Below are 288,358 nucleotides of genomic sequence, written 5' to 3' on the forward strand. Positions count from 1 at the left end.
GAAGACATCATGAGCAGCAGCACCGATGATGAAGATGAGGACATCATTAGCGTCCCTTTTAAGGTTTGAACTGTTTGATTTATTAAACTGCTATTATTGTGTGTGTGTTTGTTTTTGTGCCAGATATTAATAATGGCAACAACAGTGCTCTGCTAATATTTATTTTTTTTCCAGGATGAGGAGAAAGTGGACGGCGACATGTTTGAGATTTATTAGGTTCTGGATTCTGGATGCTCCAGCGGCTCACTTTAATGAAGGTTACCATCATTTATATATGAACACAGACCCTCAGGTCCCCTGCTACTACAACTACTACCACCAATACTCTGCTGGTTCTACTATTATTTGGGAACATGCACCGTATGAACTGATGTGAGGACAAACCTTCAACGGCGCCTGACAACCTGCTGATATCTGATACCTCTGACTAGATGAACACCACGACTGTTTGTTATTATAAAAGTTGAACGGTCAAAACTTCTAATTAACTGAAAAAAAATGTAATAATAGACAAAGTGTGGCACTGAGAGCGATTCATTTTTGTGTTTCTGACCTTGACCAGATGATTTTACTGTCGCTGAATTTGTGTTGTAGTTAAAAAAGACAAACTTTGATGTGCCTTTTGGGATCGTTAACTGTTTTAATTTATCAAGAACTTTGGTTTTTGTATTTTACTTTTAAAGCCAGAAATGAAATGAATGGAAAAACAACTGGTGTTAGATTTTTATTTTTTTAAATCTTAAAACAAAATGAAAAAAAAAAACTTTCTTTTATTCTGTAGTGTGAAACCAAAAAGGACAAAGTTGGTTTTTGAATTAATGTCCTTTCTAGAAATGTGATTTAAAAATAAAAGTGCAACAAGTCAAAAACAAAGAGAAACAGGAAGTAGCCTACATCTGGAATATGTCCAGCGCTCTCACTTCTCTAAACTCACAGGACAAACGATCAGTGACCGCTGAATCAAATAACGTCTGTCTTCTATTTTTTTTACATTCTATTAAAAGACGAAAGGTACATTTTCTTGTCTTGTTTCTTTTGTTGCTGCATTTTTTTATATTGAAAATCAAATAAACTTATTAGTTTTTTATTATTTTAGAGTCTAAAACCGTCTTGAAATATCAAAACATACATGGAACATAATAGCAGAGAATAAATACAGAGTCTGTGTTCTGTGGTTGGTACTAGGTGGTAGGTTATGTACAGTTGCTTTTTAAATTGAAAATCAAATGAACTCTTATTTAAAAAAAACAAACTTGAAACACCATAAATGCTCAAAAGATAAATTCAGATGACAAACCTCGTGTAAATCATCGACTCCTGTGAACAACGTCTTCATGTGAACCCATTAACGGCTGTTTTCTCGTTCAGTTCTTTTCTTTTACATTAAAGGATAAACTATATATATACTTGACTATCGTTTCTTTTGTTGTTGCTTTTAAAACTGAAAATTAGAGACACTCTTATTTATTTATCTTTTATTTTAGAGTCTAAAACCAAACTTGAAAAACCACGAGAGATGAATTCAGATGACAAACCTTCATAGAGTCTAAAATTACATCTGAATATTGACCCAATGTCATTTCTGAGGTCAGTTTAGAGAATAAAATCACTGACTGCTGTAAATAACTACTACTACTACTTCATGTGACTCACTCAAGTTCTTTTTTCTGTTTTCCTTTTTTCGTGCATTAAAGGATGAACAAATCTAGCATTATTTTGTTGTTGTTGTTGCTTTTAAAACTGTGTCGAAGGAGGAATATTTCCCTCTCCTTCAGCCCAGGTTCTTTCTACCTATTGGAAAGGTTAGTCCAACTATGAATAGATCACCCGACAACTTCTCTCCAACCAACAATTTATTTGACATGCAGAGAATAGGTCCAGAGTCAGTACTGAGACTTCAACTTAACCACCTTAAGGATGTGAGAAGAGAAGCCCCTAACTAAGTGTACACACAGGTTTTATTCTATCTGGGCTCCACCCGAGGACAATAGGAGGAGCGCAGCCTTTCGTGTATCAGTGGTCTTCTATGTGTGGCCGAGGCCGGCTCTAACTGGTATCTTCAAGGTGAAATATGAGTGTGGTGCATCTTATCTAGTGAGCAAAGCTGAAGCAAAGCGGTAAATAACCCCGTATCTGGTAAGACAGAAAGAAGAAGAACACTTCTTTCTGTTCTGTTCCCTCCCATAACTCTTTTATATCTAACAACTGAAAATCAGATTATGTATTTATCTTTTATTTTAGAGTCTAAAAAACCAAACTTGAAATACCATAAACGCTCAAGAGATGAATTGAGTTGACAAACCTTGTGTCATAGAGTCATAGAATCTAAAATTACATCTGAATACTGATCCAGGGTCACGTCTGAGGTCAGTTTAGAGAATAAAGTCACTGACTGCTGTAAATAAACTACTACTTCTTCTTCTTCTTCTTCTTCGTGTGACTCAAATTACGTGTGTTTTCTCGTTCAGTTCTTTTTATCTCTCTGTTTTTTCATATATTAAATTACAAAAGGTAAATTTATTTTGTGCACATTTTTGGATTGTTGCTTTTGAACTGTAAAACCAAATAAATAAATAAATGAATAAAATCACTGACTGCTGACCTTCTTCTTCTTCTTCTTCTTCATATGACTCAACTTTCTTCGTTTACTTCTTTTTTTCTTGTTTTCTTGTTTTCATATATAATAGATAAAGTCTAGCATGTTTCTGTTGCTTCTTTTAAAACTGAAAATCAAATAAACTCTTATTTATTTGTATATTTTAGGCTCTAAACCCAATTTGAGATACGAAATAAAATATATGGGGAAAATAAAATGTAATATATAAATATATTTAAATAAATAAATGACTAAAGTGTAGCTGCATGGTGTGTTGTGTTGTGTAGGGGAGGAGGAGGAGGAGGAGGAGGAGGAGGAGGAGGCGCTGCTCGGAGGAGAAGCCTCTGTGCAGCGATCGATTGCTTCTGTCTGGTCTGTGATGTAAAGATGGATGCCTGCCGAAACAGGTAAATAAACACAATTAGGGCTCCGCTCCGGCTCCGGCTCCAGGGGGGCCGTTCAGCCGGGGCTGCTTTTATTCCTCCTCCTCAGCCTGGTGACGGGACAGGGGCGTCGTTTTCACCCCTCTCCGAGTCTCCGTCTCTCGGGGGGTTTGAGAGGCGGACAGCCGCAGTGCAGCAGGAGGAGGAGAGGAGGAGGAGGAGAGGGGGAGATAGGGAGGAAGAGAGGGGGGACGGAGAAGCCTCGTTGTAGTCAGATCAGATCAGTTTGTAATCACAGCCTGAGACATTTAACGCGGTTAGCTCGTGTCTGTGTGCGTGTTTCCGTTTGTGGAGGAGGAGGGGGGGTCTGTGTGCAGGATAGCGCCTGTTACCCCAGCCTGTTACCCCAGCCTGTTACCCCCTCCTGCAGCAGCAGCAGCCACCACGCTCTTTGTTTTCCTCCGCAGGGTCCGTGCTAAGCTACCGTCCTCACATGGAGCTCTGTGTCATGTGTGTCTTTGTCTCGGTTTGAGCTGCGGCTCACTCTGCTTTGTGTCGTTCACAGGTTCTAAACGTGAGGAGCGGCGGCGTTCAAGTCCATGCGTCTGAACCACGGGCTCATTCACATCCATTGTCCTGCTCCTGCTCCTCCTGCTCCTCCTCCTGCTCCTCCTGCTCCCCCTGCTGCTCCTGCTAACTGTACGTCTCCCCCTGTCCTGCTGCAGCCCTGTTCCGGCCCATGCCTGCTGCTCTACAGCATGACCACAGCAGCGTCCGCTCATCTGGTAGTTCTGGCAAATGAAAATGGAGGAGGTGTCAATGTCCAGCCTGGACAACAGCAAGCTGGAGGTACAGGAGGACACATCTGCAGATCACACACTGGTAGAGACCCCTGCTTTGACTCCCCCCCTTCTCTCTTTGTGTCTCCCCCCCTGCCAGGCCCTGGCTCAGGACATCCTGTCTGACCTGGTGGAGGATGCATGCCTGGGTCTCTGCTTCGAGGTCCACCGGGCCGTTAAGCAGGGCTACTTCTTCCTGGATGACACGGACCAAGAGAGCATGAGGGACTTTGGTGAGGAGATGCACAGTTCTGGACAAAATGTTTTAATGTGTGCACCGATCAGGCGTAACATTATGACCACCTGGCTAATATTGTACAGGTCTCCAAAACAGTTGGGACTCATCAGAGAATGGACACAGGCCTTCTGAGGGTGTCCTGTTGTTAGTGGGGGGGGTGTCTTTGAGGGGAGGAGCTTCTGTGGATCATCCCACAGATACTTGATCAGTTTGGGTTCTAGTGAATTTGGAGGCCAGGTCAACACCTTGTGCTGTTCTTCATGTTTTTCTGAGTTGATCCCAAAGTATCAAGCTGCTGCCATCAAGGAGTGTCATTGCTATGGGGTGGGGGGGCCTGGTCTGGTCTAGGTGGGTGCTACATGTCTAAGTAACATCCACACCAATGAATGCCAGGTCCAGAAGTTTCCCAGCAGAACACTGAACTGTCACAAGATGGTCGATGTTATCTGCAGCAAAGTTTGTGGGCGAGGATGTGATGAGTCCTTCTGTATATTTTGTGCGTTCCTGAGGCGAGGTGAGCTGTGCAGTTGTCCCAGAGAGAGGGACTGGGACTCTCTGGGTGGCCTTTATGACCCCCTGTAGAACCACACACACAACCAACGTGCACCAGAGAGGAGCAAATTGTTTCACTGTTCACTGAATGACATCTTGATTTTTCTTTTTTTGTTTTCCAGAAATTGTGGACCAGCCGGGCTTGGACGTGTTCGGCCAGGTGTACAACCAGTGGAAGAACAAAGAGTGCGTGTGTCCCAACTGCAGCCGGAGCATCGCCGCCTCTCGCTTCGCCCCGCACCTGGAGAAATGTCTGGGGATGGGACGCAACAGCAGCCGCATAGCAAACCGCAGGTATGTCGGTTTAAATGCCAGGAGACAGCCTCAGAGATGACTGGTGCTGCTGGTGTTTAACTTTAGACCAGTTTAATTAAAGCTATCAGAAGTATAAATCCAGATAACAGGCTGGATCGACACTGATCTCTACATCGTACAGATCTCTTCCCAGAGTTGGGCGTCAACCTGCTGTGATGTCCTTGATCATTTATAAGGTTGATAAATGAGGTAGCATAGCTTCAAGTGAAAATACAAAACCTTTCTCTTTGGCTGTGGTGGAAAAAAAACAGAATTTCTTTTCTGAAACTTTCACATTAAAGTTCAATAAACACAGATGTTCAGAAGCAGGACGATGGTTGAACACATATTCCTCATAACTATTGTTGTGGTAGTTCAAACACAAACATGATGAGGTTAAACCAAACTAACATTTTAAAGTCTTAAGCAATAAATTGTAGGCTTGCAGCTTGAATGGTTTACTGTATTACTTTGTGTTTGGACTTAAACACAAGAAGGATTCATTCCAGGAACTACATTTATGGACAGTTGTAGCTAAATGCTAAATGCTAATCCATTACCCACTCTACTGTCCACTGTTTAAATATGTGTCAGTGAAAAGTCAGAAGGCAATAACTTCATGTGGAGCAATACAGCAACGTTTAAAGTACTTAGATGAGACTAATTTAACTTCATAGTTAGCTTACTGACCGTGATGAAGGCTGCAGAAATATCAGAGTGATGATTCTTCCATGTCATTTGTAGCCACAGGGCTTGTAACAGATTGATAGTTTTAGTAGCTAACGCTAACTGAGATCAGATAGGCTAACGGCCCTCATCCAATCAGAGGACAGGGACATTTTGAGCTAAGAGATCATGTATTTTGATTGTCCGATATTTAAAACACATCTTATCACATCAAGTAACACTCTAGTCTCGTCTCATTAACATTTCCTCATAGTTTTTATTATCGGATGTTAGTTTTAGCTCAACAACGTCTCGTCTTAGTCACAGAAAAAAATGGTCTAATATAGTTTTGTCATCACTGATGATGAAATTAATGATTTAGAATTAAAATGTAGTTTTAGTCCAGGATGGATGGATGGATAGATGAACAGATCTCAGGGACTCCAGCTCTGTCCCTACCACAGAGTCCTCCCCAGAGACACCACAGTGTAGAAGAGGACACTGGCAACAATAGTCTGGTAGAACATGTCCAGCAGCTTCCTGCAGATATTAAACCACCTTAGCCTCCTGAGGAAATAGAGACGGCTCTGACCTTTGTTGTAGACTGAGTCTATGTTAGACCACCAGTCCAGTTTGTGATCCAGATGTAGACCCAGGTACTTCTAGGTCTGAACCACCTCTACACACTCCCTGTTGATGGTTACAGGCTGCAGGTGAGGCCTGGACCTCCAGAAATCCACTACCATCTCCTTGGTTTTAGCCGGATTGTTTAGAACGTGGTTCTCTGAGCACCATGACATGATATTTCTTTTGAATGTTTCTGACTCACAGTGTGTACGTGGGTGTCATCTTTCTTACAGAATAGTCACCGGCAACAACACCAACAACAAGTCGGAGAGCGACCAAGAAGACAACGACGACGTCAACGACAACGACTGGTCGTATGGAGCTGAGAAGAAAGGTGAAGTTCTGACGCTGCTGCTTCACGTTTCATCTACATGAAGTCACTGCAATGTTTAACCTCACTGTCTGTCTGTCTGTCTGTCTGTCTGTCTGTTACAGCCAAGAAAAGGAAATCTGATAAGGTACTACTATTATCTAATCTTATTGTGTCTACTGGTTTATAATACCATACTTTATTTATTTTATTAACAGGAAATTCATTGAGTTTAGTCCTGATTCGTTAAACAGTATATCTTCTCTTCTTCCTCCTCAGAATCCAAACTCACCAAGAAGATCCAAATCATTCAAGCATAAGAGCAGTAAGTGGAGACCAAGCTTTACACTTTCTAGTTTTCAGCCGCTTTGTGTCGAATTCAAATGGTCAGAAATCATGAAACATCTGATAAACGTTGTATTGCTGCTAAAGTTAGTCCAAAAAAAAAAAAATGTCAAGACAAAGATGGGCTCAGACTACAGGAGTCTAAGGCTGCTTGATAAATCTGGTCCCTGGATATCTAAATATATATATATCTAAAAAACCACCAGTACTTTCACAGCAGCCGATGAAAGAAACAAGAAACTGCAAGAAAGGAGACAGAGCAGCTGAAAGGGTTGCTAGGCAACTGTAAACAGTCTAGCCCTTAAAGCTAATGGAGGCTAAAGAAGAACAATCTTTTTCAAATCTTGTAAGCGTGAGGAAGTTTGAGATTAGACTGAAAACCTGTAAAGCAGTGTAGAGTTCATTAACAAAGACGATGACCAAAAAAATACAACCATGTTTTCGATGACTAAAGGCAGCTGGACGATGTTCCTGACCTGCAGTGTCCAGATATTGGACACATAATGTTGCTGAACCTAGACCTGAGCAACTGCAGCAACCCCAGATCATAGCACTGCCCCCACAGGCTTGTACAGTAGACACTAGGCATGATGGGTGCATCACTTCATCTGCCTCTCTTCTTACCCTGATGGTTCTCCACCATCCTTCCAGTTTTTAATAATGCCTTGGACAGTTCTTAACCCAGTTTTAGTAGTTTCTACAATCTCCTTAGATGTCTCTCTGCTTGATGCATGCCAATGATTTGACCCTTCTCAAACAGACTAACATCTTTTCCACGACCACAGGATGTGTCTTTAGACATGGTTGTTGAAGAAATGAGAAGCTACTCATTGCATCAGTTGGGCTTAGATAACTTTTTGTCAGCTGAAAGATAATCACCCATGCAGTAATTATCCAATAGGAGGCTCCTATATATTTGATCAGTTAAATCCTGATTATTTTTGCTTTATTTTGTTCATATTTCCAGAAATATTGAAGTGGGACGTCAGGGTGAAAGAAGAAATGTTTGCTGCTGATGATGATGATGGTTCTTTCTTCCCTGTAGGTATGATGGGTCCTAGACGTCGTTTGGAGAACCAGGAGAGCCCGCGCATGCTGATGAAAGACGAGGCGTTCTCCCAATAACACATACCCTCACCGCCGCCGCTGCTGCTGCGTGGACGCACCACGTGAAGGCGCACATGCGGGACGACCAATAACACTTCACCTTTGGTTCTTTGTGTCGTGAAAGTCGATGGACGTTGGTGTTGCAGGTGAAACTCGTGGTTGTTTTTGCTGCTCTGCAGAAATCCCACCGTATACTTGACAGATTGTTTTTTATTTTGTAATTTACAAAATCATTGTACCAACACTCATTTTTTATTATTATTATTTTTTGTTTGTTTAGTTGATTTTCAGTTTAAAATAATGAACATTTGATTTCCTCCGGCGGCGGAGCAGAGGCAGCCGGTGTGAACAGTGACCGTGCACATACAGGAATGATTAGGCATTAGGTGTACTTCTGTTTCCTCACATTTTAAAACCTTTTGAGAAAAAGAAAAAGAAATAATAATGTCAAAGACAATCATCGCTAATGGTTCGTCTTTTATTTTTCACTTTCACCGTCAGGCTCATAGTTGTTTCGGCTGAATCACAACAACACGAATAGCAGCTCTGTTCGTCGTTCACCTGTGGAAACGTCTTTTTTTTTTAAAAATGTTCGGTCGGTCGTGCGAGCAGGGATTTGCGTCAGAAAGCAGGTTTCTTTTCGTTTCTTGTTTATTATTTTTTGTTTGTTTTTGATCGATCGGCTTGTTTTCTAGCATTCAAACATGTCTTTGGTATCATGTGTTTACATTGTAAAGGGTTACACACAGTATGTCCTTGGTGTGATGTGATAGTGTAAATATTCTAATAGTTGAATTGCTGCTATCATGGCTCAGTTTGTATCATCTGTTTAGCATAATAAATAATTTGTTACCTGTCGTATGGGTTTGTGTTCGACTCCTGAAGAACTCCAGTAGCTCCATCATCAGTGACCACAGTCCAGGCGTTGTAGAGTCTTATGTCCTGAGGGACAAACGACCTCCTCAGCCGGAGCAGCACAGAGACAGCAGCCCGTCACTGAACCAGCTTCTCTGTCTGACTATGGTGTCCTGTAGAGGGTGGTGGACATTGTTCATGATGGACCAGAGTTTCTTCAAGGTCCTTCCATCTACCACTGATGTCAGGGACTCCAGCTCTGTCCCTACCACAGAGTCCTCCCCAGAGACACCACAGCGTAGAAGAGGTCACTGGCAACAATAGTCTGGTAGAACATGTCCAGCAGCTTCCTGCAGATATTAAACCACCTTAGCCTCCTGAGGAAATAGAGACGGCTCTGACCTTTGTTGTAGACTGAGTCTATGTTAGCCCACCAGTCCAGTTTGTGATCCAGATGTAGACCCAGGAACTTATAGATCTGAGCCACCTCTACACACTCCCTGTTGATGGTTACAGGCTGCAGGTGAGGCCTGGACCTCCAGAAATCCACTACCATCTCCTTGGTTTTAGCCGGATTGATCAGAAGGTGGTTCTCTGAGCACCATGAGATGAAGTTGTTCACCAGATTCTTGTCCTCCTGCTCCCCCTGTCCATCCCTGATACACCCACGGCCCAGGGTCCAAAATCAGTCCGTCAGACGGTTTAATCTGGCCTGAACTAAAATGAGTTTCACAACCCCCTGATTTACAACCAAAGCACCAACAGGGGATGCTGTTGATCAGATGATCCAGAAAGCTGGTTCTGTTTTTATCATTTTGATGCTGAACTGTTGGATGAGACTCTAAATGATTCCTCCCTCATGTAGATCTCATTCTTAGAAAGCAAACTTCACACAGCTGAAGCTTTTTATGCACAGTTGAGCCAGTTATGTTGCCTTCGTGGACCCGTCCTGAAACTGCGACATTTGAGCTCTGGACACAGTTATGGGTCACGTGGCCGAGAGAAATGACTTCTCAAGACAAGAATTTATTTCACAGCTGTCATCATTTCAGATTCAGGACCACTTTCAGATGTCTGAGTTGTGAGTAGTCGGTTTTAGGCCCAAACAGGTTGAATTCACACTTAAAATATTCACTCACACCTACGGCCAATTTAGAATCACCAATGAACCTAACCAGCATGTCTTTGGACGGTGGGAGGAAGCTGGAGAACCTGGAGAGAACCCACGCAGACACAGGGAGAACATGCAAACTCCACACAGAGAGGAACCAGTCGGCCCATGGATTAGAACCCAGTAAACATTTTCATAATATACTTCTTTGCTCTTTTACATGAGCACCTACAACTGATTTAAACTCACAGACTGCACAGAAGGGCCTGTGCTAAGCGCTGCACCACCTCTACAACCTCTCACATGAATAATAATTTGTATTTCTGGAATATTTAACTCTTAAAACCCTGTTTAATATTGGAGAATTTGACCTATTTGGGCTTTTAGTGGAACTTATAACCAATGAGACAACAAAACTTTGGCGTTGTCATTGTTTACAGGTTATTATGCTATTATAAATTACTGATCCGGCTGGATGGAGATTAAATTGGGCTGTATGTGGACCCCTGAACTAAAATCAAATATGGACTAGAAGGCAAATTGAAAATAAAATGAATGATTTAATCAAATACACACAAAATAAGACTTTATTTACTTTATTATTTTGATGTGTCCTTGCCAAGAGGGTAACAGTGCCCATAGATGTCAAATCTTAAAAGCTTGCTATAAAAAAAATAAACAATTCAATTAAATATACACACAAAAAGACTAATTATCATTTTTTAATGTGTTTATTAAACAGTTAGAAGTGGCGGGTAAACGTTAATGTGCGCTGCGACGCGGAACACTGTAATTTCCGACACCAGTGAAGGCAGCATCTCGTATGGGCAGTTATAAGTAGTTGGGTTTTAGCTTTACACTCAGTTTGTCGTAAAGTCGGGCTTTTATCGAGTCAGTTATTGGCCTCGCAGGGAAATTAGCGTTAGTTGGAGATGTTTAACGGTGAAAAACGTTGGTAGCGGACGACAAAACCGCCGCTCGGTGTCCGGAAAACTAGCAGTTACCAGGTAGAGCCAAACCCCGGAACTTGAGTCGGATCGGAAGCTAACGTTAAGCTAGCTTTTTGTTGACAGTGTCTCTGGCTGTCAAACCCAAGTAACTGTCGGTTAGCTCGCGAGCTAGCTAGCTAGCTGCTACCAGTTGCGCTCATTTAACGACCTGTCAAGACTTTTTTTTTTTTAATTATATTATCATTATTTCTACATAAATCTATTATTCGCTTGTAGTTTCCGTCACTTGCAACCACTTGTGGATCTAGAAGATGGCATCGAGAGGAGGAGGCTTCACGGGTCCGCCGATGAATCCGAACATGAGCCCCATGAACGTTGGACTCGGCGCGGGCATGAGGATGCCAGGAATGCCGCAGCCTCCGGCGGGATACCCCCGCAGCATGAACAGCGTCCCCCAGTACCCGCAGGTTGGCTTCATGCCTCATTTATTCATTTATTATCCATTAATATACAGGAACTCTGCTCTGGACGAAACCTACCGTGTCTGTAAATTGTCTTTTTTATTTTTTTTTAGATAGTTTTAAGTGTAAATTAAACCTTAAACTGAGCTTTACTCAAAAAAAAACAAGTTTAAATGAAAGATATTAAAGTAAAACCTTTATGCTCATTATTTAAAAATCACGCGGACTCTACTTCCGCGTTTCAAAATGTTATATTTATAAGTATTTACTCGCATTAATTAATTAAGTGTCACCTTTATAACATTACGTTAATACTGATTTAACATTTGTTAAAACATTTGATTTAAATGAGTGTGATTAGTGTGGCAGAGCATTTTTTATTTATTTTTTTATATATATATATAAAAGGTGTGAAGGAGAATAATCACGTGGTGGCCCCTATAGTCTCCTGTCAGTTGGCGTGAAAACAAAAGTTTATCATCTCCACCATCTGCCCAGAGGTGGTGAGCCCGCATACTGATCCCCTTTCTGCAACCATCTGCAGCTTCATGCAGGGTTTTTATTCTTTTACCTCCTCTCTGTCAGTTAGAGCCATGTTTGTTAAACCCACATGCTCTGTTGACGGATCATTTAAATAGTGAAAGCCAGCGTGAAGGTTGGAACACTGGGGACACACGTCATCATAATCACCATAAGTTGTGTCATCTTTCATTTTTGCCCAACCGCCTTTTTTACACGACGTCCGGGGCCTGCTGCCCGAGAAGCGCCATCATGCTGCCACCTCCGTGCTTCACCATGCAGATGGTGTGTTTGTGGTGACGAGGAGGGGGGGGGGGGGGGGGGGTGCACTTAGGAAACTCAGCTTAAAAAAAAACAAGAAAAAACTATGAAAATGAGAGATATATGACTTAAAAGCAGCTAAATTATCTGTTAACAGAATAAGAAAAGTGAACTTTATTAAAAAGTTTTCTTAAATCAAGTCATTCATTAGATGTTACAGTCCCTTGTGCCAGAATCCCAGGCAGAACACATTTAGAGGCCCTGTCCAGCTGAGAAACCCTAACAAACCTACAGTCATATGATATGATGATTAACCTACAATCTAAATAAACTAAGTAAATGCTGCTGGCTTGTACGGCCCGCTCAGCAGCAGACGCTAACTCAAACCTTGTGAAATATAAGCTAACCAAATGCTGCTGGCTAGCTTAGCCTACAATCTAAATAAACTAACCTAACGCTGCTGGCTAGCTTAGCCTACAATCTAAATAAATAAACTAACCAAATGCTGCTGGCTAGCTTAGCCTACAATCTAAATAAACTAACCTAACGCTGCTGGCTTGTACGGTCCGCTCAGCAGCTAACCATAGCTACCCAAGCTAGGGCTTTGACTTTTGCCCAAAAATCATATTCGAAGTTCGTTTGTTTATTAATATTAAAATTCGAATATATTCGAATATTTATTAATTATATTTTGACCATTAAATGTCTTCAGTAAGACTGATATTGGTATCAAACTTAAGTGCTACATGTTCTGTCCACCAGAGGGCAGTGTATCAGTCAATGTTAATAGACTACGTGCGTGTTAACATTTTTATTATTAAGCAAACAAGATATGCAGCGTCGGAATGAAGATGTAACGAGCAGAATATAACAGAAGATGCTGTTACGACACAGTTAACGCTCCGTCGGAAATACACAAGCTAACAGGAAGCTAGCATGCTAACGTTACCTACAGGAGCCCGGATGACCAACACTAGCCTTGCTAATGAGCTCGCGATTTTACTTCACCAGGCGTGAAAAAAAAAAACTCGGAATCTGAATTGAAAACAACGTTTACAAGCAAACACATTTACACAAAATAATTCCCATACAGGTTCGAATATTAAGAGATCCCTAAAATTCGTTCAATTTTTAAAATAATCGGATTATATTCGAATAACGAAGTTCGGAGTCAAAGCCCTAACCCAAGCAACATGAAGACATCAGGATCCTGGTCTAAACAACAGCAGTATGCAGCAGGTCACTGGGGTGAATATATCCAGCCGTAAAGAATCCATGGACTTCTCTAAACTAGTGACTAAAAGACTAAAAACTTAAAACCAGCTCAGCTATACTTAACTCAAGTTCATTTGTCAAACATAATTCATTCATTAATTTTCTGTAACCGCGTGTCTCCTCTGGAGGGTCAGGGGTAGGGGGGGCTGGAGTCTATCCCAGCTGGCATTGGTCTAGAGGGGGGGTCCACCCTGGACAGGTCTCCAGTCTATCCCAGATGTCATTGGTCTAGAGGGGGGGTCCACCCTGGACAGGTCTCCAGTCTATCCCAGCTGTCATTGGTCTAGAGGGGGGGTCCACCCTGGACAGGTCTCCAGTCTATCCCAGATGTCATTGGTCTAGAGGGGGGGTCCACCCTGGACAGGTCTCCAGTCTATCCCAGATGTCATTGGTCTAGAGGGGGGGTCCACCCTGGACAGGTCTCCAGTCTATCCCAGGACTAACACAGAGAGACACTCACACCTACGGCCAGTTTAATATAATCTATCTATCTATCTATCTAATCTCTAAATAGATGGATAGACACATTAAATCTGACAATGCACTCATTTGCCGTTACATTAGTTACACTAGTGAAAACGAATGCATCCTCATCTAACAGTCCTGCATTGAATCCTCCTTCTGTTATAATGTTTAGTTTATGCTGAAACTGTGTAGGGATGTTTGTGGTTTGTGGTGTTTCTGTTGTTTAGCCGAGCACACCGACCGAGATGTCAAAATAATAGCAAGTGTCGTTACAATAATTCCTTTCAATAGTACTACAAACCACGGCCTCCAGAATAAAAACACCGTTGAATCAACACATTCAGTAGTGTACCTAATGAACCGGCGGGCGTAGACTCATCCTGTTGTAAACTGTGTGTCTACAGCGCCCAGGGATGCCGCCCAGCAGAGTGGGGGGCCCCATGGGGTCGATGGTGGGTCAGATGGCGGGCCCCTCTTACGGGGGTGGTGGTAACATTCCCATGCGGCCAGGGATGGGTCCCCCGGGCATGGACGCGTCAAGGAAGCGGTTCCTTCACCAGCAGCAGCAGCATCATCATCATCATCAGCAGCAGCAGCAGCAGCAGCAAGAGGCGCTGGGAGGCCTCAGACGAGGGTAAGGCCACGAGAAGAGGGACGGAACAAAGATCTGTATGTTCTGTTCTCTATTATCTATTAAAGGAACAGTATGTAGGATTGTGGCCAAAACTGGTACTGCAATCACTTTCTAAATACTGTAGAACGGTGCATCCCCTCCAACCTCCCCCCTGACTCCAGGTTGCCAGGTTGCCAGGTTACCGAGGTAACGTTAGGCTACTCAATACGTCTCAATTACGTTTCACATTGCCATAATCGACGTGCTAATGTTGTTTTCCTCTGCGTTTCAGCATAATGACAGAGAAACGGGCTCATAATGCTAATGCTAATGTTAGCAATGACGACTCGCCGTTTTTATTTCCCAAACAATTCCTCACCTTTTCAATCCGATGACCCACCTCCTCTGTATGCGCTAACGTAACGTTACTTTGCACAAACATGCATAACTTTGTTCGACTGTCGTGAATATTTTAAATGTCCATTTACATTATGTACAAGTAAGTTAGCCAGGGGAAAATTAGCAATGTTGGCGTCTGTCTTCAAATTCTTCTCCGTTTTCAGCCGTCTCCATCTTCCAAAGGCATCTCCTACAAATCCTTGTTTTATTTCGGACTTTGTCACGACGTAGTTCGGATTCATAACGAGGTCTTTTAGGTTTAGTAACGTTATACATGTTGGTAACTAGCTGGTAACTAGAGCAGAGCTGGCAACCCGGAAGACGAAACTCTACTGACTTGGTGATTGGTCGATAGGTGGAGGGTGGAGCCTCAGACCAAAACACAACATGACAACAATAACATCAGTTGAGGGCTGCAACTCTCACTTTTAAATGACAACATCCTGGCCGGACCACTGTTGTCAGTGATATAAGGATTTGAAATGAACATGATTTCTTCATGTCTAGTGACATATCAGGGCCATTTTATGATTAATTGAAATACATTTCTTACATACTGTTCCTTTAATATGTCCCATAGCTCAAGATGACATCATTATATATATATATATGTATTTTGTGAATCGTTACCAGTCATTAAACTATTGGTTACTTGGTGCAAAATCATCTTTCACAGAAGCAAAGTTAAACAAAATGGAAGAAATAACAGAATAAAAGTCTATACTATAATAAAATAAGATAAAATACATAGAATACCTGCTCTATAGTTAGTAGTAGTTTGTGCCAAACACCTTCACTAGCGGTTAATAAAGGATCATTTTACTCTCAACACTTCACCTTTCCTGAAAAATGTGACGTCATAACTAAAACAAACTAGATGTATAGAGATAAAACCAGTTTAAAGAGTTAGATTTATTTATAGCATTGCCATTTATTTGCTTTTTATGATGTAATTATCCCCAAAAAGTGCTAATTTGACCCATATTTATTCATTTAGTTTTAAATAGACTAGTTTTCCTCCATCCTGACACGATGCTGCCTCTAACGACCCTACCGATGATGAGGACCAGTAGTCGTCTGAGCTGTGAGGATGCAGCCCAGATCACCCAGTACGATAACAGCATCTCATGACCGGCCTTTTGCTTTGAAAGCAGAAGAAGCAGAAGAAGACACGAGTCGATATTTTTGACTTCAAACTGAAGCCCCGGCGGCGCCGCGCTCATAAATCTGAAGCGGCGCGTACAGTTCCCTCCACAATGAATCGCTGTGTTCTAATCTCACAACACGGTTCTCGCTACAGGACGGATCAGAGAGACGTGACTCAAAGTGCTTGTAAATTAATGTGGTCATAAAGAGACGGGGACACGGTGTAATTTAATCAAAGAGACACGGCCGCTCTGTGAAGAGGGCGTCAGTGATAAGTGGGGACCTGAGGCCGTCTACCAGGGGCCGTAATAAAGAGATAACGCTGGCTGTGATTTTGTTGTCACACTGTGAAGTTCTCCACAAATAACTGATGATGAAATGAAGTGAATGAGGTCTTTCTTGTGTCATGCGTCAGCGTGCGGCCAACTTGTTCTTAAAAGGGTCAAATGTTAAATGAAGAGACGGAACAAAGCGTCGCTGTGTAGGAGTTATTTTTATCTGAGGCCGTCTTTCTGATCTGAGCGTTTCTCTTCTGTGATTTAGAGCAAAGAGACGCAAGATGGCTGACAAAGTTCTGCCTCAGAGGGTAAGAAGACCTCGACTCCCCCCTCCACCCCTGAATCATTAATAAATGTGTCACAGTCGGCTTTGTTCCCTGAATGCTCACACATCCTGCTGCTCCTCAGATCCGGGACCTGGTCCCAGAGTCCCAGGCCTACATGGACCTCCTGGCCTTCGAGAGGAAGCTGGATCAGACCATCGCCCGGAAGCGCATGGAGATTCAGGAGGCCATCAAGAAGCCCATCATGGTACCTCTTCTTCATGTTATGTTATGAAAATAATATGAACACCTGGACCCTGTAATTATGCTCCAGAGCTGTCAGGTTGCTCAGAGCTGTCTGGTTGCTCAGAGCTGTCAGGTTGCTCAGAGCTGTCTGGTTGCTCAGGTTGCTCAGAGCTGTCAGGTTGCTCAGAGCTGTCAGGTTGCTCAGGTTGCTCAGAGCTGTCAGGTTGCTCAGGGCTGTCAGGTTGCTCAGAGCTGTCAGGTTGCTCAGAGCTGTCTGGTTGCTCAGGTTGCTCAGAGCTGTCTGGTTGCTCAGGTTGCTCAGGGCTGTCAGGTTGCTCAGAGCTGTCAGGTTGCTCAGAGCTGTCAGGTTGCTCAGGTTGCTCAGAGCTGTCTGGTTGCTCAGGTTGCTCAGAGCTGTCAGGTTGCTCAGGTTGCTCAGGGACTGGGTGTGAACAGCACAAATAAAATAAAACCCTCTCCTGGATTTAGTTCTGGGCCTAGACTCGTGTCTCTCTGTGCTTCTGCTCTTTGTCTCCGTGGACAGACTGAACATCAGACTCTCCTCCAGGTTTTCGTTTTATTTTGCTGCAGTCGTTTTGTCCCTCTACCGTTTCCATGGCGCCCAGACATCCTGCTACCACCATGCTTCACGACGGAGATGGTGTGTTTGTGTTGATGTGCAGACTCTGGTGTACACACAACACAGCATCTAGTCTGATGACACAAAAACACCCATTAGACTCATCTGGTCTCTGGAGACAAGAGGACAAGAGGACCATTTAACTTGGAAACCTCCTGGGGGGACGGGGGACGGGGGGGGGGGACTGCAAACACTCAGCTTAAAACACTCTGACTGTAACCAAACAAACGTCCTACGCACTGAGAGAAACTTTGTCTTGTCTTGTCTTTATCTTGTCTTGTCTTTATCTTGTCCTTGTCTTTATCTTGTCCTTGTCTTATCTCTATCTTGTCTTATTTTGTCCTTACTCTGTTCTTGTCTTCTCCTTGTCTTCTCTTTGTCTTGTCTTTATCTTGTCCCTATCTTATCTTTGTCTTGTCTTGTCTTCATATTTGTCTTGTCTTGTCCTATCTTTGTCTTGTCCTTATCTTATCCTTATCTTATCTTTGTCTTGTCTTGTCTTGTCCTTATCTTTGTCTTGTCTTGTCATGTCTTGACTTGTCTTGTCTTGTCTTGTCCTATCTTAGTCTTGTCTTATCTGTGTCTTATCTTGTCTTGTCTTTGTCTTATCTGTGTCTTGACTTATCTGTGTCTTATCTTTATCTTGTCCTATCTTTGTCTTGTCCTTATCTTTGTCTTATCTGTGTCTTGTCTTGTCTTATCTTTGTCTTGTCCTTATCTTGTCTTATCTTGTCTTGTCTTATCTGTGTCTTGTCTTGTCCTATCTTTGTCTTGTCCTTATCTTGTCTTATCTTGTCTTGTCTTATCTTTGTCTTATCTTGTCTTGTCTTTGTCTTGTCTTCTCAAAAACAAAAGCTGATCACGACGTCTTTCTTTCTATGTTGACGTGTCTTTAAGGCTGTTGTCTCCTGTTGTCTCTAAGTCACAGTGTGTTGTCTAGTTTAAAGCAGCTACTTGTCTTGGTCAGTTCTAGTCTCTACATCATGTCCTGTTCATCTCTGACTACGTATGAATGACATCTGTCTACAGAACTGGACTATGCTGTTAATAAAGTAAACTAATACATATACATATATATATATATATATGTATATGTATATATGTATATGTATATATGTATATGTATATGTATATATGTATATGTATATATGGAGGACACAGTTGTTTTGTTTTTCCCTGGTTCACTCATTATCCTCTTGTTTCTCTCTGTGACGCAGCAAAAGCGAAAGCTCCGGATCTACATCTCCAACACTTACACCCCCAGCAAGCCTGAGGGTGAGGAGGCAGAGAAGGTGTCCTCCTGGGAGCTGAGAGTGGAAGGCAAACTTCTGGAGGAGGTGAGGGACTCATCGTCCTCCCCCACGCTCCGCTTCGTCCATTGTCTCTCGGCGTGGTCTGATGTAGAGTCGCTCGCTCTCTGCTCTTGTGTTTCTGAAAGCTTGACTTGGCCCGTGTCCTTGGCTCAGACCACGCAGCCAGATGTGTGTTTACAGCTCTCCTCCTTCCACCCCGCAACTGCTAACATACCCACGCACACAATCTCATGTTCTCTTTTGAAATACGGAATTGAAACCACTGGCCGTTGCATACCATGAGCCAACATGGCTCCCCTCCTCCCTCCCCTCCTCCCTCCCTCCATCCATCACTTCCAGCTCGACTCATTGTGTCATCTGGGGCCACATGAAGGAGGCTCTTTTTATTTTTTCCTCCCGATCATTTTTCTGCTCTGGTTCATTGCTTTAGGCATGTGTGGGAGTGTGGCATGGAGTAAGAGAAAAAAGAAAAGGGGACGTAAGGGAAGGAGTGAAAGGGGTCGTGTTGAGAAAACAGACTTTGACGGGGCAGGGGGGGGGGGGGTGCAACAGCTTTTTCTAGTCTGCAGTTTTGTGTTTCACCACCACCCTCCCAATGTGGTCAGAGCTGAACAATGCAGCTGCACACTGACACAGCACAATAGGAAACCTAGATAGCTATCTGGTTGCTCTGTTAGCTTCACACTTCTTCTGTGTTTGCTGCGTTTCCAGGCTGGCAAGCAGAAGAGGAAGTTCTCATCTTTCTTCAAAAGTCTGGTGATTGAGCTGGACAAGGAGCTGTATGGACCTGACAACCACCTAGTAGAGGTATGACATGAGGACATGGACAGCGGTCCTTCAACCCCACTGGTAATTCCATAGACTGTAGGAAAAAATGGACGACGTGTCTCCACTTCCTCCCATTGGTCAAACCAACGCTGGTATCCGGGGATGTGGGCGGCGCCATCTTGTGAGTTTTGGAGCCACGTTATCCCGTGACCCGCCCACACTTCCTCTAGTCTCACTGGTGATTGGTTAACGCTCTGCTCTACCTCCACCAGTTACAAAGTTAGATGATACACTGCACCTTTTTAGTCAATCACCATGATGTCACATCCTGTTTTTGTAGCGTCAGATAACTGACACTTGAACATAACATTACATGAACTACCTAAAATGACAGAAACCATCCTTGAATATTTATTTGACTAGTGTTTTAGTTTCCCCCATCCACTAACATGGAGGGGGCGGGGCTTATGTGACCTGTACTGCAGCCAGCCACCAGGGGGAGCTGCTTCAGCTTCATGGCGTCCATCTTTTTTTACAGTCTATGGATAATTCCAGTTTATCAGTTTACATCAGAATCAGACTCATGTGGCATCGACAGAGTGGTTCTGTCCTCTATGGAGCAACATCTCTGTATTCATTCAACTGAAAGAGATGTCTGAGCTGCAGCCATGTTTTCAGTAAGTCATCTGGTATTGTGATTATTAGTAGAGTCCTAGTGTCTGTGTAAACGTAGCCTCTGATATCAAAGTCCGTCGTTGACTGATTTACAAGCTCTGATCAGGTTTTACAGCTGAGTTCAGCTTTGTTTTATTACTTTTATTATTTTTAATTAACGATAAAGGAAAAACCGTGTGTCCATCTAGCGTCACAGTGGAGTAACAAATATTTACAGTAATAAGAACCTGTTGATTGATCATTTACTTTATCCAGGATTAATTAAATCTATTCTAATCTACAAGCTGCACACTGGTGGGAATAAAGGAGGAGTAAGTAGAGGGCTGTGGGCTGTGGGCTTTCATCAACGTTTAATTATATGAACCTGTGTCTGTGTAGTTGTAGCTTCCAACTCAAATTAACAATCAGTTCTTTTCACTCGTGTTCTCCTTTCAGTGGCACAGGATGCCGACCACTCAGGAGACGGACGGTTTCCAGGTCAAAAGACCCGGGGACGTGAACGTTAAATGCACCCTTCTGCTCATGCTCGACCACCAGGTAAGAATACCTCCTGGGCGTTACGACTGCGGCGCGTCTCTTTCAGCCGGCACTCACCTCGTGTTCTTGCTTCGCTTCCAGCCCCCCCAGTACAAACTGGACCCTCGTCTGGCCCGCCTCCTCGGCGTGCACACGCAGACACGGGCCAGCATCATGCAAGCTCTGTGGCTGTACATCAAGAACAACAAGCTGCAGGACAGTCACGAGAAGGAGTTCATCAACTGTAACCGTTATTTCAGACAGGTAAGGGTTCAGCTTTCAGGTCATAGTTTGTAACGTCACATCAGTCACTTGTAGACACACATTTGTTGTTTGGGTCGCTGCATTTTACTTTTAGGGCGTCTAACTTGATCTGTTCTTTAACTGAATCCTCTTCAGATCTTTGGTTGTCCACGCATGAGGTTCTCTGACATCCCCATGAAACTTGCTGGTCTGCTGCAGCACCCTGACCCCATCATCATCAATCACATGATTAGGTGAGAACCTGTGCCTCTTTCTGTGTTTGTGCCTGTGTAGGTGTAAACAGCTGCCTTTTCTACGGCTACTATTACTTTTTATGACTTGATCTTTTCCTTCTTGCTCCTTGTTTGCTCCTTCCTTACTGTCCATACTGAGTTCTGTTTTGCGTGTCTCCCTGAGCAGCGTGGACCCCACGGATCAGAAGAAGACGGCGTGCTACGACATCGATGTGGAGGTGGACGACCCGCTGAAGGGCCAGATGAACAGCTTCCTGTCCTCCACCACCAACCAACAGGAGATCGCTGCACTAGAGATGAAGGTCAGAGCTTGGTCCTGCACATCACAGGGATTATTTGGGGGAAAAACAAAAAACTAAATTATTATTTTTTACTGTTTTCATTCACTGCAGATTCATGAAACAATTGAGTACATTAACCAGCTGAAGACTGAGAGAGACTTCATGCTGAGCTTCAGCAATAACCCCCAGGACTTCATCCAGGACTGGCTCAAGTCTCAGTGCAGAGATCTGAAGGTAAATATCTGCTCCTGTATCAGCTTGTCTGCAGGAGTCTTTAAAGGATTACATACAGGAACTGCATGTTGCTCAGTCACGTTAAGGTTTAAATGTGTATCATATTTTGCACAGGAACATTTTGGAGGCGGAAAATAATAATAATCCACGACTAAAGCCCTATTCACACGGGACTAGTTTAACTTGAGGGCTTCTAGTAATCTGTAATAATGGTGGACGTCATCATTTATCTTAATCCCGTGTAAATCGTCCGTGTCCGTAACTTGTTTTTTCGTCTGGGAATGAAACCCTCGTCTGTCTTCAGGACCTTGTGGTTTCTACAGTTCACTGACACGTTTCTGTTTTACCAGCTGATGACAGATGTGACGGGAAATCCCGAGGAGGAGAGGAGGACCGAGTTCTACCAGGAGCCCTGGGTCCCCGAGGCCGTGGGACGGTACATTTACTCAAAGGTGAGTAAACGCAGACGAACATTTAATTCGCTCGCTGATCCTCGTTCTTCACGCGGACTCGTGTCTCTTGTGTTTCAGGTGCAGCAGAGGCGACAGGAGCTGGAGCAGGTGCTGGGTATCCGCCTCACCTGAAGACGCGTTCGTCGGTTTACAAACACGAAACTGGAAAGAATCGAGCTCAAATGTTCACAAAGCCATTCTCACTGAGCTCGTGGGACCAAAGTCATGATTCATGTGTCGTTGAGAAGACGTTTGCCTCGTCTGTCGTTTTGAGCCTGTTCATATATAATCTTTGCCTTTTTGTTTTTTTTGCAATACATTTTTCTAAATGGTACAAAATGCTTTAAAAAAGTACTGGTGCTGTTTTGTATTTTATTGTTTTTTTTGCTTTACCTTCATTTTAAAGCCATAACCTTCAGATGGGAACAGTGCCTGATGTCTGGTGTCCAGGATCTGTATATAGATATTCATAATTAATAACTTTATACCAGAATATTTGAAATATAGTCTTTAAAAAAGACACAGGAAGAAGTGTAGATGATCTGATAATTGGATGGAGTATTATACGAAGCATTTGTTTTTAACGTCAGCCATAACTTTACGTGTTCAGGTGCCTTTTATAATGGTGGGGATATAAGTTTGAGAAGAGAGCAGGATATCTGAGAAAGCTCTACTCTGGGAAATGATTGATTCTTTTTTATTATTATTGTTTTTTGTACAGGGATGAATCCACTCTGTTTTTATTTTTTACTTTTATGAATGTTTACATGTTGTTTTCATCTGTTTTAATGTCATGATGAGGAACGGAGGATGGCCGGCCAAGAAGATTAACTGCTATTAATAAAAACAAAAATAGGAATTCATCTGTAACGTGTCGATTAAACAACATGTTGAGTGAAGTTTCTGGTTTCATGAGTTAAACAGGAGTACTGCTTTGTAAAGATTTTGTATGAGTCTCTTTTGAAACATTCCACAGATATCATTGTGCCAAATTGTGTTCGCTGGTGATGAATCAGTCGTGAACTTTTGCATTTTTTCATTCTTGTTTTTGTATTTCTTCTTTGTAAAATGTTTGCATGTTCTGTATCAATCAAAGGCCTTTATCTTTTATACATTTGAGGTATTTTTTACAATAAATCTACTTACAAATGTTTGTTTTTGTTATTTTTCCATTTACTTTTTAACGGCGTAATGCTCGTGTTAACGTCTCCTGCCGTGTCAGCAGAGAGCCGGAGTCGTGCCGGTAGCCTGCGTGTCCGGACACAGCTCAGGTGCTTCAACAGGTAGATCCGGTCTGATCCCAAACAGTTCAGGCGAGTTCACCGCTCCTCAAATAACGGCCGAGCCAAATCCATCACGCTCGCTCCCTGCAGAGCCGTGTCTCGGCTTGTGAGTAGACGCTGGTTAAAAGACAAAGACGTAAGCCGAAGAATAACACCTGAATCAAATATTTATTTTATGAATAACACTTATGGTTTGTGTTTGTTTGACTACAATAAAACTCAATTAGGTTAAGTTTAGTTTGTAAAGTTTTTCCAATGCGCTCACAAACTGTTGAAACCCATAAAAATAACGTGTACTTGTTTAAACTGGACACTAAGCGGCGCTGTGAGTATTTTCTTATACGCTTTAAAAACACCCGAAGAAGAAATCCGCCGGAAATACGTCCGGTCTCGAGCGGAAGCAGAAATTCCAAGATGGAGGTGGACGGGATCGATCATGTAGGTGTATTTTTCTGCCGTTTTGGGGATTTCATTGACATATTATCAAGCAAATGTTAAGTTTATGCTTCGAGTCGAGCGGTTTCTTTTAACCGGTCACTAGACGGAAGACGCTGCGCGGCTGTGGCGTGAAAAATCTGAAATTTCACTTCATTCAAAACAATGAATGTGCTTGTACGCTGCCGGTTTGCTGTCTCATTGTAGCTAGCCTAGCTAAGGAGCCCGCTAGCTAAACGAGCCTGTCAACCGGAGCTAGCCCGAGCTAGCTGCACCGAATGACTTGCAAAAGTTTTATCTGTTCTGACGTTAATAATACTCAACTGTTGCTAATTATTCTCAGTAATTAAACGGATAAACGCCTGTAAACCACCCAGCTTTACTTCTGTAGTGTCTGTGTGTTAGCTAGCGTTAGCTAACATCAACTAATGTTAGTTTCCGAATAAACTATGTATTTTTCTTTTTTAGTGAAGTAACGTTACGGTTTTTGTCAATTTAAAACTTATTTCTGCAGAATTATAATATTCTAGTATATTGTATATTTTTGTATATTGTATATATACTTCAGTATATGTACAATATACCTTTATACCTCACTGTACTTTTATTTTTACCCGTTTTGCTGACTGTAATCCCTCTAGCTTCTATCTCTGTCTAGTTGGTTATCACTGTTGGTTATGTAGCCTACATTTACACTAGTAAAAACAAAATTAATTCAAATATAACAGTCCTGAACTAAATCCTGTCCAGCTGGTGTTTAAACAGTGTCAGGAAGGTGGTGATTCATCTGTGTAATCATCCTGGAGGATGTAGTTTGCAGTGTTGTTGATCTCTACTGATCACAGAGGTGTTTCTGTTATTTAACCTAACCTCCTGATTAAAATAGGGTTACTAAATATAATGTCGGTACGAACTATCGGCTCTAAAATGAAAACACAGAAGAAGAACAGCTCTCTGTTCTTAATCAAGTGTTAAATACCTCCATGAAGCTGTGATCTAGCTCATTTAATGCACATGTGAGTGTTGAAGATACCAGTCGTTCCTAATGGTGGACACTCTCTTGGGTCTAAGTGTCACTAAATTGCGTGGTTTTATATTTTTCTGAAACAGATGGAGATGGGGGAAAGTAAGGGAGGAACCGGCCTGCGGCAGTACTACTTGTCTAAGATAGAAGAGTTGCAGGTGAGTTGGGAATGTATTTACTCGTTCTTCAGCTTCTCCTGCTTGCCTTGTTCCTGATTTACCGTTCTCTCAACAGCTGACAGTGAATGAAAAGAGCCAGAATCTCAGACGTCTGCAGGCACAGAGGAATGAGCTCAATGCCAAAGGTATAGTGTTTGATATAGATTTATGATCATGTTGTTTTCTGTTATATATTTTAAAAAAAATGTAGTTGTGTCATATAAACTCATACAGAAACCTTCCCCACTGATAAAAAGCTTTAATTCCCTTTTGCCCCTCAGTGCGTCTCCTTCGTGAGGAGCTGCAGCTACTACAGGAACAGGGATCCTACGTAGGAGAAGTGGTCAGAGTTATGGACAAAAAGAAAGTTCTGGTCAAGGTATGACGTGTACATGCACCGTGCAGAACGAAACATGTTGATCACAGGCTGGAGTCTTGACGTGTCTGCTCTTTGTTTTCAGGTTCATCCAGAAGGAAAGTTTGTTGTGGATGTGGACAAGAACATTGACATCAACGATGTAAGAAGTTATCTTAATAACAGGTTCAGATCATTTAAGTAGCTGCTTGCCACCGTGAGCATAAGGAAACGCGACACCTAAACCTTTCTGTCCCCAGGTGACCCCAAACTGCCGCGTGGCTCTGCGCAATGACAGCTACACCCTGCACAAGATCCTGCCCAACAAGGTGGATCCTCTGGTGTCTCTCATGATGGTGGAGAAGGTGCCGGACTCCACCTACGAAATGATCGGCGGCCTCGATAAGCAGATCAAGGAGATCAAAGAAGTTATTGAGTTGCCTGTTAAGCATCCAGAGCTGTTCGAGGCTCTAGGCATCGCACAACCCAAGGTGGGTGGACGCAGGATGCTCTCAGCGCTGGGAATATATATTCAACCTGCTTTACACTTATAAAACTCTTCAACTGTTAAATATGTGCATGAAAAAATGGCATTTAGTCCATCTGACATGATAAAAAGACACTGTTCAATCCATTTGTCGTTGTATAAATTTTTATTTGCTGTGTGCTTCTTGCAGGGTGTGTTGCTGTACGGGCCCCCGGGTACAGGGAAGACCCTGCTTGCCAGAGCCGTGGCCCACCACACTGACTGCACCTTCATCAGGGTGTCTGGCTCCGAGCTGGTCCAGAAGTTCATCGGAGAGGGTGAGCTCCTCTTTCTCTTCTAAACACTCTGTCACGAACAAGACCACACCTCAGCATGTACAGAGAAGTTTATTTTGACGGGAGGGAAAGGAAGGGGATGGGATGGAATGATGGGGTAAGGGTTGAGGGGAAGGGATGGGATGAGAATAGTTCCGGTTCCTGTAATGAGATTGTAAAGGAGCAGAAAGAACAGAGAGGGTTGGGGGTTGGGGGTTGGGGGGCTAACTTCACCAGTCAGACGTACGCACACACGTGTAGTCAGATTTTTGCAGAGCCGCGCTTGTGTAACCTCGGTCCGTCCCCCCCCTTGTTCATCCCCAGGCGCTCGTATGGTGCGTGAGCTGTTCGTCATGGCGAGAGAGCACGCTCCCTCCATCATCTTCATGGACGAGATCGACTCCATCGGCTCGTCCCGTCTGGAGGGGGGCTCGGGTGGAGACAGCGAGGTGCAGAGGACGATGTTGGAGCTGCTCAACCAGCTGGACGGCTTCGAGGCGACCAAGAACATCAAGGTACCCCGGACCCCCGACATCAATCACGATGAATATGTAGCGTTTAATTCATAATGTAGATGACCTTGCAGTCTGGATAAGCACTTTAAACTTCTTTACTTCTCCTCTTACTGGTCATAATGTTGTGACTGATCGGTGTTAGTGGCAATAAAGACCGTTCTGATTCTAAAGCCAACATCCTTATTGTGCTCTAAACATTTACTTTGCTCATAAAAGCCAAATAAAAGCTGTTAACTCTGTGTCTGCAGGTCATCATGGCCACCAACCGTATCGACATCTTGGACTCTGCTCTGCTCAGGCCAGGCAGAATCGACAGGAAGATCGAGTTCCCCCCTCCCAATGAAGAGGTGCGTGATCCCACTTCTTTTGTCTCAACACGTGCTGTGTGTGTGTGTGTGTGTGTGTGTGTGTGTGTGTGTGTGTATTTATGTGTTTGAACTCATCTTGGTTCTGCTCCAACAGGCTCGCCTCGACATCCTGAAGATCCACTCCAGGAAGATGAACCTGACGCGCGGCATTAACCTGAGGAAAATCGCAGAACTGATGCCCGGAGCTTCTGGTGCTGAGGTTAAGGTGAGGATCACTACATTATGAAAGTTATATAAAGTAGTGCATGATCTAAAAATGACTCTTGTGTGCGTTTCTAGGGAGTCTGCACAGAGGCAGGGATGTATGCTCTGAGAGAAAGGAGAGTCCACGTCACTCAGGAGGACTTTGAGATGGCTGTGGCAAAGGTGAGTACGACAACTGATCATCTCAACGACAGAGCTGATCACAGAGCTTCCACCGATTTAAACCGTTTCTCTTTCCCGTCACCAGGTGATGCAGAAAGACAGCGAGAAGAACATGTCCATCAAGAAGCTGTGGAAGTAAAAGGCCTCGGGTTTTCTTGCAGCCACATATGTATATTTTCCTTCTTTTGTTTATGGTTTGTAATTGTTACACGAGTCACGGTCCACTAGTAAATGGTTTCCTCCATAAATGCTCTGTGGCTTTTATTTCTCAGCGGACGAATGAATTCAGCCCAGTCCAGCAATCATACAGTCTCCAGCATGAGCAGATTTTATTATTATTATTTTTGCTTCACAATGATCTAAACTCAACACATTCGATATGGCACTTCACATTATAGCTGCTGTTACAAGTAGGCGTCTTAACACGGGCGGTCATCACGATCTACGACTTGGTCCTGGACGCCTGTCTGAGACGTGATACCGGATGTAGTAGGGATGTCCTGATCTGTACCGACCTTTAAATGACCATTTTTTACAACCTTGACCTTATTTCTGGCATAAAATACGATCGTTTACTCACCCATATAACTTTGGTGTCATTTGGACGCGTATATCCATATAGTGGGAGTGAATGGGGCACCGAAACGCAGCCTCTAAACAACGCATTATCTGCCGCGAAACTCGTTCATTTTCCCAATATTTTGTTATGATACGCTAGTGCTATTCCCTGTACAGAATCGGAAAAATATTCAGCCATGTTGCAAAAAACTAGCAGTGGCTAATTACAGGTAAACAAGCTGCGCGGCGCTCAGAGATGACATCATCCAGGTCAGAGGATAGAAGGTCAATTTACAGACCCTGGATGATGATAACAGGTAACTCTGGACTCAACACTAGCGTATCATAACAAAATATTGGTGAAATGAACAGATAATGTGTTATTTAGAAGCTGTGTTTCGGTGCCCCATTCACTTCCACTATATGGATATACGCGGCACTCCACTGGCTCTAAATATCTTCCGAAGGACTAAAAATGACACCAAAGTTATATGGGTGAGTAAAGGATCGTATTTTATGCCAGAAATAAGTTCAAGGTTGTAAAAAATGGTACGTACCCTTTAAATAACGAGTCCCGATCTGATCTGGTCTTCTAGAGTCGTTTCTGTCTGTGTTAATGTAGTGTGGAGAGGGTAGCTGGTACCTTGTGTTCTCTACTCCACAAATGTTCTGGTCATCCAACGCTGCCATAAACTCTCTAACCCTCTCTGGAAGATTTCTTCTTCTTCTCCTGGTTTCTCAACGCTAGCCAACCGCCACTGAAACAGTAGAAGAAGAAGATGTTTTGACGCCGCTACGGGGACGTGGTTTTGGTTTAAAATAAATAAACAAACAGATCAGGACATCCCTACACAGTATGTACACCAGCAGTGTATCTTGAGGACTACAGTGGTCATTTTTAATGTCGACCAATCTACGACGACCTTGTTGGATGTTCAGACTGATGAGGAAGCTTTCAGTCAGTGCAGATGTTCTCGGAGGACGGTGACTGACGCCTTCCACTCGGTCCTTGCGGGTTATATGGCAGTAAACGCTCGGATCCGTCCGGAGGCTCCGTTAACGCCTCACCCAGCACACAGGCACCCACTGAGCCTCCATCTGGACCCTCTCCAGCACGGCCTGGAGCTCTGCTAAGGCACTGACCGGGTCCTCCTTCACCAAGACGTAGTCCACCCAGTGGCCGTAGCACTCGTCCATCCGCTCGGCTGACTGCTTCATCTCCTGCAGGTCTTCCTCCTGAGGAGAGACAAGAGCACTGAAACTGAACCGAGGCATTTCTGTCTGGATACGTGTCACCAAGCTGAACGATAGATGGTGGATAGAGTTTATAATATTTATTGCAGACAACAACCATACTACTGTAGCTTGCAGAATGGTTTAGTGGATTATAAATTATAGAAATAGAAGATCCTCAATTATCAAAGTGTGCAGGTTACATGGACTCAAACAACCCCATTCACAGACGGAGTAAGACCTTAATAAATATTAAATATGTTGCACAAGAGTCTAAAATATTCAGGTGGGTTTTTATTGGCATGAAAAGAGTTATGCACCGATCAGCCACAACATTATGACCACTGACAGGAGAAGCGACAGTTGTGACAGTTCAATGCTCTGCTGGGAAACGTCTGGACCTGGCATTCATTGGTGTGGATGTTACTTAGACATGTAGCACCCACCTAGACCAGACCAGACACCCCCACCCCATAGCAATGACACTCCTTGATGGCAGCAGCCATCCCCAGCAGGATGCAGCCTGACACAGACACACACACAAAAACACTTTAGGAACAACAAAAAAAAAAACATGAAGAACAGCACAAGGTGTTGACCTGGCCTCCAAATTCACTAGATCCCAAACTGATCAAGTATCTGTGGGATCATCCACAGAGGCCCCTCCCCTCAAAGGCCCCCCCACTAACAACAGGACACCCTCAGAAGGCCCATGTCCATTCTCTGATGAGTCACCACAAGGGAGACCTGCACAATATTCGGTCATAATGTTATGGCTGATCGGTGTATTTTTCATTAGTCTGGTTGTGTAACTCACTGTGATCCCCACGCTGAGTGAGGAAGTGGATCCAAACTGTTTTCTTTGACCGTTGTAGATGCGAGGCCTGACAAAGACGACGTACGGTTTGAACTCGGCGCTCCGTAAAGTCTTCAGAGCCTGGACCAAGTAAAAGAAATAATCATACACTTTAAAGGCCCACGGAGATGTAGTGTGGCGTACGATCTCCTGATCTGACAGCATGTGAGGTCTGAGTCTTTGCCAAGAACCTTAAATGCCAAAAATGAAATTAAAGCTCAGTCATGCTTTAAATGTGACAAGTAAACTCTTAATTTAACCGTCAGATTAGTGATGCTAGAACTATCAAGCTTCTGTTCTGCTCTAATTAAAATCCTCTCTGATACGGGACTGAAATGAATAAAATGAGCAGAAATCATCTTAATGAGACAAAATCATTTGTAGGCAGGTAGATTTAGATTAATCTTCTCTTTGTCTACTTTCAGGACTTAACGTGAAAACCGTGCTGATGATCTGAGTCATTTTTATGCAGGAATGTAGAAGATACTTTGCAGGTAATGCATTTGAAAACGACGGCTGGTGACTTTTTCCACTAACCTCTGGTTGCACATCCACCAGACAGACCTTGTTCTGTTCCAGGGTTCTGTGAATGGACTCCAAACTGGTGCCGTACAGATTCTCCTTATACTCCCCGTATTCAATAAACCTGTAGAACCACAGCTCCAGCATTAATTACACAGAAAGAATAAATTACTTTGCTTTTTTTTTTTTTTTCTGAAGTCAGTCAGGAAGATGTCGTATCTAATACTCACTTCCCGTTCTGGATTTCAGCCTCAAACGTTGCTTTACTGATGAAGTGGTACTCCACTCCTTCTCTCTCGTGACACTTCCTGGCTCGAGTGGTGTCTTGAGGCCACAGGGAGAAAATGTAGAGTGAAAATATAGTAGTTACAGAATGTAACCCTACTTCTATGAGTACACACTCATAACTGTTTTTGAACAGTTATGACATTAAATATCCAAAAGCGCTAAAGAAAGGCAACTGGACTTCTGGAGATTCTTGAAGACGTTTCATACAAGTCGTCAGTTTTAAAGGACTGGTGGAGGAGTTGGGGTTTAAATAAGAACATCTGAGGGCGTTACCCATAGACTGTATATAAATATGGACAACACGTCTCCACTTCCTTGCATCGGCCAAACTCACGTTATTTTCCCGGGGTTACATTTGGTGCCATCTTGTATTTTCGGAGCCAGAGTCTGATCAGTACAGTCCGAGGTTGGAGCCACGATATCGATGCCCCGCTATGGAGCAGTTGGCATGGTCACCATTATGTCACATCCTGTTTCTATAGCGTCAAATAACTAAAATGAAACTTATCCAAAAGATTGACACTTGAACATTCATCAACATTATATTAACTACCTAAAATGACAGAAACCATCCCCGAAATTTTTTTATTTGAGATGTATTTTAGTGTTTTAGTTTGGTCCAAGTCCTGCCCACTAACATGGAGAGGGTGGAGCTTATGACCTATACTGCAGCCAGCCACCAGGGGGAGCTCTACTTGCCTTGGCTTCACTTTAGAGGAGCAGTTAGAACCTCCATGAGTCCAGTTGCCTTTCTTTAGCGTTTTTGGATAAACCATGACCTGGATGACTGAGAACCTTCACAGACTTACAAGATCAAACGCAAATAAAAGCCAAAAAGACTCACGAGGCACAGCCAAACCGTACTGTCGAGGATTCTCCGCGATCACCTTCTGTTTGAGCTCAGTGATGCGAGCTCCCAGTGAACCTGTGATCGTACGAAAACACAACAGACAGTTACACGATGTGAGCACAGGCCCTGGCAAACATCTGAATTTACTGTTTTTCATAAACCAACCTATCAGCACTATAAGGCGGGGCCTGTCACCAGGGCGGGGCAGATATTGCGTGACTTCCTCATAAATCAGGAACTCTGTGTGATTGGCATCTGGAGTTTGCGGCTCTCCCGGCGTACCCTGGCGATCTTTCTTGTGGCGGAAACTCCGGCGCAGGCTAGCTGTGGTGGAAGACACAAGGGCAGGGATGGGTATTCAAGCCATCTTATAAATAAAACGTACAAAATTCTATGCTTTTAATGTTACAGATTAAAAATTAGACAAATGATTAGACAAACGCCCTGATAGTCTTTAAGTTAAACTTGTTTCTTAAGGTTTCAGAGCGTCTAATCCTGTGTCAAACATTACACAAGACAAAAAAAAAAAATAATAATTAAACACTGCACAACACCGTTAGAAATCAGTAAGAGTACCTGAGTAAAAATCCCATGAGAAAGCATGGCCACAGAAGGCAGGGGCTGCCTTACTCTTGGGAGAAACTACAGCTCATATTAGACCATTTATTCAACCGGCTTCAAATCTTTTAACAGAACACAAGCTGGGAAGCCATGCATGCTGCCGTGGGCCGAACCTCTCAAGTCAAACACACGACGTCGCCGCCGCGTGGAGTTGAGGAGAGGCCGTTTGTGAAGCAACGATGAGGCGCCACAAAGACACTGAGAAGCTCGGCGGCTGTAGCACACGGGACGGAATCAGCCTGCCGGTCCAGACATATTCTACGTCACAGAATATGTTGGATCAACCGGCGACTGTTCATTGAACTAATCAGGTGTGACATGTTGGGAAAGCTACGGGATTAATTCATCCTTACGGAAACAAAAGAGTGTGTTGAGAAGGTTTCAGGAATCATCCAAGTGGCTTCTTTAGTTTTAACTGTTTAGGTTTTTGTTTCGCAACAACATCTGAACAGAAGAAGCCATTTTCTTTAGATAAACCAACACCTGGACGACTCAGAAACTTCTCAGTCAAATTCAGAAGTTATCTATCCAATAGTTGGTCCAAAGTTAAATATTTCAGTCTTGCTCGGATGCTGCTACTACCATCCCTAGGGACACGCTAAACTAGAATCACCACCTCACGCTTGTAACCGTCAACCAGCTTGCAGTTTACATCTAGTATATCTGACCAGACTCATACGTAGACGTGGAAGGATTTCATCACTCTGTCATTTTATCCAACCAGATATTTATGTGACATTTCGATATCGTTATCATGTGACAGTGGTTCCCAAATAAGGGGGGGGGCATGGAGGAGGCAGTTGAATGAGGCTCGCCTGATCACTGCTAGCATAGCATGGAGAGAGGGTGGTGAGAGGGTTCCCAGCTAAACGTACAACAGAGGACGAGTCTTTATCAAGTCAGAATTCCAAAGAAGAGAAAATATGACGAAGCATATATATATCGTTTATAGGGGGGCACAGTGGTGTGGTGGTTAGCACTGATGCCTCACAGCCAGAAGGTTCTGGGTTCTAGTCCATCAGCTGTGTCTGCGTGGGTTCTCTCCAGGTTCTCCAGCTTCCTCCCACCGTCCAAAGACATGCTGGTTAGGTTCATTGGTGATTCTAAACGGTTGTCTGTCTCTCTGTGTTAGCCCTGTGATAGACTGGAGACCTGTCCAGGGTGGACCCCGCCTCTCGCCCCAATGACAGCCAGGACAGGCTCCCCACGACCCTCCAGAGGACATTGGTTACAGATGAATGAATGAATGAATACATCGTTTATAAAGTTGCCTGTAGAGACGCCACTTTGCTCTGCATTTGGACGAAGCAACTGACGGCAACAAAACTTTGTGAACCACTGTCATATGAACTTAAAACAGGTATATGGCCAAACAACAAGCCTTGAGGACATTTGAGCTAAATGTGAAGACATTTCATGAAGTCATTCCTCAGATCAGATCACAGTCAAGGGTTCAACCTTGAGTCCAAAGTTCTATCGAGTACCAACCCATTCAAAATAATATGACGGACGAATGACCAGAGCTGTCTTCTACCTCTCAGTTTTAAGAAACCTTATGATTAAAAGAAAATACCGTGGTGTAAATGTGCTCTAACTGGTCAAATCTAAAAACCAAAACCGACAAAGCGGTCCGCCACAATGCTAGTCTGCCGTCTCTAAAAAGAAAAGGATGGATCAGCACACAGACCGAGCAAAGATGTGATGTTGCGGTGATGGGTATAAACTCACTGATTGGGTTTCCTCACCTATGTCCTTTCCGTTCAGAGTACCCTTACTGTCACAGTCTTCTGCAGGATGATAAGCAGGAAGAGAAAACAGGGTAAGAGGAGGGAGGGCAGGATGGCGGTGAGGCGTTCTCAAAGGAGAGAACGGGACAGTCAAACATTAGGAAAGGATTTGTGGCTACAAAGGCAAAATGAATAAATAAAATGTTTTTTTTGTGACTTGCAGGTGGGACGATGGTGGGGATTTCAAACAGAAGTTCAGGCAAAAAAAACAAAGCTCATGGTCCAGAGATGAGAGATGTTTGCGGCCATGACGGTGGTTCGTCTACGTACCTTTGTCAGTCCGATCATCTGCAGTTAGCAATGCAAGGAATAACATAGAGTATCACTTCTCTAATTCACATTATCCTCCACAAATCTAGATTGAATCGATTCTTAAAAATCACGGTCAGTAAGATAACTATGAAGTTAAATTAGTCTCATCTAAGTACATTAAAAGTTGCTGTATTGCTCTACATGAAGTCATTGCCTTCTGACTTTTCACTGACACATATTTAAACAGTTTAAATTGAGCTAAAACTGTCCATAAATATAGCTCCTGGAATGAATCCTTCTGGTGTACAAGTCCAAAAAGTACAAAGAAATCCTGTTTTGTCCAAAGACGACGTATGAAATGAATGTTGTTAGTGTCAGTTTGACTAAATGCAATGATTACAAGATGACAATGACTTTTCGTCAAAGACTTTTCATCTCATTCCATCTCATTAACACTGGTAGAAACGAGAAAAGACTTTGTTCCCTTTGGCTTTCAAATTGTATTAGGACATGAGATGATGGATTGTTTTTGAAGATTAACCTCAGATTACCTCTTGTCGTTTGATAATCTCTCTCACTGTCTCCTTGGGTGAATTAGATTTCAACCACAACACAAGCAGATCTAAGCTTCTGGTACATTTGTGCTTTGCAGAGGTAAAGGAGGCTTACACGGAGGAGCTTTTGGCGACGTAGGAGTCGGGAAGGAACCCATTTTCATCCTGTATCTCAGGCGCCTGAGAAGAAATAAACAAAAAGAATGTGTTGATGGATTGAACAGCAGCCTAGTCAGACATTATCAAACACAACACGCAGGTGGTTCAGACTAGTTTACCTCTCCTGAAACTGTGTGGAGGGGATGAGGGCTGCTCGGAGGTTAGGGTCGCCCACCTTCTTGGCCTGCCACCAGGTGGCATCCTCCTGGCTCACAACCTGAAGGATGTCCCCTCTCTTAAAAGGAAGTCCTGCCTCTTGACACGGCGTAGCCTTGTCCTCAAAAGGTGTGTAGTCAAACAAAGCCCGGAGGTAGACCTTAAGACAGGAGGAGGTTTATGCTGGTATCATTTGATATTTGATGTATGGATGGGGGTGCCTCAGGGTTCGGTTCTAGGACCAGTTTTAGTTTCTTTGTACATGCTTCCTCTTGGCTATGTAATCATCTAGGAATCCATCTAGGAATGGGAACCCTGAGTACAACCGTCTACACGATATTAAAAAACGTGGATGAGCAACAACTTCCTGCTACTGAACTTGACACAAAACGGAAATCGCTGTTATTGGATCTCAACAGCAGCCAAAGCAAGCTTTTCCTTTTTCCTGTTACAGAAGATTAAAATCTGTCTCCGTTAATGTGTTGACTTCATGCAGCAGAGGAATAGTTTGATAAATTTGGTGGAGCACGTACGATTTCTTGTTTTATTTTTCAGAGTTTGAGGAAAAGACCCGATACCATTTTCACCACCGCTGAGGTAAATATAAAACTAGCAACCAGCCAGTCGGTAAAAAAGACTGGAAAATACGTTTTCATTTTAACTCCTACTAAACGGACAACTTTCTTGTATTGATGGGAGAGTCTGACCACTGCACAAAGCCTTCTCCAGCACATCCCAAAGATTCTCAATGGGGTTAAGGTCTGGACTCTGTGGTGGCCAATCCATGTGTGAAAATGATGTCTCATGCTCCCTGAACCACTCTTTCACAATCTGAGCCCCATGAATCCTGGCATTGTCATCTTGGAATATGATCCATTGATGGAATAACCTGGTCATTCAGTATATTCAGGTAGTCAGCTGACCTCATTCTTTGGACACATAATGTTGCTGAACCTAGACCTGAGCAACTGCAGCAACCCCAGGTCATAGCACTGCCCCCACAGGCTTGTACAGTAGACACTAGGCATGATGGGTGCATCACTTCATCTGCCTCTCTTCTTACCCTGATGCCCCCATCACTCTGGAACAGGGTAAATCTGGACTCATCAGACCACATGACCTCCTTCCATTGCTCCAGAGTCCAATCTTTATGCTCCCTAGCTAATTGAAGCCTTTATTTCCAGTTAGCCTCACTGATTAGTGGTTTTCTTAAGGCTACACAGCTGTTCAGTCCCAATCCCTTGAGTTCCCTTCACATTGTACGTGTGGAAATGTTCTTACTTTCACTATTAAACATAGCCCTGAGTTCTGCTGTTGGTTTTCTTTGATTTGATTTCACCAAACGTTTAAGTGATCACAGATCACCATCAATCAGGATCTTTTTCTGACCACATTTCTCCCTTAAAGACGATGGTTCTCCACTATCCTTCCAGTTTTTAATAATGCGTTGGACAGTTCTTAACCCAGTTTTAGTAGTTTAAACCATTGTGGAAGCAGAGTGAGGAACAAATACACATCATCTAAGGAATTGTAGAGACGTCCTTTTAAGTCGGTATTTAAACAGAAACACGTGTAGTTGTAGCACAGCTTATCAGGGTGAAGTGGCGCCCCCATGTGGACAAAGGTACAACACCCTTGTGTTTTGATGCAAACAGTTTTACACCTTTAAATTATAGCGGTGCATTCAGGTGCAGCTCTCAGCGTCAGTTAAACAGAAACCTTTTCCAGGTTTCTAGTGTTTCAGTAACAGGTTGTTAGTCCTCACCCTGCTCTCCTTCAGTTTGTCTTCTTCTGCAACAGCTGGGATGATTTTCAGTGTGATGGAGCCTTGTGACTGGGACTGATAAAAAAAACAACAGCAACAACAGAGCAGAACAGCAGCAACATCATCCACTGCCAGCAACAGAAATCAGTGAAATAAATAGAAGTTTTTACCCATGTGTTTTTTTTTCTTTACCAGAATCTGACTAATTTCATCCGGCCTTTTGTGCGTGATCAGGTTTCCATTGACCTCCCGCAGCTCATCCCCTACATGCACCAGACCTGGAACACAAGCCCCACAAAAAAGGGGTAAAGCAATAGAAATTCCCAGCGTGTGTGCAGCAGCATTAAGAGTATTTTGAGAGTACCGCATAAAAAAAAAAAAAAAAAGACAATTTTCCTCTAGTATAAAGTCCATAACATCTCCATGGAAACAACAAGGAGCAACCCTTGTTTGTAATCTGGAAATATGCAATCTCGTGGCACTAATCTGAAGGATTTGATCTCTGTTGACAGTTCAAGGGGTTACGCAGCGTAATCTCCTCACTCCTCTGTCAGCGTATCAGCGGTGGTGGTGGTGGTGTGAGTCCTGGGCGGCAGGAAGTTAAACATCCAGCACATTATTCTTGTTTGGCCTTTATATATTGATTTACTGACATTTAAACTGTGATATATGTGTTAGGTGAACACTGCACTGGGAAAACTGAAAACTAAATAAGATTAAATATTGTGTTTTTAGTCTAAAAACACAAGTTCTGACATATCTGTGGATCCTTTGAGGCTAATGTTCATGTTCTATTGGCATATCCCTTTTTGCAGTGTGTGCTCTCACCGCTCCGGTCGGCCGCCCCTCCCCTCATGATTCTGGCCACAATTACAGCTCCTGTTGCCTCGTCTCTCCGGATAGTGGCTCCCTGTTGGGGGGGGAAACTTTAAACTCATAGATAGATAGAATACAATAGGATCAGGCATAACATTATGACCACCTTCCTAATATTGTGCAGGTCTCCCTTGTGGCGACTCATCAGAGAATGGACATGGGCCTTCTGAGGGTGTCCTGTGGTGTCTGATCAACACAGTGTTGTTAGTGGGGGGGGGGGGGGGGGGGGGGGGGGCTTTGAGGGGAGGGGCCTCTGTGGATCATCCCACAGATACTTGATCAGTTTGGGCTCTAGTGAATTTGGAGGCCAGGTCAACACCTTGTGCTGTTCTTCATGTTTTTTTTAGTTGTTCCTAAAGCGTTTTTGCCACCTAGACTCCTGGATGGCTGCTGCCGTCAAGGAGTGTCATTGCTATGGGGTGGGGGTGCCTGGTCTGGTCTAGGTGGGTGCTACATGTCTAAGTAACATCCACACCAATGAATGCCAGGTCCAGAAGTTTCCCAGCAGAACACTGAACTGTCAGTGGTCATAATGTTGTGGCTGATATATCTTAATTATGCTGGTACAGTCGCCCTCATAACCCTGCATGTTGAGTCACTACAATACATTACGTGGCCAGTACTTTATCTCCATGTGATACAGAATATCATGCGTCAGATACGGAACTAAATATTACGTGTGAGAGGAAACACTGACTTCAACCTTTAAAGCTTCTATTTTGTGTCACATTTAGATCAGACTGGGCTTTAGTTTAAATCTGCTCATAATCAACTGCTTCCTGCTGTGAAGCTGGCGCCACTTCAGCAGATGTTTCTAACACCACATCTATTTTTTGTCCTTCTCTTCACTGGGAGGATATTCACATTCACACCTCGGAGCGCTCTAAAAGCCCCAAAGCTGCGCCATTAAAGTAAATGGACTTTAAAAGCTTTGCTCTGGCTCCTATTCTCCTGTATCCTCAGATGTTTCGGGGGGGGGGGGGGGTTGACTCTCACCAGCGGCTCTTTGTTCTTCACCAGACGGACGATCTTCACCGACTCTTCTTCCAGATCGTCGTCCAGATCGTCCGGCAGCGGCGGCAGCACCGGGTCAAATTTCTTCTGTGCAACTGTGTCGTGAGCCGACAGCACCGCCTGAGACAGGTAGACAGGTAAAGAAGAGGCTGTGAAATAAGTAGAAAACATTAAAACAATAGAAACAAAGATAAAAGCAGGAATAAAATCATTCACAGCCACCGCCTCTTCGCCGAAATCTGCCCAGAAGATCAAAAACCTGAACATAATGACTTGATCAGAGTAATTAAGGCGCCTTGTCTGTGTTTCATGTAACAGATGATCAACTCGAGCTGCTGGAAGGGAGGAAGGAAGCCCTGAGAGGCAACGTCACCAAAGAGATTCAGAAGGAATGAGAGGATGTCAAATAGGAAACAGACTCTGTCCACCATTTATCATGATGAAAGACACCAAATGTGTGAACCAGAGACTGTATAAAAAAATGGACGCCATGACAAAGCATGCAGAGCTCCCCCTGGTGGGTGGCTGCAGTATAGGTCAAATAAGCCCCGCCTCCTCTGTGTTAGTGGATGGGATTTGAGCCAAACTAAGAACACTAAAGTGTATTTATGTCCATTTTTTCAGAGAAGTTTCGTTTTAGTAATTTGACGTTACAGAAACAGGATGTGACATCATGATGATTGACAGTTGCCACTGACAACCGCTCCGTGAAGGTCCCATAGGAACGTGAGAGTGGGTAATAAATGAAAAGTACAGTGTATAATCCAACATTTTTTGTAATTTAATTTATTTATTTACTTTTTTTTTTGTACAGTCTATGGCGTGTACCTTAAGGTGAGGAGTGCTCAGCAGGAGGAGCAGTTCTCTCTCGTCGTCCTCCAGAGGTCCACTCTGAAGCTCCTCTGCCAACTGGAGATTTAAATCAGAGACATTCTTACAGTAAACCTCCTCAGAAAACACATCAGAAGACGTCAGGTTACAGTTTAAAGTTTCATTATATTTGGAACAGAAACAGGATTGCACCTACGTCCTCTGCCAGACAGGAGGCGCTGTGCAGGACTGGCGTCGGGCTCTGCTTCTCGTACTGCTTCAGCTTCTCATGGATCTGGGATGTAAAGCGAATTAGGAGCAACCCAGACAGACGTCGACTTTTATAAGAAATATTTATGAGGAATCAGGTTCATTTCACTTTTTTTTTTTTTTCATTATTTTTTTTTTGATTGAAATAAACCCTTTAGACCAACTGCAGACAGAACAAACTCTTGACTGAGAAGAAAAGATAAATAAATAAAAATAAAGAAAGAACTTCTGATTAAATTCTTAATCACATTTTGTAGGTTGTTTGGTGTTGGTGGATTTTTTTTAACTAGTGTATCTCTGCTAAAAAAAAAAAAAAAAAAAAATGAACAGATAGACAAAAATAAAAAAAAAATCAGAAAAATAAAAAAAATAAATATAAGTAAAATAAATGAATTAAATAAATGAAAAATAAAATATAAATAAAAAATTAAAATAGAAATAATAAAAAAATAAGGAAAATAAATAACACACCAATATATATATATATATATATATAAGTAATAAAAAAGAAAATAATAAAAGAATATATATAATAAAAGGGAAAAGATAAATCAATAAAAAATAAATAAAAAACAACACATCAGTGTGTGTGGCTTAGGTGCTAAAGTGGGCCGTCTATTGATCACAGGATTGGCAGTTCAATCTCAGTCCAACCCACGTGTCGGCAAAACACTTGATTGAACTGCACTGTACACAGCTATGGTAGAAAAGAGCTATGTACGTCCAGACCATTTACAATCAAGAGAAGCAGCCGTTTCTAATTAGGTGTTCAGTATTTAACACGGGCTTGATAAGAATTGGATTCTGAACTTATAAAAGGATTCTTTACACTGTGGAGTACTATTAAATGCTACTGATGGTGCTGAGGTGCTGCCTGTTTTTTATACAGGCTATACATATCTGCAGCTCACAGTATGTAGCACATGAGCTGTCTGTTCTCAGCAGATGGATTCAAGTCAGTGATATAGATTTCATTGCTTTCTGCTGTTCTTTACTAGTGACGTCATTAGAGACGAAGGAGTGCAACCCCCTACGCTGCCTGTGCTGTACCTTCATGAGGTAACCGATGCTCTTCTCGCTGAAGACATCCTTGAGGAAGACCAGGTCCTCTTTGTGGTTGGCGTCAGGGTGGAGCTGAGAGGTGAGCAGGGCCAGGGTCTCATGCAGCCCTGTGAATTATAAAAATAATCATTTTACTCCATGGATTAGCAGACTGGCATCCACACTGAGCTACCAAGAGACGACTGGAAACGAAAATTAAGATTGTGAAAAGTTCTTTTAGCTGCTTTATTTCTTAATAATGCAGTATGATAGCACATGAATTGTGCATAAGCTCATCTAAGAGAATGAACAAGGAGCTTGAGCATATGTTGGGCTGTACCCGTGTTTGCAGACGCGATGGGCATGGCTTCAATCATTCAGGGCAGAGGCAGGAGGCCGGAGGATGGAGGACGGAGGACGGAGGACGGAGGACAGGGGGTGGGGGGGAGAAGAAACGAGTTCCTCTTTTCTTCTGCTGCTCTTCCCGTCGTGGCCAAAACCAGACACATGCCTAGGAAGGAAAGCAAATAACACGACGACGTATTAGAGAAGAGACACGTGAGGTTTGATGGATGTGAACACACAAAAAAGTCTTAGAAAAACAGACTCACGAACCCGAGCACAGTGAGCTCGCTTAGTGAAGCACATCATCGCTCATTTAGAAAAGCACAGCGGCCAAAATGACATGAATACTTTTAGAAAGGGTTGGTGATGAGCCACGCTCTGACAGTGATGAATCGACCCATTAGAAGTTTCACTGGAACTAATAGTTGCTCTCATGAAGCAAAACTGAAGCAAGGTCACTTCTGCCCAATAGGACGGGTTACCCTGTCACCATGGCAACACTATAGCTGGGATGCTGCGTCACGTTGTTCTTTTCAGCAGGCGTAACATTACGACCACCCTCCTAGTTGTGACTCATCAGAGAATGGACATGGGCCTTCTGAGGGTGTCCGAATGTCGTTAGTGGGGGGTGGAGCCTTTGAGGGGAGGGGCCTCTGTGGATCATCCCACAGATACTTGATCAGTTTGGGATCCAGTGAATTTGGAGGCCAGGTCAACACCTTGTGCTGTTCTTCATGTTTTTTTTTTTTTAGTTGTTCCTAAAGTGTTTTTGTGTTTGTGTCTGTGTCAGGCTGCATCCTGCTGGGGATGGCTGCTGCCATCAAGGAGTGTTATTGCTATGGGGTGGGGGTGCCTGGTCTGGTCTAGGTCTAGGTCTTAGGTCCAAAAGTTTCCCAGCAGAAGGTTGAACTGTCACAAGATGGTCAATGTTATTCACTTCTCCTGTCAGTGGTCATAATGTTGTGGCTGCAGCGATGAGAGGCCATGAAGCTGGCAGCGGTGTGGCACTATATCCACATATACCTGAGACACAGCAGCTCCATAAAGATGAGAAACCTGAACACTAGTAAAACTGCAGCAACTACAAACTGTTTTACTGCCGGGTAGTAATCTGAATAACCGGGCTTCATCTCTCTTCATCCCTTTTTCAGCTCATGCAGTCACTGATTAAAAAAAGGCAAACATGAAGAAGATGGAGACCCAAATTAATTATAGCAACAATCTATAGGGAGCATTTTTCATTTGGAATAAATCATTTCCTCTGTGCTGGAAATTACAAAACCACCCTGCAGAGTTTTCTTTTTTTTTTTCCTGGCAATTTCCCAAAGCTTCCAAATCAACCTGACTCACTGTGGGACATCCACAAACGCTCACCGTAAACAAAACTCAGCAGCAGAAACCCGATCAGCATGTCGGCGCCGTGGCAAGCTGTCAAGTCAGATCTGATTAGAGCCGAGAAAGATGAATGAAGATCCATCTCCGTCGTAAACTTGCCTCCGTATCGCTGATTATATTTACAGATATGAAAAAAGGGGGCGCAGGAGAATTTCTACTTCTTTGTCGCCACGTGTTGTGGTTTTTCCGTCATCTTATGTCGTTAATTCTGACAAATTTACAATAATCTTAATTATAATACGTTGATTGAAGACAGGATGGCGCTGAGCCAAGGCGGCAATTACAGTAAACAGCCACGGAGCAAACAAACCTCCATTTAGCTGCTGACAGGTTTCATGAGGTTCAGGGTTTAGGCCACAACATTTTTAAGATTTAATGCATTTTATTTAGCATTAAACTCCTGAATAGCTTCTCTTTAAGCCACTGTAAATAGAGCTAATACACATTATATCTGACTGTGGTGTTATTTAGCCGTCGTTCATCACAGAGATATGAGTTATGGCGGCAACGTTGCTGAGATATGAGAATCAATACTGCAGGATCATCTGTCACTTAGACAGAATAATATTGTGAAACAGGCTGGCTGGATATCTTGCGAATACATGCAACACTGTGGTTCTTAAACAGAAGGCTAGGGGCAGCTGCTAGTTAGCTTAGCTTACCATCATTAAAAACAAACCTGTACCTTCGAAGCTCACCAGAATGTCCTGGTTCTAGTTTAACAGTTGACGTATGCACAATAGTTTTCAGATCACCATTTACAAGGTTTCAAACCAATACACCAGAAGAACAACATGTTTTTAGCCTTCATGCTAAGCTAAGCTAACCCTGCCCTCGCTGTAGCTTCATATTCTACATGTGCACAATAGTTTTCAGATGACCGCATACAAGGTTTCAATCCCATAAACCGGGAACACAATCACAGCCCCTTGTTTTTAGCTTTTGTGCTATGCTAAGCTAATCTAAGCTAGCTATGTCCTGATTCTAGCTTCATATTTTACATATACACAATAGTTTTCAGATCATCATTTACGAGGTTTCAAACCAATACACCGGATGAACAACTGCTCCCCATTGTTTTAGGCCTTTATGCTAAGCTAAGCTAACCATGGCCTGGTTCTAGCTTCATATTTTACACATGCACAGTAGCTTTCAGATCACCATTAACAGGGTTTCAGACAGACCAGATATTTTTACTGTGCAGAGTGGTGATTGATATCGATCTTCTCATCTTAACTCTCACCTCATAAAACCCACAACCTACTCCCTGAATGCACATTTCTACGTTTTACTCGCACCGAACGCCGTCATGTGGAATCTCCGCTCAACCGTGACGCGACCCTTGCCCTCTACCCGTGAAGGACCCTCAATCAGGCATCGATAATAATCCTCCTACACTGATTCGGCCTAATGCTGAGCCAGCATCAGCATATCTGTCTATTAATTCATTCAATCACTCAGCGGAGCTTTGACAAAGCCACAAAAATCCATTGGGCACATTATCAGGAGAGATATGCTCACATATTCTGACATCCTCGATGAGTTATACAGCTTCGACTAAATAAATGAAGCACAGTTTTATTTATTATATATAATTAGGTTCTGATTAGACTGTTGGCTAGCAACCATTAGATCAAATTCATTCAACTTCACACAATAAATTACTTTCAAAGTCTATTATTTGTTTATTTTATTGTAAGAAGATTTAAAAGATTTTACAATTATCTGCTACACAGAATCAGTCAGCTAGCCAGCTAGAGGAAGCAGGAAACAGCTAGTCGTATGGTTAGCCTTAGCTAAAGCTAAACAGATTTTTTTTCTTCATATTTTAAATAAATCTCAAATTTTATTTATCAAAATGGTGATAGTTATTTCAATGAATGAGGCTTTTTTAAAAAATGTTATTTTATTTGATAAACTCCCACTAAAGCTAATTAGCTTAGCAGAGACATTTTCAGAGAGAAATGCTTTTAACAGTCATTTCCTGCATCTGTGTGACCTGGGTCAGCTGACATTTACAAACACCCTTGCTAACTTAACTTTAATAATACGAATCAAGTCGTTTCTTTGTGCAAATATCTAATGTTGGCAAAAATTCCGACACTTCTGACGTTAGCTGTTCAAGAAACAGGAAGTGTCTAATATTCTATACCATTAGTGAAGCTGTGTGTAGTCATTGTTGTAACATCACTGCCTTTAAATGGGAACACGTTTATCATGTCCACACTAAATTGAAGAGTAAGTGGTACTCAGAAAATCCAAAGAATTCATGAGATCTCCTGCAGATGTCTGACAAATCAGTAGATTGTGATTTAGTCATATAGTGTTTTGTAATAAAAGGTAATACATTTAAGATAATATATTTTCTCTAATAATGCATCTGTCCAGGATACCCTGCCTCTCGCCCAATGACATCTGGGATTGAATAATGACTGCATGAATGAAGAATAAGGTAATTTTATTCTCAAACAACGGTTGAAACCTGTAGACATTTGTTAAGAAACATAATTAGCTTAAAAACTCAAATTATTATCTGTTAGATTGACAAAACGACTTTTATAGAGTCAAAGTGTCCTCTATTTTTTATTTTATTTCCAAATTCAGAGTTAAATTATGATTAAATGTTTGATTAAAACCCTAAAAAGCAGCATTTACTTGTCTTCGCCTGGGCTCCGCCGAGAAAACCTGCTTCAAGCAACAAACAGGTCAACATTTCTGGGCTAAAACACCGTCTCTCGCTTCCATTCATCCCTTCATCCTCCCTGCACACTTGCCCCATGTTCCCGACCTTCTTTCTCTCCGTCATCTTTTCTTCTTCCCTCCATCTAATTCCCTCTCTAATTACAAGAGGCCGACAAGAGCTTAAAGCTGACATCTTCCCTGTTTTTTCCCCTTTCTCTCTCTCTCTCTCTCTCTCTCTCTCTCTCTCTCTCTGAGTCCACACTAAATGCTTAAGGTCCTCGCCGGCCATATGGTGGTATTATCGAGGCTCTTTCATTTAAGATGGAAGGGCTCGCGGCGGCCGTGTGCATCACTGAGGATTTCAACGAATACAATAAAACAGATTAGAAACAACTGGTAGATTAGAAGAAGAGACGCAGCATGAGCAAGCCTGGAAAACACAAAGTTAGTTTCAGCTTCTGGTCAACAAGTCAGCTTTGATCCAGTTTATATAATTTAAACATGATGCTTGAGAGGCTTTTTTCAATTGTGTGGACAAAATAGTGGAATGGAAGACGTGTCCTTGGTTTATAGAAACGTCCGATGGGCTTTTGTTGTCAGTCTTGTTTCCTTTTACAAATAGAAATCTTAAATTTCCTTCTTCAGAAAAAGCTAACAGCCATCGTGAGTACAGGACAAGCCTTTTGATCAAATCAGACTGTTATGAAGAAACAGTTTGTTTCTTGAGAATTTCTCTTCAGAAACAGACCTGCGATAGCCCACATTATCAGAGTGTACATCTCCGTACATTAGGTATACAGTAGGTTAGTTTGGTTAAGCACAAGTACTAGAAATAGGGTCCGGCAGCCTACATCTACTTAAAAAGGTAAAAACCAACCCCCCCCCCAATGTCATTTATGTCTTAGTTAGTCCGATCTGTGCCGCTAAAGAATGGACAACAGGTTGTTTTCATAACATTATGTGGCGGCATATTTCCTGACCGTGGACTGTTGCCAGGCAACCATCATAGACTTGAAGCCATTTGTGAGAACTTTTTAAAAACCTATTTCTTCTTTTGAAAGTGTTATATTCTGTATGTCCTGGAAACACAGAGAACTGACAATAAAAATCTTTTAATCTTTGAATCTGTTTCATGAAACACCTCCAGATCATTTGTGGAGTACCTCATGGTTCTGTTTCGGGGTCTTTTTCCATTTGATCAGTATTTGCTACCTTCATTAAAATTGTCTATTGTCCACAAACACATTTCTTCACAAAGCCTTGCCTTCATTGGTTCCTGGCTTAATTTCTCTACGTTGACCTTCAGGCCTCTTAGATCCTCAGAACAACTGATCCTTTCTACCTGATCCTCAACAGAGGCTTGTAAGTAAGGAAGAAAACCAAAGACTGTAGATAAAAAGGACGACGCGTCTCCATTTCCTACTGTTGATCAAACTAGCTCACCGTATCCTGGGGATACGGGCAGCACCATCTTTCGAGTTTGCAGGCGTTGTCATGGCATCTGTTAATCATCATGATGTCACATCCTGTTTCTATAGCGTCAAATAACTAAGACAAAAAAGAAAGACTTCAGCATTATATTAACACCCTGAAATGACAGAAACATCCTTGATAAAAAAAATAAATAAATAAATGATTTGACGTGTACTTTACTGTTTTAGTTTGGCTTTTTCTCCACTCTCATGTTCCTATGGGACCTTCACGGAGCAGTTGTCACTGGCAACTGTCAATCATCATGATCCTGTTTCTGAAACGTCAAATAACTAAAACGAAACTTCTCAGAAAAATGGACATACATACCTGAAACAAATTTATTTGACATGTACTTCAGTGTTTTTAGTTTGGCTCATGTCACATCTACTAACACGGAGGGGGTGGAGCTTATGACCTATACTGCAGCCAGCCACCAGGGGGAGCGATACATGGTTTGGCTTCACTTTAGAGGAGCTGTCATGCCGTCCACTTTTTATACAGTCTATGGGGAAAAACAAACGTCTAAATCTTTGCAACAATTCATAACGCCATATGTGTTCATAAGTATAAAATAATAAAAATAAAGAAAAGCCATTGACAGTGTGTCCAGATCTTTGACTGTGACTTGATTTGCTACTCCCAGGATAAAGTCCATAGACATAACATTGGCAGCTTTTGTACAGGTTAAACAAACCACATGAGCCGAGCCAGGTTAGCCGTTTTTAGCCCTTTTTCCAGTCTTTATGCTAAGCTAACTGTACTCTCCCTGAACCCAAATGAGTGTTTCCCATAATGTCAAAGCACACTATTAAGTTTTGTTCTGCAAGATGAGTGTGCTCGGTGAATGAATTTCTTTAACCGCGACCATTCACGCCGCCACTAAACAATCTGCAGTCAAAGCAGAGAAGTACTTATTACACTGGGCTGCAAGAGCTTAACCTTATTTCTCTGTCCTCTCTGCTCCAACACACACAAACATGTGTGCATGCCACCTGCTTTGACAGACTCTTTAGCTGTTGGACGGGTCTCCAGAGGGAGACATAGAGGGGCGAGGCCGCCGGGGCACTGCCGACGCCATCTGCCACGTTACTCTGTGTTTGAGCTTGTGCACGATTCATCAGCGCTGCTCTGACATATGGACTGGACAGATTTCATTCTAGTGTCCGTTTGGATAAACAAGTTTATGCTGCTGCACATTTTTGCAAACGAAGACATCTAAAAGGGTTGATAGTGTGTTTGTTATATGAAAAATGAAAGGGTTTGTGTTGTACAGAAGTCTGCCTGTGCATCCATCACTCTTTCACAGAGCCTGCTACTCTTGCTGGTATGAAAATAAATTAATAAATGCATCCACAAAAGTTCAAAACCGTTCTAATCCCTGAACCACTGCAGCAGTCTATATGTTTTTATGTGGAATCTGTGGCTTTAAAATAATTCTTAGTGATTCCGTTGACCATTCAAAGTTCAGCCTCAGAGCTGCATGGCTATCTTGATTAGATTCAGATTAGATTTTGGACCGCGCTTGGATGAAAACTGCTGGACATCAAACAAAATGAAGCGCAGGTCAGGAGCCAGAGAGCTCTTAAGAGGCTTAGAAGAAGAAGATCGCTTCAAAAAACACCTTCAACACGCCCACTCTGGGACCCAGCAGGAGGAAGGATCAGACCCGTCCTGCACCGCCAGCGTTGTCTGAAAACTGACATTTGTGTTTTGTGTCTTTTTTTAAAAAATGTTCTCACTTCAACAGCCAGAAAAGGCTTTAGAGGCAGAGGAGGACGGTGACGTGATGGCGGCCGAGGAGCCAAACGCTCTCTGGTGCGACGCCAAACTTGAGAGGTTTTTGACCGGTGGCTGATGTTAAACTCCCGCTAAGCTCATAATGATGTGTGTAAATGCACGGAAAGGCTGAGAAGGCTGGGTGTGAAAGGGGACATGCATGGGTGGACTATGAGACAATAGGCCTCAGGGCACAGACATGTAAAAGGAGCCCCCCCCCCCCCCCCCGGACATCTTCTCTCGTAATGAGACTGACTTGCAAACCTTTTTGTAGTTTTGTGCATCTTGCTGGTCGTTTTGCGTCCTTTTGCGTATCTTTGTGGGCACTGAAATGATTTTGTTTGCATTTATTGGACATTTTGTGACGTTTTATGTCTTAATTAGACATTTTTGCATGTACATCTTTGTAGTTGTTTTGCCTCTTTTTAAGGTATATTTTCCTTTCTTGACTTTTTGCATGTGAATTTGGTTATATTTCATATCTTTGCGTCTCTTGGTGGTTGTCTGTAATTTTTTTGTGGGCATTAAAATTCGTTTGTGTGCATTTCTTGGGCATTTTGTGTCGTTTTCTGTCTTAACGAGGCAGCTCTGCCTTTACCTTTTCACACTTTTGCATGTCCTTTGCACATCTTTGTGGTTGCTTTGCCTCTTTTTGTGGTAATTTTTGCATCTTTTTTTGTCGCCGTTTTGTGACTTGTTGCATCTCATTGTGGTTATTTTCCATCTCTTTGTGTCTCTTGGTGTTTCTTGCATCTCTTTTGTTCACACTTATTGGTCATTTTGTGTCTCCTTGGTCGTTTTCCATCTTATTCTCTGTATATTTTTATTTTATGTATCTTTGTGGTTGTTTTGTATACACATTTGTCACCACTTTCTGTTTCTTTGTGACCATATTGCTTCTCTTGATTTGTGGCTGTTTTGTGTATCATTGTAGTATTTGTGCATCTGTTAGTGGTTGTTTTTGCATCTGTTTGCCTCCCATTGTAGTCTCTTTGTGTCTCGTGCCGGTTGTCTTGTGCCTTATTGCATCTCATTACGGTTATTTTTCATATCTTTGTGGCCATTTTGCGTCTGTTAGCGGTTGTTTTGTGTGTTTTTACATCTCTTTGAGTTTACTCCATGGTAACTTTGTGTGTCTTGGTGGTTGTTGTTGTCTTTTTGTCACCGTTTTGCATCTGTGGTTGTTTTGCGTTGTAACTTTTTTTCATATTTTGCCTCTCTGTGGTTGTTTCTGTGTCTCTGTGGTTGTTTCTGTGTCTCTGTGGTTGTTTCTGTGTCTCTGTGGTCCTTTTGTGAGTCTTTGTGGCTGTTTTGCAACTCTTTTTGTGTGTTTTTTTCAATTCAGAATTTCTTCCTTCCTCTGGGAAACCACTTGAGAATGTGTTCTTATCTTTGAATTATAATTATTAAATTAAAAACATTTCATCTTCACCTAATCATCTTAGAAACGATCCAAGCTTCATGTGTTATTTTTTTTTGTCTCCTGGTCACATTTAAATACACAGGTGCATATTCTCAAGTCATCAGCCTTTTACTTGTTCATTAAAACCACTGACCCCGACCTTCACTGACCCTCCTCTGCCTCTCCTCCTCCTCCTCCTCCTCCTCCTCCTCCTCCTCCTGAAAGCCAATGAAGCCATAAAAGCCCGTCCTGCCCTGCAGCAAAGCCGAAGCGTGACCGAGCCATGTCATGTCAGCAACCCCTCACGGAGGTCACCGTCCTCTTCTCTTCACGCTTTTCATTTATTCCTCATTTAATGAGCTTGTGTGGTCTGAGATGGTGCAGCACCACACCACACCACACCACACCACACCTCACTGCTCCACCCCACAATAAGCTAATCTCAGAGCTGGCAATCACACACAGGTGATGGGCGCCCCTCATTAATATGCATGCACATGTTTAGTCCAGACATGTGTTTGCAAAAATCTCAAATTCACAGAAAAGAATCTAATAAATGTGACTTTCATATTTTTGAGCTTGTGCACATTATATCTATCTGTTAATGAAATGATTCCTGCAGCTACAGATTCTCTGTCTCTGTCTCAGACAACCAGGCTGCACACAGAGGTAAGTCCATGCATTCTTACCTTGTTGAGGCTCCTCTCTGCCTCCCTTCTCTCTCTCTCTCTTGTCTGTCTTCCTCTCGACTCGTCACAGCCTGAGCTGTAGCACCAGTCTGACCCCCTTTGTGTCTTCTTTCTTTCTTTCTTTCTCTCTCTCTTCCCTCTCTCTCTCCGTTCACTCTGTCTCCAGCTGAGAGCCGCACATTAGGTTTTATTTCTCGGCTCCATCCAATCTGACGCTCACTGAGCCTCCCCTTCCCCCTCTGTCACTCCCTCTCTCTTTCTCTCTTTCTCTCCCTCCCTGCTGCCTTCAGGTGCTGCTCGTAAACTCCACTTTCATGAATGCATGCCTCAGAAGCATTATTTGGCAGGAAGAGGAGCACATACTGGATATATCTGATTAAACAAAGGGATGTCCACTCAGGTTATTTTACTGGTTTGTCTTTGTGGTTGTTTTGCATCTTTGCAGAAATTCTCAACACTTTGTGGTTATTTTGTTTCTGTCATGGTGACTTTGTATCTTGTTTTTATGCATTTTATGTCGTGTTGCTCATTTTGCATCTTCCTGTGTGGAGTTTGCATGTTCTCCCTGTGTCTGCGTGGGTTCTCTCCAGGTTCTCCAGCTTCCTCCCACCGTCCAAAGACATGCTGGTTAGGTTCATTGGTGATTCTAAATTGGCCGTAGGTGTGAGTGTCTCTCTGTGTTAGCCCTGTGATAGACTGGAGACCTGTGCAGGGTGGACCCCACCTCTAGACCAATGACAGCTGGGATAGGGTCCAGCCCCTCCAACCTGACCCTCCAGAGGACAGAAGATTTATTTACACTTCTCTTCTTGGTGTATCCTTTGTAACAAACCCACCTCTGTTCATGGATACGATCTTGCAGAATGGCCTGTTGCCATGACCTCATTTCATAAGGGAAATGAAGAGACACGCTGTAATGGAAACCAAAAACCCTTTATAATACCAGATAAGTCCAACAACACGTTTGTGATAGTTTTGCATCTATCTGGGACGACTTTACACGTCTTTATGTTGTTTTTATGTCTGTTTGTTTTACTTTTCTGCATCTTTTCTGTCGTTTGATATTTCATATTTCATTTTTGTTGCATGTTTCTGGTCATTTATGTATTTTTATGGTATTATAGTGTCTTCTTGGTGTATCTTTCATAACGAAACCACCTCTATTCATGGATATTATTTGTTGTAGTCTCACAGTCTTGCAGAATCTCATCTCATGAAGCTCAGAAAGGGCTGCAGTGATGCTGTAAACCCCTCGAAAGAATAAACCTGGATCATTTATTTAAATATTCATTTTAAGCTGTGTAAATAATTTATGTGAGGTGAGGATGCATTCAGTTTTAATAATGGAGGGTTGTATAATTTCATTTAGTGCAAAATAATTATTTCTGCCAGGAAAAAGAAAATAATGACACATAGCCTAATAGTAAGTGACTATTTCAAGATATTAAAGCAAGACTCAAAACGTTGACTTATTTCATTATTATGAGTCTATTATTGTAAAATATTTAGTCATAGCTTGTTCTCTATTATTGTGATAACTTTGCACTTTTTAAAAAAAATTTTATTAGCTATTTGCACTTCTGGTTAGATGCCAAATTGCATTTAGTTGTGTACGTACTGTACCTGTACTATATGCAATGACAATAAAGTTGAACCTAATCTAATGATGCCAAAATTAAATAAACAGACGAGTCATGAAAAAATTTCCCGGCTAGATGTTTCCCTGAGAACTGAGCGCACCATTTACGACAGCCCCTTAATGCAACACTGTGTGCACACATGCTGCAGGCTGCATGCCTCTCTGCTGTGCCCCTCTCACATCCATCCATTCCCCCTCCCGCTGAGCAGTACAGTACACACTTCACTCACTGATGCCTTTTGGAGGAACAAGTGAATCATCCTGAAACACAACACAGTCCCAGCTCCATTTACATCCATCCATTAATCCCTCCTTTTCTTTCGTTCTTTCTTTCTGTTGTGTTTCCTCTGTCCTTCAGCCTTTTGTTCTTCTCTCCTGTTTGTCTTTTTGCGGCCGGCCCCGGTTCTTACGAGCGTGTAGAGACCTTGATGTGTTCAGACGGAGCAGAATCATCGCTGTGATCACTCTCAAGTTTAAAATGAATGACGGCAAAGCACCGGCTCTCAGTTTAGTGGGTCAGAGTTGAGCCTATCTGAGTCCGAGTTATATGAGTGGATGTCAAAGAGAAAAATCAGGAATAAAGGAGAATAAAGGAGGCACGATGAGACACGCTGTAAATGAAACCACAAACCTTTTATAACAGATTTTTTTTTACTTTAAAACGCTCTTACAATCATAATTTACAATTTTTTGTCATCATAGATGCATAAGTTAACAAGTCATGATTTGCTTCATTCAGTTTTTGAACATTAATTATATTAAATCACAGTTTCTTTTAACAAAGACAGAAAGACTGACCAAATACTTCCTTCTTTTCCAAATTGTCTCGGTTGATTTGTTCCAGTGCTTTAAATATTTGTTGAACTGTGCATGTATTTCTTATTTAATAAACAAGATACGAATGAGGTCTCAGTTCTGAAACGTGCTCCAGTCTAATCGAGATCGGAATCGGACTCATGTTCCTGTTCCTGAAAGAAGAAATTAATAAAAAAATGCAATTAATGAAAAATGCAAGCTGTGGTTAATTTAACAAATCTAAATAAACATATACAATATTTAAATAATAATGAAACATAAAGCTGCTCTCCTGTCACTCAACCTGCAGAAACATACACTGATGTTAGTGTGTGTGTGTGTGTGGGGGGGATCTAGTGAATTTGGAATTTTACGCTCAAACTAATAATTTACACATTTACAACCAATCAAATCAACAGATCAGCCCATGATAATGATGTAACGTTCACAGCGTCTGTACCTGTGCGCTGGCAGCAGCTGCTTGTTCTGTGGCCGAGCCGTACGCCGGGTTCTCGAAGGCCCCCTGAAAAAAGAAACCACAGCTACTTTTAGAGAATATTAACTATAACCGAGAGGACGAGACTTTGACTTGAACGCGTGACATCAACCTTTTTACTGATGGCAGGTTCGGGTGAAGTCTTTGTGGGTTCATTCCCGACTGGAATGTCTTTCAAATACAAGGGATTAGTGACGTTCTCCTGAGGAAGAGGGAGAGTGATCATGAGACATAGAAAACACCTGACTGTGGTAATAATCAAAGGGTTTTTACTTTTTTTTCTCTCATAAAATCATGAAAAAGTAAAAATAAGAAATGCAGCCACACACTGCAAAAACTCTTAAATAAACTCTTAAAATGAGGGGTATATTACTTAAAATAAGCAAAACTATTTCTTAAAAAACAAGTAAATATATATCTATAAGAAAAATTTTTCCTCCTCATCTAGCCATCATTTTGGTGGTGTTAGTGCATGTGGCACATTTTTTTTTTCTCTACACAAAGTTTGAAATTCAAAAAAAAAAAAATTAATTCTTGTGTCATTAAAAACAAAAATGTCCACTTTCAAAAAACTGCTATAAAACCTTAACTGATTAACATTTTTTCTGCATAAATCTTTTAAACCACTTCAGCACTTAACAAAACTACCAAAAATTAAGTCATTTTGAGGATTTTAACCCTTTAAATGCCAATTTGATTACTTAAAGTCACTGTTGTTTTTACGAAAAAAATAAAAAATAAAATTAGTTATTTTCCATGAAACTAATGTTGGGGAGCTGGGGCATTTTTTTTTTTTTTTTTTTTTTTTTAAATCAGTCTTGGATATGACCAAGATTATCTAAAATACTGACTTAAATACTTTATTAGTTTGTATGCTGGATCAGCTTTAAAATTGACTACACTCTTGACTCATTACTGGACACAAATGCCCCATTGACTCCCATTATAACCACATTTATTGATCTCACAGCCATGACACAATATAATCATTCATTCTGTAATATTAGGGTTTAATGTTTGACAAAAATACTTAAATTTGTCGTTTTTAGTGTCCAACACTAAAATCAGCCATTACCCATTATAGGGCTTATACATAAAATGTTTGTTATTTCATTAATTTTTGTGCCTGTGTTATTGAGCCGTGTGTGTGTTTTTGGGTGGTTTTGTAAATTTATGCAAAAAAAGCAGAAAAAATATTAATCAGCATTTTTTTGTAAGTGGACATTATCCTAAACTCAAGCACATTTTGTCCAGATACAAAGGAAAGATTCAAGATTTATTTTCTCAATATGTGAGGGATGTGAGCCTGTGACCCTCTGACCCATAAATAAACTGGAACTCATTGAGAAAAACATCTTTAACAATCTGTGATATTCTGATGTAAACCCAAATAAATTAACATTACTCAAAATGAATTTTGCCAAATGACTGAATACATGTTTTTTTAAATTGTTTTTTATATAATTTTTGAATTTGAATTATGTTCAAACTGTAGAATTTGAGGTATCCATGAAGTAATTATTTGAAGCTGTACTTACTTAATAAATGAAAAGTTTACATTACTCAACTATTAGTACAGTCACAGTTAGAGTCTGAGATAAAACATCCAACAATACTCAATATATTTAAGCTACAAGGACTTCTAAATAAAGTTTGACTTTAACTACTCATTATAATTAATTAATTTGAGCATTTTGGCTTTTTCACAATCTTTAAGCATTAACTTAACTGAGAAACACTAAGAAAAGCTTCTTAAGATCATTTAGGAACAAAACACTTAAAGAGAATCAAATGCTCAAAAACACAACAACTGTCTGGTGAGAAGAATGATCTTGGTAAATAATAAAAGAAGGTTTTTGCAGAATGAATGGATGCAGTCAACAAGTGAGGGCTGACTGTTGTTTACTGACCTTCTTTGCTCCAGGGGGGGTGACGATGGTCGTGGGGGTGGCTGTCACCATCCTGTCAGAGCCCAGCTGTTCTTCAGAGTCGTAGGACGGGTTCTCAAAGCTCTTCCCCTGAGGGTCCACAATGGACACCGACGTACAGGGAACCTGACATGAGGACGGTTATTTATTTAAACAGAGACACAGGCAGACTAGAAAAGACAAACATACGCCTAAAGGCCACTTCATTAGGTACACTAGTGAAAACTAATGCATGCACTAAGTCTTAGCTTCATGACTGTTTTAATGATCAGTTTATATGGAGTCAGAAAGGTGGTGATGGTTTTGGAGGATGTTTGTAGTGCTGTTAAAGTGGATTGAACTAAATATTAAAATGTTTCTGTCTCCAAAAACATTAAAGAAAGTCAACTGGACTTGAAGAGATTCTCGAAGATGCTGAGGTTTGAATAGGAACGTCTGTGGGTTTTGAACCATGGGAACAAATAAAGTGATTTGAATTGAATCTGTATATAATAACTGAACATATCCACTTAATTTATATATATTCCCACACACACACACGCAGGTATTTTTATGTGTACACTTATGTTTACATGTATGTATGAATGTATTTATCTATATATTAGTGTATATATATATATATATATATATATATATATCGACAAATTTAAGTGTTTTTCTCAAACATTAAACCCTAATATTACAGAATGAATGATTATATTGTGTCGGCTGTGAGATCAATAAATGTGGTTATAATGGGAGTCAATGGGACATTTGTGTCCAGTAATGAGTCAAGAGTGTAGTCAATTTTAAAGCTGAGCCTACATTAAAAACTAATAATGTATTCAAGTCAATATTTTAGATAATCTTGGTCATATCCAAGACTGATTTAAAAAAAAAAAATTAAACATTAAAAAAATGCCCCAGCTTTTTTTTCCCATAATTAAACTAGCATTTAAAGGGTTAAAATCCTCAAAATCATTTAATTTTTGGTAGTTTTGTAAAGTGCTGAAGTGGTTTAAAAGATTTATGCAGAAAAAAACTGAAAAAAAAAAGTTAATCGGTTACGTTTTTATAGCGGTTTTTTGAAAGTGGACATTTTTGTTTTTAATGAGTCAGTCCTTTAAAACTGAAGACTTGGATGAAACGTCTCCAAGAAACTCTACAAGTCCAGTTTCCTTTCTTTAGCGTTTTTGTATAAACCATGACCTGGATGACTGAGAACCTTCACAGATAGAAACTGGGATTGTCAAAATAAAAGAAACAGCAGCTCTGTCAGTTGTTTGAAACAAAGGCCGAATACTTCAACCTTCACGAAGCTGAGATTTTGTGCAGGACTGTTGCATAAGGACGTATTCATTTTCACTAGAGTACCTAATAAAGCGGCCAGTGGGTGTTCAATATGTATAAATCCAAGGTAGTTAAAGCTCTTTTTATAAATTACTGACCGCTTCTGAAAACTGCCTCTCTTCACCAACTTCTGTGCTCAATCCATTTTGGGTCGGAGCATTCCTGGAAAAAAAATAAGACCAACAGTGTGTTATCCTGCTCCCAATAAGACTGATATCCACACATATATACCTATATAAATAATAATATAAAGCACTTTTATTTTTATCCCAAACACTGGACACGTCATTTAGGAATGAACTCAGATACTGGACGTGTGCTGGCGATAACCTCGTCTCTTTTCCCTGACTCCAGCTCACCTGAAGCTCGGCATGCTGGGCAGGTTGCTACGCAGCGTCTCCAGCACGTTAGACTTTTTCCTGACACAAAAGACCAGAGCGACCAGCAGGATGATGATCGCTATCGTCACCCCGACGGCTATCCCAACTGCCACGAAGGAACAAAGGAACAGGAACAGGAGGAGGCTCATTAATAATTAGAAGTATGAAGTTTAAATTAGTTTATTCTGGAAAATAAGAGCAAACGTACCTGAGGATGCGACCACGTTGGACACGCTGGTCTGGCAGGTCTCTCCCGTCCAGTCTGGAGGACACCTGGGAATTAAAGAACTCATCAACAGGATTTCTTAAACAAGACTAAAATCATTTTAATTAGAGATCCCAGCTCAACTGTTTAAATGAGACTCGACATAAAATCGGATATCCCCCAAAGCCCCATGGGTTTTTAGGACATGCACAAAGTGTCAAATCAGCAGAATAACACTGAATTTGTTCAGTAGAGTAAACCTCTGTTCACACCTGAGGACGTCATGTGATTTAGATGTTACCTGTTTCATGTGGTGCATTCAGGACAGGATAATTAAACTGTGTTTTAATCTAATTTAATTTTAATTTCTCTATTAGTTATGGCTTCACTCCACTAAATGTCAAAGGTATATTTTATATATTTTATACTTCGACACTTTTTAAAAGCTTCAGTTATTTTGCAAAGTCTGATTAATAATAAAAAATATAGATTTTTAAAAATAAAAAATAAAACACGATGTGATGTGACATGACTATAATTTACAAACTACCTGTCATTAGTATTTAAATCAGCTCCACCTTTTGCTGATGCCATGAAGCACATTAATGCATCAGTAAATAAAACCCAACACATCTGCATCTGCCGCTACACATCTCATTTTGTAAATGGGTCAGAAACATCTGGACTTTGCACTCTAACATCTGTCCAGACTTTGATTTATATAAAACAGCCTTCATGATTATTAAGTGACAAGAGGTTCGGTTTTACCGCAGGACCTCTGTGTTAGGAGAAATATTGAAGGTAATTTGTGATGTAGTTTTTTTACTTTACAAAACACAGACATGACCGGTTTGCACAGGATTAAGATCACAGATGACCTCTGACCTCTCTAGTAATCATAAATTACTAGAGGTCACCTGGTAAAACTAGTCCCGTGTGAACAGGGCAGAAGACAAAAGATGCACCCACGTTTTCCTACGTTGCTGCCCACGCTGAGTCCATATTTGTTCATCTTTTCAAACATTTATTTTTGGGCTAACACCACATCTCTGTCTCTACAAGGTGAAGAAAAAAACTAAGGATTTATGTCACCAAGAGAACTGATCTGATCAAACGTTTGCGTGTGCACACTGCTCTCCATCCAGGTGAAGGTACATCAATGCCACTGTTTATTTAAAAAACCACAGCCGGGTTAAAGGATTGAGAGCAAACTCTTACTTGCACAGAGCCTGGTTGTCATCGAAGTAGCAGGTGCCTCCGTTTTGACACAGGCATGGTGGCGGCATGGTTGGCGGTGGATCAAATCCTGGTTGATCATAAGATTAAAAGTCATTAAAATCATCAGCTCTATCGACTGAGGCATGGATATACAGTTGTGTTTTGTGCCTAGACTTTTCAAGAAGGCAGCACTGATGTTCTCGTCACACATTCTCTCACCTGCATCACATTCAGTGGTGCTGCCCGGGACGAAGCTGGTGCCCTCGGGGCAGGCGCAGGAGTATCCTCCCGGCCGGAGCAAACACAGGTGGCTGCAGGTTCCCTTGCAAGGATTGGTAACTGCGCAAACAAAGACAAACAGTATTTTGCATTCAATGAGTTAAAGGAGATGATTTATTAAAGTTAGCTTTGTGAGATTGACATCACCGCTGTAGCCGGGACTTTTACAGCAAATCTAATGATGCTCACGCCAGAAACTGAATTATTTCCTAAATAATTCCAGGTTTATTTATTTATGTTTATTACCAGAGATTATGGTGCGTATAGAAAGGGTTGGAGTTATAATCTGAGTTTTATGCAGGTCTATCTAACGTCAGGGTGGAGATCTATAAATAATAACGTGTCAAAGTCATGATGCATACATATAAACCAGCTTTGTTCTTGGTTCTGAAACAGCAGCAGAGATCCATTAGAGATCTACTGCGCCCCAGATGATGTCAGTGTTTATTTGCATACAGAGAAACTGAGATCAGATCTGGAGACATCCCTGGTGTGAACTCTCGTACCTAACGCTGGTCACTTAGCATAGTACTTACTAGCTACGGAGTTGTATCTCTGCTGCTGGTACACGGAGACCTGGGTGAGCCAGGGCCCGGCGGTCAGCAGCTTGATCTTGTCTCCGCGTCCGAACTTGTCCTGTCGAAACACCTCGCCCTTCTCCTGAGTGCTCCAGTAGACGTGGTCCTCGAACACGCTCACGCTGAAGGGGTTTCTCACGTCTACACGACGTGAAACAAACATGCAAACAATTTAACTGAGAATAGTAAGAGAATAGAAATCTCCGGCCTCTTGGTTCGCTGTCTCCTCTAGCCCTCACCTATATAGACCGCTGTTCTACGCTGCTCTCCGGAAGGAAGGATAGCCTCTATGTGGCTTTCCTTGGAGTCCGACCAGTAGATCCTGTCTCCGTTGGCGAAGTCGATTGACAGGCCGGTGGGCCAACCCAGGCCGTCGGCCACGAGAACTTTCCTGTTCTGACCGTCCAGCCAGGAACACTCGATCTTGGCTACGTCCCCGCGGTCAGCCCAATACAGCATCCTGCAGAAACACAGCAGATACTAACAGCACTGGTCCCTGTGGTGGTGGTGGTGGGGGGGTAACGAGTCTTTTACCTGAGGCTCTCAATACATCAGCATATCGGACGGATGCTACAGCAAGAGCTTTCCATATATTACCAAGTTAAAATCTCATTTTGAAAATGTTGTGAATAAACTCCCTACAGTTTCTCAGACTCAGTTTAAGTCTCTCTGTCTTACCCTAGTCGTGGGTTGACGGCCACAGCGGACGGGTGACCCAGCTCTGTCTTGACCAGATGCTTCCTGTAGCGTCCATCCAACATGGCCACCTCTAACCTCTTCAGGCCGGAGTCCGCCCAGTAAAGGTTTCTAAAATGGAAAGAAATGCATGACTGTTCACAAAACCACTGTGTCAGTTCTTTGATACCACGGTGGGGAAATACACCAGAGGTGCCTGGTCTGGTCTAGGTGGGTGCTACATGTCTAAATAACATCCACACCAATGAATGCCAGGTCCAGAAGTTTAACAGTAGAACACTGAACTGTCACAAGATGGTTTAATTGTTATTCACTTCTCCTGTCAGTGGTCATAATGTTGTGGCTGACTGGTGTATGTTCTCAGGCAGCAGATTCAAACCAGGTATCTTATGGTCCCAACTCTATTTAAAATAATATGATTACCCTCAAAGAAATGGTTTAAAGCACAGACTCACCTGCCCACCCAGTCCACAGCGATACCGTCTGGACTGGTGATGTACTTGATGCCGAGGTCGACGGCAGCACCGATGTTATTACTGCCGTCATCCACTGAAGGTATGAACGCTCTCTTAATGGCCCCGTGTTCAGAGTCTTTCCCAGCAACAGTGTAGTACACCATGCCTGACAATCGTGATCAAACTCCACGTTAAACATCTTTTATTGTTGCATTCTACATAGACTCAGCTGTCTTCTGTCTTTCTTGCAGCATGTGGCCTCAATCCGAGCGTCTCTTACTGTAGCCGGTGTTGTTGTGGTCCCAGTCGTAGTCCAGAGCCATGATGTGCTCCTCTTCTTGGAGGAAGTCGTGGTAGGTCTCTGTCTGCAGGTTGAACTTCCTGATGCGAATGTTCTCTGGTAGAAGTAGCATTGGAGTTGGTCCTGTGGGACAAAAAGATATTTAGGCAGGATAACGATGATAACTTTCTGTCCAAAAACGCTAAAGAGTCTTCAGGACTGGTGAGCAGTTGGGGTTTAAATATGAACATCTGTGGGTGTTACCTATCAGGGATTCGCATGAAACAACCAGATTCTTATTTATAGCTGGAGGAGACTGTTTGGGCCCATTCAGACTTCACATTAAGACCAGATCTGAGCAATCCAATGGCAAGTGACCAGCTTTAGGTACGTGTGTTCACACCTGGCATTCACATGCGACTCCAGATCCTATCTCAGTTTCTCTGTATGCAGATAAACATCATTTGTGGCACAGCAGAATATTTTAACACCGCATGTCTCTAATGGATCTCTGCTGCTGTTTCAGAACCAAGAACAAAGCTGTTTTACGAGTTTGCTCTGATTGGATCTGAGTCAAATTGTCACGCGCTGCCGTTTCCTAAAAGATTGTGCTTACCCTCGGCCTCGCACATGGTCCCGTCGCCCACCTTCCTGTAGCCGGGGGCGCACTCACAGTCGTAGCTGCCTTTGGTGTTCTTACAGATCTGAGGACAGGTACCATACTCCTCGCACTCGTCGATGTCTAGAAGAGGGAGGAGAAATGAGACGGACGTAGATCTCATGGGCGTGGTTCTCCCACCAGATAATCAACTACACTATTTAACAAATGTGTTTGTGTCTCTACCGAGGCAGGTGTAGGTGCTGTCTGGGTCCACTTTGTATCCGGGCCTGCAGGAGCAGATGAAGCCGGTACCGTTCAGGTTGGTGCACTCGTGCTGGCACAGCTTCTCCTCACAGTTGCGATCGATGCCAAAATCTGAAACCAAACAACACCGAGGTTACCTCTGGTTCTTTGACGTTTTTAAAACTACTTTTGTCTTGGGGCAAATATCACTGTTGCTGTTCTAATTGTTTACATGTACAGATTCATTTACACGTTGACCATAATCTAGTTATGTGGTTATGAGTCACTACTTCAGTCTGTAAGTGAATCCAGTGTTTCGTGGTAGTACTCACTGCAGCCCAATTCATCGGTGCGGTCTCCACAGTTGTCATTGTGGTCACATACGTAAGGCAGAGCCACACAGTGTCCGTTGATGCATTTAAACTCTTCCAGGGTGCAGGGAGGCAGGGTGGGCTCACGGCCTGCAGAGGACACGGGCAGAATGAATTGTTTTATAAGACACTGAGTTTATATATCACCTGTATATGGAGACGTCACTGCCACTGGTCTGGGAGTGAGTTTAGAGACTGTCCAAAAAAAATAAATAAAATAAAATAAAATAAAAAATTGAACAGAAAGTCAAAGAAAAAGAAATTAAAAGCAATAAGGAATATAAATAAAAAAAATACAAGGTAGAAAGTGAGAAAAGAAAAGAAAAAAAAGGAAAAAACAAAAAATGTTTAATAAAAAATATATAATATATATATATATATATATATATATATATATATATATATATATGTTTCTAAATACTTTAGAAAAAGAAAAGTAGAAAACAGAAAAACAGAAAAAGGAGAAAAGGCAGAAAAAGTGAGAGAGAAAAAAATAGAAGGAAGAAAGAGAAAAGTAAAAAAAGATTTATAAAAAGAATAGTATATTTTAGAAAGTTAAAAAATAGAAAAATAGAATTATTAAGAGAAAAAGAAAATAGAAGGTAGAAAAAAAGAAAATGAGCTAAAACAAATAACAGAGAAAGAGGAAAAAGGAGAAGAATAAGGAAAAAGAAAAAAGATTTTAAAAATATTTTAGAAAGTATAAATAGAAAAAGAAATAGAGAGTAAGAAAGAACACATTAAACCCCATCAGCGTAAATATGGATGCTCACATTAATGTTAACATATACTCACAGACATATACTTATATATTATAACGATAGAGCGGTGTCTGTCTTTACTCTCTGCCTGAGCACGAGTGGATTTAGATGAGCTAGTCAATGCCCACCTCCGCTCTGAACTATTTAATCCCCTCTCAAAATAATTTGCTCTGATTGAAGTTTAAGCCGATTGTGTAATGATTCCATAGAACACACTATTTTCTTGTCCCTTGTACGTTTCAGGCTTTGCACAGACATCAGTGTCATTTTGGGATTTTCGCGTTTCACTGGCCTGAGAGTGGGGGGAGTGGGGGGGGGGGGTTAAAGAGCATTAGTGTTGTTTGGGACTAATGCTCACCAGTTCCCGGAAACTGATGATAAGTGGTGCGTTCGCTGAATCCAAACTTATTACAAATCTGGTTACGCTTAAAAAAGAAAACAATGGGAAAACTAATGTATTGCACGGTTTACTTAACCTAATTACTTAATCTAGAAACACAGCGCATCTGTGTACAGTATCTATGTGTTCATCTGTTGTGTTTTATTGTGGTTTCTGGGTCCAGACTGTGTCGTGCATGTGTTGGAGTCCTACACAGATCTTCCGCCTCATCGCTGCCATCTCCACAGTCATCCTTCTTATTGCACAGCAGGCCGGAGTAGACGCAGTAGCCGTTGGCACAGCGGAACCTGGACGGCATCTCACAGGTGATGTTTACTGGTCAAACACAAGCAAATGTTCATTTAGACTAATGTCAAGAAATGTAAATTCTACATTTACCCGTCTACTAATTCTAAGTCTTTCATTTAAGTTTACAGTACAGTACGAGGTTAAAAGGGTTAAAGACTACTCTGATTACAGCACACACAACCTGTGGAACCAGCTCCCAGTTTGGGTTCTGGAGGCAGACACGCTCTCTACTTTCAAGGTCAGGCTTAAGACTTTCCTTTTTGATCAAGCTGAACCATCCTTTAGTTATGCTGCTATAGGCCTAGGCTGCTGGGGGACGATGCACTGAGCACATGTCCTCTACTCTCTTCTCTCTGGCATCCAGCTCCTGTCCTCTACTTTCTTTGCTCTGGCACCGAGCTCTTATCCTCTAATTTCTTTTCTCTGGCACCGAGCTCCTGTCCTATAATTTCTTTTCTCTGACACCCAGCTCCTGTCCTCTACTTTCTTTGCTCTGGCACCGAGCTCCTGTCCTCTAATTTCTTCTCTATTACTACTCATGCAATTCTGTGCTACTACTGTATAGCATGTTAACTGCTGTGTGGGGGTTTCAGGCCAGGTTTAAGACTGGATTTTGTAAAGCGTCTTGAGACAATTTGTATTGTTATTGATGCGATATAAATAAAATTGAATTGAACTGAACAACTAACAGGACATGCTCATGTAGTGTAATAAAACTGCATGGTTCTCACGGCATAGGCTGAGCTGTTCGTCGGAGCGATCCCCGCAGTCGTCGGTGCCGTCGCACACCCAACCCTGGTTCACGCAGAGAGTGTTTGCACACTGGAACTGGTCCGGAGGACACCAACGGCCTCCTGGGTAACGAGTGGCTGGAAAGGGACGGGAGAATGAACACATTATTACGCCAGGTAAATCTGCAAAAGCCCAAATTATTATCATATATTCTACGTGTTCCCAGATATCAATTTACTTATTTTTTTGCCAGCTTTATTGAAACACTGAATTGGTGCAAATCTGTTCAGTAAAAGTTGACCAAGACAGAACCACTTTTTTTCTGCTTCGTTCATCTTTACGTGTCCCTCCCTGGACTCGTCAAGTTACCTGATGTTGACACCCCGAGAGAAACGACTGGACCGAGGCACTAATATTTTCTCCTTAACAGATTATCAAGTCCTCACAAACAGTCCGAATACCTGACCTAAAAATGTACAGGTTCTGAAAGTCCACATTCGTCTCAGTTCCTTTGTTTCATCATAACCGGTAGTAAATAAATGACAGGAAAGAAAAAAAGAGTAATGAGTCGTAACAACAACCAATCGACCACCGACCGTGTACAGTTCCAAAGTTTAATCCCACCTTATCTTGACCACATGTCTAAACCCTCCAGATAAATAAAGCCTATCCCAGCTGTCATTGGTCTAGAGGTGGGGTCTACTTATTTATCTTACAACCATTTTCATGGATATTTTCGAATAATTTACCTGACACACTTACTCTCAAACAAAACTCAAGCGCGCGGAATGACTGCCGAGGCCAGGCAGCGTGCAATTAGATCTCATCTGGTTTACTTACGACAGCTGGTCTCATCCGACAGGTCCTGACAGTCGGGATGGCCGTCACACTCCAGGATGGCGGGGACACAGTGACCCGAGTTGCACTGGAAGTTACCCGGGTGACACGTCTGCAGCTCTGGAAGACGGCCGAGATGTCAACACGTGTGCAAAAAACAACATTCAGAGGGAAGGGGGTAGAGTTTAGTGCTCACCGCAGTCGCGCTCGTCCGAGTTGTCCCCGCAGTCGTTGTCGTGGTCACACACCCACCTCCCAGGGATGCACTGAGCGTTGTCACATCGAAACTCGCTTTCAGAGCAAGGCCTTGGCTCTGGAGAACACAGGGATACGCTTACGTTCAGTGTGAGGTCAGGAAGAGACATAAAATAAACTAGGTGTCATTTCAGCGCTAGCCGTTTTGATAACGAGTACAAAGCTTACGGCAGTTCCTCTCGTCCGAGCCGTCGCCACAGTCGTTGGAGCCATCACACTGCCAGCGGATGGGAATGCAGCGGTGGTTGTCACAGCGAAAATCTCCCAGAGGGTCGCAGGTCACGTCCTCTGTTTCAAGGATAAAGTCCAGGAAGGTGTCAGGGTTATGGTGCAAATATTCATTTTTCAAGAAACTAAAGATTTTTAAAGACACGGTGCACGGTTTATTTTTCATTTCCTATCATGGCACTGAAGCAGGAAAATAAAAGACACGAGCACTGACCACAGCCTTGCTCGTCGCTGTTGTCGAGGCAGTCGTTGGTGCCGTCGCAGCGGGCCCACTGAGGGATACAGCGGTAGTTTGTCTTGCAGGAGAACTCGGTGTCCTCGTCGCACTTGTACTCTGGGCCCACTGGAAAGAGAGAGAGATGAGAGATGAGAAAGAAAGTAAAGAAAATAATGAGTACGGATATGGAAGCTCTAAGATCCGATCTGGACGGTCGGATCGCAAGCGGGCCAGAGTAAAAAGATGTTCAGTGAATCTGTTCAGTAATGAGAGCCTTTTATAAATATTTTGTCCTTGTAGCTGTTAACTAACTAAATAATAAATAAATCAAGAATTAACAAATGAAAGTATTTAATATGAGAACAAGAGTGATTTTGTCATTAAATAACGTAACGTCTGGATGAGGTTAATTATTGATGCATTAGGAGCCGTGTGTGGTTAATTAATAATAGATAAAGTCCTAGGTTTCCTTGTGTGTTGCTGCTAAAGTTTATTTCATTGATTTTTACTGGACAATGACAATAAATACTCCTTAACTTGTTCTTATCTTATTTCCTCAATAATCACACGCGCCTTTATTTATCTTGGGTTGGAGTTATAAACTGAGCTTTGTGCAGGTCTGACTAACGACAGGGTGTAGATCATTTATCTTCTGTAACTGCTTATCCTGTGAAGGGTCACGGGGGGGGGGGGGGGGGGGGGCTGTAGCCTATCCCAGATGACACACCCTAGACATGTTTCCGGTCTATCACAGGGCTAACACAATTTAGAATCACCAATGAACCTAACCAGCATGTCTTTGGACGGTGGGAGGAAGCTGGAGAACCTGGAGAGAACCCACGCAGACACAGGGAGAACATGCAGACTACACACAGAAAGGAACCAGTCGGCTCATGATGGATTAGAACCCAGAACCTTCTGGCTGTGAGGCATCAGTGCCAACCATCATGCCACTGTCAAAGTCATGACGCTCACACTGAAAACAGCGATGTTCTTGGTTCTGAAACAGCGGTTGAGATCCATTAGAGACGGCGGCTGTTAAAATGTTCTGCTGGCCCCCAGATGATGCATAAAGGGCAGAGGTGTATAGTAACGAAGTAGATGTACTTCGTTACACTACTTAAGTAGTTTTTTTGAGGATCTGTACTTTACTTGAGTTTTTTTTTTAATCAGGACTTTTACTTTTACTCTACTACATTTAAAAGTTAAAAAATATACTTTTACTCTGTTACTGGGACGTTTGCCACCTCGTTACTCATTACAAATTAAAATAGAAATATAATTTATCATTGAAGGATTATCTGGAATGGGTGTGTCCGAGAGGATGAGAGGAACAACGTACGGTACTCTCACAAGGTTTAGAGGTAAGGGTGGGATGCGCGGGGCGGCGGACATCAACATGGCTACGCAGTTAACGCTGATGAGGAAGACGCGGAAGATGTTACCACACTGACAGCATCTCCTTCAGTAGAAGACGACAGTCACCCGTGACGAGGAGATAGGAGGCACTTTTTTTGTGTTCTTAGGCAGACGGACGCTTATTTAGTTCTCAGGCAGACACTTGATTCACTCTACAGGTGTTTTCTTGTTTTTATTTTATCATACCACATCTATTTCATTCACCTGAAAGTGAAATAAAGAGAACAAGGGGAGAACCATTTTTGGTTGTTTTGCTTCTTTTTTCATGCGTACTATAAAAATACTTTGTACTTGTACTTATGTAAAGCAAGTACTTTATACACCTCTGATACAAGGAAACTGAGATCGGATCTGGACACGGATGTTAATGCTGGGTGTGAACACACGCACCTAAAGCTGGTCACTTGTGATCGGATCTTAATGCGAGGTGTGAACAGTGAGTGAAAGAGCAGAGAGAAGACCAAATAGTGGAAATCTATAGTGAAATTAATTTATCACTGTTGGGACGTGGATGAGTCCACACTGGGAACACATCACTGAAAACCAGATAGACTTGTCCTTGATCAAACTCCCTCAGAGCACAGCCGTCATCAATAACAGCAGCGTCCTTCCATCGTCACCCCAGACACATGCAGGATCACCAACACTAAACCTCCACTGGCTCAGCGGAGTGGACAAGATCACCGGTTAGAGACGTCCCCAGCTATCCCACTTACTGCAGGTTTCATACGGCTCGTCGGATCCATCTCCACAGTCGTCCTGGGCGTCACACACGTAGCTCGACGGCACGCAGAGGCCGTTGGCGCACTCGAACTGCCCCGGTCGGCAGGTCTTCTGGGAACAGGTCTCCGCATCCTCATCGCTGCCGTCCGAGCAGTCGCTGACTCCGTCGCAGTGCCAGGACACGGGGATGCACCTCTTGTTTTTGCACTGGAACTGGTTTTCCTCGCATCGGTGATCGCCTACAGGGAAAAGATAAAAAAAAACGGAGAAGTGAAGTGAACCATCTACCTGAAAGCAGGCCCAGATTATTCATGAGAGGAAAAAGCAAAATAAGAGTAGAACAACTTATTTTGCGGTCCACTGAGTTCTGCTCACTTCTTTTCCTCACAGAATAATGATTATAGTAATTGCTTTGAATACTGATGATGCACAGTGCATGAAGTTCTAATAAAAGTCAGTGCATCCGTGCATCCTCACTGACGTCCCACGGTAACTACACTAATAAACTCAGTGTTAATCGAGTGTCTGTTAGCCTATCTGACGTTTACAGTCGTTATGTTTAAATGTTAATGGTGTCATACTGCAGAGGGCAGCATCTTCGTCCGAGCCGTCGGGGCAGTCTGAGTGGCCGTCGCAGATGAAGCCAGGGTAGGTGCAGTTGTTGTCCTGACACTGGAACTGGCCGACGGCGCAAACGCGAGGGGGGCAGGTCTGAGGTTCATCTGAGCCGTCGCTGCAGTCCGACTGGCCGTCACACTTCCACCAAATAGGAACACACCTGGAAAGGAAAAAAAATGAAGCTTACATTCTGCTTCTTTTACCTGTGAATCTTAAATTTGTTTCCGTTACAATTACTGCTCATGTCGTTATTTATTGTTTTTTTAATTGCCTTTCATACTTTTTACTTGTCTGCTTGAATCAGCTAATTACTATGATTCAGTTTTCTAGTTATTATACACGATCAGCCATAACATTATGACCACATTCCTAATATTGTGCAGGTCTCCCTTGTGGTGACTCATCAGAGAATGGACATGGGCCTTCTGAGGGTGTCCTGTTGTTAGTTGAGGGGGTCTTTGAGGGGAGGGGCCTCTGTGGATCATCCCACAGATACTTGATCAGTTTGGGATCTAGTGAATCTGGAGGCCAGGTAAACACCTTGTGCTGTTCTTCATGTTTTTTTTTTAAGTTGTTCCTAAAGTGTTTTTGTGTGTGTGTCTGTGTCAGGCTGCATCCTGCTGGGGATGGCTGCTGCCATCAAGGAGTGTCATTGCTATGGGGTGGGGGTGCCTGGTCTGGTCTAGGTGGGTGCTACATGTCTAAGTAACATCCACACCAATGAATGCCAGGTCCAGAAGTTTCCCAGCAGAACATTGAACTGTCACAAGATGGTTTAAACGTTATTTACCTCTCCTGTCAGTGGTCATAATGTTGTGGCTGATTGGTGTACATTACATCCTAGGGACAAACACTGAATATCTTTCTTTTGTCTTGGTAAACATTGGTGAAATTATTAAGAGTAAAACCAATAAATAAATCTAATAGTCCAGGGCTTTGTTTCTATCCCTGATGCTGCTGTGTCAATTTTTCAATAAGCCAACAACCAGGTAACATTACTGGGTGATGGGATTTGTGAAGACTGAAATGGACGCTAATTATATTTTATCCCACTAACTTCTCGTTGTCCCCGCAGCGGAACTGCGTGCTGGAGCAGTCGGCGACACACTGGATCTTGAAGCCGACGGCCAGGCCAATGAAATGATCCGGACACTCGCAGGTGGCTTGCATCCCGCCCGGCGCAATCAGACACAAATGACTGCAGGTCAGGGTGTGGGAGGAGCAAGGGTTCTCGCCTGGGAAATAAGAAGAAATAACGTATTTGCAGATTGCGAACCACAGTCGTTCAGGATATAAACGTGCACGGGGTCATTGGCGTACTTCGAGGCTGCCTGTAGGGGTGATAGACGTGGATGTCGTAGGGTCGATGCGTGTTGTTGCCCATGACTGTGCGCTGCTCGCCAGTGTACTTGTGAGCTTTCTCCACGGTGTGCGTGTTCCAGTCCGTCCAGTAGACCCAGTCCTCGAACAAGGACACAGCGAACACATGGGGAAGTGTACCGGCGATGGCGCGGTGCCGGTTCTGACCGTCCATGTCTGCAAAGCTGCAACAATATTCAGGACGATTAATGCACGTCGTAGGTATTTTACTCAAAGCGACGCTGACTTGTGTCTCCAAACTCACTCCAAGAAGTTAAGATGGGCATCGGCGAAGAAGATCTTATTGGTGGTGTAGTCTACGGTAAGAGCGTTGGGCCACTCCAGCTTGGTTGTGATAATGGCACTGACGTTTGTTCCATCCATGCCAGCTCGGCCAATATATGCGTCGTCACCCCAGTCGGTCCAGTACAGCCATCTGGGGAAAAGAAAAGAAAAGATCAGGAGTAAGCTAACAGCTAGCAACATCTGTCTGTAATGTTATATTTCAGGTTATTAAGTTTCTTGTTCATGGGTCTAGAACTAGAACGACTGGTGTCAGTCATAGATCGAAGGTGTTTGTTTGTGTTTGAATACCCATATTTAGGGTTGACAGCCACAGCACGAGGTCGGGTGATTGCATAAGTGTCGTTTCCATCTGTGAACCCCCCTGACAGCAGCGTCTTCTGGTAGCGCCCGTCCAGCTCCATCACATGCACTGAGCCGTAATAACTATCCACCCAGTACAACTTCCTGCAGGAGACACACAAAAACTCTAACTGACATTTGTGCAGCCATGACTTTTTTTTTTTTTTTTTTTGCCTTTTTTAGATTTGCTTAATTACATATTCCAGTAAATTTAAAATTGTTTTGCACACAAATGTATACAGTGTCGCTTAAAAGTATGTTCAGAATCTTTTGCATTTTTGCTTAAAAATGACTCTGAACTTCAGGAGATGTTCACACAAGTCCTGAAAGTTGACAAAGAGAACCCAGTCAACGCATGAAACGGAAATATTATACTTTGGTAAATGTTAATTCAGGAAAATGAGCCACAATTACATGTCTAGAAAAAACATAAAGCACACATCTAGGATTCTAAGAGGATTCGAAGGCCAAATTACAGTCCATCTGTTCAGAAGTCTTTCCAATCAATATGGTGAGAGTAAGGTGTTCAGTTCCTCGTTTAGTTTTTAAAAAAAAAACAGTCTGATCTTCACAACACATGTTTGTGGAAGTGTATGATGGCCATGGACAAAGAAGCTTTCTCAGGAGCTCAGAAAAAGGCGGCTTAAACCACCTCTAGAGAGTTTCAAATTCACAGACGAATGTGAAGAGAAACTGGGTCATGCAGCAAGACAACGAGAACAAAGAACACAAGTGGTTCTACAGAAGAACGGTTAAAGAAGAACAAGATGAATGTTTAGGAACGGCCAAGTCAAAGTCCTGACCTTAATCCAATAGAAATGTTGTGGAAGGACCTGAAGCAAGCAGTTGATGTGAGGAAACCCACCAACATCTCAGAACTGAAGTGGTTCTGTTCTGAGGAATGGGCTAAAATTCCTCCAAGCTGCTGTAGACCACTGATCAGCAGTTACCAGAAACATCTAGTTACAAGGAGGTCACAGCTGATACTGGAAACAAGGAGGCACTGACGGTTTCACCTCACAGATATGAACAAATTATTAATTTTCTTGAACAAGCGAACACAAAAGCATAATATTTCAGTTTCATTTGTTTGATTGGGTTCTATCTTTGCCTACTTTCAGGACTTGTGTGAAAATCCACTGATGTTTTGAGTCATTTTTATGCAGAACTGTATGACTGCAATGACTGAGGACTGCAAATACTGTCAAGTGGAACTGTAGATGTGTTTGGCTGCTTATTGTTAAACTAAATAATAATAGTTACAGAGTTTGTTCCATTTTACACACCTGCCCACCCAGTCCACCGCCAGCCCTTCACCTCCTACTATGTTGTTGTCCACCAGCGTCTCTTTCCCGGTCCCATCCAAGCCCATCCTCTCTATCTTTCCCACCCCTTCATCCAGCCAGTACAGCTTCTTCTCAGAGTCATCGAAATCCAGTGCCACCACGTTGAACAGCCCCTGCAGCACTACGCTCAACTGCGACCCATCAGTGGTTAATTTCCGGATGTAGTAGCGATTGCTGTACAACAGGTAGGGGGCGATGCCGCTGTTCTGACGACAGGTGCGCCCGTCCGGTTCGCGGATGTACCCCTGGGCGCACTTGCAGTGGTACGAGCCAGCGCTGTTCTCGCAGATCTGGCTGCAGACGGCGGGCGTGCTGAGACACTCGTTGACGTCCGCGCAGGCTTTGCCATCTGGCATGAGCTGGTAGCCTGGGTTGCAGGAGCAGTAATAACTGGTGAGGGTGTCGGTGCAGATTTGGGCACACTGGTGGACTGACGGGTTGAGACACTCGTTGATCCCTAAACAGAACAAGGAAAAAGGAGTTTTCACACGACACCAGTTGCAGAAAATTGAGGGTAACACATTATTTCTGAACACTCGCATCTCACCGCAGCCTTTTTCATCGCTGTTGTCCTGGCAGTCCTTCTGTCCGTTGCACACTTTTCCCGCATCGATGCAATCCCCTGACTTGCACATGAACTGCTGAGGGGAACACGTGGGCTGGGGCGTACTGCACAAGCTGTCGGCCTCATCTGAGCCGTCCATGCAGTCGTTCTCCCCGTCGCAGGTGAAGGAGCCGGCGATGCAGGCCCCGTTGGCGCAAGTGAACTGATCGCTTTTGCACGTGTCGTAGGTGCAGCCCAGCTCGTCACTGCCGTCGCCGCAGTCGTTCACGCGGTCACAGCTGGGGAGGAAGGAGTGATTCATTACTCACTGGTGAAACTGGTGAAAGGACCTCTACTGTTTTTTTAGAGGTGTATTTCATGCGTACTGGAAGGGGATGAAGATGCAGAGGCCATTGGAACAGGCAAACTCGTTCATGTGACACGTCCGGTTGGGACAGTTGTGGAGCTCGTCGGCCGCATTGGCGCAGTCTTTCTCGCCGTCGCAAACTAAGTTCATGGACAAACAGCGTGGGTGACCGGGATACCAGGTTGGACAGGTGAACTGATCTGGACTGCAGGTACGCTGGCCTGCAGGGGACAGAGACAGGGCGATAAGAGGCAGCATGGTCGCATGAGATAAAGACAGAGCACATGTGATGAAAGTGTATGAGGATGCAAAGGTGAGATATTTAATCAAGCATTAATGTGTTTCACATCAGTAAAGGTGGAGCTGATTTAAACACATTAATGCTAGATTAAATATCACATCTCAAACGCTAAACATCTCAGCATCCTCCGCGATTTAGTTCCTCCGATGGTTTTGAACTTTTCTCTTTGAATGGTTCAGCAACATCTGGACTTTGCACCCTTACCATCTGTACAAACTTAGTTTGCATGGACGACCTCAGACATTATTTCAAATTACTAGAGGTCCTCGGGTAAAACTAGTCCCGTGCGAACAGGGCTTCAGTTGATTCAGTCTGAAAGTGCAGGGCTACTTGTGGTTCCTAGAATTTCAAAAAGTAGAATGGGAGGTAGAGCTTTCAGCTATCAGGCTTCTCTCCTGTGGAACTAGCTCCCAGTTTGGGTTCAGGAGGCAGACACCCTCTCTACTTTTAAGATCAGGCTTAAGACTTTCCTTTTTGATCAGGCTTATAGTTAGGGCTGGACTAAACCATCCCTTAGTTATGCTGCTATAGGCCTAGGCTGCTGGGGGACGATGCACCAAACACATGTCCTCCTTCTTTCTTCTCTCTCCTCTCTCGCATCCTCCACTTTCTTTTCTCTGGCACAGAGCTCTTGCCCTCTAATTTCCTATCTACTACTAGTCATACAATTCTGTGCTATTACTGTATAGAATGTTTACTGCTGTGTGTCCCCTTGTATTGTTATTGACACTATGTAAATAAATAAAATTGAATTGGATTGAATGTGTGCCATGAGGTCTGTTTACACCTCCAGATACTTCCTCCTACCCTGGGTGCCTAGGAAAGCATTGTCCCTAAGTTGTATTAGTGTGTTTTAAGAAACATAACAGCACACTACAAAGCAGATGTAAAAAAGAAAAAGAAAAAGAATCTGTCTATATGTGTTGAGGTACGCACACTGAGCAGAGAACAGGAACAGAGCGGAGAAAAATGAAAGCATTCGCTCACACGTGGTTGCGTCTTTTTAGACAGTTTTCATCAGTGTAACGATTAAACGTCTCACCGCACTGCAGCTCTGGAGCTTCATCGCTGTTGTCCCAGCAGTCATTGTTGCCGTCACAGACCATTGACTGGGGGATGCAGTTGCCGTTGGTGCAGGTGAACTGGCTTGGGCTGCATGTTCGGATTTGATCTTCTGCACAGGGTCAATTAAAATAAATAAATAAATAAATCAAATTCTGAACGGTTGACGTACAGTATATAAATGTATCTCCCCAATACAGCAGCTTGAATTACTGAACAATTCAAAAATTATATATTAAAAAAAAAACAAGTATAAAAAAAAAAAACAAGTAAGGGCAACAATCATTAAAAACTTCTGCTGTGTAAATGCAGAAAGAACTCACCACAAGACGGAGGCTCATCCGTCCCATCATTGCAGTCCTTGAAGTTGTCACATACCCAGTTCTGAGGGATACACCTCCCTTCATCACAACGGAACAGATTCGGAGAGCATGTGCGCCCAGCTGCAGTACAGAAACACACAAAGACAGTTCCACTGATGTAAACCTACTGTACGCGCAGGCAAACAATTCATTTCTGGGTGACAATGTTTCTGCAGAGAACACATTCTCTCACTCACCTCTGACCCTATTCCCCACTCTGCTCCCCCTCCAGGAACTGATCAGACCCATGCACACACATATACACACCAAACTCAAGGGTTGTACCAGCCACTTTATGCAACACTGGACTCCTCTCTGTGCACTACATGTCATTTTATATGCCTTAGTTTTTTGTTTTTATATTTGTATTTATTGACTTACCGTAACACAATTTCAATCCTCTGTATGTGCTGCACATATCTCAGAATTGACAATAAAGTTGTCTTTGACTTACCGCAGAAGAGAGGATTTTCATCGCTGTTGTCTCCACAGTTGTTGAAGCTGTCACATAGATTTTCAGGGTAGATACAGATATTGGTGTTGTCACACTTGATCTGGCCGGCAGGACATGTGCGGTCAGCTGGAGGAAGGAAAGGACGACACAAGATCAGATTCAGACCAGATTGTACGTGAAGATTTGTAGGCATGACAATCAATCAAACATTTTATCATTATCACTCACGGCAGTTGATTTCATCAGACGTAGCGTTGTCTCGGCAGTCATTGCGACCGTCGCACACAAAGTTTGCATTGATGCAGCGGCCGTTGGTGCAGGTGAACTCGGTGGCCGGGTTACATGTGGGGAAGGGGCAGCCCCGCTCGTCACTGTTGTCCCCACAGTCGTCCATGTAGTCGCAGGTGTAGCTCAGTGGGACGCAGCGCCCGTTGTCACAGGTGAAGTCCGTGGGTAGGCAGGTGTGGAAGGCTGGGTATGGTAAGAGGAAGCAAAATGATAATAATAACACTGAATAACACATTTTATTTGTGGGCACCTTTCAAAGCACTGACAAAAAACAGCAATGCACAAAACAATGGAGTAAAAATAATCTAGTATTTACGGAAAATAGGGTTGAGAGGGTGAAGGTAAACGATGAAAAGTAGGGGACCCAGAACGGAGCCCTGTGGGACTCCTCTGGTAATGAGTGAAGGGTTAGATTGGAAGTGTTTAAGCTAACCAAACTCTTTACAGTGGAAAAGATATGATGTAAACCAGTCATGACAGGTGCCTGTGATACCAACGGAGGCGAGCCGTTCGAGGAGGACGTTATGGTGGATTTTATCAAAGGCTGCATTAGTGATTTTTACAAGAGTTGTTTCTGTGCTGAATGGGCGAAAACTGGACGGATAAGACAAGTTTGAAATGGGTTGAAAGTTTTGCACCATTTCTTTTTTTTATTTGATTGCAGAAGTTTTGGAACATGGCCAGACATCAATTACTGGCTGTAATCCAACAGTTGAATAAGCTTGGACTCATATTAGGTGACTGTGTTGGCTGGGTCTGTCTATGTAATGATAAAAATAAGTAAAATTCTGATTGCTCACCACACACTCTCTCGAGCTCATCTGACCAATCCTGACAGTCATTGCGACCGTCACACTTCCAGCGAACTGCGATGCAGCCACCATTGAGACAAGTGAACTGGTCTGGCTGACAACGTTCCCCCGTGTCTTTGATGCAGTCTTTCCCGTTGTTGGCCAGGTACCACGACCCCTCGTGAGGACACTGGCACTCTGGACCCGCTGGACCTGCAGGGGAGATTATGAGAGGGAGGGAGTTTAAGAAGAAGTACAATAAAATATTTATAATCCTAATTCAAGCTGCAACAGAAACGAACAACGCCTAATATGCACAACTTCAGGTCTATGTCTTATTTACGATGCTGCGTAACAGCACTGGGGGGAGTTAGTGCTTATTCCAGTGATAACACAAGTAAGAGTTTACTTTTACCTGAAACACAGATATGACTGCAGCCTCCGTTGAACTGCTGACAAAAGCTGACGCAACTCTCCTGCTTTGATGCAGCATAAATGTGGATGTCATTTGGTCGGTACTGCAGGTCTTGGACAAGCGCTGTAACGCCAGAACCATCTTCTTTCCCAGCCCTAAAGACGGCTTTATCAGTCCAGTCGGTCCAGAAGATGTCCTGCTGGAAGACGGTCATGGCAAACGGGTACCGCACCCCCTGCACAATCACCTGTCGGTTCTCGCCGGTCAGAGTGGCGCGTTCAATCTTGTCCCTGCAGAAAGCAACGGGAAAAAAAATAAATAAATTAAGGCATAAATTGTCCCTCTCTAGTTTTTTTTTTTTAATATGAAACATAGGAAAGCTGGACATACAGGGTGGAGTCAGCCCAGTAGAGCATCCTCTCCTCGTAGTCCAGAGACAGGCCGTTGGGCGTCGTCAGGCTGCTGTTGATGATGGCTGTCCGGAAGTTTCCACCCAGTGTGGCCCTCTCAATCTTAGCTGGGGCGCCCCAATCAGTCCAGTATAGGTAACTGAAGAGAGAACCATGAAGAAAAAAGGAAGTTTATTGCTTATTGCTTATGTTTGCTTATGTCTCAAATCTATGGTACATTTGCTTATGAGAAATGCTTTGCTGCTTTACCCATAGCATGGGTCAACAATGATGCCTCTGGGGCGGTTTGCATGTGCGACGATCGAGCGGTTCAATCCTTCCATCCCGATTGACTGCACATTACGCTTGTAGTAGTCAGTGAAGTAGAGACGCTTGTTGACCCAATCATACGCCACTCCCTCCGGATCATCCAAATCTGAGCAGTATGCAGAGAGGACGAAGTTAAAGAAAACAACAAGAACAATGATCAGATCATGAAGGAAATCAATGAATGCTAAACTCACCTGAGGCAATAATGACAGGAGGGCTGGTGATGGATGTGGTGGATACATAGCCAATCGTGCTCCGACCTATCCCCTTATACTGGGTGAAGAATATTCTCTTCTGCCCGAAGTCATAATCCAGCGCCATTAAATTGTAGCCCAGGTTTACTGTTGGATAGGGAGTGCTGTGATCCGTGGGGTCTAACCTCAGGCTGTTCAGTGTGTAGTCCGTGGTGAAAATCAGAAACTCATCCAGTCCGTAACCACATGATACTCCATTACTAAGGAGCGTCCCATGCGCGCAACCACATTTAGGTTCCTGCTGGTCTGGGATGGCAAAGCAGAGCTGCTGGCAGCGGCCATTGTCTTCATGGCAGGGGTTAAAGCCTACCAGGTTGGCGGATGTAGGCTGGACATGAGCATCAAAGATGGAGACATCCTTCAACCCATCAAGACTGTCTCGGATCACCTGGCATTATAATGAATAAAAAGGTTTGTTGTGTTAGTGTCATGGCCATAGTACATTCAATCTCAATAGAAATCTGTTGCTTGTAGTTTGGTAACCTTGCATCTTTCAAGCGGACACAACTGTTATGATCATATCAAAACATTACAGTTGCTATTTACCACCTTGCATTAATCCATGTTATTCCTTCTTATGGCATTGACTGTGATAGCTATGTATGTAATAATGTGCGCTGCATTGTCCCTGACAAATAAACTAATAATAATAATAATTATGCAAAATCTGATATTTCCCACTTTTGCCTGCACGACTCTGTTTACTCTATGTTTACTCTATTCCCAAAGTGACATTCATTAATACACAGGATTAGATGTTACAATCCCTTGTGCCAAAATCCCAGGCAAAACACATGTAGAGGCCCTGTCCAACTGAGAAACCCTAACAAACCTACAGTCATGTGATATGAAGCTTAACCTACAATCTAAACGAACTAAGTAAATGCTGCTGGCTTGTATGGCTCGCTCAGCAGCAGAGGCTAACTTAAACCTTGTGAAATATAAGCTAACCAAGTACTGCTGGCTACCTTAGCCTACAATCTAAATAAACTAAGTAAATGCTGCCGGCTTGTAGGCCCACAGAGCAGCAGAGGATAATTCGAACCTTGTGAAATACACTATATTACCAAAAGTATTCGCTCACCCATTCAAATGATCAGAATCAGGTGTTCTAATCACTTGGCCTGGCCCCAGGTGTATAAATTCAAGCACTCAGGCATGCAGACTGTGAAACAAGACATTTGTGAAAGAATGGGCCGCTCTCAGGAGCTCAGTGAATTCCAGCGTGGAACTGTCATAGGATGCCACTTGTGCAACAAATCCAGTCGTGAAATTTCCTCGCTCCTAAATATTCCACAGTCAACTGTCAGCTCTATTATAACAAAATGGAAGCGTTTGGGAAAAACAGCAACTCAGCCACGAAGTGGTAGGCCACGTAAAGTGACGGAGAGGGGTCAGCGGATGCTGAAGCGCATAGTGCAAAGAGGTCGCCGACTTTCTGCACAGTCAATTGCTACAGAGCTACAAACTTCATGTGACCTTCAGATTAGCCCAAGTACAGTACGCAGAGAGCTTCATGGAATGGGTTTCCATGGCCGAGCAGCTGCAGCCAAGCCACACATCACCAAGTGCAATGCAAGGCGTCGGATGCAATGGTGTAAAGCACGCCGCCACTGGCCTCTAGAGCAGTGGAGACGCGTTCTCTGGAGTGATGAATCACGCTTTACCATCTGGCAATCTGATGGACGAGTCTGGGTTTGGAGGTTGCCAGGAGAACGGTACATTTCAGATTGCATTGTGCCAACTGTGAAATTTGGTGGAGGAGGAATTATGGTATGGGGTTGTTTTTCAGGAGCTGGGCTTGGCCCCTTAGTTCCAGTGAAAGGAACATTGAATGCTTCAGGATACCAAAACATTTTGGACAATTCCATGCTCCCAACCTTGTGGGAACAGTTTGGAGCGGGCCCCTTCCTCTTCCAACATGACTGTGCACCAGTGCACAAAGCAAGGTCCATAAAGACGTGGATGACAGAGTCTGGTGTGGATGAACTTGACTGGCCTGCACAGAGTCCTGACCTGAACCCGATAGAACACCTTTGGGATGAATTAGAGCGGAGACTGAGAGCCAGGCCTTCTCGACCAACATCAGTGTGTGACCTCACCAATGCGCTTTTGGAAGAATGGTCAAAAATTCCTATAAACACTCTCCTCAACCTTGTGGACAGTCTTCCCAGAAGAGTTGAAGCTGTAATAGCTGCAAAAGGTGGACCGACATCATATTGAATTCTATGAGTTGTGAATGGGATGGCACTTCAGTTCATAGAATGAGTAAAGGCAGGTGAGCGAATACTTTTGGTAATATAGTGTATAAGCTAACCTAACGGTGCTGGCTTGTATGGCCCGCTCAGCAGCTAAGCATACTACCAAGCAACATGAAGACATCAGGAACCTGGCCTAAACAACAGCAGTATGCAGCATGTCTTCGGGGTTCTCAAGTGGGCACCTCCCTTATTATGTCTTAAATTTTATGTCTTGCTTCTATGGCAAAATCTGATTAGTTTAAAGATGGAACATAATCACTCAACAAAAATAGCCATACTGCATAGTTCCACAGGTTTTCTTACATTTTACAGACTAAGTAACTCACCTCTGGCTGGTCTGTATTTGTTGGATTCTTATTGGCCTGGAAGAGCTTTCCAAGTTTTTGATCCACCCACAGCATGTAGTTTCCAAATATGGCCATTCCCATTGGAGACGGATACCGACTCCCATAACGGATAATCTCCCTCTGCGTGCCATCCGTGGCCATGCGTGAGATCATATCTAGAACATCGTCTGTCCAGTACAGGAAGTTAGCAGTGTAGTCGACTGTTAGGCCACGAGGTGACGCCAGGCTCTCCGATGCCAATACTGTGCGGTTTGTGCCATCCAGCAGGGCTCGCTCAATCTTGGGTGTCTGGCCGCCATCAGTCCAGAAGAGGTAGCGAAGCTTGGGGCTGACAGCCAGGTCCCGGGGCTGGTCCTCAGACGTCTTCAAGAGAACCATTCTGTATGTGGTGTTGATGGCCAGAACCTCCAGGAAGGTCTCGCTTTCGAAGGCGTTGGAGAAGTACAAGTTACCTGAGAAAGTCATTTTTGTTATTTTCATGGGACCCTCTTGGAAAAATAATGGATAGTTGTGTAGGCGGTTATCTTCAAACCTGCAATCCAGTCTACAGCCAGGCCTTGGATGCCTCTCTTTCCAACGCCGGAAGAGATGACACGGCTGTAACCCGCTCCATCTGTTTTTTCCCTGTAGATGCCCCGGTATGAGCTGAAGGTGCTATTGTCAGTCCAGTATACAAAGCCAGAGCCAATGTGAAGGTCCAACTTGTTTTTAACGTAGTAGGATGCTAAAAAAACAAACAAAACAAAACAAAAAAGTGGAAAGCTCATATTTATAGTTAACCAAACAGCTATATGATATAAAAAAACAGGCTTGAACACAATGCAAACCAATATAAAGCCAACATACATCCAGCAACAGGCACCATAGCTTCAGAGTGGTCAGAGCTGTTGATGTGGAAGCCACGGATGTACTTGGCGGTAGAGACGATGGCGAAAGATTCATACTGTTCACAGCGGGAGCCATCATGAGAGAGGTAAAATCCTGTGGTGCAGGCACAAGTCTTCTGATTGTCTGGTTTAGGAAGACACAATTGTGGACATCCCCCGTTGTTGGAGCTGCAAGCGTTGGTGGTCCCTGCTGAGTCTGAAGATAGAACAGAAAATAATTATTCGCCTCATGGGGAAACTTTGTCTCTGCATTTAACCCATCCATTCACTCGGAGCTGCCATTTGGGTAGAGTCTTGCTTGCTCAAGGCACCTCAGACAAGGACACCAACGACTGTGATATAATGCTGCCAAAACCTGGGGCCTTCACACCTTCAGTCTAACACTGTCCCAACTGACCTTTTTCAATTTTTTGGGGATAGAATGAGTGGTGGATCATTTAAGTCCATATTACTGTAATGCAATGTGCTCAAAACTGAACAACATCCAAACAAGGGAAAGAAGAAATGTTTCACAACTTCCAACCTTGGTGGAAGGACTCTTTGGTTTATATAACAGGAAGAATTCTGAAGCTAAATCAGTTGTTTTCCAGAGGCAACTCCAGTTTGTAAGCAGTATACTTGTGATACTAAATAAACTCTACTTTTCACGTATGAGTCTGACTGTTCCAGTGTCATTTATACAAAAGAAACTTCAGAGAAACTGTTTCCAGAAGAATTGTTCACTCAACAATACACGTACTGTCTCTGGCGTGGACTTTGAGAGCACGCAGGCCGGACATGCCACTCCTCATCACCACCATATTGGCCCCAGTGTCCTTGTCCACCCTCTCAATGACCTCATAGTCCAGGTCGGTGTAGTAGAGGTGGTTCTGGTGGATCGTCAGCCCCCATGGATGGGACAGGCCACTGACCACCGTCACACGGCTAACTCCGTCCATGGTGCCACACTCGATCTGGGTAAACAGAGGAGATACAGGAGAGTGGTACCGAAAAAACATTTTAAAAAGGGCCACGAAGACTGAGTAAAGATAAAACCAAAACAGCACCAGGTGGCGACAACAGACCACGAAGAAAAACGTCTGTTTGGAACAGTTTAGATTACTGGGGTTGATGCTACTTACTGAAAGTGTGACAGTTGGTACAAAAATTATTATTAAAAAAAGAAGAATCCCATTTTGCAACATTTAGTTGAATATGAATGAGATGAAACCCTTTATGATAAACAAAAGATCAAATGGGGGGGGGGGGGGGGGGGGGGGGTTAATATCCTTAAAGTAGCTACATTTGTGGTGACAGTCTTTGTGATGGGCAGGTGTTCTGTACATACCACCCCTGAACCGGCCACACCCCAGTACAGTTTCCTGGCCAAGATGTCAGCGGCGATAAACCCGATGTTAGCCATGCTGCCTGTGTAGAGGTTTACGAGGTTGCTTCCATCCATGTTAGCGCTGCCGACCTTTGGAGGAACTCCACTGTCCGACCCTTTGTCTGTCCAAAATAATTTCCTGTGGGGAGTTGTATAAAACGTGAGAGGATTCAAATATGGCATTTTCACCATGTGGAAAAACTGCTTAGACGCACAAAGAAATCATGACGCCATTTAGTGGTGTTTGACCGTGTTAACCATTATCGTTTAGGTTGTTTATGAGGGGTGTAACGATATTCAACTGAACCAAAAACAACAATAACCAGCCCTCGGTATGTACTGTGATACTCTCAGGGCATACTGAGATTTATTTATTTGCATTACTCTGATTGAAGGTATTTCTTGACTTTAGAGACTAGTATTTGGATGGATCTCTTTGGATTAGGGAGGCCTTGCCATGATCCCCACCCCCACAGGGTGCCGAAACAAAACTGAGGTGGATATGTTGCAGAAATAAGTCCTCTTAATTGCCAGTTGCATGATTAAAAAGTATTGTTCCAGATATTTTTTATCCATTTGGCTGACTTGAAATCAGGATCCAAATGACGAAAGCTTTTTGTTTTATTATTGTTCTAGTGTAGAATGAACTGATGCTTTACCCTCTGGCTGGATCCAGGACAATTCCAGTGGGTTCTCCTGGTCCCTCTGGTTTGCCAGTTGAGGTAATAAGAGTCTTCCTATATTTCTCAGCACCGTCTACACGGATGACCTAAGTGAAATGACAAAGTTTATTTACTTGGACATTGACAAAGTCTTAGGTCAGCATTAAATAAACAAAAATAATTAAACCAAATAAATCTTGTTATGACCATTAGGTTGTTTTAATTGTTCTGAGTGTCTTGGACAGGCTGCAGTTGATATTCTCTGGATTTAAATGCTTCTGTCTCTTTGTGTAATCCCATCTCACTGCATGATGCATGAAGTTTTTAACAGCAATATATGTCGGAGGATAACTGTCAAGCTGCAGAATGAATTTAGGACAAACCTGATGCTTCCTTGGTGATGTGGCCTGATACGAATCTAAAAATCTAAAGAGCTAAATGTTTGCACAGTACTGTGTAAAATGCACATAACTGCAATAAATGTAATATTTGATCAAACCAAGGCATCTACAATCAATATAGTTAAGAATGAATGTGCTACAGCTATTTTTTCAGAAGTAGTTAACAGTATCACCTCTAATTATTATTATTATTTTCTGTGTAAGATGTCATTTGACTTTTACAAGATTAATGTAACTATGTTGTCCCCCTTTGTACCCTGGGACTAATTTAGACACTGTGTACTTTGCCTCAGCAGGTTCTTACTTCGATGGATTTAGCGGTGGGATTGGTGTAATACATTATTCGACTCATCCAGTCGAAAGCCAGGCCAGAGGGTGAGCCCATGAAAGCAGCCGGAGCAAATTCAGATCTGTTGGTCCCGGTGGTTTTCACTCGCCAAATTGAGCCCTGACGTAACAAAAACAAAGAGTTTTAGAAGTGGCGATGACATAAATAATGCAGAAGAAATAAACGACAGTGAAAGGAGATATGAAAGTGGTCATCGGCAGTTAATATTATCATAAACTGGAGCCAGAAGTCCTGCAAAGCCAAACATTTTTCTTCTCTTCTACGTGGATTGTATGTCCATTTCTTCAGTTTAATATATTCACTTACAATACTCTGCACCCAATAGACAAACTGCTCCTGGTCATCAAAGTCAATGTCCCGCCCCAGGCTGATGCCAGACACCGGAATCATTGCATTGTTGGTAGTGTCAGTGGGGTCCAGGGGAATGCCAAAAATCACAGAATCCCTTACCACCATCAAGAAGGGGTTCTCATCTAGGGTATAACAGAATACACATGATGAGAAGAACACAATGCTAAACAAAACTCACCTCTAGATAACTAAGGCTCATTCACGTTGATGTATATGACATTTCTATATGATTAAATAGAAGAGAGATCAAAAACAGAAAATGTACCTTTGATGCAAGTGCGCTGGTCAGTGTCCAGTTTCCAACCAGACTGGCAGTGGCAGGAGTAATACCTGGGTCTCATGGCTGACAGCAGGCACAGCTGAGAGCACAGATGCTCACTGCACGGGTTCATGGCTAAAAACAAAACCACAATGTCACCTTCACACTTAAATCTACATACTGTTAAATGCACCACACAAAAAGACTTGGAGAGCCCACTGGTGTTAACTGTTCACATGCTAATTTGTGGAGCATGTGTTTGTGTTTTATTTAAGAAACATATACACCAATTAGGCATAACATTATGACCACCTTCCTAATATTGTGTAGGTCTCTCTTGTGCCTCCAAAAGAGTTGTGACTCATCAGAGAATGGACATGGGCCTTCTGAGGGTGTCCTGTGGTGTCTGGCAACAGAATGTTGTTAGTGGGGGGGTCTTTGAGGGGAGGGGCCTCTGTGGATCATCCCACAGATACTTCATCAGTTTGGGATCTAGTGAATTTGGAGGCCAGGTCAACACCTTGTGCTGTTCTTCATGTTTTGTTTTTTTTTAGTTGTTCCTAAAGTGTTTTTGTGTGTGTGTCTGTGTCAGGCTGCATCCTGCTGGGGATGGCTGCTGCCATCAAGGAGTGTCATTGCTATGGGGTGGGGGTGCCTGGTCTGGTCTAGGTGGGTGCTACATGTCTAAGTAACATCCACACCAATGAATGCCAGGTCCAGAAGTTTCCCAGCAGAACACTGAACTGTCACAAGATGGTCAATGTTATTCACTTCTGCTGTCAGTGGTCATAATGTTGTGGTAATGTGTTGTTGTGTGCTGCTAACAATATATACTGGTGTTTTCTCTGCTAAAGTAAAATTTCTTTCGTCTGCACTAAGGATATCTGTGAAAACTTATGTTCAGTAAAACTTCAAGATCATACTTTCAAGAAGATATACAGTTGACAGCCCAGGTGGCTGAATTTATTCCAACATGTTAAAGATAAGATATTTTTTAACACTTTTATATGCTTCAGAAAACTACAAGAATGGAGGTAAAGATTGAAGCTAACCTGAGGGTTGTTTGATGGGATGGTCCATAACCATGCCCATGGGCTGGTAGACATTGTTCATCAGAATGGTGATGTTACCACCGTGGAACTTGTTTGTCCTCATCACCTTGCTTGTATAGCGCTCCGACCAGTAGATGTTGTCCTCGAAGATGGTCATACCGTGTGGGTGCTGGAGAACCTGGTGTGACCCGGGGGATACATGGTTTTCAAACTTGATCTAAATGAAGGTTTTATTTAAATGCTCCTTTTCTGCAATGGCCTGATGTTAATACATCTATGAATCTCCAGGCTTCAAGTTATTATATTATGAAGCATAAAATTTAATTTAACATTGATCCTATCTTGTTTTATGTTTCATTAAATGTCAAGAAATAAACCCACCAAGTCACTTGCCATGACCTGATAGCGGTTGCTGCCATCATAGTCACAGTAGTCAATATATTTGAGGTAGGCGTCGGCAAAGTAGACCCTGCGTGTTGTATAGTCCAGCGCCAGGCCATTGGGCCAGAACAGCTTAGTGCTGACAATCACTCGTCTTCCGCCTCCATCCATGCCTGCTCGCTCGATCCTGGGGTTCTGACCCCAGTCTGACCAGAACATCAGGTTGGTACTGGAAGGAATGACATTGCACTTCAAAATAACCAGAGCTTTGTACGACAAAGTATTTAAAGAGGCTGTGTAATCAAGAATTGCTGGAGCTGACCATAAATATAAAATAACAACATCTTAGTCTGAGTCTGAGTCTCTACTCACTGGTTACGGGGGTCTAAAACCAGTCCACGAGGGCTGGTAACATTTTTGGTCAACAGGACTTTCCGAAAGCGACCGTCCAGGGTGGACACCTCGATGTTCTCCATGACAGAATCGGTCCAGTAAAGGTTGCGACCCACCCAGTCCACAGCAATACTCTCTGGTACCATTAGTCCAGTGGAGAACACCTAGAACAGCAGGATGAATTTGCAAAGAAAGAGGAGAAGAAGAAAGAAGGAGGAAGTAACAAACGAGGAGGAGAGGGTGGAAGAAGGAGGAAGAGAAGAAGAAGGAGAAGGAGAAGAAGATGGGGAAGGAAGAGGAGAAATAACACAAACCTGAGAACCCAGAACTAAACAGCAGATAGTAGCAATGAGCTAAAAACACAATTTTTTATTTAAATTTTCAGGTTGTTCATAAAATGTTTTCTAAAAGGATTTACAGTTATTCTGCCATCATATTACTGGTCCGCCCCCCTTGAGATCAAACTGGGTTGTATGTGACCCCCGAACTAAAATGAGTTTAAATTCTACCTAGGAAATACTTCAACCACTCCACTTACTTCCCGTTTGTCGGTGCCGTTCTGGTAGGCACTCCATATCTTCTTCTGGGAGGCGTCAGCCCAGTAGATTCTGGACGTCACACGGTCAAAGTCGACAGTCACAATGGCTGAACCGCTGATCACTGGACGCAACTGTGGTGGTTTCATGTTGATTTGGTTGGCGATGATTTGGCTACGCTTGGCAACCAAAAGTACGGCTGCTAGTGGGTCTAAGGTTGGAAAAATATTGTGTTTGTCTTTGACTTTCACATATAACTAATACACACAAACTGCAGATAACATTCTGTTTGCTTGCAAAAGCAGTTTACCTGGTATTGCACTGATTTAGCATCATATACTTGCAGCTTGAGTTTGCATCGGTGCTCACCTTCAGCTTTGCAGGTGCGTCCATCAGGCTCCAGGAGGTAACCGTCTGAGCAGTAGCATCTGAAGCTCCCTCTCTCGTTATAGCACTCTTGGCTGCAGAAACCAGGGATCAGACACTCGTCGATGTCATCGCAGGTCTTGGAGTCATTGAGGAGCTGAAATCCCGGTGGACAAGTGCACTGAGCTCCAAACGGACCTTGCACACAATCATCACTGCAGCCTCCATTGTTCAGTGCACAGTCATCTTGGTCTTCAGGAAAGTACATGAGAGCGAGTTAGTATTGTGCTTCTATTGGCAACTGGCTGTATTTTGGCTGTAATATACTGTAACTAATTTTGACCTAACTGATATATTGTCTTTCTCATATTTTTATTATTCATATTGTACTACACACCACTCAGGCATAACATTATGACCACCTTCCTAATACTGTGTAGGTCTCCCTTGTGGTGACTCATCAGAGAATGGACATGGGCCTTCTAAGGGTGTCCTGTGGTGTCTGGCAGCAGAATGTTGGGGGCCTATGGGTCCCATGGTTTGAGGGAAAGGGCCCCTGATATCCCACAGATATTTGATCAGTTTGGGATCTAGTGAATTTGAGAATTTTTAGTTGTTCCTAAAGTGTTTTTGTGTGTGTGTCTGTGTCAGGCTGCATCCTGCTGGGGATGGCTGCAGCCATCAAGGAGTGTCATTGCTATGGGGTGGGGGTGCCTGGTCTGGTCTGGTCTAGGTGGGTGCTACATGTCTAAGTAACATCCACACCAATGAATGCCAGGTCCAAATGTTTCCCAGCAGAACATTGTATTGTCACAAGATGGCCAATGTTATTTACTTCTCCTGTCAGTGGTCATAATGTTGTGGCTAATTGGTGTATATACAGTATTTATTTTTTAATATACACAAAGAATAAATCTCACTGCAGATAGGTGACTCATCTGCTCCGTTTGGACAGTCCCTCTGACCATTGCACACCTTGTCCAGGTCAATGCACACCTGGTCAGAGGGACACAGCCACTGTCCGGAGGGACAAGTAAATGGCGGGGTGGGACAATTCTGTTCGTCGCTCATGTCACGACAGTCGTTTTCGCCGTCACACAGCCAGCTCATCGGGATGCACATCTTGTTGGAACACTGGAAAAAGTTGGAACTGCAGGTGACGGGCGCGCAGGAATTGTGCTCGTCCGATCCGTCCTCACAGTCTGGATGTCCGTCGCACTCCCAGTCGTCCGGAATACAGAAACCATCACCTTGGCACTGGAACTCGTCATCGTGGCAGAGGCCTGGACCTCGAGTGGCTGGAGGTGCCAGAGAAAACGGAAACAATGTGACTGCAGTGGCTTTTTTTCTGAGAGCAACTCACCAGCAGAGGGCGGCACACTTAACAGGACACTTAACAGACATAGTGGGTGTGATTCATTTGTCATGTATAGGGTCAGTCTATGTGGTCAACATACGACAGTTTCGTTCATCAGAATGGTCTCTGCAATCAAACACTCCATCGCAGCGATAACTGGAACTGACACACTGGTCCCCACTGGCACAGGCAAACTGATAGGAGGCACAGGAAAACTCTACCAAGGGAAGGAGGGCAAAACAGTTTAAGATAAGTACACAAATAAATAAAGCTTTTTCTTCTGTGCTATGCTAAATGTTAGAGATTCCTACCGCAATTTTTCTCATCAGAGCCATCCAAGCAGTCCTGGTCTCCATCGCACACGTAAGAGGTGGAAATACAGCGGTGGTCAGGACACAAAAAGTAGGAGGGAGGGCACGTTGTGATGGTTGAATCTGACAATCATAGACACAGTTCCTTCACTAATTATTTTTCTGTGCATTTATGACATAATATTTGCACATGCAGCATTACATTGATAACACAGAGGGGGTAAATCCATGCTTACTGCAGTTACGTTCATCAGAGCCATCCCCGCAGTCATTGTCACCATCACACAGCCATGCTGTAGAGATGCACCTGCTGTTCTCGCACGTAAAGTCGTCTGCTGCACAGGTGGTAGGGAGTTGAGTGGGACAGTTCACTTCATCCGAACCGTCTCCACAGTCATCCATGCCGTCACAGCGCCAGCTGGAAAGGATGCAGTGCCTGTTGTCGCAGGTAAAGGCTCGCGGCGAGCAGGTCACTCCTAGCAAAAGATGAATTCTGCTGTCAGCGGGATTATCAAAATAGTTTGCTCTACAATTTCCTATCACTATTTTTCTATACTTTCACCTATATCTGTGCAGTTGGCCTCGTCGGTCTTGTCTACGCAATCAGCTATACCATCGCATTTGTAGGAGTTGGGCCTGCAACGTCCCTCGTCACACTCAAAGGCATAGTCGCCACAGTTGCTGTCTGGCGGGGGAACAGAATCGTCCTTGATGCAATCCCTCTGATTGGCTTGAAGTTTCATCCCATACGGACAGCCACACACTCGACTGAAGGACGGAGTCGGGAAACAGAAGTGGCTGCAGTGCCCATTGAGCACCATACTACAACGGCTGCTCACCACTGACAGAACAAAGACAAGGAATCAGTCAGTAGGTTTCTGGTAACAACTCTCAACTGAACTCAATTTTACTTATATTCTGTCAATAACAACTCAAATTGGCTAAAGATGCCTAAAGATGCCTGAAAGCCCCAAAGCATGCACAAAGATGATGTGGCAAGAAAAAACTGTCTTTCAACAGGAAGAAACCTTGAGCAAGTTCATATGGAGGGACCCATCTGCTTGAGCTTTTCTGGGTAGAGCTTTCATAAAGCTTATAGTTAGTGCTGGCTCCCTTAGTTATGCTCTTGCAATGAGCACCTGCTTTCTTCTCTCTTGCACCAAGCCACTGTCCTCTACTTTCTTCTCCCTTGCACAGTGCACCCGTCCTCTTCCTTCTTCTCCCTTGCACTTAGCACCTGTCCTCTACTTTCTTGTCCCTTGCACAGTGCACCTGTCCTTTACTTTCTTCTCCCTTGCACTTAGCACCTGTCCTCTACTTTCTTGTCCCTTGCACAGTGCACCTGTCCTCTACTTTCTTCTCTCTTGCACTTAGCACCTGTCCTCTACTTTCTTGTCCCTTGCACAGGGCGCCTGTCCTCTACTTCTAGGGGTCAAATCCCCCTGTTCATACACACAGTTAGTTAATAAACAGGACCTTTAAATTATTTGCCAACTCAGTGTGAACTTACAGGTGTGGAGATCAGCTGTGTAGGCCTTGACATTCATAATGCCAGTGACTCCTTGTCTGATCATACTGTTTCCACCGCCATCCCTCTTCCTCATCTCGTATATCCCTCTTGTCCTTGTATCAGACACGTACAGGTAGTCTACAAGACAGAAAAAGACTAGTTTTGGTACGAAAACAAATTAACATTAGAAAAATAAACAGATGAGTGACAAGCAGATTTATCAGTAATTTTAGTTTTTTATGGTGTGTGTGAAAATGTACAGTAATGTAAAACAATATGCTCGTTGAAAGAGGGAAAAATAGTTTGAGACCATCAATGCACCTGAAAAAACAGTCAAAGAGAAGGGCTGAGTGATTTGGCCGATGTTGGTGAACGTCTGCCTGTCAGTTCCTTCAGTGCCAATGTGACCAATCTGATCCAGCAAGGAGTCAACCCAGTAGATCCTGTCATTTCTGTCAAAGAGCAATCATGAGTAATCAGGTCTCAGTACATATGGCATTCTACTATTTCTTAAAAAAAAAAAAAAAAAAAAAAAGAAGCTAGCTATTGTTCATGTAAACCACATCACTACACTTACAAGTAGTCAACAGCAAGTCCAAACGGCCATCCCAGTGTTGTGTTGACCAGAGGAACAGCATTGCTGCCATCAGTAAAGCTTCTCATTATAACTGCCGGACGATACCAGTCAGACCAGAACAAGTAGCTGTGGACATTTGATTGGACGTACAACCAGACAGATTGTTTAGTGTCATTCACAAATTAAAAATAAATAAATAAAAAATCGTGTTATAATTTTATGTTACACCGTGACTGCAAATGATATCAATTGGAGGATATTTCTTCTTTCAGCATTATTCAAAGACACCAAGTTGAAGAAATGCATTAGATGTGCATGAAAAGCACTAGTAATACTGTGTATGCAGCGTGTGGTGGGTACTCTGCTTATTTTCCACATTGTCTCAGAACTGAATTCTGCTCAGAAAAAAAAAAGAAGAAAGAAATCTGAGAAATCGAGAGCACTCACCCAGCCCCGGGATGCACTGCAATCCCCTTTGGGTACCTCAGTCCAATGACAATGTCTCGTCTGGACTTGTCTGTGACTTTGAAGGCCACTACTGCCCTGTAGCTGCTTGTGGTCCAAAACAAAACGTTAGAGGTCCAGTCATAAGCCATGGCATCGACTGTTCCCACTCTGTAGCCTGTCAAAATCTGTTGAACTGGGAGTGAATACAGACAATTCAGGGAGGTGTGACACACAGGATTAAGCATATACTTTTTTCAAACACAGAACTAACTTGTAAATTACCCAGTTTCCTCTTGATGGTCCTTTGATGCATAAACGTAATAAATACTTACCGGTGCCATTGAGGTTTGACTTATAGATCAGGCCTCTTGATCTGTCATTGTAGAAAACGGCCCCCTCCTTGCCGTCATACTCCACTGCAGAGCCAGAAAAGGATGGTCCAAGTCCAGTGAGGGGCAGGGTGATGTCCTCCTGGAGGGAAAAGTTCAGCGGGATTCCCCGGATGGCCAGAGAGCTGGCCACCAGCAAGAAGTCCTTCAACTCTGTTCGCAGAGTGAGTGCCGGTTTCGTTAGTTACTCATGAGCAATTGTGCTGTCAAGATAACTTATGGCTTGCCATAATAAGCTTTATCATAATGTGGTACATTTAATAATATGCATTCTTTTTTGTTATATAAGCAAAATAGACAATATTGTAAACTGAGCAACAGAAACATTGTGCCATTTTATCTTAATCGAGGTGAACTTACTAAAACAAGTCCTCTGGTCAGACTGCAGGTCGTAACCGTGGCGACATTTGCAGCGGAAGCCCAGGCCGTCGTTGTCGGAGCGGTGACTCAACAAACAAATGTGCTGACAGCCACCGTTGTGCCTGCCACAAGGGTTCATCACTGCAGAGCAAGATAGAAGCATCAGTTTATTAGCTTGTAGTTTGGCTTGTGTAACATTCTTTGTTAAAATTATATTTTAACTGATTTATAAATGGAGCTATATAAGACAAGATGGTTTGCCTGTAATGTGGGTTTTAGTTGGTTTGGCGGAAGGGTGCAAATGAGATGCATCACCTGAGTAAGGATAGGCAGTTGTCCTGCTGTAGGAGTAAGTGGGTTTCAAGCTTTTAGCTTGACCACAGAAGCTCTCCCCATGCTTTTCACCATAACCCATGACCCAATGGTGCTTTTAGTCAGTAAACAATAATATAGTTAAAGTAGGAGACTGTCTTAACCTTACGCCAGTGTTTAACTTTTTTCGTTTTGCCAATGATTTAAAGGTGCAAAATACTTGTGAGACAATGCACTTACAGAAAAAGACACTACACAACAACAGAGAGAAGCATTGACTAATAAGCAGACTAACAGAGTATGAGTTGGGGTAGTTGTAAACTGATTAGCAGCGTAATGTGTGCAAAGGATGCAAAGCTGTGTGCAAAGGATGAGTATAGGTTATGATGTGATTATGGTTGAGGGTGAAGAGTGTGTGAGGGTCGTCTGGGGTCATCCACGATGCTGTTGGCATTGTGTCAAGAGTTGGTTTGGTAGAAGTGAAAAGTTGAAAAGTGTGCATCCCTACCAAAAGGTTGCAGGACAGAGTGAGAGACAACAACATGTCCTGGTCGCCCCGTGGTGCGATAGAGGAGTACTGGGTTGCTGCCGTTGAACCGATTGGTCCTGATCACACCCATCTTAGCCCAGTCAGTGAAGAACACGTGGTTTTCAAACACTGCAAGTCCAAAAGGATGCGGAGACTGGGTTGCTCCATTGAGGACTATTTTCCTGAGAAAACATGACAGCATTTTATTTCCTGGTTTTAAAGTTACAAAAATACTGACCGATGGCCTTTTCAGTGCAACCCATACCTGTCTAAACCGGTGTATGTGACAGTCTCCACGGTGTCAAAGTGGCTGTCAGACCAGTACACCCTCTGGGTGATGATATCGAGGGTAATTCCCGTCGGCGTGCCGAGCCTGTTTCTTACCAGCTCTACACGATTACTCCCGTCCATGAAGGCGCGTTCAAGCTTTGACTGCTTATTGGAAATGCCCATGTCTGTGAAGAACATGTAGCTGCAAACAAACAAAAAGTAAAAATGCTACATGAGCTACATGAGCACTTTAACAGAGATAATTTGTTTTAAACTAATACAAAATGTTGTTCATCAGCTCCTAGCTCATATAAATACTAGTACACTGGTCAAAACAATTAAAAGAACACTTTGAAAACACATTAGATCTAAATGGAATAAGAAACCCTCCTGGATATCTGTACTGGTATGAACTGGGTAATGTTTTAAGAATGAAAATGATCAACCTACAGAGGTCCATTTTGCAGAAATTTCATTGCAGCAATTCAAAATGTTTCTCAGTAGTTTGTATGGCCCCCACGTGCTTGTATGCATGCCTGATAATGTCAGATGGTGTCCCGGGGTATCTCCTCCCAGATCTGGACCAGGGCATCACTGAGCTCCTGGACAGTCTGAGGTGCAACCTGGTGACGTCAGATGGACGGGAATGTCCCAGAGGTGTTCTGTTAGATCTAGGTCAGGGGAGCGTGGGGGCCAGTCAGTGGTATCAATTCCTTGAACCGCCTGCATGCTCTCACCACATGAGGCCCGGGCATTGTCGTGCACCAGGAGGAACCCAGGACCCACTGCACCACCATAGTGTCTCACAATGGGTCCAAGGATTTCATCCCGATACCTGTGATACCACCACAGTGGCCTGCTGGAGGTCATGTTATAGGCCTCTGGCAGGGCTTATTCTGCTCCTCCTTGGAAAAACTGATGGGTTAAGGACCTTCTATGACCCTGCCCAGCTCTCCTAGAGTAACTACCCGTCTCTTGGAATCTCCTCCATGCTCTTGAGGCTGTGCCGGGAGACAGAGCAAACCTTCTGGCCATGGCACGTATTGATGTGCCATCCTGGATGAGTTGGACTGCCTGTGCAGCCTCTGTAGGGTCCAGGTATTGCTTCGTGCTACCAGTAGTGATACTAACCCAAGCCAAATGCAAAACTAGTGAAAAACAGAAGACGACAAGGCTAAAAATGTCAATGGTCCTCCACCTGTAAAACGTTCCTGTTTTGGGGTCGTCTCATTGTTGTAGCTCTTGTGCACCTCTTGGTAATGTCATTAAAACCAGAACAGCTGAAAGTGATTAATAACCCCCTCTGCTATTGAACGGACGAGATCAGTGTCCTAGATGTTGAATTTACTTGATACTATACTCTGATTGGTAAATGGCCTTGCTTTTATATAGCGCTTTTCTACCTATTGGTACTCAAAGCGCTTTAGAGTCATAGACACATCAACCCATTCGCTCACACAAGCACACACACATTCACACACCAGTGCCACGCACTGGGAGCAACTGGGGGTTCAGTGTCTTGCTCAAGGACACTTCGGCATGTGGCACATTCCGGGGATCGAACCGCTAACCCTCTGGTTCGTGGACAACCCGCTCTACCTACTGAGCCACAGCCGCATAGTTCCTTTCATTTTTTCAGCAGTGTATTATTTTAATACAAACAAAAAGCAGATGTTCTACAGGCATCCTGCACATACAGTAAGGCAGCATCTGCAGCTTTGATAAAGTAAAGCATTTAAACCCACCCGAGTGTAGGGTCCAGGGCGAGTCCATGAGGACTCTTCAGGTTTTCAGCTACCAGTGTCACACGATTCCCTCCGTCAAAGTCGCACGCGTCGATGCGTTCCACCCTGGCCTCGAGCACATACAGCTTGAAGTTGATCCAGTCCACTGCGAGGTTCTGAACATTCTGGACTGCAGTAGTCAGAACCTCCTTCAGGTCACTCCCGTCATAGTTGGCAGAATAAACCTGGCAAAAAAAAAAGAAGTGAGATGGAATGAACTCCAGTTAAATTAGCGTCGATAACAATTCACATTTACGCCGATCAGGCATAACATTATGACCTAATATGTCCTAATATTGTGTAGGTCTCCCTCGTGGTGACTCATCAGAGAATGGACATGGTCCTTCTGAGGGTGTCCTGTGGTGTCTGCCTTCCCCTCTGCCTTTGAGGGGAGGGGCCTACTCTGTGGATCATCCCACAGATACTTGATCAGTTTGGGATCTAGTGAATTTGGAGGCCAGGTCAACACCTTGTTCTGTTCTTCATGTTTTTTGAGTTGTTCTTAAACTGTTGCTGCCATCAAGGAGTGTCATTGCTATGGGGTGGGGGTGCCTGGTCTGGTCTAGGTGGGTGCTACATGTGTAAGTAACATCCACACCAATGAATGCCAGGTCCAGAAGTTTCCCAGCAGAACATGAATCGTCACAAGATCTCCTGTCAGTGGTTTTAATGTTGTGGCTGAACGGTGTATTTGCAGAATCCAAAACTTGAAAGCCACAACTACATGAAACTACACCAGAATTACCAGTCACCCCCAAACAATAAATTATAAACAATTGTAGAGATACAGATCAGATGCACACATACTTTTTGCCAGACTGACCTTTTTGGTATACGTATCACTCCAGAAGACCATGTTGCTGCGAGAGTGGTAGGCCACTCCTACAGCGTCCCCTTTGCCCTGCGACGGCACCAGAGTCCTGACAAAGCGACCGTGTATATCTGCCATCATCACTTCACCTCCATTGGTGAAAATGAGCTGTGGTAGTCCACCTGAGAAACACAAAACCAGACTTTTTTAACTGAATGCATCCAAAAAAAAACGAGTAGATAATGAATAGGGCCAAGTGGAAAAAAATATTTCTTTTGGTATTATATAAAGTTATTAGGCGATGTGCTACCTGACACATTAGCTTTGCAGACATGACCCTGCTCCAAGAAGTATCCGTTAGCACAGCTACAGTGGTGCGTCCCGGGACGATCCTCACACAGCTGGTCACAGATCCCCCAGATCTGACAGTCGTCATAGTCTGGGTAACGGAACAAACAGCTGTGTTTTTATGTTACAGGCATTGAGGTGAAGATCAGTACAAGTAATTTGCAACCAGACTTAGCCGTGTGATTTTAGATTTCAATACTGACTCATGTTGGGAGGCTTAAACTAAAAGACTGAATGCAGGACAGGAACGTTTCCCCAAAACTGTGCATGCCCCCAGAACCTCAAAACACACTTCTATACAGGCTTCGTCTGTATTCGTCTGAGAACTCACCCACGCAGGAGCGGCTGTCATTGGCCACAATAAAGCCGTCAGGGCAGTAGCATGTGCCACCCTGGGGAGACGGGTGGCACAGGAACTCACAGCTCAAGGTGGAGCACCGCTCAAGGCCTGTGGGTAAAAATTATGGAAAAACAAAAAACATGTAGTTGACAGTTTCAAAGTCGTTATCATTTCTGGTAGCGAGCATGCCGGATTATTTCCTGGACGGCTTAACCGCCATCATCAGCTGAAATTTATCTTTAAAATGTGTTAAACTTAAACCAGGTGTCTATGAAGGAAGCAATAAGGAAGACAAGAGTTATGATTACGTGTCAGCAACTGACTCCTGAGAGAGGTTTATGAGTGTGTTCCACTATGTTTAAAACTCCTGCACTTAACTTTACAGCCTCGTGAAGGCGAGGCATTTCATGTTTGACCACTTGATTTGACCATCTGATTTGAATTAGACTGCCTTTTACTGTTCTCCTCAATAAAAACTGCACTACGGGTATAAAAGCAGGCATGAGTAGGCAGAAATAATTTGTTGTGATCTTTGTGAATCATGTGAGAGAAATAAAAATAAAAAAACAACACAAAACGAGGCTTACTGCAGGTTTCCTGTGCTGTGGAGTTGGTCTCATCTGTCCCTCCAGGACAATCAGATTTGCCATCGCACACTTTGCCCACTGGTATACATATCGAGGAGCCCGGGCATCCCCACTCGCCGGGGTAACAGTCTCGCGAGTTGCTATCTGAAAACCAGAAATACTTCCATGTACTACTTTCTAATCAGTTTTCTATGTTATTGATGTTGTGCCAGAATTTAGACTTGAAGAGTGTTTTCCAAAACGCTTTCAAATCACATTAAATTATATTCACTGATCAATCATAACATTGTGACCACCTTCCTAATATTGTTTATGTCTCCCTTGTGGTGACTCATCAGAGAATGGACATGGGCCTTCTGAGGGTGTCCTGTGGTGTCTGGAGACAGGATGTTGTTAGTTGTCAGTGTGGGATCTAGTGAATTTGGAGGCCAGGTCAACACCTTGTGCTGTTCTTCATGTTTTTTTTAGTTGTTCCTAAAGTGTCTGTGTCAGGCTGTCTGGCTGCTGCTATCAAGGAGTGTCATTGCTATGGGGTGGGGGTGCCTGGTCTGGTCTAGGTGGGTGCTACATGTCTAAGTAACATCCACACCAATGAATGCCAGGTCCAGAAGTTTCCCAGCAGAACACTGAACTTGCCCAAGATAGTCGATGTTATTTACTTCACCTGTCAGTGGTCATGATGTTGTGGCTGATCGGTGCTCTTTTATAATTTCTTTTGTGCAATATTTTTAAATATCTCTTAATGTCTCTTCTGGATGAATTTTTCCTTTTAGTCCACCTCTAAGGAGAAACTATCTCACCACATCCCCTCTCGTCACTGTAGTCTCCACAGTCGTTGAAGTTGTCACACACCCAATTCTGAGGAATGCAGCGGCCACTGGTGCATGTGAACTCACTGCCACTGCAGCTCTGATACACTAAAAAAAGGTAGGGTTAAATATCAGTGTGTATACTAATAAAATGAAAACAGTGCGTGCAAGAGTCTGATTCATCCTTACCACAGCCTTCCTCATCGCTATAATCCCCACAGTCATCCCAATGGTCGCACACCAAGGAATTAGAAATACAGTAGCCATTCGTGCACTCGTACTGGTGCATTGCACAGTGCTGAGTTGCTGAAAGTATAAACACAGTGACTGGTTTTAGAGCTTTTCTGTTAATTATTGAAAAAGACTTATAAAATATAAGTGGCAGATTAATAGGTTTCAATTCCTCGTTAACAGAAATCACGAGGGGTAAGAAACATATAAAGATGCAAAGGAGGTGCAAAGGTCGAGGGTGTAGTGGTGGTGCCCAGATTAAAATATGGCAAATCACATGCAACTGCAATCACACTGATGCTGTGTCTGCAACATTTTGGTTTTCAACAAGTCGGACTTGCTACCATGCAACAACAACAGCTAGCTCACATGCTAATAGCCTATCAACTCTGAGTACATCAGCAGTACATAATAGTATGCCCAGGCACATCACCACTACTTCTCTGCACACGACGCATATTCAGACTGTGAATTCACAAACAACACACATAGATTTATAGCATCAGTGTGACCCAGCATACAATTTGGCACTTTTTGACCTTGGCGTCTGTTGCTGGTTTTTCATTGATAAGGCTAGCTCGGCTAATTTTAACACCAAACTGATTAAATAAAACAAATGCATTAGTTATAAATACAACGACTAGCTAACATGCGTGACAAAGCCACCTAGCTAGCTATGCATCTCTTTTTAACAACAGTAATATCAAGAACTATTTTTTATTTTTTAATTGACACAGATTGTTTGACAGCAAATTACTTTGAATTATTTACAAACGTTTTCCGCTTGCCACAAAAATAGCTAAATTGCAGTGCCCCTTCTTCATCCTAGGGGGCGACGGTTAGCGAAAGCCAAACAAAAATGGTGGCCGGAAGTGACTTTCTCTATGAGTGACGACTACTTCACTTATCATAATGAGAGAACCAGAAAACAAAAATAACAACGGTATAAAATATACATTAAATGCAAAGTATATTTAAATACATGAATTAACCTAATAGTAAAGCATAAGCATTTTTTGTTTTGCAGGATGCAGGAGTTTGAAGATTCTAGAGATGCTTTCATCAGGTTTTACATTCGTGTGCAGATATTTAGACATGAAGTGGCTCCCATATTAATTTCTCCGGTGCATTAACTGCCACCAGATACTCTACCCTTTCTACTCACTGCAGTTGAATTCATCAGAACCGTCTCTGCAGTCTTGCAGCCCATTGCAGTGCTGGGAATTGTTGTAACAGGCCCCGTTAGCGCACGTCTTCTGGGTGCATTGTGGATAGTCTGCAAACACAAACTTAACTTAACACAAACACAAAAACTGCCTTGTAAAAAGAATGAAAAAAAAGAAAAGAAAAAGAAAAGAAAAATACACATTTCTTCTTGGTTAGATCTCAGTTCACTGTTATGGGAGAATATCTGACAAAGTGCTGAGTGTGAGGATTGTGGGCTGCAGAGTACCACCATGCTCTGGATGTAAAAGCCTTACTGCAGTTGTTCTCGTCTGAGTTATCAACGCAGTCCTTCACATGGTCACATCTGTATTTGCCGGGGATACACTGGCCCTCCTGGCAGGTGAACTGGTCGGGGCTGCAGGTCCGTCCGTCTGAATGAAAACACAATGTTAAATCCACCAAAACACTGTATCGCATCATCATTATTTCTACTACAGAAGACTCAGAAAACCAACTTATCACCTCTGAGTATGTGAAACTGTGTCCTTGTAGCAAAAAAAAAAAAAGAATGGTCAAGTACACCACTTGGCCTTTCCTTTTTTCTTGCATTCGTATCTTTTATTTAGTCATTTAGTAAAAAAATTACAAATCACAGAAACATAAACAACAAAATGAATCAGTTTAGAGAATGCAACTACACACATGCAATGAAGCTATGAATTCTGGATTTCCTTAAGCATCCTGTTACCTTTGATTATTTTAAATGTCAACACAGTCAAAAGAGCTAAATTTGTCAATAATCATTTTATTCATTTTATTTATCGTTCAAAGTGTCAAACCATTTCTATAAGATCTGAGCTGCAATAATGAAAATCTGAAATTAAATAAAACTCATGTTACACTTATTATACTAAAACGTGATGAAAACCATGTGTTCCAGTTGGTAATTAATTGAGGAAGCAGTGCAATGCTCAGAACGTGCTAATCTGGATGAAACCATACGATTTCCACCACACAGTCGCTACAGCTGATCATTACCTAGAGCTTTAATTCACATTATTTCATCCTTATTTGCTTTGGTTACAAGATCATGGAATGGGAAGTCATGAAAATAAAGCAGTAAACTGAAAAGAAACCTTGATCTGGAGATCTTTAAGTTCCTGACAGTTCTCATCTTAAGCATGTTGTTGTTAATATATAAGAAATTGATGCATTAAGTTGATTTTTGCATAACTCTATTTGAACTTTAAAACTGAAGTGCCTAAGCTGAATACTGACAGGATGTGGCCATCTAGTGGTTCAGCAAATCCCTACTGAACATGAGCAGGCATCTGTTTTATTCTCTCTGATGTTCTTAATGTCATGGGTCTGTGTTTTGATTCCCTGTGTTCATGTTTTTGAGTTTCCTGTTTTATTTTTTTTTAAGGTTTTCCTTGTTTCCTGTCTTGTCTTCTTCCTGTCCTGTGATTTCTCACCTGTGTAACTGTCTGCCCTGCCCTGTCCTGATTATTTTCACCTGTCCCTTTGTCCTCTGTCTCTTTATACTGTTTCTTTCCATGTCTTGTCTTGTCAGGTTTTAGTATTGAGTTACTGTTTCCATGCCAAGTTATGTTAAGTTTTGGTCTTGTCATGTTCAGGTGTTCTTGTTTTGACTTATTTTTTTATTTTTTTTGATTGACCTGCCGTTTAGCAGCACTTTGCGTTTCTTTTTGTTTGATTAAATTCATATTTACCAACTCCTGCCTCACCTCCTGGTGTCCTGCATTTGGGTCCTACCTCACCCTGAAAACCTTGACACTTAAAGCTTCTGACTGATGTAATAACTGTTTACATGGTGTCATTTAAAGGGGTTTTCAGCACATACATACATCTTTCAAAAGAAAAGTTCTTATTTATAACCTTTCCATCTTTGAGCTCATAAACCTTCACTCTGCGTACCACAGGTTCTTTGTTCATCAGAGCCATCGATGCAGTCTTCCTCCCCGTCGCAGACAAACCCCAGTGAGATGCATTCACCGCTCGTCACACATTTAAACTCCTGCGAGGAGCACGATGGAGGCGCTGACACAAGAGAACGAGGAAACAGGTAAATAGGTAAAAACAACAACAACAACATGCCTGGCCTTGATTCTCTACTTATACTTCACTACTCTTTGTCTTTGTTGGGTTTTTCTTTCAGAATTTAATTTTCGCACTTCCAAGAAGCTGTTATACAGCTCATATGTCTGTGTGGTGAATTTGTAAAAAAATCAGTGATCGGTTGAAAAGCTTACGACAGTTCAGCTCATCAGAGTCATCTGTGCAGTCTTTCGTTCCATCACACCTCCAGTCTTTGTCAATGCATTGTCCATTGGTGCACTGGAATTCATCGCTGTCACAATTTCCTGCAGAAAACACAGATTAGTTTAAATATCATGGATCTGTTATGGTCATAGTGATAATTTGTATTATTTACATTGTTTGGTATAATGATATGAGTTACATTTAAATGTGTGATGTCCAAATTGCTTAAACGAGTTAAAAAAGTGCATTTTACAATTTCCTTGACAAATGAGTTACCATGTTTATGAGTGTTATAGTTATTCATTCTTTCCTCTGTGCATCTGAACCTCAGAGCATGTGATTTGGCCTTTAAACAGCAGTTAATTCTTCACAGCAAAAACTGACCTTTGAGTATATGTGAAACTGTCATTTAAAAGCGATTACTGATGTCAGAGTGATAGCTACTGGTTTATGTACTTGGCCTTTATGTGTTTTTTTTTGCATTGATCATTTTTACTAAGTTATTTAGAAAGAAATGTACAAATCAGAAATATAAACAACAAATCACACAGTCTAGAGAATGTAACTACATAAAAGCACTCAACTCAGTGGAAACAGCTAAATTTGTCAATAATCATTTTGTTCATTCAAATGTCGTTCAAAATAAATTGTAATTCCTTTAAAATTTTACATTTTGGAGAACGCAGCTTTGCAATGATGGGACCCATGTGATTACACATAAATCCCCAAACACTGATCATTACTTAGTGCTTTGATTGCTGTTATTTCATCCCTATTAGTTTTAGGTACAAGAACATTGTGAAAATTGTGAAATTAAGAGTTTGCACCTACCTTGACCAAGCTGAATCCCTTGGCACAGCAGCAGTACAAGAGATAGAAGGTGAAGACCTTCACTACCCATAATTTAATGCTCACTTTTAACCCCCTACTCCTCTTGTCTTTCTCAGCTCAGGTGTTAGTTTGACAAACTGCGTACGCTCATGCTAAAATCTGTGTCCTGGCTCTCTCAACCCAAACGAAGACTGATGAAGACAGCGCCTTTGGGATTGGGAGGCAGTTCAGTAATGTGACATGGAGTAGTAATACAGCTTTTTATGGCTTGCTCCTTTACTCCTTTACATAAACTTCATCTAAGATTAACTTTTACGTCTTGGTATGTTGTCTGCATCAGCAAGAAAAAGTAACTACTCATATTTGTGTAACAGTTTGACAGGAAGTCAGTGCTGCTCATAGCTGAAGACAGACTGAATATAGACTTTGAGGTATTTTAAATATCAGCCTCCACATACAACATATCAGTTTAGCATCAAGTCAGTTAAACATCTAGGATACTGATCTGGTACGTTCAGTAGCAGAGGGGGTTGTTAATCAATTTCAGCTGCTTTGGTTTTAATAACATTAACAACAGGTGCACTAGAGCTGCAACAATGAGACGACCCCCAAAATAGGAACGTTTTACAGGTGGAGGACCACTGATATTTTTTCCCATCTCATCTTTTCTGACAGTCCTTCACTAGTTTTGGATTTGGTTAGGGTCTGTGTCACTACTGGTAGCATGAGGCAATACCTGGACTCTACAGAGGCTGCAGAGGCAGTCCAACTCCTGAAGGTTTGCTACCCCCAGGACAGCCTCAACAGCATGGAGGAGAATCCAGGAGGAGTATCTGCCTGTCAGTTACTCTCGGAGAGCTGGACAGGGCAGTAGAAGGTTGTCCAAGGAGGAACAGGATGGACCCTGCCAGAGCCCATAAAAAAATGGTGTCAATGTAGCTGACCAAACAATCAGAAGACTTCATGAGGGTGGCCTGGGGACCTGACACCCTCTAGTGGGAACTGTGCTCCATTGCCATGCATATTGGAGCTTGATGGCCATTGCCATAGAACAGCAGAATGAGTGACCACTGACGTACTGTCCTCTTCACAGATGAGAGCAGGCTGGCTCCTTGACTGCCATTAGGTATCAGGGTGAAATCCTTGGACCCATTGTCAGCTGATGTAGTGGGTTCTGGTTCCTGGTGCACAACAATGTCCAGGCCTCATGTGGCAACAGTGTGCAGGCAGTTCCTGGAGAGGCTGCACAGGCAGTCCAACTCATCCAGGATGGCACATCAATACGTGCCATGGCCAGAAGGTTTGCTGTGTCTCCCAGCACAGCCTCAAGAGCATGGAGGAGATTCCAAGAGACGGGTAGTTACTCTCTGAGAGCTGGACAGGGCCGCAGAAGGTCTTTAACCCATCAGCTGCTGAACCAAGGAGGAACAGGATGAGCCCTGCCAGAGCCCTACAACTCAACCTCCTGCAGGGCACTCGTGTGAATGCCTCTGACCAAACGATCAGAAACAGACTTCATGAGGGAGGCCTGGGGCCTGACGCCCTCTAGTGGCAACTGTGCTCCATTGCTTTTCACAGCTTATAGCCGTTTCACCCTGGACACGTGACAGATGTGAAAGGGTGTAGAGAAGTCATGGAGAACGTTACACTGCCTGTAACATTGATTAGCAAGACCAGTTTGGTGGTAGGTGGTATTTGGTGGGGAGGCGTATCCATGGAGGGACGCACAGACCTCTATAGGCTGGACAATGCCCCCCAGACTACCATTAGGTATTGGGGTGAAATCCCTGGATGCATTGTCAGACCCTACGCTGGTGTAGTGAATGAAGGAACTGATACTGCTAACTGTCCCCCCACACTCATCTGATTTGAATTTAATTAGTAAACCTCTAATTAAATCTCAGTGATGCCCTGGTCCAAATCTGTTAGGAGACACCCCAGGGCACCACCCAACATTGTCAGGCATGCATACAAGCACGTTGGGGCCATACAAAGTACTGAGGAACACTTTGAGTTGATGCAATCTAATTCCAGTAAAATGTAGTAGTGGGTGGCACAGGGGTGGTTAGCAAGGTTATAACAGTTTTGGATTTTTCATTTTAGTTTAATTTCGTTTTTACCTTTTTCCCTCCAGTTCAGTTTATAAGTTTTTAATGTGGGTTTGCTAGTTTTTATATTTCAAAAAATACTTAGTTTTAGTTTAGTTTTTATTAGTTTTAGTTTTTCCATACTTTGGGTTATTTGTCAGGTGTGGGATTCAAAAAGGTCAGGGTGAGTATTGTATAATAAAATTCAACAAAAGATACATTTTAAAAATGAGGGTGAGTTAATAATGACTGACTTTTTATTTTTGGGTGATATTCCTTTAATCCAGGGGTGCCCACACTTTTTTGGGCTTGCAAGCTACTTTTACAGTGACCAAGTCAAAATGATCTACCTATATATATATCCTAAGTCATATTAATTGTTGATACAGTGTTAAAAGCTCTATCCATCTGTTTTTATTTTTATCAAGAAAAATTGGTGCAGTGCACCTTTAGAAAAGTAGCGCTGTCTCTTTAAGAAAGACGGTAGTGTTGAGTTGTTGAAGTTGTGCGTGGCCGTGGATGTGTGCCGCTGAACTGAGGGCATGTTGCAAATATAAAGTAAAAATAAATAAAGATGAACGTTTGTCTTGTTGTTTGTTTTGGAGGTGCGACAGATAAATGTTTTAGACTAACATCTAAAACGTTTTTTTCATACACGATCTACCCGCACTACCTTCGCGATCTACCGGTGGATCGCGATCGCCATAATGGGCACCCCGGCTTTAATCCTTCTCTTTCGGGGGGCGGAGGCGGCGGCGGACTGACATTAGCCGCCTTGTGCGAGCTTCTTAAACGGACTTTGAGATTCGTGGAGTTTCTCCCCTTGAGAAGCAAGCCACATATTTTGTCACAGTCTGTTTCCACTACAAGTCAGCCTACTTTTAAAGCCCCTGGCTGCGTCTAGGTCTCGACGTCGTTTTAACGTTTGTTCAACGTCGAAATGTTATCTGTTCAAATTGACTGATTAACTGTAAAAACAATTACAGTGTTTACATATCGATAAAACATACATTTAATGAATAATAAATGATATTAAAAATATTTGTTGCTATAAATTAACACATTTATAAATACAATGTATTAAAAGAACCTATAGCTTTGGGGGGGAAATTATAAGTTTCACAACACAAAAGTGCAATTTCTTTAAAGTTTTATTACACAAACAATCAGAACACTTTTGAAAAACTAAAAACTAATGAGACCAACATGATTCTTACACATACAGCTCTGGAAAAAGTTAAGAGACCACTTCAAAATGATCAGTTCCTCTGGTTTTACTATTCATAGCTGTGTTTGAGTAAAATGAACACTTTTGTTTCATTCTATAACCTACTGACAAAATGTCTCCCAAATTGGAAATAAAAATATTGTCATTTAGAACATTTATTTGCAGAAAATGGCAACAGGTCAAAATGACAAAACAATTCTGGTGTTTTCAGACGTTGTATAATGCAAAGAAAACAGGTCCATATTCATTTTAGAACACAACACTACTTTTCAAACTTAGGACTTAGTTTAAAAATCAACATTGGTGGAATAATCCCAATTTTTAATAGCAGCAGTGGTCTCTTTATTTGTAGCTGTATGTGCAATAAACATATAAAAAAAATGAGACCAAAACTGTTAACACCTTGTAAACACCAACACAGTTGAAAAACACTTTGTAGGCGATCACGATCTCCTCTGGCCCCCTCTCCCTCCTATCAATGGCTCCTTCACCTGGAGTGGAGATCCTCACTCTGTCATGTGAAGCTGGAAAAACATTTGAAGTATATTACTTAACAATTCTTAAACACATCTTGGGAAATTGTACACTGTTTTACCATCTAATTCACCTACGTACATCACATGAATGTTAAGTCATGAAACAGACATAAATTGCTTTTTGGTTATATTTACATAGGTCAAAAAGTCCCAGATACTGATAAAATAAAAACATTACATGATTTTAAGGGCCCGTCCACACGGAAACGCAAAAACGCCGAAACGCAAAAGTTTTTCATCGTTTTGGCCTTTCGTCCACACGTATCCTGTAAACGCATTGCCCTAAAACGCACTTTTCTGAAAACGGGTCCCAGGGTGGAGAAATTCGAAAACGCAGCTCTTGCGTTTTCATGTGGACGGCGAATACGGGGAAAACGATGACGTCATCGCCACACTCCCGAGCAGCCTTCCACATCCCGCGAGACGTCTCGTAACAACATCAACAACAATGGCGGACTACATGCTAGTTTTCATGCTGGAGACGATGTTGAGCCTATTAGGGTTACTAGGGCAAAATATCATGCTCCTGTGCCACCACGCTGAGCAAAAAAGGCGATTTGTAAACAGCGCTCAAGCTTTATGCGCATGCTCCGCATCTTCATCTCCCTTTTTGGTGAATTTCTGAAACCGAAACAGCGCCACTTATAGGCCTGGAATAGGAAGTAGCGTTTTCGGTCGTGCTGAAACGGATCCTTGTGGACGCGGATATTTCTTGAAACGATGATCGAAAACGGAGAGGGAAAAGATCGTTTTCGTACGTGTGGACGGGCCCTAAATAGAAAAAGCATTGTTGATTAACAAAGCAGACAATTAGGCATTGCATTGGGAGTCAAATTTTTATATTCACAATCCACTGAATGTTAACATTTTAACAGCTAATCAATAGATTAGGGTACCATTGTTTTTTTTATGAAGATAAATTAACATTTTCAAATTATCTTGGGGAAAAATGCATTTTCTGGACACCTCCATGTCAGCTGGTCTGTATAAGTGCTTCACTGATTTATGTCTGGACTTCTAAACTCCAATAGTCCAAAAATATCAGAATATTAGACAGAAAGCACACTGAAGAGCCCTGTTTATGTTAGCAGAGTGAGCAGCTAGCTTGAAATCCACTCGACAGTTAAACACATAACGCACGGTCGGTCAATGCCACTTTTTAAAACACAGAAAGTTGCATATGAACCTACAGTCTATGATATGAACACATATAAACCGTCTCTAATGATTTATGTAGAGATGTTATGCTCGAAGCAGATGCTCGAGACAGTAGGCGCGTTCGACTTGATGCAGATCTGTCTGAGTCTGACTTGACGTGATGCATGCTGGGATGAACGCAATGCATGCTGGGATGAACGCAATGCATGCTGGTTAGAAATCCTGTCCGACTTGAGTCAGCCGGGGAGGGACTTACCACCACGTCACCATGTCACATGACCTTAAAATATCGCGGGAGTCTTCGCCTGCAGACAGATCTTGCAGTTGCTCCAGAGAACGTCTAATAGGAAGAGAAGTGGCACTCTCTGGTTACTTCCGGTTTCTGGACTGGCTGCAGTAACACGTCTCTGTCCATGCGGGGGCGCTCGCAGGCGAGTGCAGAATGAATTGGAGCCGATGGGGTTTCACCCCCAGAATCCACTTTTCTCAGGATATAATTTTTTATCAAGTAATTTGAAGGTTGCATTCAAAAGGGGGGACTAAGATAATACACTCAGCTGAAAATTGCATTTTTAAGTTCATTTATCTGTTCTAAAAATCCGTTCAAAAAATGTGATGACGTCACATATTTTCATACTGCCAGAGGTGCTGCTTTACGGCAATTTCACCCGTGTACTTTTTACAACACATATATAACGATATGAAACTAAAACTGACCGCAGGAAAACATAAATACAGCACACAAAAGTTAACTTCGACAGAAAGTCCTCCTTAAGAAAATGTTTCTGATTCTGCTTTAGCTTCAGGTGCCATCAAACGAGGTCTCTGGTCGTAATCAGTCGCAAGTCCGTCACTAACCAATCAGCATTCATTAGCAGAATGCTAGCGTGTTCCGGCCAACAACGGCCCAACGTGTATGAAATTGAAAAGACATAAGTGCTTATTCATTCAACTTTTGGACTATAATCTATATTGAACTTGCGGAATCAACAATAAAATCTACGTTGATTCAACGACAAGCAGGAGAAAGAGATACATTTAGCTGTCTAGCTCCATAGACTGCCATTCAGTCTGCACTCGCCCGCGAGCGCCTCCAGTGGAATTCTAGTGGAACTGCAATCAAGATCGATACAATGGGGCTAATGGGAGTGCCACGGCTCTCCGTAGACGGGCTCTGGTTGCTCTCCACGATCTGCACGACCGGAAACCCGCCCTCATGACGTCAGGTAAAAGACGTGATTGGGCAGTTTGGGAGGAATCTCCTCATGACGATTTTGACGTTTCTCACTTCGTTATGTTGGAATATGCGAAAATGAACAGAAATCGAAGGGACACCTTCTTATATGTGATTTCTGCAACAATGGTAGGCTGGCCTACTGAAAACGTACATCTGACTGCAGTTCAATGCAGAGTTCATTTCTTCGATTAAACAGTAAAAAGGCATTTTTAACATGTTGGTAACAGTACAATAAGCGGGATAATGGACTTCACTCCATTAGACTATAAAATAAAAAATAAAAATAGCTTGGACTATTAGCTCAACTGTCAGCACGCTCGCCTCCCGATCCGAGGTGCTGGTTCGAGTCCAGGCGTGTGCAGAGCTCAACACAACGCAGGTTACATTCTAAGGCTTCGCGTTGGGCCGTTTTACCATCTAGAACGCGTGAATTCAATTTGTAGAAGTGTCGTCCATTATCCTTTACTTATATCGTAGTACTGCTTCTTCAGTATCATCCTAAATTGGTTTAGTGGGTAACACGTCAGTCTGGCGATCGGCCGTCCGTAGTTAAAATCTTGTTAACGGTTAGTAGGTTTTTGGGGTTCTTCTTCACACCCGTCTGTCCAAAAATGAAAACAAATGGCATTTAATCTCTATCTCAATATCTTTCTGTGAATTCGTTTCATGGTTGAGTTACAGGTGCTAAACGACTTTGGGTGTAAAAGTAAATATTCAAATAAGTAGCCTAATCAGCAGTTCATTTTCGCCAAGATTGGAGACCAAAGCACTATGCTACTTAATCCTTATTCAGTAGATTTGCTGCTATTCACAATCCTTTGCATACAGCATGCTTGTTGTAACACGGGTATAAATTCCGGTAACTCCAAAGGTTCTATTTCATCGGCAACAACGAATGCAAACACCGCGAGATCCGCCATTGTTTACACGAAGTTGACCGTGTCCGACTTGTCTGCAGCCGTTTTATGCTCCACCCCTACAGTCGGCGTAAGATCACGTTGACGTAAGCAAGTCAGACTCAGACAGGCGCAGACAAGTCGAACGCGCCTAGTGTCGAGCTTTCAAACCAGAAGTATCGCGGCAAGATGTTTCGAAGCCTCGCTTCATCGGTTGAAAAATCACGTGACTCCCCAAATGAAGCTTCATTACGTCACACGCGTATCGGCCGTCATCGGCGACGTGTCACGGGATTGTCAAACTCACAATGTTTATAAATGGACACAGTCCCTCAGATGGTTGTGGGTTTTTGAGAGGAGGAGAGTTTTGCATATGTTACGTAGTTTCATTGATTTAGAACGAGATTAACTTGGCATATAGGCATTCACACACTACATTGATTTACATACCTGTATACATACATAGAAGAGGAACATACTAAAGCCTAACTCAGCTGAAATTATCTTGTTTTTAAATAAAAATCTCTGAACCACCCAAATCCCCTTCCCAGTTCCACAAGTATTTTGTACAACTGCTGTCATCACCATCCCTAGATGTACAAGCATTTCACTTATTTTGTAAATATATTTTTGTATTTCTATCAATCTTATAAAAGCATATATTTAAACCATACAGTATTTGATGGCAAACTCATGCAAGTATATTATTTTCTATAAAAGAAAAAAACATCAAGCATTTCAAGATGCATATGTAGATCCTTTATTGTTAAACAAACACAACTTTCTGTTTCACGACCTTGTTTCATGTGAATGCTATACATAATATTATCCAGCAGATGTCGCCACATTTAATAGTATCAAATGTTTCGAAACACCTGAACTATTTCAGCACAACTGCTTCAGACTGATTCAGTGGTTCAGAAAGCTTCGGTTTCTCCATCTCTAGTTTTATGTCAATGAACTTACCGAAAAAAACTGTTGCTCTGCTCGTGCTGTGCTTGCTTCTCTGCAGTCGTGTTCCGCTGCCAGGATGGTAGTAGAAGGTCCCGCCCTTTTCGCCTCTGAGTCTTCTTCTTCTTCTTCTATAATGTTTATTGGCAGTTTGCATGCTTAGTGTACTACCGCCATCTTCCGGGCTGAGGTGTGATCCAATGGGATGCTATTTTATACCCAGTTTTAACAAATAAAAGAAATAAACAAGGAAAAAAATAAATTAAATTCTACTTGCCAGTTGGGTTTCTTTAAGGAAAGCTATAACAGCCCTAACTGTGGACTGTGTGCAGGCTGTACTCAATAAGTTTCCCATTGTTAGGTCTTTCTTTACCACTCTCTTCATCTTTTCCCTCTCTCTGGAATATTGTGTGCAGTCTAGAAGTATGTGTTTTACGTTTTCTATTGCTCCACAGTGTGTGCATACTCCAGTCTGGTGTTTCCCTATAATATGTAATCCACTGTTTAAACTTGTGTGTCCCATCCTCAATCTGGTTAACCATGTTTCCTCCTGCCTTTCCAATCCACTGATTTTACTTTGTGTCTGCCTTTTCCCTCCTTATCCCATCTCTCTTGCCACACTCTGTTGATTTTATCCTTAATAATACTTTTCATTTCTGACCTGCTTAATGCAATATCCAGCTCAACCAATTCTGAAGTTTCGCCTCTGATTGGCTAGAAGGGCTCTCACCCGATTGGTTGTATACATTTAATTTTTTCATCTAGTTGGTTTGTGGTCGAGGTGCAACCTCGACCTATTTTAAACTCGTTTCACGCTAGAGGTCGCCCCTTAGACCTACTGTCAACCTCCAGGTTGATGAAATGTTTGCAGGGCAGTTTAGAGAATGCAACTACATCAAGTTTAAATAAAGACACATGCAATGAAGCTATGAACTCTGGATGTCCTTAGGAATCCTGTTACCTTTGATTATTTTAAATGTCAACACAGTCGTCATCGTCTTCTCCAGCTTATCCGGGTCTGGGTCGTGGGGGCAGCAGCTTCAGCAGGGAAGCCCAGACAGCCATCTCCCCAGCCACTTCAGCCAGCTCCTCCGGAGGAACCCTCAGGCGTTCCCAGGCCAGACGAGAGATATAATCCCTCCATCGTGTCCTGGGTCAGCCCCGATGTCTCCTTTCGGTGGTACATGCCCAAAACACCTCTCCCGGGAGGAGTACGGGAGGCATCATGCCCTATCCACCTCAGCTGACTCCTCTTGACGTGGAGGAGCAGCGGCTCTACTCTGAGCTCCTCCCGTATGTCCGAGCTCCTTACCCTATCTCTAAGGCTGAGCCCGGCCACCCTGAGAAGGAAATAAGATCCTCCGATCACTGAACCCGACACCCTCCCCCACCCAGCTGCGCCTAGAAATTCTGTCCATAAAGATTATGAACAGAACTGGTGACAAAGGGCAGCCCTGGCGGAGTCCAACCCTCACTGGGAACAGGTCCGACTTACTGCCGGCTACACGGACCGAACTCGCACTCCTTTGGTACAGGGACTGAATTGCCCTTAGTAAGAGGCCATCCACCCCATACTCCCAGAGCACCCCCCACCAGATGCCTCCGGGGACACGGTCAAGTTATGTCTTGTCATGTTCAGGTGTTCTTCTTGTTTTAGCTTTTGGATTATCCTGCCGTTTAGCAGCGCTTTCTGTTTCCTTTTGTTTGATTAAATTCCTACTCCTGCCTCACCTCCTGGTGTCCTGCATTTGGGTCCTACCTCACCCTGAAAACCTTGACACTTAAAGCTTCTGACTGATGTAATAACTGTTTACATGGTGTCATTTAAAGGGGTTTTCATCACATACATACATCTTTCAAAAGAAAAGTTCTTATTTATAACCTTTCCATCTTTGAGCTCATAAACCTTCACTCTGCGTACCACAGGTTCTTTGTTCATCAGAGCCATCGATGCAGTCTTCCTCCCTGTCGCAGACAGATCCCAGTGAGATGCATTTGCCGCTCGTCACACATTTAAATTCCTGTGAGGAGCGCGATGGAGGCGCTGACACAAGAGAACGAGGAAACAGGTAAATAGGTAAAAACAACAACGTATACTTCACTACTCTTTGTCTTTGTTGGGTTTTTCTTGCAGAATTTAATCTTCCCACTATTATACAGCTCATACAGTATGTCTGTGTGGTGAATTTGTAAAAATAAAACAATCTGAAGCAATGTAAACCCTGGGTTTTTTGTGATTGTTTTCCTCTGTACTTTCCGTTCTTCCAGTGATCAGTTGAAACACGACAGTTCAGCTCATCAGAGTCATCTGTGCAGTCTTTAGTTCCTTCACTCTCCAGTCTTTGTCAATGCATTATTCATTGGTGCACTGGAGTTCATTGCTGTCATTGTCCTGCAGAAAACACAGATTAGTTTAAATATTATGGATCTGTTATGGTCAGAGTGATAATTTAAATTATTTACATTGTTTGGTATAATTCAGTGAGTTACATTTAAATGTGTGATGTCCAAATTGCTTAAACAGGACAAAAAAAGTGCATTTTACAATTTCCTTGACAAATGAATTACCATGTTTATGAGTGTTATAGTTATTCATTCTTTCCTCTGTGCATCTGAACCTCAGAGCATGTGATTTGGCCTTTAAACAGTAGTTAATTCTTCACAGTAAAAACTGACCTTTGAGTATATGTGAAACTGTCATTTAAAAGCGATTACTGATGTCAGAGTGATAGCTACTGGTTTATGTACTTGGCCTTTATGTGTTTTTTTTTTTTTTTTGCATTGATATTTTTTACTTAGTTATTTAGAAAGAAATGTACAAATCAGAAATATAAACAACAAAATGACACAGTCTGGAGAATGTTACTACATAAAAGCACTCAACTCAGTGGAAACAGCTAAATTTGTCAATAATCATTTTATTCATTCAAATGTCGTTCAAACTAAATTGTAAATCTTTAAAATTCTCAGCTCAGGTGTTGGTTTGACAAACCGCGTACGCTCATGCTAAAATCTGTGTCCTGGCTCTCTCAACCCAAACGAAGACTGATGAAGACAGCGCCTTTGGGATTGGGAGGCAGTTCAGTAATGTGACATGGAGTAGTAATACAGCTTTTTATGGCTTGCTCCTTTACTCCTTTACATAAACTTCATCTAAGATTAACTTTTACGTCTTGGTATGTTGTCTGCATCAGCAAGAAAAAATAACTACTCATAACAGTTTGACAGGAAGTCAGAGCTGCTCATAGCTGAAGACAGACTGAATATAGACTTTGAGGTATTTTAAAAATCAGCCTCCACATACAAAATATCAGTTTAGCATCAAGTCAGTTAAACATCTAGGATACTAATCAGGGGCCTCATGTACAATACAGACGGGTTCATCACAAGTAGGAGCAGATTCTTTATACAGATGAAACAAAGAAAACAAACTGTGAGAGGAGTTTTTAAATATTCTGAGCCCAGTTGAGCATGCATTTCACTTTCTGAAGACAACACTAAAAGCCCAAAAAGATCCACAAACATACAGCTGAAGACAGTTGTAGTAAAGGCCTGCAACAGTTCACAACCAATCTACAGCATGTGCATTATAACTGTAACGTCAGCATGCTTTGGTGACAGCTTGTGCCAGTATTCAAAAACACTTGGAGCAAACTGCTCAAATGAAATTTGGTTTTTTTAGACAGAGAATCTGTTGAACTATGAATAAAGGGAGAAAACAATAACCCAATATTAGACAAATAGAGATAAAGACAAAATTAGGGCAGCACAGTGGCATGGTGGTTAGCACTGATGCCTCACAGCAAGAAGGTTCTGGGTTCCAACCCGTGGGCTGACTGGTTCCTTTCTGTGTGGAGTTTGCATGTTCTCCCTGTGTCTGCGTGGGTTCTCTCCAGGTTCTCCAGCTTCCTCCCACCATCCAAAGACATGCTGGTTAGGTTCACTGGTGATTCTAAATTGGCCGTAGGTGTGAGTGTGAATGGTTGTCTGTCTCTCTGTGTTAGCCCTGTGATAGACTGGAGACCTGTCCAGGGTGGACCCCACCTCTCACCCAATGACAGCTGGGATAGGCTCCAGCAGACCCCGCAACCCTTAACAGGAATAACCGGTTACAGAAGATGAATGAATGAATGAATGAAAGAGAAATTTACACTCTGGGGACTCTTTGTTAAAGGATCACACCGATCTGTGTCATGACTTGGCTCATAAACCATGACACAAAATGGAGAGACACGGGCAAAATGTAAAAGTTAAAAAAATGTATTTAAATAATAAAGCCAGCAGCCAACCCATAAGAGCGAAATGAGGTTTGAGTAGGAGTATCAGTACGTCTGTCGATGGGTGCATCATTGTGTGTGTGTGTTGTTGGAAGCAGCGAAAATAAAGTAACTAGGCCGAAGCCAACAGAGGAAAAATGTGACGCCGGAGGGATCAAGGTTGAGATTCGAGAGAGTGTGAGGGCTGCGACGGCCAGGGGCTCCAGGGTACCAGGGTACCCAACAGACAAGCACCAAAACAAGGGGGGGCAAACACAGAACAGGCCGTCACATCTGTTTCTAACTCACCAGCTGTAGCACCTAAATCTGCATTGACTGCAGTTTAACACAGAAGTGGTTCTTAACAACAATAGAAATGGATACGGATATGTTTTTTTATTAATAAAGATGGATAAATATTCATATTTATAAAAACAAAAATCAATTTTCTTACAACTATTCCCCCTGAGGAAGTAAAATATATTTAAAACACAAAAACTACCAACATGCGTTCTCTGTGAAAGAAAATCTTTTAATGTACGCATATGAATGTTTTTATGAATTAAATACTATGATGTGGAAAAATGAAATCTGTTTCATTCATTGATTTAATTAGTCATTGAACATAAACAACATATACTCTTAGTTATACAATACCATATCAATGTAGTAAATATTTTTAAATGAAACATGTGAATGCACCTGACAAGCCTCATTCTGCAGATTAAGACATTGTTCATTTTATCTGAAGAACCTCGTCTCATTCTGAACCAACACCAACCTGGAATAATTTTTATAGAAAAAAAATTTACTTGCAAATTAACAGATAAAAGTTTATAGTGCAAATAGAAAACTCTTGACTTTAAAACGGCACCAAGATGGGGTGAGATGGAAATCATATCCCAAACTTCATTGAAGGTGGTCGACAAAAGATCGTAATGGGGTCATGATAGTGTTTGTGGTTAATTTCCATTGTCTTGCATGTAGTAAGGGTTGTCGAAGCCCTGCCTCTGACCATAGGGGTTGTTGTTCATCCACTGCAGCAGAAAACAAAAGATTCTCCGTCAGAGACATTTGAGCAAATGGGCCAAGGAAGCACAGAGCTAGATGACAACACAGCTGACTGTAAGATTGAGCTTCCTAATATGTTATTTTCTTCACATTTATTTAAAACACTAAAGAAAGGCAACTGGACTGTCCTCTGTCCTTCAGGTGTAGGTGGATTCAGCTAAATAATTTCCTGATGAGCTGGCAGACACTAGTCATGTGAGTTTCTGATGGGTAACACCCACACATGTTCCTATTTAAACCCCAACTCCCCACCAGTCCTTTAAAACTGAAGGTTACGACGAAACATCTTCAAGAAACTCAACAAGTCCAGCGGCCTTTCCTTAGTGTGTTTTGAATATAACATGACCTGGATAACTAAGAACCTTCACAGACACATGTTCTTTGATCACAGACAGAGGGAATACCCACCTGGTTGTTTCTGCCAGTCATCTCCAGGCTGGTGCTGCTGGTCCTGCTGTTCCAGCTGTCATTGGCCGTTGCCCGTGGGAGTCTAAGAACCCCAGTCTTGGTAAAAGCTGCCAAGCCATTGGCCGACCCATTACCTGAGTCTGAAGCCTTGTTGTTGACTGAGTTGCCATTGATCAGTGGTGCCTTGGGAGCAGACTGGTCGATGTAGGGATTTCCGACAAAAGCAGTATTGTTTGTCTTCAACTTTTTCTTTGACAACCTAACAACATTAAAGGAAAATATATATTACAGTCAACTGTCACTGACTGTATTAGTGTGATTCATTTTGTTGGATTCCAATGTAATTGTTCCCATTAATTGCAATTATAAAGGTACACACAGTAGTTACCATGCCTTGCTAGGTAAAGGTGTGTATTAGTGTCACGTGAGGGAAAGAGAAACGTGGCAAAGGCATGACAGAGGCAGTGGTGAATGTGTGAATGTGGGCGTATAGGTGAAAAACTCACTTGCGAATGACTAACGGCAGAACAATGAGGGCTATGAGCAGCAGTCCACCGAGCACGGAGCCGACGATCACCAGGGTGCGCTGCCATGCTAATAAACAACAACGTAGAGGACGTCAGTATCAGAGTATCGGAGCACACAGTAACACAGCCTAACACGGGGATATATTATTGTTTCATTCATTGTTAATCATGTGCTGTATACTCACTTTCATTGCAGTTCACACCAGAATAACCAAATGGACAACTGAAAGACAAAGAAAATGACTTTATCATTCAGATAGATAGATAGAGAGATAGATAGACAGATAGACACTTAGCACTTACACACACTTAGAATCCTTTATTGTTGCTACACTGGGACAAGCTGCAAAAATATAAAACATTTAAAAGTCATTGTTTGGGCAAAGAAACATTAACACACTCATCAGACATTTAAAAATCTAAAACTAAATCCTCTCACCAAGACAGAATTTGCCATTTAAGTCAGTCGGAACGTAGTGGTCCAGACAGATGCAGCTGAGGGTTCCTTCTAGTGAAGAGCAGTTTGTGGTGGCTACATTACATGGGTTCTTCTGACACAGGTCTTCCTCTTTAATTCAAGGGAGGGAAAGGAAGATCATTTCAGTGAAACTCACTCAAACATCTAGAACAAAATATGCACAAAACGTTCCAAACAACTAATCAAGACAAATGACAGATCAAATTGGGCTTAAAGACCACATGCTTAGAGATAATCTACACCTTACTGCAATACACTACACTCACAGTGCATCTCTGAAACGTTGCTTTGTTAATTCATTTCTGTGTGATATAATAAAATCACAATCTATTCTAATCTAAAGATGAGTGGATAAATTAATGTCAGACAGAGTTGTAGATTAAAGAACATCTCTGCCTGAGAACAAATCAGTCTTGAGTATTTGAGTTTTATTCTGATACTTTTTTACCACTGAAGTACTTAATGATTGGACTAGATCCAGGTAATTAACTCACCAGTAAAAGTTGCCCCTTTCAGTGAACAGCTGGTGCATCCTGTGGCATTCTTCACCATCTGTTGAACGTCTGATGTTGTGACTGTGGAGTTTGCTGAGTAGATGAGCTCTACAGATGCAGCAACCCCGATCGTAGACCTTAATCTAATGTTGCTGGCTAGCCTATAGGGACAGAAATCACTCTTAATGATGGTAATTATTAAGTGCAGTAGGATCTGAGTGAACTGGTTCAAGATAGATGGATGGTTAATTCTATACTCAAAACTTACCTGAGTTCCAGCACTATACATCTACGGTAAGTAGGATCAGATCCCAAACTCTTGAACAGCTGTGTTTTGGAAGAAAGAAAATGTCATTTTGTTTAGGTCATCATCTGACAACACAGGTATATGGTTTGATACCTAAGTGTTGTACATTTATAAGAATGAATCAAGATGTCAGTATAACTGAAAGATAGAGAGAGAAAATGTATTTTTCACCTCTTCTGTAATAATGTCTGCAGCCCTTTTGAACGCTGGTGATGTCTTGATTGACATACTGTTCTCATAAACTATCTGAGGCAGTTGTAGTTGTCCAGGGAAAACTTTGGCTAAAACAAGAAAACACCACAGTAAGACAGATGTACACTTAAGACTTTTTTAAGAAGAGAATTGTTTCATGTCTAGTGTTTAATTCTGTGACTCCACCGTGTACCTTTACATACATTTACTAAAGTATTTGAAACTGACATTATTTACATGACATCAGTTCAAAAAAAAATTAGCTTAGCATTTAGACTGGAAACAGGAAAATGTGTATCTAGCATCAAACCTGCCATTAAGAGCTTCAGTCAGCAAAGAAGAGTTTCTTTTCAAAAAGCTGACTAGACTTCAATGAAACTGAGGTAATTAAAACTAACTGCCTTTATCAACACCAAGTAATACTAATAATCTTCCTACATCCCAAAGACACATTACTGCCCTACACGGTGGTATTACATTGTATTAGTTATGTCATTTCCTCATGCAGCACTGACCTCATAGTGGTAGTACCAAACAAATACTTACCGCTCTCACAACGATTAGTAACGTTGTTGTAGGTATCACCAGACGGACACAAGCATATAAAGGTCTGATCAGCACGAGCCTCACACGTGCTTCCTCTGCCACAAGGGTTTTTATTACAGGGATCTTGAAATGAAAAGAAGCATCATGTGAGTACTGGTATTGTTGTTGAAGAAGCTGTGACCTGTGGCTGATGTTGTTGGGGTAGTACCTGGAGCTGGTGTTGGAGCCGTTGTAGTACCAGGAGCTGCTGTAGTAACTGGTGCCGCTGTACTACCAGGAGCAGCTGTAGTACCTGGTGCCGCTGTAGTACCTGGAGCTGCAGTAGTACCAGGAGCTGCTGTAGTGCCTGGAGGCGATGTAGTACCTGGTGCCACTGTAGTACCAGGAGCTGCAGTAGTACCAGGAGCTGCTGTAGTGCCTGGAGGCGATGTAGTACCTGGTGCCACTGTAGTACCTGGAGCTGCTGTAGTACCAGGAGCTGCTGTACTACCAGGAGCAGCTGTAGTACCTGGTGCCGCTGTAGTACCTGGAGCTGCAGTAGTACCAGGAGCCGCTGTAGTGGCTGGAGCCACTGTAGTACCTGGATCCGCTGTAGTACCAGGAGCTGCTGTAGTGCCTGGAGGCGATGTAGTACCTGGTGCCACTGTAGTACCTGGAACCGCTGTAGTACCTGGAGCTGCTGTAGTACCAGGAGCTGCTGTACTACCAGGAGCAGCTGTAGTACCTGGTGCCGCTGTAGTACCTGGAGCTGCAGTAGTACCTGGAGCTGCAGTAGTACCAGGAACTGCTGTAGTGCCAGGAGCCACTGTAGTACCTGGAGCTGCAGTAGTGCCAGGAGCTGCTGTAGTGCCTGGAGGCGCTGTAGTACCTGGTGCCACTGTAGTACCTGGAACCGCTGTAGTGGCTGGAGCTGCTGTAGTACCTGGAGCTGCCGTAGTTGGAGCCGCTGTAGTTGGAGCCGCTGTTTCAGGTGCTGTTGTTGGAGGCGCTGTAGTACCAGGTGCTGTTGTTGGAGCTGCTGTAGTTCCTGGAGCTGTTGTTGGAGCCACTGTAGTACCTGGAGCTGTTGTTGGAGCCACTGTAGTACCAGGTGCTGTTGTTGGAGCCGCTGTAGTACCTGGAGCTGTTGTTGGAGCCGCTGTAGTATCCGCAGCTGTTGTTGGAGCCGCTGTAGTACCTGGTGCTGTTGTTGGAGCCGCTGTAGTATCTGCACCTGTTGTTGGAGCCGCTGTAGTAGCAGGTGCTGTTGTTGGAGCCACTGTAGTATCTGGAGCGGTTGTTGGAGCCACTGTTGTTGTCATGCCTTGTGCCACAGCTGTATGTTCAGCTAAGAGAACATAAAACTTCATTAATCCTTAAGGAAATGCATGTGCTAGAAACACAAAATTGTAATACGTGTTTATAAATAGAAAGGAACATTAGAACAATATATATTAATAAGGTCTTAAAGATGTAAAATGCCAGAACCAGTGCTAGAGTTCAGTTGTTTTCATTGTTGTAGCTAAAGGGGCTGAGGGTGCGTGGTTAAAGCAGCACAATATACTGTAGTAATAAGTGATATCATTGACAGTGATGTCATTTCCTCATGCAGCACTGACCTCATAGTGGTAGTACCAAACAAATACTTACCGCTCTCACAACGATTAGTAACGTTGTTGTAGGTATCACCAGACGGACACAAGCATATAAAGGTCTGATCAGCACGAGCCTCACACGTGCTTCCTCTGCCACAAGGGTTTTTATTACAGGGATCTTGAAATGAAAAGAAGCATCATGTGAGTACTGGTATTGTTGTTGAAGAAGCTGTGACCTGTGGCTGATGTTGTTGGGGTAGTACCTGGAGCTGGTGTTGGAGCCGTTGTAGTACCAGGAGCTGCTGTAGTAACTGGTGCCGCTGTACTACCAGGAGCAGCTGTAGTACCTGGTGCCGCTGTAGTACCTGGAGCTGCAGTAGTACCAGGAGCTGCTGTAGTGCCTGGAGGCGATGTAGTACCTGGTGCCACTGTAGTACCAGGAGCTGCAGTAGTACCAGGAGCTGCTGTAGTGCCTGGAGGCGATGTAGTACCTGGTGCCACTGTAGTACCTGGAGCTGCTGTAGTACCAGGAGCTGCTGTACTACCAGGAGCAGCTGTAGTACCTGGTGCCGCTGTAGTACCTGGAGCTGCAGTAGTACCAGGAGCCGCTGTAGTGGCTGGAGCCACTGTAGTACCTGGATCCGCTGTAGTACCAGGAGCTGCTGTAGTGCCTGGAGGCGATGTAGTGCCTGGTGCCACTGTAGTACCTGGAACCGCTGTAGTACCTGGAGCTGCTGTAGTACCAGGAGCTGCTGTACTACCAGGAGCAGCTGTAGTACCTGGTGCCGCTGTAGTACCTGGAGCTGCAGTAGTACCTGGAGCTGCAGTAGTACCTGGAGCTGCAGTAGTACCAGGAACTGCTGTAGTGCCAGGAGCCACTGTAGTACCTGGAGCTGCAGTAGTGCCAGGAGCTGCTGTAGTGCCTGGAGGCGCTGTAGTACCTGGTGCCACTGTAGTACCTGGAACCGCTGTAGTGGCTGGAGCTGCTGTAGTACCTGGAGCTGCCGTAGTTGGAGCCGCTGTAGTTGGAGCCGCTGTTTCAGGTGCTGTTGTTGGAGGCGCTGTAGTACCAGGTGCTGTTGTTGGAGCTGCTGTAGTTCCTGGAGCTGTTGTTGGAGCCACTGTAGTACCTGGAGCTGTTGTTGGAGCCACTGTAGTACCAGGTGCTGTTGTTGGAGCCGCTGTAGTACCTGGAGCTGTTGTTGGAGCCGCTGTAGTATCCGCAGCTGTTGTTGGAGCCGCTGTAGTACCTGGTGCTGTTGTTGGAGCCGCTGTAGTATCTGCACCTGTTGTTGGAGCCGCTGTAGTAGCAGGTGCTGTTGTTGGAGCCACTGTAGTATCTGGAGCGGTTGTTGGAGCCACTGTTGTTGTCATGCCTTGTGCCACAGCTGTATGTTCAGCTAAGAGAACATAAAACTTCATTAATCCTTAAGGAAATGCATGTGCTAGAAACACAAAATTGTAATACGTGTTTATAAATAGAAAGGAACATTAGAACAATATATATTAATAAGGTCTTAAAGATGTAAAATGCCAGAACCAGTGCTAGAGTTCAGTTGTTTTCATTGTTGTAGCTAAAGGGGCTGAGGGTGCGTGGTTAAAGCAGCACAATATACTGTAGTAATAAGTGATAATCTGTAGTGAAAGAGTTAAACCTCAGATGACTTTACAACGCCAACAACTTCAACTATGTTGAAAAACAACTGTGTCTATGAACATAAATTACTTAAACATTTCTGAGGATTTACCAGATGATCCAGTAAAGAGAAACAGATCCAAATTAGCTTAATTTCTATCAAAATTGTTAAAAGAATGACGCTGATTTACGCTCAGTTTTATGATAAAGCAGAATGATTCTAAATGTTCATAGGCTGTGCCCAGCCCTTACCTAAAGATAAAAAAGGAAGTAAGAAAGCAAGTCCATCTGTTGAGGATGGTTTTCATACGTTCATTATTGTAGCAGCTTGAAATTTAAAGATTGACCAATGATTCTTTTATGTTTTTATTTTTTTAATCATGATACTTAGCTATGAGGCAGCGTATGAACTTATCTATGTCGCCCACACTGAGGTTGAGACAGTGAATTCTTAGACCTGACACATATTGAGTGTGGTACGATCAGGGAAGTAGAAGAAACTGGAACTTTTTGAGGAAAATACTTTAAACAGATCTAAAATATCTAAATGAAGAAAAGGTGAAGGTAATTAAGTGTAGTTTCATGTTGCTTTCCTTTTTATATGAAGAAATAAGATGAAGAAACAAAGTGAGGTCTTCCACATCAACAAGTCCCACTAATGAACTCCCAGAACTAAAACCAGTTCCTGCATCTGTCTAATAAAGGTCTTATCAATCTCATGCTGGGTTTTTAAGCATGTAAAGCATTAACCAGACCAGAGACCAAACCTTCCTTGAGTGGAATGTGACTTTTAGGGGTGTGCATCTCTCCAATATAAGACGATTCGATACGTATCTAGATACATGGGGTACGAAACGATTCAGGAAGGATACATTTTAAAAACAACCGATTCGATTCGATTCGGTAGGATTTGATCCGATCCGATCCGATCCGATTCGGTACGATTCGGTATGATTCAGTGCAATATGATGTAATCCGATGAGTCTGTGCAAATTCTCATTTTTCCAGGTCAAAGGCATCTCTAGGCAATTGAATCAGGTCAACTGGACTTGGTTTTTGTCTGTGAAGACGTTTCGCTCCTTATCCAAGTGGCTTCATCAGTTCGAGAGACTAGCAGGCAAGTCTGACTAGCCCGCAGACACAGACAAAAACCAAGTCCAGTTGACCTGATTCAATTGCCTAGAGAGTAATCCGATATAGTTCCTTGTTTAAAGTAGACATTTTATATTATGAATGTTCCTAAATCAATCCTAAAAATGTGATATTGTTTACCTTCATAGTGATAAGTTTAATAGAGTCTCGCGAGATTTTTGCGGGAAAGAGAGAGAGAAAGAGAATAAGCAAGCGGGGCTTCCAGCTGTATTGCTGATATACCTGAAATTCCGGACTATAAGCCGCTACTTATCACTTGCTTTGGACCCTGCGGCTTATACAACGAATTATGGATTTTTACAGCTAACGGTCACCAGGGGCACACTATCATGGAAGCGCAGGAGCGAGACAGACAGTTTGCGCCAGGTAACGAGAGAGCAAAACAAACCAAGTGAGTCCAAATGCAGTACGAGAGCTGCTTTTAAGTTAAAGGCGATCGATCTGGCTGACTTTTCTGGTATAGTAGGCTGGTTGTTTTGATACAGTAAACGGCCGTGTTACTGCATCTTTACTGCTGTGTTGGCTGTTTTCGAAAAAGATGCTGGTTACTTAGTTGCAGTCGGGCTACTGCACTTTTGCTGCCGTGTTACAGGCAAGCACTTTTAAAAACGAATTAAATTTAGCCATTTAACGTTATTGCCTCGTCAAGCGTTGTAAGCTTTGTTTTTTGTTATACTGCACTACTACGGTAGCCTGGATACCAGACTCTCTGACTTCGCAGAGTACTGTAGGGAATGCAAATGAGCAGAAGTACGTAGGCAGGCGGAGCCAGGCTACTACTACGGTACTATGACTGCAGGAAGTGCGCTAGGAGCGCACCGTTGTATTATTTGTGCACTGCACGAGTGCTGTTTGTAATGTCAAAGATGTGAAAGTTTGATCGATCGATTGATTGAAAGATTTATTGTGTTTCTCAAATGTAAATAAATGGGACGCTTTGCGTTTCCAAACAGTCATTTCTGTCCCGACAATCCCCTCCGTGCTAGAAGAAACCCTTACGGTAATTAAACATTACAACACCAGCGGCTTGGGTGCGGCTTATAGTCGGGTGCGGCTTATATGGAACAATCTGTAGTTTCCCCCAAATTTAGCGGTGCGGCATATATTCAGGTGCGCCTTATAGTCTGGAAATTACGGTAATAACCCGATTCATAACTTTGTAATCGGGCCATCGACCGGTTCGTGGTACATTTAGATCGGTCCAGGGGCTTGTGTATCGATGCACTCACATCTTTTAAATCAAAACCGATTTCCGATTCATATCGGTAATTTGTTACATCCCTAGTGACTTTCCAAAGAAAGGTAGGATATCAACGGGGTCAGAGGTAAGGTCAGACTTTCAGCATCAAACTCAAACGGTCAAACACTTTTCTTTGCTCCTTAGATTCAGATTCAGATTCAGAAAACTTTATTTGTCCCCGGGGGGCAATTTAAGGCACTAAAACTATCCAGACAGGAAGAAGAAACAGTTGAAAGGCAAAGCTTGTGTCTTTGTTGTTGAGTCAGCTTTTAAATAATGCACATAATTGTGAGTCTGAACTTTGAGTTTGTTTAGAAACAAAACTAAGAAATACACTGAAAAAATAAAAACCTTGGATCAACGTAAAAAAATTGAGGTAATCAATCACACGAAATATCTGACATTAACCCAAAGCAAATAATTTTACTGAGATTAACCTGAAAATTTTAACTCCATGCAACCACTATTTAAAGGTTGTAGCAAACTAATTATTTTAGGTTGGAGCAAACTAATTATTTTAGGTTGGAGCATAACTATTTTAGGTTGTCTCAAATAAAAAACTAACGGTCGTCATTATTTGAAATGCATAGTAAATCAGATTTTAAAAAATTGCTTTTAATACATTTGATCAATGACTACTCAGAACACTTTTCTTAAGAACACATTCATATTTATTGTTCCATAAATTGACAACACTGAACATGTGTTTCAAATGTATGAAGATAAACAGTCTGCTTCAGCTGAACACCAGAAACAAGACTATTGATGTCATCAGAAGACAAATCATTGAGCTGCAATAGTAGCAAAACTCCTAAGACATCATGCAGTACCCATGGCAAATTTACCAGGACATACATTTTCTTATTCAGGTGTAAGCCTTACTATCAACTAAACACAAAAGCTGTTGCAACTGAGGGCAACTCGTTCAGGACCTCTGTTCCTTCGATGACAATCTAAGGGTGTATTCACACCTGCCTTGTTTAGTTCGATTAAAACGAACTCAAGTTCGTTTCCTTGCTTGGTTCGGACCTTTTTGACTGGTGTGAATACAATCACTCGAACTCTGGTGCGGACCAAACAAGCGGACCGAGACCCAGCTGAGGAGGTGGTCTCGGAGCGGTTCCTACCGAACCCTGGTGCGGTTCCTTTATGGTGTGAAAGCAGCCCGACCTCGATCCGACCCAAGTTGCAAAAATCTACCTTTTTGGATTTGACGAGCTCCCGTAGTTTTCGCGCATCTATCAAGAAGCGTCTGTGTGTCTGTCTGTCTGTGGCACGCATATGTCGCGAACCGTTGGCCCGATTGATTTGAAACTGGGCAGGTGTCTCACTACGGGCACGAAGATGTGCACTGCTAAGTTTGACGTTGTTTGGATAAGAAATGTAAAATATATCGGTAAAATAGATTTTCTCCGCTCTAATATTTCCAGTTGCCTGATGACAGTTCTAAATTATTGCGCTGGCTCAAACGCTAGATGGTAACCATGGCAACGGAGACTCAACGTTATTTTACAGTTTACAGACAAAACATGAGTGATTTGATCATCTATCTATAAATCAAGAATTTCTTTTAACTTATTTGGTGAGTTTGTGTCTGTCTGTCTGTCTGTCTGTCTGTGGCACGCTGATTTGAAACTGGGCAGGTGTCTTTGTGGGGAGGAGACATGGGTCACGACAATGGTCACAACTGAAAAATCTTCTTCAGCTCCCACTATAGGAATACATACTTCCGACGGGCATTGCACTAGTTATGGGAAATGTAGGATAGCCCAGTGACACACACAACAGAGAGAGACACGTGAAGCAAACAAACGCAGGTAGGTTAGGTAGAGATGAGCCGTGGCTTAACCGAGCTCTGAGGAGACACGCTGCCTCCTAGATATCTGGGCAGATGTCCAGATATCTCAAATGCTGGAGAAAACACATAAAAATGCAGAAGTATATAAGATTTTTAGTAAACAAATGAGAGAGAGGGGATTCCAGCGCTCAGTTTATAAACCATATTGCTAGCATAATAACAAGTAGACCTACAGTACGCAAAGTCTCCATTGTAGCCTATTTACGTGGGACATTTGGCTTCCTTCTTTACCCCGCCTATACGTTTACCAGCCAATGGCTGAACGACCTTAGCACATGTGTTTTTGTTTATAAATTCTGGTCCGGTTGCAATTAATCACAGTGTGAAAGCGAACCGCACTAAAAAAAAAAAAATGAAAAAAAAAATTGGTCCGGACCAAAGCAAGTGAACTAACGGACCTTCCTGGTGTGAATACGCCCTTAAGTTCTTTGGGTGGATGGAGAGGCTCCTCTTTCTCAGTGATAAAGATCGCCATGGTTTGCTCCAGCTCTTCAACCTCATTTTCCTGCATTAAAAAGAAAGAAGAAAAAAAAAGACATGTTATTGTTTCAGAAATCTCCAGATTTCATGTTAGATCATAATATCCTTATGACATTGTAAATAGAACTTACCACAAGCAATAATCACTGGCAGGAGCTTCCAAATGCACATGGCTGCACAGCAGAAACACGACTGATTGGTGGCTGCTTCCTTTAAAGAGAATACATTATTTTGTTTTTAAGTTAGCCATCAAGTGTGTTAGCTACTAACATGATGCACAAATTACCCAACTATTAACATAAACAGATATACTTTATTTTTATGATTTTAGGGAAGCTGGCTAACATTTTGGTACTTTTCTACCACATGTAAATTCTGTTAACAGTGTAGAAAATGAACATTACCAGCAAGAACTAGCTGGGCCTTGTAATATTATGGCTGCTAAATACTGAACATAAGATAATTAGGAGGGTGAATAAAGATCACAGATGCCCTTGAACCTGGGGATTAACTAATGTTACCACATGTCAAGTGTCGTCAACAACAACATCAACAACAAACTTTGGAGCGTTAACCCCCTTCCTGACAAGCTAGCATGTCATGGTTGGTACTAGTCCAGGCAAACTAACTCATTTTGGAGCCAAAAATAGAAGTAATTGTAAAAGAATTTTTTTTAGCATAGATCATTTCTATGAGGTGTCCAGAACAACATACTAAAAGTCCTAAGAAATCCTAGTTGAGGAAATATGTTAATTTCTCATCAATCTGAAATGTGTGCCATAAGGCCAGGTAACAATACATCCCAATGGGGCTATTTTTTTCCTTTACTCCTATCAAAATGAAACTTTACACAATGAAAGTACCCATGAAAAGTAACATTTTTTGTATTACAAGTTTCTTTGAAAATGTATTTTAATATGCAAATGAGCTATAGGCGAATATAGGCTTTTTTTTATTTGTGAACAAGCCTAACCTAATGACATGATAGAAAGTCAGAATTGCCATTTTAGTCATTAGTAACGTGGTGAGATTACATTTTGGGCTGGTAGATTTACAAATGATTGGTATTGTTGGTAAGATTACGAGATAACAGGCAGATGTCATTCTTACAAACGAAACGATTCACTCTCACATGATGACAGATGAAAACCAGACAGACACACTTTCCAGACATTCCAGCTCTTCAAATAATTTTGCCAGACACCAAAACTGCTTCTCTTTTTGTAGTAGGCAAGTATTTCAGAGCAGACGGGCCACACATCAGACTTCCACCGTTTGTAAAGTAGCTTTGCAGTGTTATGAGAAGCTAGCGACAGTAATATCTAGGCTAGAAACCCAATCAGAACATTTTAAGTTACCAACTCCTTTCTAACTAGACATTTTACTGTAGAGACATTTTGCTTAAGGCCAAAACTACTTCACCTTCACCAGCATCACCTAGCCTACTGAAATGAACTAACGTTAGCTTGCTAGCACTAGCAAATTCTATTGGGCCTAATTTCATTGCTAGACAACACTGTTTTCTTTTCTTTTTTTGTTTATGCAGTGTGTAATGTATGTAAACAGAGGAAATGGAGAAGTGTAAAATATGTAATGAGTCATTCAGTGATGAAAACACATCGGTTGTTCTACGAGCAAAAGGCAGCAATGCTGTGAACCATGCCAGTGCTCAACGTGGAAGTAGCTTAGTGACAATTCCTGGAAAGAGAGTACACATCGAATGCCGCCGCAACTATTGTAAAGCAGAAAATATTGTACGTGATAATGTATTACCATCTTTGCAACAACCACAAATCAAACATAATCTCCGCTCAGAACAGAACTTCAATTTTCAAGAGCATTGCTTGTTCTGTGGACAACCAACTGAAATAGATAAGAAAAATAAGCACAGAGAGAAAATGTATATCTACCAAGTAAGAACAGGAGACTTCCAGGAAAGGATTGTGCAGGTTTGCCACTTAAGGAACGATGAATGGTCTAATGCAGTTTTGGGGAGAATATCATCTGTCCATGACCTTCATGCAGCCGATGCAATGTACCACAACATATGCAACAGTAACTTTCGAAATATGAAGAATATTCCGAGTCAATTCTCTGCAAACCCAGGCAACAAACCCAAAAGATTCAAAGTCGGAAGACCAGAAGATTATGAGAGAACAGCATTCCTAAAGGTGGCAAACTTTTTAGAAGAATACGATGATGAACAAATTACTATTCAAGACCTTATGGTAAAGATGACAGAGTACTTGCAAGGCACAGATTGTGAACCATATTGTGCAAAGTGGATGAAAATTAAAATAAAGGAACACTTTGGAGATGTGATGACTGGCCTGGAAAATCAATGTGTGGTCACTTTGCGAGACACAGCCCACTCAATTCTTCATGAATTTCACAAGCAACAAACATCTAATAATCCAGAAGGGGTCGAGGATCCAGGCTGGATTTAAAAAAAAAAAAAAAAAAAAAAAAAAAACATAAAAAAAAATTAAAAACACCAAAAACACAAAAACACCTCCCCTTTTGTTGCTACCTTGTCGTGGTGGGGAGGCTTGTGTTCCTCTGTGACCCTGAAGACTATACCGGCGGGGGTTATACCCCTGGCAGGTACTACCAAGCCAGGCAGTTTTTAGGTTAGACGCAAGTCTAAAAGCAGCAGGATGATTGGATGAAGATTGGGCCGATATATTTATCATACATATGAATGGTGCCTATGGGTCAATGACGTGACGGCTAAATATATTGTCCAACTGCATTTTTTCTTGTTAAAAATATTATTTTATAAATCTGAATTATACCATATATATTTAGTTCCTGTCCTCTAGGTGTAACCACATAATTTTTTCCAAAATCATTAGGCATTTACAATTATTTTGTTACTGAAAGTGTAAAAATATCATGTGGTGCGACCGTCCAGTCATGAATCCTGTTTTGGACATTTATTTAAAATGAATCTAAATCTATTCAAATTTATTTTCTGCCCTATTTGGCATATATTCTAAAGTGTTTTGTAACCTCATGTGAAATCACATTGATCTTGTAATGATATTTCCCTCATATTACGCAAGTAAATTTTGTCCAAGTATGTCCTTTTTATGAAATATCATCTGGTGCGACCATGAAGAAACCACCATTTTGGAGCTTTTATTTTGAAAGCTACCCCAAGCTACCCCAAGACAAGAAAGAGGGAAAGTGGGTTGATTGGAAGACTAAGTCGAGGCCCACGTGAAAAAAACAAGCAAAGGGGAAGCAAGAAACTATCAGCAGAGAAAAGGCAAGCAGTTGTCAAATTTCTGTCCAGAGACGAAAACAGTAAACTACATCTCCACCATTCATATCAGAATGAGGATGATGGTATGGACAGTTTGATGTCTTCAAGTTTGAGGTTTCTCTTGTTCCTTACTGATTTGTGAAATGTTCAGAAAAATATACATGAATGTGCAGTTCACTTCAAGACAGTGATTTTAAAAGAATGACAATGACATGTGAAAGTTAATGTCTTAGCAAAAATGGAATGAAATGAAATGGGTTGAAAATGGATATTTGTCTTCAATATTCAAATGAATAAAATCTGTTTTAAATATATTCCATTCAAATTATTGTATCCTGTTCTTGTTTTTTAAAAGATATAAGATGGTTTCATCATTTGGTGCGACCACCCATCATGTGGCGCGACCATTAATAGGACTATCTGTAGAAAAATGAAAAAGTGATGCCTTCTTTCTGTGGCAGAAAGTTAATCACTGATGGGATAAGCTGAAGTTAATGGCATTTTATTTATATTTGCATAATTTTTATGCAATTTACAGGAAAAATAAGCGTGCAAACTACATGCAAATAGGTGACCGCGACTTTATAGGAATGAGGATTATATCAGTATGTATGACAATTCTACAGAAATCCAAATAATTAACTTCTAGACATATCATATTACTAAGAACTTGTGAAAAAATGGTAAATATATTGAATAAATATATATATTTTAAGATGATTTTGACAGTCGCACCACATGACATTTTGAAGGGTAATGACCAATTAATTTACGTGAAAAAACACCAAAATATCTTAATTCATTATTTTAACATGTATGCATCTACAGATGACATTGTAAAGCTTTGACCAACTGCAATAGAAATTCATATTTATTGTATTTTAAAATTGACCTGTTAAAAAACCTTATCCGTCATTGACCCCTATACAAATTAGGACATATTCAAAGTGTAAAGCTCATGTGCATATTCAAATTCATTTCAAAAGAAACTTGTAATACAAAAAAATTACTTTTGGTTGTATTTTGGGCATATTCGAATAGTGTATAGGTCATTTGCATACTAAAATACATTTTCAAAGAAACTTGTAATACAAAAAATGTTACTTTTCATGGGTACTTTCATTGTGTAAAGTTTCATTTTGATAGGAGTAAAGGAAAAAAATAGCCCCATTGGGATGTATATGTTACCTGGCCTTATGGCACACATTTCGGATTGATGAGAAATTAACATATTTCCTCAACGAGGATTTCTTAGGACTTTTAGTATGTTGTTCTGGACACCTCATAGAAATGATCTATGCTAAAAAAAAATATTTTACAATTGCAAACGCTACTTTGCCTGGACTATACCATCTTCAATAGCTTTAACACAGAGCACTTTAAGACAGTAATATCGGCAAATAAACATTTGCTAGGCTCTTCGCGCCACTGTTAACAATTAAAAACACTAAGCAGAGCAAACGCATTTTAAGTCATGAACATAACATTAGCTGTAACGTTAACTAACTTAAACCTGGTAACTTTAGCTACCATCAATGCCGCCACAAAATAACATTACATTTACAAATGCTAGCTTGAATAGCTTAGTTAGCTAGCGAACTGTGATAACATAACCCACCCACGACCAGAGGACGGCTAACGTAAGTTAACTTTATAGTTTGAATGAAGAATGCTAACGTTAGCGCTAGCTTAACGTTAGCATTTATAAGATATCAAGAGGGAGAGCTGAGATTACGGCCAGAGTCAAGGCCAGTCAGGTATACTTGGAAACAAACGTTAACGGTAGACAAAGTTTAATGTTTTTACCTTACCAGTATCAATGTTGCTCGTTGTGTTCTTCTGTGTCGCAGCCTGGATCGAGGGTCTGTTGGAGTGAACCGTCGCGACTGATTGTTCAGTGACGGACGTTTTTTTTTTAATTCCTTTATTTGGACGTAAACAGGTCAGAGAGCGGGATCTCAAACTCAACAATGCGCATGTGCAAATCATGCTTACTCTCCAATGAATGAATTCAGTTCAGTGTCCCGCTGGCAATTTATATTGTATCCAAATTAAAAAAAAAGAAAAAACAGAACGTTTAGTTTAAATGAAAAAAAAACCGAATAATTTTAGGCTATTAGAGCACGAAAATACACATTAAACGAACAACAGCAACGTTAGACTTTTTTCAGTGTACTTTGTATCTTGTTCTGTTTCTGTCTCTTTTGCACCTTAAAATGTCTGTACTTGCCCGTTAACCTGCTCACTTGTGCCTTAACCCTCATACCTGATTTTAAAATAGTTACGTTGTTACCACTAAGGGACAAAAGTGTCCTCTTTTAAAATGCCATAAAAATGGCATATGTTAATATTTTTTTCTGCTTTTTTTTTTACATAAATCTTTTAATCTACTTCAGTCCTAATCATAAATACCAAATGTTTGATTATTTTCAATATTTTAACCCTTTATATGCCAGTGTTTGTGATGGCATCAAAAATTTAAAGGAACAGTATGTAAGAAATGTATTTCAATTAATCATAAAATGGCCCTGATATGTCACTAGACATGAAGAAATCATGTTCATTTCAAATACTTATATCACTGACAACAGTGGTCCGGCCAGGATATTGTCATTTAAAAGTGAAAGTTGCAGCCCTCAACTGATGTTGATGTTGTCATGTTGTGTTTTGGTCTGAGGCGCCACCCTCAAGCTATCTACTAATCACGAAGTCAGTAGAGTTTCGTCTTCCGGGTTGCCACCTCTGCTCTAGTTACCACAGCTGCAGCTACGAACGTGTCGGATAAAACATGTACAACGTTACTAAACCTAAAAGACCTCGTTATGAATCCGAAATACGTCGTGACAAAGTCCGAAATAAAACAAGGATTTGTATAGGAGATGCCTTTGAAAGATGGAGACGGCTGAAACTTTTGGATGCTATATTCTCTTGGTATAGGCTAAAAGCCCCGTGCTTCCGTACATATAGACAGTGGATTTTCCATGGTCGCCCGTGCTAAATGCGTTCATAAAAAGCGCTATCGCACCACTAGCAGGGTATGAAAACAATCTATGTTCCGACTGAAATGTGGTATTACAGTACATCTTTACGAAATATTTGGCTAATCGCCATTAGTAAATTTTTGGACTACATGGACTACTTCATGCCATGTGCACTTTCCAGCTTCTGTTTACATTTTTTCAGTTGTTTTCATTCCCATTTGCATATCGATATTTGCACTTCGTCTTCAGCAGCTTCAGCAGGGAAGCCCAGAGAGCCCTCTCTCCAGCCTCTTCAGCCAGCTCCTCCGGAGGAACCCCCAGATGTCCCAGGCCAGACAAGAGATGTAATCCCTCCATTGTGTCCTGGGTCCGACCCGAGGTCTCCTTCCGGTGGGACATGCCCGAAACACCTCTCCCGGAAGGCATCCAGGAGGCATCCTTACCAGATGCCCTAGCCACCTCAACTGACTCCTCTTGACGTGGAGGAGCAGCGGCTCTACTCTGAGCTCCTCCCGTATGTCCGAGCTCCTTACCCCATCTCTAAGGCTGAGCCCGGCTACCCTGAACTCATTTCGGCCGCTTGTATTTGCAATCTTGTTCTTTCGGTCATTACCCAAAGTTCATGACCATAGGTGAGGGTTGGAACGTAGATCGACCGGTAAATTGAGAGCTTCACCTTTCGGCTTAGCTCTCTCTTCACCACGACTGACCGGTTAAGTATCCACAACACTGCAGATGCTGCGCCGATCCGCCTGGTGATCTCCTGCTCCCTCCTACCTTCACTCGATACGATATTTGCACTAGTTATCTTATATTTTTGTATTATATGTATCTTTTTATATTCTAATTGTAAGATTCCTTTATATTGTTAGGCATTTGGGTGGACGGCAAAAGAAGAATTTCATTGTACAGGGAAACATGTTTCTACACTGAGCACATGAAAATAAACTCTTTGAATCTTGAACATACACACACACACACACAATCAATGCAAGGATCCGTCACTTTTATATCATAAGAAACTTGGGAGCTGCAAATCACAGCAACTGTGGAAAATACATTTGCAAAGTTCACACATCCTTTTGCTGCAGTTCCTGTGTATGAGGGTGACCTGAACTCACACACGTACACACACGCACAAACACACACACAACATTCCTAATGCCATTGATGTACTTTTCTGTTCCACATTTTTAAATATTTATGTATTTATGTTTTACTTCTAGAGCGATCGAAGTTGTTGGACACTGCACTCCTAATTGAAATACACTGTGTGTAATGCATTGTGATGCCATCACAAACACTGGCATATAAAGGGTAAAAATATCGAAAATAATCAAATATTTGATATTTATAATTAGGACTGATGTAGATTAAAAGATTTATGTAAAAAAAAAAAAAAAACAGAAAAAAATATTAACGTATGCCATTTTTATGGTATTTTAAAAGAGGACACTTTTGTCCCTTAGTGGTAACAACTAGGGATGTAACAAATTACCGATATGAATCGGAAATCGGTTTTGATTTAAAAGATGTGAGTGCATCGATACACAAGCCCCTGGACCGATCTAAATGTACCACGAACCGGTCGATGGCCCGATTACAAAGTTATGAATCGGGTTATTACCGTAATTTCCAGACTATAAGGCGCACCTGAATATATGCTGCACCGCTAAATTTGGGGGAAACTACAGATTGTTCCATATAAGCCGCACCCGACTATAAGCCGCACCCAAGCCGCTGGTGTTGTAATGTTTAATTACCGTAAGGGTTTCTTCTAGCACGGAGGGGATTGTCGGGACAGAAATGACTGTTTGGAAACGCAAAGCGTCCCATTTATTTACATTTGAGAAACACAATAAATCTTTCAATCAATCGATCGATCAAACTTTCACATCTTTGACATTACAAACAGCACTCGTGCAGTGCACAAATAATACAACGGTGCGCTCCTAGCGCACTTCCTGCAGTCATAGTACCGTAGTAGTGCAGTATAACAAAAAACAAAGCTTACAACGCTTGACGAGGCAATAACGTTAAATGGCTAAATTTAATTCGTTTTTAAAAGTGCTTGCCTGTAACACGGCAGCAAAAGTGCAGTAGCCCGACTGCAACTAAGTAACCAGCATCTTTTTCGAAAACAGCCAACACAGCAGTAAAGGTGCAGTAACACGGCCGTTTACTGTATCAAAACAACCAGCCTACTATACCAGAAAAGTCAGCCAGATCGATCGCATTTAACTTAAAAGCAGCTCTCGTACTGCATTTGGACTCACTTGGTTTGTTTTGCTCTCTCGTTACCTGGCGCAAACTGTCTGTCTCGCTCCTGCGCTTCCATGATAGTGCGCCCCTGGTGACCGTTAGCTGTAAGAATCCATAATTCGTTGTATGAGCCGCAGGGTCCAAAGCAAGTGATAAGTAGCGGCTTATAGTCCGGAATTTCAGGTATATCAGCAATACAGCTGGAAGCCCCGCTTGCTTATTCTTTTTCTCTCTCTCTTTCCCGCAAAAATCTCGCGAGACTATTAAACTTATCACTATGAAGGTAAACAATATCACATTTTTAGGATTGATTTAGGAACATTCATAATATAAAATGTCTACTTTAAACAAGGAACTATATCGGATTACTCTCTCGGCAGTTGAATCAGGTCAACTGGACTTGGTTTTTGTCTGTGTCTGCGGGCTAGTCAGACTTGCCTGCTAGTCTCTCGAACTGATGAAGCCACTTGGATAAGGAGCGAAACGTCTTCACAGACAAAAACCAAGTCCAGTTGACCTGATTCAATTGCCTAGAGATGCCTTTGACCTGGACAAATGAGAATTTGCACAGACTCATCGGATTACATCATATTGCACTGAATCATACCGAATCGTACTGAATCGGATCGGATCGGATCAAATCCTACCGAATCGAATCGAATCGGTTGTTTTTAAAATGTATCCTTCCTGAATCGTTTCGTACCCCATGTATCTAGATTCGTATCGAATCGTCTTATATTGGAGAGATGCACACCCCTAGTAACAACGTAACTATTTTTGTAAATCTGACACTACAAAAAAAACTCAAAATCCATCAAAATCAATCTTGCTACTATTTATTGTCATATCCAAGGCTCTAATAATCCCCCCAAGAAAAATCCACTTTGCATTCAGATTATTGAAAATATTTCATTTTTTGTGTGTTTTTTTACGATAAATTTTTGATGCCATCACAAACACTGGCATATAAAGGGTTAAAATATTGAAAATAATCAAACATTTGGTATTTATGATTAGTAGAGGTGGGCGGATCGATCCAAATATCGATAATATCGATACCAACGAGATCGATACTTAAGTTTCAGTTTCTCTCGTTTCATTAAAGAAGCAACCTGACTCTGTTTGTCTAGATTAGAGCCCGACCGATATTATCGGCCGGCCGATATATCGGCCGATATTAGGCATTTTCAAAACTATCGGTATTGGCATTTATAATGGCCAATAAATGAATATTTCAAAAATAAAATAAAAACGAAACACCCTTCAACCATGTCATGAGTGTTGGCGTTGTATAGTTTAGTTTGTCCACCAGAGGGCACTCTACACCGTCCCTGTTGGCAACACTCCAGCCAGAGTCGGACAGAGAGAACCAGTTATCCACGAGTAAGATCATCGGTGAAGTGTGTTCGTGGTGAGTTGGTCACGAGACATACATTGCTTGAATAACAATTAAAAGAACATCCCCATCAGTCCTCTTAAATAAGCATGACAAAATTCCTGACTATCATGTCCAGTTTTGCTGCTGTTAAATAAGCCGAGAGTGAAGCGGAATTAGCTAGTAGCTAATTACGTTACGTTGTTACAGTGTAGTTGACTGACTGTCCTTTTAACTTTTGACAATGTGACTGAAGTATTTCTTTAATAGCGTGACAGTTATAGCAATGAGACGTATCATCTCTCCTTGGCCTGTTATATTGAAAATGTATGTTTTACAATTTGCAGTATGACGTTATCCATTGCTAAATTATGGCTCATCATAGACTAGCTAACCACAAAGCTAGCTAATGCCACTATCAGTGGAAGACAGCTAACGTTATATTAATGAGCTTGGAAACCACAACGAACTTATTCTGCCTAAATAAAGTACTGTAATGATTACTGTATTTATAACTGGCATATCTCTAGTTACAGTCCCTGCATTGTAAAATGTAAGTTAGACTTGCGAGGACTGAACATTTAGACATAGAGAAAAAGTATCAAACGTAGCTTGTGCATAAAAGTTAGCTTTTCTTTTACACGTGTGTGAAATCCAATGACGCCAAGTGTGCGTTGCAGACTGTCGTTCAGCCGCAGCATTAACGAGTCACATATGGATTTAGATCGCTAAATAGTAGGTTTTAGAAGGCAGGCAGCAACTGATGATTGAAAATGGTTTGATGTAGCTTGATGGAAAGAATTTAAAAAGTGCAGGTAAAGGGATGCATTATCATATTATTTTAGTTAAAACTCATAAATAACTACAAATGACTAATGTTAGGGAAATCTGTTAATGTTTTGTTGCGCGTTTCTGAAAAAAAAAAATATCGGCCGATATATCGGAATATCGGATTTTAAAACCAACAAATATTTGTATCGGTATCGGCCTTCAAAATCCTTTATCGGTCGGGCTCTAGTCTAGATGCCACTGCTGTCACAGAGCAGATCAGGCTCATTTTGCACCTCCTCCCCCTCGCGTGTGTTTGTTGTACCGTCACGTGACTCCGCGGCGCCAGGTGACCGAACAAGCCCACCGCTACCAGCAGGCTCGGCCAGCAGCAACGCATTACACACAACGAGAGAAAGAGTAGGGCTGTTTGGTTATATTTTCGGGCCGAAAATGAAACGATAGCAAGTTGTGCTATTTGTAAAAAGGTGGTAAGATACAGTGGTAACACAACAAACTTGTAAAAGCATATGGAAATTTTTAAAATCCCCGCCCACTTGGCCCCTACAGATCGCTGATTTGACGAAAAAAAGTGCACTAAAGGGGAGAAATGTCTTATTTTTGTATTGTATTGTACTTCCTAAACACGTCCTTACATTATTTATAATATTTGTTGTGGAGTGATAATTTTCTACACTTTGTTTATTTAAGAAAAAAAAAATCCAGAAAGAAGTTCAATGAAGGGAGAGATTTAGTTTTTATTGTAGTTTCTGAACACTCTGCCTGAAAAATAATTTGTTTTTATTTGTCCTCAAGCAATCATTTTATGTTGTTTCTGAACAAAAACTTTTATTGTGATACAGTATTTTCTATTTACTTATAAACCAAATTCTGTACTGAACTTTAACTGATTAATAATCCAAAAGGCAAATCACGAAAACACTTAAAATGTCATGAGAATTAATTCAGATTTAGATTGATTCAGATTGATGGCGCATCTACCTTAATTTTTAAAAAGTATCGATATCGATATCGGTATCGGCGATACTGGCCCAGTATTTACTTGGTATCGGATCGATACCAAATCTAGCGGTATCGCACACCTCTAATGATTAGGACTAAAGTAGATGAAAAGATTTATGTAAAAAAAGCAGAAAAAAATATTAACATATGCCATTTTTATGGCATTTTTTACAGGTTACACGTTGTAAAAGTATTATGGGATTTGTTTTTGAAATATCAAAATATCAAAATTTGTTCAAAAATACACACCTTTACCAAATATCATAGCAGCAAGCATAACCAACACTGAGTAATCAAAAAAAATAAAACCTGAAAAGGACACTTTTGTCCACATCAGGTATGAGGGTTAAATTGCCCCCCGGGGACAAATAAAGTTTTCTGAATCTGAATCTGAATCTGAATTTCTATCTGTTATCTAAAAGCCTTTTAAACATCAGCTGTGTGCTCATTTAATAATATTAAAACCCAATACAAACTGGAATAATCTGAAATTCGATTAAATGCTGAAATCAAAAGACCAGGATATTTCTTTCAGTTGTAAAGTTTACGTGATGAGGGAGTTTTTGATCGTCTGCTCCTCTTATCATCAACATTAAAGACTGCACGTTTAGGATTTAATAAAATCAGGATACTTACCAATAATTGTAACAACTATCCAAAGGACAGAACAGAATATGAAGTTTTGAGCCATTTTCAGTAAATGGAAGCATAAAACTTCAGCAAATAAAGACAAACGCTGAGAGCTATGAGTGGATGAGGCTTCAGCACTGAACAACCTTGGAGGATGAGAGTTCAGGTGTCTTGTACTGATGGTTTTAATGGTTAGCCACTCCTTCTAGGGCGGTACAGAGCACTAAAGTATGTTTACCACGCAGTGCCACATATCTATTTATCCTTTAGCCTTCCACTATCAGTTTTCCATAGGCTGTTTACCAACCAGTCATCAGATGACACAACACTAAACGCTAAGTGTCCTCTGATGCCCTTAAGCCATTTGGACGTGGATTTGTTTTTGAATGACAGATTCACTCCCCCCCCCCCCCACCAATAATATTACTGAAGTAACAATAAGTTTTAAATTTTAAAAATAGCTTTCAGTACTTAACATTGTTTTTTGACTAATTATATTCAGAGCTGTGGCTTGAGTCATTTTCTAACTATGTTTGGACAGAACAGTTTAAATATTTTATAGCTGGAGATCATACCTGATCATGTACCATGTTTCTTACTCAAACAAATTATATAATTATTCAAGATAAGACAAATTAAATGATCATGCACCGATCAGTCACAACATTATGACCGGAGAAGTGAATAATATTGACCAACTTGTGACAATTCAGTGTTCTGCTGGGAAACTTCTGGACCTGGCATTCATTGGTGTTGATATTACTTAGACATGTAGCACCCACCTAGACCAGACTGGTAGTATGGGCTTCATCTTTAGTGAAGTATTTCCACACAATTGATAAACCGCTGCTAGTTTGCTACAACGACCCACTGGGATCCTGACCTGTCTTCTAGGAGGCATCCATGTTGTTATTGTCACCAGGGGTGGAGCAGCAATTTTAAAAGTGGGGGGGGGGGTTCTAGGGGTAGCACATGAGCACCGCAACCGCATTTGGCCCCTGTTTCAGTCTCTTTCTAGATTTTCTTCATCAGGATATGCAAGTAATATTGCATTGCCTGGACTTCCCTTCCTCATCCTACATAAAGAACTCAGTGTTAATATTCCTGAACATGGAAGTGTTGAAATATTTTATGTAAACTTGATTTTGATGAGGAAACATTCATTTCTTTTGTTGTTCTTTTATCTGCTTTATCGTACTCTATATTATTATTTTATTCGTCTTATTAGATAATAAGATTTTAATAGTTTTATTGCATTTCATTGTCTTCCATTTCTGTTCTTTTCTAGTTTCTGAGAGCAATAACAGGGATGAGTTGATGTAGGGGATTTTCTTCATTGAAAAGAAAGTCTTAAGCTCCAACAAATACCTTTAAGTTACATAAATGAACACCTATATGGCATTAATGCAAGAATATGTACTACTACAAAATTGAATTAGTTCATTTATGGATTGACAGCTTTCTGTTTCCCTCCTGTCTCCTAATTACATGACAACTTGAGTGGAAAAAATAAGTCAATCTTCTGCTGCCTTTTCCTTTTGTAACAAAAAGAATGATGCTTGCAAAACTTTGCATTAACTTTGTTTGCCACCTGGCTTGCTTAATAGTTTCGTTATTTACAGAGAAAATTCGACATTATTAACTAGTTAAATTACCGTTTCATACCTCTGCTCTGTTTGCTGTCTGCTGCTGCGAGTGAATGGTCGGCAGCTCCGTGTTAGCGTTTACTTTGCCGGGCGGCCGGGACTAGTGGGTTTGGTCAAATGACTGTGATTGGCTGGATGGCTGTCAATCAATCTAACTGTCTGGGGGACTGAGGTGCGCTCCATTTCAGTACGCTGGTACACAGCCAGGGCGGGCAAACGGTTTAATACCTTAGGAAAAAGTGGGGGGGATGAAATCAGCTTGTTGAAAAAGTGGGGGTGTTGCAACACCCCCATCCCCCACGGGTGTGACGCCCATGATTGTCACGTGATCACTGACTAGTCTGAATGACGCTTAAAGCATCACGGCACAGCAGTGAAGTCGACTAGTCTGTACAACTCCTAATATAGTATATCAATGGTTGTAACGGGTTTAAATTTAATTAAAAAAAAAAATAATAATAATAAAACACCTTCATGTCAGTTGCATGGATTGCAATAGCTGTGTAGGCCATCTACTTTGCAGAAACAAGGTGATGAATAACTGTACAAAATTTCATGTGTTTAACCTTTAACCTTAGTTATATAAAGAAAAGGTTGTATTGGACCTTTTGTCCTTTGAAGGCTACTAACATTTAGTGGTTGAGGGTCAGCCAAGGTGTTCTAGCACGCCTCCCGCCTCACGACTCATCACTGCATCACCATCATACATACTGCAGCATACCTTCATCTCGTGGAAGTTTTTTCCTCCTCTTTCTTTCTCTTTCTTTCTAAACTGGGCACCTGATGGCTTAGACCTCTCCTTCTCCATTGTGGAGAATCACTACATTACCTATGAGTCAAGAGTCAGGGCTAAACCAAGTCATCTTGATGGTGTTCAGAGCTGCAGTAGCTCGCCTGTTTCAGGGATTGACGTGTTAAGTGTTCAGAGATGCTCTTCAGCTTACCAAGTGGTTGTTTGAGTTCCTCTAGCCTTTCTATAAGCTCCAACCAGTGTGGCCATTCACCTCTGACCTCTGACATCAACAAGGTCCAGCAAGATGAGCAGTGTCCGAAATAGACCAGCCTGTATTGCCACATTCAAAGTCGACCCGGAGAACAATAGGAAGGTTAAATCACCTTCCTCAACCATTCTGATGCTTGGTTTACTTCAGCAGATCGTCAACCATGTTGAGTTGTAGCCATGTGATTGGCTGATTAGATAATTGCATTAATAAGCGCTTGAATAAGGTGCCTATATTTATTTAATTACTATTTACTATTTACTTGATATTTGCTTTTGGTTATTTATAAAGTAATTTAGATGTTGTGTTGTGATTGATGAGCCTCCTCAAAGCTCCTTCGTATGTAAGGCCTTCCTGCTCCAGTTTTTGAGCAGACCGGCCTTGACTTCCTCTTCAACTCTCTTTCTGCAAAATGAGTTGACAGTTGCACCTGAACAGTGGCATGTTGTAACCTGGTATTCTGCAAAGCAAGAAATAATTGACTGTGAGAAAAAAAAATAAAAAATTGTAATTGTAAAATTAAGTTAAAAATTATAACTTTTGGAAGTCAAGATAAGGTCGGACTTGTTATTTATTTATCTGAATTTCATAGACCATATACTGTATGTGGAAAGGGAAAAGGCTTAGGTGCATACAACTTGTTTATTTTCAGCGTTGGTTTCAACAGCCATTTTTTTTTTAACTTTATTTTTAAATACAATTTTAAAGTTGTACAAAAACAAACAAAACATGTAAATCAAACAATCCTGAATATTCAGGTCACTGGGTAAAATAAAATAAAATAAAATAAAATATAAAAGAAACTTACAATAGCATTGCTCTGTGTAATGTAGGGTCACAAAAATCCATAAGTGAGAGATGAAGAGGGGGGACGATAGAGGAGGGTTGGTAAAACCCAGCCGGCCAAGGAGGGAAGTCTCTCCAGGACAAGTACATCAAAACATCAGTCAAAGCACCGAGGGTAAAGGAAAGGAACAGCTCTATTCTGTTTTCTTGTTTACATATAATCGCCATTTCAACCAGTACTTGGGCTTTATTACGGTTCAGTCTACGAAAGAAAGTCAACATCTCCATCTCATGTATTTTTTTTTTTTACCCATTTCCATTTCCCACAAGCCATTTCCTACTTATCGATTTCTTGCCAGCTGTCATTAATATCTTAAGAAGGTACTTATCCTGGGAATTGAGATCAACTGGCAGATTACACAAATATACAGTTTGAAAATTATACCCAATGTCAAAACCAAGAATTTAATTTATTTCTTTAACTACAGCTAGCCAGTAAGGCTGAATTACTGGACAACACCAAAAGATGTGACACTGGTCAGCCATTATTACATTTTCTCCAGCAACACCCAGATTCTGCTCTGCCACTCTGTAGATATTTTCTTCTAGGGGTAATGAAATACCTTATAACATTGTTCCATGCGAATTCCCTCCATTGCCCTGAACTGGTGGTGGTGGAGGAGTTTATTTCACATATGTTTAGCCAGTCATCTTCAGTCAAAGTTATGTTTGCTTCCCTCTCTCAGTTACACTTAACATATGATGTTGACATTTCTTTGTGAAGTTGCAGGCATAAGTATATTCTGGAAACCACTTTCTTATGGATTTTACCTTTATATGCATCAATGAGAATGTCAGTGAGGTCCATGTTCCCTTCCTTAAGGATTTTAATATTCCTATCGAAATGATGCCTAAGCTGCAAATATCTGTAGAAATCTTGTTTGTCTAAATCATGGTTTTCCTGTAGTTGTTGAAAACTGTCCAGGCCAGTATCAGGTGAAATTACACAGTACGAAGTAATGCCTTTTTGTGTCAGTTCCTTAAATCTCAAATCAAGCTGTGCTGGTCTGAAATCCCTATCGTGTTCAGCCCACCTTAATAGTCGTGCTCTCCTCTCTAAGTGTGAGTTACAAACCTCTTAATTTACTTGAGTATATTGTCTTCAAGGTCTTATCACCCAGCAGGGGTTGAAGAGCAATATCGAGTTGGTTCAGCTCTAGTTCCTTCCATTTTGCATCGTAATCCTCTTTACATCAGTTGATTACATACTGCAGTTGTGCTGCCTTGTAGTAGTCCTCCAAACATGGATTCAAGGATTCTTTATTGTCATTACAACACATGTTGGTACATGGGATGGAACGAAATTAGTTTCTCTGGTCCCGATTCAAGCCATGGGAGTGACATCCCTCCTTTATCTTTTGGCAAGTATAATGTTTTATAGCATATCCTTGGTTTCTTGTTCTGCCATATGAATCTAGAGATAATCCGATTCCACTCGTATAAAATAATCACCTTCATAGTTTCTATTTGGTTGCACAAATCGAGTGTCAGAGAAGTCCATCTGTCCAAGTCGTTTTTAATTATGTTTGTGATGATAACCATAATTTACGTTATATATGTCATCAAAAGTCTTGGGGATATTAACACTTAAATATTTCATAATTCTAGTTTTCCATTTAAATTTAAAGATTTTACGTATGGTTTCCTGAGGTAAGTAATTTAAAGTCTGAGTTTTCTCTATGTTCAGTCTGCATCCCGAATAGAGACCATATTGGTCAAGGCAGGACATTATTTTAGGGAGACTGGTATCGGGGTCAGACAAAGTCACCATAATATCGTCCACGTATAAACATGTCTTATATTCTCTTCCCTTATATGAAATTCCCGCAATTTCCAGGGCTTCCCTAATTTTTTGAACAAGTGGCTCTATAAATAGAGCAAACAGAATGGAGCTCAGTGGGCAGCCCTGCCGGCATCCCCGTTCCAAAGAGACTGTGCCTGAAAGACTACCATTTATTTTAATCCAGGCAACTGGTGAATATACAGTATATGGATTTAAGACATCTTATAACTATATAATTAAAGCCAAAACGTTGTAGAACCAAGTATAAAAGTTCCCACCACACGGAGTCAGAAGCCTTTTCTGCATCAAAGCTAATTGCTAAGGACTTTGTGTTTCTTCTGCTCATAGTATCTATCAGGTGTATTGCTCGCCCGACGTTGTCTTGTGTGCCTCTGTTTTTAATAAATCCTGTCTGGTCCGTGTCAATCAAGTCAGGGATAATATTTTCTAGTCTACTAATGATAATTGAGGTGAATATTTTATAGTCGATGTTCAAAACAGAAATCGGTCTATAAGAGCTGCACTCTTTCTTATCTTTTCCTGGTTTCGGTATTACAGATGTTATAGCTTGTTTCCAAGATGGTGGAGTCTCGTCCCCCTTAAGCACATAGTTGAAACATTACTAATAAGAGTGGGGTCAGGGAGTCCCTAAAAGTCTTATACACCTCTGTGGGTAGTCCATCTCCCCCAGTTGTTTTCAGTTTAGAAATGGCCTTATCAACCTCTGCTATTGTAATATCTGCAGTTACCTGCTTGTTTTGTTCTGTGCCCAATAGATGGCAAGTCTAGAGAGTGTAAGAAATGCTTTACTGTTGCGGGTTCACTAATTTGGGTTGAGTGTATAAATTCTTGTAATATATTTCAAATGACTTGTATTTCTTCTGGTTGGTGACAGGGTCCTTTCATTTATAAATTAATCTCTCAGACTCCTTGTGTTGTCTTGATTTGTGTCACCTGTGTCTCGTCACCCCTCTGTTCCTCGTGTGTGTATATATAGCCCTGCCTTCCCCTTTGTTCCTTGTTGCATCATACTGTTTTTTACAGTTTCAGTGTGTTTTCTAGCTCTGGTCTTGTTATGTTACAATTTTGTCTTTTTAAAGGTTTTTGTTTTTGGTTCACCTGCCGTCTCAGCAGCGCTTAGTTTCTTTTTTGCTTAATTAAAGACCAGTTTTTCCCTACTCCTGCCTCATCGCCTATTGTCCAGCCTTTGGGTCCTACCTCCCCTTGAAAAACCGTAACAGAATGACGCGACCAATAATGGACCCAGTGGACTATATCCCTTTTGATGAGGAGGATAAAAGGCGAGTACTGGCTTATTAGTTTGAACAAAAGTTGGAGTATAAACCTTGGCTCATGCCTGGGTTTCCTTTTGAGGGCACACGCCTGGCCATGAGGGCCCCGACAGGGAGGTTAGGCCCTCATGGACGCTATGGAGGCAGGCCTGCAGGCCGGCAGCCTCTGGTGCAATGATCCACCAGCCAAACGGTGGTGTTCCCCTGCCTGCTGACCATCGGCCAGCCAACCTCCAGCGATCTGCTCCTGCTCCTTGTGCACCTCTCTGGGCTCCCAGGAAGGCCTCTGCTCCTTGTGCTCCTAAGAATACATCAGGATCTCTCATTAAACTTTGGGACTAGCCGTAAGTTACCAGCCATGTGAAATGTAGGAACACCCAATATTAGATCCTCACCCCTTTGAGGTTCAGCATGCAATTTTCCTTCACTTAGAAGCTGCAACTTATAATGCTCCAACTCTACTTGCTGTCTTGACTGGACCTGGTCGATTTCAACTTCACGGAGACGGGCCTCCTGTCTAAACCTTTCTAACTCCAGAGCATTCTGTTCTTGTTCCAACTGAAGCAGGAGAAGCTCTTTTTGTTGCTCGAAGCTCACCCCCCTCCCAAGTCCATCCAGAATGGAGACGGCCCCTCCTGTCCTGGGGGGAAGCTACGAGCAAATTAGCAGATTCTCCAGGTGCACCGGTACTCAATAAAGACAAAACCTTTTTTCCAGCAGTTGAGCTTTTAAAATGGCCAGCAGTTCATCTTAGAAAGCTCAATGTCATAGTGCTCAGCGACTTTCAAGAGCTGATCTTTTTTTGAATGCATATAACAATTCCTCACTTGGAGATTGGACAAAATCTTCAATGGTAGCCATTTCACAAATTCAGGAGTACTTTTCTCAGCACTAACTACCTGGTTTTGCCACCCCACCATAGACAGGCCAAAACTACAAACTTTTCCACCAGCACCAGTTGTGGCACCAGACTGCTTTAAATATGGAACCTCATCCCACTGGCTAACTGCCTAACCAATACTAGCTGGCTTACTCAACCCCTAGTCTTCATGAAGGTTGATGTCAGGATAATTTGAGCACAAATCCCAGTAACCCAGTTTACTCTCAGCATGCTGAGAGTAAAGGGTGCACCCAGTAAAAAGACATTCAAATAAGTATTACTTAAATCCGGCAGTGTTTGTAAATTGTTTATTTCATGTGTTCTAATACAGTGATCCTGGTTAAACTCACTTTTGTGCCATCTCTTACTAATCGGTGTCAAATCATTGTTCATTAAGCCTCCCTGTGAATCTAGACAATTCTGGTCCAGTGCCTACGTACCAACAGCATGTGACAGACAAAACCTTTTACTCGCGTATCTCCCGTCATCACATGTTCACAAAGCTTAAGTTTCATTTCTGCTGAAAGAACTTTGACCACTTTGTATTTTTGCTAAATCAATATTCCTTTGTACTATAAAGCACTTGTGCGTAATCACTGCCACAAGGTCAAGTGTGAAAAGGCAATTAAGATTTCAGCTGCATATCTTCAGTTTGTTTGATTTTTGACACGGTATCTCAATGACTTGGCATAAACGTGCTACACTGCACCTTTAACTTCTTTTTTTATTGTTCTACTGCTTCAGTAGAAAATGATTAAGACATTTTAAATATTAATATATGTGATCACGTACACAGATTGCACATTTGTGCCTTGTACAACAAGACTAAGATGTATCATAAGGGAGGTGCATATAATTTAAGAGGTAATACACAGAAGTTTTTATTTGACAAGTACAGCAGTATATAAAACGATACAGGCTACTGCTATGTGCATATCACACTTTCATTTAGACTTAGTTCTTTAAATTCCTCAATAGAACACAGAGAAATTATGAAACTAATGAGTGGTGAATAATAGAAAAATACTGGGTTTAGTTCAGTGTTGTTTTCGTCGACGATGACGAAATTATTTCGTTGACGAACCTTTTTTTTCATGACGGTGACGAGCTAAACATGGCTCTTTGATGACGAAAACATGACGAGGCGTTTGTAAGCTTTCGTTGACGAGACGAGACTAGACGAAAATGTTAGTGGGTGTTTTCGTCAACGATGACGATGACGAAATTATTTCGTTGACGCCCCTTTTTTTCATGACAATATGTTGTGGGTGGTCAGACGTTCAAAATCCATGACATTTCTGCCTATTGTCTGTAAAAAGCTAAAAAGTATCAGCAATGGTGCTGCATCCTATCCTTGTTTGGCACATGGCATCACGCCAGCATCTGTACCAGAGCTGCCAACTCTCACGCTTTCGCCGTGTGACACACGGTTTTGCCTGTTTTCACACGCACTCACGCCACACATCCAATTTCTCACGCAAAAAAAAAAAAATCCGATCTTGGTCCGAGACGTTCCTTTTCAAACTCCACGACGGTAGACGGCGCTGATGAGCGCCCCTGAACCTTTCTGCTGCGCTACACCTGCAGTGCACCCCTTTACTATCTATGCCTGCACCCCGAAGTAGACAGAAGAAGAGATACAGAGACCACCAGGACAGCAGGAGAAACCAGAAACTACTTTGAGAAGTCTGATAAAGAAGAGAATCTGAGCTGAGACTAGGTATGTAACAATGAAATGTCGTCCAATTGAGTAACCTACTCACTCTCTTAAACTTTAAATGTTGAAAGAAATTATTTTTTTGTGTTTGTCCGTGTTAACATGATTTAGTGTGGTGAATGTAAACTCAGCTGTCGTAAGCAGCTGAAGAGCACCTTGTTAACGTGGTATTAGGTTACTGCATTCTCAAAACATCAGCTCATAGCATTGTTTATTTACTCACATGGCATTTATCTTTTTATTAACAGGCCAAAGAAAAGGGCTCACTGTGGATGAAGGAAAACTGGTAAGATGTATTCCAAAGAATTTAACATAAATACAGGAAATTTGTGCAATAGAGATGGGCATGTTTTTGTAACTGAGAGTAGAGATATTAAACCATATGACCATTTGAATTCTTTAAGGTTTCAAAGATGTCCCATAAAAGACTTTTGCCAGGACAAAAGCGAAACCTTTTATTTTTTTTTAAGAACCATCCAAGTGACAAAAGACAGAGAAACACACTGACAGAACAGCCAGCACACCGATAGTTTTCTGGTTGAATGTTCAGCTCAAGTCTACAGACTAAGACCTACAAGTCATGGTGCCGAACATGAATCAGAATAAGTTCAGGTATTGCACATCTTTAGCAGACCGCCCAAAAATCCACTAGAATGCTGGAAACCACATCTACTTAATCCAAAATCTCCTGGGGGTGGACCTTCAGCTATGTCTGCTTCACAGAATGTAACCAATATTGTCCATCTCCAGTGGGCTGCCCCTATCAGCAGCTTTGGACCTCCCCACAAACCACCAGAATGCAGGGTACAACATGGGTACAACATCAAATTAATTCCAATTATCTTATATCTGAGCCACCAATTTGTGTGACTGCGTGCACGGCATAATTTTGGTCACCCACGACAAAATCTCACTCCAAGGTTTTTTGAAAAGTTGGCAGGTATGTCTGTACACATTCTGCACAACACGCCTGCCGTCTCAGTCACACTAAATGATGGACCTTAGTGGCAGCAGCAAGGGCCTTGTTGGTCAGAAACGACGAGATGATCTATGGCAGGGGTGCTCATTACGTTGATCGCGATCGACCGGCAGATCACGAAGGTAGTGCGGGTAGATCGCGTGCCACTGAAAACTTTTTTTAGATGCTAGTCTAAAACATTTATCTGTTGCAACTCCAAAACAAACAGCAAGAGAAACGTTCATCTTTATTTAGTTTGACTTTATATTTACAACATGCCCTCAGTTCAGCGGCACACATCCACAGCCACGCACAACTTCAACAACAACTCAAGACCACAGTTTTTCTTAAAGAGACAGCGCTATTTTTGTAAAGGTGCAGTGCACCAGTTTTTCTTGATAAAAATAAAAACAAAGCTGGATAGAGCTTTTAACACCGTAGCACCAATTAATATGACTATATATACACTGTTACCATTTTATCTGTGTTTAATGCATAATCCTTATAGTAGATCATAAAGTATTTGCTCTTGGGTGGAAAACTTGTCTGTCTAAAGCCATTCCTTTGTTATTGTAATTATTGGTGAAAATACATTCTTTTTTTCATTTAACTAAAATTGACTAAAACTAGGCTAAAACCTTTCTGAGTTTTCGTCGACTAAAACTAGACTAAAACTATCACATATAGAAATGATAAAAATGTAACTAAAACTAATGAGCATTTTCGTCCAAAAGACTAAGACTAAATCTAAAATGGCTGCCAAAAACAACACTGGTTTAGTTACTAGATTTAGTAAACAGGTTATATTCATGCATGACTATGTGCCTTGTTTCATAGAAAACCTGTTAGTTCAAGGAGAGTGCAGGAGGCCTTGGTGTCATCTCAAGGAAGATACTCCCTCTTTCCGAAGAATAGATAACATGTTTGTTGTTAGGCAGTATGACGTGTACTGAAGATAATCTAGTACTGTGTATAAATGCTGTTTCATTTTTCTCTTCCAGGAGCTCCTCTCCCATAACCTTGTGTTGTGTGAGATTCAGTGCACTGCTTGAATAAGGAAACGCTGACTTCGAGATCCTCATTGCAAGAATGGTGATTCCGTTTTTCACCCCACATAATTTGGTCCTTCAAGCCAGATCCCTGGTGCCATCCTTTTCCTTCTCCAAACCTCCTTATCTGTGAATTCAGAATAAGGCATTCCACAGAAGGAGGATTGGCGGGTTGGTCAACAGGATCGAACAATGGAAGAAGTCCGTTTTTAGTCAAGGATAAAATAGGTTCAAATAAAAAGAGGTAAAAATAATAATAATAATAAAAAAATAACCTATATGAAAGCGTGAAGACCTATAAAGAGCACCGAGTTGTGACCAAATTGCCAGCACCACAATTTTAACTTCCCTGGTAGCCAAATCGCTATTAATGTCCTCCCACTGCCTAATATCTGATGCACCTGGCCATTTGATCCTTACTTTCTGACCGCTAATTTTCTCCCTTTTTGGCTGGTTAGCCTCTCTGTCTGCCTCAGTGCTTGCACCTGCCTCAACATTAGGGGTGCTGATGTCCTGCGAACTGTGGGTTAATTCCTGTCACTGGACTTCAACCGACTGACTTAATGCACTTCTTAAGAAGTAGCTATCAATACGCGGGGTCCCTGTGTTCCCTCTCCCAAGCACTTTTTCCTCCCTTGATGGATTCTGAGGCCCCTTCATCGTTGTTATCTTTTGCCAGCCACACACACAAACCTGCTGCTTCTTTCCATCTCCATCTGAACTAGTAGCTTCCAGTAACGTGCCTTGCCTACTCGGTGTCAAATTCATTCCAGGGTCAAAAGCCGTGTCAGTCCAAACTGAGTCATCTTCCGCCCCTGCTCTCGCTGACTCTAGGGGTATTTTATCATTAATCGTACTTGTAGCAAGTTAGGGTGTAGCCCATGGCTTATTAAAGCCTGGGCTACTGCCACAATGAGCTGCTAACCCCCAGCGGGGACTGTTCCCTCCTGTCAGCTGTCTTTCCATGCTGTCACTAGGTCTTTCCCTAGTTGTCAGCTGCACTATTCGCAACAGTCACTAGCCTAGGCTAGATATAACATTCAGTAATACACAGGATAAGATGTTATAATCCCTTGTGCCAAGATCCCAGGCAAAACACATTTAGAGGCCCTGTTCAACTAAGGCGGAGCAGCCACCAGCCATCAGGGAAGTAAAGCTCCACAGACACAAAATGTGTATCTAGATTTGACAGAGCTTGACAAAACTACAACACTAAACGCTACACTTGTGAATAACGTCCCACATGCTAAACGTGCAGAGAAAGTGGTAGTAAACAAAAAAAGCAGTATTAAAGAAAAGTGATATTTGATCCTTTTCCTCTGCTGAGATTTTTTTACAGTGAAGGAGGACATTTCTGCTGCTACCGCTGTGGAGGGCCGGGACATATGGCCTGTGACTGCAGAGCTAAAATACAGGGAGGCTGGCGTGGGTGAGCCTTGACGAATGAACATGAACTTGACAAATAACACAAAGTTCATGTTCATTACACATACACGGAGAAGTGTTAAACTTGGATAGTGTTGATTTGTTGCTACATGCAGAAGGAGAAAAGCCTTTTATCACTCTAAATGTTTGTGGTCAGGAGACAGTGTTCCTTTGTGATTCAGGAGCGTGCAAAACTGTGCTACGAGAAGATGAAGCTCCACACAGTTTGCAAATGTCAAACGATAGGATGATAGTTCTGTCATCAACTGGGAATAGAGTCGTTGAGTCTTATGACAGACAGGCACTCATAAATATTGGATTACATTACTCAAACTTTTTTATACAACCATTTTCTTCCGACCCGGTGTGGCCCCAAGACATCCTGCGCCAGGGAGCCGACACAAACAAAGGAGGACGCGGGAGCCCCAGGTCACGCAGACGGCCTCGAGGTAAAAGAGCTGGCGTAAGAGAAAGGCTGAGGCGAAAAGCACACCACACGCCGCTGCCTAGTATCTTACTAGCCAATGTCCAGTCACTGGAGAACAAGCTGGACGAACTCAGGGCCAGGATACAGTTCCAGAGGGACATACGGGACTGCAACATCATCTACCTCACCGAGACATGGCTGACTCCTCTCGTACCGGACCTCGCCATTCAACCTGCGGAGTTCCTTACAGTTCACCGTATGGACAGAACGAGTGAGTCGGGGAAATCAAAGGGAGGTGGAGTATGCCTTATGGTTAATAACAACTGGTGTGACAGTACTCTGTCAGAAAAAAGGGTACGACTGAGGTTCATTTTTGTTCTCTAAGGTACATCTGCTGAGGATGTACCCTCACAAGTTCCAAGTTGTTCCTCATGGAACTTAAATGTACCCTTTTTGGGTCAAAAGGGTACATTTAAGTTCCAAAATGATCAAGGGTCCACATCTGTACCATTTTTTCCACAAACAGGGGTACAATGTGAGGCTGTGTGTGACTGATACAGTTGGGGGATGGTATGGTTTGTGCATCAGAATTGGGAAATTCAGTTCATTTACACTCTTATTCTTAATCCCAAATTTCCAATATGGGGGGGGGGCGCATCTGTTTTCAAGCAAACCTCAGAGAACACAGCAGTAATTTAATAAAATAGGACTAAACTTAATATTACAAGTGACACAAAAATATTTATGAATAATTAAGTATAACTATTTCTATTATCTTCACACAAAGCTTTTATACAAAATATAGGTATTGTAGCCTATTGGTATACACTTTTAAGTGGATCAGAAAGAAATCAGCGTAATCACACATCACTAATATTAAAGAAAAAAATATTAAGATTTTACAGTAAAAAGCCTAATTTCAAAACTGTATCCTTGAGATAACGTTGAATCACAATGATGAAGGGCCTCCATGACCCAGAATGGCGCACACACGCGCGTTCCTTAAGCAGCTGCGTACGCACGCGCACCAACGGCAGGTCTCAACCGTCGATACTGACAGTCACCGGCAGTTGGCGCTCAAAGTCAAAGATGGAGCTCTCCACGGAGGAGCTCCTTCAAAAGCTGGAGGAAGCCGGACTAAATTTGACAGAGGAGGAGGCCCAGAGATTCAGAGGTAAGTTCATTTTATTATTTGATTGAGCTGGAAAGTTGATTTATTTTTCTGGTTTTATATATTCTATTCTTTTTGTCAAACTGAATAAACCGAGCTATTAAATTGCGTTAGCAAGCATTGACCTTATCTAGAAAATGACGTTTGCTTGCTGTCAGATATCAAACTTAAATCTAAAACAATAACAGGTTAACATGACCAAAGATGTGCTTTAGAGACGATCTCTTGTGCCTTGTAAAGTTACGTTTTATTGACGGGTTTTGTGTTGCTGGATGAAAATGATTTTGCTAATGCTAACTGATAGCTAATGTTAGCTAAAAATTGCTGACAGCATTGCCTGGCTAGTTAACATAGACACAGGGACTAAAATGTACCCTGAAGGTCCACATTTGTACCTCTCTGTCTCAAAGGCCTTCTGACTGTCCGTTTTCCTAACGTTAAATGCTGGCTAACAGGAGATGTGAAAACCTGAGTATACTAAGTATAGGGGTGTAGGGAGACCAGACGTCCCCGATTTACGGGGACAGTCCCCATTTTGGATGACCTGTCCCCGGCCAAAGCTGTCCCCGAAAATGTCCCCCGATTTTAGCTTTTTATGAATGAGAAAAAAAAAAATGTTGCGTGTAGAATAGGACAACGGTTATTACGGTAGCCAGGTCGGAAGCGCGAGTGAGCGTGTTGCGCGCAGACTAGAACGACAGTTATTACGGTAGCCGGTCGCACTCCTCCGGACATCATGTGACTTTTTTTTTTTTGTTGACGCCGCCATATTGGCAGGAAAACTCCTGAGTTAAAATTGTTCAAATCAATGGCAGATTGGATATCAAGGACCGGCATCTCATCGTCATCTAACTTGCTGCTCTCGCTACAGTAATGCTATACTGAAAAAACGTTCATGCAGCCGTGAGTCAGAAAACTGAAATAACACATGTCGTTTGTTGCTGTTGAGAGGAGAGGAAAAGTCCGCTAGCCGCTAGGCTAATTTATGCAAGGTAAAATGCAGCGAGCTTAAGCTAATGTTGACGCCACTCAGTAAGTCGCGGTAAGAGCGCAGAGCGGAGCAATAACTGTTTCTCTCTGTTACTCTTTCAGACAAAGAAGTGGATGGAGAAACAATAGAGTGTGGATTAACAGACAACATGGTAGCATACCTTTTTCCTGGTTCATTCAAGAAACAGGCAAAGTTCAACAAATTTGTTTGGGAGCTGAAGGATGTTGTCACACTAACTTTAGAGTCAGTGCCTGAAGAATTCTATGTACAGCCTTTGGCTGCAGAGGGGTAAGTTTTTTTTTTGTTTGTTTTTGTTTTTTAAAAAGATAATTGTACTGAAATGTTTTTTTTTTTTTTTTAAAGGTCTTAATGAGTAGAATGTTCAATATACTGTTGTCATAGGTGCCAATAATAATCTGTGGTGTATGACCCATTAGAACTCTCTCTGAAAAGCCTGCCTGTTTCAGCTATGTCATGCATTTTCCAACGATTCCCTTTTTTAGTAGCACATATGGTCTTATATATTATCTGGTCTTATATACTTACAGATTTTAATCAGCAGTTGAAGGAAAATTTATCCTGCAATTTATGATGTTTATCACAAACATTTAACATGAACACATCTGGAGATAAATGGTTTTCTCTGGACAGGAAAAGCATGAAAAATTGTAAACTTGAATGTAACCATATTGTTCTGATGATCGTGGATATTAAGTGACCCCCCTCTTTTAAAGACATATTTTTTAGAGAAAAGGCTTTTTAAAGCTAGGGTTGGTAAATCTGGCTAACTCTGGAGCGCTTGCAAGATTTGAAAGTAGCATCTCCTCAGGGCCCCTCCCAACCCACACCTCCCCTCCTTGGATGCCCCAGTGCATCACCTGAGGTTGTAGTTACACAGTTTGGCTGCTATGAAAATTTGCTTCACAGCCTGTCGCACTTCCTGGGGTGCTCACATGTTGGTAACACAAGTTCCTCTCCCTTTCCCACCCTATGTCAGAAGTGAGGCAAATGGGAGACTTCCTGCTGTGTTCGTGATTCCTCCTTTCCCTAGAGACCTTCAGACCAGGCTTGATAACAAGGAAGCATGTCAGAAGTCATCCAGAGATCGACATAGGATAATTCGTGTTCTCCATGAAGCAATCTTAGAATACACAATGTGAGTCAAAAATGTCCTACAAGAGTTAGTTACAGTTACAGTGTCACTATGTCAGTGTTTTACGAATATACTTCAAGCTGTTAAGTTGTAGAGCCAGATTTGCTCCCACCTGGAAGGTCAAGGGCCACTCATGATAAAAATGAACACTTGTGACTTTTAAATAGCAGTTATATGGCTGTGTTCATAGTACTATTCTTTAATTTATTCTGTTTCACAGGTATCCTACTAATGCGGAATATGTGCAAGTTGTAAAAGCACTTATTATGAAGTACCCTTTTCTAAAGGATCTGGAGGGAAATGGCTATGTAAGTTACAATGTTTTAATACAGTAATGCATATATGTTAATTTAATTACATTTCAAGCTATTGTCTACGTTTAGAAAGAAATTTGCACTCTCTCTTTCGTACCCTCCATCCAATCCCCTCGCTCAATTTGACACACCTCTGCTCCTCGTCCCGCCTCAGCCCGACCCCCTTCTGCATTGGGATGGAGGGTACTATAGGGCCATAACCGCCATCTAAATGACGTTAATAATAATGATCAATCTTTCTAAATGTCGACCATAGCTTTAATTGAGTTATCAATCTTTGTATTAGCATACCTGGCATCAATCCCTCAAGCGCAAATTCAAAGCGGAGCGTGCACCTCTGATTCACAATGATGAGGTGAAAAGAAGTAAGGAAAAGTTTGGGAACAAAAGAACAAGAGAGTCTACAGAAACTGCAGGAACCTGTCCCAGATCTGTGTCAGCGGTGAGTGGATTCATGTAGCTAAGTTATTGTGCACAATAGTATTTAACCATATGTTTTTGTAAAAAGGTTAAAGGGGAACTCCGGCGCAAAATGAACCTGGGGTTAATAACACATGTGTACCGAGTTCGACCGTTCTCTGGTATTTGTTTTCATGCATTTGTTTTGTTAGTCATATTTTACCAGTTTTCTTGCAAACCGCTAATTAGCGTACAACGCTAGCCTTCGGGGCACACCGACACATAAAAAGAAATCGCTATTTCTATACCACTAACAAGGCTCACAATATCACCACACTTACACGGTAGCATAACTAGGGTCTCTACATGTAAACCGAAGCATTGAGAACTTTGCAAGTATACAGGTAGTTTATTAAAAAAGGAATACAGTACCGTTCGCGTCCGGCTCGCATATCCAGGCGGGCGCCATCTTGGGGAAACTGAACTGTCTGTTGCCGGAAGAAAGCACTGAGAGCACTGAACGAAGAGAGTTCAGTTTCCCCAAGATGGCGCCCGCCTGGATATGCGAGCCGGACGCGAACGGTATTGTGTTCCTTTTTTAATAAACTACCTGTATACTTGCAAAGTTCTCAATGCTTCGGTTTACATGTAGAGACCCTAGTTATGCTACCGTGTAAGTGTGGTGATATTGTGAGCCTTGTTAGTGGTATAGAAATAGCGATTTCTTTTCATGTGTCGGTGTGCCCCGAAGGCTAGCGTTGTACGCTAATTAGCGGTTTGCAAGAAAACTGGTCACATTTGACTAACAAAACAAATGCATGGAAACAAATACCAGAGAACGGTCGAACTCGGTACACATGTGTTATTAACCCCAGGTTCATTTTGCGCCGGAGTTCCCCTTTAAGTTTACTAGCTAACAGTAACTGCTCATTAGTCAGACATAAGTCGTTATCACGAGATAACAGTGCATAAAATAAATAAATAAAATCCATGGCCGCTCTTGGGTTCTGTCATTGCAGGATACCCATCTGCTGCAACGTGTAAGAAATGTCATAGTAGACACTACATTACCTGAATTGCCGCGCACAGAGCCATTTCCGGGTTACGTAAACCTGACCAATTAAATATTAAAATCAAATTCTGTCCTAGTGCTCGTTTTTCCATTTCGTATTTTTGTTCTGAGCCTGAAATTGAAATATGAAAAACCAGGCATTTTTTCGTTTTTGGTGTTATAATAAAGAACAAAAAACAAAATAAACAGTCAGTTTTTCATTATTTGATTGCCAATTGAAAATGGAAAGAACAAATGGTAATACACAGATTGAAATGGCCAGTTGTCATCAGAAATTCATTTGTAGTATTTGTCACCAACAGGTTTCTTATGTTGACTTCCAGGGTGGGGTTCATGGACATCTACATCATTTAATTTTAAATTAATTTTTCCCCAGCAGGTGCCTGCTGTGATTGGTGAGGATGCAACCTCTATCGAGAGGCATGTGCATGACCTACATATGCAGTATGAAAAAATGCAACCAGACAGCTCTGTGGTCAAAGACCGGATGCAGCTTACTTTTGCATGGCGTCGAAAAGAGATCATGGATGGCATGACAGTTGAGGATGTACTGAGGAAATACCCTTTCCTGAGAACACCTTCAGGCGTAAGTGATACAAAACCATAACACTTAGAATAGTAAAAACTAATGTAACTCTATGAAATACAGTTAAAATGCTTTAGTTTTTAGTTTTTACTGGCCTCATGCGTGAATGTTGAGATTACTTGGTTAAATCAGCAAAATTTCCTTCTGCGCCTACTTTATTTTTAATCTGGCTTACCCACACTATATGAACAAGACGCTGACCTTTCTTCAACGCATTATACTAAACATTACTGAGGGGGGTGACAAGGCCCTTCCTGTCACTGTCACCCGAATAATTAATCTTCTTTTCTAAATATGCCTCAGCCATATAGATGTCCCAGATGTCGAAGAACCGCCTTCACCTTAACGAAACTCATTCAGCATGTTGGTCTCATTCATGCTCATGAATCCAACTTTAACATCAGTTGTGGACTAAATAACTGTAAAACGTCTTTTAAATTATATGAGTCCTACAGGCGTCATGTCTACCGTAAGCACAGGGAACATGTGCTACCTGGGAGCAACGGAAATGACACTGACCTAAGTGATGGAGATACGTCGGACAATGATATGCTGCCTCAGGTAGATGTACCACCTACTATGGATGCACTATTTAGAAACTTTAAAGAAAATCTTTGTAGCTTCATTCTTAAATGTAGAGAAAAAAATAACATTCCACAGGCTGTCCAGCAGGAAATTTTAAATGATATCAATTTTCTGTTTAGTTATTTTAAGGAAAATTACGATGCTTTTATTACATACCATCTTCTAGAAAATGGGTTCAATATTTTGGAGTATCCTGAACTAAGAGAGGTGATACAATCAAATGACTTTTTTGAAAAAGCTTCAGCAGCTGTCAGATCGCCATACATGTTGAAAGAACATTGTAAGTCTAAGCTAAATTTGGTTGAACCTGTGCATCACATTTTGAGGTCAGAAAGTGGACACAAAATAGGTACGTATTCTTATGTGCCCATCACAGAGGTTTTGGGACACTACTGTTCACATGAGGACATATTTGATGAAATTCAGGCCAACAGGCATATGGAAAGAGACCCTGATTACTTGAGCAACTTTACTGATGGTACTTACTTCATGGAACACCCTTTCTTCAAAGTTAATCCAAATGCATTACGTCTTCATTTTTATGAAGATGAATTTGAACTGTGCAATCCTATAGGCTCAAAGCGAACCAAGCATAAGCTATGCGCTTTCTACTATACTATAGGCAACCTTGATAACAAACATCAGTCAAAGCTCAAGCATATCCATCTTGCTCTTTTAGTTCGTCAAACATTTGTGAAACGTTGTGGTTTACAAACTATTTTAAAACCCATGTTAGACGATCTTAAAAAACTTGAAAGAGATGGCATCACTATCACAGTTAATGGGATTGAGCAGACTTTATATGCTGCAATAGCAACAGTTTCAGCCGATAACCTTTCAGCCCACATGTTAGGTGGTTTTACTTTGTCGTTCAACTCACACAGAGTTTGCCGTTTTTGCATGGCAACTTACACAAATATTAAAGAAAAATTCAACGAGAGTGACTTTGTCTTGAGAAGCCCAGAGGCACACGAGTATCATCTGAAATCGTGTACTGAAAACCCTGAGCATAAAGTGACATATGGAGTAAATGGTCCTTCTCCTTTGAGTGAGTTAAACTATTTTGATGTGACAAAGGCATTTCCACCTGATATAATGCATGACTTGTTAGAAGGAGTCATCCCACTTGTACTGAAACTAGTTGTGTGCCAAGCACACAAAGAGAAACACATAACTATACAAGAAATCAACGAAGAACTACAACATCTAGCAATTGGTCAAAATGACAAAAAAAACAGACCAGTACAACTGTCAGAGCGACTAATGCAGGGCTCAGGAATTTCAGGGTCTGCTGCTCAGAAATGGTGTCTTTTTAGGCTGTTGCCTTTTTTAATAGCACACCGCGTTCCACCCAGTTGCAGTTATTGGGACGTATTCCTGCTCTGTCGTGACATAGTTGATATAGTAACTGCCCCTAAAATCAAAAGGGAGAGTTTGTCTGTTTTGAACTTGCTTGTTTGTGAATTTCTGACAAAACTTAAGGATGTTTTTGGCAATGTCATCACTCCAAAATGCCACTATATGACACATTATGGAAGACTTATAGCCATGTACGGCCCCCTACGAAGGTTATGGTGCATGCGCTTTGAGGCAAAGCACCAATATTTTAAGACTGTTGCGAGTAGCTGCAGAAATTTTATCAATGTAGCAAAAACTTTAAGTGACAGGCACCAGATGCGGCAATGCTGGGAGTTTTCCCAAGCCAACTTTCTTAATGAATTTGAGATTGTGACAGGGACAAGTACGCATACCCTACTTTCATCTCTCCCACTTGGGCTACAGAGGTGTCTTGTTGATGTACAAGGGAGTGAGGATGCATTTATAAACATGCAGCGTGTTTCAGGGGTCTTTGTTGACAGTGTAAAATATGCATGTAAAGATGTTTTTATTGTTGATTACTTGCATGCAGAGGATATTCCTCTTTTTTTCCTGATCAAATATATTTTAAATGTTAACACACTGTGGCTTCTGTGTGGAAAGCTTCTTGTTCCAACTGTTTATGATGCACACCTGCATGCATACAGGGTCAGTGTTGATCTGGACTGGAGTTTATTTAAACCAGGACAAGAAATGGACTTTCAGTCCCTCGACTTATACAATATTGAAGACAAGTTGTATGTCACCCTGAAAAATGTTTGAATGTCTGCAGGGATTATAAATGTGATCTAATCTTAAAAAAAAAAAAGTTGAATGGATTGTTTTGGCTTACATATTTTTGCGTTAAATGATAAATGGAGTAACGACACTGTAACAAAATGTTAAATGTTTTAAAAAAGTGTGGTTATTTAATGTTTTTTCAGATTAATAAACTGGATGAAATATTTTTTGACCATTTTGTGTTGTTTTGAGTACAAATTTGCCATCATAAGGTACAAACGGTTTGTCACTGGGGCAGTACCCCCTTAGAGACCAAATTTGTACCCTTTTCAAGGGTACATTTTAGTCCCTAGTGCATTTAAGTCCATTTTTGTACCCCAGGGTACATAAATGTCCCTATGAGGTACTAACAGGAAAGGTACAAAAATGTTCCCATGTTAAGGGGTACAATAGGTGTACCTTTGAGGGTACTGCCCCAGTGACAAGCTGTTGGACCCTTAAAGGTACAAATTTAACACATTATTTCTGAGAGTAGGAACGTTGTCTCTCTCAAACGCTCATGCTCGCCTAACCTGGATGCCCTAACCATTAAATGCCGTCCCCACTACCTGCCCCGTGAGTTTACTTCGGTCATCATCAGCGCCGTCTATATCCCACCCCAGGCGGCCACAGACGCTGCACTGTCCGAGCTACATGAGGCGATTTCCACCCTTCAGGCTAACCATTGTGAAGCGGCCCTTATTGTAACCGGGGACCTTAACAGTGCTAACTTGAAGAAGGTGATACCAGAGTTCACTCAACACATTGACTGCCCCACCAGAGGAGTACGGACTCTAGACCACTGCTACTCCCCATTCAAAGAAGGCTACAAAGCGAAAGCTCTCCCCCCCTTTGGAAAATCGGATCACGCTGCTGTCTTTCTCATGCCTAAATACAATCAAAGGCTGAAGCAGGAACCCTCTGCTGTGAGAGAAGTGACGCGGTGGACAGATCAATCGGAGGCCGCTCTGCAGGGTGCGCTGGATTCAGTCGACTGGGACATGTTTCACAGCAGTGCGGGTGGAGATATTGAGGAGTTTATGGAAGTGGTTGTGGGACTTATCGGAAAAGTTGTGGATGATACCACGGCAAGGAGAACCATCAGGACATAACATACCCATACCCGAACATAACCATACATTGAACAACAGTACATGATATCTTTGCACTCAGGAGGGCTGGGTCCGCACAAGGTTTAATGGGGCAGATTATTAAGTGCCATAATAGCGTAGGGTACGAAGCTCTTGTTAAAGCGCGCCCTTCTCCACTTTAGAGTTCTGTATCTGCGCCCAGATGGCAGCAGTGTGAAGTGTGGGTTGAGGGGGTGATCCGGGTCATTGGATATTGTCAGTGCGAGGCGTGTGACAGCTCTGTGGTTGAGTTCTGAGAGGTTAGGTGTGGGGTGGCTAATGATCTTGGATGCAGTGTGTGTGATTTTTATGAGCTTGTTCCTGTTGGTAGTGGACAGCATGTTGTGGAAGCAGGGGGAACAGTACAATAGGATGGGTTGGATGATGCTGGTGTACAGTAATAACAGAAGGTGAGGGGCAACAGAGAGGGCACGGAGCTTGCGGATGACATGGAGTCTTTGCTGGGACCTTTTGTATATGTCAGTGATGTGTTGATCAAATGTCAGTTTATTGTCGATGGTGAGTCCGAGGTATTTGAAATGGCTGACCTGTTCTACTGTTTGATTATGGACCAGTTTGATTATGGACTGGTTGGGACCAGTCCAGATGAGTGTGTGCGTGAGTTGTAGATGACCATTTCCTTTGTTTTATCCACATTCAGTTCTAGGAAGTTGTCGGTGCACCACTGAGTGAAGTGAGAGATGGAAAGTTGATAGGCAGTGATTGAGTTATTGTCACTTAGCAGTCCTAGAATAGCAGTGTCATCTGAGTACTTGTAATATGTGGTGATTGGTGATGGGCTGATACAGTCATTAGTATAGAGGGTGTAAAGAAAAGGGCTGAGGACACAACCTCGCAGGGCTCCGCTGTTGGTGATGATGGTTGATGATGTGACTGTCCCTATCCTTACAGCCTGTGGTCTGTTGGTGAAGAAGTTGTGAACCCAGCGGATGAGGGGTGGAGATATGTTGAGGTTGAGGAGCTTCTTGATCATCTGGTGGCGTTGAATAGTGTTGAGGACACACTTACTGTGACGGAGCGCGACGTGAGGAGGGTGTTTAAAAGTGTTAACACCAGGAAAGCGGCTGGACCAGACGGGATTAGTGGCCGTGTCCTCAAAACCCGTGCTGATCAGCTGGCACCTCTGTTCACAGTGATATTCAACCTCTCACTCAGACAGTGTGTGATCCCAACCTGCTTCAAGAAGTCCACAATAGTCCCTGTCCCAAAGAAACCACATCCCAGTAGCTCCAATGACTTCAGGCCCATAGCCCTCACATCTGTGGTGATGAAATGTTTTGAGAGACTGATCAAGACATTCATCACCTCCACACTGCCCGCCACCCTGGATCCACTACAGTTTGCATACCGGCCGGACAGATCTACAGATGACGCCATAAACCTCCTCCTCCACAAGACCCTCTCCCACGTGGACACTGGTAAGGGAAACTATGTGAGAGTGCTGTTTGTTGACTACAGCTTAGCATTCAATACCATAGTCCCCTCTAGACTGGCTGCTAAGCTGCATGACCTGGGCCTGGACTCCTCCCTGTGCAGGTGGATCTACAGCTTCCTGACCGGCAGACCACAGGTGGTCCGAGTGGGACACCACACTTCAGCCCCTCAACACTGGATCCCCCCAGGGCTGTGTGCTCAGCCCTCTGCTGTACTCGCTGTACACACACGACTGCGAGGCCACTTCAGACTCCAACATCATCATCAAGTTTGCTGACGACACCGCTGTTGTAGGACTAATCTCCCACGACGACGAGACAGCCTACAGGATCGAGGTGTCCCACCTGGAGGACTGGTGCTGGGAGAACCACCTCCTGCTGAACGTCAGCAAAACAAATGAACTGATTGTGGACTTCAGCTGGAAACAGCAGAGGGACTTCCATCCACTTATCATCTGTGGCTGGAGGTGGAAAGAGTGGACACCTTCAGATACCTGGGAGTGACCATCTCACAGGACCTGTCATGCACTCACCATCTGAACACCATCGTGAAGAAGGCCGGACAGCGTCTCTACCTCCTCAGACGCCTCAGAGACTTTAAGCTCCCTCTCAAGGTGCTCAGGAACTTTTACACCTGCACCATCGAGGGCATCTTGTGTGGGAGCATCACCACCTGGATGGGAAATTGCACTAGGCAGGACTTCCTGGCCCTCAAGAGGGAGGTCCGTTCAGTGGAGTGGACCATCAGAACTCCCCTCCCCAACCTGCAGGACATTTACACCAAACGTTGCAGGTTAAGGGCCACAAAGATCCTGAAACAGCCCAGTCACCCCGGACACTCTCTCTTCTCTCTACTGCCATCAGGCCGGCGTTTCCGATGCCTGAGGACAAAGACTGAGAGGCTGAAGAAGAGTTTCTACCCACATGCCATCCGCCTGCTCAACTCTGAGCAACACTGGACTTAAATATCACTGCACTTTATTCATGTAGCTGCTAAATACTGTAAATTTATGTACATATACAACTACCCCCCTCTAAGTTTACACTTGAGTCTTACAGTCTATATTTTTATTTTATTTTGTTTCTCTATCGGTGTACATTACACTATATTGCTTACCTTGTGTGCAAACTAGCAGTGTATACACTTAACTTCTGGTATCTGTATGCAAAGTATGTCGCTGAATCGCAGAATCAAAGCAACTGCTATACACTAATCCTTATATAGTGCCAAGACCATTTCCAGACACATGTAGTTTGTTTTCTGATATCCTGATCTCCCATGTGGATGTTGTATTGTTAAATCAGACCGTCCTTAGGTCAACCGGAGCAAATTTACCAGCACCTAGGAAAAGTTCTGGCCTTTCAAAACTGAGAGTAGCAGATGAAAGAGACAGGAAGCCTGTATTTGGACCTGTTTACCTTACACCGGTGATCAGATTTACGTGTTACAGTCAAGGTTTTATTCTAGGCCCTAATCCTGAATATTTAGGACAAATACCAACATTCTTTTGCTCCTCCATTCTCACTCCGTATACCCAGTACCAAAATAACAACACTCTGAATGACACACAGAACGTTAACGGCAGCTGCACTCCATACTACACTGTTCCAGATGTAATGGGCACTTACCCCCAGACAGATTTGATGTGGTTGTGTGGCTATAACATGTATCTTGACCTTCCTCCAAGCTGGCTGGGTCGTTGTGCCCCTGTTTTGCCCTCTGACCATTCTTACATTATCTCAGCAGAGCCTCATTTAAACAAGGGGCATCAGAGGAAGCAGTCCTTTCAAACACATGACTCAGTTTGGGGAACAGATATTCCTCAAGACCATAAGCTGTGGACTGCTGGAGAAAGGTAGTTTTATCTTTGTTTCCATCTCTAGGTGTGGGGAAGCTTATGCTTAGAATGGAGACTATGAACTACCGATTCTCTGGGTTTGTGAATGCCACTTTATCTGTTTTTGAGGCTCAGAGGAAACACTCCAGAACCACTTTGTGCTTGACCACCTTACTGCCGCTACGGGAGGGGTTTGTGTCCTTATTGGTACTTCCTGCTGCACTTATGTACCTGACAATGATGAGGATGGAGGAGTGATTCAACAGGCGATTGCTAATCTTACCTCTCTATGTGATGCTGTTAATAGCGATTATAACACTAATGATTCATGGTTTACAACTGGCCCATAGTACATCGTATTTTTTAAACTTCTTACTCCAGTGATACAATTTCTTGTTTTCTTCCTTGTTGTCATGTATTGTTTCATACCATGTATCAAAGCAGTGACTAGACGAATGGTAGGAGATGTTATGCTCCGGGAGAACAGGTATCAGGAACAGCTTTTGATGTTAAACGAAAAGAACGTCTGCCAGGATGTGGTCTAAAGTGAGTTGTAAAAGAAGGATTCTAAATGACGTTAATGGTGCCATCTCAAGGAAGATACTCCCTCCTTCCGAAGAATAGATAACATGTTTGTTGTTAGGCAGTATGACGTGTACTGAAGATAATCTAGTATTGTGTATAAATACAGTTTCATTCTTCTGTTCCGGGAGCTCCTCCCCCATAACCTTGTGTTGTGTGAGATTCAGTGCACTGCTTGAATAAAGAAACGCTGACGTTGAGATCCTCATTGCAAGAATGGTGGTTCCTTTTTTCACCCCTCTCCTATATCCTTTTTTATAACCTTCATCAATCACAGTGGTTCCTGCTGTTTACAACTGAGTTATACAGTATAGATAGTATAGACACAAGGAAAAGAACAGATCTCTGGCCCGAAGAGAAAATCTCTTAAATTATACACTGGTAAAAAAATTAAAGATACACTTTGAAAACACGTCAGCTCTCAATGGGAAAAGCTCTACTGATATGGACTGGGTAATATGTTAGGAACAAAAGGATGCCACATGTCACAACGTACAGAGGGTTGAACTCAAAGAGGAAAAACAAATATGCAGCAGGCTAGTCCATTCATTCCTTCATTCAGTCATGATATAGTTTATGATAACAGTATGTCAGACAAGGCATCACCAGCGTTCAAAAGGACTGCGGACATTATTACAGAAGAGGTGAAAAATACATTTTCTCTCTCTATCTTTCAGTTATACTGACATCTTGATTCATTCTAGTAAATGTACAACACTTGGGTATCAAACCATATACCTGTGTTGTCAGATGATGACCTAAACAAAATGACATTTTCTTTCTTCCAAAACACAGCTGTCCAAGAGTTTGGGATCTGATCCTACTTACCGTAGATGTATAGTGCTGGAACTCAGGTATGTTTTGGCAGAATTAACCATCCATCTATCTTGAACCAGTTCACTCAGATCCTACTGCACTTAATAATTACCATCAATAAGAGTGATTTCTGTCCCTATAGGCCAGTCGACATAGATTAAGGGTTGCGATCGGGGTTGATGTGTCTGTAGAGCTCATCTACTCAGCAGACTCCCCAGTCACAACATCACAAGTTCAACAGATGGTGAAGAATGCCACTGAATACACCAACTTGTTCACTGGCAGGGTTTTACTGGTGAGTTAATTACCTGGATCTAGTCCAATCATTAAGTACTTCAATGGTAAAAAAGTATCACAATAAAACTCAAATACTCAAGACTGATTTGTTCTCAGGTTTATCTATCTGTCTGTGTTTCGTTGTTTAGTTCTTCTATCTATGGCAGCATATAATAAACATTCTATCAAACAGTTTTGTAGTGCAGAGAAAACCTTATGATGTGGTTGTTTAACAACTGTCCTTGAAATGCAGTTTATTTTATGATTTTAATAGGAATACATAAAAAGGAACCATGAGCTGGCATTCGTTTCAGAAACCATGGAAAGTTACCTCTGTTTACTATTTATTTTTCCTTTGGGGTGGGGGGAGTGGATTCATTTATAGTTTACAACCATTTTAATAAACAAAGCCTCAACAAACAAAATAGTTAAACTGTTAAAACCCAATAAATATATGTCTATTTAAAAAAAAGAAACCATGGAAAGCACGTAGTCTTTAAGCACAATGTTAATGTTTTATTAGTTTTGATAAGTTCTTCAGATTAGTTATTCAGTTTGAGACATTTATCTGGTTATTTTCACCTCTGTCATTGCACGTGTCCTCAGAGTACCACTCAGTTAATCAGTAACAATGTCTTACTCATAGACTGTACATTCAGACCCAGTTGATTTCATGGCATCTTGATTAGTTAGTTGTTTGGAACCCCAACTCCTCCACCAGTCCGTTAGAACTGAAGACTTGGATGAAACGCCTTCAAGAAACGCTGCAAGTCCAGTTGCCTTTCTTTAGTGTTTTAAATAAATGTGCAGAAAATAACATATTAGGAAGCTCAGTCAATCACAATCAACTGTGTTGTCATCTAGCTCTGTGCTTCCTTCCTTACATAAAAATTATTCCAGGTTTGTGTTGGTTCAGAATGAGACGAGGTTCTTCAGATAAAATGAACAATGTCTTAATCCACCAAATGGGGGATTATTCCTTATTCCTTTGCACTATAAAGCACTTGAATGTAATCACTGTGACAAGGTCAAGTGTGAAAAGGTAATATGTTTTATTTTCGATAACATGATATCATAATGACTTAGCGTAAATGTGCTATACTGCACCTTTAACTTGCTTTTTTATTGCTCTACTGCTACAGTAGAAAATTATTAATAGATGTATTAAATATTAATCTAATATGTGATCACCCACACAGATTGCACATTTGTACCTTGTACAACAGGACTAAGATTTATCGTAAAGTAGGTGCATATAACTTAAGAGGTAATACACAAATGTTTATTTGACAAGTACAGCAGTATATAAGAGGGCAAGAGGCATTGTACAACCTGGCAGCGTTGGATGGACCGAAGCATGTCCTAGAGGTTTAATATTTAAGTCAGGTGAGCGCGGGGCCAGTCGGTAGTATCAGTTCCTTCTTCTTCCAGGGACTGCCTGCATACTCTCGCGCGGCCCATAATTAGGCCATTTATTGTTGTGCACTAAGAGGAAGCCAGGACCCACTACACCAGCGTAGGGTCTGACAATGAGTCCAAGGACTTCACCCCGATACCTAATGGTAGTCAGGGGGCAGTTGTCCAGCCTGTACAGGTCTGGCAGCGTAACGTTCTCCACGGCTTCTCCAGACACTTTCAGGTCTGTCACATGTGCTCAGGGTGAAACTACTCTCATCTGTGCTGGACAGTAAAACAATCTGAAACGATGTTGACCCTGGGTTCTTTGTGATTGTTTTCCTCTGTACTTTCTGTTCTTCCAGTGATCAGTTGAAACACGACAGTTCAGCTCATCAGAGTCATCTGTGCAGTCTTTAGTTCCTTCACACCTCCAGTCTTTGTCAATGCACTGTCCATTGGTGCACTGGAATTCATTGCTGTCACAATTTCCTGCAGAAAACACAGATTAGTTTAAATATCATGGATCTGTTATGGTCAGAGTGGTAATTTATATTTTTTACATCGTTTGGTATAATTCTGTGAGTTACATTTAAATGTGTGATGTCCAATTCCATTTCCTTGACAAATGAGTTAACATGTTTATGAGTGTTATAGTTAATCCTTCTTTCCTCTGAACCTCAGAGCATGTGATATGGCCGGTAAACAGTAGTTAATTCTTCACAGCAGAAACTGACCCTTGAGTACAGTCCCTGACAAAAGTCCTGTCACTTATCCATTTTGTAGAAACAACAGTTTATAACCTGACTTTTAATTAATCCATTGGTATTAGAAATGGCTCATATGAAAGCTAAAACCCTCCCAAATTATGTTTGATATACTAAAATAAATTTGCTTCACTGAAGAAAGATTGATCATTTAATGAACACAGAAAGGTCAGATTTTGGCAAGACAAAAGTTTTGTCGCCTACAGAAAGTAATGTGAAAATTGAACAAATCATTTACTTCAAATACAAAAATATGATGCATAACATCAGTGAATTAAGTACTGGTGCTGTGAGATCCATATTTAATATCTTGTATGACTTCCATGAGCTTGAAGGACTGCATCCATGCGGTTCGACAATGATTCATACAATTTATTGATGAAGTCATCAGGAATAGCAAAGAAAGCAGTCTTACAAGAATAAGAAAAAGATTTGAAGAGACTGGAGATGTTTTTGACAAGCCCAGGTCCGGCAGACCCCGCAAGACAACTGCTCGGGAGGACCGTTTGTTGGCTCGAAAATCCAAGGCCAGCCCCTTTTCCACTGCAGCAGAGCTCCACCAGGCCTGGTCACCTCAAGTCCCCGTGTCAACCAGAACAGTTTGTAGAATCCTGTCTCGAAATGGCCTCCATGGTAGAATCAGTGCCCAGAAACCAGCACTAAACAAAAGGCAATTAAAAAAACGTGTGGCATTTGCCAAGGCCCACAGCCTGCTAAAAGGATGGACGCTGGAAAAGTGGCAGAAGGTGGATTTCTCAGATGAATCTTCGGTTGAATTACATCACAGCCGCCGCAAATATTGCAGGAGACCTACTGGAGCTCGCATGGATCCGAGATTCACCCAGAAAACAGTTAAATTCGGTGGCGGAAAAATCATGGTCTGGGGTTACATCCAGTATGGGGGTGTGCGAGAGATTTGCAGGGTGGAAGGCAATATCAATAGCGTAAAATATCAAGAAGTATTAGCTACCTCTTACATTCCCAACCATAAAAGGGGTCAAATTTTGCAGTAGGATGGTGCTCCATCGCATACTTCCATCTCTACATCAAAGTTCCTCAAGGCGAAGAAGATCAAGGTGCTCCAGGACTGGCCAGCCCAGTCACCAGACATGAACATCATTGAGCATGTCTGGGGAAGAATGAAAGAGGAAGCATGGAAGACGAAACCAAAGCATCTTGATGAACTCTGGGAGGCATGTAAGACTGCTTTCTTTGCTATTCCTGATGACTTCATCAATAAATTGTATGAATCATTGTCGAACCGCATGGATGCAGTCCTTCAAGCTCATGGAAGTCATACAAGATATTAAATATGGATCTCACAGCACCAGTACTTAATTCACTGATGTTATGCATCATATTTTTGTATTTGAAGTAAATGATTTTGAGGGGGTCACGTGATCAGCTGGACAAGATGGCGGCTTAGGTCGAATTCGCTCAACCCAGCATTGTTATTTTTATTGATTTCCACCGTTGTGACAACTATTACTTTTCTCTTTTGAGTGCACCACTGACTATAAATACGCCATGACGGATTCGAGCAAGAAATTTGAGCCAGGGCTTGCTGTAAAGACGAGAGGGATGTCCGACATGGAGGCCATTGCGGAAGCGGTACTTGAAAAACAACGTGGCTACCTGGAGACACGCTTCGACAAACTTCAGCAGATGGGAGAAGACACGGAGGCAAAGTTGGGAGCCATTCAAGCTGATTTATTTTCTCTGAACGAGAGTATCGGCTCCGTCAATGTGGAACTGGACAAAATACGGTCAGATGTTGAAAGTAACCGTGGGAAGCTAACCAGCTACGAGGCCACGTTGGAGACCATGCAACTTAAGCTAGCGGACATGGAGGATCGGAGCAGGCGCTGCAATGTCCGCGCCATCGGGCTACCAGAAGGGATCGAAGGGTCCAACGCGGTCCAGTACCTCACAAAATCGCTGCCGAAGTGGTTCCCCACCCTGGGCAATCTAGACGGCGAAATCATGCGTGCTCACCGTGTGTACAGTGACAACAGAAAGAGATCCGGGCCCCGTACTCTAATCTTTAATACGCTCCGGTACACAACACGCCAACTTATCCTTCGTGCAGCAAAGAAATCCCCGCTCACAATGAATGGACGGCCGGTTCGCTTGTCACCCGACTACAGCGGCTACACTGTCAAACGGCGACAAGCTTTCACTCAAGCCATGAACATGGCCCGAGCCAAAGGAGTGGAGTTCTTCCTGCTCTACCCCGCCACACTGAAAGTCAAAGCGGCCGGCAAAACGGAGGCTTTTCAGTCCGCGGAGGACGCCGAGGATTTCATCAGCTCCCTCCCGGCGCCGCGAGTCCCACCTGCGGCTGGGAATGACGGCTCGGTACCTGGACAACCAGACGAAGCTGCGGGCTAACCATGTCGGAACTGAATTATTCTACACGGTGCCTGGATTAAAGCGCTGATCATCACTCAGAGCTTCTACCACAGTATGGTTTGTTAATCAGAGTGTGCGACAGGTTTTTCCTTTTTCCTTTCTTGTTATTATCAGCGAGATATGACATCTCTAGCCTGCCTTGCATCAGCAGTTAATTTATAATCATTTTGGTCCGTAATTATTATTATTTTTTTTTTTTTTTTTTTTTTTATATATTCTGATGCTTAAGCTATAGGCTCTTGTTTTCATTCTCTAAGAACAGTACTGAGCACACCGCCACTTTATTTTTGTGTTTTGTTTTGGACATAGTTTGCTGCTTGGTTAGTCATGGTCACTGCCAGCAGGAATGATGAGGACAAGCTAAGGCTAACCCTTGCACTTGGTCATCTCTAAGTTATGTTTACTATGGACTCAGTTCATCTTATTGCTCAAGTGTCGCTGCTCCTCCTTTTTTTTTTTTTTTTTTTTTTTCTTTAATTCTAAACTTTCCGGCCTTTGTTATTTGCTCACCAATTTAAGCTGCGTGTATGAGTGCCGGGCATGGAAGTAACGCTAACACAAGACACTCCTAGAATCTTGTTGTTGTTGTTTTCCTTTCTTCTTGTTTTTTTTTTTTTTTTTTTTTTTTCAGTATTAAGTAAGGAAAGTAAGTTAGTTATCTCTGCTGGTAGCAGCTCATCCTGTCCTGATATCAACGGTTTTGTTTATTATTTGCTGGGTTTGAGGTTGAAGGTTGAACCTTTGCGGCCCCATATCCATACTAGATCACGGATCAACATATGAGGGTTTTATTATTATTTTTTGGCTTAGTTATTTTGAGCCTTAATGTTCATGGGGTTTTACATGTTATGTTGTTTTTCGGGCACCATCAAGGGGTAATGGGGGGTAAGGCACACACATTTTGTACGCCTATCTGTCAGTATGGGTCAGTTTACCACAACTGCTGGCTCTATATTTTATCTTTGGGTACATGGTCGTTAACTTTGAGTTCAGCATGCAGTAATGGGTGATTTATCCGTTTTGGTTTGGAACTGTGATGGGTTAAATACACCACACAAGAGGACCAGCGTCCTTACTCTTTTGCGTCGGCGGAAAATTGACCTGGCTCTCCTACAGGAGACGCACTTGTTAAGCAGAGACTCTGGTCGGATGGCCAACAGATTTTACCACACAATTGCTTCCTCTTCAGCTGAAGCGAAAAGTAAAGGAGTAGCTATTGTTTGTAAACGTAATCTAAATATTAAGGTGTTGGACGTATGGGCGGACACCGCAGGAAGGATAGCAGTAGCCAAGGTGGAATTGTATGGGAGGAAGGTAGCTGTTATTTCTGCTTACGCTCCAAACAAATTTGACAAGACTTTCTATGACATGCTTACACAGAAGTTGTTAGAACTATCTGAATATTCTCTCATTGTGGGGGCAGATATGAATGCGGTGTGGCATACAGATGATCGATCTAGCTTGAGCGCCTCCAAAGATCAACAGCTAGCAACTGCAGCTTTACAGTCATGGGCCAAGACCCTTGGCCTGACAGATGTATGGCGTTCCTTCAATCCAACCATGAAAGATTACTCCTTTTTTTCAGCCAGACATAAATCATTTTCACGGATAGATTTTCTTTTCACTTCACCACAACTTTTTCAAAAAGTAAATGATGCTGCCTTACTACCTATTGCATTATCAGACCATAAAGGAGTATTTTGCTGTGCGACCTTGGGCTGCTTATCCAAACGTGCTGCTAGGTGGCGCTTTAATACCACTTTGTTAAAAAATGATGATTATAAATCTCAGTTTTTGTCCCATCTAAAGGAATTTTTGGACTTTAATTTAGGCTCAGTCAATGACCCCAGGATTTTATGGGATGCAGTCAAAGGGTTTATACGAAGTAACGCCATCCGTTTTGCCTCAAATCTGCGTAAGGATAGAACAGCCAAATTACAAGCTTTGGAAGCTGACTTGGCTAGAATAGAATTGACTTTACAAAATAACTATTCCCAACAGGTTGAATTACAACTGGAAATCATTAAAAAGGAAATTAATAATATTTTAAAACAACAGTCAGAATTCCTGATACATAGGACTAGACAGCGTTACTATTTTCAGGGGTCTGGACCCAGCCATCTCTTAGCTTCCAAAATAAGGACCAACGAATACTTTGCTGACATTCCTTCTGTCAGGTCAACAACAGGCCAAATTCTAACTGATCCTAAGCAGGTGAATGAGACCTTTCGCACATATTATTCTAATTTATACCAATCAGAGATACAGTTGGATAGAGATAAGTGTCAGAACTTCCTTGGCCAACTAGATCTACCACAATTGGCAGTGGCTGACTCTACGCATCTGGACGCACCCATATCACTGGAAGAACTTAAGGCAGCAGCTCTCGACATGCAAAGAAACAAATCTCCAGGGTTTGATGGAATACCTCCAGAGGTATATGTGGAATTCTGGGACATGCTGAGTCCGCTACTTCTAGACATGATCATGACATCTATAGACAAAGGAAGTTTTTCACGAGATGTCAATATAGCTCTAATATCCTTACTCTTAAAGAAAGATAAGGACCCTGTAGACTGCAGTAGTTATAGACCTCTCAGTTTATTAAACGCAGATCTTAAAATATATGCAAAGGTGCTAGCCAGACGCATTCAGAATCACATGCCGACATTAGTCAGTTGTGATCAGACTGGATTTATAAAGTCTAGGCTAGCTGCAGACAATGTCAGACGACTTCTCCATATAGTCGATGCAGCAGTAGACAAAACAGCACCAGCTGCAGTGCTATCCCTTGACGCTATGAAAGCCTTTGATAGGCTGGAGTGGTCCTTTTTGTGGGCGGTCTTAGGAAAAATGGGTTTCGGAAATAACTTTATTCATATGATAAAGGTCCTGTATTCAAATCCCTCAGCTCTGGTACTCACCGGGCAACTATCCTCTGTGCTGTTCCCTGTCACCAGATCGTCCCGACAGGGCTGTCCCCTGTCACCGGCACTTTTTGCACTTTCTCTCGAGCCACTAGCTCAGATGATTCGTCAGTCCCCCAATGTGCATCCTATTTCAGTTCGGGATTCAGATCACCACGTATCATTGTATGCTGATGACGTGTTGGTCTTCATGGAGAAGCCACTACAATCTATTCCAAACTTACTGTCCATTTGTGAAGAATTTAGCTGTCTCTCAGGTTTTAAGATCAACTGGACCAAATCTGCGTTACTCCCCCTTAATGATTCGGCTAAAGGGTTGCAATTTCCAGTTGGCATCCCAGTTGTCCAGGATTTTAAATACCTCGGAATACAAATTTTTCCGTCCTTGAACCGTATTGTAACGCACAACTACTCAAAAACATTTAATAAAGTTAAAGCAGACTTGGATAGGTGGATGAATCTCCCTAACTCTCTTAGAGCCCGTGTCTCTGTAGTCAAAATGAACATTTTACCCAGGATTAATTTTATCAGCTCAATGATTCCCCTCTCTCCTCCTGTCAATTATTGGAACAAAATACATTCTTGTGTGTCTCAATTTATTTGGAACAGAAAGCGCCCCCGCCTTAAACTGTCCATCACACAAAGAGGAGTGGCCAGTGGTGGCTTATCTGTACCAAACTTTAAGTTTTATTTCTGGTCATTCGTACTTAGACCATTACTTGTGTGGCGTGACTCTGATGCCTCAGTTTCCTGGCGCAGGCTAGAAGAAAACTGTGTGAGACCCTGGAACTTGCAGGAGGTTCTTTTTGCTAACATATCCAATAAACAATGCCAATTACGTTTTGGTCCAATAGTCTCGCAACTCATTCAGACATGGCGTGCGGCTGAGCTTCAGTGTAAAATCTCCTGTAAGTGGCATACACTTACACCGATCTTTAAAAACAATGGCCTATTAATCGGAGGGAGACCGATCTCTTGTGCTGCCTGGTATAACAGTAATATTCGCACTTTAGACAAGGTATATAGTGACACGGGGCTGCGCACCTTTCAAGATATTAGAGACAGGCACAATTTGCCTGCAAACTCGTTCTTCTTCTATCTGCAACTTAGATCATCTTTACAGGCGCATGGTGCTCCGGTACAACAACCATTGCCCATTCACCCACTATACAAAGTACTTGCCACTCGAATTAAAAAGAGAGGGTTAGTATCCGCACTTTATCATTTCTTCCTGGAGGCCTCCTATAATGAACTACCACTTGACAGAATATGGAGGTATGATTGCCCTAATTTGGACTCTGATTTTGATTGGTCACAGGTCTGGGCAAATATTAGAGAGGCTTCCCGCAACCCCGACCACCAGCAGATCCACTTTAACTATGTACACAGAACATATTTGACCCCTCGCAAACTCCATTGTATGAAGTTGATACCTGATCCCTTGTGTGGCCTATGTTCTATGAAGGCCTCTGGAACTTTTTTGCATATGATGTGGAACTGCCCTCCGGTTTCACAGTTCTGGTCCAAGGTGGCAGCCAAGCTTTCTGAATTAGTATCAGTGACCATACCAGTGACTATACCTGTCCTTTTGCTAATTGATCTGTCACAAGTTAATATTACTAAACTTAAAAAGCGCACTGTACTAGCTGGCTTAACAGCTGCCAAGAAGTTGATAGCCTTAAGATGGAAACCTCCCCATTCTCTCACCATCAGACACTGGGCACTTACTTTCCTAGATGTAATTTATCTAGAACTGTCAACTGCTAGAATTAATGGCGCTAGTGAGGCTTCCATTAACAACTGGCGTGCAGCAGCTGACGCACTGAAAGAACTTATAAGATAAGCTCAATGAGACTCTAACCTTGTTTTTCCTGAATGGGTTTGTTTGCGTGTGTGTCACGTCAGATCTATACTCCATAGGGTGCTAGAGAGCGTACCACTGTGAGTGTGCTGTTGGGGTGGGGGGTGGGTGGTGCCCATTTTCCTTTTCCTTTTCCTTTTCCTTTTCCTTTTTTTTTCTGTCTATTTTTTTTTTTTTTTTTTTTTTTTTTTACTTTACTTGATTTAGTTGTTACAGTCAATTTTTGTACTGTCTCTATTGTCATTAATGAGTCATGTTTCTTGGTTGTAACTTGTATTCTTGTTAAATAAAAATTTGATCAAAAAAAAAAAAAAAAAGTAAATGATTTGTTCAATTTTCACATTACTTTCTGTAGGCGACAAAACTTTTGTCTTGCCAAAATCTGACCTTTCTGTGTTCATTAAATGATCAATCTTTCTTCAGTGAAGCAAATTTATTTTAGTATATCAAACATAATTTGGGAGGGTTTTAGCTTTCATATGAGCCATTTCTAAAACCAATGGATTAATTAAAAGTCAGATTATAAACTGTTGTTTCTACAAAATGGATAAGTGACAAGACTTTTGTCAGGGACTGTATATGTGAATGATGATGAATACGATGATGGGACCCATGTGATTACACATAAATTCCCAAACCCTGATCATTACTTGATGCTTATGCTAGCCATAATTTAATGCTCACTTTTAACCCCCTACTTGTCAAGACGGGTTGCGAGGTAAGGGGGTTAGGACCCAGATGCAGGACATAGAGGGCTGAGGCAGGAGTAGGCAAAAAGGTATTTAATGAAAAAAGACAAAACTGACAAAACCAAAGGCACTGCAGACAAGGCACGAAATCTGAACTTGACAAAACCAAAAACTTCTTTGAAACATAACCTAAGAACTTGATGAGTCTAAACCATGAGAAAGGAAAAAAACTATGACGAGTTACTAGAATCAAGACATGAGCTAAACAAGACGAGGCAAAACTACGGACCATGTACGACGTGTGACAAGTACGACATCACAGAGAACAAAAGGGAAGGCAGGGCAATACATACACATAGGACAGGGGGGTGACAAGAAACAGGTGAAACAAATCAAGACGGGGAAGACAATCACAAAGGCGGGAAGATAAAGGAAGGGACACAAGACAGGAAATCAAGAAGCTAACAAAATAAAGCAGGAAACTGAAACCAGAAAAACTAAACACAAAACTAAACACTAAACCAAGAGTGTAAAAAAAAACAAGAACTAAATACAAATAACAAAATACAATAAACAGAATAATAATCAATAACCATGACAGAAAACCATGACACTACTGCTCTTGTCTTCAGCTCAAGTGTTAGTTAGACAAACTGCGTACGCTCATGCTAAAATCGGCATCCTGGCTCTCTCAATGCAAACGAAGACTGATGACGACAGCGCATTTGGTTTTACAGGTGGAGGACCACTGACATTTTTTCCCTCCTCATCTTTTCTGACAGTTCTTCACTAGTTTTGGATTTGGCTAGGGTCTGTGTCACTACTGGTAGCATGAGGCGATACCTGGACACTACAGAGGCTGCACAGGCAGTCCAACTCCTCCAGGATGGCACATTAATACCTGCCATGGCCAGAAGGTTTGCTGTGTCTCCCAGCACAGTCTCAAGAGCGTGGAGGAGATTCCAAGAGGAGTATCTGCCTGTCAGTTACTCTCGGAGAGCTGGACAGGGCTGTAGAAGGTCATCAACCCATCAGCTGGACCAAGGAGGAACAGGATGAGCCCTGCCAGAGCCCTACAACAATTGGCAGATCCACTATTGACACACTGTGCTTTTCACAGATTAGAGCAGTTTCTCTCTGTGTACACGGCTGTGGCTCAGTAGGTAGAGCGGGTTGTCCACGACTCAGAGGGTTAGCGGTTCGATCCCCGGAATGTGCCACATGCTGCCTGTAACATCGTTCAGCATGACCAGTTTATTGGTAGGTCAGTGATGGTCTGGGGAGGCGTATCCATGGAGGGATGCACAGACCTCTACAGGCTGGACAATGCCCCCCTTACTACCCTAAGCTGTAGCGGTGGGTCCTGGGTTCCTCCTGGTGTACGACAATGCTGGGGCCTTATGTGGTGAGAGTATGCAGGCAGACTGAGAATGAAGGAACTGATACTACTGACTGGCCCCATGCTCACCTGACTTAAATTTAATAATTAAACCTCTGGGGCATTGTGTTTCTGTCCATCTGACACTGCCAGATTGCACCTCAGATTGTCCAGGAGCTCAGTCTTGCTGTAGTCCAGATCTGGAAAGAGATACCCCAGGACACCACCCAACATTGTCTAATTCCAATAAAATGTACTAGTGGGCGGCACAGTGGTCTGGTGGTTAGCACTCCATGGCTTCTCCTTTTCTACCCATAAGGTGGTTAAGCTGAAGTCTCAGCGCTGACTCTGTACCTATTCTCTGCCTGCTAAATAAACTGTCAATTGGAGAGAAGTTGTCAAGTGCTCTATTCATAGTCGGACTAACCTTTCCAATAGGTATAAAGATCCTGGGCTGAAGGAGAGGGAAAAGTTTCTCCTTCAACACCAGCTTCCTCCCACCGTCCAAAGACATGCTGGTTAGGTTCATTGGTGATTCTAAATTGGCCGTAGGTGTGAGTGTGAATGGTTGTCTGTCTCTCTGTGTTAGCCCTGTGATAAACTGGAGACCTGTCCAGGGTGTACCCCGCCTCTCGCCCAATGACAGCTGTGATAGGCTCTAGTCCCCCTGCGACCCTCCAGAGGACGATCAGCTGTGTAGCCTTAAGAAAACTACTTATCAGTGAGGCTAACCAGAAAAGAAAGAGGTTATTCCATCAATGGATTTTTTTCTTCTCTGATGTCCATGGGCATATTCCAAGATGACAATGTCAAGATTCATGGGGCTCAGATTGTGAAAGAGTGGTTCAGGGAGCATGAGACATCATTTTCACACATGGATTGGCCACCAGAGTCCAGACCTTAACCCCATTGAGAATCTTTGGGATGTGCTGGAGAAGGCTTTGTGTAGTGGTCAGACTCTCCCATCAATACAAGATCTTGGTAAAAAAAAATAAAGCAACCCCAGATGGAAATAAATCTTGTGATATTGCAGAAGCTTATGGAAACAATGCCACAGTGAAACTTTCAGTGAAACTCGCTCAAGGTGCATAAGACGTTGTTACTGATTGAGTGATACTTTGTATGCTTTGTAACCAGATAAAAGTCTCACATTGAATAACCAATCTGAAGTACTTATGAAGACTAATAAAACATTAACATAAAGACTCCATGGTTTCCATGGTTCAGGTTTGCTTTGATGTAATCCTGAATCATAAAATAAACAGTCACTGCAACGGCTGCTTAAATTACCACGTCATAAGCTTCTCTCTGTACCACAAAACTGTTTGATAGAATTTTTATTATATATTGCCATAGATAAGAAGACAGACAGATAGATCTGAGACCAAATCAGTCTTGAGTATTTGAGTTTTATGTTTCAAATATGTTTATTAGGAAACTGATCACATAACAGAGAAATTAAAAGTCGACAATTATGTTTCCATGTTTTTTACAAAAGATGAGAAAAGTAATCCCTGACAAAAAGGACTAATGACAAAAATGAATAGCAAGTAAACATCAACAAAGCAGCTAAAACAAAACGGACAGGACAAAAACAAACAAACAAACAAAAACAAAAAACAAAACAAAAAACAAACAAAATACAAACAAAATAAATAAATAAAAAATAAAAGGCAGTACAGTGTGTACCCCACCCCACCCCACCCCCCACCACCCAGGAGTGCATCCAACCAAGGACTCAATCAGATTGTCTTTCAAGATGAGAGACCAAAGGTTGCCAGATTTTATCAAAGTCCCTCAACTTATCTTTCAGAATAAATCAAATTCTCTCCAAATGTAAAGTGTCAGTCAAATCAGTCAAACAATGTTTAAATGAGGGGACCTCTTTCTTCTTCCAGTTGAGTAGGATCAATTTTTTTGCTGTTATAAGGCAATTTATGAGTTTTTCTCTTCGGGTCAGGGATTTCCTTTATAAAATATACAAAAAGAGAGAGAGAGAGAGAGAGAGAGAAAGTAAGAGCATTTCCACACGTACAATGTGAAGGGAACCCAATGGATTGGGACTGAACAGCTGTGTAGCCTTAAGAAAACTACTTATCAGTGAGGCTAACCAGAAAAGAAAGAGGTTATTCCATCAATGGATTTTTTTCTTCTCTGATGTCCATGGGCATATTCCAAGATGACAATGTCAGGATTCATGGGGCTCAGATTGTGAAAGAGTGGTTCAGGGAACATGAGACATCATTTTCACACATGGATTGGCCACCACAGAGTCCAGACCTGAACCCCATTGAGAATCTTTGGGATGTGCTGGAGAAGGCTTTGTGCAGTGGTCAGACTCTCCCATCATCAATACAAGATCTTGGTGAAAAAAAATAAAGCAACCCCAGATGGAAATAAATCTTGTGATATTGCAGAAGCTTATGGAAACAATGCCACAGCGAAACTTGCTCAAGGTGCATAAGACGTTGTTACTGATTGACTGAGTGATACTTTGTATGCTTTGTAACCAGATAAAAGTCTCACATTGAATAACCAATCTGAAGTACTTATGAAGACTAATAAAACATTAACATAAAGACTCCATGGTTTCCATGGTTCAGGTTTGCTTTGATATAATCCTGAATCATAAAATATACAGTCACTGCAACGGCTGCTTAAATTACCACGTCATAAGCTTTTCTCTGTACCACAAAACTGTTTGATAGAATTTTTATTATATATTGCCATAGATAAGAAGACAGACAGACAGATAGATCTGAGACCAAATCAGTCTTGAGTATTTGAGTTTTATTAGGGTTCAAGCAGCGAAGCTGCTGGAAACCTATTGTTTTTGTATGTTTTCTTATTAGGGTTCCCCGCAGCGAAGCTGCTGGAAACCTATTGGTATTCTATGTTTTCTTATTATTATTCCTCGTCTTCCGCCATGGGAGTCTATGGCAGCCCATAGAACCATATGGTAAAAAGTTGCGAAATTTGGCACATAGCTTAAGGGCAGTCTCAATATTACTTTGACTGAGTTACATGTAAGCACTAAGCACGGTCTAGCGCCACCAACTGGTCAAAGTTTGAAGTACATTTGTGCTTGTAACTTTTGAACTTTTGAGGCTTCCGGTGCGCTGCTCGGCTGCGAACCGCGTCCTGGGCATGTTATGCTCGTTTAAGTTGTTACCGTATTTTTCGGACTATAAGTCGCACTTTTTTTCATGGTTTGGCTGGCCCTGCGACTTATACTCAGGTGCGACTTATATATTAAAATATATAATTTCACGTGTTCATTATTTTCATACTGACAGCCGCGAGAGGGCACTCTACGCTTGTCTGCCAGTATCTGCTACTTCTTTACTCCTGCGTAATAGCGGCAGTGCGCCGTCTACCTCCGAAGTTCGCGGAGTTGCTTAGAAGTGACACAGAGGATGAAGAATTCAATGGATTTAGTGATTTGGAGTGAGATCGAGAGTTTGGTAAACTTGTTATGTTATGTTGTTTATGCTATAGTTATCTGAATAGCTGTTAACATACCAGACACCTATTCAGCCCGTTGTTCTATTGTTAGTACTATAACTTGCCTTTCAAGATGAAATGTGTTCTTGGTCTCCGATTTTATCAAATAAATTTCCCCCAAAAATGCGACTTATAGTCCAGTGCGACTTATATATGTTTTTTTCTTCTTCATTATGCATTTTTTAGCTGATGCGACTTATACTCCGGAGCGACTTATAGTCCGGAAAATACGGTAATATGTTAGTGTGATCGTGTCGTTTTGTTGTTTGTCTGAAATGCCACTCATCTCGTTTGGCTTTATGTAACTTGGAAGATGAATTACCCGTGGATTATATTGACACTAGTCGGGATTGTCACCCTGGGAGGGCAGCCCTCCCCTGCTGGCATTTCAACATTGATTCAACGTTGAATAAACGTTATATACAAAGGGTGAATCAACGTTGAATTATGTGTTGGATTTGCAAATTGAATCAACGTTGATCTTGCAACATTGTTTCAACATCCGCCATTTCAACATAGGTGAACATTGTCAACGGTGAATATGATATATTGCAACATTGAAACAACGTTGAAACAACGCAGTAAAATCCAACATGGTTAAAGCCTCAACTACAAATCAACGTTGAATAAACATTGATATTGCAACATTGCTTCAACATTTTACCTTTATTAGCCTATTGGTTGGAACACTTTGTTTTGCCTTTGAGTGGGTGGTGAACACTTGTTGATAGCAATTGTTTTTATGTACAGATCTCAGAGCCTAGGCTGCCTACAGACGCGTTTTTTTGACGGCCTGCTTATGGGACAGGCAGCTAGTGGATCGTTAGGAAAGATTAGATGAATGTGATAATTTATGTATGGGCCTTTTTTGGGCCAGAAATCGCTGATACAACCTTTAACACTTTTGGCTGCAAGACCTCATTGATAGTCAACTAGCAGATGTAATAACTACAAGTTGTCACAATTGTCTGTGCAGGATTCTTAGGTACCAAGCTTGTAACACAACTATTTCAACAAAATTGTATTCAAAACCAAATCAAAACAAGATAATAATGGCATACGTATGTCATTGTCTTATTTTGATTTGAAAAAAAAAATAAAAATGCATGGAGAACACTAGGGGTGGCGCATTTGGATGGCCCGTGGAACTGCACTGCGCGTGTGTGTGTTCCTGGCCCTGCGCATCCCTGGCGCATTCCTAGCTGTGCGCCCTCGCGCCATAGTGGCTGACAGAGGGATTGCATGACGGCCAAACCGTCCACCAGACCGAATAAGTGTCCTTGACACTGAACCCAATGGCTCCTTCACCTGGAGTGGAGATCCTCACTCTGTCATGTGAAGCTGGAAAAACATTTGAAGTATATTACTTACCAATTCTTAAACACATCTTGGGAAATTGTACACCGTTTTACCATCTAATTCACCTACGTACATACTACATACATCACATGAATGTTAAGTCATGAAACAGACATAAATTGCTTTTTGGTTATATTTACATAGGTCAAAAAGTCCCAGATTATGATAAAATAAAAACATTACATGATTTTAAATAGAAAAAGCATTGTTGATTAACAAAGCAGACAATTAGGCATTGCATTGGGAGTCAAATTTTTATATTCACAATCCACTGAATGTTAACATTTTAACAGCTAATCAATAGATTAGGCTACCATTGTTTTTTTTATGAAGATAAATTAACATTTTCAAATTATCTTGGGGAAAAAATGCATTTTCTGGACACCTCCATGTCAGCTCGTCTGTATAAGTGCTTCACTGATTTATGTCTGGATTTCTAAACTCCAATAGTCCAAAAATATCAGAATATTAGACAGAAAGCACACTGAAGAGGTCTGTTTCATGTTAGCCGAGTGAGCAGCTAGCTTGAAATCCACTCGACAGTTAAACACATAACGCATGGTCGGTCAATGCCACTTTTTAAAACACAGAAAGTTGCATATGAACCTACAGTCTATGATATGAACACATATAAACCGTCTCTAATGTTTTATGTAGAGATGTTATGCTCGAAGCAGATTGACGTGAAATGCGTGACTCCCCAAATGAAGCTTCATTACGTCACACGCGTATCGGCCGTCATTGGCGACGTGTCACGGGATTGTCAAACTCACAATGTTTATAAATGGACACAGTCCCTCAGATGGTTGTGGGTTTTTGAGAGGAGGAGAGTTTTGCATATGTTACGTAGTTTCATTGATTTAGAACGAGATTAACTTGGCATATAGGCATTCACACACTACATTGATTTACATACCTGTATACATACATAGAAGAGGAACATACTAAAGCCTAACTCAGCTGAAATTATCTTGTTTTTAAATAAAAATCTCTGAACCACCCAAATCCCCTTCCCAGTTCCACAAGCATTTTGTACAACTGCTGTCATCACCATCCCTAGATGTACAAGCATTTCACTTATTTTGTAAATATATTTTTGTATTTCTATCAATCTTATAAAAGCATATATTTAAACCATACAGTATTTGATGGCAAACTCATGCAAGTATATTATTTTCTATAAAAGAAAAAAACATCAAGCATTTCAAGATGCATACTGTAGATCCTTTATAGTTAAACAAACACAACTTTCTGTTTCACGACCCTTTGTTTCATGTGAATGCTATACATAATATTATCCAGCAGATGTCGCCACATTTAATAGTATCAAATGTTTCGAAACACCTGAACTATTTCAACACAACTGCTTCAGACTGATTCAGTGGTTCAGAAAGCTTCGGTTTCTCCATCACTAGTTTTATGTCAATGAACTTACCGAAAAAAACTGTTGCTCTGCTCGTGCTGTGCTTGCTTCTCTGCAGTCGTGTTCCGCTGCCAGGATGGTAGTAGAAGGTCCCGCCCTTTTCGCCTCTGAGTCTTCTTCTTCTTCTTCTATAATGTTTATTGGCAGTTTGCATGCTTAGTGCACTACCGCCATCTTCCGGGCTGAGGTGTGATCCAATGGGATGCCATTTTATACCCAGTTTTAACAAATAAAAGAAATAAACAAGGAAAAAAATAAATTAAATTCTACTTGCCAGTTGGGTTTCTTTAAGGAAAGCTATAACAGCCCTAACTGTGGACTGTGTGCAGGCTGTACTCAATAAGTTTCCCATTGTTAGGTCTTTCTTTACCACTCTCTTCATCTTTTCCCTCTCTCTGGAATATTGTGTGCAGTCTAGAGGTAAGCTATGTGTTTTACGTTTTCTGTTGCTACTCCAGTCTGGTGTTTCCCTATAATATGTAATCCACTGTTTAAACTTGTGTGTCCCATCCTCAATCTGGTTAACCATGTTTCCTCCTGCCTTTCCAATCCACTGATTTTATTTTGTGTATGTTATACATGTATCTGCCTTTTCCCTCCTTATCCCATCTCTCTTGCCACACTCTGTTGATTTTGTACTTAATAATACTTTTCATTTCTGACCTGCTTGCAATATCCAGCTCAACCAATTCTGAAGTTTCGCCTCTGATTGGCTGGAAGGGCTCCTTTTACGACTCTGATTGGCTAGAAGGGCTCTCACCTGATTGGTTGTATACATTTAATTTTTTCATCTAGTTGGTTTGTGGTCGAGGTGCAACCTAGACCTATTTTAAACTCGTTTCACGCTAGAGGTCGCCCCTTAGACCTACTGTCAACCCCCAGGTTGATGAAATGTTTGCAGGGTATGAATCCAACCAGTTGAGGCTTGTAATTAAATTGACAGAGACGAAGGGAATTATAGCTATAATTTCAGTTCGTTTTAGTTCGTTTTCTAAACACGCAATACAGTTTCAGTTAGTTATCTTTTTTTTCTTTTAAATTTTCGTTTTGTTTTTAAATTTCAGTTAACGAAATTGTTTTTTCAATTTTAGTTTTCGTTAACTATTATAACCTTGGTGGTTAGCACTGATGCCTCACAGCAAGCCTCCCCAGCAACCACTCAGAGTGGCAAGTGGTTACAGAAAATGAATGAATGAATGGATGGACTAGCCTGCTGCATATTTTTTTAATTTTCTCTTTGCCCTCTGTATGTTGTGGCATGTGGCATCCTTTTGTTCCTAACATATTACCCAGTCCATATCATAAAGGTCTGATCAGCACGAGTCTCACACGTGCTTCCTTGACCACAAGGGTTATTTTTACAGGGATCTTGAAATGAAAAGAAGCATCATGTGAGTAGACCTACTGATATTGTTGTTGAAGAAGCTGTGACCTGTGGCTGATGTTGGAGCTGCTGTAGTAACTGGAGCCGCTGTAAAATAAATTATTTAAATGTTTAAATAGGGCGGCACAGTGGCGAGGTGGTTAGCACTGATGCCTCACAGTGAGAAGGTCACCGGTTCGAATCCATGGGCGGAGTTTGCATGTTCTCCCTGTGTCTGCGTGGGTTCTCTCCGGGTACTCCGGCTTTCTCCCACCATCCAAAGACATGCTCATTAGGTTAATGAGCACTGGCGACCTGTCCAGGGTGTACCCTGCCTCTCGCCCGATGACAGCTGGGATAGGCTCCAGCAGACCCCCGTGACCCTTAACAGGACTAAACGGGTATAGAAGATGATGAATGAATGAATGAATGAATGTTTAAATAATTTACCAGAGGATTTACCAGATGATCCAGTGAAGAGAAACAGATCCAAATTAGACAAATTTCTATCAAAAATGATAAAACAATGATGCTAATTTACATTCAGTTTTATGATAAAGTAGAATGATTCTAAGGGGTTATAGGCTGTGCCCAGCCCTTACCTAAAGATTAAAAAGAAAGTAAGAAAGAAACTCAAACGGTCAAACACTTTTCTTTGTTCATTGGTGCACTAAAACTATCCAGACAGGAAGAAGAAACAGCTGAAAGGCAAAGCGTGTGTCTTTGTTGTTGAGTCAACTTTTAAATAATGCACATAATTATGAGTCTGAACTTTGAGTTTGTTTAGAATCATCTTTGCCACCGTCGCCTTCAGGTCTGCTCTGGAGGTTTCAGGCTGGGTTTTGTAAAGCGTCTCGAGACAATTTGTATTGTTATTGACGCTATATAAATAAAATTGAATTGAACTGAAATGAACAGAGATTACATGACTTGCCAGTGGTTTTATGGATTTATGACAGTTCCACCATTTGTCTTTTAAAACTGAGACCTATTTTTCAAACGTCATTTCCCAACTCCGCAACAAATGTGTCCCCACACCACTACTCAGAAATCTGTCTCCATTAAGTCTAAAGTAATCACTAACAAAAAGAATGTATTTTCGCTTTGTTAAAAAAGAAGAACGAGAACTAGGGTGGAACAAAGGGTTATGGTACGTTTGATCCAAACACGTCACAGGACGTCAGATTACACACGGTGTAAAAGAATAAAAAATAAAGTTAAAATGAAGAAGTCGACTACACCTGTGAATTGGACTGAGAATATAACTGTTTCTGTTTTACTGTTTTCTGACAGTCACTTGATCATTATCCATAAAATGATATCATTAGGTTGACCTTGATCAAAGTTGAATGACCAACTTAACGATAAACTAAACTCTTTTGCAACTTCAGCGTTGTCTTGCTCGTCAGCGAAAAAAAAGACTTGTTGACCGACGATTAATCTCTTAAATGCAGATTTGATTTTGTGGGCAGGACAGTGGTGTGGTGGTTAGCACTGATCCCTCACAGCAAGAAGGATTTGGGTTCGAATCCATCAACCAACTGGGGTCTTTTTGTGTGGAGTGTTTGTATTATAGTGGGGGTAGGCCCCAACTGCAAGACAGAGGTAGGAGTTGGCGAAAAAGGTATTAATGAAAAAAACAGACTAAACTAAAGGCATGGCAGGTATTCCAAACTTGATGACCCAAAACTTCAATGAGATATTAAAGTCTTCAGGACAAGAACAAGTATTCAGAAAAGTGAGCTAAACGTGACGTGACAAGAATCAGAGGTCTGGTCTAGGTGGGTGCTACATGTCTAAGTAACATCCACACCAATGAATGCCAGGTCCAGAAGTTTCCCAGCAGAACATGGAATGTCACAAGATGGTTTAAATGTCATTCACTTCTCCTGTCAGTAGTTTTAATGTTGCGGCTGATCGGTGTACATCAGGATTAAAATGATTTGGATCAGTAAAAACACAGGTGCTAACACTCTGATCTGAAATCTCAGGTATAATTTTACTCTGTGAAAGAAAAAAACACAAATAGTTCAAAGTCCTTTATTTCAAAACATAGCCTCAGAAGTAGCATGAGCAACATTTCATTAAGTTAAAATTAATGAAAAACTATTATAATGGAAAACTAACACAATACAAAACTGATAATGATATAATCTGTTATATGAAAAAACACCAAATCAAACATTTCAGTGACGTAAACATTTAAAAGGAATAGAAGAACCTCGTCTCATTTACAAGGCCTGCATTAAATACATGAATTATCATGAACCAGAAGATTTTACAGGCAACAAATAGATTGATTACTTGTAAATTCATAGACAAGAAAATAACAGTAAATGACATTAAACAGCTCCTTCTTTCTGAGTTTCTGTTTCCGTGTGAATCAACAACTTTAATAAGTAATATACTGATTTACTAACGGTGAGACAAAATCTGAAAAACATACATCCCAAACTTCATTTCATGTAGCCAGTGACAGCCAGGATTGATTTATGACAGCTTATAATGGACCAGAATAAAGTTACTGCACCATACTGTGCAGGTCAGAGTGGTGAAAGGCCAGTTAGCACATATACACATCTACTGTAGTTATATTTATACAGCTTTTACTATAAAAGGATGGTATTTGTAAAGTAAATCTGTAGAGACAAAAAAAAAAATCACAATAAAATTCAGTAGGTATTGGGTCATGGTCAATGTCAACCTCTATGATTCTGCATCAACTAACGTGTCTCCCATCATCTTAGTTGTAGTAATGGTTGGTGTGGCCTTGGCTCCGAGCATACGGGTTATTCTGGGCTGGACTCTGGGCATATGGGTTAATTTCATCATATTGGTTCTCGTCTAGCTGCTGAAATGTAAAAGGAAAAGAATGTTTCTTTGTCAGGAAAACACTAAGAAACACACAACCAGGGTTAGGGTTAGACTCATACTCACTGAGTTACTGCCCATTGGTATCAGGTTTTGCCTGCTGTTGCCATAATTCATCTCCAGGTTGGTCCTGTTGTCCGGACTCTTGGCTGATGCCAGTGGGAACCTGGCATTAGCAGCAGCCAAGCCACTGGCCGACCTGTTAACCGAGGCCACCTGACTGTGGACTGAGCTGCTGTTGACCACTGGTCCCTTAGCAGGAAAGTGGCCGATGTCTGACGCTTGGTTCTTCTTAGAACTTTTCTTTAGCAACCTAATGAGATAGAAGGATGGTTTCATAGGTTTCGGATTTTTTAAAAGTTTATTGTTATGTGATGAAAGTCAAGTCGATGCTGATGTCTCTGATAACGTCACTAATAAAAACACACCTCTGTATTCTTGATCAGAATACATATGCTGAGAACAGACAGCTCACAGTGTGTAGCATATGAGCTGCAGATATGTATAGCCTGTATAAAAACAGGCAGCACCATCAGTAGCATTTAATAGTACTCCACAGCGTGTTGTTAGATGGGATAGTGAAGCAGCTAAAGGTCTAATAACTTTATCAAATAGTTGATGTGCAGCCTCCTTTTCTCTGTTACCACAGGACGTTTGGTGAAGTTGTTAACTGACTGCTGTCCAGAGGATTTGGACTGTTCCTCTGCTAGCGTTAGCGTTAGCCTTTTCAGATGAATTGCAGTAGTACTTTAGTTGTATTTCAGTACTGACATGTCACGGTAGTATGGGCTTCATCTTTAGTGAAGTATTTCCACACACTTGATGAACCACTGCTAGTTTGCTGCAACGACCCACTGGACTCGTCACCTGTCTTCTAGGAGGTGGCCATGTTGTTATTGTCATGTGACCAGTGACTGGTGGACACGATGTTTAAAGTGTCGTGGTACAGCAGTAAAACTGAACAACCCCTAGCCTGTACTACTGTTGTACAGTTGAAAATAGATTGGTCAAGTATAATAACTGAGTGTTTGAGTGTGGATGAAGGAATAAGTCAGAAACTCACTTGACAGACAGTACTATCAGGAGGATGAAGGCTATGAGCAGCAGTCCACCAGTCCCAGAGCCGACAATCACCAGAATGAACAGCCAACCTAACAGAACACAACAAAGACGACATCAGTGACAAAGCCAGTAAACAATGTTCCTAGAATTGAGTCCTCGAGCCTCTTTAAAGCAAAGTTACACTGATTTTTTTTAGACAGATCCTCAGAGGAAGTTCTCATGTGGATCTAAATGTTGATGACAGATTGTCGTTATGTAATTGTGCTGTTTCTTTTATTCATTGTTAATCATGTGCTGTATACTCACTTTCATTGCAGTTAAAACCAGAATAACCAAGTGGACAACTGAAAGACAAAGAAAATGACTTTATCATTCAGATAGATAGATAGATAGATAGATAGATAGATAGATAGATAGATAGATAGATAGATAGATAGATAGAAGCACTTACTTGACACACTCAGAATTCTCTGCTTTTTGTCCACTGGGACAAGCTGCAAAAATGTATTTAAAAGCCAGTTTGTTGTTTGGTCAAAGAAATATTAACACACTCTTCAAACATTTAAAAATCTAAAACTAAATCCTCTCACCAAGACATATTCTGGTACTCAGATCAGTCGGAACATAGTCAGGCTGACAGGTGCAGTTGAAAGCTCCTTCAAGTGGAGAGCATCTTGTGGTGTTTCCATCACATGGGTTCCTCTGACACAGGCTTACAGCTTTAATTCAAGGGAGGGAAAGGAAGATCATTTCAGTGAAACTCACTCAAACATCTAGAACAAAACATGCACAAAACTTTCCAAACAACTAATCAAGACAAATGACAGATCAAATTGGGCTTAAAGACCACATGCTTAGGGACTCAAGAAAGCCACTCCAGATCCAGATGTTTTAGCCAACTATAGACCAATCTCCCACCTTCCTTTTATTTCCAAAATTCTAGAAAAAGTTGTTGCTAATCAGTTGTGTGACCACTTAAACAAGAATGGTCTGTTTGAAGAGTTTCAGTCAGGTTTTAGAGTTCATCATAGTACAGAAACAGCTTTGGTTAAAGTTACCAATGATCTCCTCATGGCTTCAGACAGTGGACTTGTCTCTATACTTGTTCTGCTAGATCTTAGTGCTGCATTTGACACTATTGATCATAATATTTTACTACAGAGACTTGAAAGTGAGATCAAGATTAAAGGAACTGCATTAGACTGGTTTGAATCCTATCTGTCTGACAGATTCCAGTTTGTTCATGTCAATAGTGATTCCTCTACTTACACAAAAGTAAGTTACGGAGTTCCTCAGGGTTCTGTGCTAGGACCAATACTCTTCACGTTATACATGTTGCCATTAGGCAAGATTATTAGAAAACATGGCACAAACTTTCGTTGCTATGCAGACGACACCCAGCTATATTTATCCATGAAATCAGATGAAACTAATCAGTTGGTTAAACTCCAAGCATGCCTTAAAGACATAAAGGCTTGGATGACCTGTAATTTCCTACTCTTAAACTCAGACAAAACAGAAGTTATTGTATTCGGTCCTAAGCATCTCAGAGATTCATTATCTAATCACGTGGTTTCTTTGGATGGCATTACCTTGGCCTCCAGTACTACTGTGAAAAACCTTGGTGTTATATTTGACGAGGATATGTCCTTTAAATGTCACATAAAGCAAGTGACCAGGACTGCCTTCTTTCACCTGCGTAATATCATCAAAATTAGGAATATCCTGTCTCAGAGTGATGCTGAAAAACTAGTTCATGCATTTGTGTCGTCCAGACTGGATTATTGTAATTCATTACTGTCTGGCTGTCCAAATAGCTCTTTAAAAAGCCTCCAATTGATTCAAAATGCCGCAGCAAGAGCATTGACAGGAATTAACCAGAGAGATCATATTACTCCAGTTTTAGCTTCTCTTCATTGGCTCCCTTTAAAGTCTAGAATAGAATTTAAAATCCTCCTCCTTACATACAAGGCCCTTAAAGGCCTAGCTCCATCGTATCTTAAAGACCTCATTGTACCATATCACCCCAACAGATCACTTCGGTCTGAAAGTGCAGGCCTACTTGTGGTTCCTAGAATTTCAAAAAGTAGAATGGGAGGTAGAGCTTTCAGCTATCAGGATCCTCTCCTGTGGAACCAGCTCCCAGTTTGGGTTCGGGAGGCAGACACTCTCTCTATTTTTAAGGTCAGGCTTAAGACTTTCCTTTTTGATCAAGCTTATAGTTAGGGCTGGACTAAACCATCCCTTAGTTATGCTGCTATAGGCCTAGGCTGCTGGGGGACGATGCACCAAACACATGTCCTCCTTCTTTCTTCTCTCTCCTCTCTCGCATCCTCCACTTTCTTTTCTCTGGCACAGAGCTCTTGCCCTCTAATTTCCTATCTACTACTAGTCATGCAATTCTGTGCTATTACTATATAGAATGTTTACTGCTGTGTTATTGACGCTATATAAATAAAATTGAATTGAAATTGAATTGAATAATCTACACCTTACTGCAATACACTACACTCACAGTGTATCTCTGAAATGTTGCTTTGTTAATTCATTTCCATGTGATATAATAAAATCACAATCTATTCTAATCTAAAGATAGGTGGATAAATTAATGTCAGACAGAGATGTAGATAGAGTAAAGAACATCTCTGCCTGAGAACAAATCAGTCTTGAGTATTTGAGTTTTATTCTGATACTTTTTTACCATTGAAGTACTTAATGATTGGACTAGATCCAGGTAATTAACTCACCAATAAAAGTTCCCCCTGCCAGTGGACAGTCGGTGCATTCTGTGGCATTCTCCACCATCTCTTGAACTTGTGATGTTGTGACTGTGGAGTCTGCTGAGTAGATGAGGTCTACAAATGCATTGACATGTTGATTCACCCTTAATGTAATGCTGTTGACTGGCCTGTAGGGACAGGACAGAAATCACTCTTAATGATGGTAATTATTAAGTGCAGTAGGATCTGAGTGAACTGCTTCAAGATAGATAGATGGTTAATTCTATACTCAAAACTTACCTGAGTTCCAGCACTATACATTCAAGGTAAGTATCATTAGATCCCAAACTCTTGGACAGCTGTGTTTTGGAAGAAAGAAAATGTCATTTTGTTTAGGTCATCATCTGACAACACAGGTATATGGTTTGATACCTAAGTGTTGTACATTTATTAGAAATGAATCAAGATGTCAGTATAACTGAAAGATAGAGAGAGAAAATGTATTTTTCACCTCTTCTGTAATAATGTCCGCAGCCCTCTTGAACGCTGGTGATGTCTTGTCTGACATATTGTTATTATAAAATATCTCAGGCAGTTCTAGTTGTCCAGGGAAAACTTTGGCTAAAACAAGAAAACACCACAGTAAGACAGATGTACACTTGAAAGCTTTTTTTAAGAAGAGAGTTGTTTCATGTCTAGTGTTTAATTCTGTGACTCCACCGTGTACCTTTACATACATTTACTAATTAGAAACTCTGAACTGCATTTAATATGAAAAAAAAAACAACAACTGAGGGCTGTAACATTATTTACAATAACAACATATTGGGTCACTTTACTAATTAGCTTAGCATTTAGACTGGATACAGGAAAATGTGTAGCTCGCCTAAAACCTGCCATTAAGATCTTCAGTCAGCAAAGAAGATTTTCTTTTCCAAAAGCTGACAAGACTTCAATGAAACTGAGGTAATTAAAACTAACTGCCTTTATCAACACTAAGTAATACTAATAATCTTCCTACATCCCAAAGACACATTACTGCCCTACACGATGGTATTACATCGTATTAGTTATGTCATTACTGAATGCAGCACTGACCTCATAGTGGTAGTACCAAACAAATGCTTACCGCTCTCACAACGATTGTTAATTTTGTTGTAGTAATCTCCAGGCAGACACAAGCATATAAAGGTGTGATTGGCACGAGCCTGACATGTGCTTCCTCTGCCACAAGGGTTTTTATTACAGGGATCTTGAAATGAAAAGAAGCATCATGTGAGTACTGGTATTGTTGCTGAAAAAGCTGTGACCTGTGGCTGATGTTGTTGGGGTAGTACCTGGAGCTGCTGTTGGAGCCGTTGTAGTACCAGGAGCTGCTGTTGTTGGGGTAGTACCTGGAGACACTGTAAAATCAATTATTTAAATGTTTCTGAGGATTTACCAGATGATCCACTAAAAAGAAACAGATCCAAATTAGACTCATTTCTATCAAAAATGATAAAACAATGATGCTAATTTACGTTCAGTTTTATGATAAAATAGAATGATTCTAAGGGTTTATAGACTGTGCCCAGCCCTTACCTAAAGATAAAAAAGGAAGTAAGAAAGCAAGTCCATCTGTTCAGGGTGGTTTTCATACGTTAATTATTGTAGCAGCTTGAAATTTAAAGATTGACCAATGATTCTTTTATGCTTTTATTTTTTTAATCATGATACTTAGCTACCAGGCAGCGTATGAACTTATCTATGTCGCCCACACTGAGGTTGAGACAGTGAATTCTTAGACCTGACACATATTGAGTGTGGTACGATCAGGGAAGTAGAAGAAACTGGAACTTTTTGAGAAAAATACTTTAAACAGATCTAAAATATCTAAATGAAGAAAAGGTGAAGGTAATTAAGTGTAGTTTCATGTTGCTTTCCTTTTTATATGAACAAATAAGATGAAGAAACAACGTAAGGTCTTCCACATCAATAAGTCCCACTAATGAACAAACCAACATTAATCACACTCAGAATTCTCTGCTTTTTGTCCACAGGGACAAGCTGCAAAAATATAAAACATTAATAAGTCAGTTTGTTGTTTGATCAAAGAAACATTAACACACTCTTCAGACATTGAAAAATCTAAAACTAAATCCTCTCACCAAGACATATTCTGGTACAGAAGTCAGTCGGAACGTAGCCGTCCAGACAAGTGCAGCTGTAACTTCCATCTAGTGAAGAGCATGTTGTGGTGTCTACATCACATGGGTTCCTCTGACACAGGTCTTCCTCTTTAATTCAAGGGAGGGAAAGGAAGATCATTTCAGTGAAACTCACTCAAACATCTAGAACAAAACTTTCCAAACAACTAATCAAGACAAATGACAGATTAAATTGGACTTAAAGACCACATGCTTAGGGATAATCTACACCTTACTGCAATATGCTACACTCACAGTGCATCTCTGAAACGTTGCTTTGTTAATTAATTTCCATGTGATATAATAAAATCACAATCTATTCTAATCTAAAGATGAGTGGATAAATTAATGTCAGGTAGAGTTGTAGATTAAAGAACATCTCTGCCTGAGAACAAATCAGTCTTGAGTAATTGAGTTTTATTCTGATACTTTTTTACCATTGAAGTACTTAATGATTGGACTAGATCCAGGTAATTAACTCACCAGCAAAAGTTGCCCCTGCCAGTGAGCAGTTGGTGCATTCTGTGGCAGTCTCCACCATCTGTTGAACTTGTGATGTTGTGACTGTGGACTCTGCTGAGTAGATGAGCTCTACAGACGCAATGACATGTTGATTCACCCTTAATCTAGTGTTGTTGACTGGCCTATAGGGACAGAAATCACTCTTAATGATGGTAATTATTAAGTGCAGTAGGATCTGAGTGAACTGGTTCAAGATAGATGGATGGTTAATTCTATACTCAAAACTTACCTGAGTTCCAGCACTTTACATCCACGGTAAGTAGGATCAGATCCCAAACTCTTGTCCAGCTGTGTTTTGGAAGAAAGAAAATGTCATTTTGTTTAGGTCATCATCTGACAACACAGGTATATGGTTTGATACCTAAGTGTTGTACATTTATTAGAATGAATCAAGATGTCAGTATAACTGAAAGATAGAGAGAGAAAATGTATTTTTCACCTCTTCTGTAATATTGTCTGCAGCCCGTTTGAACGCTGGTGATGTCTTGTCTGACATACTGTTATTATAAACTATCTGAGGTAGTTCTAGTAGTCCAGGGAAAGCTTTGGCTAAAACAAGAGAACACCACAGTAAGACAGATGTACACTTAAAAGCTTTTTCTTGAAGAGAGTTGTTTCATGTCTAGTGTTTAATTCTGTGATTCCACCGTGTACCTTTACATACATTTACTAATTAGAAACTCTGAACCGCATTTAATATGAAAAAGAATTGGGGGCTGTAACATTATTTCCAAAAAAAAAGCATATCAGGTCACTTTAAAAATTAGCTTAGAATTTAGAATGGAAACAGGAAAATGTGTAGCTAGCCTAAAACCTGCCATTAAGATCTTCAGTCAGCAAAGAAGAGTTTCTTTTCCAAAAGCTGACTAGACTTAAATGAAACTAAGGTAATTAAAACTAACTGCCTTCATCAACACTAAGTAATACTAATAATCTTCCTACATCCCAAGACACATTACTGCCCTACACGATGGTATTATATCGTCTTGGTTATGTAATTTTGCCATGCAACACTGACCTCATAGTGGTAGTACCAAACAAATGCTTACCGCTCTCACAACGATTGCCAATGTTGTTGTAGTAATCTCCAGGCAGACACAAGCATATAAAGGTCTGATCAGCACGAGCCTCACACGTGCTTCCTCTGCCACAAGGGTTTTTATCACAGGGATCTTGAAATGAAAAGAAGAATCATGTGAGTACTGATATTGTTGTTGAAGAAGCTGTGACCTGTGGCTGATGTTGTTGGGGTAGTACCTGGAGCTGCTGTTGGAGACACTGTAGTACCAGGAGCTGCTTTTGGAGACACTGCAGTAACTGGAGCCACTGTAAAATCAATTATTTAAATGTTTCTGAGGATTTACCAGATGATCCAGTAAAGAGAAACTATTCCAAATTAGACTCATTTGTATCAAAAATGATAAAACAATGATGCCAATTTACGTTCAGTTTTATGATAAATTAGAATGATTTTATGGGTTTATAGGCTGTGCCCAGCCCTTACCTAGAGATAAAAAAGCAAGGAAGAAAGCAAGTCCATCTGTTCAGGGTGGTTTTCATGTGTTAATTATTGTAGCAGCTTGAAATTTAAAGATTGACCAATGGTTCTTTTATGTTTTTATTTTTTTAATCATGATACTTAGCTACGAGGCAGCGTATGAACTTATCTATGTCGCCCACACTGAGATTGAGACAGTGAATTCTTAGACCTGACACATATTGAGTGTGGTACGATCAGGGAAGTAGAAGAAACTGGAACTTTTTGAGAAAAATACTTTAAACAGATCTAAAATATCTAAATGAAGAAAAGGTGAAGGTAATTAAGCGTAGTTTCATGTTGCTTTCCTTTTTATATGAACAAATAAGACGAAGAAACAAAGTAAGGTCTTCCACATCAACAAGTCCCACTAATGAACTCCCAAAACTAAAACCAGTTCCTGCATCTGTCTAATAAAGGTCTTATCAATCTCATGCTGGGTTTTTAAGCATGTAAAGCATTAACCAGACCAGAGACCAAACCTTCCTTGAGTGGAATGTGACTTCCCAAAGAAAGGTAGGATATCAACGGGGTCAGAGGTAAGGTCAGACTTTCAACATCGAACTCAAACGGTCAAACACTTATCTTTGTTCGTTAGTGCACTAAAACTATCCAGACAGGAAGAATAAACAATTGAAAGGCAAATCTTGTGTCTTTGTTGTTGAGTCAACTTTTAAATAATGCACATAATTGTGAGTCTGAACTATGAGTTTGTTTAGGATCAAAACTAGGAAATATCACTGGATTAGAAATGACAACGACAATAATCTCTGTTATCTAAAAGCCTTTTAAACGTCAGCTGTGTGCTCATTTAATAATGTTAAAACCCAGTACAAACTGGAATAATCTGAAATTCAATTAAAAATGCTGAAATCAAAAGACGAGGATATTTCTCTCAGTTGTAAAGTTTACGTGATGAGGGAGTTTTTGATCGTCTGCTCCTCTTAACATGAACTGGAACTTTTGAGAAAAATACTTTAAACAGATCTAAAATATCTAAATGAAGAAAAGGTGAAAGTAATTAAGTGTAGTTTCATGTTGCTTTCCTTTTTATATGAACAAATAAGATGAAGAAACAACGTAAGGTCTTCCACATCAATAAGTCCCACTAATGAACAAACCAACATTAATCACACTCAGAATTCTCTGCTTTTTGTCCACAGGGACAAGCTGCAAAAATATAAAACATTTAAAAGTCAGTTTTTTGTTTGATCAAAGAAATATTAACACACTCTTCAGACACTGAAAAATCTAAAACTAAATCCTCTCACCAAGACATGTTCTGGTACAGAAGTCAGTCGGAACGTAGCCGTCAAGACAGGTGCAGCTGTAACTTCCATCTAGTGAAGAGCAGCTTGTGGTGGCTACATCACATGGGTTCCTCTGACACAGGTCTACCTCTTTAATTCAAGGGAGGGAAAGGAAGATCATTTCAGTGAAACTCACTCAAACATCTAGAACAAAACATGCACAAATCTTTCCAAACAACTAATCAAGACAAATGACAGATCAAATTGGGCTTAAAGACCACATGCTTAGGGATAATCTACACCTTACTGCAATACACTACACTCACAGTGCATCTCTGAAATGTTGCTTTGTTAATTCATTTCCATGTGATATAATAAAATCACAATCTATTCTAATCTAACGATGAGTGGATAAATTAATGTCAGACAGAGATGTAGATAGAGTAAAGAACATCTCTGCCTGAGAACAAATCAGTCTTGAGTATTTGAGTTTTATTCTGATACTTTTTTACCATTGAAGTACTTAATGATTGGACTAGATCCAGGTAATTAACTCACCAATAAAAGTTCCCCCTGCCAGTTGACAGTTGGTGCATGCTGTGGCATTCTCCACCATCTGTTGAACCTGTGATGTTGTGACTGTGGACTCTGGTGAGTAGATGAGCTCCACAGATGCATCAGTCCCAGTCGTAGCCCTTAATCTAGTGTTGTTGACTGGCCTATAGGGACAGAAATCACTCTTAATGATGGTAATTATTAAGTGCAGTAGGATCTGAGTGAACTGGTTCAAGATAGATGGATGGTTAATTCTATACTCAAAACTTACCTGAGTTCCAGCACTATACATTCAAGGTAAGTAGGATCAGATCCCAAACTCTTGTCCAGCTGTGTTTTGGAAGAAAGAAAATGTCATTTTGTTTAGGTCATCATCTGACAACACAGGTATATGGTTTGATACCTAAGAGAGAAAATGTATTTTTCACCTCTTCTGTAATATTGTCCGCAGCCATTTTGAACGCTGGTGATGTCTTGTTTGACATACTGTTCTCATAAACTATCTGAGGTAGTTCTAGTTGTCCAGGGAAAGCTTTGGCTAAAACAAGAAGACACCACAGTAAGACAGATGTACACTTAAAGGCTTTTTTTTAGAAGAGAGTTGTTTCATGTCTAGTGTTTAATTCTGTGACTCCACCGTGTACCTTTACATACATTTACTAATTAGAAACTCTGAACCGCATTTAATATGAAAAAAAACAAAAAACAAAACTGGGGGCTGTAACATTATTTACAAAAAAAAACCCCAAAAAACATATTAGGTCACTTTACAAATTAGCTTAGCATGTAGACTGGAAAAAGGAAAATGTGTAGCTAGCATAAAACCTGAGCTTCAGTCAGCAAAGAAGAGTTTCTTTTCCAAAAGCTGACTAGACTTAAATAAAACTGAGGTAATTATAACTAACTGCCTTTATCAACACCAAATAATACTAATAATCTTCCTACATCCCAAAGACACATTACTGCCCTACACGATGGTATTACATTGTATTAGTTATGTCATTTCCCCATGCAACACTGACCTCATAGTGGTAGTACCAAACAAATCCTTACCGCTCTCACAACGTTTGTTAATTTTGTTGTAGTAATCTCCATGCAGACACAAGCATATAAAGGTCTGATCAGCACGGGCCTCACACGTGCTTCCTCTGCCACAAGGGTTTTTATCACAGGGATCTTGAAATGAAAAGAAGAATCATGTGAGTACTGGTATTGTTGCTGAAGAAGCTGTGACCTGTGGCTGATGTTGTTGGGGTAGTACCTGGAGCTGGTGTTGGAGACACTGTAGTACCAGGAGCTGGTGTTGTTGGGGTAGTACTTGCTGCAGTAACTGGAGCTGGTGTGGGAGACGCTGTAGTACCAGGAGCTGCTGTGGTACCAGTTATTGTGGTTGTCATTCCTGGAGCCAGTGTTGTTGGTGGAGCCACTGTTGTTGTACTTTCTGCCACAGCTGTATGTTCAGCTAAGAGAAGATAAAACTTCATTAATCCTGAAGGAAATTCATTTGCTAGAGAAACAAAATTATAATATGTGTTCATTAAGAGAAAGGAACATTAGAACAATATATATAAATAAGGTGTTCAAGCTGTAAAATGCCAGAACCAGTGCTAGAGTTCAGTTGTTTTCATTGTTGTAGCTAAAGGGGCTGAGGGTGTGTGGTTAAAGCAGCACAATATACTGTAGTAATAAGTGATAAGCTGTAGTGAAGAGTTAAACTTCAGATGACTTTATGACGCCAACAAATCAACTCTAGGAAAAAACAACTGCATCTATGAACACAGATTATTTAAACATTTCTGAGGATGTGCCAGATGATCCAGTAAAGAAATTAGTCTAATTTCTATAAATATTGTTTAAAAAAATGGTTCTTTTATGTTTTTATTTTTTTAATCACGATACTTAGCTACGGGGCAGCGTATGAACTTATCTATGTCGCCCACACTGAGGTTGAGTCAGTGAATTCTTAGACGTGATATATACTAATAAAGGTCGTATAAATCTCATGCTGGGTTTTTAAGCATGTAAAGCATTAACCAGACCAGAGACCAAACCTTCCTTGAGTGGAATGTGACTTCCCAAAGAAAGGTAGGATCAACGGGGTCAGAAGTAAGCTATCAGCCGATGTGTGATTTATGGCATACAGCATGGCTGGTGCAGCTGAAACTGAAGCCGCCTCTGGCACCACAGAAGCAGCTGATCCATTTTAGTTATTTCCTAGTACAGTCAATGGTTATTCAAAAAAGTAGTACAGATCCTGACAGAAAAAATATGACTGGCTGGGGATGGATGAGCAGGTCAGTCTGAGATTCTATTGAACAAGAATAGCTCGAAGCTTCTCATTTAAAAAAATAAAAAATAAAAAATGAACGAATAAAATGAACGCGGTCTGTTCATTTTGGAGTCTATGAACTTTCACTGTGAACTATGAACTTGAACTAGTTCACTTTTATCTGTGTGAACTGAACGGTCAAACACTTTTCTTTGTTCGTTAGTGCACTAAAACTGTTCAGACAGAAAAAAACAGAAAACAGTTGAAACGCAAAGCTTGTGGATTTGTTGTCAGCTGTTAAATAACGCACACAACTGTGAGTTTGAACTTTGAGTTAGTTTAGAATCAAATATTAACGGAAGACTACTCTAATTTCCAGGAACAATAATAATAATAATAATAATAAATAATGTAACAATGTTAAAACCCAAAACAAACTGTAATAATCTAAAATTTGATAAAAGATGCTGAAATCAAAAGACGAGGATATTTCTCTCAGTTGTAAAGTTTACGTGATGAGGGAGTTTTTGATCATCTGCTCCTCTTATCATCAACATTAAAGACTTTGCATGTGTAGGATTTAATAAAATCAGGATACTTACCAATAATTGTAACAACTATCCACAAGACAGAACAGAATATGAAGTTTTGAGCCATTTTCAGTAAATGGAAGCATAAAACTTCAGCAAAAGAGAGACAGACACTGAGAGCTATGAGTGGACGAGGCTTCAGCACTGAACAACCTTGGAGGATGAGAGTCCAGGTGTCTTGGACTGATGGTTTCATTTCATCATTAGCCACTCCTTCTAGGGCGGTACGGTGCAAGAGTGTTGGCCACCCAGAAAAGTGCCACTTACAGTACCTCAGAAAAGCAAGCAAGCATGTGTCCTTGTTGCAAAATAAATAAATAAATAAATAAGAACTAACTAAGTACACAACTTGGGCTTTCTTTCTTTTTTTCTCACATTCGTAGCTTTTATCAGAATCAGAATCAGAATCAGCTTTAATCGCCAAGTATGTACACATACAAGGAATTTGACTCTGGTAACTTTTCTCTCTAGTAAAGTACAGCTTAAATAGGTGAAATAAGAATAGAATAAAATAAAATAAAACACAATAAAATAAAATAAATCTCACTCTGTACATATAAAATATAGGATAGTATATACACCAAACCGGGGTTATTATACAGTGAGTATATACAGTGCAGAGTCATTGTCTATTGTTCATGTGAATGGTCTCACACTCTGTGACTACTCAAGAGTTCATCAGAGCGACAGCCCGGGGGAAGAAACTGTCCTTATGGCGGGTGGTTTTGGCGTACAGTGCTCTGTAGCGCCGGCCTGAGGGGAGGAGTCTAAACAGATTGTGACCAGGGTGTGAGGGGTCTGAGGAGATTTTCCTGGCCCGCTTCTTGACCCGGGACCGGTACAGGTCCTGGATGGAGGGCAGATCGGTGCCAATGATCCTCTCTGCAGCCCTGACTGTTCTCTGCAGTCTGTCCCTGTCATGCCTGGTGGAGGATCCAAACCAGACAGTGATGGACGTGGTCAGGACAGACTGGACTATTGCAGTGTAGAAGATGCTCAGCAGCTCCTGAGGCAGGTTGAACTTCCTGAGCTGGCGCAGAAAGTACAGCCTCTGCTGGGCCTTCTTCCTCACAGAGTCTATGTGGGCGGTCCACTTCAGGTCCCGTGAGATTGTGGACCCTTGGAACCTGAATGAGTCAACTGTTGGGACTGGCCTGTTGAGGATTGTGAGAGGAGGGGGTGATGGGGGTCTCTTCCTGAAGTCCACTGTCATCTCCACAGTTTTGAGCGGGTTTAGCTCCAGGTGGTTCTGACTGCACCATAGGACCAGCTGTTCCACTTCCCTTCTGTATGCAGACTCGTCTCCGTCCCGGATGAGTCCAATGACGGTGGTGTCATCTGCAAACTTCAGGATTTTATTTAGTAATTCAGTAAAAATGTATAAATCACAGAAACATGAACAACAAAATGAATCAGTTTAGAGAATGCAACTACATCAAAGTTAAATAAAGACACATGCAATGAAGCTATGAATTCTGGATGTCCTTAGGAATCCTGTTACCTTTGATTATTTTAAATGTCAACACAGTCGTCTTCGTCTTCTCCAGCTTATCCCGGTCTGGGTCGCGGGGGCAGCAGCTTCAGCAGGGAAGCCCAGACAGCCCTCTCCCCAGCCACTTCAGCCAGCTCCTCCGGAGGAACCCTCAGGCGTTCCCAGGCCAGACGAGAGATATAATCCCTCCATCGTGTCCTGGGTCAGCCCTGATGTCTCCTTTCGGTGGTACTTGCCCAAAACACCTCTCCCGGGAGGCGTCCAGGAGGCATCATGCCCTAGCCACCTCAACTGACTCCTCTTGACGTGGAGGAGCAGCGGCTCTACTCTGAGCTCCTCCCGTATGTCCGAGCTCCTTACCCTATCTCTAAGGCTGAGCCCGGCCACCCTGAGAAGGAAATAAGATCCTCCGATCACCGAACCCGACACCCTCCCCTACCCAGCTGCGCCTAGAAATTCTGTCCATAAAGATTATGAACAGAACTGGTGACAAAGGGCAGCCCTGGCGGAGTCCAACCCTCACTGGGAACAGGTCCGACTTACTGCCGGCTGCACGGACCGAACTCGCACTCCTTTGGTACAGGGACTGAATTGCCCTTAGTAAGGGACCATCCACCCCATACTCCCAGAGCACCCCCCACCAGATGCCTCCGGGGACACGGTCAAGTTATGTCTTGTCATGTTCAGGTGTTCTTCTTGTTTTAGTTTTTGGATTATCCTGCCGTTTAGCAGCGCTTTCTGTTTCCTTTTGTTTAATTAAATTCATACTCCTGTCTCACCTCCTGGTGTCCTGCATTTGGGTCCTACCTCACCCTGAAAACCTTGACACTTAAAGCTTCTGACTGATGTAATAACTGTTTACATGGTGTCATTTAAAGGGGTTTTCAGCACATACATACATCTTTCAAAAGAAAAGTTCTTATTTATAACCTTTCCATCTTTGAGCTCATAAACCTTCACTCTGCGTACCACAGGTTCTTTGTTCATCAGAGCCATCGATGCAGTCTTCCTCTCCATCACAGACAGATCCGAGTGAGATGCATTCGCTGCTCGTCACACATTTAAACTCCTGTGAGGAGCACGATGGAGGCGCTGACACAAGAGAACGAGGAAACAGGTAAATAGGTAAAAACAACAACAACATGCCTGGCCTTGATTCTCTACTTATACTTCACTACTCTTTGTCTTTGTTGGGTTTTTCTTGCAGAATTTAATCTTCCCACTTCCAAGAAGCTATTATACAGCTCATATGTCTGTGTGGTGAATTTGTAAAAATAAAACAATCTGAAGCGATGTAAACCCTGGGTTCTTTGTGAGTGTTTTCCTCTGTACTTTCCATTCTTCCAGTGATCAGATGAAACACGACAGTTGAGCTCATCAGAGTCATCTGTGCAGTCTTCAGTTCCTTCACTCTCCAGTCTTTGCCAATGGATTGTCCATTGCTGTCACTGTCCTGCAGAAAACACAGATTAGTTTAAATATCAGGGATCTGTTATGGTCAGAGTGGAAATTTATATTATTTACATTGTTTGGTATAATTCAGTGAGTTACATTTAAATGTGTGATGTCCAAATTGCCAGTCCAGATGCAGGAACTGGTTTTAGTTGTGGGTATTCATTAGTGGGACTTACTGATGTGGAAGACCTTACGTTGTTTCTTCATCTTATTTGTTCATATAAAAAGGAAAGCAACATGAAACTACACTTAATTAGCTTCACCTTTTCTTCATTTAGATATTTTAGATCTGTTTAAAGTATTTTTCTCAAAAAGTTCCAGTTTCTTCTACTTCCCTGATCGTACCACACTCAATATGTGTCAGGTCTAAGAATTCACTGTCTCAACCTCAGTGTGGGCGACATAGATAAGTTCATACGCTGCCTCGTAGCAGAGTATCATGATTAAAAAAATAAAAACATAAAAGAACCATTGGTCAATCTTTAAATTTCAAGCTGCTACAATAATTAACGTATGAAAACCACCCCGAACAGATGGACTTGCTTTCTTACTTTTTTATCTTTAGGTAAGGGCTAGGCACAGCCTATAAACATTTAGAATCATTCTACTTTATCATAAAACTGAACGTAAATAAAGCATATCATTTTCTCATGATGTCCTGTATTTTATTTTTTTCACAGTCATAAGAAACATTTAAATAATTTATGTTCGTAGACACAGCTGTTTCTCCATAGAGTTGGGATTGTTGGCGTCGTAAAGTCATCTGAGGTTTAACTCTTTCACTACAGCTCATCACTAATTACTACAGTATATTGTGCCGCTTTAACCACACACCCTCAGCCCCTTTAGCTACAACAATGAAAACTAGACAATTCCCCTGCGGGAAATCGCGAGAGTGATGCAGTGGCCGCAGCAGTCTGCGATACCATGCTATATTGCTGTGATAGTACGATGCTACGATGCTATGATGATGCTACTATGCCAAGATGCTACAATGCTATGATGCTAAGATACTAAGATGCTATGATACTAAGATGCTACAAAGCTAAGATACTATGTTGCTACAATGCTAAGATGCTACAATGCAATTATACTAAGATGCTATGATGCTTTAATGATCACCTGCTCATATAGTCATAATATAATCCGGGTGAAAATATTTGCGACTTACGTTGCAAATAATTTCATGTTTGACTACAAAAAGTAATGGTCAGGTCAAGACAGGTATGAAAGTATTCGCGACTTACGTCGCGAATGTCTTTACTAAGTAGCATGTCTTTACTACCATGAGCAGCAGCTATAACAAAAAGCACAACTCAAATAGTCATTTAAGGCCTGGTTCCTTCTGACTGGATGGGTGTGAGTTTGATGTCATGCAGGGTACAACAAACCAAACAGGATGAGGAGGATGCAGTAGGCCTGGCTGAGAGAGAGAGACACTGAGAAGGGTCGTCCTTTATGCTTCGCCTTCTACAAACTGAAGGGCAGGTACAGGCAGCAGACCCCTCCCAGCTCCACCTGAAAGCCAGCATCACATAAGGAAGAGAGTGGGAGGGATCGTCACACCCCCACCAGGATTATATTATGACTATATGAACAGGTGAATTATTATGATTAACGATCAATTATTACAATTTGCTCGTTAATCATAATAATTTTAACAATAAAACTCATTACTCCTACCTGAGCAATAGTTGAACAGTTTACGGCACAGTTTTACAGTTAGAAAAACAATAATATTAAACTTAACACATCCAGGCTGTAACAAGGAATCAGCGATGAAGTGAAGACCTTCAAATTGTCCTGCGAGTCCAGCTCTTTGTCTCATGTTGGACGTCACTGCAGTCTGTCTGGATCAGCTGGAGGAAAACTATAGGCAGACAAATAGACATGTCAAATAATGTTATGTAACATACTTAATATAACTCTTATGAGTGTTCAACAGCTCATTATTTATTTAATTAAAAACATCATATTATATTAAATTACTCCAATTATATATATATACTGTCATTAATGTTGTTGCAAGCCAAAAATGTTTACTACTTTATGTGGTGGAATAATATATTTTTCAGTTTGACACAGTTTCATTTAAAAATATCTTCCCTTTAAATTGTAAAACTTCAACATTATTACTGTGATAAGCTCCCGCTAGCAAAGGGGCGAATTAGCCGGCGGCTAACCCCACTAGCCTCCGCGTTAGCTCACGGCTAACTGCCGCGGCTAATTCGTGTTTAACTCCCGGTTAGCTAGCGGTTAGCTAGCGGTTAGCTCGAGGCTAACTCCGCGATTGAGTCCGCGGCGGTTAGCTAGCGGCTAGCTAGCTCCGTTAGCTCCGCTAGCTTGCTAACATACATGAGCTATGCTGGAAGGCTAGTCGTCGGCTAAATCACTGGGCGGCTAGTAGTTAGCGTCTGTTACCAGTTGAGCTATTCACTGACCTAATAAGATGAAGGAAACGGGTCAGGGATGTTGTGTCAGGAGTTTCAGCAAAGCAGCCAGATATAATCTGTGTTTAAAATAAAGGAAAAGGCCCAGCAGCTGTGTGAAAGCACCAAGGGAGACAGGGGTGGTTTGGGGGGTTTTAATGTTTTGGCAGATCATGTTTTCCACTGAGAGCTCTTTTCCCGCCTCTCGTCCCCTCCTGCTGCGTGTGTAAGCTGGTTGGGGTCTGGTTGTCATGGCTACCAGGGTCAACTGACGCTGAAGTCTCCTTTTCTCTCTCACCTCTGCCTGAGTCAGAGGGAAAGTGCAAACTAGGATTTGCCCTCCGAACAAATGCTCATAAATCAAAAACTACAAGTCCTATCGGGAAAACGAACACATCGTGAGCGTCAGCCGAGGGTTTTCTACAATTTAGTGTTGTTCCCACGCGCCTACTGCGAAAATTGTGGCCGTAATCGTTTTAGAAAAAAAGTATGCGACGTGAAAAATCGGCGAAAAATCGCTCTCGCTTTCCACATACACACACATGGGGAAAAATTCGAAAACTGGTCGGCGCACTCCTCGCTCGGAGGAGCCTGCAGCCCAAACCGTACGTCTCACACAAATAAAACCCACACCATCTGAAAGCCAACAAAAATCCCTACGTTTTTACGTATTTTTTATCTCTGTACCTCAAAATCTGTGGCCACCACGTGAGATTGAACCTTTTTTTTTCAGAATATCACCGAAACTCTGAAGTTAGAGTGTCGGTCAGAGTGGGCCCATAGAGCCCCATTATAAACGCTGATTTTTTATTTTTTTCCCCAAATTTCACCAAAACGTAAACTGCGACCCTGACCAAACCGTAAAAGGTATCGAAACGCCGTTTTCAGGAAGAGAAAGATACACTTCCCGTGCCTCGTACAAACTTCCAAGCAAGTTTCTACTACAAAGCATGGCCGAGTAATCACTCGACAAAGCCAAGCTGTAAATTTTGGAATGTTGCCGCTTTTTTCGGGCTTCTCCATTCATTTCAATGGGAAATTTATCGCGTTTTTTTAGCGACTACGTCGCGAAAAAATCTTGTTTGAAAGAACTGTATAGAAGCACACCGAGTCCGATCGAGACGCACGTTTTGATGTATTTTGTGTCTGTGTGCGACGAACGGTATTTGAGTTGAAAGGTTTCGAAAATGCGTAGGAAAAAGTTTAATAATAATAAGAAGAAAAAACGTAGTGAAGAACAATAGTTTGCAGTGCTTCGCACTGCAAACTATTGACCCCCATAGCTTTGCTATGAGGGTCAATAGTTTGCATTGCGTAGCACTGCATCACTAATAACTGAACTCTAGCACTGGTTCTGCTTGAACACCTTATTTATATATATTGTTCTAATGTTTCCTTTTCTTTATGAACATGTATCTCTGTCAAAAGAATTTCCTTCAGGATTGATGAACTTTTATCTTCTCTTAGCTACACATACAACTGTGGCAGAAAACAATACAACACTAGTGACTCCAACAACTACAGACGTCCCTGCTACATCAGTGGCCCCTGCTACTCTATCCGACCGTCTTTGTTTCTTAGTTTCGTCTTTGTTTCTTTCTTATCTATGGCAGAATGTAATAAAAATTCCATCAAACAGTTTTGTAGTGCCAGGAAAAGCTTATGATGTGGTCATTTTATGATCTGTTTATTTTATGATTTTATTGGGATTACATAAAAAGGAACCATGAACTGGAATTTGTTTCAGAAACCATTATTAGTTTTGACAAGTTCTTCAGATTGGTTATTCAGTGTAAGACTTTTATCCTGCTACAATAACCCCCCCCCCCCCCCCCCACACACACACACACACACCACACTCACACATACACACACACCTTGAATTAAAGATGTAGACCTGTGTGAGAGGAACCCATGTAATGAAGCCACCACAAGCTGCTCTTCAAAAGATGCAACTTTGAGCTGCACCTGTCTGGCCCACTGCGTTCCCACTGATCTTAGTACCAGAATGTGTCTTGGTGAGGGGACAGATGCCATCCTCTACCTGTTAAACAGAGCCCAGTGGCATCTGGACAAGGGAAGTGGCACTGTCAGGATCTGACACTGTGGTCAGCAGCACTGGAGCTCCGCAGGTTGATTGTGCTTTCTCCCATTCTCTTCACTCTGTACTCTGTACATTACGGGGTGTATCAGAGACGACGAAGAGGAGGAGTACAGGAACCTGGGGAGGAATTTTGTTGTCTGGTGCCACACGAACAACCTGCAGCTCAACACTTCAAAGACTAAGGAACTGGTCATTGACTTTGGGAGGGACAGACCCAACCCTAGACCAGTCCTATTAGGAGCGCAGGAGGTGGAGGTCGTGCAGACCTATAAATATCTTGGGCTGTGACTGGACAACAAGCTGGACTGGATGAGCAACATGGGGCAGCTGTACAAGAAGGCCCAGAGCAGAAGAGATCTTTTAACATCTGCAAGAAGCTCCAGGGGATCTTCTATCAGTCTGTGTTCGCCAGCGTTTTGTCTTACGTTGTGGTGTGTTGGGGCGGGAGCACCTCCAAAGCAGACCTCTCCAGGTTAGAAGGCTGATCCGGCGGGCCGGCTTGGTGGTTGGCACAAAGCTGGACCCGCTGGTGACCGTAGCAGAGAGGAGAACACTGAACAAACTTCTGGGTATCCTGGACAATGCCAGCCACTCTCTGCACACGACCATCAGCAGCCAGAGAAGCATCTCCAGTGAGAGGCTGCTCTAAGACTGTTCAACCACTTACTTTGGGAGGGGGGGCAAAAAGAAAAGGGACTGTAGGACAGGGGCAGTCAGTTTCCCTTCCTCTGAACAATGTGTAATAATAATGTGTAGTCAGTTTTTTCTCTTAAGAACGTGCACTAACAAACCATGTACTATCACAATACTTATTTATTAATCTTTTTTGGGTGTTCGTATTTGGGGGTTATTCATTTCTTTTTTTTATTCAGTTTTTTTTTAAATATTCAGTTCTTGTACATGTATGTCTGACAGTGCTGTGTGCGATGGAGATGTCAATTTCCCTATGGAAACCTTCCAAAGGGATCAGTAAAGCTATCTATCTATCTATCTATCTATCTATCTATCTATCTATCTATCATCCATCCATCCATCCATCCATCCATCTATCTACATCAGAGGCTCCTGATCCATCAGCTACACCTGCTACTCTATCCGACCGTCTTTGTTTCTTTGTTTCGTTTCTTATTCTTTCTTATCTATGGCAGCATATAATAAAAAATCTATCAGACAGTTTTGTAGTGCGGGGAAAAGCTTATGATGTGGTAATTTAAGAGCAGTGCAATTTATTTTATGATTTTATTAGGATTACATCAAAAGGAACCGTGTACTGGCATTTGTTTCAGAAACCATGGAAAGCACGTGGGCTTTAAGCACACTGTTAATGTTTTTTTTATTCTTGATAAGTTCTTCAGATTGGTTATTCAGTGTAAGACTTTCATCCGGTTATTGTCACCTCTGTCCTCAAACAGCATATAAAGTATCACTCAGTCAATCAGTAACAACGTCTTACTGATAGACTGCTAAACTTAGTTGTTTGGAAGGAGTCTTATCATCTCTGGCTCTCTCTCTCTCTCTCTCTGAAGTTTGTGTATATGTTGTTCTTTGAGCGAATGGAGATGACTGCCAGCAACAGCTGGCAAAACCGGTTTCCTGTGGGGAGGAACTCGGTGGGTATTCCCTCTGTCTGAGATTAAAGAACATGTGTCTGTGAAGGTTCTCAGTTATCCAGGTCATGTTATATTTAAAACATGCTAAATAAAGGCAGCAGGACTCGTTGAGTTTCTTGAAGATGTTTTGTCATAGCCTTCAGTTCTAAAGGACTGGTGGGGAGTTGGGGTTTAAATAGGAACATCTGTGGGTGTTACCCATCAGAAACTCACATCTGTTAATTTACAAGTAATTGTTTTTCTGTTTTTTTTTTTGTATAAAAAATATTCCAGGTTTGTGTTGGTTCAGAATGAGACGAGGTTCTTCAGATAAAATGAACAATGTCTTAATCTGCCAAATGGGGCTTGTCAGGTGCATTCATATATTTCATTTAAAAATATTTACTACATTGATATGGTTTTGTAGATAGGTTTTATTTGTCACATGCACAGTTATACATAGTACAATGCACAGACAGTATATTTTGTTTACGTTCAATGACTAATTAAATCAGTGAGTGAAATACAGATTTCATTTTTCCACATCATTGAGTATTTAATTCATAAAAACATTTATATGCATACATTAAAAGATTTTCTTTCATAGAGAACGTATGTTGCTAGTTTTTGTGTTTTAAATATATTTGACTTCCTCAGGGGGAATACTTGAAGGAAAATTTATTGTTTTTATAAATATAATATTTTGTGGGTTATTGTTTTCTCCCTTTATGAACAACTATATTTTCATTGTACAACAGATTCTCGGTCTGAAAATAAACAAATTTAATTTGAGAAGATTGATCCAAGTGTTTGTAATATATGTCTGGCACAACTTGTATTTGTGGAGCTGGTCACCAAAGCATGCTGAAGTTACAGTTATATAATGCACATGCTATAGGTTGGGTGTGAACTGTTAGCGGTTTGATCCCCAGAACGTGCCACATGCTGAAGTGTCCTTGAGCAAGACACTGAACCCCCAGTTTCCCCCAGTGTGTGGTACTAGTGTGTGAATGTGTGTGTGCTTGTGTGAGGGAATGGTTAGATGAGTCTGTGATTGTACTTGTGATGAACCCGTCTGTATTTGCTCTTGTGACATCTTCCCTTTCCCTTCCCTGAAATGCCAAGAGAGTGTTCCTCATTTGAATGGATGTCATGTACCATAGAAAGGATATGTTTTATTTATTTTTTTTGTATATGTCAGTAGAAAAAAACTTTACAACCGCTGGCAAAAATTATGGAATCACCAGTCTTGGAGGATGTTCAGTCAGTTGTTTAATTTTGTAGAAAAAAGCAGATCACAGACATGACACAAAACTAAAGTCATTTCAAATGGCAACTTTCTGGCTTTAAGAAACACTAAAAGAAGTCAAGACAAAAAATTGTGGTAGTCAGTAACAGTTACTTTTTCAGACCAAGCAGAGGGAAAAAAATTATGGAATCACCCTGTAAATTTTCTTTCCTAAAACTAACACCTGCATCAGATTAGATCTGCTTGTTGGTCTGCAGTTAAAAAGGAGTGATCACACCTTGGAGAGCTGTTGCACCAAGTGGACTGACATGAATCATGGCTCCAACACGAGAGATGTCAATTGAAACAAAGGAAAGGATTATCAAACTGCTTAAGGAGGCTAAATCATGATCCAATGTTGCAAAAGATGTTGGTTGTTCACAGTCAGTTGTGTCTAAAATCTGGACCAAGTACAAACAACATGGGAAGGTTGTTAAAGACAAGCATACGGGTAGACCAAGGAAGACATCAAAGCGTCAAGACAGAAGACTTAAGGTAATATGTCTTGAAAACAGAAAATGCACAGCAAAACAAATGAGGGACAAATGGGAGGAAACTGGAGTCAACGTTTGTGACCGAACTGTAAGAAATCGCCTAAAGGAAATGGGATTTACATACAGAAAAGCTAAACAAAAGCCATCATTAACACCTAAACAGAAAAAAACAAGGTTACAGTGGACTATGGAAAAGCAGTCGTGGACTGTGGATGACTGGATGTAAGTCATATTCAGTGATGAATTACAAATCTGCATTGGGCAAGGTGATGATGCTGGAACTTTTGTGTGGTGCCATTCCAATGAGATTTACGAAGACGACTGCCTGAAGAAAACATGCAAATTTCCACAGTCATTGATGATATGGGGCTGCATGTCAGGTAAAGGCACTAGGGAGATGGCTGTCATTACATCTTCAATAAATGCACAAGTTTACGCTGACATTTTGGACACTTTTCTTATCCCATCAATTGAAAGGATGTTTGGGGATGATGAAATCATTTTTCAAGATGATAATGCATCTTGCCATAGAGCAAAAACTGTGAAAACATTCCTTGAAGAAAGACACATAAGGTCAATGTCATGGCCTGCAAATAGTCCGGATCTCAATCCAATTGAAAATCTGTGGTGGAAGTTGAAGAAAATGGTCCATGACAAGGCTCCAAACTGCAAAGCTGATCTGGCAACAGCAATCAGAGAAAGTTGGAGCCAGATTGATGAAGAGTACTGTCTCTCATTAAGTCCATGCCTCAGAGGCATTATAAAAGCCAGAGCTGGTGCAACAAAGTACTAGTGGTGTGCTGAAGTGTTCTTTTGTTTGTTTGTTTTTCATGATTCCATAATTTTTTCCCTCTGCTTGGTCTAAAAAAGTAACTGTTACTGACTACCAAAATTTTTTGTCTTGACTTCTTTTAGTGTTTCTTAAAGCCAGAAAGTTGCCATTTTGACTCAACTGAATGAACATCCTCCAAGACTGGTGATTCCATAATTTTTGCCAGGGGTTGTATAACAACATGTGACAGACAAAGCCTTTTGCTCATGTCATCACACGTTCACAAAGCTTAAGCTTCCTTTCTGCTGAAAGAACTTTGACCACTTTGTATTTTTGCCAAAGCAATATTCCTTTGCACTATAAAGCTCTTGAGCGTAATTGCTGCCACAGGGTCAAACGTGAAAAAGCAATAAAGATTCCAGCTGCATATCTTCAGTTTGTTTTATTCTTGATAAGATGATATCTTAATGACTTAGCGTAAACGTGCTACACTGCACCTTTAACTTCTTTTTTTAGTGTTCTACTGCTTCAGTAGAAAATTATTAATAGACATATTAAATATTAATCTAATATGTGATCACGCACACAAATCGCACATTTGTACCTTGTACAACAGGACTAAGATTTGTCATAAGGGAGGTGCATATAATTTAAGAAATAATACACAAGTTTTTATTTGACAAGTACAGCAGTATATAAAACGATACAGGCTACTGCTATGTGCATATCACACTTTGATTTATTCAAGGATACAAGGATTCAAGGAGTTTTTATTATCATTACACACGTTGGTACATGAGGTGGAACAAAATTAGTTACCCTGGTCCCGGTGCAAGACAAGCAGAAACAGTAAAGTATAAAAATATAAAAATAAATATAGAATAAATCAGCTAACTAAGCATAGACTTAGTTCTTTAAATTCCTCAATAGAATACAGAGAAATTTGAGCATATCCCAGCTGTCATTGGGTGAGGCGTTGGGGCCAGTCAGTAGGGGTGTGACGCTCGAAGCTGACGTTTCGAAACTGGGTCGAGCTTCCGAAACGCAAGTGTTTCGAAAAGTGTTTCGAAGTGTGGTTCAAAACGCCCATGGCCCATGTCACGTGACCATGGCTAAGTGAGGCTTCGTGGTGTTTCAAACTGGTTTCACCTGGGGGGTATTCCATCAAGCAGGCTAAAGGCAAAGCCAAGCTTAAATGGCCAAGTCTGGCTAATATGAGTGAGTGTTCGGTTCCATCAAAGAGGCTGAGATTAGCCCCAACTCAGTAACCATGGAAACTATGACTCCGGCTAAGCCTCAACCATGGCTAAGCCAGAACTGTGGCTCAGGTTTCCGTTCCATCAATCTGAGCCTCAACCCTGTTCCACCAAGGTGGCTAATGTGAATGCCAGCCAAGTAACCATGGTAACTTATGCTGCCGGGCAAACCAGGGGCCTCATGTACGAAAGTTGCTTAAGTACAAAAACGTTACGTAAGTACTCGCTCACGTAAAAGTTCAGATGTATCAAGAGTGAAATGTCCGTGAATTTTGTACGTGGCTACGCCAACGACGTGGCTGGCGTAAGTAGGATTCTACAGATATCGATCCTTTGGCGACACTTAGAGGTGATGCCGGGAAACTGTCATCAATGTGAAAACTATTACTCCGACCGATCGGGACTGTGCCGGTCAACCCTGAGCAGATCCATGCAAGCCGCGTGGGACGGAGTTATCCGCATGTCAGCCAGGTATATCAGATTCCCATACAATGCAGCTGAACAGGTCAACATTAAAGAGCAATCTGCAGCGAGAGACGGTTTTCTGACTGTAATCAGAGCTATCAACTGCACACACATTGATATAAAAGCGCCATCGCATGAATTTGTAAATGTCAACAGGAAACATTTTCATTCGATCAGTGTGCAGATCATACGTGATGCGCAAATGCAAGTAAACATTGAGGCAGCGTGCCAAAGAACACATTTTTCGCATCTCCACTCCAGTGAGTAGCGTCTCCAATTCTATTTCTGTGAAGTTCTTCTTCTTTCCCATCTTACTCATTCTTATGTTTTCGTTTTCTGATCGCGCAGAGATGGGAATCTCAGGTGCAGAGTTAATTTAAATAAATTTCCATATTTAAAATGGGTGTGGACATGGAGTTGCATATTTAAAGGGGGCGTGGACATGGATTTGCATATTTAAAATGGGCGTGGACAGGGAGGAGTCGGGTACGTTCAATCGGGTTGTACAAAGGAAATGTGCTTCGAAATGCTTCTAAATCTGAACTTACGTCACGATTTAGTAGGAAATCTACGCAACTGTTAGTACATGAGGCCCTGGCCTCATGTACTAACATTTCCACTTAAATCGTGACGTAAGCTCAGATCTACATGCATTTATAAGCACATTTCCTTTGTACATCCCGATCGAGCGTACCGGACCCCTCCCTGTCCACGCCCATTTTAAATATGCAAATCCCGGTCCAGGCCATTTTTAAATATGCAACTCTCTGTCCACGCCCATTTTAAATATGGAAATCATATTTAAATTGACCCTGCACCTGAGATTCCCCTGCGCGATCAGAAAACGAAAACATAAGAATGAGTAAGACGGGAAAGAAGAAGAACTTCACAGAAAGAGAAGAGACGTCACTGACTGGAGTGGAGATGCGTAAAATGTCCTCTTTGACACGCTGCCACAATGTTTACATTTGCGCATCACGTATGATCTTCCAGTTGACATTTACAAATTGGCGATGGCGCTTTTATATCAATGTGTGTGCAGTTGATAGCTCTGATTACAGTCAGAAAACCGTCTCTCGCTGCAGATTGCTCTTTAATGTTGACCTGTTCAGATACATTGTGGGTATCTGATATCAGGCATGCAAACTGGTCAGGGGTCAAAAAGGTGAGAAGAGTGTGAAGAGGGAAATGGCCACGAACCCCCCCCCCCCCCCCTTGGTAAACAGAGATTTACAAAGACAACAGACTACAAATTCACTAATTTTTACCAAAAAAAAAACTTTTGAGCCATTGAGCCTGAACAGCTCAATGGCTGTTTTTCCTCGGGCCTGAAGGGCATATTTCACTGCCGGGCCTTTATTTTACTCAAGCACATCGCGGTCCAGGCCTTTATTGGAAGGAGGCCAGAATTAGAGGCAGGCCTTAATTTCTATTTGAGCAAAACGAACTACGAGTAGAATGAATAAAAACAAGATTTTGTGTCTATTTGAACCTATAAAATACTAGGTTCATTTATTGAAAACGTACCGTTACCATAACATGGTATGCATACAGAATATTAACAACAAATGAGCGGCGCGACGCGGTCGGAGCGCACTGAGGACAGTGAGTCCGCTGCCGGTCGGCAGTCGCGCCGGGAGCGAGTGGGACCCGTCCCTCCCCGCACGGAGAGAGGGCGCAGTGAGCACTGATTCCACGACCCCAGGGACCCCAAGTGAGATGCGGGGGGTCGCTGTAAAGCTCGCGGCCGGAGCCGACGAGCCACCTTCGCCCCGAGCACTTCCAGGTCGACCCAGAGCCGGTCGCGGCGCACCGCCACGGAGGAAATGCGCCCGGCGGGGGCCGGCCGACGCCGGGGAGAGGTCCCGCTGAGGGGATCCTCCCACACCGTGCCGCCGAAACCCTGACCCGCCGAGATGACCGGCCTTTATTTACCTCCGCTGACAGCGAGACCGGCAAATGTTGGAGACCCGGCCGCTAATGGAATACAGGCCAATATTAGAGGATTTACGGTATATAGAACATTATATTATTATATTATTAAAATATATTAAAATAAAAGTCAACGAGTAGGCTACCCCCCCCCCCCCCCCCCCCCCCCCCCCCCAAATATTTTCTCCTCGGATTTGCACGAATCACATAAGTCACCCAATTTGGATTGAAAACGGCGAATTTCGCCGAAAGGTGAGGAGTTTGCATGCCTGGATATACCTGGCTGACATGAGGATAACTCCGTCCCACACGGCTGGCATGGCTCTGCTCAGGGTTGACCGGCACAGTCCCGATCGGTCGGAGTAATAGTTTTCACATTGATGACAGTTTCCCGGCATCACCTCTAAGTGTCGCCAAAGGATCGACATCTGTAGAATCCTACTTACGCCAGCCACGTCGTTGGCGTAGGAATGTACGTAAGTTACGGACCTTCCACTGTTGATACATCTGAACTTTTACGTAAATGAGTACTTACGTAACGTTTTTGTACTTACGCAACGTTCGTACATGAGGCCCCTGGTCTGTAGCAGGCTAAAAGTGAAGCTTAGCACCATCTATGATCAAAGAATGTCCAATAGACAGAAACAGAGACACACAACTGTCATGGAATGATACAATATATGTAAAACATAAAATATATAATAAAATGTATTAAAGAAATTATTTATACTATAAGTACATTAAAGACCATTATCCCGAAAATAAAATATAATAAAAAATAAGACACAAATAAATTAATAAAATTAAACTAATTAGCCAAAAAATATAATAAAAGGAAATTGAGGCATTGAAAATAAAAGATTGAATATGTACACCAAACCACAATTAGATGTAAATGTGTAAAACCACCACCAGCACCAAGGGTCTTCCAGGACAGGACCAACCTGTTGACCCACTCAGATGCGTACCTGTGGGAGAGGTACCGGTTCAGCAGGCAAAGCATTGTGTATTTCAATTCAATTCAATTCAATTTTATTTATATAGCGTCAATAACAATACAAATCGTCTCAAGACGCTTTACAAAAACCCGGCCTGAAACCCCCAGAGCAAGCCTGAAGGCAACGGTGGCAAGGAAAAACTCCCTTTTAACAGGAAGAAACCTCGAGCAGAACCCAGCTCATATGGAGGGACCCATCTGCCTAAGGCCAGCCGGGTACAGACAGAAGAAAGAGAGAAGAGAACAGCAAAGAGAGAAGAGAACAGCAAGATAAACATACATCTGTCATAGATACACATATCTGACTAAAGCGTACATGTGGAATCTTATGATACAAACTGATGATGTTACATGACAGTTTGAAAATGTAAGAGGAATCATAGGCAGGTTGGAGAATTGTTCATTCAGGTAGGAGTGGATAACTGCAGGATTCCATGAAGACTGGGCAGGCTGATGAGACCACGACAACAGATGTAGTATGGAGCTCTACAGGAAGCGCACAACTCCAGGCCAGAGATACTCACAAGGGAAGGGGGGGGGGGGGGGGGGGGGGGGGACACACAGCAGTAAACATTCTACATAGTAATAGCACAGAATTGCATGACTAGTAGTAGATAGGAAATTAGAGGGCAAGAGCTCTGTGCCAGAGAAAAGAAAGTGGAGGATGCGAGAGAGGAGAGAGAAGAAAGAAGGAGGACATGTGTTTGGTGCATCGTCCCCCAGCAGCCTAGGCCTATAGCAGCATAACTAAGGGATGGTTTAGTCCAGCCCTAACTATAAGCCTGATCAAAAAGGAAAGTCTTAAGCCTGACCTTAAAAATAGAGAGAGTGTCTGCCTCCCGAACCCAAACTGGGAGCTGGTTCCACAGGAGAGGAGCCTGATAGCTGAAAGCTCTGCCTCCCATTCTACTTTTTGAAATTCTAGGAACCACAAGTAGGCCTGCACTTTCAGACCGAAGTGATCTGTTGGGATGATATGGTACAATGAGGTCTTTAAGATACGATGGAGCTAGGCCTTTAAGGGCCTTGTATGTAAGGAGGAGGATTTTAAATTCTATTCTAGACTTTAAAGGGAGCCAGTGAAGAGAAGCTAAAACTGGAGTAATATGATCTCTCTTGCTAATTCCTGTCAATGCTCTTGCTGCGGCATTTTGAATCAATCAGAGGCTTTTTAAAGAGCTATTTGGAGGCAGACAGTAATGAATTACAGTAATCCAGTCTGGACGACACAAATGCATGAACTAGTTTTTCAGCATCACTCTGAGACAGGATGTTCCTAATTTTGACGATATTACGCAGGTGAAAGAAGGCAGTCCTGGTCACTTGCTTTATGTGACATTTAAAGGACATATCCTCATCAAATATAACACCAAGGTTTTTTACAGTAGTACTGGAGGCCAAGGTAATGCCATCCAAAGACGCCACGTGATTAGATAATGAATCTCTGAGATGCTTAGGACCGAATACAATAACTTCTGTTTTGTCTGAGTTTAGTCAAGTCAAGTCAAGTCAAGTCACGTTTATTTATATAGCACACTTAAACGCAATGTAATTGACCCAAGGTGCTCACAGAAATAAAATATATACAGTAATAAAAACAAAAATATAAATGACAAAAAAAAGTAAATAAAACATAAATAAATGGAAATACAAAATAATAATAATAATAATAATAATAATAATAAACAGATTATGATTGTAGATAAAAGAACATATGGTTACTGAAACTAACACTACTAGAGAAAGATGTACAGTAAAGTTAAAGATGCCAGTTAATATAATACTGAAAAGAAAAAGAAATAAGATAAATAAACAAACAAGGGGAGAAATTAATGGACATTATAGGCCAAAGAAAATAGATGGGTCTTTAAATTTGATTTAAAACTAGTGATGGTGGGACAGGACTTAATTTCTATAGGGAGATTATTCCAGAGTCTAGGGGCAGCAACAGAAAAAGCCCTATTATTTTTTTATTATTATTAGTTTATTTATCAGGGACAATGCAGCGCACATTATTACATACATAGCTATCACAGTCAATGCCATAACAATGTCTGTAGATGTGTTACATAAAAGGTTTCTAGCCAGTTGGCTAATTTGCAACCCCAGTCCCTTTAGTTTTTAGGATTGCATTTGGGACTGAGAGAAGATGTTGTGAGGAAGACCTCAGTGGCCTAGAAGGACAGTAGGGACTTAAAAGGTCACAGATATACTGTGGTGCCATTCCATTTAGGGCTTTGAAAACAAAAAGTAAAACTTTAAAATGAATTCTGTATTTGACAGGTAACAAGTGGAGTTGGGCCATCACAGGACTTATGTGCATATGTTTCTTTGTTCCAGTAAGAAGCCTTGCTGCTGCATTTTGAACTAATTGAAGTCTAGCAAGGGTAGATTGGTTCAGACCTAAATACAGAGAGTTACAATAGTCCAGCCTAGATGTAACAAAAGCATGGATTACAGTTTCTAAATCAGTATATGACAGCCAGGGCTTTAATTTAGCTATTGTTCTTAGTTGAAAAAAGCTTCCCTTAACCACACTACTGACTTGCTTATTGAAATTCAAAGAGGAATCTAGGAAAACACCTAGATTTCTGACCTCACTGTGGCAATTTACAGCCAGTGGCCCAAGTGCATTTCTTATCTTAGGAACAGAGCTGTGTGGACCAAAAATAATTATCTCTGTTTTCTTTTCATTTAATTGTAAGAAATTTGCAGCCATCCAACTCTTTGTCATTAAGGCAGTTAAACAGGCTTTCCAAAGTGCCAGAACTTTCAGCTGCTAATGGCAGGTAAAATTGAGTGTCATCAGCATAGCAGTGATATTGAATGTTATGTTTGTTGAAGATGGAGCCAAGAGTCAGCATATATAGGGAGAATAGCAACGGGCCTAAAATGGAACCCTGAGGGACACCACATTTGATAGGAGCAATGGACGAAGAGCAATTACCTAATCTAACAGAGAATGTTCTATCCTTCAGATAAGATGTGAACCAATTCAACACCACCCCTTGCAGACCAACTTCAACCTCCAGACGTTTTAAAAGGATGCTATGGTCAATGGTGTCAAAAGCGGCACTAAGGTCAAGAAGTGCTAAAAGGGCACAAGAGCCATTATCTACTGAGCAAAGAATATCGTTTTGCACCTTAAGTAGAACAGATTCAGTGCTATGAAGTTTTCTAAAACCTGACTGAAATTTATCTAGGATACTGAAAGCATTCAAATAAGAGGTGACCTGAGAGAGAACAACTTTTTCCAGGATCTTTGAAACAAAAGGTAATTTGGAAATAGGACTATAGTTTTTCAGGTCACTGTAATCAAGACTGGGCTTCTTTAGTAGAGGTTGGACAATTGCATGCTTAAAACTAGAGGGGACCACTGCAGTAGATAGGGAGCTATTGATAATAGCCAAAACAACAGGGCAAATGATGTTAAAGACTTCCTTAAACAGGTGTGAAGGTAAAACATCTGAGTGGCAAGAGGAGGATTTCATATGAGAGACCACTTCAAATAGCTGGGAGGGTGACACAGGTTGCCACTGCTGAAGGCAGCTGGGTGAGAGTTTTATAACTGAGGGATCAGAATTTAGGGAAGGAATTTAAGATTTAATGTTATTAATCTTATCAATGAAGAAATTGAGAAACTTCTCACAGTTTTCAGTGGTGGGAGAGATAATGGAAACAGCAGCAGGAGGATTTAAAATAGAGTTGATGGTACTAAACAATATTTTTGGTCTGTGAGCATTATTGGCAATCAATTTAGAGTAATACTCTGTTCTAGCTGACTTAACAGAGTTTTGGTACACCTTTAAAGAATCTCTAAAAATATCATAAGAGACATGGAGTTTGTCTTTTTTCCATTTTCGCTCATTTCTCCTACACACTTGTCTAAGAGAATGGGTAGAATCATTAAACCAGGGAGTGGAGTTGGTTTTAGATCGTTTTAGTTTTAAAGGGGCAACACAGTCTAGAGTAGCGGAACAGGAAGTGTTGAAGAGATTAACTTATTCTTCTGTATCAAAGCAGGTGGACAGGGCATCATTGATAGCAGGTGATTGAGTGAGCATAAAGGTGTTAGAGAAATTTAAAGATGTGGTTGAATTTATGGCTCGGACAAAGGAGTGGGACTTGGGGGGAGAGACAGGGGAACAAAACATAGAGCATTCAAACAAAATCATAGAGTGGTCAGAGATACCAATATCAACAATTTCTAAGTTAGACACAGAGAAACCAGAGGAAAGTACAAGGTCGAGAGTGTGGCCTTTCTGATGTGTTGGTGCCATCACTGATTGAGTGAGGTCAAAAGAGTCCACTATGGATAAAAACTCATGAACTAAAGGTTTTGATGGGCAACAGATGTGAATGTTGAAATCCCCTAGAATCAATAATTTGTCAGAATGAGTGGCCATGACTGATAAAAGGTCAGAGAATTCTTGAATAAAATTAGAAGCAATTTTAGGTGGTCTGTACACTAATGCACAGAGGACAGGGGGATTAGCATGAATTTTTAAAAGTTGAACCTCAAAAGTAGAGTAAACATCAGTTGGTACAATTCTACAATAAAAACAGTCTTTAAACACAGTTGCTAAACCACCTCCACGACCAGTAGACCTTGGGGAATTGAAGAAGCTGCACTTGGGAGGGCAAAGTTCACCAAAAGGAATGACATCACCATTGTTAAGCCAAGTCTCCGTGATGAATAGAAAGTCCAGCTGACGAGACGTAAAGTTGTCCTGGAGAATGAATGTCTTGTTCAAAAGAGACCTCACATTCATTACAGCGGCTTTGACTGCGGAAGAGCTCTGGATGTGTCGCTGACAGAGATTAGCAGCATTAACTCCAGCGGCATGCAGTCCATTGCGATGAGAGCGAAGCATCCGTAGCGTAGGGAGTTGTGTGATGAAACGGGATCCAGGCGACACTCCTTCTCTGTCTGACGTTGAGAGCGATGTTTGAGCAGACTGCTGGAAGGTGCTGTGCTGTGTAGAAGGCCGTTGGTAGGCAGTAGGCAGGCCAGAGCTAGTGTCTGTAGCCCGCCGGGAGATGCGACCAGAGCCGCGATGTATATAAGGCTTCCGATAGGAAATCCCCACTGCCTGACAAACACTGCGAACCTCAGCGCAGACGCTGGCTTTACAGGAGCAAAATCGCAAGAGTTCAGCGGCAGTGTACCGTAAGACCTTCATGTCCAACACAAAACAAGCCTAGCCTAGCTAGCACAAAGCCTCAATCTCCCAGCTGGACAGTCAACCGACTAGAAACCCAGCGCAGACAGGATGGAAAGGGAGAGAGACACTAGCAGGCAGTAAGTTCTTCCACTGTCTGTTAGGCTAGTGAGTAGCTTCAACAGTGTAGACCAGTCAGATCTCTCGATGATGGCAATCGGCATTTGACAAAAACAGCTGATCACCAGGCAGCGCAGATGGAACGCAGAGGCAGACTTCAGGTGAAAAAACTCAGTAAAAGTATGGAAAAACGAAATAAACAATTGAAATAAAAGGCTATATATAACTGTGCAGCTAAACTAAACGAAAGTACAAGAAATTATGGAAGAATAATCAGGAATAAAATAGAGTAGGTCATCCAAGCCTTTATGTCTTTAAGGCATGCTTGGAGTTTAACCAACTAATTAGTTTCATCTGATTTCATGGATAAATATAGCTGGGTGTCGTCTGCATAGCAATGAAAGTTTATGCCATGTTTTCTAATAATCTTGCCTAATGGCAACATGTATAACGTGAAGAGTATTGGTCCTAGCACAGAACCCTGAGGAACTCCGTAACTTACTTTTGTATAAGTACAGGAATCATTATTGACATGAACAAACTGGAATCTGTCAGATAGATCGGATTCAAACCAGTCTAATGCAGTTCCTTTAATCTTGACCTCACTTTCAAGTCTCTGTAGTAAAATATTATGATCAATAGTGTCAAATGCAGCACTAAGATCTAGCAGAACAAGTATAGAGACAAAACCTTCGGTTAGGCTTCAAACAGACCATTCTTGTTTAAGTGGTCACACAACTGATTAGCAACAACTTTTTCTAGAATTTTGGAAATAAAAGGAAGGTTGGAGATTGGTCTATAGTTGGCTAAAACATCTGGATCTAGAGTGGCTTTCTTGAGTAAGGGCTTAATTACAGCAATCTTAAAAGGCTGAGGCACATATCCTGTTAATAAAGATAAATTTATCTGGTTCAATATGGAGGTGTTAATTAATGGAAAGACTTCTTTGAGCAATTTAGTTGGGATTGGATCTAGAAGACAGGTTGATGGTTTAGATGCTGTAATTGTTGAAGAGAGCTCAAGAAGATCTACTGGGGAGAAGGATTCCAGATACTGATACGGTCTTACAAAAGTTTCTAATGTCACTGTACTTACATCTTTAACAGCTGTTGGAAGGGTGCCTTGAATATTTTCTCTAATGCCGACAATTTTATTAGTAAAGAAGCTCATGAAGTCATTACTACTGAGGGCTAAAGGAATAGATGGCTCAACAGAGCTGTGGCTCTTTGTCAGCCTGGCTACAGAGCTGAAAAGAAATCTGGGGTTGTTCTTGTTTTCTTCTATTAATGATGAATAATATGCTGTTCTAATACTACTGAGAGCTTTTTTTATAAGTTGTTAAACTATCTTTCCAGGCTATGCGAGCTTCTTCAGAATTAGTGGAATGCCAAATTCTTTCTAGCTTTCGGACTGCCTGTTTTAAACAGCGCAACTGTGAATTATACCAGGGAGCTAGCCTCCTCCGATTCATGACCTTCTTTTTCAGAGGAGCAACTAAGTTTAGAGTTGAACTAAGCGATGCTGCAGTGCCATCGACAAAATAATCTATTAGTGCAGGGGTTAAATTGTGGTTGCTTTCGTCCACAACATTGGCACATGGCACTGGGGTAAATAAAGAAGGAATTAATTCTTTATATCTAGTTACAGCATCATCAGATAAACATCTACTGTAATGAAATGTCTTTTCAGTTCCTGTGTAATCCATTATTGAAAATTTAAAAGTTATGAGGAAATGATCAGACAAAAGAGGGTTATGAGTAAATACTGTTAAACCTTCAGTTTCTATGCCATATGTTAGGACGAGATCTAAGGAGTGATTAAAACTGTGAGTTGAACCATTTACATTCTGAGAAAAGCCAATTGAATCTAATAATGATGTAAATGAGGAGCTAAGGCTGTCACTGACAACATCAACATGGATGTTAAAGTCACCTACTATAATGACTTTATCTGTTCTAAGAACTAAATCACATAAAAACTCAGAGAATTCAGCTAAAAACTCAGAATAAGGAGCAGGTGGGCGATGCACCACAACAAAAATAATTGTTTTTTGTATTTTCTGGTCTGGATGGGGAAGACTAAGAGTAAGACTTTCAAATGAATTAAAACTCTCCTTAGGTCTAGGATTAATAGATAAATCAGAGTGGAAGATTGCTGCCACTCCTCCTCCTCTACCTGTGCTTCTAGGAATATGATAATTACTATGACTGGGTGGCGTAGACTCATTTAAACTAACATATTCATCATCCTGTAGCCACGTTTCAGTCAAACTAAACAGATCAATCTGATGATCAGTTATCAGATCATTCACTAAAAGAGATTTGGATGAGAGAGATCTGACATTTAAAAGACCACATTTAATTTTCCTATTCTTCTGTTCTACCAATGAACTTGTACTGATTTGAATAAGGTTCTATGAGAAACTCCTCTTTTGTTATTTTTTGGTTTAAATAATCTGGGAGCAGACAGAACATCTATAGAGTTTATAGAGTTTAGGGTGTGAGACAGTCCTAGAGAAGCGGCAGAGAAGTGTGTAAGACTACAATTTATGCAGTTTGCTTGAACCACACATTATGAGGGTCACTCGCCGCAGCCAGTCTCTGACCACTGTGCAGTTAGTCTGTATTGCACTGCGGTTCTTTGCCAGCGGTACATTTCTCTACAGTGTTGGTGATGCTGAGAAGTTAAGCAAGGCAACTGTTTGCAGAGAGGTAACAATTATATGTCCTCTATTCATTTGTGATTATTTCCAGCATCGCCACATATTATGCAAAGGAGTTGAGATGATCACATGGGGGTGTCCATGATGTCATATTGTCATGGCCATTGGCCATGACTAATTGGAAACAGAGACAGATGGCAATGAAGTAATATATTTATTTGAATAAAGTAATTTCCATAGTTATCTTTCATATTTATACATTAAACACGACACAGAGCAAACACATTACAGGTAAGAGCAGTCTACCTGGCCCTGAAGCAGTTCCTTAATATCTACATCACCTTCCCTGGCCATCATGACCCACAGCGGATCAAGGAGACATTCTATGCAATTGCAGGTTTGTGACAGTCATGTAAAATAACTTTGATTAAATGTAGCCTATCATTATCAAAAATGTAGGCAAGGCAACTTTATATAGCACATTTTAGCACAAGGTGATTCAAAGTGCTTTACATAAAATAAAATGAAAATACAACAATTCAACATATAGCATCTGGGACAAAATACAGAAGTAGCACAAATACAGCATGTAAAAATGACAGGCTTAAATGAAAATTATATAAATTCTATACAATTAAACAGAGCAATTGGCCATGCAGGAAATAAATTAAAGCTATCCCATCGAGTTGCATAACAATCAGTTGATAAATGTGATGAATATCACTTTCTAACATTACTACTAGGGCTGCCAAATGATAAAATATGGAGAATTTCACATAAATTGCAGTGAAACAATAATGCTATTTTAATTATGTTCATATGAATGTTACTTATTAGGGCTGTCTTTTTGTTCTTTGGGGATTTTCCTTTTAATTTTAGGGATTTGGTTGCATTAATAGGTCCACATAATTGATTAATTTAAAACAAAAAACATCAAGAAATCAATTGGTAGATTATTGTCTACATATATTTTATCCCTTTGATGGGGGATTTATATAACATGATGATGCTGAAATACTTAATTTTCTTTGTTACTTACGCATTCAGCCTGTCGGCAATATTCTGCCATGCCACATCCCTCGCTTTATTGATTGCCGCGGTATTGCCCTGCTTTCGGATTATGTGGCTGTAATCCTCATATACCTCCATGAGGAGGGTTTGCTCCGCTGCAGATAACATTTCTGCGCGCTTTCCCTTGCTTTTCGGCACTCGACTATAATGGGCTTTTTATTTTCCCTGTGGGCGTGCACAAGTTGAGACTTAACAGGTGAGGCTTGACTAAGCGTCAGGTGGAGCCAGCTGATTTCACTTGATGGAACGACTTGGAGCTAGATTGGGAAGTGGAGCTTAGTCAAGCTTCAAGCTTACACCTAAGTCTGGAAATTCTTAGCTACGTTGATGGAATACCCCCCTGCACTCTACGGTGGAAACTGACTAACTAAAAACACTCAAGAATTACTGAACAAAATATCACTCCTAAGGAGGCAAAAGACTAGATAAAGAATCTTGGTATATATCCTTATCTGTGGCTTGTTCAAGAATCAGGTTGGGGTGAATGAGAAGACAAAACACTCAAGCACAAGACAGGGGAAAACGCAGACCATATATACATGAGGGTAATGGGAAACAGGTGGAAACAATCAGGAATCAGGGAAGACAATCAGACCAGTGACACAAGAGGAAGAGCAAGTGACCTGAAACGAGAGGAGAGTTACTTTTCAAAATAAAACAGGAAGTCACGAGACACATAAAGAAAACAAACTCTCCGTGGTGTGACAGTATCAATTCCTTCTTCCTCCAGGGACTGCCTGCATACTCTCATGTGGACCATAATGAGGCTGTTTATTGTCGTACACTAAGAGGAACCCAGGACCCACTACACCAGCGTAGGGTCTCATAGTGAGTCCGAGGACTTCATCGCCATAGCTAATGGTAGTCAGGGGGCAGTTGTCCAGCCTGTAGAGTCCTGTGCGTCCCTCCATGGATACGCCTCCCCAGACCATCACTGACCCACCACCAGGGGGTTACATGTGCTCAGGGTGAAACTGCTCTCATCTGTGCTGGGCAGTGACCACAAGCCCCACTACAGGGCGTCAGACTCCCAGGCCTCCCCCATGAAGTCTGTTTCTGATTGTTTGGTCAGAGACATTCACACTAGTGGCCTGCAGGAGGTTGTCTTGTAGGGCTCTGGCAGGGCTCATCCTGTTCCTCCTTGGTCCAGCTGATGTGTTGAGGACCTTCTACAGCCCTGTCCAGCTCTCAGAGAGTAACTGCCTGTCTCCTGGAATCTCCTCCATGCTTTTGAGGCTGTGCTGTGTTGTTGTAGTCAGTGTTGTTGGTGGAGCCACTGTTGATGTACTGCCTTGTGCCACAGCTGTATGTGCAGCTAAGAGAAGATAAAACTTCATTAATCCTGAAGGAAATTCTATTGCTAGAGTTCAGTTGTTTTCATTGTTGTAGGGGCTGAGGTAATAAGTGAAAAGCTGTAGTGAAAGAAAAAGGGGTCAACGGGGTCAGAGGTAAGGTCAGACTTTCAACATCAAACTCAAACGGTCAAACACTTTTCTTTAGTTAGTTTCGTTATCCAGTTTGTTATCCAACTATCCAGTAGTGGTGTGCGATACCGCTAGACAATAAAAGTTTTTGTTCAGAAACAACACAAAATGATCACTTGAGGACAAATGAAAAATTATTTCAATTCAAATTTCAATGACAAATAAAATAAATAATAAATACTTTGACATACAGTTAAGTGTCTTTCAAACTATTTCTATAAGATCTGAGCTGCAGTAATGTAAATCTTTGACATTGTGGTTTCATCCAAACAGTCCCTCATGAAATAAAACTCATGTTACACTTATTATACTAAAACCTGATGAAAACCATGTGTTCCAGTTGGTAATTAATTGAGGAAGCAGGGCAATGCTCAGAACGTGCTAATCTGGATGAAACCATACGATTTCCACCACACAGTCGCTCCAGCTGATCATTACCTAGAGCTTTAATTCACATTATTTCCTCCTTATTTGCTTTGGTTACAAGATCATGGAATGGGAAGTCATGAAAATAAAGCAGTGAATTGAAATGAAACCTTGATCTGGAGATCTTTAAGTTCCTGACAGTTCTCATCTTAAGCATGTTGTTGTTAATATATAAGAAATTGATGCATTAAGTTGATTTTTGCATAACTCTATTTGAACTTTAAAACTGAAGTGCCTAAGCTGAATACTGACAGGATGTGGCCATCTAGTGGTTCAGCAAATCCCTACTGAACATGAGCAGGCATCTGTTTTATTCTCTGTGATGTTCTTAAAGCTTCTGACTGATGTAATAAATGTTTACATGGTGTAATTTAAAGGGGTTTTCAGCACATACATACATCTTTCAAAAGAAAAGTTCTTATTTATAACCTTTCCATCTTTGAGCTCATAAACCTTCACTCTGCGTACCACAGGTTCTTTGTTCATCAGAGCCATCGATGCAGTCTTCCTCCCGATCACAGACAGATCCCAGTGAGATGCATTCACCGCTCGTCACACATTTAAACTCCTGTGAGGAGCACGATGGAGGCGCTGACACAAGAGAACGAGGAAACAGGTAAATAGGTAAAAACAACAACAACATGCCTGGCCTTGATTCTCTACGTATACTTCACTACTCTTTGTCTTTGTTGGGTTTTTCTTGCAGACTTTAATCTTCCCACTATCATACAGCTCATATGTCTGTTGGTGAATTTGTAAAAATAAAACAATCTGAAACGATGTAAACCCTGGGTTCTTTGTGAGTGTTTTCCTCTGTACTTTCTGTTCTTCCAGTGATCAGTTGAAACACGACAGTCCAGCTCATCAGAGTCATCTGTGCAGTCTTCAGTTCCTTCACTCTCCAGTCTTTGTCAATGCATTGTCCATTGCTGTCACTGTCCTGCAGAAAACACAGATTAGTTTAATCTGTGTGGAAATTTATATTATTTACAGTGTTTGGTATAATTCAGTGAGTTACATTTAAATGTGTGATGTCCAAATTGCTTAAACAGGACAAAAAAAAGTGCATTTTACAATTTCCTTGACAAATGAGTTACCATGTTTATGAGTGTTATAGTTATTCATTCTTTCCTCTGTGCATCTGAACCTCAGAGCATGTGATTTGGCCTTTAAACAGTAGTTAATTCTTTACAGCAAAAACTGACCTTTGAGTATATGTGAAACTGTCATTTAAAAGTGATTACTGATGTCAGAGTGATAGCTACTGGTTTATGCACTTGGCCTTTCTGTGTTTTTTTGTTTGGTTTTCTTTTGCATTGATCATTTTTACTTAGTTATTTAGAAACAAATGTACAAATCAGAAATATAAACAATAAAATGACACAGTCTGGAGAATGTTACTACATAAAAGTACTCAACTCAGTGGAAACAGCTAAATTTGTCAATAATCATTTTATTTATTTAAATGTCGTTCAAACTAAATTGTAATTCCTTTAAAATTTTACATATTGGAGAACGCAGCTTTGCGATGATGGGACCCATGAGATTACACATAAATCCCCAAACCCTGATCATTACTTAGTGCATTGATTGCTGTTATTTCATTACTGGCTTTAGGTATGAGAACATTATGGTTTGTGCACATTCAAAAAATCCCTAGGAACCTATTGGAAGCACTAGTTTCTCATAGGACCGGTCGGAGTGGTAAGAAAAAACACAAATAATTAATTTCTTTATATAATTGAAAAATCAATTCAGGCATTAAGGGGTTAAGAGTTTGCACCTACCTTGACCAAGCTGAATCCCTTGGCACAGCAGCAGTACAAGAGATAGAAGGTGAAGACCTTCACTAGCCATAATTTAATGCTCACTTTTAAGCCCCTACTCCTCTTGTCTTTCTCAGCTCAGGTGTTAGTTTGACAAACTGCGTACGCTCATGCTAAAATCTGTGTCCTGGCTCTCTCAACCCAAACGAAGACTGATGAAGACAGCGCCTTTGGGATTGGGAGGCAGTTCAGTAATGTGACATGGAGTAGTAATACAGCTTTTTATGGCTTGTGTTGCCTTGGTTTATGTACCTCCTTTACATAAACTTCATCCAAGATGAACTTACCAACGTCTTGGTATGTTGTCTGCATCAGCAAGAAAAAGTAACTACTCATATTTGTGTAACAGTTTGACAGGAAGTCAGTGCTGCTCATAGCTGAAGAGAGACTGAATATAGACTTTGAGGTATTTTAAATATCAGCCTCCACATACAACATATCAGTTTAGCATCAAGTCAGCTAAACATCTAGGATACTGATCTGGTACGTTCAGTAGCAGAGGGGGTTGTTAATCAGTTTCAGCTCTTTGGTTTTAATGAAATTAACAACAGGTGCACTAGAGCTGCAACAATGAGAAGACCCCCAAAACAGGAACATTTTTCAAGGGGGAGGGCCACTGATAGTTTTTCTCGCCTCATCTTTTCTGACAGTTCTTCACTAGTTTTGTATTTGGTTAGGGTCTGTGTCACTACTGGTAGCATGAGACAATACCTGGACTGTACAGAGGTTGCACAGGAAGTCCAACTCCTCCAGGATGGTACATCAGTACGTGCCATGCCAGAAGATTTGCTGTATGTCCCAGCACAGCCTAAAGAGCATAGAGGAGGTTCCAGGAGACAGGCAGTTATTTTAGAAAAGCTGGACAGGGCTGTAGAAGGTCCTCAACTAGTGGTGGGTGGATCGATCCAAATATCAATAATATCGATATCAATGTTGGTATCGAGATTGATCAATACCAATGTAATGAGATCGATACTGAATCGAGAGAAGTTTCAGTTTCTCTCGATTCATTAAAGAGGCGACCTGACTCTGTCTAAATGCCGCTGCTGTCACAGAGCAGAGCAGCATAGATATGTCTATGCAGAGCAGGGTCATTTTGCTCCTCCTCCCCCCTCGTGTGTTTGTTGTACCGTCACCTGGCGTCGCGGAGTCACGTGCCCACCGCTATCAGCCAGGCGCGCAGCAGCAGCAGAGCATTACACACAATGCAGAGACAGAGCAGGAGAATGGCAGAGAGAGAGAGAGTAGGGCTGTTTTGTTATATTTTCAGGCCGAAAATGAAACGATAGCAAGTTGTACTATTTGTAAAAAGGCTGTAAGATACAATGGTAACACAACAAACTTGTATAAGCATATGGAAATTTTTAAAATTCCCAGCCCTCTGGCCCCGACAGATCCCTGAAAAGAAGATAAAAAGTTCACTAAAGGGGAGAAATGTTGCCTTATTTTTGTATTGTATTGTACTTCCTGAACACTTCCTTACATTATTTATAATATTTGTTGTGGAGTGATAATTTCGTACATCCAAGGGTTAGGGTTAGGGTTAGTGCAATGAAGGGATAGATTTAGTTTTATAATTGTATTGTAGTTTCTGAACACTCTGCCTGAAAAATAATTTGTTTTTATTTGTCCTCAAGTGATCATTTTGTGTTGTTTCTGAACAAAAACTTTTATTGTGATAATAAATTATTTTCTATTTACTTATAAACTTTGCCCAATTTCTGTACTGATTAATAATCCAAAAGGCAAATCACAAAAACACTTAAACGTCATAAAAATTCATTCAGATTTAGATGAATTCAGACTGATAATGCATCCACCGTAAATATTAAAAAGTATCAATATCGGTGTCGGGATCGGCGATACTAGCCCTGTATTTACTTGGTATCGGATCGATACCAAATCTAGCGGTATCGCACACCTTTATCCTCAACCCATCAACTAGTCCAAGGAGGAACAGAATGAGCCCTGCCAGAGCCCTCCAACACAACCTCCTGCAGGCCACTAGTGTGAATGTCTCTGACCAAACAATCACAGACTTCATGAGGGAGGCCTGGGGGACTGACGCCCTCTAGTGGGCCCCGTGCTCCATTGCCCTGCACCTTGGAGCTTGATGGGCATTGCCATAGAACACTAGAAATGGCAGATCCACCACTGACGTCCTGTGCTTTTCATAGATGAGAGCAGCTTCACCCTGAACACATGTGACAGACCTGAAAGGGTCTAGAGAAGCCGTGGAGAATGTTACGCTGCCATTGATCAGCAAGACCAGTTTGGTAGTAGCTCAGTGATGATCAGGGAGGCGTATCTATCGAGGGACGCACAGTCCTCTACAGGCTGGACAATGCCCCCCTGACTACTATTAGGTATTGGGGTGAAATCCTTGGACGCATTGTCAGACCCTACGCTGGTACAGTGGGTTCTAGGTTCCTCCTGGAATGAAGGAATTGATACTGCTGTCTGGTCCCCACACTCATCTGATTTGAATTTAATTAGTAAACCTCTGGGACATTATGTTTTGATCTATCCAACGCTGCCAGGTTGCATCTCAGACTGTCCAGGATCTCAGTAATGCCTTGGTCCAGATCTGGGAGGAGATACCCCAGGATACCACCCAACATTGTCAGGCATGCATACAAGCACAATGGGGCCATACAAACAATCTAATTCCAGTACAATGTACTACTGGGTGGCACAGTGGTGTGGTGGTTAGCGCTGTGTCAACGCGGAAGCATTGACACAGCGCGTCCGTGCGTACGGACCTACTGCGGACCTATTGCGTCCTTGCGGACCCCCGTGCGTCCTACGCAAGGGACAGACGCGCACCTCCCAAAAATCCTCGACGCGCGTCGAGGCGACGCAACAGCAACGCAGCAGCAACGCAGCGGCATTGGCTGTGATTGGTCCACTAACTACATCCGCTGGAGACCGCTTTTCCGGTTTCCACATAAACACCGCCATTTTTAAAAAGTCTTCAGTTTACAATGGACAACATGGAAGAGCGTCTGGCGGAGGAGGTTCGCAAGCACCCGAACCTGTACGAAGTCTCCTCTCGCAACTACAAGGACCACCAGATGGCCGTCAACTCCTGGGAGCAGGTCGCTCGAAACCTCGGGTTGTCGGTGCTGGAATGCAAGACGAAGTGGAAGAATGTGAGGGACCGGTTCGTCCGTGTCCGAAAATCGATGTCGGCATGCAGCGGCGGGGAAGAAATTCCCTCTTGTTTATCATATGCTGTCCTGGCTGAGCCCGCACATCAAACACCGGGCCACTTCATCGAATTTTCCTGCCAAGGTAAATATTTGTCTGGTCAACCTTTGTTTGGGCTAGCTAGAAAAAAAAAGAAAAAAAAAAGCGTGTTTTGATGACGTTCATCATCAGTGGTGGGTTTGATTCGAGCCTGGCATGAACCGCTCGGACGGGCTATAATGACAGTTCGACACCAATCTATCACTGGCCGGCCAAGGAGACTTCATCAAACGCACCCCACCATCACAACCCTCTTGTGTCCGCGTCCGCGACTGAACTGAAGAGAGGGAAAAAGTCACCGGGACTGAGGTAAGACAGTGATAAATTAGCGAACGAATAACATATAAGTTAGTTAACGTTAAATTGCTTGTACAGTGACGTTATGTCAGTACAACGTTGGCCCAGTTTTAACGTGCCGACCATAACCTGTAATATTAACGTCAACAAACGCTTGCTAGCTTGCTGTCAAGTTTTTGTTTGCTTGTTCCTGCCGTAATGTTTAATTTTTATGTATTTATGATCTTGGTGTTGCTACTTTGGTAAGCTACAGTTGGTTGATGTGTGCTGGCTGTTCATAGTCGCTTTTTAATCTGTGTTTGCTGTTTAACCGACGTGTAACTGCTGCCGTCTTGGCCAGATCACCATCGCAAAAGTCTAGCATGAATGTTAACAAGGGGCGCTAACGGTTAGCTATGTGGCTAACGGTTAGCGTTAGGAAGTTTGAGGTTTAGGAACTTATACTGAAATATTGTTTGTGTAAACAAGCATAAACCGGGTCAGTTTGAATGTTGTGTTTACAAACATACAGACTCTATTTTTAAGAATCTTAAAGAGTTATTTTTATTTTTTACATTATGGCTACTGCAATTACCTAATTACCTAATGATACAAAAATGTTAATTTCCAATCATTTGTGCTTTGTGTGTGTATGTTTCAGACCACAGACCAGCAAATCGACTCGACCATCAAAAGATGGTTCCATCTCTCTCCAGGTAGAGATGGTGGCAGACTGAAGAGGATGAAGAGAAAGTATGGACAGCACCGTATCTTAAACTGGTGCTGAGAGTGGAGAGAATCCAGTTTATCCAGTTTATGGACATTTGTAAAATCATAAATGTACAGTTTTTAAATATGTTAAATGTGCAGGTGTGTGTACTGTGTTGACATGACTAAAAAAATAAACATTTGCTTATAATACTGTACTTGTTTTTTTTTTAATATATATATATCTGAATAAATATGACATATAAATGAAGTGGCTGAGTTAAGGTTGAGTTAAGGCTGACATCAGGAACCACTTCTGAAAATAGTTTGGCCCACCTTAGGGCCAGATTAGGGCCAGCTCTGGTTGCAGCTCTGGTTGCAGTTTGGCTGAGTTGTGGGCCTTATGTGGCACACATGTTGGATGCCGGATGTGGGCCACACAAGGGCCGCAGTTCATTCATGCATGTGGGCCAAGTGCAAGTGGGTTGTGTGGCCCACCACTGGGCCAGACCAGTTTTGCTGGGGGAGATTTTATCTCAGTGGGTTTTTTCTGGTTAAATAAAAAATGAAGACAGGTAGGCTAACACCGGTGGCTGGCTACGTTACTGTTTACAGTCAAACATTTCGATGCACTGTAGGCTCAATTTTGATCAATCAAAAATCTGTGTAGTAGTTTTTTGAGGACAGTCTGAAGATGCTCTTCCACATTTAGTGTCAATTGAGCAAATATTGTGGGTGGAGATTGGTTTAATAAGTTTTACAGTTTTTGAAGTGAGTGATGGACGTCATAATTCCCTGTGTATTTCAGTTCAGTTCAGTTGCTTTTAATGTCCCCTAAGGGAAACTTGGCTTGCAGACAGGTTAAAAAAATAGACAACTATAAAAACATAATAAAAAAACATAATCACATGTAAAAACAAGACAGACAAATCACAAGCAACAATCAGATTGATACGGTTCATTTTGTATTCTTTTTAGATAGGTTCAATAGTTTCTTCAGACATGAAAAAGTACAGAAGATGTTTCTTTTCCTGCTTGACAGTTTCAACTGAGACTCCAATCTTCCACAGAAGCGTCATTAGTCCTTAAATTAAATTCATTATGGACGTGGACTTAAAATCGTTGTTTTATTTTATGGCCTTGGTGCCCTGGCTTTTGGCCTTTGTGCCCTCAAAAAATTGACAAGACAAAAGGCCAAGTGGCCTTGACCCTAAAATGAGGAAATTCCAGGCCTGGTTGTCCCTGAGTGGGACACAGAGGCATAAGCCTGTCAGACACGGCCTGAAAGGAGGCAAAGTGTCTGCGGAGGAATCCTTTGGCTGACAAGTGAATGAGAGTCAGGCGGGTCGGAAGCAACAAGGTTTGGTGGGCTTGTATGCAGTCTTCCACAGTTGCCATTGCCTCAGTCTGAGATAGGACTCAAATATTTACACAGTGTTTCTGTCACACAGCGGTGAATTGTTTTCGTATTGTCTCGTGGTTTCCTGTTTTATTTTGAAAGTCTAACTCTCCTCTCATTTCAGGTCACTTACCCTTCCTCTTGTGTCACCGGTCTGATTGTCTTCCCGATTCCTGATTGTTTCCACCTGTTCCCCATTACCCTCCTGTGTATATATGGTCTGCGTTTTCCCCTGTCTTGTACCAGTGTGTCACGTATCGTGTTGTCGATTCCTTGAGCATACCAGCCCTCGCATATCAAGTCATAGCTAAGTTTTTCGTTCTTGATAATTCATTGTCTCGCTTTTGCCTCCTTGGAGTGATTTTTTGTTTGATACTTTGTTTCGTTTGTCATAGCTTTGTGTTCGAAAAGAATAAATTATCCTTTGCCTTTTGTTACCTCTGCGTCTGAGTCCTCCTCCTTTTCCTGGCGTGTCAGTTTCCATGTCACCTGTAGCGCCCCCGTAGACATAATGTCATGCAACTTGATGGGCGTCTACACAGTATGTTACAGATTGTGTATACCAAATTTCATGAAGTTAGCTATTGCAGTTTTTGAGATATTGAAATGTTGCTTGTGTAGAGCCCCCTAGAGAGCAAGAGTCACAAAAGTTGGGACGCTTGTACAGAATCATTATTATTATCAATGATCTGAAGTTTGATTAAGTTTGTGTATATACTTCACAAAATATTAGCTTTAGAGTTATACTGTGCCACACCGTAAAAATGAATTGACCATTAACTTTGTAATCAATAACCCTGCTAAAGTTCTTTGGAGAACTTTTCATTATCTTTGTTCATAAATGATACATGCCAAGTTTGGTGAGAATTGGATGAACGAGCTTGGAGGAGTTGATTTTGCTTTGAGGTGCAGTTTTTTCAAAATGGCAGATGCCAGCAAATCTTCTGGCATGGCACGTATTGATGTGCTATCCTGGATTAATTAGACTGCCTGTGCAGCCTCTCCAGGAACTGCCTACATAGTGTCGCCACATGAGGCATTGCTGTGCACCAGGAGGAACCCAGGACCCACTACACCAACGTAGGGTCTGACAATGGGTCCAAGGATTTCACTCCAATAACTAATGGCAGTCATGGGGATAGCCTGCTCTCATCTGCCAGTTCTAGTGTTCTATGGCAATGCCTGTCGAGCTCCAATGTGCAGAGCAATGGAGCACAGGCCCTACTAGAGGGTGTCAGGTCCCCAGGGCACCCTCATGAGTGTGGCCTAGTGCTATATAAGGAATCAGAGAGAGAAATAATTTTGTTTCTAGGTCACACGGTTCTCGAGATATGAGCCAAAACGTAAATTGGCTTATTATAGTGCCACCTATAACATAGTTGCATGGACCCCTAATTACACTCTGTGGACTCTTTGCTAAATGATCACACTGATCTGTTTCTAACTCAACAGTCGTAGTGCGTAAATCTCCATTGATTGCACAGATTAACATAGAAGTAGTTATTAACAACCACAGAAATGGATACGGATATTTTTATTTTTTTATTGATATAGTATATATTAATTAATATATAAATATTCATATTTATAAAAACAAAAATCAATTTTCCTTCAAATATTTCCTATCAGGAACTCAAATATATTTAAAACACAAAAACTAGCAACATGTACGCATATAAACATTTTTATGAATTAAATACTCTGTGTGGAAAAATTAAATATCTGTTTCACTCATTGATTTAATTAGTCATTAAACATGAACAAAATATACTCTGTTATATAAAATCATATCAATGTAGTAAATAGTTTTAAATAAATTGGTGAAATATGTGAATACACCTAACAAGCCCCATTTGGCGGATTAAGACATTCATTTTATCTGAAGAACCTCGTCTCATTCTGAACCGACACAACCTGGAATAATTTTTATACAAAAAGATTAAATTGACAGATAAAAAATTATAGTGCAAATAGACAAGTCTTGAGTGGACGGCACCAAGATGGGGCAAAGTTCACTGAAGTTGATCGACAAAAGACAAGAAGATCGTATGGGGTCATAAAAGTGTTTGTGGTGGACAAAAAATACAAAACAACAACAACAACAAAAAAAACTCAGAAATTAATTTCCATTATCTTGCACGTAGTAAGGGTTGTCGTAGCCCTGGCTCTGATCATAGGGGTTGTTCTGGGATGGAGCCTGAGTGGATGTGTTACTGTCACTGTGGTTGTTGTTCACCAACTGCAGTAGAAAACAAAAGATTCTCCGTCAGAGACATTTGAACGAATAAGCCAAGGAAGCACAGAGCTAGATGACAACTCAGCCGATTGCAATATTAAGCTTCCTAATATGTTATTTTCTTCACAATAATTTAAAATGCTAAAGAAAGGCAACTGGACTTGTAGAGTTCCTTGAAGACGTTTAATCCAAGTCTTCATTTCTAATGGACTGGTGGAGGAGTTGGGGTTTAAATAGGAACATCTGTGGGTGTTACCCATCAGAAACTCACATGACTAGAGCCTGTTAACGACCAGATACTTACCTGTCATTGGAGGAGACTGTTTGACCCTGTCCTCTGTGTTGTAGATTGATATCAGATTATATCTCAGTCTACCTCCCCATGTTCAGAGAAGGATTCTCCAATTTGACATACATGTCTTCCTTTACTCCTCTTTCAAACCATCTGTCTTTTCTGGCTAAAATGTGGATGTTGTTGTCTTCAAAGGAGCGTCCTTTGTCCTTCAGGTGTAGGTGGATTCAGCTGAATCATTTCCTGACGACCTGGCAGACACTAGTCATGTGAGTTTCTGATGGGTAACACCCACAGATGTTCCTATTTAAACCCCAACTCCCCACCAGTCCTTTCGAACTGAAGACTATGACAAAACATCTTCAAGAAACTCAACGAGTCCAGCTACCTTTCTTCAGCGTGTTTTGAAAATAATATGACCTGGATAACTGAGAACCTTCACAGATACATTTTCTTTACACACAGACAGAGGGAATACCCACCGAGCTCCTCCCCACAGAAAACAGGTTTTCCAGGCTGGTGCTGCTGATGCTGCTGTCGCTGTCGCTGACCGTTGCCCGTGGGAGTCTAAGAACCCCATCCTTGGTAAAAGCTGCCAAGCCACTGGCCAACCCATTGTCCGATGCTGAAGCCCGGCTGTTGACTGAGTTGCCATTGATCATTGGTGCCTTGGGAGCAGACTGGTTGACGTAGGACTCTCTGTCGAATGCACTATTGTTTGTCTTGGACTTTTTCATTGACAACCTGACAACATTAAAGGAAAATATATATTAAAGTCAACTGTATTGTTGTGGTTCATTGAGGTTCATTTTGTGGAACATTTTGTTGGATTCCAATGTAATTATTCTCATTAACTGCAATTCTAAAGGTACATACAGTAGTTAACATGCCTTGCTAGGCAAAGGTGTGTATTACTGTCATGTGAGGGAAAGACAAACATGGCAAAGGCATGACAGAGGCAGTGGTGAATGTGTGAAAGTGGGCGTATAGGTGAAAAACTCACATGTGAGTGACTAACGGCAGAAGAACGAGGGCTATGAGCAGCAGTCCACCGAGCACGGAGCCGACGATCACCAGGGTGAGCTGCCATGCTAATAAACAACAACGTAGAGGACGTCAGTATCAAAGTATCACAGCACACAGTAATGCAGCAGTTTCATTCATTGTTAATCATGTGCTGTATACTCACTTTCTTTGCAGTTAAAACCAGAATGACCAAATGGACAACTGAAAGACAAAGAAAATGACTATCATTCAGCCAGATAGACAGACAGACAGATAGATAGATAGATAGATAGATAGAAGCACTTACTTGACACACACAGAATTGTCTGCTTTTTGTCCACTGGGACAAGCTGCAAAAATATAAAACATTTAAAAGTCAGTTTGTTGTTTGGTCAAAGAAACACTCTTCAGACATTTAAAAATCTAAAACTAAATCGTCTCACCAAGACACATTCTGGTACTGTGGTCAGACGGAACATAGTCGTCCAGACAGGTGCAGTTGAAAGTTCCATCTAGTGGAGAGCATCTTGTGGTGACTTCATCACATGCGTTCCTCTGACACAGGTCCTCCTCTGTTGGGGGGGGGGGGGGTTCATTTCAGTGAAACTCGCTCAAACATCTGACTCCTTCCAAACAACTAACTAATCAAGATGCCATGAAATGAACTGGGTCTGAATGTACAGCATGATAGCAGCCTATCAGTAAGACTTTGTTACTGGTTGATTGAGTGATATTTTGTACTCTGTTCAAGGACACGTGCAATGACAGAGGTGACAATGTGGATAAAGGTGTTATATCAAAACTAATAAAACATTAACATTGTGTTTAAAGACCACATGCTTTCCATGGTTTCTGAAACGAATGCCACTTCATGTTTTCTTTTTATGTAATCCTAATAAAATCATAATATAAACTGCACTGCAAGAGCAGTTCTTAAATTACCACACATAAGCTTTTCCCTGCACTACTAAACTGTTTGATTGAATTTTTATTATATGCTGCTATAGATAAGAAAGAAGATAGACAGATAGATAGATAGACAGATAGATAGATAAACCTGAGAACAAATCAGTCTTGAGTATTTGAGTTTTATTCGGACACTTTTTTGCCATTGAAGTACTTAATGATTGGACTAGATCCAGGTAATTAACTCACCACTAAAAGTTGCCCCTGCCAGTGAACAGTTGGTGCATTTTGTGGCATTCTCCACCATCTGTTGAACTTCTGATGTTGTGACTGTGGACTCTGGTGAGTAGATGAGCTCTACAGACGCATTGACATGTTGATTCACCCTTAATTTAGTGTTGTCGACTGGCCTATAGGGACAGAAATCACTCTTAATGATGGTAATTATTAAGTGCAGTAGGATCTGAGTGAACTGCTTCAAGATAGATGGATGGTTAATTCTATACTCAAAACTTACCTGAGTTCCAGCACTATACATCCACGGTAAGTAGGATCAGATCCCAAACTCTTGGACAGCTGTGTTTTGGAAGAAAGAAAATGTCATTTTGTTTAGGTCATCATCTGACAACACAGGTATATGGTTTGATACCTAAGTGTTGTACATTTATTAGAATGAATCAAAATGTCAGTATAAATGAAAGATATAGAGAGAAAATGTATTTTTTACCTCTTCTGTAATAATGTCCGCAGCCCTTTTGAACGCTGGTGATGCCTTGTCTGACATACTGTTCTCATAAACTATCTCAGGCAGTTGTAGTTGTCCAGGGAAAGCTTTGGCTAAAACAAGAAAACACCACAGTAAGACAGATGTACACTTAAAAGCTTTTTTTAGAAGAGAGTTGTTTCATGTCTAGTGTTTAATTCTGTGACTCCACCGTGTACCTTTACATACATTTACTAAAGTATTAGAAACTCTGAACAGCGTTTAATATGAAAAATGGGGGTTATTATTATTATTATTTACATGACATCAATTCCGAAAAAACATATGAGGTCACTTTAAAAATTAGCTTAACATTTAGACTGGAAACAGGAAAATGTGTAGCTAGCCTAAAACCTGCCATTAAGATCTTCAGTCAGCAAAGAAGAGTTTCTTATCCAAAAGCTGACTAGACTTAAATGAAACGGAGGTAATTAAAACTAACTGCCTTTATCAACACCAAGTAATACTAATAGTCTTCATAAATCCCAAAGACACAGTACTGCCATACACGGAGGTATTACACTGAGTTATATTATTTCCCCATGCAGCACTGACCTCATAGTGGTAGTACCAAACAAATGCTTACCGCTCTCACAACGTTTGCTAACGTTGTTGTAGTTATCACCAGGCAGACACAAGCATATAAAGGTCTGATTGACACGAGGCTCACACGTGCTTCCTCGGCCACAAGGGTTTTTATCACAGGGATCTTGAAGTGAAAAGAAGCACAACGTGAGTACAGGTATTGTTGTTGAAGAAGCTGTGACCTGTGGCTGATGTTGTTGGGGTAGTACCTGGAGCTGCTGTTGGAGTCGCTGTAGTGACAGGAGCTGCAGTAGTACCAGGAGCCGCTGTAGTACCTGGAGCTGGAGTTGCTGTTGTTGTTTGGGTCACTGTTGTTGTTGGAGTTACTGTTGTTGGAGTCACTGTTGTTGATGGAGGCACTGATGTTGTTGTCACTGTTGTTGTTGAAGACACTGATGTTGTTGGAATCACTGTCGTTGTTGGAGCCACTGTGGTAGTTGGAGCCACTGTTGTTGTTGGAGCTACTGTTGTTGTTGGAGCCATTGTGGTTGTCGGTGTCACTGGTTTTGTAGTAGTCACTGTGGTTGTTGGAACCACTGTTGTCGTTGGAGTCACTGTGGTTGTTGGAGCCACTGTGGTAGTTGGAGTTACTAGTGTTGTCGGAGTCACTGTTGTTGTTGGAGCCAGTGTTGTTGGTGTCACTGGTGTTGTTGGAGTCAATGCTGTTGTTGGTGTCACTGGAGTTGTTGGATTCATTGTAGTTGTTGGAGCCACTGTGGTTGTTGGATTCACTGTAGTTGTTGGAGCCATAGTGGTTGTTGGTGTCACTGGTGTTGTTGGAGTCAATGGTGTTGATGTAATCACTGGTGTTGTCGGAGTCAATGTTGTTGTTGGAACCACGGTGGTTGTAGGAGTCACTGGTGTTGTTGGAGCCACTGTAGTCGTTGGAGCCAGTGTTGTTGTTGGTGTCACTGTGGTCGTTGGAGCCACTGTTGTTGTTGGAGGCACTGATGTTGTTGTCACTGTTGTTGTTGAAGACACTGATGTTGTTGGAATCACTGTCGTTGTTGGAGCCACTGTGGTAGTTGGAGCCACTGTTGTTGTTGGAGCTACTGTTGTTGTTGGAGCCATTGTGGTTGTCGGTGTCACTGGTTTTGTAGTAGTCACTGTGGTTGTTGGAACCACTGTTGTCGTTGGAGTCACTGTGGTTGTTGGAGCCACTGTGGTTGTTGGAGTCAATGGTGTTGATGTAGTCACTGGTGTTGTTGGAGCCACTGTGGTTGTTGGAGCCACTGTGGTTGTTGGAGTTACTGGTGTTGTCGGAGTCAATGGTGTTGATGTAGTCACTGGTGTTGTCGGAGTCACTGTTGTTGTTGGAGCCAGTGTTGTTGGTGTCACTGGTGTTGTTGGAGTCAATGTTGTTGTTGGTATCACTGGAGTTGTTGGATTCATTGTAGTTGTTGGAGCCACTGTGGTTGTTGGATTCACTGTAGTAGTTGGAGCCATAGTGGTTGTTGGTGTCACTGGTGATGTTGGAGTCAAGTGTGTTGATGTAATCACTGGTGTTGTCGGAGTCCAAATTGTTGTTGGAACCACGGTGGTTGTAGGAGTCACTGGTGTTGTTGGAGTCACTGTTGTTGCAGACAGTGTTGTTGCTGAAGTCACTGTTGTTGTTGGAGTCAATATTGTTGTTGGTGTCACTGGTGTTCTTGTTGTTGGAACCACTGTTGTTGTTGGTGTCACTGTTGTTGTAGTAGTCAGTGTTGTTGGTGTCACTGGTGTTGTTGAAGTCACTGTTGTTGTTGCATTCACTTGTGCTGTTGGAGGTACTGTTGTTGTTGTCATGACTGGTGTTGTTGTGGTCACTGTAGTTGTTGGTGCGACTGTTGTTGTTGGAGTCACTTTTGTTGTAGGAGCCAGTGTTGTTGCGGAAGTCACTGTGGTTGTTGGAACCACTGTTGTTGATTGTGTCACTGTTGTTGTTGGAGCCACTGTTGTTGGTGTCAATGGTGTTGTCGGAGTCACTGCTGTTGTTGGAGCCAGTGTTGTTGCTGAAGTCACTTTTGTTGTTGTTGGAGCCACTGTGGTCGTTGGAGCCAGTGTTGTTGTTGGAGTAATGGTTGTTGTAGGAGCTGCTGTAGTTGTTGGAGCCAGTGTTGTTGATTGTATCACAGTTGTTGTTGGTGTCATAGTTGTTGTAGGAGCCTCTGTAGTTGTTGGAGCCAGTGTTGTTAGTGTCACGGTTGGTGTAGGAGCCAGTGTTGTTGTTGGTGTCACGGTTGTTGTTGGAGCCGGTGTTGTTGCTGAAGTCACTGTTGTTGTTGTTGGAGCCACTGCAGTCGTTGGAGCCACTGTTGTTGATTGTGTTACTGTTGTTGTTGGAGCCAGTGTTGTTGGTGTCACTGGTGTTGTAGGAGCTGCTGTAGTTGTTGGAGCCAGTGTTGTTGATTGTATCACAGTTGTTGTTGGTGTCATAGTTGTTGTAGGAGCCTCTGTAGTTGTTGGAGCCAGTGTTGTTAGTGTCACGGTTGGTGTTGGAGCCAGTGTTGTTGTTGGAGGCATGGTTGTTGTTGGATTCATGGTTGTTGTAGGAGCCTGTGTAGTTGTTGGAGCCACTGTTGTTGTTGGTGTTACAGTTGTTGTTGGAGCCAGTGTTGTTGCTAAAGTCACTGTGGTTGTTGGAGCCACTGTGGTAGTTGGAGTTACTAGTGTTGTCGGAGTCACTGTTGTTGTTGGAGCCAGTGTTGTTGGTGTCACTGGTGTTGTTGGAGTCAATGCTGTTGTTGGTGTCACTGGAGTTGTTGGATTCATTGTAGTTGTTGGAGCCACTGTGGTTGTTGGATTCACTGTAGTTGTTGGAGCCATAGTGGTTGTTGGTGTCACTGGTGTTGTTGGAGTCAATGGTGTTGATGTAATCACTGGTGTTGTCGGAGTCAATGTTGTTGTTGGAACCACGGTGGTTGTAGGAGTCACTGGTGTTGTTGGAGCCACTGTAGTCGTTGGAGCCAGTGTTGTTGTTGGTGTCACTGTGGTCGTTGGAGCCACTGTTGTTGTTGGAGGCACTGATGTTGTTGTCACTGTTGTTGTTGAAGACACTGATGTTGTTGGAATCACTGTCGTTGTTGGAGCCACTGTGGTAGTTGGAGCCACTGTTGTTGTTGGAGCCATTGTGGTTGTCGGTGTCACTGGTTTTGTAGTAGTCACTGTGGTTGTTGGAACCACTGTTGTCGTTGGAGTCACTGTGGTTGTTGGAGCCACTGTGGTTGTTGGAGTCAATGGTGTTGATGTAGTCACTGGTGTTGTTGGAGCCACTGTGGTTGTTGGAGCCACTGTGGTTGTTGGAGTTACTGGTGTTGTCGGAGTCAATGGTGTTGATGTAGTCACTGGTGTTGTTTGAGTCACTGTTGTTGTTGGAGCCAGTGTTGTTGGTGTCACTGGTGTTGTTGGAGTCAATGTTGTTGTTGGTATCACTGGAGTTGTTGGATTCATTGTAGTTGTTGGAGCCACTGTGGTTGTTGGATTCACTGTAGTAGTTGGAGCCATAGTGGTTGTTGGTGTCACTGGTGATGTTGGAGTCAAGTGTGTTGATGTAATCACTGGTGTTGTCGGAGTCCAAATTGTTGTTGGAACCACGGTGGTTGTAGGAGTCACTGGTGTTGTTGGAGTCACTGTTGTTGCAGACAGTGTTGTTGCTGAAGTCACTGTTGTTGTTGGAGTCAATATTGTTGTTGGTGTCACTGGTGTTCTTGTTGTTGGAACCACTGTTGTTGTTGGTGTCACTGTTGTTGTAGTAGTCAGTGTTGTTGGTGTCACTGGTGTTGTTGAAGTCACTGTTGTTGTTGCATTCACTTGTGCTGTTGGAGGTACTGTTGTTGTTGTCATGACTGGTGTTGTTGTGGTCACTGTAGTTGTTGGTGCGACTGTTGTTGTTGGAGTCACTTTTGTTGTAGGAGCCAGTGTTGTTGCGGAAGTCACTGTGGTTGTTGGAACCACTGTTGTTGATTGTGTCACTGTTGTTGTTGGAGCCACTGTTGTTGGTGTCAATGGTGTTGTCGGAGTCACTGCTGTTGTTGGAGCCAGTGTTGTTGCTGAAGTCACTTTTGTTGTTGTTGGTGTCACTGGTGTTGTTGGAGTCAATGCTGTTGTTGGTATCACTGGAGTTGTTGGATTCATTGTAGTTGTTGGAGCCACTGTGGTTGTTGGATTCACTGTAGTAGTTGGAGCCATAGTGGTTGTTGGTGTCACTGGTGATGTTGGAGTCAAGTGTGTTGATGTAATCACTGGTGTTGTCGGAGTCCAAATTGTTGTTGGAACCACGGTGGTTGTAGGAGTCACTGGTGTTGTTGGAGTCACTGTTGTTGCAGACAGTGTTGTTGCTGAAGTCACTGTTGTTGTTGGAGTCAATATTGTTGTTGGTGTCACTGGTGTTCTTGTTGTTGGAACCACTGTTGTTGTTGGTGTCACTGTTGTTGTAGTAGTCAGTGTTGTTGGTGTCACTGGTGCTGTTGGAGGTACTGTTGTTGTTGTCATGACTGGTGTTGTTGTGGTCACTGTAGTTGTTGGTGCGACTGTTGTTGTTGGAGTCACTTTTGTTGTAGGAGCCAGTGTTGTTGCGGAAGTCACTGTGGTTGTTGGAACCACTGTTGTTGATTGTGTCACTGTTGTTGTTGGAGCCACTGTTGTTGGTGTCAATGGTGTTGTCGGAGTCACTGCTGTTGTTGGAGCCAGTGTTGTTGCTGAAGTCACTTTTGTTGTTGTTGGAGCCACTGTGGTCGTTGGAGCCAGTGTTGTTGTTGGAGTAATGGTTGTTGTAGGAGCTGCTGTAGTTGTTGGAGCCAGTGTTGTTGATTGTATCACAGTTGCTGTTGGTGTCATAGTTGTTGTAGGAGCCTCTGTAGTTGTTGGAGCCAGTGTTGTTAGTGTCACGGTTGGTGTTGGAGCCAGTGTTGTTGTTGGAGGCATGGTTGTTGTTGGATTCATGGTTGTTGTAGGAGCCTGTGTAGTTGTTGGAGCCACTGTTGTTGTTGGTGTTACAGTTGTTGTTGGAGCCAGTGTTGTTGCTAAAGTCACTGTGGTTGTTGGAGCCACTGTGGTAGTTGGAGTTACTAGTGTTGTCGGAGTCACTGTTGTTGTTGGAGCCAGTGTTGTTGGTGTCACTGGTGTTGTTGGAGTCAATGCTGTTGTTGGTGTCACTGGAGTTGTTGGATTCATTGTAGTTGTTGGAGCCACTGTGGTTGTTGGATTCACTGTAGTTGTTGGAGCCATAGTGGTTGTTGGTGTCACTGGTGTTGTTGGAGTCAATGGTGTTGATGTAATCACTGGTGTTGTCGGAGTCAATGTTGTTGTTGGAACCACGGTGGTTGTAGGAGTCACTGGTGTTGTTGGAGCCACTGTAGTCGTTGGAGCCAGTGTTGTTGTTGGTGTCACTGTGGTCGTTGGAGCCACTGTTGTTGTTGGAGGCACTGATGTTGTTGTCACTGTTGTTGTTGAAGACACTGATGTTGTTGGAATCACTGTCGTTGTTGGAGCCACTGTGGTAGTTGGAGCCACTGTTGTTGTTGGAGCCATTGTGGTTGTCGGTGTCACTGGTTTTGTAGTAGTCACTGTGGTTGTTGGAACCACTGTTGTCGTTGGAGTCACTGTGGTTGTTGGAGCCACTGTGGTTGTTGGAGTCAATGGTGTTGATGTAGTCACTGGTGTTGTTGGAGCCACTGTGGTTGTTGGAGCCACTGTGGTTGTTGGAGTTACTGGTGTTGTCGGAGTCAATGGTGTTGATGTAGTCACTGGTGTTGTTTGAGTCACTGTTGTTGTTGGAGCCAGTGTTGTTGGTGTCACTGGTGTTGTTGGAGTCAATGTTGTTGTTGGTATCACTGGAGTTGTTGGATTCATTGTAGTTGTTGGAGCCACTGTGGTTGTTGGATTCACTGTAGTAGTTGGAGCCATAGTGGTTGTTGGTGTCACTGGTGATGTTGGAGTCAAGTGTGTTGATGTAATCACTGGTGTTGTCGGAGTCCAAATTGTTGTTGGAACCACGGTGGTTGTAGGAGTCACTGGTGTTGTTGGAGTCACTGTTGTTGCAGACAGTGTTGTTGCTGAAGTCACTGTTGTTGTTGGAGTCAATATTGTTGTTGGTGTCACTGGTGTTCTTGTTGTTGGAACCACTGTTGTTGTTGGTGTCACTGTTGTTGTAGTAGTCAGTGTTGTTGGTGTCACTGGTGTTGTTGAAGTCACTGTTGTTGTTGCATTCACTTGTGCTGTTGGAGGTACTGTTGTTGTTGTCATGACTGGTGTTGTTGTGGTCACTGTAGTTGTTGGTGCGACTGTTGTTGTTGGAGTCACTTTTGTTGTAGGAGCCAGTGTTGTTGCGGAAGTCACTGTGGTTGTTGGAACCACTGTTGTTGATTGTGTCACTGTTGTTGTTGGAGCCACTGTTGTTGGTGTCAATGGTGTTGTCGGAGTCACTGCTGTTGTTGGAGCCAGTGTTGTTGCTGAAGTCACTTTTGTTGTTGTTGGTGTCACTGGTGTTGTTGGAGTCAATGCTGTTGTTGGTATCACTGGAGTTGTTGGATTCATTGTAGTTGTTGGAGCCACTGTGGTTGTTGGATTCACTGTAGTAGTTGGAGCCATAGTGGTTGTTGGTGTCACTGGTGATGTTGGAGTCAAGTGTGTTGATGTAATCACTGGTGTTGTCGGAGTCCAAATTGTTGTTGGAACCACGGTGGTTGTAGGAGTCACTGGTGTTGTTGGAGTCACTGTTGTTGCAGACAGTGTTGTTGCTGAAGTCACTGTTGTTGTTGGAGTCAATATTGTTGTTGGTGTCACTGGTGTTCTTGTTGTTGGAACCACTGTTGTTGTTGGTGTCACTGTTGTTGTAGTAGTCAGTGTTGTTGGTGTCACTGGTGCTGTTGGAGGTACTGTTGTTGTTGTCATGACTGGTGTTGTTGTGGTCACTGTAGTTGTTGGTGCGACTGTTGTTGTTGGAGTCACTTTTGTTGTAGGAGCCAGTGTTGTTGCGGAAGTCACTGTGGTTGTTGGAACCACTGTTGTTGATTGTGTCACTGTTGTTGTTGGAGCCACTGTTGTTGGTGTCAATGGTGTTGTCGGAGTCACTGCTGTTGTTGGAGCCAGTGTTGTTGCTGAAGTCACTTTTGTTGTTGTTGGAGCCACTGTGGTCGTTGGAGCCAGTGTTGTTGTTGGAGTAATGGTTGTTGTAGGAGCTGCTGTAGTTGTTGGAGCCAGTGTTGTTGATTGTATCACAGTTGCTGTTGGTGTCATAGTTGTTGTAGGAGCCTCTGTAGTTGTTGGAGCCAGTGTTGTTAGTGTCACGGTTGGTGTTGGAGCCAGTGTTGTTGTTGGAGGCATGGTTGTTGTTGGATTCATGGTTGTTGTAGGAGCCTGTGTAGTTGTTGGAGCCACTGTTGTTGTTGGTGTTACAGTTGTTGTTGGAGCCAGTGTTGTTGCTAAAGTCACTGTGGTTGTTGGAGCCACTGTGGTAGTTGGAGTTACTAGTGTTGTCGGAGTCACTGTTGTTGTTGGAGCCAGTGTTGTTGGTGTCACTGGTGTTGTTGGAGTCAATGCTGTTGTTGGTGTCACTGGAGTTGTTGGATTCATTGTAGTTGTTGGAGCCACTGTGGTTGTTGGATTCACTGTAGTTGTTGGAGCCATAGTGGTTGTTGGTGTCACTGGTGTTGTTGGAGTCAATGGTGTTGATGTAATCACTGGTGTTGTCGGAGTCAATGTTGTTGTTGGAACCACGGTGGTTGTAGGAGTCACTGGTGTTGTTGGAGCCACTGTAGTCGTTGGAGCCAGTGTTGTTGTTGGTGTCACTGTGGTCGTTGGAGCCACTGTTGTTGTTGGAGGCACTGATGTTGTTGTCACTGTTGTTGTTGAAGACACTGATGTTGTTGGAATCACTGTCGTTGTTGGAGCCACTGTGGTAGTTGGAGCCACTGTTGTTGTTGGAGCTACTGTTGTTGTTGGAGCCATTGTGGTTGTCGGTGTCACTGGTTTTGTAGTAGTCACTGTGGTTGTTGGAACCACTGTGGTTGTTGGAGCCACTGTGGTTGTTGGAGTCAATGGTGTTGATGTAGTCACTGGTGTTGTTGGAGCCACTGTGGTTGTTGGAGCCACTGTGGTTGTTGGAGTTACTGGTGTTGTCGGAGTCAATGGTGTTGATGTAGTCACTGGTGTTGTCGGAGTCACTGTTGTTGTTGGAGCCAGTGTTGTTGGTGTCACTGGTGTTGTTGGAGTCAATGCTGTTGTTGGTATCACTGGAGTTGTTGGATTCATTGTAGTTGTTGGAGCCACTGTGGTTGTTGGATTCACTGTAGTAGTTGGAGCCATAGTGGTTGTTGGTGTCACTGGTGATGTTGGAGTCAAGTGTGTTGTTGTAATCACTGGTGTTGTCGGAGTCCAAATTGTTGTTGGAACCACGGTGGTTGTTGGAGTCAATATTGTTGTTGGTGTCACTGGTGTTCTTGTTGTTGGAACCACTGTTGTTGTTGGTGTCACTGTTGTTGTAGTAGTCAGTGTTGTTGGTGTCACTGGTGTTGTTGAAGTCACTGTTGTTGTTGCATTCACTTGTGCTGTTGGAGGTACTGTTGTTGTTGTCATGACTGGTGTTGTTGTGGTCACTGTAGTTGTTGGTGCGACTGTTGTTGTTGGAGTCACTTTTGTTGTAGGAGCCAGTGTTGTTGCGGAAGTCACTGTTGTTGATTGTGTCACTGTTGTTGTTGGAGCCACTGTTGTTGGTGTCAATGGTGTTGTCGGAGTCACTGCTGTTGTTGGAGCCAGTGTTGTTGCTGAAGTCACTTTTGTTGTTGTTGGAGCCACTGTGGTCGTTGGAGCCAGTGTTGTTGTTGGAGTAATGGTTGTTGTAGGAGCTGCTGTAGTTGTTGGAGCCAGTGTTGTTGATTGTATCACAGTTGTTGTTGGTGTCATAGTTGTTGTAGGAGCCTCTGTAGTTGTTGGAGCCAGTGTTGTTAGTGTCACGGTTGGTGTAGGAGCCAGTGTTGTTGTTGGTGTCACGGTTGTTGTTGGAGCCGGTGTTGTTGCTGAAGTCACTGTTGTTGTTGTTGGAGCCACTGCAGTCGTTGGAGCCACTGTTGTTGATTGTGTTACTGTTGTTGTTGGAGCCAGTGTTGTTGGTGTCACTGTTGTTGTTGGAGCCAGTGTTGTTGTTGGAGTCATGGTTGTTGTAGGAGCCAGTGTTGTTGTTGGAGCCACTGTTGTTGATTGTGTCACCGTTGTTGTCGGAGCCACTGTGGTCGTTGGAGCCACTGTTGTTGCTGGAGTCATGGTTGTTGTAGGAGCCGTCGTAGTTGTTGGAGCCAGTGTTGTTGTTGGTGTCACGGTCGTTGTTGGAGCCAGTGTTGTTGTTGGTGTCACGGTTGTTGTAGGAGCCAGTGTTGTTGTTGGAGTCACAGTTGTTGTTGGAGCCAGTGTTGTTGTTGGTGTCACTGTTGTTGTTGGAGCCTGTGTAGTTGTTGGAGTCACTGTGGTTGTTGGAACCACTGTTGTTGGTGTCACTGGTAATGTCAGAGTCACTTCTGTTGTTGGAGCCAGTGTTGTTGCTGAAGTCACTGATGTTGTTGTTGGAGCCACTGTTGTTGATTGTGTCATTGTTGTTGTTGGAGGCAGTGTTGTTGTTGGAGTCATGGTTGTTGTAGGAGCCTCTGTAGTTGTTGGAGCCAGTGTTGTTGTTGGTGTCACAGTTGTTGTTGGAGCTAGTGTTGTTGTTGGAGTCATGGTTGTTGTAGGAGCCTCTGTAGTTGTTGGAGCCACTGGTGCTGTCGGAGTCACTGCTGTTGTTGGAGCCAGTGTTGTTGCTGAAGTAACTGTTGTTGTTGTTGGAGCCACTGTTGTTGAATGTGTTTGTGTTGTAGTTGGAGCCACTGTTGTTGATTGTGTTACTGTTGTTGTTGGAGCCACTGTAGTCGTTGGAGCCAGTGTTGTTGTTGGTGTCACGGTTGTTGTTGGAGTCATGGTTGTTGTAGGAGCCTGTGTAGTTGTTGGAGCCAGTGTTGTTGGTGTCACTGTTGTTGTCGGAGCCAGTGTTGTTGTTGGAGTCATGGTTGTTGTAGGAGCCAGTGTTGTTGTTGGAGCCACTGTGGTCGTTGGAGCCACTGTTGTTGTCGGAGCCACTGTGGTCGTTGGAGCCACTGGTGCTGTCGGAGTCACTGCTGTTGTTGGAGCCAGTGTTGTTGCTGAAGTAACTGTTGTTGTTGTTGGAGCCACTGTTGTTGAATGTGTTTGTGTTGTAGTTGGAGCCACTGTTGTTGATTGTGTTACTGTTGTTGTTGGAGCCACTGTAGTCGTTGGAGCCAGTGTTGTTGTTGGTGTCACGGTCGTTGTTGGAGCCAGTGTTGTTGTTGGTGTCACGGTTGTTGTAGGAGCCAGTGTTGTTGTTGGAGTCACAGTTGTTGTTGGAGCCAGTGTTGTTGTTGGTGTCACAGTTGTTGTTGGAGCCAGTGTTGTTGTTGGTGTTACGGTTGTTGTAGGAGCCAGTGTTGTTGTTGGTGTCACGGTTGTTGTTGGAGCCAGTGTTGTTGTTGATGTCACGGTAGTTGTTGGAGCCACTGTTGTTGTTGGTGTCACCGTTGTTGTTGGAGCCCCTGTGGTCGTTGGAGCCACTGTTGTTGTTGGTGTCACTGTTGTTGTTGGAGCCAATGTTGTTGTTGGTGTCACGGTTGTTGTTGGAGCCTGTGTTGTTGGAGTCATGGTTGTTGTAGGAGCCAGTGTTGTTGTAGCTGTCAAGGTAGTTGTTGGAGGCACTGTTGTTGATTGTGTCACCGTTGTTGTTGGAGCCACTGTGGTCGTTGGAGACAGTGTTGTTGTTGGTGTCACGGTTGTTGTAGGAGCCACCGTAGTTGTTGAAGCCAGTGTTGTTGTTGGTGTCACGGTTGTTGTTGATGTCACGGTTGTTGTTGGAGCCACGGTTGATGTTGGAGCCAGTGTTGTTGTTGGTGTCACGGTTGTTGTTGGAGCCCGTGTTGTTGTTGGTGTTACGGTAGTTGTTGGAGCCAGTGTTGTTGTTGGTGTCACGGTTGTTGTTGGAGCCAGTGTTGTTGTTGGTGTTACGGTTGTTGTAGGAGCCAGTGTTGTTGTTGATGTCACGGTAGTTGTTGGAGCCAGTGTTGTTGTTGGTGTCACCGTTGTTGTTGGAGCCCCTGTGGTCGTTGGAGCCACTGTTGTTGTTGGTGTCACTGTTGTTGTTGGAGCCAGTGTTGTTGTTGGAGCCAGTGTTGTTGTTGGTGTCACGGTTGTTGTTGGAGCCAGTGTTGTTGTTGGTGTCACCGTTGTTGTTGGAGCCACTGTGGTTGTTGGAGCCAGTGTTGTTGTTGGTGTCACGGTTGTTGTTGGAGCCAGTGTTGTTGTTGGTGTCTCAGTTGCTGTTGGAGCCAGTGTTGTTGTTGGTGTCACCGTTGTTGTTGGAGCCACTGTGGTCGTTGGAGCCACTGTTGTTGTTGGTGTCACGGTAGTTGTTGGAGCCAGTGTTGTTGTTGGTTTCACGGTTGTTGTTGGAGCCAGTGTTGTTGTTGGAGCTAGTGTTGTTGTTGGTGTCACCGTTGTTGTTGGAGCCCCTGTGGTCGTTGGAGCCACTGTTGTTGTTGGTTGCACTGTTGTTGTTGGAGCCAGTGTTGTTGTTGGAGCCAGTGTTGTTGTTGGTGTCACGGTTGTTGTTGGAGCCAGTGTTGTTGTTGGTGTTACGGTTGTTGTAGGTGCCAGTGTTGTTGTTGGTGTCACGGTTGTTGTTGGAGCCAGTGTTGTTGTTGATGTCACGGTAGTTGTTGGAGCCAGTGTTGTTGTTGGTGTCACCGTTGTTGTTGGAGCCCCTGTGGTTGTTGGAGCCAGTGTTGTTGTTGGTGTCACTGTTGTTGTTGGAGCCAGTGTTGTTGTTGGAGCCAGTGTTGTTGTTGGTGTCACCGTTGTTGTTGGAGCCACTGTGGTTGTTGGAGCCAGTGTTGTTGTTAGTGTCACGGTTGTTGTTGGAGCCAGTGTTGTTGTTGGTGTCTCAGTTGTTGTTGGAGTCATGGTTGTTGTAGGAGCCAGTGTTGTTGTTGGAGCCATTGTTGTTGATGTCACGGTAGTTGTTGGAACCAGTGTTGTTGTTGGTGTCACCGTTGTTGTTGGATCCCCTGTGGTCGTTGGAGCCACTGTTGTTGTTGGTGTCACAGTTGTTGTTGGAGCCAGTGTTGTTGTTGGAGTCATGGTTGTTGTAGGAGCCTCTGTAGTTGTTGGAGCCACTGGTGCTGTCGGAATCACCGTTGTTGTTGGAGCCAGTGTTGTTGTTGGTGTCACCGTATTTGTTGGAGCCAGTGTTGTTGTTGGTGTTACGGTTGTTGTAGGTGCCAGTGTTGTTGTTGGTGTCACGGTTGTTGTTGGAGCTAGTGTTGTTGTTGATGTCACGGTAGTTGTTGGAGCCAGTGTGGTTGTTGGAGCCAGTGTTGTTGTTGGTGTCACGGTTGTTGTTGGAGCCAGTGTTGTTGTTGATGTCACGGTAGTTGTTGGAGCCAGTGTTGTTGTTGGTGTCACCGTTGTTGTTGGAGCCCCTGTGGTCGTTGGAGCCAGTGTTGTTGTTGGTGTCACTGTTGTTGTTGGAGCCAGTGTTGTTGTTGGTGTCACGGTTGTTGTTGGAGCCAGTGTTGTTGTTGGTGTCACCGTTGTTGTTGGAGCCACTGTGGTTGTTGGAGCCAGTGTTGTTGTTGGTGTCACGGTTGTTGTTGGAGCCAGTGTTGTTGTTGGTGTCTCAGTTGTTGTTGGAGCCAGTGTTGTTGTTGGTGTCACCGTTGTTGTTGGAGGCACTGTGGTTGTTGGAGCCAGTGTTGTTGTTGGTGTCACGGTTGTTGTTGGAGCCAGTGTTGTTGTTGGTGTCTCAGTTGTTGTTGGAGCCAGTGTTGTTGTTGGTGTCACCGTTGTTGTTGGAGGCACTGTGGTTGTTGGAGCCAGTGTTGTTGTTGGTGTCACGGTAGTTGTTGGAGCCAGTGTTGTTGTTGGTGCCACGGTGGTTGTTGGAGCCAGTGTTGTTGTTGGAGTCACAGTTGTTGTTGGAGCCAGTGTTGTTGTTGGTGTCATGGTCGTTGTTGGAGCCAGTGTTGTTGTTGGTGCCACCGTTGTTGTTGGAGCCAGTGTTGTGGTTGGTGCCACCGTTGTTGTTGGAGGCACTGTGGTTGTTGGAGCCAGTGTTGTTGTTGGTGTCACGGTAGTTGTTGGAGCCAGTGTTGTTGTTGGTGCCACGGTGGTTGTTGGAGCCAGTGTTGTTGTTGGAGTCACAGTTGTTGTTGGAGCCAGTGTTGTTGTTGGTGTCATGGTCGTTGTTGGAGCCAGTGTTGTTGTTGGTGCCACCGTTGTTGTTGGAGCAACTGTGGTTGTTGGAGCCAGTGTTGTTGTTGGTGTCACGGTAGTTGTTGGAGCCAGTGTTGTTGTTGGTGCCACGGTGGTTGTTGGAGCCAGTGTTGTTGTTGGTGTCACCGTTGTTGTTGGAGCCCCTGTGGTCGTTGGAGCCACTGTTGTTGTTGGTGTCACTGTTGTTGTTGGAGCCAGTGTTGTTGTTGGAGCCAGTGTTGTTGTTGGTGTCACGGTTGTTGTTGGAGCCAGTGTTGTTGTTGTTGGAGCCACTGTGGTTGTTGGAGCCAGTGTTGTTGTTGGTGTCACGGTTGTTGTTGGAGCCAGTGTTGTTGTTGGTGTTACGGTTGTTGTAGGAGCCAGTGTTGTTGTTGATGTCACGGTAGTTGTTGGAGCCAGTGTTGTTGTTGGTGTCACCGTTGTTGTTGGAGCCCCTGTGGTCGTTGGAGCCAGTGTTGTTGTTGGTGTCACTGTTGTTGTTGGAGCCAGTGTTGTTGTTGGAGCCAGTGTTGTTGTTGGTGTCACGGTTGTTGTTGGAGCCACTGTGGTTGTTGGAGCCAGTGTTGTTGTTGGTGTCACGGTTGTTGTTGGAGCCAGTGTTGTTGTTGGTGTCTCAGTTGTTGTTGGAGCCAGTGTTGTTGTTGGTGTCACCGTTGTTGTTGGAGCCACTGTGGTTGTTGGAGCCAGTGTTGTTGTTGGTGTCACGGTAGTTGTTGGAGCCAGTGTTGTTGTTGGTGCCACGGTGGTTGTTGGAGCCAGTGTTGTTGTTGGAGTCACAGTTGTTGTTGGAGCCAGTGTAGTTGTTGGTGCCACGGTGGTTGTTGGAGCCAGTGTTGTTGTTGGAGTCACAGTTGTTGTTGGAGCCAGTGTGGTCGTTGGAGCCACTGTTGTTGTTGGTGTCATGGTTGTTGTTGGAGCCAGTGTTGTTGTTGGTGTCACGGTTGTTGTTGGAGCCAGTGTTGTTGTTGGTGTTACGGTTGTTGTAGGAGCCAGTGTTGTTGTTGATGTCACCGTTGTTGTTGGAGCCAGTGTTGTTGTTGGTGTCACCGTTGTTGTTGGAGCCCCTGTGGTCGTTGGAGCCACTGTTGTTGTTGGTGTCACTGTTGTTGTTGGAGCCAGTGTTGTTGTTGGAGCCAGTGTTGTTGTTGGTGTCACGGTTGTTGTTGGAGCCAGTGTTGTTGTTGTTGGAGCCACTGTGGTTGTTGGAGCCAGTGTTGTTGTTGGTGTCACGGTTGTTGTTGGAGCCAGTGTTGTTGTTGGTGTCACGGTTGTTGTTGGAGCCAGTGTTGTTGTTGGTGTCTCAGTTGTTGTTGGAGCCAGTGTTGTTGTTGGTGTCACCCTTGTTGTTGGAGGCACTGTGGTTGTTGGAGCCAGTGTTGTTGTTGGTGTCACGGTAGTTGTTGGAGCCAGTGTTGTTGTTGGTGCCACGGTGGTTGTTGGAGCCAGTGTTGTTGTTGGAGTCACGGTTGTTGTTGGAGCCAGTGTTGTTGTTGGTGTCACGGTCGTTGTTGGAGCCAGTGTTGTTGTTGGTGTCACCGTTGTTGTTGGAGCCACTGTGGTTGTTGGAGCCAGTGTTGTTGTTGGTGTCACGGTAGTTGTTGGAGCCAGTGTTGTTGTTGGTGCCACGGTGGTTGTTGGAGCCAGTGTTGTTGTTGGAGTCACAGTTGTTGTTGGAGCCAGTGTTGTTGTTGGTGTCATGGTCGTTGTTGGAGCCAGTGTTGTTGTTGGTGCCACCGTTGTTGTTGGAGCAACTGTGGTTGTTGGAGCCAGTGTTGTTGTTGGTGTCACGGTAGTTGTTGGAGCCAGTGTTGTTGTTGGTGCCACGGTGGTTGTTGGAGCCAGTGTTGTTGTTGGTGTCACCGTTGTTGTTGGAGCCCCTGTGGTCGTTGGAGCCACTGTTGTTGTTGGTGTCACTGTTGTTGTTGGAGCCAGTGTTGTTGTTGGTGTCACGGTTGTTGTTGGAGCCAGTGTTGTTGTTGGTGTTACGGTTGTTGTAGGTGCCAGTGTTGTTGTTGGTGTCACGGTTGTTGTTGGAGCCAGTGTTGTTGTTGATGTCACGGTAGTTGTTGGAGCCAGTGTTGTTGTTGGTGTCACCGTTGTTGTTGGAGCCCCTGTGGTCGTTGGAGCCAGTGTTGTTGTTGGTGTCACTGTTGTTGTTGGAGCCAGTGTTGTTGTTGGAGCCAGTGTTGTTGTTGGTGTCACGGTTGTTGTTGGAGCCAGTGTTGTTGTTGGAGCCACTGTGGTTGTTGGAGCCAGTGTTGTTGTTGGTGTCACGGTTGTTGTTGGAGCCAGTGTTGTTGTTGGTGTCTCAGTTGTTGTTGGAGCCAGTGTTGTTGTTGGTGTCACCGTTGTTGTTGGAGCCACTGTGGTTGTTGGAGCCAGTGTTGTTGTTGGTGTCACGGTAGTTGTTGGAGCCAGTGTTGTTGTTGGTGCCACGGTGGTTGTTGGAGCCAGTGTTGTTGTTGGAGTCACAGTTGTTGTTGGAGCCAGTGTAGTTGTTGGTGCCACGGTGGTTGTTGGAGCCAGTGTGGTCGTTGGAGCCACTGTTGTTGTTGGTGTCATGGTTGTTGTTGGAGCCAGTGTTGTTGTTGGTGTCACGGTTGTTGTTGGAGCCAGTGTTGTTGTTGGTGTTACGGTTGTTGTAGGAGCCAGTGTTGTTGTTGATGTCACCGTTGTTGTTGGAGCCAGTGTTGTTGTTGGTGTCACCGTTGTTGTTGGAGCCCCTGTGGTCGTTGGAGCCACTGTTGTTGTTGGTGTCACTGTTGTTGTTGGAGCCAGTGTTGTTGTTGGAGCCAGTGTTGTTGTTGGTGTCACGGTTGTTGTTGGAGCCAGTGTTGTTGTTGTTGGAGCCACTGTGGTTGTTGGAGCCAGTGTTGTTGTTGGTGTCACGGTTGTTGTTGGAGCCAGTGTTGTTGTTGGTGTCTCAGTTATTGTTGGAGCCAGTGTTGTTGTTGGTGCCACCGTTGTTGTTGGAGCCACTGTGGTCGTTGGAGCAACTGTTGTTGTTGGTGTCACGGTTGTTGTTGGAGCCACTGTTGTTGTTGGTGTCACGGTTGTTGTTGGTGCCACCGTTGTTGTTGGAGCCAGTGTTGTTGTTGGTGTCTCAGTTGTTGTTGGAGCCAGTGTTGTTGTTGGTGTCACCGTTGTTGATGGAGCCACTGTGGTTGTTGGAGCCAGTGTTGTTGTTGGTGTTACGGTAGTTGTTGGAGCCAGTGTTGTTGTTGGTGCCACGGTGGTTGTTGGAGCCAGTGTTGTTGTTGGAGTCACAGTTGTTGTTGGAGCCAGTGTTGTTGTTGGTGTCATGGTCGTTGTTGGAGCCAGTGTTGTTGTTGGTGCCACCGTTGTTGTTGGAGCCACTGTGGTTGTTGGAGCCAGTGTTGTTGTTGGTGTCATGGTTGTTGTTGGAGCCAGTGTTGTTGTTGGTGTCACCGTTGTTGTTGGAGCCAGTGTTGTTGTTGGTGTTACGGTTGTTGTAGGAGCCAGTGTTGTTGTTGGAGCCAGTGTTGTTGTTGGTGTCACCGTTGTTGTTGGAGCCACCGTTGTTGTTGGAGCCACTGTGGTTGTTGGAGCCAGTGTTGTTGTTGGTGTCACGGTTGTTGTTGGAGCCAGTGTTGTTGTTGGTGTCACGGTTGTTGTTGGAGCCACTGTTGTTGTTGGTGTCACGGTTGTTGTTGGAGCCAGTGTTGTTGTTGGAGCCAGTGTTGTTGTTGGTGTCACCGTTGTTGTTGGAGCCCCTGTGGTCGTTGGAGCCAGTGTTGTTGTTGGTGTCACTGTTGTTGTTGGAGCCAGTGTTGTTGTTGGAGCCAGTGTTGTTGTTGGTGTCACGGTTGTTGTTGGAGCCAGTGTTGTTGTTGGTGTTGCGGTTGTTGTAGGTGCCAGTGTTGTTGTTGGTGTCACGGTTACTGTTGGAGCCAGTGTTGTTGTTGATGTCACGGTAGTTGTTGGAGCCAGTGTTGTTGTTGGTGTCACCGTTGTTGTTGGAGCCCCTGTGGTCGTTGGAGCCACTGTTGTTGATGGTGTCACTGTTGTTGTTGGAGCCAGTGTTGTTGTTGGTGTCACGGTTGTTGTTGGAGCCAGTGTTGTTGTTGGTGTCACCGTTGTTGTTGGAGCCACTGTGGTTGTTGGAGCCAGTGTTGTTGTTGGTGTCACGGTTGTTGTTGGAGCCAGTGTTGTTGTTGGTGTCTCAGTTGTTGTTGGAGCCAGTGTTGTTGTTGATGTCACCGTTGTTGTTGGAGCCACTGTGGTTGTTGGAGCCAGTGTTGTTGTTGATGTCACGGTAGTTGTTGGAGCCACTGTTGTTGTTGGTGTCACCGTTGTTGTTGGAGCCCCTGTGGTCGTTGGAGCCACTGTTGTTGTTGGTGTCACTGTTGTTGTTGGAGCCAGTGTTGTTGTTGTAGCCAGTGTTGTTGTTGGTGTCACGGTTGTTGTTGGAGCCAGTGTTGTTGTTGGTGTCACCGTTGTTGTTGGAGCCACTGTGGTTGTTGGAGCCAGTGTTGTTGTTGGTGTCACGGTTGTTGTTGGAGCCAGTGTTGTTGTTGGTGCCACGGTGGTTGTTGGAGCCAGTGTTGTTGTTGGAGTCACAGTTGTTGTTGGTGTCACCGTTGTTGTTGGAGCCAGTGTTGTTGTTGGTGTTACGGTTGTTGTAGGTGCCAGTGTTGTTGTTGGTGTCACGGTTGTTGTTGGAGCCAGTGTTGTTGGAGCCAGTGTTGTTATTGGTGTCACCGTTGTTGTTGGAGCCAGTGTTGTTGTTGGAGCCAGTGTTGTTATTGGTGTCACCGTTGTTGTTGGAGCCAGTGTTGTTGTTGGAGCCAGTGTTGTTATTGGTGTCACCGTTGTTGTTGGAGCCAGTGTTGTTGTTGGTGTCTCAGTTGTTGTTGGAGCCAGTGTTGTTGTTGGTGTCACCGTTGTTGTTGGAGCCACTGTGGTTGTTGGAGCCAGTGTTGTTGTTGGTGTCACGGTAGTTGTTGGAGCCAGTGTTGTTGTTGGTGCCACGGTGGTTGTTGGAGCCAGTGTTGTTGTTGGAGTCACAGTTGTTGTTGGTGTCACCGTTGTTGTTGGAGCCAGTGTTGTTGTTGGTGTTACGGTTGTTGTAGGTGCCAGTGTTGTTGTTGGTGTCACGGTTGTTGTTGGAGCCAGTGTTGTTGTTGATGTCACGGTAGTTGTTGGAGCCAGTGTTGTTGTTGGTGTCACCGTTGTTGTTGGAGCCAGTGTTGTTGTTGGAGCCAGTGTTGTTGTTGGTGTCACGGTTGTTGTTGGAGCCACTGTGGTTGTTGGAGCCAGTGTTGTTGTTGGTGTCACGGTAGTTGTTGGAGCCAGTGTTGTTGTTGGTGCCACGGTGGTTGTTGGAGCCAGTGTTGTTGTTGGAGTCACAGTTGTTGTTGGAGCCAGTGTTGTTGTTGGTGTCACGGTCGTTGTTGGAGCCAGTGTTGTTGTTGGTGTCACCGTTGTTGTTGGAGCCAGTGTTGTTGTTGGTGTCACGGTAGTTGTTGGAGCCAGTGTTGTTGTTGGTGCCTCGGTGGTTGTTGGAGACAGTGTTGTTGTTGGAGTCACAGTTGTTGTTGGAGCCAGTGTGGTCGTTGGAGCCACTGTTGTTGTTGGTGTCATGGTTGTTGTTGGAGCCAGTGTTGTTGTTGGTGTCACGGTTGTTGTTGGAGCCAGTGTTGTTGTTGGTGTTACGGTTGTTGTAGGAGCCAGTGTTGTTGTTGGAGCCAGTGTTGTTGTTGGTGTCACGGTTGTTGTTGGAGCCAGTGTTGTTGTTGGTGTCTCAGTTGTTGTTGGAGCCAGTGTTGTTGTTGGTGTCACGGTTGTTGTTGGAGCCACTGTTGTTGTTGGTGTCACGGTTGTTGTTGGAGCCAGTGTTGTTGTTGGAGCCAGTGTTGTTGTTGGAGCCAGTGTTGTTGTTGGTGTCACCGTTGTTGTTGGAGCCCCTGTGGTCGTTGGAGCCAGTGTTGTTGTTGGTGTCACTGTTGTTGTTGGAGCCAGTGTTGTTGTTGGAGCCAGTGTTGTTGTTGGAGCCAGTGTTGTTGTTGGTGTCACGGTTGTTGTTGGAGCCAGTGTTGTTGTTGGTGTTACGGTTGTTGTAGGTGCCAGTGTTGTTGTTGGTGTCACGGTTGTTGTTGGAGCCAGTGTTGTTGTTGATGTCACGGTAGTTGTTGGAGCCAGTGTTGTTGTTGGTGTCACCGTTGTTGTTGGAGCCCCTGTGGTCGTTGGAGCCACTATTGTTGATGGTGTCACTGTTGTTGTTGGAGCCAGTGTTGTTGTTGGTGTCACCGTTGTTGTTGGAGCCACTGTGGTTGTTGGAGCCAGTGTTGTTGTTGGTGTCACGGTTGTTGTTGGAGCCAGTGTTGTTGTTGGTGTCTCAGTTGTTGTTGGAGCCAGTGTTGTTGTTGATGTCACCGTTGTTGTTGGAGCCACTGTGGTTGTTGGAGCCAGTGTTGTTGTTGGTGTCACGGTAGTTGTTGGAGCCAGTGTTGTTGTTGGTGCCACGGTGGTTGTTGGAGCCAGTGTTGTTGTTGGTGTCACGGTCGTTGTTGGAGCCAGTGTTGTTGTTGGTGTCACCGTTGTTGTTGTTGGAGCCACTGTGGTTGTTGGAGCCAGTGTTGTTGTTGGTGTCATGGTTGTTGTTGGAGCCAGTGTTGTTGTTGGTGTCACGGTTGTTGTTGGAGCCAGTGTTGTTGTTGGTGTCACGGTTGTTGTTGGAGCCAGTGTTGTTGTTGGTGTCTCACTTATTGTTGGAGCCAGTGTTGTTGTTGGTGTCACCGTTGTTGTTGGAGCCACTGTGGTCGTTGGAGCCACTGTTGTTGTTGGTGTCACTGTTGTTGTTGGAGCCAGTGTTGTTGTTGGAGCCAGTGTTGTTGTTGGTGTCACGGTTGTTGTTGGAGCCAGTGTTGTTGTTGGTGTCACCGTTGTTGTTGGAGCCACTGTGGTTGTTGGAGCCAGTGTTGTTGTTGGTGTCACGGTTGTTGTTGGAGCCAGTGTTGTTGTAGGTGTCTCACTTATTGTTGGAGCCAGTGTTGTTGTTGGTGTCATGGTTGTTGTTGGAGCCAGTGTTGTTGTTGGAGTCAGTGTTGTTGTTGGTGTCACGGTTGTTGTTGGAGCCAGTGTTGTTGTTGGTATTACGGTTGTTGTAGGAGCCAGTGTTGTTGTTGATGTCACGGTAGTTGTTGGAGCCAGTGTTGTTGTTGGTGTCACTGTTGTTGTTGGAGCCAGTGTTGTTGTTGGTGTCACGGTTGTTGTTGGTGTCACGGTTGTTGTTGGAGCCAGTGTTGTTGTTGGTGTCACCGTTGTTGTTGGAGCCACTGTGGTTGTTGGAGCCAGTGTTGTTGTTGGTATTACGGTTGTTGTAGGAGCCAGTGTTGTTGTTGATGTCACGGTAGTTGTTGGAGCCAGTGTTGTTGTTGGTGTCACCGTTGTTGTTGGAGCCCCTGTGGTCGTTGGAGCCACTGTTGTTGTTGGTGTCACTGTTGTTGTTGGAGCCAGTGTTGTTGTTGGAGCCACTGTTGTTGTTGGTGTCACGGTTGTTGTTGGAGCCAGTGTTGTTGTTGGTGTTACGGTTGTTGTAGGTGCCAGTGTTGTTGTTGGTGTCACGGTTGTTGTTGAAGCCAGTGTTGTTGTTGATGTCACGGTAGTTGTTGGAGCCAGTGTTGTTGTTGGTGTCACCGTTGTTGTTGGAGCCCCTGTGGTCGTTGGAGCCACTGTTGTTGTTGGAGCCAGTGTTGTTGTTGGTGTCACGGTTGTTGTTGGAGCCAGTGTTGTTGTTGGTGTCACCGTTGTTGTTGGAGCCAGTGTTGTTGTAGGTGTCTCAGTTGTTGTTGGAGCCAGTGTTGTTGTTGGTGTCACCGTTGTTGTTGGAGCCACTGTGGTTGTTGGAGCCAGTGTTGTTGTTGGTGTCACGGTAGTTGTTGGAGCCAGTGTTGTTGTTGGTGCCACGGTGGTTGTTGGAGCCAGTGTTGTTGTTGGAGTCACAGTTGTTGTTGGAGCCAGTGTTGTTGTTGGTGTCACGGTCGTTGTTGGAGCCAGTGTTGTTGTTGGTGTCACCGTTGTTGTTGGAGCCACTGTGGTTGTTGGAGCCAGTGTTGTTGTTGGTGTCACGGTAGTTGTTGGAGCCAGTGTTGTTGTTGGTGCCACGGTGGTTGTTGGAGTCACAGTTGTTGTTGGAGCCAGTGTTGTTGTTGGTGTCACGGTCGTTGTTGGAGCCAGTGTTGTTGTTGGTGTCACCGTTGTTGTTGGAGCCCCTGTGGTCGTTGGAGCCACTGTTGTTGTTGGAGCCAGTGTTGTTGTTGGTGTCACGGTTGTTGTTGGAGCCAGTGTTGTTGTTGGTGTCACCGTTGTTGTTGGAGCCAGTGTTGTTGTAGGTGTCTCAGTTGTTGTTGGAGCCAGTGTTGTTGTTGGTGTCACCGTTGTTGTTGGAGCCACTGTGGTTGTTGGAGCCAGTGTTGTTGTTGGTGTCACGGTAGTTGTTGGAGCCAGTGTTGTTGTTGGTGCCACGGTGGTTGTTGGAGCCAGTGTTGTTGTTGGAGTCACAGTTGTTGTTGGAGCCAGTGTTGTTGTTGGTGTCACGGTCGTTGTTGGAGCCAGTGTTGTTGTTGGTGTCACCGTTGTTGTTGGAGCCACTGTGGTTGTTGGAGCCAGTGTTGTTGTTGGTGTCACGGTAGTTGTTGGAGCCAGTGTTGTTGTTGGTGCCACGGTGGTTGTTGGAGTCACAGTTGTTGTTGGAGCCAGTGTTGTTGTTGGTGTCACGGTCGTTGTTGGAGCCAGTGTTGTTGTTGGTGTCACCGTTGTTGTTGGAGCCACTGTGGTTGTTGGAGCCAGTGTTGTTGTTGGTGTCACGGTAGTTGTTGGAGCCAGTGTTGTTGTTGGTGCCACGGTGGTTGTTGGAGCCAGTGTTGTTGTTGGAGTCACAGTTGTTGTTGGAGCCAGTGTGGTCGTTGGAGCCAGTGTTGTTGTTGGTGTCATGGTTGTTGTTGGAGCCAGTGTTGTTGTTGGAGCCAGTGTTGTTGTTGGTGTCACGGTTGTTGTTGGAGCCAGTGTTGTTGTTGGTATTACGGTTGTTGTAGGAGCCAGTGTTGTTGTTGATGTCACGGTAGTTGTTGGAGCCAGTGTTGTTGTTGGTGTCACCGTTGTTGTTGGAGCCCCTGTGGTCGTTGGAGCCACTGTTGTTGTTGGTGTCACTGTTGTTGTTGGAGCCAGTGTTGTTGTTGGAGCCAGTGTTGTTGTTGGTGTCACGGTTGTTGTTGGAGCCAGTGTTGTTGTTGGTGTCACCGTTGTTGTTGGAGCCACTGTGGTTGTTGGAGCCAGTGTTGTTGTTGGTGTCACGGTTGTTGTTGGAGCCAGTGTTGTTGTTGGTGTCTCAGTTGTTGTTGGAGCCAGTGTTGTTGTTGGAGCCACTGTGGTTGTTGGAGCCAGTGTTGTTGTTGGTGTCACGGTAGTTGTTGGAGCCAGTATTGTTGTTGGTGCCAGTGTTGTTGTTGGAGTCACAGTTGTTGTTGGAGCCAGTGTTGTTGTTGGTGTCACAGTCGTTGTTGGAGCCAGTGTTGTTGTTGGTGTCACCGTTGTTGTTGGAGCCACTGTGGTTGTTGGAGCCCGTGTTGTTGTTGGTGTCACGGTAGTTGTTGGAGCCAGTGTTGTTGTTGGTGCCACGGTGGTTGTTGGAGCCAGTGTTGTTGTTGGAGTCACAGTTGTTGTTGGTGTCACCGTTGTTGTTGGAGCCAGTGTTGTTGTTGGTGTTACGGTTGTTGTAGGTGCCAGTGTTGTTGTTGGTGTCACGGTTGTTGTTGGAGCCAGTGTTGTTGTTGATGTCACGGTAGATGTTGGAGCCAGTGTTGTTGTTGGTGTCACCGTTGTTGTTGGAGCCCCTGTGGTCGTTGGAGCCAGTGTTGTTGTTGGTGTCACTGTTGTTGTTGGAGCCAGTGTTGTTGTTGGAGCCAGTGTTGTTGTTGGTGTCACGGTTGTTGTTGGAGCCAGTGTTGTTGTTGGTGTTACGATTGTTGTAGGTGCCAGTGTTGTTGTTGAAGCCAGTGTTGTTGTTGATGTCACGGTAGTTGTTGGAGCCAGTGTTGTTGTTGGTGTCACCGTTGTTGTTGGAGCCCCTGTGGTCGTTGGAGCCACTGTTGTTGTTGGAGCCAGTGTTGTTGTTGGTGTCACGGTTGTTGTTGGAGCCAGTGTTGTTGTTGGTGTCACCGTTATTGTTGGAGCCACTGTGGTTGTTGGAGCCAGTGTTGTTGTTGGTGTCACGGTTGTTGTTGGAGCCAGTGTTGTTGTTGGTGTCTCAGTTGTTGTTGGAGCCAGTGTTGTTGTTGGAGCCACTGTGGTTGTTGGAGCCAGTGTTGTTGTTGGAGCCACTGTGGTTGTTGGAGCCAGTGTTGTTGTTGGTGTCACGGTAGTTGTTGGAGCCAGTGTTGTTGTTGGTGCCAGTGTTGTTGTTGGAGTCACAGTTGTTGTTGGAGCCAGTGTTGTTGTTGGTGTCACAGTCGTTGTTGGAGCCAGTGTTGTTGTTGGTGTCACCGTTGTTGTTGGAGCCACTGTGGTTGTTGGAGCCCGTGTTGTTGTTGGTGTCACGGTAGTTGTTGGAGCCAGTGTTGTTGTTGGTGCCACGGTGGTTGTTGGAGCCAGTGTTGTTGTTGGAGTCACAGTTGTTGTTGGTGTCACCGTTGTTGTTGGAGCCAGTGTTGTTGTTGGTGTTACGGTTGTTGTAGGTGCCAGTGTTGTTGTTGGTGTCACAGTTGTTGTTGGAGCCAGTGTTGTTGTTGATGTCACGGTAGATGTTGGAGCCAGTGTTGTTGTTGGTGTCACCGTTGTTGTTGGAGCCCCTGTGGTCGTTGGAGCCAGTGTTGTTGTTGGTGTCACTGTTGTTGTTGGAGCCAGTGTTGTTGTTGGAGCCAGTGTTGTTGTTGGTGTCACGGTTGTTGTTGGAGCCAGTGTTGTTGTTGGAGCCACTGTGGTTGTTGGAGCCAGTGTTGTTGGTGTCACGGTTGTTGTTGGAGCCAGTGTTGTTGTTGGTGTCTCAGTTGTTGTTGGAGCCAGTGTTGTTGTTGGTGTCACCGTTGTTGTTGGAGCCACTGTGGTTGTTGGAGCCAGTGTTGTTGTTGGTGTCACGGTAGTTGTTGGAGCCAGTGTTGTTGTTGGTGCCACGGTGGTTGTTGGAGCCAGTGTTGTTGTTGGAGCCAGTGTTGTTGTTGGTGTCACCGTTGTTGTTGGAGCCAGTGTTGTTGTTGGTGTCTCAGTTGTTGTTGGAGCCAGTGTTGTTGTTGGTGTCACCGTTGTTGTTGGAGCCACTGTGGTTGTTGGAGCCAGTGTTGTTGTTGGTGTCACGGTAGTTGTTGGAGCCAGTGTTGTTGTTGGTGCCACGGTGGTTGTTGGAGCCAGTGTTGTTGTTGGTGTCACGGTTGTTGTTGGAGCCACTGTTGTTGTTGGTGTCACGGTTGTTGTTGGAGCCAGTGTTGTTGTTGGAGCCAGTGTTGTTGTTGGTGTCACCGTTGTTGTTGGAGCCAGTGTTGTTGTTGGTGTCACCGTTGTTGTTGGAGCCAGTGTTGTTGTTGGTGTCTCAGTTGTTGTTGGAGCCAGTGTTGTTGTTGGTGTCACCGTTGTTGTTGGAGCCACTGTGGTTGTTGGAGCCAGTGTTGTTGTTGGTGTCACGGTAGTTGTTGGAGCCAGTGTTGTTGTTGGTGCCACGGTGGTTGTTGGAGCCACTGTGGTTGTTGGAGCCAGTGTTGTTGTTGGTGTCACGGTTGTTGTTGGAGCCAGTGTTGTTGTTGGTGTCACGGTTGTTGTTGGAGCCAGTGTTGTTGTTGGTGTCACGGTTGTTGTTGGAGCCAGTGTTGTTGTTGGTGTTACGGTTGTTGTAGGAGCCAGTGTTGTTGTTGATGTCACGGTAGTTGTTGGAGCCAGTGCTGTTGTTGGAGCCAGTGTTGTTGTTGGTGTTACGGTTGTTGTTGGAGTCAGTGTTGTTGTTGGTGTTACGGTTGTTATAGGTGCCAGTGTTGTTGTTGGTGTCACGGTTGTTGTTGGAGCCAGTGTTGTTGTTGATGTCACGGTAGTTGTTGGAGCCAGTGTTGTTGTTGGTGTCACCGTTGTTGTTGGAGCCCCTGTGGTCGTTGGAGACAGTGTTGTTGTTGGTGTGACGCTCGTTGTCGGAGCCAGTGTTGTTGTTGGTGTCACTGTGGTTGTTGGAGCCAGTGTTGTTGTTGAAGCCAGTGTTGTTGTTGGTCCCACGGTGGTTGTTGGAGCCAGTGTTGTTGTTGGAGTCACAGTTGTTGTTGGAGCCAGTGTGGTCGTTGGAGCAACTGTTGTTGTTGGAGCCAGTGTTGTTGTTGGAGTCACAGTTGTTGTTGGAGCCAGTGTTGTTGTTGGAGCCAGTGTTGTTGTTGGAGCCAGTGTTGTTGTTGGTGTTACGGTTGTTGTAGGAGCCAGTGTTGTTGTTGATGTCACGGTAGTTGTTGGAGCCAGTGTTGTTGTTGGAGCCAGTGTTGTTGTTGGTGTCACGGTTGTTGTTGGAGCCAGTGTTGTTGTTGGTGTGACGGTTGTTGTAGGTGCCAGTGTTGTTGTTGGTGTCACGGTTGTTGTAGGTGCCAGTGTTGTTGTTGGTGTCACGGTTGTTGTTGGAGCCAGTGTTGTTGTTGGTGTCACCGTTGTTGTTGGTGTCACTGTTGTTGTTGGAGCCAGTGTTGTTGTTGGAACCAGTGTTGTTGTTGGTGTCACGGTTGTTGTTGGAGCCAGTGTTGTTGTTGGTGTCACCGTTGTTGTTGAAGCCCCTGTGGTCGTTGGAGCCAGTGTTGTTGTTGGTGTCACTGTTGTTGTTGGAGCCAGTGTTGTTGTTGGAGCCAGTGTTGTTGTTGGTGTCACGGTTGTTGTTGGAGCCAGTGTTGTTGTTGGTGTAACCGTTGTTGTTGGAGCCACTGTGGTTGTTGGAGCCAGTGTTGTTGTTGGTGTCACGGTTGTTGTTGGAGCCAGTGTTGTTGTTGGTGTCTCAGTTGTTGTTGGATCCAGTGTTGTTGTTGGTTTCACCGTTGTTGTTGGTGTCACGGTTGTTGTTGGAGCCAGTGTTGTTGTTGATGTCACGGTAGATGTTGGAGCCAGTGTTGTTGTTGGTGTCACTGTTGTTGTTGGAGCCAGTGTTGTTGTTGGAACCAGTGTTGTTGTTGGTGTCACGGTTGTTGTTGGAGCCAGTGTTGTTGTTGGTGTCACCGTTGTTGTTGAAGCCCCTGTGGTCGTTGGAGCCAGTGTTGTTGTTGGTGTCACTGTTGTTGTTGGAGCCAGTGTTGTTGTTGGAGCCAGTGTTGTTGTTGGTGTCACGGTTGTTGTTGGAGCCAGTGTTGTTGTTGGTGTAACCGTTGTTGTTGGAGCCACTGTGGTTGTTGGAGCCAGTGTTGTTGTTGGTGTCACGGTTGTTGTTGGAGCCAGTGTTGTTGTTGGTGTCTCAGTTGTTGTTGGATCCAGTGTTGTTGTTGGTTTCACCGTTGTTGTTGGTGTCACGGTTGTTGTTGGAGCCAGTGTTGTTGTTGATGTCACGGTAGATGTTGGAGCCAGTGTTGTTGTTGGTGTCACCGTTGTTGTTGGAGCCCCTGTGGTCGTTGGAGCCAGTGTTGTTGTTGGTGTCACTGTTGTTGTTGGAGCCAGTGTTGTTGTTGGTGTCACTGTTGTTGTTGGAGCCAGTGTTGTTGTTGGAGCCAGTGTTGTTGTTGGTGTCACGGTTGTTGTTGGAGCCAGTGTTGTTGTTGGAGCCACTGTGGTTGTTGGAGCCAGTGTTGTTGGTGTCACGGTTGTTGTTGGAGCCAGTGTTGTTGTTGGTGTCTCAGTTGTTGTTGGAGCCAGTGTTGTTGTTGGTGTCACCGTTGTTGTTGGAGCCACTGTGGTTGTTGGAGCCAGTGTTGTTGTTGGTGTCACGGTAGTTGTTGGAGCCAGTGTTGTTGTTGGTGCCACGGTGGTTGTTGGAGCCAGTGTTGTTGTTGGAGCCAGTGTTGTTGTTGGTGTCACCGTTGTTGTTGGAGCCAGTGTTGTTGTTGGAGCCAGTGTTGTTGTTGGTGTCACCGTTGTTGTTGGAGCCACTGTGGTTGTTGGAGCCAGTGTTGTTGTTGGTGTCACGGTGGTTGTTGGAGCCAGTGTTGTTGTTGGTGCCACGGTGGTTGTTGGAGCCAGTGTTGTTGTTGGTGTCACGGTTGTTGTTGGAGCCACTGTTGTTGTTGGTGTCACGGTTGTTGTTGGAGCCAGTGTTGTTGTTGGAGCCAGTGTTGTTGTTGGTGTCACCGTTGTTGTTGGAGCCAGTGTTGTTGTTGGTGTCACCGTTGTTGTTGGAGCCAGTGTTGTTGTTGGTGCCACGGTGGTTGTTGGAGCCAGTGTTGTTGTTGGTGTCACCGTTGTTTTTGGAGCAACTGTGGTTGTTGGAGCCAGTGTTGTTGTTGGTGTCACGGTAGTTGTTGGAGCCAGTGTTGTTGTTGGTGCCACGGTGGTTGTTGGAGCCAGTGTTGTTGTTGGTGTCACGGTTGTTGTTGGAGCCACTGTTGTTGTTGGTGTCACGGTTGTTGTTGGAGCCAGTGTTGTTGTTGGAGCCAGTGTTGTTGTTGGTGTCACCGTTGTTGTTGGAGCCAGTGTTGTTGTTGGTGTCACCGTTGTTGTTGGAGCCAGTGTTGTTGTTGGTGCCACGGTTGTTGTTGGAGCCAGTGTTGTTGTTGGTGTCACAGTTGTTGTTGGAGCCAGTGTTGTTGTTGGTGTCACCGTTGTTGTTGGAGCCAGTGTTGTTGTTGGTGTCACGGTTGTTGTTGGAGCCAGTGTTGTTGTTGATGTCACGGTAGTTGTTGGAGCCAGTGTTGTTGTTGGTGTCACCGTTGTTGTTGGAGCCCCTGTGGTCGTTGGAGCCAGTGTTGTTGTTGGTGTCACGGTTGTTGTTGGAGCCAGTGTTGTTGTTGATGTCACGGTAGTTGTTGGAGCCAGTGTTGTTGTTGGTGTCACCGTTGTTGTTGGAGCCCCTGTGGTCGTTGGAGCCAGTGTTGTTGTTGGTGTGACGCTCGTTGTTGGAGCCAGTGTTGTTGTTGGTGTCACGGTTGTTGTTGGAGCCAGTGTTGTTGTTGATGTCACGGTAGTTGTTGGAGCCAGTGTTGTTGTTGGTGTCACCGTTGTTGTTGAAGCCCCTGTGGTCGTTGGAGCCAGTGTTGTTGTTGGTGTCACTGTTGTTGTTGGAGCCAGTGTTGTTGTTGGAGCCAGTGTTGTTGTTGGTGTCACGGTTGTTGTTGGAGCCAGTGTTGTTGTTGGTGTCACCGTTGTTGTTGGAGCCACTGTGGTTGTTGGAGCCAGTGTTGTTGTTGGTGTCACGGTTGTTGTTGGAGCCAGTGTTGTTGTTGGTGTCTCAGTTGTTGTTGGATCCAGTGTTGTTGTTGGTTTCACCGTTGTTGTTGGAGCCACTGTGGTTGTTGGAGCCAGTGTTGTTGTTGGTGTCATGGTAGTTGTTGGAGCCAGTGTTGTTGTTGGTGTCACCGTTGTTGTTGGAGCCACTGTGGTTGTTGGAGCCAGTGTTGTTGTTGGTGTCACTGTTGTTGTTGGAGCCAGTGTTGTTGTTGGAGCCAGTGTTGTTGTTGGAGCCAGTGTTGTTGTTGGTGTCACGGTTGTTGTTGGAGCCAGTGTTGTTGTTGGTGTCACCGTTGTTGTTGGAGCCACTGTAGTTGTTGGAGCCAGTGTTGTTGTTGGTGTCACGGTTGTTGTTGGAGCCAGTGTTGTTGTTGGTGTCTCAGTTGTTGTTGGAGCCAGTGTTGTTGTTGGTGTCACCGTTGTTGTTGGAGCCACTGTGGTTGTTGGAGCCAGTGTTGTTGTTGGTCTCACGGTAGTTGTTGGAGCCAGTGTTGTTGTTGGTGCCACGGTGGTTGTTGGAGCCAGTGTTGTTGTTGGAGTCACAGTTGTTGTTGGAGCCAGTGTTGTTGTTGGTGTCACCGTTGTTGTTGGAGCCACTGTGGTTGTTGGAGCCAGTGTTGTTGTTGGTGTCACGGTAGTTGTTGGAGCCAGTGTTGTTGTTGGTGCCACGGTGGTTGTTGGAGCCAGTGTTGTTGTTGGAGTCACAGTTGTTGTTGGAGCCAGTGTGGTCGTTGGAGCCACTGTTGTTGTTGGTGTCATGGTTGTTGTTGGAGCCAGTGTTGTTGTTGGAGCCAGTGTTGTTGTTGGTGTCACGGTTGTTGTTGGAGCCAGTGTTGTTGTTGGTGTCACGGTTGTTGTTGGAGCCAGTGTTGTTGTTGGTGTCTCAGTTGTTGTTGGAGTCAGTGTTGTTGTTGGTGTCACCGTTGTTGTTGGAGCCACTGTGGTCGTTGGAGCCACTGTTGTTGTTGGTGTCACGGTTGTTGTTGGAGCCACTGTTGTTGTTGGTGTCACGGTTGTTGTTGGAGCCAGTGTTGTTGTTGGTGTCACGGTTGATGTTGGAGCCAGTGTTGTTGTTGGTGTCACCGTTGTTGTTGGAGCCCCTGTGGTCGTTGGAGCCACTGTTGTTGTTGGTGTCACTGTTGTTGTTGGAGCCAGTGTTGTGGTTGGTGTCACGGTTGTTGTTGGAGCCAGTGTTGTTGTTGGTGTTACGGTTGTTGTAGGTGCCAGTGTTGTTGTTGGTGTCACGGTTGTTGTTGAAGCCAGTGTTGTTGTTGATGTCACGGTAGTTGTTGGAGCCAGTGTTGTTGTTGGTGTCATCGTTGTTGTTGGAGCCCCTGTGGTCGTTGGAGCCACTGTTGTTGTTGGAGCCAGTGTTGTTGTTGGTGTCACGGTTGTTGTTGGAGCCAGTGTTGTTGTTGGTGTCAGCGTTGTTGTTGGAGCCACTGTGGTTGTTGGAGCCAGTGTTGTTGTTGGTGTCACGGTTGTTGTTGGAGCCAGTGTTGTTGTTGGTGTCTCAGTTGTTGTTGGAGCCACTGTGGTTGTTGGAGCCAGTGTTGTTGTTGGTGTCACGGTAGTTGTTGGAGCCAGTGTTGTTGTTGGTGCCAGTGTTGTTGTTGGAGTCACAGTTGTTGTTGGAGCCAGTGTTGTTGTTGGTGTCACAGTCGTTGTTGGAGCCAGTGTTGTTGTTGGTGTCACCGTTGTTGTTGGAGCCACTGTGGTTGTTGGAGCCCGTGTTGTTGTTGGTGTCACGGTAGTTGTTGGAGCCAGTGTTGTTGTTGGTGCCACGGTGGTTGTTGGAGCCAGTGTTGTTGTTGGAGTCACAGTTGTTGTTGGTGTCACCGTTGTTGTTGGAGCCACTGTGGTTGTTGGAGCCAGTGTTGTTGTTGGTGTCACGGTAGTTGTTGGAGCCAGTGTTGTTGTTGGTGTCTCAGTTGTTGTTGGAGCCAGTGTTGTTGTTGGTGTCACCGTTGTTGTTGGAGCCACTGTGGTTGTTGGAGCCCCTGTGGTCGTTGGAGCCAGTGTTGTTGTTGGTGTCACTGTGGTTGTTGGAGCCAGTGTTGTTGTTGGTGTCACGGTAGTTGTTGGAGCCAGTGTTGTTGTTGGTGTCACGGTCGTTGTTGGAGCCAGTGTTGTTGTTGGTGTCACCGTTGTTGTTGGAGCCACTGTGGTTGTTGGAGCCAGTGTTGTTGTTGGTGTCACAGTAGTTGTTGGAGCCAGTGTTGTTGTTGGTGTCACGGTTGTTGTTGGAGCCAGTGTTGTTGTTGATGTCACGGTAGTTGTTGGAGCCAGTGTTGTTGTTGGTGTCACCGTTGTTGTTGGAGCCCCTGTGGTCGTTGGAGCCAGTGTTGTTGTTGGTGTGACGCTCGTTGTTGGAGCCAGTGTTGTTGTTGGTGTCACCGTTGTTGTTGGAGCCACTGTGGTTGTTGGAGCCAGTGTTGTTGTTGGTGTCACGGTAGTTGTTGGAGCCAGTGTTGTTGTTGGTGCCACGGTGGTTGTTGGAGCCAGTGTTGTTGTTGGAGTCACAGTTGTTGTTGGAGCCAGTGTGGTCGTTGGAGCCACTGTTGTTGTTGGTGTCATGGTTGTTGTTGGAGCCAGTGTTGTTGTTGGAGCCAGTGTTGTTGTTGGTGTCACGGTTGTTGTTGGAGCCAGTGTTGTTGGTGTTACGGTTGTTGTAGGAGCCAGTGTTGTTGTTGATGTCACGGTAGTTGTTGGAGCCAGTGTTGTTGTTGGAGCCAGTGTTGTTGTTGGTGTCACGGTTGTTGTTGGAGCCAGTGTTGTTGTTGGTGTTACGGTTGTTGTAGGTGCCAGTGTTGTTGTTGGTGTCACGGTTGTTGTTGGAGCCAGCGTTGTTGTTGATGTCACGGTAGTTTTTGGAGCCAGTGTTGTTGTTGGTGTCACCGTTGTTGTTGAAGCCCCTGTGGTCGTTGGAGCCAGTGTTGTTGTTGGTGTCACTGTTGTTGTTGGAGCCAGTGTTGTTGTTGGAGCCAGTGTTGTTGTTGGTGTCACGGTTGTTGTTGGAGCCAGTGTTGTTGTTGGTGTCACGGTTGTTGTTGGAGCCACTGTGGTTGTTGGAGCCAGTGTTGTTGTTGGTGTCACGGTTGTTGTTGGAGCCAGTGTTGTTGTTGGTGTCTCAGTTGTTGTTGGATCCAGTGTTGTTGTTGGTTTCACCGTTGTTGTTGGAGCCACTGTGGTTGTTGGAGCCAGTGTTGTTGTTGGTGTCATGGTAGTTGTTGGAGCCAGTGTTGTTGTTGGTGCCACGGTGGTTGTTGGAGCCAGTGTTGTTGTTGGAGTCACAGTTGTTGTTGGAGCCAGTGTTGTTGTTGGTGTCACCGTTGTTGTTGGAGCCACTGTGGTTGTTGGAGCCAGTGTTGTTGTTGGTGTCACGGTTGTTGTTGGAGCCAGTGTTGTTGTTGGTGTCACCGTTGTTGTTGGAGCCACTGTGGTTGTTGGAGCCAGTGTTGTTGTTGGTGTCACCGTTGTTGTTGGAGCCAGTGTTGTTGTTGGTGTCTCAGTTGTTGTTGGAGCCAGTGTTGTTGTTGGTGTCACCGTTGTTGTTGGAGCCACTGTGGTTGTTGGAGCCAGTGATGTTGTTGGTGTCACGGTAGTTGTTGGAGCCAGTGTTGTTGTTGGTGCCACGGTGGTTGTTGGAGCCAGTGTTGTTGTTGGAGTCACAGTTGTTGTTGGAGCCAGTGTTGTTGTTGGTGTCACGGTCGTTGTTGGAGCCAGTGTTGTTGTTGGTGTCACCGTTGTTGTTGGAGCCAGTGTGGTCGTTGGAGCCACTGTTGTTGTTGGTGTCATGGTTGTTGTTGGAGCCAGTGTTGTTGTTGGTGTCACGGTTGTTGTTGGAGCCAGTGTTGTTGTTGGTGTTACGGTTGTTGTAGGAGCCAGTGTTGTTGTTGATGTCACGGTAGTTGTTGGAGCCAGTGTTGTTGTTGGTGTCACCATTGTTGTTGGAGCCCCTGTGGTCGTTGGAGCCACTGTTGTTGTTGGTGTCACTGTTGTTGTTGGAGCCAGTGTTGTTGTTGGTGTCACGGTTATTGTTGGAGCCAGTGTTGTTGTTGGAGCCAGTGTTGTTGTTGGTGTCACGGTTGTAGCCACTGTTGTTGTAGGAGCTGCTGTAGTTGTTGGAGCCAGTGTTGTTGCTGAAGTCACCGTTGTTGTTGGAGCCACTGTGGTCGTTGGAGACAGTGTTGTTGTAGGAGCCAGTGTTGTTGATGAAGTCACTGTTGTTGTTGGAGCCACTGTGGTTGTTGGACTAATTGTAGTTGTTGGAGCCACTGTGGTCGTTGGAGCCAGTGTTGTTGTTGGAGTCATGGTTGTTGTTGGAGTTACTGTTGTTGTAGGAGCCAGTGTTGTTGCTGAAGTCACTGTTGTTGTAGGAGTCACTGTTGTTGTTGGAGTCAGTGGTGTTGTTGCAGCCACTGTAGTTAATCCTGAAGGAAATCCATTCCCTGGAAAAACACAACATTATAATACATGTTTCTAAAGAGAAATAAACATTAGAACAATATATATAAATCAGGTGTTCAAGCTGTAAAATGATGATCCAGTAAGGCAAAACAGATCCATATTAGCCTTCTTGCTATTGTTAAGCCTTATTTCAAAATTGCTAAAAGAATGACGCTAATTTACGCTCAGTTTCATTATAAACCAGAATGATTCCATGGATTTATAGGCTGTGCCCAGCCTTTACCCAAAGATAATAAAAAGAAAGCAAGTCCATCTGTTCAGGGTGGTGTTCATATGTTGATTTTTGTCGCAACTTGATATTTAAAGATTGACCAACTGTTCTTTCACGTTTTTATTTTTTTAACATGATACTTCAATACAAGGCAGCGTATAAACTTAGAGTATCTATGTTGCCCATACTGAGGTTGAGACAGTGAATTCTTAGACCTGACACAGCGTGGTACGATCAGGGAAGTAAAAGAAACTGGAACTTTTTGAGAAAAATACTTTATACTGATTGTTGGGACCTGAACCTGGCGGTGAGCAATGACGGCTCACCACGCATAACCAAGTTTTGAGCACATGGCTTTCTTTGTCTTGGAGACAAAGGAAAGCACCAGGGCCCTCATCTACAAAGACTTGCGTGGATTTCCTTCTAAAACGTGGCGCACGCTCAGATCCAGATTAAACATACCCGTCATGAACATCCAAGAGATTATTACAAACGTTTGAAACATGTGGACTTCCAGGGCAAGAATGCGTCAGGCTTACAAGAAAACTCCACCTTCAAGTTCTTGCAGAACCTTCACCCGTGTGTACGCACTCACATTGTACTCACGACACGCCAAGGTGACCCCTCCATGCAGGACATCAGGAAGATGACACAGGTGGCTTGAGAAACTGTTGTCACTTCCAAAGCAAGAGGGAAGACTGAGTCCTCCAGCTCAAACACCAAGGCATCATCCTGATCTGCCACCTTCAAACATCACCCTCGCAACAGACCAAAGGGTGGTGATAAAGGGCCACACAGGGACACTGAGCGTAACTGCCATGTCTGCCAGCTTTCCCCGAGATAGGCATTCACACAGTCGAAGCTGTTGTAAGCCTTACACCGAAATTAAGGCCCAGCAGTATGATCAGCCAATAGACTGCTCAGATGATGATCGCAGCATCTCTGAGAGCAGCTTAGAAGATCATAATTTAGCAGACATTGACAATGCCTCTAAATACCTCAGTGCCTCTGGCTACACTGAGTGTTAAGCCCTGAGCCACGAGTTCATAAAAACTTAAGGCAACACAAATTCAGAGTTTCTTCTTCACAGTGATAAACAGGGTTAGGGTTATTAGTCCATCCCTGTACTGTCAGTAAGTACTAAGTACTTTACTTTCTTGCAGTTAAGTAGACAAACTTGTCAATTTGCTAGCAACAGCTGCAAACTCCATAGTTTCAACTCACTAATAGTCACACCTCCCACTATTAGTTGAGAAAAGCCTAAATTCTGATTGGAACCAGACCCACTGTCTAACTTTGCAAATACACCTGAACCAACTCCTTGGTCGTATTTTGCTATTCATACATGTTCTTATTCAACACAAATTTTAGAACACATTCAAACAATGATACAGCCATTGACAACCGAGATTTTGAAAATAGCATGACATCCTTCCACAGCAACGTCTGCATGAAGGCCCAAATTGTTATTACTGTTAAGATCAGACCGAGTACTGCATTGAACAATAATTATTCTTATAGAATCCAATGAGTGAACCACAAAACTCTTGTACGCCAAACCCCAATATTTAATGCCCTTAGTACACAGGCCCAACACTGACCTAAAATATGTAAATGAAGAAAAGGTGAAGGCAATTAAGCGTAGTTTCATCTTGCTTTCCTTTTTATATGCGCAAATTAGGTGAAGAAACAAAGTAAGGTCTTCAACAGCAATAAGTTCCACTAATGAACATCCAAAACTAAAACGAGTCGTATAAATCTCGTGCAAGATTTTTAAGCATGTAAAGCATTAACCAGACCAGAGACCGAACCTTCCTTGAGTGGAATGTGACTTCCCAAAGAAAGGTAGGATAACAACGGGGTCAGAGGTAAGGTCAGACTTTCAACATCAAATGGTCAAACACTTTTCTTTGTTTGTTAGTGCACTAAAACTATCTAGACAGAAAGAAGAAAACAGTTGAAAGGCAAAGCTTGTGTCTTTGTTGTCAACTCAACTTTTAAATAATGCACATAATCATGAGTCTGAACTTTGAGTTTGTTTAGAATCAAAACTAGGAAATATTAACGGAAGAATACTCCCACAATAATAAACTAGAAAATTCCTGCGGAAATTTTGACTGTGCCGATGATGCTGCCGTCCAGTTTAAAGTGTGTGTGGTGTCTGCCCTAATTCTCTTTTGAAAGTGTTACCGCTAGGCTCAAGGCCGGCAACAAAGAGGGAGGCCACACACAGAAATATACTCTGAAAATTGGTGTAATGTGTAAATCAGAGGATTCAATAATGTCAGCCGTGACTGGATGGGTGTGAGTTTGATGTGATGCATGTTGGAGGATACAACAAACCAAAGGAACAGGACGATGAGGATGCAGTAGGCCTGGCTGAGAGAGAGAGAGAGAGAGAGAGAGAGAGAGACACTGAGAAGGGCCGTCCTTTATGCCCTTCTATAGGTACTTTGTCTTACCTGTGTACAGCAATTTGTTTCAGCTGTGGTTGTTTTAAAGTGCTATATAAATAAACAATTAAAAACAGCAAAACAATAAAAATAATAAAAACAATAAAAGCACTAAACAAAAGCACAAAAACAGGGTCTCATTCTGGGTCAAAAGCCAAGGAATAAAAATGCGTTTTAAGGCAAGTTTTAAAAATGGACAGTGAGGGGGCTTGTCTGATGTGCAGTGGTAGATCGTTCCACAATTTGGAAGCAGCAACAGAGAAAGCTCTGTCCCCTCTGAGCTTCCGTTTAGACTTCGGTACCTCTCGGACAAGGGTCGCCAACCCGCGCATCCGGAGCCGCATGTGGCTCTTTCATCCCACTGCTTGGAGTCCCGCTCAAAATGCCAAAATGTCCGTGTGCTGGGACTCCCGGAGAACGTGGAGGGAAAGGATGCTAGAGTCTATATGGCCGAGCTGTTCGCTGACCTGCAGGGGGGCCTGCTCTCTGGACCGCCTGAGCTGGACCGCGCACACCGCAGCCTGCAGCCGAAACCCTGACCGGATGATCCTCCACGTCTTGTTGTTGTCAGATTTCATTGTTACATGGAGAAAGAGGCTGTTCTAAGGTGGGCAAAGTCACACAAGCACTCTTCTTACAACGGCCACAGAATCAAAATCTTCGAGGATTTCAGCGCAGCGGTGGCGAGGAGGCGAGCAGCATTCAACCCGGTCAAGGGGCTTCTCTACCGGCGGGGAGTGAAGTTCGGTATGCTGTATCCGGCGCGCCTCCGAGTCACCCACAACAACAGGGAGCACATCTTCAACTCTCCCGGCAGAACTTTCCAGCCAAGAAGACTTCAACCGCGGAGTAAAAATATATTCAGGAGGTGACTTCCGGTCGGAACACCGTCAAGATGGCCGCATAGCGAGGGAACTCCGGATTGAACCAGAGCAATTACAGAAATATCCCCATACAAACCAAGTAAATAATTCCAGAAAAAACGTAGAAAAGGGGAGAGTTTACTGTGAAACTGAAATACATACAACAAAAGATGATTAAATATAAAATTAAGAATATATCTTAAGTATATCTAAGTATCTCTTCTCTTTACATCTAGTAAAGACTGACAAATACTGTAAATTTATGTAGCCTACATATACAACTACCCCCCCCCCCCCCCCCCCCCCCCCCAACTTTACTAGTCTATATTTTTATTCAGTCTACAGGGCTCTCAAGTTTTGAACTGAGTTCAGAGTGAGATTTTGGTGGCGACGGCAGGAATTTGGTTGGGGTGGGGACGGGACTTTGATCTGATAAATGACACATAAATTCGCACAAATAAAATTATTTATTTAATTCAGCATTTCTTAGTGCAGGTTTGTGTGTGTGTCTGATAATGTCTGAGCTTATCAATAATATGGTATTACATAATTTAGCCTGAGCCTTCAAGCAAAGCAGAGCTTTTTTTATTTTTTTAATCTCATTTTACGTTGGTAATGTCCTTCCTAGAAGTTGGTCTTAACGCTTTGTGAATAACGTTAAAGAAAAAACTAAGCGGTGGCCTAAGAGAAAAGCTCTGTGAATAATGTGTACTGAACTAAGACTAAAAAACAAGTGTCAGAATAGCTGCTGAAATCAGCTGGGATTCAACTATAGGCTAGTTCACACACTGGTCAACTGCTAACATTACTGATTATCAGCTGCCTGGACACAATATTCCCCAGCAACAAAAATCAAATAATGAGATGACTTGGTGTATCAGTCGTTCTTTCCATTTTCAAATGACAATCAAAAATCCAAAAATGAAAAAGTGACTGGTTATTTGTTATTTGTTTTTTAATCTAACACAAAACGAAAAAATGGCTGGTTTTTCATATTTCAATTTTAGACTCATATCAAAAATACGAAATGGAAAAACGGGACACAGGACTGATTTTAATATTTAATTGGTCGGGTTTACGTGACCCGGAGGTTTTGTAATGAGTGAGAGACCAATAGATGTGACTCGATATGACAGTTTTCTCAGCGAGCGTCTGAACCAGAAAAATCTAAATCTTGCCCGGATACAGCAATGCTATTTTTTGATTGGCTGTTCAGTAGCTATATTCTTTTTATCTGATTGGCTGGTGCATGACAGACGCCTTCTGAACTCTACGGGAACCCGCTTGATTCCAACCTGTTCCACTGTTATAGCGGCGCAACTTGGTGGGCGTTATCCTGCCAATTTATCTGCGTGAGAAATACAAGGTGTGGCGTGTGAGCGTGTGCACGGGTCAAAATGCGTGTGTCTTACGCCCAATGCGTGGGACTTGAGAGCCCTGAGTCTATATTTTTATTTTTATTTCATTTTATTTCTCTATCGGTGTACATTACACTTATAGGCTATTGCTTACCTTTTGCGCAAACTACTGTTTACTGTAGTACTTATATATGTTTTTTACTACTGGCTGCAGGTACAACAATACATTACACTGTGCATTGTACTATGTATAACTGTGCATGGGACAAATAAAATCTACCTACCTATCTATCTATCTATCTATCTATCTATCTATCTATCTATCTGCTTACCTATACATCTATCTATCTATCTATCTACTTACCTATACATCTATCTATCTATCTATCTATCTATCTATAACAACGAAGGATAATCTCCGCTAGCTTAATGCTAATGTACAATGGGAAACACCATAGACAGGCTAACGGAACTAGCATCGCCATAGCGGCGGCAACACCAAATTCTTTTGAATGTATTCTCTCTGTGGCATCAACAAACAGTTGTATAATTATTCTCTCTGTGTCATCAAAGTATGTTAAAACAGCCTCACCAATCATTAGAAGTTAAACCAACACACACACACACACTGACATTCAGCCAGCAGAGAGAAATACTTTGGCTCCATCTGCTGGACAAAATAGCGAACTACGTGCAATCATTATGGAATGAGGGAGATGGTGACAATTTTCACTTTCAGTAAAATAAAAGGCCATAAAGTTTAACGAAAACTCACAATCTTCGCAGGGAGTGATCATGAAGATCATAAGTATGTCCTGATAACATCTGAAGACAATAAAAATCATCCCGACAGGAATGGCAGCTCATACAACAGACACTATTTAAATCAGATATTTCCTGCCCACAATAGGTGGCGCTACAACAATTGCATGAATATTGACATATGGATGTGTTCAGTTAGGGACCAGTAACAATACTGTAAAGTTTCATGCACTTTGGACTGAATTAAAGCACGTTTAAAGCAACTTCCTGTTTCATGGCGCGTCAAAAAAACTTTCAGGGGCCAAGAGACCCACGCCACTTCGACGAAAAGTATATGCGCCTATTTTAGTTTTTGTTCATCGAGATTGCAACTACCTAATTCCATAGTTTTGAAGTCAATCTGATAAGATTTAATACCTCATTTACAAACTCTAAGAAGCCCTGTTTTTGTCCAATTTTCACACTTTTAATCAAAATAGCAGACTTCCTGTTGGGTTTAGAATATGGCTCCAAGAGACTTTTTTGTGCGTCCTGGGATGTTACATATATGTGACATGTTTCCAGATTTTTAGACGCAAGGGGCTTCAGGGGCTGGTCCGTAGAAGGTCCGTAGGTGGCGCTTGTGAGCCATTTTGCCACGCCCGTGCTCGAGGCCCTGATACATTACAATTTTCGGGCAAACAGATCTTTCTGCAAATTTTCAGGACTTTTCGTGCATGTTTGAAGCCGTTAGAATTTTTAAAAGACGCTGAAAAGAATAATAATAATAAAAAGAAACAGTACGAAAACAATAGGGTCCTTGCAACTCCGTTGCATGGCCCCGTTGGGCCCCTGCACTTCGTTGCTCGGGCCCTAATAAAAAGAAACAGTACGAAAACAATAGGGTCCTTGCAACTCCGTTGCATGGCCCCGTTGGGCCCCTGCACTTCGTTGCTCGGGCCCTAATAATGTTAAAACCCAATACAAATAGGAATAATCTGAAATGTGATTAAAGATGCTGAAATCAAAAGACGAGGATATTTCTCTCAGTTGTAAAGTTTACGTGATGAGGGAGTTTTTGATCGTCTGCTCCTCTTATCATCAACATTAAAGACTTTGCATGTATAGGATTAATAAAATCAGGATACTTACCAATAATTGCAACAACTATCCAAAGGACAGAACAGAATATGAAGTTTTTTTGAGCCATTTTCAGTAAATGGCTCAAAACTTCAGCAAAAGAAAGACAGACGCTGAGAGCTATGAGTGGACGAGGCTTCAGCACTGAATAACCTTGGAGGAAGAGAGTTCAGGTGTCTTGGACTGATGGTTTTAATGGTCAGCCACTCCCAGGGTGGTACAGAGCACTAAAGTATGTTTACCACCCAGAACACTGCCACTTATCTATTTATCAGCCTTCCACTATCTGTTTTCCATAGGCTGTTTTACTAACCAGTCATCAGATAACACAACACTAAACGCTAACTGTCCTCTGATGCCCATAAACCATTTGGACGTGGATCTGTGTTTGAATGACAAAGATTCATCTTTTTTCCCCCACATCAACAATATTTCTCAAGTAATAATAAGTTTCCTATAACTAAGCTTAAACTGAGTTATATTTCACATAACTTTCAGTATTAAACGTTTTTAAACTAATTATATTCAGAATTGTGGCCTGCTGTAAATCATGAGTCATGTTTGGACAGAACAGTTTCAATATTTTATAGCTGGAGATCATACCTGATCATCTACCATGTTTCTAACTTATAATTTATACACAAATTATACATTCAAAATAAGCCATATTAAATGATCATGCACTGATCAGCCACAACAGTATGACCACTGACAGGAAAAGTGAATAACATTGTTGGTGTCGGCGGCCAAGTTAGATCGGCAGAGAAGCAAAATGTACTACCCGACTTGACCACTAGCAAGCAGCGCCACCTGCACTCAGCCAGCAGGGATTCATGAGTAGTGAATCTGTAGCGGATTCGCTACTCATGACTCCCTGCTTAACCGAGAACAGGGAGTCAACAGACATTCACTCGGTCGGCAGAGGAACGAAACTTATCGTTGTGAGTAAATTAATAGGCTTCTCTGCATCCACTGCACTACAGTTTAATTTTGAGCTGTAGGTTTAGGCTTATGTAAGATACTTGATATGATTTTCAGTGGCTATGTATCACAACTGATAAATGGCAACAACAGGTAACGGTAATAATCCTTTATTAGGTGTTTACTATGCTTTATTATGTCTCAGTGAATGTACTGGAAACACTTTCTTTCGCAATCGGGCCATTTCAGGTCAAGTGACTCGCAAAACCCGCCTCATATCAGTGAGTGACTCAGACTGATCCAAATCCCTCAAAAGATCCGGGTTTTACACTACTAGTTTGGAGGTCTGTAGCTATTAATTCTGCAGAAAGTTGGAGACCTCTGTGCACTATGAACCTCAGCATCCACTGACCCCACTCTGTCATTCTACGAGGCCTGTCACTTTGTGGCTGATTTGCTGTCGTTCCCAATCACTTCCACTTTGTTATAATACCACTGACAGTTGACTGTGGAATATTTAGTAGAGAGGAAATTTCACAACTTGTTGCACAGGTGGCATCCTATCACAGTACCATGCTGGGATTCACTGAGCTCCTGACAGCGACCCATTCTTTCACTAATGTTTGTAGAAGCAGTCTGCATGCCTAGGTGCTTGATTTTATACACATGTGGACATGGAAGAGATTGGAACACCTGAATTCAACTATTTGGATGGGTGAGTGAATACTTTTGGCAATATAGTGTAACTTGCCTGGACATGTCAGGGCTAACAGATAGACAGACAACCATTCACACTCACATGCACACCTACGGCCATTTTAGAATCACCAGTTAACCTAACCAGCATGTCTTTGGACGGTGGGAGGAAGCTGGAGAACCTGGAGAGAACCCACGCAGACACAGGGAGAACATGCAGACAGAACACACAGAAAGGAACCAGTCGGCCCATGGATTCGAACCCGGGACCTTCTTGCTGTGAGGCATCAGTGCTAACCACTTCTCCACTGTTCCGCCTAGTTCCACCATTTGTCATTTAAAATTTAGAAAGGCGGCCCAACTCAACCACAAATGTGTCCCCAATCTGTGTCCATTAAGTCTAATGTAATCACTAACAAAAAGAAAATGTATTTTCGCTTAGAGAAGTTTTAACGAGAACTAGGGAGGAACAAAGGTTTATGGTATGTTTGATCCAAACACGTCACAGGATGTCAGATTACACAAGCATGGTGTAAAAGAATAAAAAATAAAGTTAAAGAGCTGAAAAAAATGAAGAAGTCGACTACACCTGTGAATTGGACTGAGAATATAACTGTTTCTGTTTTACTGTTTTCTGACAGTCATCTGATCATCATCCATGAAATGATATCATTAGGCTGACCTTGATCAAAGTTGCATAACTAACTTAACGGTCAACTCAACTCTTTCACAACTTCCGCGTTGTCTTGCTTGTCAGTGAAAAAAAATACCTACATGACTTGTTGACCGACTGTAGTTGAGGGTTTCGTGTTGCTAAAAAATGAAAGAAGAAAAACAAGTTGATTAAACAGACCAATAAAATACTACTACTACTAATATTAATAATATTCCAATCTAGCCCGCAAATTAGTGTGAAAATTACATAGAAGACTTTAACTGCAGTAACTCATTCTTTCATTCATTTTCCATAACAGCTTGACCGCGAGAGGAGGGGTCACTGTCTCAACCTCAGTGTGGGCGACACAGATAAGTTCATACGCTGCTTTGTAGCTAAGTATCATGAACACACACTTTAGTGCACCGTAATGCCGTAGGAGGATTGGCTAATGATTAAAACTCTGATCCTCCAAGGTTGTTCAGTGCTGAAGCCTCGTCCACTCATACACTATATTACCAAAAGTATTCGCTCACCCATTCAAATGATCAGAATCAGGTGTTCTAATCACTTGGCCTGGCCCCAGGTGTATAAATTCAAGCACTCAGGCATGCAGACTGTGAAACAAGACATTTGTGAAAGAATGGGCCGCTCTCAGGAGCTCAGTGAATTCCAGCGTGGAACTGTCATAGGATGCCACTTGTGCAACAAATCCAGTCGTGAAATTTCCTCGCTCCTAAATATTCCACAGTCAACTGTCAGCTCTATTATAACAAAATGGAAGCGTTTGGGAAAAACAGCAACTCAGCCACGAAGTGGTAGGCCACGTAAAGTGACGGAGAGGGGTCAGCTGATGCTGAAGCGCATAGTGCAAAGAGGTCGCCGACTTTCTGCACAGTCAATTGCTACAGAGCTACAAACTTCATGTGACCTTCAGATTAGCCCAAGTACAGTACGCAGAGAGCTTCATGGAATGGGTTTCCATGGCCGAGCAGCTGCAGCCAAGCCACACATCACCAAGTGCAATGCAAGGCGTCGGATGCAATGGTGTAAAGCACGCCGCCACTGGCCTCTAGAGCAGTGGAGACGCGTTCTCTGGAGTGATGAATCACGCTTTTCCATCTGGCAATCTGATGGACGAGTCTGGGTTTGGAGGTTGCCAGGAGAACGGTACATTTCAGATTGCATTGTGCCAACTGTGAAATTTGGTGGAGGAGGAATTATGGTATGGGGTTGTTTTTCAGGAGCTGGGCTTGGCCCCTTAGTTCCAGTGAAAGGAACATTGAATGCTTCAGGATACCAAAACATTTTGGACAATTCCATGCTCCCAACCTTGTGGGAACAGTTTGGAGCGGGCCCCTTCCTCTTCCAACATGACTGTGCACCAGTGCACAAAGCAAGGTCCATAAAGACGTGGATGACAGAGTCTGGTGTGGATGAACTTGACTGGCCTGCACAGAGTCCTGACCTGAACCCGATAGAACACCTTTGGGATGAATTAGAGCGGAGACTGAGAGCCAGGCCTTCTCGACCAACATCAGTGTGTGACCTCACCAATGCGCTTTTGGAAGAATGGTCAAAAATTCCTATAAACACTCTCCTCAACCTTGTGGACAGTCTTCCCAGAAGAGTTGAAGCTGTAATAGCTGCAAAAGGTGGACCGACATCATATTGAATTCTATGAGTTAGGAATGGGATGGCACTTCAGTTCATAGAATGAGTAAAGGCAGGTGAGCGAATACTTTTGGTAATATAGTGTAGCTCTCAGCGTCTGTCTTGCTTTTGCTGAAGTTTTGTGGTTCTGTTTACTGAAAATGGCTCAAAACTTCATATTCTGTTCTTTCTTTGGGAAGTCACATTCCACTCAAGGAAGGTTTGGTCTCTGGTCTGGTTAATGCTTTACATGCTTAAAAACCCAGCATGAGATTTATACGACCTTTATTAGACAGATGCAGGAACTGGTTTTAGTTCTGGGAGTTCATTAGTGGGACTTACTGATGTGGAAGACCTTACTTTGTTTCTTCATCTTATTTGTTCATATAAAAAGGAAAGCAACATGAAACTACACTTAATTACCTTCACCTTTTCTTCATTTAGATATTTTAGATCTGTTTAAAGTATTTTTCTCAAAAAGTTCCAGTTTCTTCTACTTCCCTGATCGTACCACACTCAATATGTGTCGGGTCTAAGAATTCACTCTCTCAACCTCAGTGTGGACGACATAGATAAGTTCATACGCTGCCTCGTAGCTAAGTATCATGATTAAAAAAATATAAACATAAAAGAACCATTGGTCATTCTTTAAATTTCAAGCTGCTACAATAATTAACGTATGAAAACCACCCTGAACAGATGGACTTGCTCAATCCTCAGAAACATTTAAATAATTTGTGTTCATAGACAACAGGATTGTTGACGTCGTAAAGTCATCTGAGGTTTAACTCTTTCACTACAGATTATCACTTATTACTACAGTATATTGTGCTGCTTTAACCACACACCCTCAGCCCCTTTAGCTACAACAATGAAACAACTGAACTCTAGCACTGGTTCTGGGATTTTACAGCTTGAACATCTTATTTATATATATTGGTCTAATGTTTCTTTCTCTTGCATGTATTAACATGTATTATAATTTTGTTAAGTTTAATAAGTTTTATCTTCTCTTAGCTGAACATAAAACTGTGGCAGAAAACAGTACAACACTAGTGGCTCCAACAGATGCTCCTGCTACATCAGCTACCCCTGCTACTCTATCCGACCATCTTTGTTTCGTTTCTTCTTCTTTCCTATCTATGGCAGCATATAATAAAAAATCTATCAAACAGTTTTGTAGTGCGGGGAAAAGCTTATGATGTGGTAGTTTAAGAATTGCAGTTGCAGTGCAGTTTATTTTATGATTTTATTAGGATTACATCAAAGGGAAACATGAATTGGCATTCATTACAGAAACCATGGAAAGTATGTGGTCTTTAAGCACAATGTTAATGTTTTATTAGTTTTGATAAGTTTTTCAGATTGGTTATTCAGTGTGTTTTATCCGGTTATTTTCACCTCTGTCCTCAAACAGCGTATAAAGTATCACTCAGTCAATCAGTAAAAGCGTCTTACTGATAGACTGCTATCACACTGTACATTCAGACCTAGTTCAGTTCATGGCATCTTGATTAGTTAGTTGTTTGGAAGGAGTCTTATCATCTCTCCTTCTCTCTCTAAAGTTTGTGCATATTTTGTTCTAGATGTTTGAGCGAAAAACATCCACATTTTAGCCAGAGAAGACAGATGGTTTGAAAGAGGAGTAAAGGAAGACATCCATGTTAAACTGAAGAATCCTTCTCTGAACATGGGGAGGTAGACTGAGATATAATCTGACATCAATCTAAAACATAGAGTCTCCTCCAATGACAGGTAAGTATCAGGTTATTAACAGACTCTAGTCATTTATTCATTCATTCATTTTCTGTACCCGCTTATTCCTGTTAAGGGTTGCAGGGGTCTGCTGGAGCCTATCCCAGTTGACATCGGGCGAGAGTCAGGGTACACCCTGGACAGGTCTCCAGTCTATCGCAGGACTAACACAGATAGACAGACAACCATTCACACTCACATTCACACCTACGGCCAATTTAGAATCACCAATGAACCTAACCAGCATGTCTTAGGATGGTGGGAGGAAGCTGGAGAACCTGGAGAGAACCCATGCAGACACAGGGAGAACATGCAAACTCCACACAGAAAGGAACCAGTCGGCCCATGGATTCGAACCCGGGACCTTCTCGCTGTGAGGCATCAGTGCTAACCACCTCGCCACTGCCGCCCAACTCTAGTCATGTGAGTTTCTATTGGGTAACACCCACAGATGTTCCTATGGCACTAGTGTGTGAATGTGTGTGTGCTTGTGTGAGGGAATGGTTAGATGAGTCTGTGACTGTAAAGCGCTTTTACAAATAGGTAGAAACGTCCTATATAAAAACAAGGCCATTTACCATTCAGAAAGTGAAATGCTTGACTGGGTTCAGAGTATTCAAAAACTCCTCTCACAGTTTGTTTTCTTTGTTTCATCTGTATAAAGAATCTGCTCCTACTTGTGATGAACCCGTCTGTATTTGCTCTTGTGACATCTTCCCTTTATAGGAGACTTGGATGCTGAAATGCCAAGAGAGTGTTCCTCATTTGAATGGATGTCATGTACCATAGAAAGGATATGTTTTATTATTTTTAAACATCCCAAATTGTCAAAACGGGTAGCGGGGGTTGGGAGTACGGACCCAGATGCAGGACTTGAGGAGGCAGGAGTTGGCAAAAAAAGGTTTTTAATTAACAAAGAACAAAACCAATAGCGCTGCCGAGGATTCAGGATTTCCAAAAAACAAAAACACTATCTAAACTATGACGTGGCATGAAA

The 288,358-nt window shown here is 42.5% G+C and overlaps 6 protein-coding genes across 7 annotated transcripts in view; 4 read left to right on the forward strand and 2 right to left on the reverse strand.

Moving 5' to 3' along the window:
* Positions 1-1,237, forward strand: part of LOC311504325 (nucleolar transcription factor 1-like) — a 10,057-nt gene extending 8,820 nt beyond the window's left edge. The window contains exons 15-16 of the mRNA XM_084567343.1: positions 1-63; positions 175-1,237. The exon at positions 1-63 is cut by the window's left edge and continues 12 nt beyond it. Of these exons, the coding sequence (XP_084423469.1) occupies positions 1-63; positions 175-216 (105 nt within the window). The 3' untranslated portion in view covers positions 217-1,237. The remainder of the gene's footprint in view (positions 64-174) is intronic.
* Positions 1,238-2,916: 1,679 nt separating this feature from the next.
* On the forward strand, positions 2,917-8,814 carry atxn7l3b (ataxin 7 like 3b). 2 transcript variants are annotated; one of them, XM_084567347.1, is made up of 8 exons: positions 2,917-3,003; positions 3,545-3,828; positions 3,919-4,051; positions 4,731-4,902; positions 6,429-6,529; positions 6,631-6,653; positions 6,785-6,830; positions 7,896-8,814. In XM_084567347.1, the coding sequence occupies exons 2-8, from the start codon at positions 3,778-3,780 to the stop codon at positions 7,973-7,975; spliced, it is 606 nt and encodes a 201-aa protein (XP_084423473.1). In that variant the 5' UTR covers positions 2,917-3,003; positions 3,545-3,777; the 3' UTR covers positions 7,976-8,814. The 2 variants fall into 2 exon arrangements, with proteins under 2 accessions (XP_084423473.1, XP_084423472.1); XM_084567346.1 differs by lacking the exon at positions 2,917-3,003 and adding an exon at positions 3,230-3,447.
* Positions 8,815-10,747: 1,933 nt separating this feature from the next.
* Positions 10,748-23,328, forward strand: smarcd2 (SWI/SNF related BAF chromatin remodeling complex subunit D2). Its single transcript, XM_084567342.1, has 13 exons — positions 10,748-11,340; positions 14,259-14,488; positions 16,556-16,598; positions 16,699-16,821; positions 18,657-18,776; positions 19,464-19,559; positions 20,631-20,732; positions 20,814-20,975; positions 21,111-21,208; positions 21,375-21,510; positions 21,601-21,723; positions 22,074-22,175; positions 22,254-23,328. Exons 1-13 carry the CDS (start codon positions 11,185-11,187, stop codon positions 22,305-22,307), a joined length of 1,545 nt encoding a protein of 514 aa, XP_084423468.1. The 5' UTR covers positions 10,748-11,184; the 3' UTR covers positions 22,308-23,328.
* Positions 23,329-23,855: 527 nt separating this feature from the next.
* psmc5 (proteasome 26S subunit, ATPase 5) lies at positions 23,856-27,728 on the forward strand. The gene is made up of 12 exons (XM_084566817.1): positions 23,856-23,896; positions 25,004-25,075; positions 25,152-25,221; positions 25,357-25,454; positions 25,537-25,593; positions 25,691-25,921; positions 26,108-26,234; positions 26,556-26,746; positions 26,995-27,093; positions 27,209-27,319; positions 27,394-27,480; positions 27,566-27,728. The coding sequence occupies exons 1-12, from the start codon at positions 23,873-23,875 to the stop codon at positions 27,617-27,619; spliced, it is 1,221 nt and encodes a 406-aa protein (XP_084422943.1). The 5' UTR covers positions 23,856-23,872; the 3' UTR covers positions 27,620-27,728.
* Positions 27,729-28,837: 1,109 nt separating this feature from the next.
* Positions 28,838-41,469, reverse strand: LOC311504084 (MAGUK p55 subfamily member 3-like; the record flags this gene model as incomplete). The annotated part of the gene is made up of 19 exons (XM_084567038.1): positions 28,838-29,274; positions 30,089-30,208; positions 30,665-30,773; positions 30,880-30,973; positions 31,782-31,862; positions 31,953-32,111; positions 32,364-32,429; positions 34,154-34,195; positions 34,466-34,483; positions 35,117-35,181; positions 35,280-35,476; positions 37,082-37,156; positions 37,274-37,359; positions 37,910-37,991; positions 38,954-39,091; positions 39,800-39,880; positions 39,999-40,076; positions 41,102-41,220; positions 41,433-41,469. The coding sequence occupies 19 exons, from the start codon at positions 41,467-41,469 to the stop codon at positions 29,095-29,097; spliced, it is 1,827 nt and encodes a 608-aa protein (XP_084423164.1). The 3' UTR covers positions 28,838-29,094.
* Positions 41,470-55,661: 14,192 nt separating this feature from the next.
* lrp2b (low density lipoprotein receptor-related protein 2b) lies at positions 55,662-230,700 on the reverse strand (the record flags this gene model as incomplete). The annotated part of the gene is made up of 77 exons (XM_084567275.1): positions 230,368-230,700; positions 101,756-101,866; positions 101,421-101,543; positions 99,797-99,913; positions 99,481-99,591; positions 98,274-98,390; positions 98,076-98,192; positions 97,276-97,419; positions 96,680-96,796; positions 96,311-96,439; positions 96,013-96,182; positions 95,151-95,374; positions 93,401-93,607; positions 93,115-93,317; positions 92,295-92,435; positions 91,878-92,087; positions 91,546-91,738; positions 91,099-91,224; positions 90,843-90,973; positions 90,522-90,659; positions 89,574-89,852; positions 89,248-89,487; positions 89,012-89,134; positions 88,801-88,917; positions 88,264-88,641; positions 87,347-87,595; positions 86,980-87,188; positions 86,421-86,605; positions 86,049-86,277; positions 85,668-85,845; positions 84,622-84,750; positions 84,312-84,478; positions 83,961-84,104; positions 83,253-83,362; positions 82,555-82,732; positions 81,967-82,180; positions 81,187-81,423; positions 80,873-81,064; positions 80,320-80,792; positions 77,673-78,120; positions 77,419-77,584; positions 77,150-77,308; positions 76,760-77,049; positions 76,354-76,557; positions 75,494-75,736; positions 75,266-75,391; positions 74,773-74,892; positions 74,430-74,561; positions 73,106-73,307; positions 72,723-73,018; positions 72,116-72,632; positions 70,779-70,934; positions 70,450-70,620; positions 70,146-70,369; positions 69,883-70,060; positions 68,789-68,985; positions 68,201-68,446; positions 66,063-66,191; positions 65,789-65,908; positions 65,562-65,678; positions 65,369-65,485; positions 64,528-64,665; positions 63,701-63,823; positions 62,309-62,437; positions 61,977-62,108; positions 61,749-61,874; positions 61,133-61,276; positions 60,853-61,018; positions 60,380-60,508; positions 59,941-60,161; positions 59,660-59,842; positions 59,064-59,183; positions 58,845-58,932; positions 57,630-57,694; positions 57,401-57,527; positions 57,140-57,203; positions 55,662-55,838 (listed from the first exon to the last, which is right to left on the reverse strand). The coding sequence occupies exons 1-77, from the start codon at positions 230,435-230,437 to the stop codon at positions 55,662-55,664; spliced, it is 13,620 nt and encodes a 4,539-aa protein (XP_084423401.1). The 5' UTR covers positions 230,438-230,700.
* Positions 230,701-288,358: the final 57,658 nt, after the last annotated feature.

This window comes from Chelon labrosus (assembly GCF_963514085.1).
Source record: "Chelon labrosus genome assembly, chromosome: 19".
NCBI classification, from domain to species: domain Eukaryota; kingdom Metazoa; phylum Chordata; class Actinopteri; order Mugiliformes; family Mugilidae; genus Chelon; species Chelon labrosus.

What these genes read in the sequence shown, in the direction of transcription:
- atxn7l3b (XM_084567347.1), top strand. Translation starts at nt 3,778, where the DNA reads ATGAAAATGGAGGAGGTGTCAATGTCCAGCCTGGACAACAGCAAGCTG. An exon ending in TGGACAACAGCAAGCTGGAG is followed by an intron (nt 3,829 to 3,918) that starts GTACAGGAGGAC and finishes CCCCCCTGCCAG; the next exon opens with GCCCTGGCTCAGGACATCCT. An exon ending in AGAAAAGGAAATCTGATAAG is followed by an intron (nt 6,654 to 6,784) that starts GTACTACTATTA and finishes CTTCCTCCTCAG; the next exon opens with AATCCAAACTCACCAAGAAG.
- smarcd2 (XM_084567342.1), top strand. Translation starts at nt 11,185, where the DNA reads ATGGCATCGAGAGGAGGAGGCTTCACGGGTCCGCCGATGAATCCGAAC. An exon ending in GCGTCCCCCAGTACCCGCAG is followed by an intron (nt 11,341 to 14,258) that starts GTTGGCTTCATG and finishes GTGTGTCTACAG; the next exon opens with CGCCCAGGGATGCCGCCCAG. An exon ending in CCATCAAGAAGCCCATCATG is followed by an intron (nt 16,822 to 18,656) that starts GTACCTCTTCTT and finishes TCTGTGACGCAG; the next exon opens with CAAAAGCGAAAGCTCCGGAT.
- psmc5 (XM_084566817.1), top strand. Translation starts at nt 23,873, where the DNA reads ATGGAGGTGGACGGGATCGATCAT. An exon ending in CTAAGATAGAAGAGTTGCAG is followed by an intron (nt 25,076 to 25,151) that starts GTGAGTTGGGAA and finishes TTCTCTCAACAG; the next exon opens with CTGACAGTGAATGAAAAGAG. An exon ending in TTGAGATGGCTGTGGCAAAG is followed by an intron (nt 27,481 to 27,565) that starts GTGAGTACGACA and finishes TCCCGTCACCAG; the next exon opens with GTGATGCAGAAAGACAGCGA.